This window comes from Leptidea sinapis, chromosome 14 (genome assembly GCF_905404315.1).
Source record: "Leptidea sinapis chromosome 14, ilLepSina1.1, whole genome shotgun sequence".
NCBI classification, from domain to species: domain Eukaryota; kingdom Metazoa; phylum Arthropoda; class Insecta; order Lepidoptera; family Pieridae; genus Leptidea; species Leptidea sinapis.
Window position 1 is genome coordinate 6,070,064 of NC_066278.1, and position 287,445 is coordinate 6,357,508.

Below are 287,445 nucleotides of genomic sequence, written 5' to 3' on the forward strand. Positions count from 1 at the left end.
AGTCATCACTGGAAACACACACTGGTTGAAAACCTTTGTCTTCAGACTCTGTGGTATTTGGACGAGAAGATTTTACGGAGCTTCCCGAATGCTGCCCATCCGAGTTAGATTCGACGAGTGACCTCTTTCGCGAAATTGGACCTGCCTAACTGGGTTGTTATCCGAGGTAGACGTGCTCGTCGACAATTTCAAGAGTTTTCCCAAATGATCTTCTTCTTGTCCGTGTTCATTTTGAGACCTACTAATTGGGAGGCTGTATTGAGGTCATCGATCATATGGAAGACTGTCTTTGTCTATGTTTTATCTTTTTTATATGAGAAGGGGCAAACGGGCAAAAGGCTCACGTGATGAAATATGGTGGGGGAACCGCCCATGGACATACGCAACACCAGGGGTCAAGAGATACGCTGCCAGCCCTTAAATTGGGAACATGCTCAAGGTTTGAAGGTCCCCAAGGTTCTAGAATGTCAGACAGACATGACATGGGTGGAATTTCGCATTTTAACATTATGTCCGGTGGAAGAATTCGACTGCTGGTACCAACCCGAACAACCCTTCTTAGCTTTTCCCGTGACAAATGTAGGAGAGAGAGAGACCCACATCTCTACACAACGACAAACATTTTCTGGGATCATGTTGTAATAATTTAAATAAATTTATGTCTGTTGCTGGTGTTAACATTATGATAATGACAATTTATGGCAATTTAGCTACAGTGCAAATGAACATACATAAATTATCAAGAATATGAATTAATTATTCTTAAGGACCTATATTATGAATAGCACAAGTCAATATTTTAGTACAGGTAGAATATGCAGCGTTTGTATAGGGCAATACTCCCAAAAAAATCTTTGACTTAATTCTTATGTAGTACCATCGTTCAGTGACAAATTCTGGAGGCGTAGCAGGAGCAGGAGAGGTAGCACTGTGCATTAACCAACAATTCGCCTGTGTAACGTACCATTTATGCTAATCGATTTTGCTATGCCAAAGGTTTGGGTGCCTCGGTTGGCAAAGTAAAAGATATTTTAACGTACATGAAGAAATACTGGCTCAAACATGAAAGTTTTATTGCAGGCACACTCACTAAACAATATAATTAACAAAAATTGTGTGATAGTTAATAAACTATTAACTGTCTTAAAAGAGGACGGGAACATTGACATTGAAAAAAACCCAAGGAAATAGAGAAAATTTGAAAGATAAATTGATTATTAATACGCAAACGCATCTTATTAATAATTATATATCTTTAGGCCATTTTACGGAAATACTACTGTAATTAAGGTGCAGTAAAACCCGTGGTGTGAAGACGAGGAAAAAAACATTTTCCATCCATAGTCATTCGTTATCTAAACTATAGAGAATGTCGAGATCATGAGAATAGAAACTGGCACATCACTTATAATATCAATTACCAACAGGGTGTAGTAAAACCCTTGGTGTGACGACGAGGAAAAAAATATTACTCGTAGTCACACCGGTGTGACCACGAGTCGGGAATGAAACGTTATCGTGAGATCTTCGTTATTGTTTTAAATGTTTATTCATCTGTAAAAATTTAATGGGCGACACAACAACCCCTTTTGGAATCTGGGAAATAGAGTTATCAACCCCGTCGTTGCGTTTATGGAATCCCTTCCAGTGTTCGAAACTACAGGACTTTTGAAATGTGGGAGCCTTTGACGGATTGAATGCGCAATATCATGGGAACTATAGACAGGGAATCATGTAATCCATCAGGATTACATGATTCCCTGTCTATAGTTTTGTAATGCGGGAGGCCTTATTAACACATTACTAGATAAAAATTACCAACTTATCTACTTTAATTCTATGTTTACAAAATAAATCAGTTTAATTATGCAACTTATTTGTACTATTCATATTTTGTTTATTATTAAAATTCGGGCGTATTAAATTGTTTATTTAAATAGAATTAAAGTGACCGATAGATTTAAATTCGTGGTTATTTTATAACAACCCTATATCCTCAAATATTTAAGGTTAGCGTAAATAAGGCCATCTTTGACACATGTTATTATATCGTATAATATCATTATATGTTACTAAAATTAGCCACTTTCCCGTACAAGAAATTTTCTCTTAATTTTCACGGAATCTAGTGCTTTTATACCCTCTAGGGATCTGAATAGATGAAGCCTTTTAATTATGAAGTCTTGAATACTACACTGGAAATAGTACCAAATAACTCACAACACTGAATAGCGAAATGGCACAAAGAAACGTTTTGTGAATTAACACTAGTAAGAACTCCCAAAGTTCTGAAGAACTAGGCGATCTAAATATTGAAAGGGTTTCAAAGTCAAAGTCAAATAAACTTTATTCAATTAGGCTTTTGAATCGTCACTACAAATATTTCTTTTAAATTACTGAATTTCCCATATGTTCGTAAAAAGTTCAATTTTATTTTATTTCTTGTGTTGATGGTATGTATATCTATATTTTGAATGTATTAATTATTTCTGTAATAAACTATTCATATATTATTAAAAATTAATTGAGAAGCCTTTAATTTAAAGTGATGAGGGATTCTCTAGAATTTAGATTATAAATGGCCCTAATCGCCCTTTCTTCAAAACAAATATTATTTCGATATCATCGGTCATTCGTTACATCGGTATTAAAAGCCACCCAGCTTTTTATTTTAAACAAGCTTAATCTCACTTCCATTTGTATCATAAAAAAATATAAATTTCACCGTGTGATTTGATGTAAAATGTTGTGTTCTAATATCTGCAGCCCCAAACAGCAGTTTTGCTGAGGTATATATCGTGTATAAATATTAGATCTATACAAAAGGAAATACTAGAATAATGAATATTTTAATTTTTCATACAAAATTAAATACATGCAAACGTGATAATACGAACATATTATAACTGAAAAAGAAATAAAATAATAGATAAAATAAAATAAAAAAACTAAGAATGTAAGGAATCCTGATTATATTGCAACAAGACTATTAAACAAGTGGCAACTATTCTTATCAACTACCTGAGACAATTGTTTCATTAAGTCAAACATTATAATGTTATTATTACTTTACAAAAACTGGAATAAACTTATAGAACAATAATTGTAATTGAAAACGTGTTATTATATAAACTCTTTGCATCTATTCGTTAAATATTACCAAATGAAGTTGAGGATTCCTTGGCCTTGAGTGGCGAGTTTTTAATCAACCTATAATACAAAATATTATACTAACGCACTGGAACAGATATGAAAAAACCTGAGGACAATCAAATGCACATATATATGTAGCATATAAAGATCGGTATGTGATAATAATAATAAAAGTAATCACATACACACATTCCACAATAACGAGGATCCAAAATCAAAGTCAAATAATCTTTTGAAGAAAGTGTGTGCCTCACAGCAATTTCAATAGGTCCTTACTCCGCTCGTATATATGCATGTTTTTAAGAAGTTTCGATGCCTACTGTAGGGCCACATCATCAGATCAGATCAAGACAGGACGAGGGTAACCATGCATTCTTTAACTGTGAACGCCCATGTCATCAACGTACCACGGAGACCGATCTTGTGACAGATATACCTCATATGTTGTATATATATTTATTATTATAATATATATTGCTTAAGTCAAGTTCAAGGTTGTTTTTTTGTTTGTAAACACGGTTGAAAATGTGAGACATATAGACTCTAATAATTTCAACAAAATATTCAATAAGAAATACAAAGCAGATCCGCTTCAAGTTCGCAGAAATGATATAATCGCATTGTATTTATTAGAACGGAAAATCACTTGATAAGGAAAATGTTATGGGCGAATTTAACAAATATATACACTTGTATTTATAGCAAGATGATTATAAATAAAGTCTATTATTAAGGTTTGAAAGAAAAGGTAAGGCACGGTAACGCAAATAAAAATTTATGAAAAGAACAATCACAGAATCCTTTGCTAAGTTTAACACTTAAAAATAAATATTTCCTTGTGCAATTTAATTTGATATTAATCGAAGGAGTTTCGAGTTTGTGGATCGTTGAATAACAGTAATTTGTACGTATATTTTATGTGTAATTGAAAAATTTACTAAAATGTACTACTTACAATTTCCAAGAAAAGTCTTTTCGATAAGGTTAGTTTTCATTAGTTCGGTGGCAAGTCGGCAACGTGTATACCTACGTCCTTCACAGCACATACAAATTAACACAATAACAGTACAAAGTCTAATCAAGTCTGCGCTTGTCTTCATCGCAGTACTCACTAATATAATGGCGTAGACACACACTGTTATATAAGTCGAAACAAAATAATAGATAACCCTACATTAATGGGTTTACTACTTTGATAAGTACTTAATTAATTATTATAATTATTGTATGGAGAAATTGATTGATAATAATATTAAAGTATATGATTTTGATTAATTAGAAGTACACCATTTAAGGAAGAAATGAGGTTGAGTTCCAGATTTTTACAACCAAGTCCTAGTTTACGTTACGCTAACGATTAAAAAAATCAGCATGAACCTGTGTCTTTATTGAAGTAGGCGTTATTTTGTGGAAATCCATAATCCATCGCCAAACTGCCAGAGTTTGGCGAGTCAACATCTCCTGAGGATAGGCGAAACACGTGTCGAATAGTTTTAAGACTCAATGATTATCGTGAATATGTCTGCAATGTTGTCATTGAGAATATTAATTAACTTTTCAGCCACTGCCTTGCGTGGAATACTAATTCTTAGTCATGAAAAGTGTTTTCCTTTGACATCTTCAAAGAAAGCTGAAACAAAACAACTCATCCAGCCGCTGTCATTCAGGCACTCTGATAGCTCAATTCTCTTACGTTCCCCGCACTACTTCACTCTATAATATGGTATTTTATGGGTACCACTGAACTGTCTTTAAGCATCTCATTCTTTTAGTATACAATATCTTTATTTTGATTTGGTTATTTGGTGAACATAATATGGTGTTGTTTTTTTTTTTCAATAAGTATGACACTAATAGTTAGCTACAATACAAAATTGTTCTGATTTTTTATGCGGGAGCAAATTGTCCAAATTGGCAAGAGGATCGCGCTTTCCGTGGGAGCACTCTTGCCACTGAGCCAACAGTTCAAGAGACGTATCGTTGATACATCTTGTATGTCTTGTTCAAATCTCAAGTCGTGGCTTCATCTACAGGATCTACTTTACATTTTTGATAACCTGCTCAATCCCAATATTTGCATATTAGAAAATTGACCTAAGATGTCGCTCTTACAAATCTAAGCAATTCGTTATTTTTTAAAGTGATAACACTCACTTCTTCTTGGATTATTACACAAATTAAATTTGAAAACAAAATTTATGAACGATGCGGAATTAATCCCAAAAGTGATAACCCTACTTAAAAATTAAAAAAAAAAATAAGGGTGAACAACCCTTATTACTTAGGGGTATTAAAAATAGATGTTGGCTGATTCTCAGACCTACTCAATATGCTCACAAAATTTCATGAGAATCGGTCAAGCCGTTTCGGAGGAGTACGGGAACGAACATACTGTACATATGTTACTTCTTGATTTTTAGCTTTCTAAGGGTGAAATAATTTACAAACAAACATACAAAAAATAAAACATTTTCTCTTACAGCTTACTACTTGTAAATAAAATAGCTTTCGAATTAGATTCCGGTTTCTTGAATTTCTTGCCTCAAAGATCTATCCCTTTCTTTCCTTATCCAAGTGTAGCAATACACTGCATACCAGCATTTTTCTCAGTCAGTGGAAGTAGGTACCTCATACCCCTGTACCTCATATCATTTGATTAGATTTTCACAAATTCAAAACACACTAACATTTAGGTCCCTCAACAAAAAGATCATAATGGCTATAGATTATTAGAAATAACTATTTTTAATTAAATTTTCAAAATTAAACATATATTATATATTTATGGTTTCATAGGAGGGTTCTACGGCAAAGCGGGGCCCAAACTAGGTCATACCTGTAAAGTAGGACTCATGGTATCCCCTTCTCGGATCGCATAAGTTGTTTCGTCCTATACAAATATTTTAACTAATTGGGGGCTGTTTATGTTTGCGTATATCAATGAAAATGTAATATATACGGGTCAGCTTCATAATGAAATCACACCTTCAAATTAGTTCGAAACATTTGACGATCGCAGGACATTGCCACAAACTTAAATGTTAAACTCAAAATGTATGCCGTTCGTACAACCAAACTGATTAATGAGTTTATTAGCGGCGTCTCCAGGACGATACCACATAATTTAAAAAGCGAGTTTACAGCTGTCTAAAATTCTGGTGTGATTCCTTTTGTGTTGCAAGAAAGTATTGGTTGTCTTTATCACTTACTACTATACTTAGTCTTTCCATAAATACTGTTACAATTAAAAATAAACAAAATATTACATTTGAATTTGGAATCTGTTATTTTTATATGATTGTTCATTGAGTTTTCTCATTTTGGCGCCAATACATTGTACAATATTTTGCGATATTAAAATATAGTAGGGTGATAAAGAGTACCGAATTGCTGTGATTGCATTACACAAAGCAGGTATGGAGCCAAATGCAATTTTTAAAACTCGCCATACGCTTGGTAACTTACATTAATGCGCGTGGGTTAATTGAGATGACTAAGTATCCGTACTGAACATTAAAAAAATTTATTATTTGCTCACACACTAATTGATTTATTTAAGTAATAACCTCTGTTTCATATTTATATTACTTTCAGAACTGTAAAACTTGAGAAATGTATGTACACAAGAATAAATAAATACTGGTCCATGAATAATGTAATTAAAAATGATCAAAACGGATTTCAGAAAAATAAATCCACGACATTGGCTGGATTTAATCTAATTGACGAAATTATAACAAATATTGAATTTAATAATGACGTAATTGTACTATTTTTTGATATGTCAAAAGCCTTTGACTTTGTTTCTCATAATATTTTATTAGACAAACTTGAGAAATCTGGAATAAGAGGACTAGCACTACAATGGATGTCGTCCTATCTTAGAAATCGATTGCAGTGTGTTGAAATTACTAAAGTAAATAAGAAAAATGAAAATGTTAAATATAGATCACCCTACGAGAATACAAATAGTGGCGTACCACAAGGAAGTGTGCTTCGACCTTTGCTATTTCTCTTATATATTAATGACCTCCCAAATGTGACATTACATCATTGCATAATGTTTGCTGATGACATTTCTATTATTGTTAATTCTAAAAATAGTTCTGACATTGTTAATTTTGAATATGACGTAAATAAAACAATTGATTTAGTAATAAATTGGATGACATGTAACAACCTAAATTTGAATTTAGCAAAAACTAACTTTATTAGATTTAAAACAAAAAACAAATCTGATGTAGATTTAGGAATTAATTTCAGAGGACAATCAATTAAAGAAGTACAAAGCAGCACATTCTTAGGTATAACCATTATACTTAACTTGGACTCACCATATAGACAAGATTTGCAATAAACTCATAAAATTCCGTTACGTTCTTTCAAGATTACACCAAACTGCATCTGTGAAGGTAGCTCTTTTAGCATTTCATGGTTACGTAGCCTCGAATCTTAAATATGTTTAATTATTATGGGGCTCATCAACTCATTTTCAAAGAGCTTTCGTAGCACAAAAACAATGTGTTCGGGCTATATTAGGTATCCCCCCGTACGAATCTTGTAGGCCACTATTTCGTAAGCTGAATATATTAACACTTATTGACATGTATATATTGGAAGCATGCATGTTCGTTAAAAAACATAAAAATTTGTTTAAAACTGTTAGACAGGTTCATACACGCTGCACCAGAAATGGTCATACACTGGTTTTGGATAGACCACAACGTACTTCATTGCTTCAACGTAACGCATACAGAATGTGTGTTAAATTATTTAATGAAATACCCGAATGTGTACAAAATTTACCCGAATATAAATTTAGATTAACTCTTAAAAATTTTCTATTGACATCAGTATATTATAATGTAAGTGAATTCTTGAATTGTCACATGGATATTTAAATTTCTTATTTATATAAATAATTGTAAACCACTGACATTTGAATGCTTTGTATAGAGCTGAATAGCAAACTGTAAACATTTGTACTATACCATCTTGTAATGAAACCTATTCAGTGCAAATAAAGTTTATCTTATCTTAAAAGCTGGAAAATTTACAAAACCTACACTTACATCACTTTCGATAAAAATCATCGTAAAATTATTAGGATCAGGTTCGATAATTTTTGGAACCAAAATATAATATTAGTAGGATGGAACCCATTGGAAATGGTAGAAAATATTACAAAAATGAAAGGAAAAATAAATTACGGGCGATTTGAGGTCAGGAAGTGGAAAAGGGAGGGTGTTTAAGGGTAAAAAACGGATTATCTCGATTTCCAGCGAAACTACAAGACCTATGGAAAATAGATAAATAGCAAACTTGTATGTAATAAAAAGATCTACAACTTTTGTTTTCACACTTTTTCACATAACTTCAAAATTCATGTTAAAAATTCAAATAATAATCATAATGCCACTTTTTATGATTTTCAAAGACTTCAGCACTGTTGTAAAAGTATTGAATTGATTTTATTTTCAACATTGATACTATTCTATCACTTTATGATTTTATATTTATAAATGTATTTTAGATTTTGTAAAATAATTCAACATTCATTTGTAATAATTAATTAATGTGTAATCCTTCACACAAGTGTAGATGTAGAAGTATTACAAAATACTTCAGTGGGATATAAAGTTTTTTATTTATATTGGAAATGAAATGTTTTAATTTATTAAGGTACAATTTGGACACTTTTGAAAGTCAATTTTGATAGTTCGTTCATGGTCATTGGTTCAAGAGACTTCCAGGAGGCGTCGTTCAGAAAAGAAGGGGCAAGGAACTCTGCAAGTTTTTTCTGCATATTTTATTTGCAAAATATTTGGGGTATTGTCTGAATTTGTGAAAAAAAAAAATATATATTCTTTAAAATTTTCGTGTCGTACACAATATTCCGGGTGATTGATCGACCTTAGGCCTTAGTTTTCTATATTTTTCACGAGCGGCGATGCGGTTACGCACGCGGCCATTAAGAGAGTTTTTTGTCAGACAGATCGCCATATGGCACACATCACGGATTTGCGTAAGGAGGAGGGAGAGTTTGAAAAGGAATGTTTATGGTTTTCAGGACTAGTATGTGGGATTGTTATGAAGTGGCAACACAAATTTTGCACACTGAGTGCAGTTCGATCCAATGAATGAATTGAGATTGGATAGATAGATTTGTTTACGCCGCAATTGTCTATTCTCTCTGTCGTTTTTTTTTGTTATGGCAAACTATAGCGCAGATAGTTCCTCTAGAAAAAGAGAGATACCTATAGACGATAGACGCATTGGTATCTGATTGGCTGATCTAATACCTATTGAATCTCGCGCCGGATAATAAATCATTCATCAGTAGGCACCGGTATATTCGCAGCGCATCAGAGTTGAGTTGAGCGTTTAACGCTCTACTCTAGCACCTACGCCAGGGAGTTCCCAGACGAGTAGAAACCATGTCTCTTCGGAACCTCAGGTATTTATTAGGTCTATTGTTTCGTCATAATTAATCTTCATTTTTAATATTATATGTTTACCGAGGCGAGCGCACGCGCTTTTAAAAGATTTATTTCGATTCGTGACACCTAATATTTTCAAATTTCAAATTTTATTTCTGTAGGAATAATCATATAAGAAAAAATGTTGACGCGTTTCAAGTCTCCTAAAACAACGAAAGTAAAAACTCCTAAAATCCTTATATTAATTTGTAACACGTCTTTTAATCATCGTCCCTTATTTTCATATAAAAAGTCAATAACATAACTAATACTTAAAGCATGAACAATAATAATGATAGCAAAAGTGTCGTGTAGAAGCTTTCATGTTCGCCAATTAATAAGCACTCTCGCTGCCAGTGGTTATTTCATTATTTCGTCATAATATGTTACTTAATCTCCTTTCAAGAAAGGGGAAGTACAAGTACTATTACGTTCAAAGGAGATTGACCTAAGTATAGTGGTCTAGCTATGTTTCGGTTTAAAGATATTTTCATAAGATTTAACATTAAAAAATCTTACATGAGAATTTTACATAATAATACAATAAAACTAGCTGACCCAGCAAACATCGTATTGCCATATAACATATTAAAAAAAATCAATTATTAAAATTTTGATGCAACCGATTCTCAGACCAAACAAATATATCTTACTACAATTATTATATTCGATTGCCATCTTGCAACCCTATATCGGTTTGGTGGATGGAACAGAATAATATAAAAATCGTGATACAAAAATAGTTGTAGATCGTAGAAGGGCGAAAATTTAAATTTGTATCTATTTTTTAATGCTGAATCATAATAAAATAAAAAATAAAAATTTGATAAAAAAAATTGGGGTGGACTACCCATTAACATTTAGGGGGATGAAAAATAGATAGTAGCCGATTCTCAGACCTACTGAATATGCATATAAAATTTGGTAAAAATCAGTAAAGCCTTTTCGGAGGAGTAAGGTAACTAACATTGTGACACGAGAATTTTAAATATGAGATAATAACTTAGGTTTTTGTGACTAAGCATGCAAAACAAATAAAGCGAACAATTACAACAAATGAAGGCACATTTAGCTTAGCTTAACAACATCAATATATTATTATAATAAAAAAAATTAAATAAAACTGATTTTTTTTTAAATTTTCTCACTTTGCGTATTTTATTTTTGTATCCGAAATAACGTTAAAAATAGAAATATACAACTGGAATGCATTATTATTTCGAATAACCTAGCAGCTTTCGAGCAAAACAATTTTATAGATTTTTTATTGTTGGCCTATGACAATTTTTTTTAAATAGAATTTTAGATATAAGTTCTGTCAATCCAAAAAAGTATTTACTTCAGACGCTGTAGAACCGGGTTCAATACACCTACCAGTGTATGGATTTTTTGGGTTTTGTAAAGTTAATGGGAATTTCTAGTACAATTTAAATTTAAAGAATTGGAAGAGAATTATTATTGTTTGAAAATAGAACAGATCCTGGGGTATATAAAACGTACAAAGCGGCTACTACGGCAGTTCTAGTTCTGACTCGAAAGTGTAAAGGAAAAGAAGAAGTCCTTGTGGTGTTTCCGGGACGATACGACATGGGTACCTTCAGAAAAGCACGTACACCTTCCTTAAAGGCCGGCAACGCTCTTGTGATTCCTTTTGTGGTGCAAGAGAATGTGGGCGGCGGTGATCACTTAACACTAGGTGACCCGTACGCTCGTTTGACCTCCAATTCCATAAAAAAAAAGTAGTATTATGTGGAAAGTGATCCAGAAGAAGAAGAGAACATAGAAGAGAACTAGTGTTCGATGTGGTGTAATTTGTTGAAGGTACCGCCGCCTATATGAGGAACAACGGCAGACCGGCAAAGTGCATGTTCTAAAAAGTGAAGGTGAAAAATATATAGACTCGTTCCTATAAGCAGAGTATTCTATTCTATTCTATTCTTTATATTGTGGCTTTTGTGGAAAGGTCACCACGACTGAGACAATGTCAGGTCGAGGTAGGCTGCCTAGTAATGAGTAAAGGTACGGTGTTGAAGAGCATTCCAGTTTTAACGGTAATGATCGGTGTTTATATACAACAGTTTTATTATTTTATGTTAAATCTGAAACAAATACATAAGCAGAGTATTTATTTCCAATACCTGACACACTCGTGTCAATACGTATATTGCATGATGTGCATCTAATCAAAAAAATGGTGATAGTGTGTTAATAAAGCAATTAGCTAAACGACGAAAACAAGTATTAGAGCGCAGGAAGAAACGTCAACTTACGCTTGTCTCGTGAACTTCGTATGAGCTTAGTTGAAATAGCAAATAGCAAAATAGCCAGAATATTTGGTAATGCTATTCAAAATACAGATGAAATGGAAGCCAACAAAGAAAATCAATATAATTTAAGCATTTTGTCCCTTCAAGCTAAATAAAAAAGCTATGGCTGTGTACAGTGTGCTAAATAAAACTTTGTTGTTGGATTTCTTTTATATTTTATGAAATACCCACGGACGAGTAAAAAAATAAGGACTCCGCGCCGTGATATTAGCAAGTGAAGCACCGTTATGCTAGTGTGTGTGCAGTTACGGGGGATACTAGTTACACAATTTTTTCTCCCATAAATAATTATATATGGCCACAAATACTTATATAGTATCGTTTTTACACTTTGTCACAACGCACGACGGCATTTTTAAAATATTTTATTGAGACGCAAACTGATCTGTCACAGACGATGACAATTCTCTTAATGGCCGCCTATCGGCCTGTAGTAGTGTGAGTGTGTGCGTGGAACTATGTATTTACACGTTAATCGGCTTGTTTTGGTACTACACTGTTATGTAAGGTGACACGGAGTCCTTATTTTTTTACTAGTCCGTGGAAATACCACACAGTTTTTATTTCTTTTTCAATAAATATAACATTCAACATTAAGAATAAATATTTTACGTGTCCTACGAATTAATATTATTATTTTTATTAATTGCAGTGTTAGTTTTAATTAAACACGGGAGGCAAATATCAAATTTCATGTAATTTCAAATTTTAATAATTTTGATTAAAATAATCATCTTAGTTTGATTTTAAGACCCTTAAGTTAATATAAAAACTTAAAACGGATGTACGTACATGATACATATTTTCTATTCAATTTAGTGCGTGATAAGCTACGTCTTACACTCGATTTTTATGACACTGTGTGAATTATTATTGGATGTCATCGCAAACGATTGTCTATATCAAAATATAGACAATAATCACGACAACACCTCTTTAACAAATCTTAAATAGTAATATGATTAAAGATACAATTATAAATTTGCCCTCTGCTCCGGCATCATCAATAATAATCTTTGAGCAAGTTTATTTTAAATCGAGAGATTGCAAAACCGAGAACACATGGATTCACGGATTTTAAATAAGTAATCGTCAGTTTGCAGTTACTCTAACGAAACTGCTAGTGTTAAATTCCAATATTCATTTAAATTCGGCTACAAAAAGCATTCTGTGAATGGAAACACCGTGTCATTATGATTGAGTAAAAATTAATTGAGGAAAATCATGTCAATTTGCATAAACGTGAGATCGTGTTTTTCCTGCATTGTTTATTATATTATAATATTGTATAATGGTTGATACTTACGTGTTTTTTAAATGGAATCTATGAGATATACTTAATATTCACTCTATTATCATCGTCAGTCGGAAGACGTTCACTGCTGGACACAGGCCTTCCCCAAAGATCATATTTTTTATGAAAATAAGAAACGAGATGTGCAGCACGTTCAGCTAATGGTAATTGGTACGCCGTGCTCATTACAATGCGGTGCCGCTCAGGATTCTTGAAAAACCCTAAAAATTCTCAGCGGGACTATAACTGCGCTCGTCACCTTGAGACATAAGATGTTAAGTCTCATTTGCTCAGTAATTTTACAAGCTAATGCGTCCTTCTGACCGAAACAAAAATGCTTACACATTACTGCTTCTATGCAGAAATAGGTGCCGTTGTGGTACCCATAACCTAGCCGGAATCCTGTGCAAAGGAGCCTCCCACTCGTGACGATCAGTCCTGCATTGCCCTCATCCAACCTACTCCGGCGATCTTGACTAGAACATCGGTCTATCTTACGGGGGAGGAGTTGTATCGATGATGTAAAATTATAGGCATCTATTATGTTCAGTATATCTGTGCAATTAGATTATGAAAAGAACCTACACTCTCTATAATATAATAATTCATCCCATGAATATTAACAATCTTACATATAAACTACTTCATATTTGATTATAGTGACCAGTCAAGTATACCTGTGATATATTATGCGCAATTAAGTTATTCATAACTGGCGCACAACTATTCCAACAAACTACCTAACTTTATTATACGGGAAGTGGTTTCAACAATGTAGTTCAAATACAATTTCTAGACTTGCAGATGATAAACAAATTTCCTAAACTACTCTAGACGCTTGCGTTACGATAAAGGCTATTAACGATTCAGACAATATGCACACATATTACAATATGATATTCTACGCTTAATAAATTTAAGTTGCTTCAGATTAATATCTAATCACGTTTATCATATAGTTAAATATTTTGAGCATGATATAACCACGCAATTTTACTCATGTATAGACAACATTTTGTTTTTGATAACTCTATGGTTTATTGTGTTGTATTTGATACTGTTACGTGTCAGAACTACGGGTTTTTTTTTTTGGAAAAGGAGGACAAACGAGCGTACGGGTCACCTGGTGTTAAGTTAACACCGCTGCTCATATTCTCTTGCAACACTAGAGGAATCACAGGAAAAGTGTACGCGCTTTTTTCGAAGGTACCCATGTCGGAAACACAGCCCAAGCAAGCTCATTTCACAGCTTTGTAGTACGTGGAAGAAAGCTCCTTGAAAACCGTACTGTGGAGGACCGCCACACATCCAGATGGTTCGGAAAACATCAGTTTGATATCGAAGAATTTTTTTCATGTCGCAGAAGTCAGTATCAAACACACTGATTTCTAACGGCCGTTCCTAATATTCATTCTATCTCTTACTTGAGATAAAAATCGTAACTATCGTTGACTTTTCTGTCCCAATAATCTTATCGACGGTAAATAACCTTATCCGTACACGCTGTCTGTCAATGGGACGACGTATAGTTTACCAGCGATAGAAGTTTGTATGGAAATTTCAATTCACGCGTCCCAATATAAGGCGATAAGAATGACTTATCGGGTATATTGGGATAGCTTCAGATTATTGACAGCTAATTACTGACAGTAGAAGGTAGTAATTTATCTCTATTTGTAGATAGTATATTGGGAACGGCCGTAATAGAGCACCATTATCGCTTGTATTATAAGTATCACCTAGACTATTTACTTGATCGCTCAATTACTGAATGAAAGTACTTATAATGTCTAATGGCCCTTTACCGTTAAGGATATTCTAGATTGTGATAAAAAACATGTTTTGTAAAAAACTCCGAGGTATCCGAGAAAAATTCGTATAAAAAGTATTTTTCGTACAGCTAACGGCCGTTTTCAATAACGTATCTCTAGTCACGGATACATTGCTGTCAACGTTTAATGACAAGATCTTATCTATCCATAGTTATGTCCAATATAGTTATAGTCCCATGCTTTATGTCGATAAGTTATTGAAATGTAAGTTAGCGTAAAATGATAGATTTGTCTTGACATAACTATGGATAGATAAGATCTTGTCACTAAACGGTAACAGCATTGTATCCGTAACTAGAGATACGTTATTGAAAACGGCCGTAACTCGACTTAACCGAGTATTTGGCATAACATGTCCTTCATACTCAACTCATCTTATATATCTAAATTCAACCGTAGTCTACCAATTAAATTTTTCTTCAAGGCAATCTAGAGATACTCAATTATATACTTCAAAGTCAATTAAATTAATACTTTTCCAGTGAAAAACTCTACGACAAAGACGATTCAATTAACTTTTATAAAGTTTTGTAAGTCTTATTGCGTCTGTCCTTCACGATTTTCTTCCACGATTGTCACCATTGTTAGGGGTGAAAAAATGACTAGAAGGCTTATCTCGTTCCTTGTGGATAGCTTCATTAGCACCATCTCAAGCTGACATTGATTGATTGAACGAAACTCGTTGCAATGAGTAATAACCTCTTCACTGCTTATTATTTGTTATATTTCGGAAAACAGCATAATTTGTAATAGCCTCATTTTTCGATTTTGTTTCTAAAAGTAAAAAGAAATCTTTATATGATAATTTCCTTGTCCATCTTGTCTCCTTTTCTCATCACTCTTATGAAAGTCATTCTCATTTAAGCTTAGAATAATTAGAATTAACATGAATTACGCATTCTTTGATATTGTAATAATTTTAAATCTATATCGACTGATTTCATATATGACTCCATTGATTGAATGAATGATTACTGAATTAAAAGTTACAGCTATTAAAGACTTATATTTTTATATTTCGCAGGTAAATCTACAAGCACTAACATAAAGGGTAGATTATGATTGTGTCTCACTAGTTGTAAACTGTAAATCTTCATGAATTATCACTTCGGATGTCATGATTATAATTTTTAAATATTATGAAGAAGTCTTTAGTGTTCATTTTGCTATGTTTTATTGGTATGCATAGAGACTCCACGGTGAGCCCACAGCACAACCTAGAGTTTGGGGTTAACCGCGTGTTCCATGGAAAAATCGGCTCCCGGTGTACTCTCGGTTGAACGACCAGACTAGTTGGTAATATAAAACCCTGTCATTATAATAAAACCCTCATCATTCATCATCATTTCCGCCAGAAGACGTCCACTGCTCCAAAGGCGTCCCCCAAAGATCGCCATGACGATGGGTCCTGCGCTACCCTCATTCAACCAATTCCGGCGATCTTAATCAGATCGTCGGTCCATCTTGTAGGGAGCCTACCAACACTACGCCTTCCAGTCTGTGGTCGCCATTCGAGGACCTTACTGCCCCAACGGCCATCTGTCCGTCGAGCTATGTGCCCTGCCCGCTGCCACTTCAGTTTCGCAATCATTTGGGGTATGTCAGTGACTTTGGTTCTCCTACGGATCTCCTCATTTCTGTTTCGATCTCGTAGGGAAACTCCGAACATAGCCCTCTCCATTGTCCACTGAGCAAGAATGAGCTGATGAAACCCTGCTGAAACCAATTCGACATGTGTTTCGAGGCACGAAATCATCAGGAGTTGCGGTCTCGCCGAACCTTGGAGCGAGAGTAAATTAAATAATTAAGGATCAAAATAACGCCTAATTTATTTAAATTTCACCGACAACCCTCAAAGCTTCGTAGTACACACAATGTTATGAGAACTGTTGTGGTATTAAGCTTTCGGAGATTTCAATATTGACAGTTACTAAATGGAAAGACGCGGGAACGGGAACAGATGAGCCTTCAGAAGCTCGGCACTATTGAGAAGATTGTAGCAACAATACTTGCCTACATAAACGACAGCGTTTTAAATTTCCTTTTCAAAAGTTTCCATGTATTTAAGTTACATATAAGATTCGATACTTAAAAGTGTATTGGCAAAGCAGCTAATATAATACATATAAGAGAGGCGTTTCAAAAATTATTATAATAAACTGCAAACTCTTAGGAACCAAATAAAATACTGACTGATAAAGCTGGAGGCTTAATAATGGCTTAATAAAAAAGGAGGTAATCTCAAATAAGATAATAACATTACAATCTTGATTTTCTTCTGAAGATAGACTCTCTCTAGTAATTTCGTATTATCTCCAAAATCTTGCCAAATCATAGACATCAACATTCTCGTAAAATTATTAATTTATTCGAAGAAAATAAATGCAATTTATTGTCAGTCAAAAATAGGCAACTAAACCTCGAAAAAATAGGCGAAATAAAAATAACATTTTATGAATATTTTCATAGTTATATTTATACATATTTTCTTAGTTAATAGCCTAATCACATGGTAGGATTTGGTACGACCGGACCAAGGGACTTTTGTGGGCCTAGCACCAAGTGTCGGGACGGCGTTGTACTCGGCACGGGCCGGACGGTAATAATAATAATTTTGTTCGATGGACAATGCGACATAGCATAACACATGGTCCAGTGGTACCAGGCTCTAAGGATGGTACACATACTAAGAAATATTGAGCTTTATAAAAATTATGGGCATCTTATAAGTATTTAACTTTTTTATTTGAAACATTTATTAAAACCATTTATACCAGAGGGAGGCTCCTTTGCACTGGTTGCCGGATAGATTATGGGTACCACAACGGCGCCTATTTCTTCCGTGAAGCAGTAATGTGTAAGCATTACTGTGTTTCGGTCTGAAGTGCGCCGTAGCTAGGGAAATAACTGGGCAAATGAGACTAAACATCTTATGTGTCAAGGTGACGAGCGCAGTTGTAGTGCCATTCAGAATTTTTGGAATTTTTTAAGAATCCTGAGCGGCACTGCGTTGTAATTGGCAGGGCGTATCAATTACTATCAACTGAAAGCAGTGCATGAAAGAACCTCCTTGCTGTAATACTTAGCAAATACATTCAATTCAGAATTTCAGTATTCTATAATTTAATCGTAATATAAAAGTAATAAAAAGCCACTAAAGCAACAACTAATTTCTAGAAAAATCGACTTGACTCGAACACCGCAAGATAATCAAATAAACGGGTAGACGTCTAACCGACGTCGTCAGGGACGCAATTTCCTTAAATTGGAACACAGCGACCTATCAAAGGAACTTGCTTCTAACGTACAAAGAATCTCATATAATTAAATTGCTTTGTTCTTTACTCAGCAGAAACCTGCAGTTTGTGATGTAGTGCACTCGAAAACACCGAATATATTCCGATATTAAAACGTTCATCAAATTATATTTTTGCAATAGATTTTCACTATCGTTGATGTTGGCAGGACTGCGGTGGAAGGGAGAAATTCGAAAAGATTTCAATTATTGTATAAATACGTTTGTTCGGTTTGGCGCCGGTACTCTTCCTGGGTCATGAATAACAAGTTTTATTGCCGATTTTTTATCTGTTTTTGTACTTATTTGTTAAAAAATTTAAAGTAATTCTTGATCTCTATCACTTTTCTCTCTATTATTTGTATCAAGATTTTTGCCCACTAAAAATTGAAATTAGAAAACACTAAAACATATCAACAATCGCACGACAATACGTACTTATGCTGCAATGTAAGTGATGGTATTGGTTGATAACAAAACAGATTAGTGGGCGTTATCTCATACTTTTCAATAAATAATATTTACTACATCTTTTGTGTACTAGTCCAGTAGTAAACGCATGAGAACTGACGTCAACTCAGGTGCACACGCTCAAGTTCTTAAGATCCAAGTAACACAGAACTCCCCTTCCGGTTCTTCGGTTGTTCTTCTTAATGGTCAGAGGGGTCTTTTCTTTGTTGTTAAAAGTCAAGTTTGAGGTTGTAAAGGGGATATCCAGTAGATTGGCCTACTCCTCTATCGTGTGGGCATAAGTGTCATTGTGAAAATTCTAAAATACTTGGAACTGGTGTCTGCCGGATAAGAGGCAGCCACACTAGCCTTTTTCCCTTAAACAGGACTACGTAATAATAATAATAATAAAAGCCTTTAATTATAATCCTTAATTATGTTCAATGATTCCTTATCTAACTAATCTAATCTAACCTATATCTAAATTCTAATAACTTTTTTTTTTCATTTGTAGGTAATTATATTTACACCGGTAATTATTGGATGTCTTGCCTTTTGGCATAGGCTTCCCCCAAAACTTTTCCATAGTGAGCGGTCTCTCAATTTTCTCGATCAGATCGCACCTGCTACTTTTTTATGTCATCTTCCCATCTAAGACCTTGTCTGCCTTTTTTCCTTTTATGTTGACTAAGATACCATTGTCTAATGTTTTTTTTATTATAAATATATACACTATGTAATACAATGCTATAAATAGGCTGTATTTACAAAGTTTATATATTTTGTTCTTCAACCATCATTAACGTCACCACTGTCTACCCTCTGGCAAATACCTCCTCTTATGTTTGCCATAACTTTCTATTTCTGGTGTTTTACGGTTTTACTTTTAGGGTTGTTCTGTTTGACTGCGACTTATATCTTCCTTTTTCTGCCACAAATGTAAAATATAACAAAAAATTCATTTATTTACATTTATAAATAATTTTATGTTGTGAGGAATATTGTTTTATCAATATGCTGATTAGTTCTTAAAATGCAATGGTAATTTTTTCTGGTCCTACTAATATTGACGGTTACTGTGTTTCAGCAAGCAATACTTCTTATGAATACCACATCGAAAATAATACGTAAGCATAATATTAAATCATGTTTACAGAAAAAAACACTTGTTATCAATAAAAATACTGACTTCATACATGTCATTAAAAATTTCATGATGATCGGTTAAGTAGCTAAAGTGTACAAGAATAACTAACAAACTTACATTCACATTAACAACTAAAATGCTATAAGTTAGGTTTAAATATTTACGCTATGCTACGCTAAATATCATTGGTTGATTTTTTTAAAAACTGTACATGTTAGTTTTAGTACGGAATCACTAGTACGTGACAACAATTCACACTTGACCAGTTTTAACCCTTACATTTGCAATATAAATAATAATTTCAGGATCAGTCAATGATATCAATACATGAAATTGGACTGGGATGTTTCTCTGTATACGTTTTCAACATGTCTATAGGGTAACCACATTTCTTCTAATCATTTTACTGAGTAAATGTCCTATTAAATGTGACTTTTATTCTAGGACTATTATAGTTGCAATACAAGAAAATACTTACTACTATATTCCAATATCAGCTTGAACTAATTAAGGTCACCATATCAAATCAATTTAATTGCAATTTACTTGCTGAAATTTCAAAACGAGGTTATTAGAAATTTTGTTTCTTAGTTACATTGCTTCAAAATACCTCGATATTTGAAGTGGGTATTTTTGTATATTTTATAGAAATAGCTACGATATATATTTGGCTTTCGTTCAAATTAATTATTATAAAGATTATTACATATATGATTTGCTGTTTCTTTTATTTAAAAAAAATAAACGAATCATATTCTGTTTAAAATAATATAACTTTCATGCTCTATATTTCTTTTAATTATTTAAAAAATTATAGTCAAAAATCTAAATTGATGGTTAACATAGCTACGTTATACCCAATTTTGTTTGATTAGCTGGTGCTGATTCCGAAGAGTGTTGGCCAATACTTACTAATTTCATGAGAAGTAATCTTATATTTTATATTTATCTTCTATTAATTGCTAATGGAAGCGTTGATTTAAAACAAATATTTTTAAAACGATCAGAATGAGAGTGTTATTATGAAATAATATTTATTCTTTTATTTGATGAATTTTAAGATTATAATTATTTATCTCGTTGTTTCATCGACTGAGGTTGATTTGCTAAACTACCGTTTAACAAATATGGCAATTTTTTCTTGACTCCTTACGAAAATCTTTAAAAAAAATTAACTGCACGTTGAGGTACTTTGGACCATTCGACTATTCATCGGAAGTATCTGCCATAAATAAAACAGATTAATTCGAAATCAGTTTGGCTTAATTGTGAATGTATGGATTTAAGCATTTTTTATGAGTAAATGTTAACCACTGCTCTCTGTGAGACTTATTTTATTTCTTCTAGTTGAGAAAGGGTTCAGATTTGTGGTAGATTAACGCCAGTCTACAAGCTCGGAATGATGGCTTCAAACTAGATTTCAGAGCCTTGTCACCAGCTACTTAGTTTTATAATCAAAGACTGCTGCTTGATAAGTACACTTTAGCTTAAGTTTTCACTTCTTTTCACAAAAACGATTTGTGATTCCTTTTTGTCACATCATATCATCAAATAAATTTTTTGTAACATTTAAATGATTTTATTCTGAATTTTGACTTTTGCTCCTTTTTCACACTGACTTTTCATCACAAAATATACATAATATATAAAAATTTGTACCCATCGCAAATAACTGAGGAACTCGATGGTATGCGAAGTTCCCTCCCCACCGTCGTTCGTTGCAACTCGTCACTCGCTCATCGCTTCGCACAGTTGTCAACGCTCTCGTTATTTGAAGTTATTGAAGATGTTAAAGTTTTCACAAATTTAATTTAAAAACAAAATTTATGAACGATGCGGGACTCGAACCTACGATCTTTATTTTTCCGTAAGATTTTATGGCGATACGTCAATCGAACGGTTAGCTCAGTTGGAAGAGCACTCGTACGGAACGCGAGAGATCGTGGGTTCGAGTCCCACCTCGTTCATAAAATTATGCTATCATTAATTAATTATTTTAAATATGCACTATTGAGATTATTCTTGGAATCAAATCTCACTTAGGCTAAAGAGAGTTTGTTCATATAATAGCAGTGGAGATTGAATCTGTGATTCAAATCAGGGTAGGTACATTATCTTAGAAAACCAGCTTAATGTTGATACAAATTTGAAATAATTTAAATTCTCAGAAACCCAACGTTGCTAAGCAATTATAGTAATAACATGAAAATTGCTGCTGTAAGCTAAGAAATTAATTTAAGAGACCCTTTAACTTGTGACTTCATTAAAGAATTTTAAATAATTTAGTGTGGCTTTGCAATGTCGTAATATAATTTGAGAAGGACAATTTTGAAATGAACATTTTCACTTCACTGCAAGATTATTATTTTGGTAACATTAAAATGTTTATTGAAAAAAGAATAAACTAGTATTTTAAGCGAATGGGAATAGTAACGTATACATAAGAGAAAAGTTACTATTCTATTTATGAATAGGAAAAAAATTTTGATTGTCTGGCCCACGGCTGTTCAAAATGCAAACCAGTCGTTCGAGCTACGCATTGATCGTAAATCTCAGTATGTGTTGTTCAACTCACCACACTTTTTGATCACCATCTGATCGCATACCACAAAATCAACATGTTAACAATATTTAACTTAACCAGTGGTAGGCTTCTGAGCACAAGATGAAAGCCTTTTTTGTCGCCAGTAGTGTGAAAGCAGTATGTTTGTTTCGGTTTGAAGGCCGTCGTAACTTGGTTACGGAGTTTAGCATCGTGTCTCAAGTTACGTTTCGGTACAAAAAAAACATGGTACATAAGAAATTAAAATTAATCAGTTATTTCTTTAATAAACAATAATAGTAATTTTACTGTAGGTACACTTACAAACTGAGCAAAATATCATGTTCCGCTTATAAAAGTAAGACGTGAAATCACAGCAAAAGAAAAAAACATACAAAATTTATAACTCCATTTATACAAATGATTTTTTTGCACATTCATCGTTTAAACGATGATAACGACAAGCCTAGCCGAAATTAAAAAACAGTTAGCTGAGCTCGTTAATTTTGCGAATCAAGAAATACATTCAACATCATACTCTATTATTTGAACAATCACACGTTCTTAATACACACATTTTTCATCATGATATTATGTTGAACCGATGTAGAATTACATAAAAAAGGACAGAGCGCCACAGGAAACAACCGAATTGGACATGGCAATTGTAATAGGCGGTAATAGTATCCAACGACGCGAACTGCTGCGAAACATCGGCTTAGCATCCCTAACGCTTAGCCGTTGCGTTTTGTTAGATCTGTGGGCTATCCATAAGATCCCCTGAGACAATTGACAAAACCTGTTTAAATTAGATGATCTCATGAAACGATGAGGGGCTCAAATCATTGACGATCAAGTCATCTCGGAACTTGTCAGCTTGATTCAAACTCACAGTCAAAGTCAAATAAACTTTATTCAATTACGTTTAAATGAAGTGCTTTTGAATTGTCACTCGAAACAATATTTCTGTGAAATTACTGACTGAATCTTCCATATGTTCGTAAAAAGTAGCCCGTGAGAAGCACATATAAGAAACTCAACGGCCACCTCTTTTAAATCATATAAAGTATTTTACAATGGCTGTGATACACAAAACAAATTAGTTTGTAAGGTGCTGCATTCAATATATGAATCGTATTAGTTAAAAGCATTTCAAATATCAAATATTTCAATAGATGTAATAAAGAATAAACTCTACACATATAAATTATCCTATATATTATGATGCATCAATCTTTAGAGCTTGAATTCGTAGTTTGTATAAGAATGCTTCGCTATTTTTTTGGCGTTGTGTGAGTGGCGAGTGTTTAAAGAAACATTTCTGTTCTCAGTTCAACCACATCATGTTGATGTCTGACATAGCACAGCCACATGTTTCGCGAAAAACTTCTTACCTCAAACAGCCACTTTTCTAAATCAACAACCGGCTGCAGAACCTTACCCCATATGTATATAGATTAGTGAAGCTAACACCAAAATAGTTTCATATTATTTATTATTCAATAAGTTTGTTTTAAGTACTTCAGATGATCAGTTATAATATTTAAACTATTTCATTCAAGAGTTTAGGAGTAAAGCTTATAGTTTTAATACCTGCGCCATATTAGCTGATGTTAAAAGCATATTTTCTTCGACATCTCTGTCAAACTAGAGTAGTTTCGATTATACGACGCCTTACAAAGAAACAATTCACGGCCTTGATCTAAAAAAGAAGGAAAATAAGTTTTTAGCGACTTCAGTTTGGCACGGTTTTGTTACTGTTTCAATCTATTTTCGTAGTTTTAATGTATTTTTAAATTTCTATGTAAAGTGAGAAGAATACAAACTTTGAATCACATAGATCTGATTTAGGACATCGCGTGACTGTCAATGATGTTAGCAGTTTATACAGTACTTAGTTTACTTTAAGTTAAAATGTCACGTTAAGTGAATGGAAGTAATTATTATATTAGAGAATATACATAATATAGTAACATGTAGAACATCTAAGATCACCAAGAAACTATACAATTTGCTAAAATAGCCAATTAAAAGACTTTGATTGAAGAGTGTATATGCGTGTGATTTAGAGAGAAAAGAAAACTTTTTTTTGGAAAAGAATATTAATAACGTAGGCATACTATTTTTTTTTATGGGCAAGGAGGACAAACGAGTGTGGGGTTCACCTGGTGTAAAGTGATCACCGCCGCCCACATTCTCTTGCAACACCAGAGGAATCACAGGAGAGGTTCCTGCCTTTAAGGAAGGTGGGTGGGAGGTTTTCACAGTGGGAGGCGCCTTTGCACAGGATGCCGGCTAGATTATGGGTACCACAACGGCGCCTATTTCTTCCGTAAAGCAGTGTGTAAGCATTACTGTGTTTCGGTCTGAAGGGCGCCGTAGCTAGTGAAATTACTGGGCAAATGAGACTTAACATCTTATGTCTGAAGTAGACGAGCGCATTTGTAGTGCCGCTCACAATTTATGGGTTTTTCAAGAATTCTGAGTGGTACTGCATTGTAATGGGCAGGGCGCATCAATTACCATCAGCTGAAAGTCCTGCTCGTTTCGTCCCTTATTTTCATAAAATAAAAATAAATAAAAATAATAAGTAGGTGCGCACGCTATTTTTGAAGATAACCATGTCGTATCGTCCCGGAAACACCGTACAAGGAAGTTCATACAGCTTTGTAGTACGTGGGTGAAAGCTCCTTGAAAACCGCACTGTGGAGGACCGCCACACATCCAGATGGTGAAAGTTTTAAATGGTGAAAGTTAAAGTGTAGTATAAGTTTTCAACATAATATAGCAACAATTCATTGATGACCAAGAAACTATTTAATATGCTAAAAGAGCCAATTGAAAGACTTTGCTTAAAGAGTTTGTATGTACGTGTGATTTAGTAAGAATCCTTCAAACTATTTTTGGAAAGAAATATCAATAACGTAGTTTTTTTATGGAAAAGGAGAACAAACGAGCGTCCGGGTCAGCTGGTGTTAAGTGATCACCGCCGCCCACATTCTCTTGCAACACCAGAGGAATCACGGGAGCGTTGCCGGCATTTAGGGTAGGTTTGCGCGCTTTTTTTGAAGGTACCCATGTCGTATCGTTCCGGAAACACCGCACAAGGAAGTTCATTCCACAGCTGTTTGATTCCTTTCAGTATGTTTATAAGTTTTTCCAAATAATAAAAAAATAATTTTTTGTCTTTGTATTATAAAAATAATTAGATGAAATTGACTGCGTCGAAAACAGTAAATAAATTTTTAATGTAAATATAACACTGATGGAATACGTACAAATAAAACAAATGACATCAAATAATTTTGATGTTATTTTAGACAATGAGTTGAGATTTTAAAAAATATATATTACTATTAATATATATACGTATTATTAACAAAATAACTCGCTAATTAATAAATGCTTGAAATAGTTTTACGTAACACTATATAATATGTCGTTGGTATATTAGACAATGCCGTGATATTACAATTATATCACGGCATTGATATTACTAGTGATATTATAATAAAATGGTAGATTTTTTTAATGAAAATAAAGGACGAGACGAGCAGTACGTTTAGCTGATGGTAATTGATACGCCCTGCCCATTACAATGTAGTGCCGCTCGGGATTGTTAAAAACCCAAAAATTCTAAGCGGCACTACGACTGCGCTAGTAACCTTGAGACATAAGATGTTAAGTCTCATTTGCCCAGTAGTTTCACTAGCTAAAGCGCCCTTTAGACTGAAACACAATAATGCTTACACATTTTTTTATCCATAATCTAGCCGGCATCCGGTGCAAAGGAGTCTCCCACTGGCTGTCAATAGTCTTTATTTCTTACAATTTAACAGTCTGGTTTTAATGATATTGTAATGTCACGGGTGTACTATAAGTATAATGATATTATATTAAATCTAGGTATTTATATAACGTATATGACGAGACCAACAAGACGTAAGTAATACGCCCTGTCTATTGTAATACAATACCGCTTCGGATTCTCGAAATAATCTGCGCAGCACCGCGTTTGGGCTCACTGTATGAAAATATTATACTATGAATGTTTCAGTAGCCTATTAATTTCACTAACTACGACGCCTATCAAACCAACACACAATTAGCTCTCACACATTATTAATTAACGGCCGATAAGTACGCCCCTATGATTGGCTTCCATCTAACGCGTCTAACCTTAAGATGCTTCCCACCTGTAATCGCAATTTAAACAATACTAATTTTAAATATTTTATACTAGTTGACGTTGTCGTTGTTCTGTCATAAAAAACTCGTGCGGGGAAAAATTGTAAAATCCGTTCATAGCTGACCTCTACTCGGTGAAAGGAATATTCCTAACAAATTTGTAGTCTCTACACCTTATGGTTCCAGAGATATCGTGATAAGTCAATTCATATGTTGAAACCTCTTATATTTTTATGAAAATAAGGGAAGAGACGAGCAGGACGTTCGGCTGACAATGCAGTGCCATTCAGGATTATTGAAAAACCCAAAAGTTCTGAGCGGCACTACAATTGCGCTCGTCAGCTTGAGACATAAGATGTTAAGTCTCATTTGCCCAGTAATTTCACTAGCTACGGCGCCTTTCTGACCGAAACACAGTAATGTTTAGACATTACAGCTTCACGGCAGAAAGAGGCTTCGTTGTGGTACCCATAATCTAGCCGGCATCCGGTGCGAAGGACCCTCCCACTGGTAAAAAACATAAAATGATAACAAATAAATATCACAATATAAATACCAAAATTGTAACCAAATTACTGTAAAGTATAAAGCTCAAATAAATATATAGTAATCCTAAATTGAAAACTTAGTTAAAACCTCCAACAATGCCGATAACAATGCAAGAGGAAAACATTTCCGATTTCAAGTCGAGTGTCATATCAAAGCTTTCAGCGGCAGTCGGATAGAAAGCTTCAATGTGGGCACTCGTCCCGTCGCGTCGCACCGTCGACTGTGTTGTACGTGAATTTGCATAGAAATTGGTTTTTGAATTAATTGTAATTATTGCTGTGGCTGTTAAATAGTTTTGTGAGTTGTGTTGTGGTTTGTTTAGAAGGTAAGTTGAATATATATTTTAATACCAGTTAGATATTAATTGTTAATTGTACTTTTATATTATATTTGTTTATTAAGAGATTTGAATTGAGTGACTCTATATAATTACATGCTATTATTGGTTGATAATAACAGTGACCTTTGAATATTGGAGTGATGAGAAAATATTAAAAAAAAAAAGTGACAGCATTCGGAAATAAAAGTCCACTTTATTGACATAATGTATCTATTACTACCTTTAGTTATAATGGTAATATTATGCATACATATTATGCATACATATATAATTATGATTAATATTTTGTTAACATTGATATTAGATACAATATATTTTTCTTTAATTATGTCATGCTATTGTATGTTCAATAATAAATTATGTATTAAACTTAAAACTAAGCCATATTACTTCGATGTTATTTAATATTTTGATAATCTTTTAGTGCAGTAAAGTTATTAGGGTATTTTTTTCTCTCATCTTAGAAGTGAGGATGGCTGTTCGATGAACTAACAAAAAAATAATAATTGATATATTGTGAAATTATTACAATACAACATGTATTTTAACAACTCTTTTGCTATAATTAAACCACGAAAGTGTACTAACACAAACCATTGGTTTCTGTCGGAGGTCATTAGGTAACTATTGTAAACCATTTAAGTATCGATCAATAGACGATAAATCAAAAGACAATTTTTATAAAGTCCTTAAATTTTTTCAGATTTATAAGTGTTACTAACATTTTTAAGTAAAACACATACTATTTAGCAAAATCATGGATTTTTTTAATAAGAAGGGAAAAAAAGTCTTAATTCCAAAATATTTACAGATTTAAATATTATTATTATTGATTTTATTTTATACTTTTGTATATTTTGTTTACATTGCCATTTTTGGTATGTGTTGGTATACCATAGGGGCCTCAACCGATTGAGCTGAAATTAAAAGCCTTATTCAAGAACGCGTCTTAACGCATAATCCAAAATCTTCTCGACTGAAGCCTCGTTATACCGTTAGAAGCGCGGAACATTATTTCAACCCTAAAAGCGTGGATGAGTAAATTTTAATTTTAGACTACATCTTAGGAGTAATATCACATATATGTATAAAGTGCATAATTACAATAATTTGTCTTATTAAAGATTATTGACAGATATTTTGGTTTACCATTTAAGCAATTGGAAGAAGTAAGAAATTTAAATTACTGACTCTACCATGACATGTTCTGAAAGAGTAGAGCACGTGAGAAGAACATACAAGAAACTCATCAGCCTCTCCTCTCTCTTTTAATATTATACATACATATCTTACTTAAGGTATATGAATCATATTCAAAATAAAAAACGTATTATTTATAAAATTTTTAGAATATATACAATTCATTGTCTGTGTAAGGATACTTCATGAATATGGTTGTACTGATTACAGTCATCATTATTAATCGCATAAAACAAATACAATGATTTATTAACTATAACAGATCGACAAGGCACCACAAGCAGCGCTCGTTCACGAGTTGATGCTCAGACTTAATTTGACTGAAATTCAAAGTCATATTGAAACATTTTTATTACACTTTTGTACAGTAAATTTGTTTGCACTACCACTGAATTTTAAAGTTGCTTTTCTTCAGAATCATTGACAAAAACTCAATAATTGCTCTGTTACCATCATTAAATGTATAAAGAAGTACTATTCTAAGTATATACTTCCAACCAGTCTCTCCATAATCCGGATCAGTTGAAGACCATGTATGTTCCTAAAACAATTTAGAAAATACACTACTATAGCACACATCTTGTCTTCCAAATTAATATATTTTAAGTCAAAATAGAATGTGATATCTTATATTGAATGTAAAAAACTATTACCCATTCCAAAAAGTATGCCTTAGACTTGAGGACAATGTGCGCAACAAACTGAGCGGGATTCATTTGTTTCCTAAAAAAAAAGGTGAAAAAGTAATATTGTACAATTAAACTTATTATTTTAATAGCCTGTGAGCGGTCACTTTCACATTTTCACTCTGTAATATCATTAAGAAAGTCATTTATGTTATAGTAACCACACAAAGGTTTTTTAAAAATTCTTTTGAATTTTGTAGCACATTCATTTCAAAATTTTCATTCCCGTTTATTATAATCACATTTTAATCTTAAATAAATAAATTCAATCTAATAGGAAGACAGTTAGATCAGAACTGAATGTCCATGACTGGCTCAACATTGACTATGATTGATTTTAATTTAAAGTATAGATATTGTAATTTCGTCTCTCTTTATCATTAAAAGTCCAAAAACGTAAGGAAGACCCATAGACAAGACAAAGAGCAGAAAAAACATTGAAATTGTTTAAATTTGGGACTGCCACGATTATACCAAACACAGAAGAGACATTTGGAAGAAATATGGGTTTAATTGATAATTAGTTTTTCATGGCAAACAATGGTAAGTCAAGTTCCAAAAGATAAAGTAAAAACTTCATTTAAGGTTACCCATCTAGGAATAGAGCTGCGGTTAATTTAAATCACATTGCAATTATTTGAAACTAGTTTCTGCCCGAGGTTGCTTCCGCGTGGAATTTGATTATATCGATCTTATTCAAATTTTGGGGTAAAATTTAGCCTTAATACTTCAATATACCACTTACAACACTTTTGTGTAGTTTCATGATAATCGGTACAACATATAAGGCTTGAAAAAGTAACAGACATACAAACATACTCTTTCTCAGGATTGACAGTCGTATGTGGTGAACCCAAGGGATAAAAAAAACAAGAAATCCGTAGGTTTTGGTTCATTTAGTAACATTATTTCTATGTTTTGATGTGTGGTGCTATCATGGTGGGCTATCAATTACATATCTTGTAATTTCTTAACTGATAATTAAAAAAAAATAGGGTGGTAAAATTGAAACAACTACTGAAGCGTACATACATTTCCCGCCCATTTAAGAGGCAACTCGAACTTGTGGTATTTATTTGTTTATTAATCACCACAAACAATTGCAAACCACGCCACTCATGTTTTTTGACTCTCATCATACAACAGTTGCATAAAATACTATTATGTATAATCATAAGTATAGGTCACATAAGATTGAGGCAGGAATTCTTTTCTTTTTAATATTTTATTAAATTACTTCATACTATTCTTAGTTTAGTTCCGTTAGTTATTATTTTTTGCTTTACAATTATAACTTAGTGACAATCTTTTATTTGAGATCCTTGAGTAAATGCATCAAGAATAATTGAATGAAGTATGTAGATGTCTTCCTTATTTATAATAAAATTAACGATATAATTTACATTGCCACCCAAGTTCCTAAATGCTTACATTAATAAATATGTACATTCACTTCAAAAAAGTTTAATCCTTCCAAAAGTGGAGCTCTACGGTAAATGATTTTAAACACGCTAAAAATTATTAAGTTCTACAATAAATTTTGTCTCGGACAGTAAAAGAGCATGGTATGGGTTGGTACAATTTATTTGACCGTTAAAAGTTACCCGCCTAATTAATTTCTATTCCTACCCACAATAATGTTTATTTTATGCACGTCTAACCAACAAGTGCCGTTGTATATGTATACATCTATGTAGATGATATATTTGATTGCAATAAATAATATATAACACTATGTATTTTATGTTTTTTTATTTACATAATATCTATTTTCGAATTCGCCAGCTTTATTTTAATATGTTCTTATAGCATCAATAATTATATGCTCTGTGAAAATTAGAATTTTATTAAATATTATTGAAAAAAAAATTGAATTTAAACCTTCATTTATTCACCCTGACTTCAAATCAATATCGAAGAATATGTACATAAAAAGACATCTTATTAGATGTCTTCCTATTTCAAAATCGGAGGCGAAATAAAGAAATATCTTTGAACTCAAAGTAACTTTGGACTAAAAACATCTCGAGGAGTAACAAAGAAATCCTTTACCTCAGAGGTGCTTAAATGAGGTCCTATATTTATTACTCACCCTCCGAAGAGGCGTTATACAAGGAACTCTTTGTTACGAAAAGAAAAGAAAGGAAATACGCATGGTCGCTCTTCTGATGTATGTTATATCTTTTTAAATTTATCACTGTGTTAAAATAAATTGTATAAGTACTTACTTTGATATAAACAAGAGATTTTTAAAGAGGAAATAGTGGATTTTATAGAAAAATATAGATTTATATATAAAGGCATTTATTTTTAAATTAAACACTTTTAAAGTATTAAAATGCGTGTAATTGTAACTGTTTTTACATACAAAGGTCTTGAAACGTCGTGTTAATTAAATAAAAATGTAACTTTTACGCAAAAATCTAATGTAAAAACAGTTATAATAACACGCGTTTTAATCCTTAACAAGTGTTTTATTTAAATTTGTAACACTCGCGTTAATCAAAGAAAATACTAAGGCATTTATATTCTTAAAATTTATTCCTTTACAATTTTGTTTATGTCACTTGGAACACTACCACCGATTCGGAAACAAATGGCGCAAGAGAGAAGAAATGGCGCAATAACTCTCCCAGCATTCTTTTTTGCGCACTTTTTAATAAAATATGCAATATTGTACTGTCGTTGTTATTGCTATAAAATAATAATAATCTAGTCCCAGGCTGTTCGATCACTTTGATGTGGAGTAGTAGGATTTATAACAGAGCCATTAATTAAACTTTAATAACTATTTAAATAAATTAACATTAATAAAAAGTTTAAATTTATTTATATATAGTGCCTGGGACTTTATTATAAAAGTATATATAGTAACAAATGGCGCAAGAGAGAAGAAATGGCGCAATAACTCTCCCAGCATTCTTTTTTGCGCACTTTTTAATAAAATATGCAATATTGTACTGTCGTTGTTATTGCTATAAAAAAAATAATAATAATCTAGTCCCAGGCTGTTCGATCACTTTGATGTGGAGTAGTAGGATTTATAACAGAGCCATTAATTAAACTTTAATAACTATTTAAATAAATTAACTTTAATAAAAAGTTTAAATTTATTTATATATAGTGCCTGGGACTTTATTATAAAAGTATATATTTAGTACCTTTAAAGCTAATTATGTATCTTATCAAGCCTACTAGAATTAGTCACAAGCAATCCCTTATTGTAGTGATAATAATAAAAATGAAAATCACTACTTAGAGCAAAAAGTTTACGACTTTTGTGAACCGTATACGTTCACATGTATGTTCTGTGTTCTGTATTGTATGTTCATATGTTAATAAATTACTGACAATGAACAGTCATAAATTTTTATTTCCTTAATCTTTCAAATTAATCCCTCCATACGCCGTTTTATTAAAAAATAGTGATTTCCTTGGTCGAGTATTTCAATATAAATAATGTCAATACGCGTAGTGCTTTTCAAGACGTATAAAAGCATTTCCTTGTATCAATACTGTAAACCACCATTGAAGTAAGATTTCTTTCCTTCAAAGTAATATGCAAGCGACTTGCATCTGCTTGAAAATTTATTAGTTCATTGAGTTGCAATAAAACTTACTTGCAAACTATTTTTCCCTTGTGACTAAGTTTCAGTTATCGGAGATAGCTTAAAGGAAATTCTGTGGTTTGCTGACTTTGGTCTAATTATATTTAAAAGAATGAAGCGAGATTAAATAAGTTATAATAAAACTTTGTAATGAAATGGCTGCTTTTAAAGACTCTTCATACTCCAGTGAAATACTTACAATAATATTGAAATCTGTATTTTTCACAAACAAATTCAAACAATTTATTATAATATTATCTGAAAGGATTAACATACCATACGAAATTATACTGGGGGTGGTTTTATTCGTGTGAATCGAGTTTATGTTTTCATTTTTCTGTTCTGAAAATACATAATAATTTTTTATGAAAAAATCAATTATAAACTATTAAAACATATTGCTTTACACATTATATTTTATATAATATGTTAATCATTCATAAAACATAAAAATATAATGTATATGAATTATTTACTTATGCCATAAAAGGCATTAATTTTCTCAAAATTGATTCCTTTATGATGTCATTTCTAACACTACCACCGCCTCGGTGCTCTGAGAGAGAAGCGGCGCAAGAAACTCTCCAAGCATGCTTTTTTGCGCTGTTTTTAAAAAGATATACGATATTGTATTGTGCTATAAAATAATAATCTAGTCCTTGGCTGCCCGATCACTTACTATAGCTGTGAAGTAATAGGATTTACGACAGAGCCATTTTTTAGTAAGACATTTAAATTTATGTATAGATAATCCCTGAACAGAGTCTGAGATTTTATTATAAAAGTGTATATACATTTACCCTTAAAGCTATTATATATTTTATGTAAATGAGAAGTACCTTGTAGGTTTTAATTTGTAAAATACTAGGCTTAGTTGGTTACTAGTCTTGGGCAAGTATTTGTTAGTGCCTACGGTAGCCTCAACGAGATATTATATTTATTACTGGTTGTTTCGAAATTATATTATTGAAAATTGATTTATTAAGGTAAACGATGAACTTTTATATTTTAATAATTTATTATGATTATGGTTAAGTAACTCTATCTATTCGTTCATATAAAAGCACCATAATTATAGCTCCATGCTTTATATTTTTTAACAGTTTATTGTTTTTATTTTATAAAAATAAGGGACGACGATGGTAATTTATACGCCCTGCCCATTACAATGCAGTGCCGCTCAGGATTCATGAAAAACCTTAAAACCCATGAGCGGCACTACAACTGCGCTCCTTACCTAGAGACATAAGATGTTAAGTCTCATTTGCCAGAAATTTCACTAGCTACGGTGCCCTTCAGACTGAAACTCAATAATACTTACACGTTACTGCTTCACGGCAGAAATAGGCACCGTTGTGGTACCCATAATCTAGCCGGCATCCTGTGCAAAGGAGTCTCACACTGGTAAATTGTATATTTAGCCTGAGCCTCCACTGTATATTTTTAAAAATAATTACAATCTTTATACAAGAAACAGTTATTTGCCATTTTACAAAAAGCACTCATAAACAGGACCCCACATAAAACCGCTTGTTAAGGAAATAATATGCAGAGCTTTTTCGTCAAAGGATACCAAATTTTTCCAGTGCCACATAAATTTTTTATATCCAATAAAATTTTACTCTAGTGCCTATTTTGCTGACCTTTTTAAATCTGTACGGTCCTGATACAAAACACACGTAAGGGACCAACAAAGGGCTGGCAAAAGTTTCAGAAACAACTTCTTTGAGAAAGCTTTTTAGCCCCGTTTCTCAAGATATATGTAACATTTTTAGTTTTCTCGTAAATTATCTATCTCTTAGTGTATTTTGTAAGCTTCTCGAAAAAAATATGTTATTGCAGCATTCAGATGAGATATATTCCACAACATGATATGCATTTTGTTATGTTTGAAGCTTGTGTTAAATAAGCACATTAATAATGTTCAAGTTAAATTATGTTTAAAATTTACGATTTCAAAACTGATATACTATACTACTCGGGTATATTGAAGTATTCGGGGTATTTCTGAACAATGTACTATCTATTTAACACTTCGTGCTTAGCAATGTTTAATTAAGTCACTTAGTTTTTGCTTTCAAAACTCCGTGATAAAAAAACTGTGGAGATTCCCTAGATATTGAAACGATTTGAGTTTGGAACGACGAACTCTACACTTTTAACTGATTTAACATTTATCAACTCTATTCTAGTTGGTTATTATATGTTATTTCTATTGTTTCAACTATAATCAGCTGCAAAATAAATTTACTTTATTTTTTCCCTTTCTTTTTTTTTAGATGTTTATACCTTCTTGGTGACTGTATTGAAAACTACAAAAACATCGGGGCTCTTTTGTTTTTAATTTCTTTGGCAATGTAAAGAACATTGCTTAAATTTCTTAATAGTGATTTTCATTATTATAACACTAGAAATAATGGATTGCCTGTAACTAATTCTAGTAGGCTTCATAAGATACATAATAGCTACATAGGTAAATGTATACACTTTTATAATAAAATCTCAGCCACTGTTCAGGCACTATCAATAAATAAATTTAAAGGTTTTATTAAAAAATGTCTTTCGTAAATCCTACTACTCCACAGCTGAATATCTAAGTGATTGGACAGCCTGGGACAAGATTATGTTTGTTTTATAGCGATAGAAATGACTGTACAATATTGTATATTTTTATTGAGAAGAGCGCAAAAAAAAGAATGCTGGGAGAGTTTCATGCGCCGCTTCTTCTCTCTCAGAGCGCCATTTGTTTCCTTTCCCAGAAATGACATCAAAAAGATTTCTAAAAAATAATTTTGAAAAAAGGCCAGTTAATGTCTAAAATGAATAGGGAATGAAGCTTATATACAATATTATATTTTGTTTAAAGTATAAAACGATCTTCACCTCAAAGCCATTTTTTTATTCTGTTTTTAAACTTAAAATAGAAAATTATTCAATGAAGTTCTCGTTGTTTCATTTTATGTAATCCTTTTTTCTTCATTATTTGTCTTACGTAGACCTTATTGTATTAAAAGCAGAAAGAAATATTTCTTCGTGAAAGGTGGTAAACGAACTGTGAACTGTGTTTGCTCCCCATTCTGCAGGTTCACAAATACGAAGACGTGTGAACACAGCCTAAATCTAATATAGGAAGCGGTGAGAAATTTTATTTGTTGTTTTTCCTTATCCATTCACTTCGTTTGAGTTACTTGTATACTAAGCTGGATTTAATGGACCACTCATTCATAGTAACGAGCCACTCCTTTTTCATTTTCCTATAGTTTTGTTTTCAAAGTATGTGGACGTCTTTAATATTTTTTTCATGAGATGTCCAAATATTGTAGTCTTAGCTAATTCATATGTCTAGAATGACTATGAGAGCTGTAAAAAGATATTGAGTTTAGAGTTAACCTCTCTTAGCAATGCACGCACACTTAAACAAAGTGTTATACAAATCGCGAGTGTAAGACGTATCTTGTCAAGCACACTAAAGTATTAAACCTGGCCTGTTTTTATCATTTGTCTAACAGTTAATGACTCTATCTAGATGACAGGTATAAATTATCAGGTATAAATTATTGTAGTCAGTTCCAAATCATTTCTATTAATTTAATATAAGCAAGTGTTACAAAGTCGAGGGTGACTGCTCAGTTTTATTGAATATACACAAAACAGTGCTCAGTGAACGTAACATTTAATTGAAAAAATACACACAACTTAAATATAACCTCTAGATAAAACTCATTTTTTCTCAATTAAGTATTTCGCCTGAATAACTTATCAATCATTATTCTGAATCATATTGTCAGTTTCATCTGTCAAAAGTAAATTATAAATGTATGTAATTTAAAGAGGTTTAACCATAGCAAATACGAATTCAAAACTAATGTGTTATAAAAACATGTGAATTATTTATATTTTCAAATTTAAATTAACTGTTTTATTATCTGTATGTCACGTGACCGAAAACGCCGACCAACATTTGTGACGTCACTATTGCAGGAACAATTTGTTTTTTAGCAACACATCAACGATACGGACTATGAAATGTCTTTTTTATTTTTAAGGATAGCACTGCACATTTGACGTTTCTTTGTTTATCTTATTATGACGTCATGCTCAAGGCGGCTCCATTTTTGGCGCGACTATTTATCGTTTAGCTTTAAAAGATTTTTTCTTAGCGAAAAATGGAATTATTTTACGGAAATAAAAATACCACTTTTTATTTTTAGTGGAAATATAAGTAACACAAATTCTGTTCTTCCATAACCAATCAAGTTTCCACTACTTACTAAAACATATAGCTTAATCGAAAAATGAGAACTGATAACAATATGAGAACAAAATTTAGCATATAGTTATATTGTATACATTAATCAGTCGGAATTATTATTCTGAGAGCACCAAAATTAATATGAAAAATGTCCGTATCACCATAGTTACTGTTGAAGTTATAACACACACGAGGTGACTACCGAATCATTACGAACAGTTTGGAATATATTGAAAAAAATCGAACAATATCCTATTCTGTATTGTATTCGTTATTGATGCATATTCGATCACTTTCCAAGAACATATTATTAATTCCTCATATTAATACTGCTGGTATGTAGGCTTAGTACGCCTGTTGTTCCAACCTAACAATGGATTTATGTTCGAGTGTTGATTAGTGTTTCATACGAGCATCACAGTTCAATTGTTTTCTATCAACGTCGTATTGCGAAATTTAATATTCAAGAGGATCACTCTTTGTTGATTCCGTTTATTAATAAACTTTACGACAAAATTAAATAGTGCTGAATACTTGGTATAAATGTTATATGATATTAATTTTACCTCATTAAATTAATTTTGTGTTAAATGAATGCTGCGTTGAAAATTCTTTTAAAAGTCGCAATTTGCTTATTTTTTATTTGCTTAAAATTTTATTATAATCCTTTATTATGTGTAGTTAAAAAAGTACGTTTGAAAACCGAATTCTAAACTAAAGGTTTATTTTATATATTTACATATAGCCTGACTGACTTCAAACCTATCAATAGGTGGCACAAACAAATAATAGTATTACAAAATAATACCTAGAGGAAGCGAGAAATGAAATGCGTTACGCAACGTTATATTTTTTTTTATAATGTGTTCGTTGGTATGTTTGTGCGCGCGTTACGTCGAAGAATCTGGTGAAGGTTGTATGACGTTGGCACAGTTACGTTCGTAGCACAGTGGACAAACTCACGGGAACAGCTCATTATATATGGCTGCATGATATATACGTATATATTTATAATAAGACTTAGTTCAAACATTTGACTTGCCTGGCTTTTTTTATTATTGCATCCGCGTAGCAGATCGAAATTCCTAATTTATATTATACTTAAACCATTATACTTTAACAATATCAGCGTGAGTAATTTTTCAATATATTTATTTCTGTATTTCTATTCAGGAAAGGTAATAATACTGTAAACCAACTAATTTTAATTAAACTCCTTTATGAACGACCGCTTCTAATTATTAGGATCAGTTTTATTTAAAAAAAAAGAATTAATAGGTATTTAATTCAAAGTAAAATTTAACCTGGCGCTAAAGTATACTTTAAATGTATTTGTTGAAATGAAAATATTATTTCCGTTTTTAAAGTTAGGGTAAGTTCCTTATTGTTGGTGTAACCAAAATATTTACAATCGTAATGGTGTCTAGTATGGAGTGTGGGCAGTAGCTGTTACTTATTATATGGAGAAGGAGGACAAACGAGCGTACGGGTCACCTGGTGTTAAGTGATCACCGCCGCCCACATTATCTTGCAACACCGGAGGAATCACAGGAGCGTTGTCGGCCTTTAAGAAAGGTGCGCGCTTTTTTTGAAGGTACCCATGTCGTATCGTCCCGGAAATACCGCACAAGGAAGTTCATTCCACAGTTTTGTAGTACGTGGAAGAAAGCTCCTTTCAAACCGCACTGTGGAGGACCGCCACACATCCAGAAGGTGGGGATGATATCCTAACTTGTAACGTGACGTGCGTAGGTGGAATTGCGCGGCAGGAATCAGGTAAAACAGCTCTTCGGAACACTCCCCATGATAAATGAGGTGGAGTACACACAATGAAGCGATGTCTCTACGCAACGTCAAGTGATCCAGCCGACAATTCAAGCTGCTCTGCGTTGCACACGGTCAAACGGATCGAGCTGATACTGGAGTGTGCCAGATCAGAGATGACAGCAATACTGTACGATGTGGCCGGACCTGCGCTTTGTACAGCGATAGAATGTGGTGGTAGCTGTTACTTATAAAAAGTTTTGTAGAAAAAACATGAGTATCTAAAAAAGGTATTATTTTTGAATTAACTATTGTTGAAGTTTTTATTTTAACACTAACAGGAACATTAATTTGATTTGAAACAGGTATTAAATATATTTTAAAGATGTGTCAAGGAAAAATATGATTTAAGATAAGCAATGTTACATTAGAAGGAAAACTTAAAACCAGACCAGCGTAGAGCGATATAAAACTGCAATTCTTTGTGAATCTTCACACTTGAAATCACAGAAATGGACAGACATTTTAGTATTAGAAATACGTGACCAAAATATTGGCATTATTGCAAAAGCTTAACGGTTCGTACACACCAGAACGAACGTATACAAAGGCCTTGATAATGTACATATTTTAAGATTCAAATTTCCGTGATATAAAATTTTTATAATATTAATTTTATTGCGTGATATAAAATTTTCCCTTAATGTGTGCATGTTAAAATTTATTAAGAAACACTTTTTTATTCGGATTTTAAAAATCATAAGAGGTATTTATTTTTTCAAAATTGATGTTACTCCTAACACTACCACAGCTTTGGAAGCAAATTGTGAAAAAGCGGCGCACTCTCCTAGCATACTTATTTGCAATTTTTTTCAAGACATCAGTCGGAAGACGTCCACTGCTGGACAAAGGCCTCCCCCGAAGATGACGATCAGTCCTGTGCTGCCATCATCCGACCTAAATATGAGGGAAGATACAATGTTGATATTTGATCTATATTATATATTATTTAGATATGATTATGGACAAATTTAAAGAAAAAAAATATTATTTTTAGAATGATATGTTTTCTAAAGGTATAAAATTACAGCTCCGTAGTTATGTATTTATTTTTACTCGATACGATATAGATGAAACGACTAAATATGATGTAGTGATCATAAAAGACCACTCACTATACCTTATGGTGAAGTATTTGTAAAAACTTTGCCAATAGTTTACTTAATACAGAATGATCCAAAAAATCTTCATAAGTGCTTAAACTATTGAATATAACTTCTTTAACTTCTTAAAATGAGCTTAAGCTAGAAACTTTTAGCGTTTAAGAAGTCTTACCAATACCAGAGTATTCCTTAGACAAGCGAACTCAAACAATATTTTCAGTTAGCTTTATAATTCAAATTGGCATAAAAAATACAGTCCTGATAATGTTAACTAAGACCAAAGGGTCTTTAATTTATAGTTATTACACGCTGTCTATTATAATCTTCGCTTAAATGTATCTATCTATGTATACAAAGGGATCATTGAAAGTAGTGCTTACCAATACAAGACAAAATATTTATAATTACTAGCTGACCCAGCAAACGTTGTATTGCCGATATTAAAATCGCGATACAAAAGTAACTGTTGATCGTAGATGGGTGAAAATTTGAAGTTGTATGTATTTTTTAATGTTGGCTCATAATCAAACAAATTTAAAAAAAAATGTCAAAGAAATTAAAAAAAAAAAAATCGTGTGGACCACCCTTAACATTTAGGGGGATGAAAAATAGATGTTGGCCGATTCTCAGACCTACTCAATATGCTCACAAAATTTCATGAGAATCGGTCGAGCCGTTTCGGAGAACGAACATTGTGACACGAGAATTTTATATATAAGATTATAGCTACACTTATTAAATTTTAAAACAAAATTTATGAACGAAAACCTCTCGCATTCCGTGTGAGCGCTCTTCCACTGAGTCAACCGTTCGAGTGAGGAAAGGTTTATTAATTTTGATATGTCTTGTTAAACTAAGGTTGTCAACTGTAAAATAGATTCTGTAGATGAAGCCTTAATTTAATTTGTGTAATTAATCCCAGAAGTGAGAGTTATCAATTTAAAAAAATAACAAATTATTTAGATTGATTATTATAGCTAGCTATTTTAACCAGGACCATTGCTATAATAAATAATAATGTATGTTATGGAATCCTTTCTAGCTACAAATTGGACAGGATAGATATAATCTAATGAGCCTATAGAATAGTAAAAAGTTACCAACTAACAAAAACTAAATTAATAATAATAATAAAACTTATAAAATAAACAAAAATATTACTTACATTTGTATTTAAACTAATTGAACAACATCAAAACTACAGGAAACAAAAGGCTTATATTTTTATTTATTTACGCAAACGTGATTTGAACAAAGTTTCAACGGCTGATGACAAGGCAATCACCAGCCTAGGCACAAATGGACGTAGTTAAGCAGAAAGGACTCAAACCACGTAAAGGCACTTTTGAGTTCTAGGCATTTGAAGTTTCAGCTCTAAAATATAATCCTCCATATAAATACAATACAAAAAACAGTTTCCGTGTACATTTTAAAAATAGGGTTTTCACTACATGACCGATTTGACCTTCAAGAGTACGATGACTTAACTTTATTTTGAGCTGTGTGGTTTGAGTCCTTTCTGCTTAACTACGTCCAAATATAACACATGCTATTTAATTGCAGAAATAAAGCCTTTTATACTATAGTAACAGTAAACTTCTTAAACTTCTCTATAAACGAATCCTTTAATAATTTACTTGTATAAATTCTGTGGTTGTAATGTCAATGTATCGGAATTAACTAACTGTATAATCAAACCTTTGTTTACAAATGGAAAAGCCTCGAGTGGACTTCAATTTCCGTTTGTGTTCCCAAATGTGCGAGTGTCCTTCAAACATTGCAACATGTATCTCTGTTGAGGTTATTTTATATTCGTTTGCTTCGCTTGTTAGGTATTTGCAATTCAATGCTTTGGTATCATTTCATATTAAAAAAATCATAAAAAACTAATATGGTGCATTCCTAATTCAGAGAATTAATTTATTGTGACAGCGCCCTCTCCTATTTCTTTTACGAAAGTATTTAAAAGTATATAGTGTCATATTATAATTGTTCGATAGTATACTAGTAGAAGCAAGTTCACTCGCCTTTCCAAAAGGGTTTTTTCTTGAAGATACATTGGAGGAATGTTATTCATTTAGCATTAGTAAGACTATGTTTAATTTACAAATTATAACGATAACGTCCACAAGCTGTATGATCGTAAAGGGTTTTATGCTTACTTTGTAAACCTTCCCATTGCACGTAATTGATACACCCTGCCCATTACAATGCAATGCTGCTCAGGATTCTTGAAAGACCCAAAAACTTTTAGTTGCATTACAATTGCGCTCGTCACCCTGAGACCTAAGATGTTAAGTCTCTTTTGCCTATTTCACTAGCTACGGCACTAACTACTAGCAACCTTCATGACCGAAACAGAGTAATGCTTACGTTTTACTGCTTCACGGCAGATCTGAAATAGGCGCCGTAGTGGTACCCATAATCTAGCCGGCATCCTGTACAAAGGAGACTCACTGGTAATAAGTGCCTTCTGTATTGACAACTAACAGAAGTTTTAGTATCAAGAAACTATGCAGAGATAGAATTAAAAAAATATGATTAATTAAGTTTTAATTAGAAATTAGGTTTGGTAACAATCTCCTCAAAGCTTCCATACTTCGATACTTTTAGTGCAGACTATGTATTGGAATAACAAAACAGCCAGTATGACCCCAAATCGTATCAATGATAGATTGGTTCATAGGTTCATTGGTAATACATTGTTTATATTAACTACTCGATTAAGTCCAGTTAGTAAGTGGCTTGTTGGGCGATAATTATCTTACAATAGGATCCCAGAAAATGTATCTACAGAATGTTACGAAATTCAAAAGATTTAAAAAAAAATTGTTTTATTTTAATACTTTGGTTGTTTGAATCTAATTTAAGCGATAGAATTTAATGTATTATAAATTAAAATTTATGTTTTCTTCTTTAAAATAAGATATTAAAATTACTCATTGCATGTCAAACTATACCACCCTTTTGAAAAGGTGAGAACAACGGGAGCAAGAAACTCAGACGGCCTTTTTTTAATATTATCATAACAATATTTATTAATTAAAGAGCCTGAGGGTGGTGAATCCATTCTCAAGGTATGATATCATTCAAAATTATGTTATCGAACAGAATAGTGTTTAAGTATTGTATAAACACTATACATAATACTAAATAGTTCTTTAGAATTTCGTAACACATTTTTTTTGTTTATTTTATAGGATCATCCTGTATCATATAGTTCATAGGCTTGTTCAGTTATCAGATTTTCTGCCAACTTGACCAGCCAGCTAAACGTTTCAAATTAGCCAGCTAAAAAACCGCTGATTGGTTAAATCGGCTAAATGATATAATTATTAACTGTACGAAACTTAAGGATAGGGTTATAATGATACAAACGTACATGTTTCTTAATAAAAATTAACTATATATTGTCCCAATAAAGCGAATGGACTCATGATCAAGGACGTGAATGCTTTGCTGTGGCTCCGCTTAAAATGGCGTATGAAAAAAATGGCTCCTGAATTGCTTGGTATTGGAGCAGATCGGACTAGTGCGTAAGCAATATCCGAATTCAGTCCGAGAATTCTATATCTGTATTTTCACACGCACAGATCGGACTCAGATCGGAAGTAGTGCGAAGGCGCTCTAAGGGTAATTTATACTCAAGTATTATTATGTACCTATCTTCTGTACGTGTGTTGACAGTGAACTCCTCCTAAACGGCTGGACCGATTTGAATGATTTTTTTTATGTGTGTTCAAGTGAATTCGAGGATGGTTTAGATTCACAATTGAACTCCCTCCTAAACAGCTGGACCGATTTTGATGATTTTTTTTTGTGTGAATATTCTTGAGTGAAATTGAGAATGGCTTAGATTCTCAATTCAGTCCATATATATCCTCCTGCCCATGTTAGTGAACTCCTCCTAACAGCTGGACTGATTTTTCAAACTTAAAACGTGTTTACAGGACAACGTCTGTCGGTTCGCTAGTTCTAGCTCTAGCTCTCCGTTTTTACTCTTGATTGTATATCTTTCAATTAAATAGTTGTTATCGCAAAAGTCATTAATTCCGTATTTTTGCAGGCGCCTCAATATACAATCCGTGTGTGAGATAGTGACAAAATACACTTAATTGTTAACTACGTATTGAGCCATCTTCTGAAATACGGATCGTAATGACTTAAGTTGGTTTATATTCTTTCGTTCAGTCTGTACACAGCTCAATAAATTTAAAACCGAAGCTCTCAAAGAATATGAAATGGTATTCTAAAGTGCATCCTTATATTTCTAAACTACTTTTAATGCTCTCTTTTGAACAATAAAATCGAAAGAGATTTATGAACAGCTTATTGGCAGTTTTTATAATGGTAACAAGTAGTATAAAGAAGATCTCAAATAAGATACTTTTTTCTTTTATTTCGTGCCAAGCACCTTAGGGGCTTACACATATGTTACGAACATGTAAATCCAATATATCAGAACTTTGAAATATGTATAATATGAATTAAAGGAGCTATTTTTAGTATGATATTGACAAAAAGTGGATAATAATTGTGGTAATTTTAAATGAAATAGCTATATTAATTACAATAATTTTGAAGGGCATTGGATTCGAAGCAACGTCGTTAGTTAGACATAATGCTTTTAATCCAACTAAGTAAACCATCCGACGATACATCTTCTATAAATCATGATTTCCTTGTTTATCAACAATAACATCAACAGTAACCTGCTCAACTCCAGTATTTGCATATTAGGAAATTGACTTGAGATGTCGCTCTTGCAAATCTAAACAATTTGTTATGTTTTTTAAAGTGATAACGCTCACTTATAGGATTAATGCATAGGTTATCAACTGTAAAGTAGATCCTGTAGTTGAAGCCACAACCTGAATGTTGAACAAAGCATATAAGATTTTATGACGATACGTCACTCCTAACGGTAAGCTCAGTTGGAAGAGCACTCGCACGGAACGCGAGAGATCGTGGGTTCGAGTCCCGCATCGTACATAAAATTTTGTTTTCAAATTTTATTTGTGTATTAATCCTAGAAGTGAGGGTTATTAATTTAAAAAATATAACAAACCACTATGTAGCGTTTTCTCATGAAATCGGTGCTATAGAAGTATGTCATGGGCTGGTTCATATTGGCTCCACATTAGAACTCATAACTTTTTACGAGTCTCGGTGGCTTGGCAGTTTAAAGAGGGTTGACAGTTTTACATATAATGCTTAAATGGTATTATTATCTTTACGTCCCAACCCACACCGTATTACGAGATATATTTAATGACTTTTTTTTAAATCTATTTAAAACTTCACCATTGAAATTTCGTTTATCATTTACCAGCGGGAGGCTCCTTTGCACAGGGTGCCGGCTAGAGTATGGGTGCCACAACGGTGCCTATTTCTGCCGTGGAGCAGTAATGTGTAAACATTACTGTATTTCGGTCCGAAGGGCGCCCTAGCTAGTGGAATTACTGGGCAAATGAGACTTAACATCTTATGTATCTAGATGACGATCGCAATTGTAGTGCCGCTGACAGTTTTTCAAGAATCCTGAGCGGCATTTCATTCTAATGTGTAGGGCGTATCAATAACCATCAGCCGAAAGGCCTGCCTCGTCTCATCCCTTATTAAAAAAACTTCATCATTGAAGTTTTGTTCATCACCGAGAGTATAAATTAAACAAAATGAGTTTTAAAATGATTTAACCCTGTTCAAAAGTGTTTCAGTACTTTTGTTTATTTATTTATATTTTTATTTATTGTATTGCAAGTATTGTACTATTAAGTACTGAATCTCGATGTTATAAAACTTGTTTGCGTTAATACTCTCGGTTCCCATATCGCATAATTATACCTCCAGCAAATAAATGCCTTACATATTACACTGTTATTTCAGGAGTTAAAATGTTTTATATTTGTAATAAGCTGAATAAGCTCAAAGCAAAAAAAAAACTATTTATTGCATTCATAAAAAAATTTTACAATTTTGTATTAAGTTAATTAATTATTAAAGTTAATGTTTCATTATATCACAAGCTTTCTTTGATTGTCAAAAAGTAAGTGACGGTATATTTAATGAAACATTAACATTAAGTATGCTTTAACGAACCAAAATACAAATTATTTTTAATTTTAAAAAGTACCAAAACATTTTGTACGCAAAATGATATAGCCAATAAAAGCACCGTAAACCAATTAATACACACCCAAAATCTCGGGCAAATAACCCACTATTACAAACAGCAATTGAGCCACCAAACTAATTAAAATATCCCTCTAAATAAACACATTAACAATAGTTTAAATGTAGCTTTTAAGAACGGTTGAATTTATCACAATCCAAGCCAAGAGTATGGGCGCTTGACAAGTTGCAAATTACATGAGATTAGGACGATTCAGGCGGATTTAAACATAATGTAGTCTTTGTAATTAAACGGTGTTATAACTTCTGTGTTTATGGGGCTTTAGCTTTGTTAATTGTTTTTGGTAATGTTTTTTAAAAGGATTGTTACGCTACATTTCTAATTTAGTATTAATAATATTATGTTTATTTCTTTTATCTCAAGTTATCCTGTCTTGTCCGCACCTAAAGGAACGACGCTGTCTTTATTTTGCGAAGTAAATTCTTTTTTGGGCGTACTGTATTTTGTAGTACTGAATAAGAGTGAGTCGTCACGCTCGGACTTATCAGGTTTGTTCAGGTGAAGTTTTTTTTATGAAAATGAGGGATGAGACGAGCAGGATGTTCAGCTGATGGTAATTTATACGCACTGCCCATTACAATTCTGTGCCGCTCAGGATTCTTGAATAACCCAAAAATTCTGAGCGGCACTACAATTGTGCTCGTCACTTTGAGACATAAGATGTTAAGTCTCATTTGCCCAGTAATTTCACTAACTACCGCGCCCTACAGACCAAAACACAGTATTGCTTACACATTACTGCTTCACGGCAGAAATAGGCGCCGTCGTGGTATAATCTAGCAGGCATCCTGTATAAAGGAGCCTCCCACTGGTTGAATAGAGTCGATTTGAATATTTTGAATGATCAAAATGAAAGCATAACAAAATATGAAACAAGAAAAAACGGAACATTCTACCCGTGGCCGTTTGTTGGAACTTATTTTTCTACCCTTAGAGCGCTTCTGCACTACGTCCGATCCGACTCCGATTCATATCCGTGAAAACACGGTCCAAGGTAATCGTAGAACTATTTCTATGGCAGTTTACGCACTAGATGCGGCTTCCGTCATTCGATTTATGTACATCAACCGTTAAAAATAGTTCTACGACTACACCGGGCCGTTTTTGATGGATACGGATCGGATTCGGATCAGACGTAGGTGCAAAAGCGCTCTTACATTACACATAACAAACTTAGATGTAATCCACACCATCTAGATGTGTGGCATACCTCCACAATTCGGTTTTTAGTAATTTGCTGCCATAACCATGCTGTAGAATGAAATAACATTCGTAGGTGTTTACAGGATGATTCGACTTGGGTACCCTAAAAAAAGTGGGGACACCTTGATATCGTTGCAATAAATTGTAGGCGGCGGTGATTACTTAACATCAGATGAACAGTATTGTTGTCCTCCTGTAACATAAAATTATCAGCAAAATATTATTAAAAATATAGCAATTTTTCTCACTCAAAATGGTACGATTGTATTTATTTTATGAGTGGCCTATTTACCATGATTCAAGGATTTTTAAGTTGATATCTCGATATTTCAATGTTGTTTTAATTTATATGACCACGGAGTGATTGAAGTAATCTAGAGTAGTTGTTAGTTGTTGGCAAATATAGCGAACAAGACCACAGCTCCAATACAGCTTAATACATTTATTTGTAATATAATATTCTTCACAATAACTTCTTTGTTCTAGAAATCATGCAGAGATTTTCCCTTTTGATGATTCTCTAGAACACACATAAACTTGTTATGCCTACTACTCGGCTAAGTCGAGTTAGTAAGTCTTTTGTGGGGCGATGTATATGCTTTTAAAAGAAGATCCCAAAAAATTTTCAATACAAAAGTATTACGATATTCAAAAGAATCATTACAAAACGTTTGTGTGGTAAACGTTACCATAACATACTTACTTAATGGTCCCACAGATTGGGAATGGAGCAACCGCCCTCAGACTATTAAATAATAAGTTTAATTGTACAATATTACTTTGTAAACATATTTTTTGATGAAAACAAAAAGCCCGCTAAGTTCTTGCGCCCATTCTTATCACGTCTGAGGCATTATTTTTGGAATGGGAATGAATTTGACTTTCAATAAGTAAGTGATGTCACAACCTATTGTGAATAAAAATATTTGATTTTGAATTTGATGAATGACCGTCATTGCAGTTTTCACGATGGTTTGTCAGGTGGAATGTTCTCATCTACGGGCGGCGCTAAATAATAGCATGGGAAAAAACATTGGTACTAAGCCTGGATATGACAAAAAGGTGTAACCTCTCTCGGGGACTTGCGGGATACATTTTTGATGCAGCACCCACGGGAGCTGATTTAAAAATGGTAAGCGAAATTCAACCCCCAAATTTGGAGGATTAGAATTGAAGAGATTTAGAAGGTGAAGGCAAATTGGCTTCGATTAAACTCAGGTCATGAATAAGTGTAAAGTGGGCCGACAATGTTAAACTCTGTTACTGCTTTTCTATGCATCTCATAGCACCGCATCGTTTTCAAGTTTTCATCTAGCATCAACGTGGACAATTTTTTCGGAAAATCCGCCAACCTTGCGGGCACTCAGCACCAAGATTCAGATGTTTTTAGGTGTTAGTTTATGTGAATTTAATGAACTTTGTATATGCATCCTTTGACTCGGTATGCGATTTGATTATGCTGTGAGCATACCGAGGACATTATTATTAAATCAATGCTCTCATCTCTGGTATGGCATATCTTAGTAGGCATCAGCTCGAACCTTTTGACCACGTGCAATGCACCGCTGCTCAAATTTAAGGGGAGAACGTGACTAAGGCGACATTTTTACTGGAAGATTGGGCATTACTTAGCCAACTCTTATTTCAGATAACGAATCAACAAAAAAAAAATACTGTACAAATTCTGATTCAAATAATAGATTGCGTGTAAATAAAAAATTATATTTCAAAAGGTTTTTACGAGAAAAATATTGAATTTAATTGAGCAAGAAGTTCCCCTGATAGTATGTTATGCACCCTTTCCAATAACAATGAACCATTACTTCATCTTGTTCAAAGAATCTTTCGCTGCGCTTTGAGAGAGAAGAAGCGTAGCAAGAAACTCTCCCAGCATTCTTTTTTTGCGCTCTTTTTAATAAACTATACAATATTGTACTGTCATTGATATTCCTATAAAATAATCACAATCTAGTCCCAGGCTGTCCAATCACTTAGATTTTCAGCTGTGGAGTAGTAGGTTTTACGACAGACCCATTTTCTAACAACTATTAAATTTATTTATACAATAATTACAATAGTTACAAGCAATTCTTTATTTCTAGTGTTATAATAATGAAAATCACAATTTAAAAAGTTGACGATTTTTGTGAACGTATATTAAATACTAATATTTTATAATGACAATGTAAAACTGCAATACACAGACGTATATAAATATCCATCTTTTGAGCAGAGCTCACAAGAAACTCTTTCATAAACATAAAAATACGTGGAAATATTATATACGTGTAAATATGCGAAGTTTCTCCAATTTTAAGTAAACATTCTACGTAAATTAGGAACATCTCCCGTGACGAGCTAAGCTTACATATTGAACTAATCAGGTTTCTAAACTTAAATATAACTAAATAACTTGCAAACTTAAAGTTACTGTAATTACCTTGGGCGTACAAGTCAACAGATATTGTACAAACAAGAAGGTAAATCCATAATGTTATAAAATTATTAATTAGTAAACTTTCATCATTTTCAGTTCATTTAACATAGTGCTTGACTGTGTAAGTACTTACTTATAATATTTTAGTCTTATACTTTTAAATCTTATATTTATATTATAACCCACCTCCCCCCCCAATTTTCTATGAGGACGGAACCTTTTCTTATTAAAGTCTGTATGACGTCAGCTCCCGGTGTGTGTTTATATTATGTTTCGATGTTTGCGTGTGTTTATGTGTTTGTTCGTTTTATATATTTTATTTTATATTTTTTTTTATATTCGTATTATATTTATTTTTATTTTTTATATTTTATATTATTTTATATTTTTTATATTTTATATTATATTTTATTTTATTTTATATATATTTCTTCAGTAACAGTTTTCGTATCTACAGTAAATATATGTGTTAAATTTAGGTTTTTAAGCTATTGCATAGCTTCTATCGCGGGCCTTGAGCGTGGAGACCGAATCCAGAAATTCCGTAACGAAAATAACCTAACACTTACTTACTAGATGTATATAGATATTTCGGCACGGTCATTTGGTTGCCGTGGAACAGCGGTTAACACGTATGCTTTTTGTTCAGAAGGTTCAAGCCTGGGGTACATCTTGATTTTTTTTAATTTATTGTTTTTTTTATCACGTTTTTTTAATTTTTATTATTATGACAAGCATTTTTATTTAGTTTCACCTGTCCCGTTATCAGTCTGTAATCAAATCTTGCAAGTCAAATTTTATTCACTTCCCGTTTGCTTTTTTATAAATTAATTATAACAAAAAAAATATACTGCTTAAATAAATAATTATAATTGAATAACTTGATAAAAAATGCTATGCAATAGCTTTACCGCGGCAGTCCCCGAATCTCACACGTCTTTTTTTTATAAGTATGAACTTCTTAAGCCCCCTTCTCATTTGTAACTCGGTAATGTTACGCTCATTTGGATAAAGTGTGCTTGAGTTGACTACTGGGGCTTGATTATCGACCTCAAATCCATCTGTCTGTCAATATCAGAAGTCTATTTCCTAAGATACAACTGAAGAGTTAAAAAACAACAACAAACCTTCCAAGATATTTCGATCATGTAAGTATCGGACGGTTGGAACAAACATTTTTCCACATGCACTCAAATATTTTTTCATAAATTTCTTCACGCGGTTTTTACATATCGATGCCACAAACATAAAAAAGTGTGCATGTACTTATGTATGCATGCAAGAAGTTGTACTTCTTTGGCCTAACAAAGCAAAGATTATTTATTGCTCGTGCTATTCTACGTTTGTCGAAAGAACAATATTGTAAAAGTCTTGCAACGATGGCTTCCTCCTAACCCTTTGCCTATCCTAAAAATGGATGAATAAAACCAAAAAAAAAAAATAACGAATGTCGCAAACGTCAGAAAATTTTAGAAACCAACTTCACCCTGTTACTTTTGTGTTACAGCGATGCGCGTGCATCTTAAAATTTCACTCTTCAATCTCTTCAATCATTTTAGAAAATTAATTAAAGTAGGCGTTACTTTGCGGAAATCCATAATTATACAAATCATTTGAGTTTTCTGTAGTGTTAATTCCGCCTATATTTGTCTTTTAACAATTCGACACGTGTTTCGCCTCTACACAAGGCATCCTCAGAACGTGTTGTCTCGCCAAAATCTGGCACGAGACTGCAAGTCGTGTAGAGGCGAAACACGTGTCGAAATGTTAAAAGACAAATATAGGCGGAATTAACACTAAAGAAAACTCAAATCATTTATATCTTATCACTTTTTCATAACGAGTCTAAACAAGTATAACTTCAATAAAAAAAAAAACTTAGAAAAATATCGCATTATGTTACAACATTCTTTATTTTTTATTATAAGTTTGATTATCCATCAAAATACAAGTTTATGGTTTTCTTAATTATGATTTGATATAAATTGAGCCAATTCTTCAATCAATCACACAAAATCAAGGAATTTAAATTGATATAAATTCTGCAAGACTCGAGAGTTTAAATTGTCAAGTTGACAAATTGTTTTAGTTATTATAAATTTAAAGGAAAATATTTCGACGGTCTAAATTAATAATAAATTATGTATTTAAATGTTAATCATTTTAATACAAATAAATTAGCCGTTGAAGCAATTTTACCTCGTACTAGGTTCAAACAAAACAAAACCTCATAAAAATTCTACGAAAGCGTATTAAAACGCGCCCTATCGGATGTTGCCATCTAAAAAATCCTGTTTAAATATAATAGGAGTGGATTTATGGCAATTATCTGTAATGAGATTTGTGGTTGGAGGAGCACGTATCAAATTTAAATATTTATGCTCTTAAATTATGTTGTCAGAGGATTTAGAATTTATACTTTTTCAAGCAAACTCTCTCGAACCAGTAAACTTTCTTCAAGCTTTTTCAACTTCACCTTTCAGTGCAGGCTTTTCAAACATTACAAGCCAAGTTGAATTATAATTTGCTTGCATTTGCTTTAACTGAAATTTCAAATATTTTCTTATATATTTATGCCATCATGTAAACTATATTACTGCCTACTGGTCATATTTGTTAACAATGATGAAATTTATTTTGTTTAAAAATGCTAATGACAAACCATACGTGGGTGATTAAAATTTCATACTAAAACGAGAATTGCTAGTATGAATTGAGGGTCTTTTATTAAATATGAATAAAGACAAAATTTAAGGTGATTCCTCTATCAGGATGAGATAGGTATACAAAGGCAGCAGGAATAAATATTGTGAAGCCTGCCGCTTTTAGAGCAGTCCTGACCTACTTAATCTTGTTAAAAAATTTATAAGGTGGTGTTATTTGCAGATTACACAATTATATTCGAAGTGGAAAGGAACAAAGCAGCGTGACGTAATAAACAATGCTCTATCTGACATCGGGTACTGGTTAAGCGCCAAAAATATATAATTGTCAAATAGCAAGAACTATAATATTATATTTACGGCGCCAATTAGGGGATCTGAATTAAAAATAACAACCTATTTAGGTATGTCTAACAAAATTTTGATTATTGTGTTAAGTAAAGTTACCTTTTCGGCTTATAAAAATCTTGATAAGGATATCGTTTACAATTATTATATTGTTTTGAAATATAGGAGAACGGTTGACCCTGAATGCAATCCATGTAACTTTTCACTAATTCCATACCTAAACGCTTCAAATTATACATATAATGTTTTTGAGCTCAAAGAGTTAGCTGTTCTATGTTTTTGTCTGTACAAGTAATACTGAGTCTGGTAAGAGTTAAATAAAACATTATATTTTGAATTTTAAACGGCAATAACTTATTTTGAATGAATGAACCGATTTTCATTTATTTTTTTTTGCCTCATAAAGAATCTTTCCGTATTTCCGAAAAATCACTTTTTTCGGTTTTCTTTCGTCAACGATAACTCACGAACGAATCAACCGATTTTGACCGGCTTGGTGGCGATCGACGTGGTTTTTTAATTTTAAGAAAAACGAAACACGGGGTAAAACCAATAACTTTCCGAATTTTCGAAAACTTACAATTTTCTTAGCGGTAAGTAAAAAAAATACCTACAATCCTTATAAAATATATTTTACCTTAAATGTACGTCAAATAAATCTAACCAGATTTAACGAATAAAATCGCTGACCCAAAAATTAATTAAGTCCTCAATTACAAATGGCATCAAAATAAACTGCACGTATCTCGGGAGAAGGAATTCTTTTTAACGATTCGGCACGGGCTGTATTTACATATTAATGAGCTCTTCTACACTACGACAGCTATCCTAATTACATTGCTATAGAAATATTGTATCTGACTTTAACCCTGTTTTTTGATGTTCATTTCCAAGATCCGGTATGATCGTACTCTGAGTATAATATATAATTTACATAAATAAAATTTAAAAACAAAATTTTATGATCGATGCGGGACTCGAAACCACGACCTCTGGCATTCCGTGCCAGTGCTTTAACCAACTGAGCTAACCGTTCAAGTGACGTATCGTCATAATATCTTGTATGCTTTGTTCAACTCTCAGGTTGTGGCTTCATCTACAGGATCTACTTTATAGTTGATAACTTGCTCAACCCCAATATTTTCTTATTAGGAAATTAACTTGAGATGTCGCTCTTGTAAATCTAAACAATCTGTTTAACGCCAGAGGTCGTGGGTTCGAGTCACGCATCGTTCATAAAATTTTGTTTTCAAATTTTATCTGTATTTTAATCGCTGACCACTTCTAGAAGTGAGGGTTATATAACCCTATATATATAATATATTTTTTTTGTTATTAATATCTATTTTATTACTTTAAAAAACTACTTTCTTATTTTCTCAAAGTCTAAGATCAGATAAGGATACCCCACACGTTAGGATAAAATCTTGTGTTGCATTCCGCTTAGTGTGCTCAATAATATTTCAAATAACATCTGGTAGACTATCGGGCCTTGGCATTACTTTCCAGCATAAAAAAGCCATCAGGATTTTACTGTGAATTTTCTACAACTAGAGACTAAGATATTGAACATAGAGACAATCATATACAACTAGGTAAATTTAAAATGTTCTATTAAAAATTGCTCGGTCCATCAGGTCAAATTTAAAATACAGAGATGTTTACACACAATCACTTATGCAGACATGGAAGCTATTCTTAAAGTGATAGTTTAGCATTCATATAATGTCAATACTTTGTAACATGATTAATCAGATACTCACACTCACTCACACACACACACACCCAGAGACACACATGCATACAGAGTGCACTTTTGACCTTTCGGTTCGTATTGTTAACCATAGAATGTAAATCGGTTGCCTACAGGACAAGCTACGCCTTGTGTAGGGACCAAATATGATGTGATAAAGTGTCTGTATATAATAAATAAAATAAAAACATACTGATAGATCATGCGTCATTCGGTCGGTTTGCTAGTGGTTAGAGAGCTAGAGGCTAGAAGCGCGGGTTCGAGTTCTGCATTTTTTTTATGAAAGTAAAGGACGAGCCTAGCAGGACGTTCAGCAGATGGTTATTGATACACCCTGCCCATTACAATGCAGTGCTGCTCAGGATTGTTGAAAAACCCAAAAATTCTGAGCGGCACTACAACTGTGCTCGTCACCCTGAAACATAAGATATCTCAAGTCTCTTTGCCCAGTAATTTCACTAGCTTCGGAGTCCTTCAGACCGAAACACAGTAACGCTTACACAATACTACTTCACGACAGAAATAGGTGCTGTTGTGGTACCCATAATCTAGCCGGCATCCTGTGCAAAGCAGCCTCCCATATGATGATCGTGATAACTGTCTATGATTTTTCCCATGTGTAAATCCAATTTTCTGACGACAACATCTTCAAATTGGCTTCAAAAGTGGGGGACAATCCAATAAAGTGATTTCAAAATCGGGAGCTACAGTGTGGTCTTGTAACTACACGATTATCATCCACAAATGTTCAAAGGAGCCTCCCACTAGTAAGGGGAGGCTCCCCCTCCCAAAGGAGTTCCGCATCGGTGATAAATTGGTAAATTTATAAATAATAATTAGAAGTAAGTATTATTATAATTATTAAAAGTATTCATCTGGATTAATATCACAAAATGTACAATATTACATAGTGATCAAGTCACAAGAGCCTAGCTGTAGAACACCCGTATCCCTGGAACATATGTGTGATCAAATAACGAGGTCAACAGACCTTTGTTGTATCAATCTCTGTTACGAGCAGTCGCTTGTCAGAAGCTTGTATGTATTCATAGAATAAAATACAAACATGAACATATTCATGTTTCAATAACATTTTTATTATGAAACGAATGAGCCAACTACCTTGATGAATCGAACCAAGCTAGGTTTCCTCTCCCGTACAAGTTCGCCATTTTTTTAATTAGAATTAGAAGCATATTTAATTTATTACAGACACAATACAATTTTCTTCACAAAAATAACAAAACTATGTCAGGTTAAATAGTTAAGTTAAGTAAGCAGTTAATAATTTTTCGTTCAATTTTTATTTAGATTGAATTATTATCATGGCTCCAACTGTAAAAGTTAATGTCTATTAAAGATATAAATGTAAGAAAATAATGAATTTACTTTTCATATTCTGTAGATATAATAAAATTATTTTTTGTAAAGATATAATCTTTATATAAACCGTCAAGTAATGGTTTCAACTATGCGCTATTTTGGCGTTTTCTTGGGATAGCAGCCTTAAGATATCTTCTCAAATATACATTGATGATAATACTGAAAAAAATTAAATAAAATAATGTTTATATGAACAATATGTTATGTTTTTAAAGTGATGACCCTCACTTCTAGGATTAATACAAAATTATATTTGAAAAAAAAAAATTTATGAACTCAACCCACGACCTCCGGCGTTCCGTGCCGGTGCTCTGCCCAACTGAACCAACCATTCGAGTAACGTATCGCTATACAATCTTGTTTGCTTTGTTCAACTCTCAGGTTGTGTCTTCATCTACAGGATCTACTTTACAGTTGGTTACCTGCTCAACCCCAATATTTGCATATTAGGGAATTGACTTGAGATGTCGCTCTTGTAAATCTAAACAATATGTTATGTTTTTAAAGTGATAACCCTCACTTCTAGGATTAATACAATGTTTGTTTGAATAAGGTTTAATACTAATAAAGAGTACAAATACCGTCGCAAGTTTGATAAATTTTTTGTATAAATAAATGGTTACCGTCTGTCAACGTGGAATTTTCCTGAGTGTTCTGGACGGAAGGCAATTCTTCAATACACCTTTTTTATGTTCTTCAGGGTTGAACTACTTAAGCTGTGTTAATTGTTTTTTTCTTAAATAAGAATCTAAGTAGGTTTAATTATATAAACCTAAATTAAATTATCGAACTCATGATATAGTTCACTTTATCGAATTTCATTTTGCAACTTAGGAGATTCTAACGGATATACAAACAGACCGACTTTGCCTTATACTATGTAAGGATGCCAGGTTGTATTTATTTAAACTAAATTTAATTATATTCATTCATTAATGTTTTGCAAGAACACACATATGAATACTGAATTTAAGCAGTATTTTTACCCAATTTTCACAATATAAATTGAGGTGGCTTCATTTAAAAAAATAACAGCGTTAATTTTAAGGCATGCTTGCGAATATTTTTTGTTTGTCTATCCAAATTCTAATTTAAAATAGGATTAAAATCACTTACTAAACGTAAAAATCTACTCCATTCAAAATAGTATGCCTCAGGGCTGAGAAGAACTGCAAAAAACTCAGCGGGCTTTTTTTTCTTTACAATATATTATGTAATATCGTACAATAAAATTTATAATTTAATAGCCTGAGTGTGTTCGCTCCATTCTCTCTGTTTGTCATTTTAATCTTCAATACGGCTAAACTGATTCAAATGAAACTTTCACTAGTAAATAAGTCATGCTAAAAAGAGGAACTAGGTACTAAGTGTAGTTGGATTTTTATAAAAGCCTTTCAAGTTTCACCTTAAAATATTACTTTTTTATTGATATTAATTTATTTAATGTATGTTTTCAATATTTTTTATCATTTCCTTTTACACCTATCGATGATCTATTACAATATTATGTCTGAGCCGCGATAAACCACAAAATCCGTGAAAATAATTCGGTATGTTATTTATTGAACAATATTAACGACAAAGTGCTTACATAATGCGATTCAAGGAAAGGTTCACCCACTTGCGATGCGAACTGAACATCTGGATATGAGATATTACCTTTTTAAATGAGATTTGTCGGATTTGTTGCGGATTTCAGTTCTTTTGTTATCTTACGTTACACGATTATCACAGTAGTAGGTATTCTTATTTGTATATTAAAATGTTCAGATTTTACAGCAATCAAGTCAGAAATAGAATGCATTAATAATATGTGTAGCTGTAACTTTATTTAAGTTATATGTTTAAAAGAATAAAGTTTTCTTTCATTCACTCTTTTACCAGTAGGAGGCTCCTTTGCACATTAAGCCGGCTTGATTATGGATACTTATTTCTGCCGTGTAACAGTAATGTGTTTCAGTCTGAAGGGCGCCGTAGCTAGTCAAATTACTGCGCAAATGAGAATTAACATCTTATGTCTCAAGGTGACAAGCGCAGTTATTGTAGTGCCGCTCTGAATTTTGGGTTTTTCAAGAATCCTGAGCAGCACTCCATTGTAATGGGTAGGGCGTATCAATTACCATCAGCTGAACGTCCTGCTCATCTCGTCCCTTATTTTCATAAAAAAAACTCAATTTGTTCATTAATTCATTGTTTGAAATATCTGTATTTTTGGTTGCTTCGGAGATGGTTTCTTGTTGAAATAAATATTATGAGTAAGGACCATATTTTCTTTAGTTGATTTCTTGTATGTAAGTAATGTACTTGTAGCCGATTGTGACTCTCTATAGATATTAGTAATAGTTTGTAAGTATAGAATTTAATGTTAAGTTTATATTATATTTATTTTGTACATTTTGTAACATAAGGTACCATGCCCTGTACTTTCCCAGGGGCGTAAAAAGAATAGGGGAGTCCCAGGCCCATGGGTGTCGTAAGAGGCGACTAAGGGCTTTTTAGAAGTGGGAGAGTCACGCTGCCGTCTTATGACGTCAGCATAATTGGGCCAGACTTGTCCGGGTTAATTACCACACTCACACAGAATACCAGCGTGAAGTAGCGGCCTAGTGCCGCTATGTTTCGCATAGGTTAGTGTCGAGGACCGGAGGCCATCCCTTCCCCCACCCCCAAACAAAATATGAGAGCGGTCTTGAAAAAGAAATTAATAGGCTGCCCTTCTTATTTTGGGGAGGGCACAGAACCGCGCATGACCGAGGACAAACGAGGCAGTAACACCACGGCACCCCGCTCCACGCCCAACGTGGACTTCTGCAATATCAGGGGAATTCACACAAATTTAAACGCCGTCCACCACTACCTTGAGATGGCGCAGCCGGCCTTGTGTTTCCTTACGGAGACGCAGATATCTCGTCCTAGCAATACGTCATATTTAACGTACCCCGGGTACAAAATTGAGCACAACTTTTTGTGTACGTTAGGGAGGATATCTGCTGTCGCCGTCTCGGCAATTTTGATGGTAGGGACCTGTCTACTCTCTGGCTCCACGTAGATTTAGAGGGCCACGTCCGCATGTATGCGTGTGTCTACAGATCCCATAGTGGTAACGCAGAAACCGATCAACTCATGGGCTGCGTTCAAGCGGCAATTGACGACGTGCTTGCACAGATTTTCTCCGCTGAAGTCGTAGTCTTGAGTGATTTCAACGGGCACAATGCCGAATGGCTTGGATCACGCACCACAGACTACGCAGGGTGATCTGTGCGTAATTTTGCATTGGCGTATGGTCTGTCCCAATTGGTTGAGTCGCCAACGCGGCTCCCGGATGTGGATATCCACATGCCGTCCTTATTAGATCTTCTGCTGACTACACATCCCGATGGTAATCAGGTCTTTGTCGACATCCCTCTCGGAACGTCCGACCATTACCTGGTCAGGAGTGTAGTGCCTATCCGACGCCAACGTCGCAGACCACCAGCGACGCGCCGCGTTTGGCACTACAAGTCAGCAGATTGGGATAGGATGCGTTCTTTTTTTGCATCCTACCCTTGGGGCAAGGTTTGTTTCCCTTCTGACGATCCTATTGCCGGCACCGTTGCAGTAGCCGATGTGATACAACAGGGCATGGATATTTTTATACCAAGCTCTGTAGTACCGACCGGTGGCAGATCACAGCCCTGGTTCGATGCGTCAGTTTAAGCAGCATCTGACTGTAAAAAACAGGCGTATCGAACTTGGGTTGCGGCGCTGGGCACAAAGGATCGGAACTGCAAAGTTCTTAAGACGAAATATAACCGTGCCTCCAGATTTTTTAAGCGGCAAATCGCCCGTGCGAAATCGAAGCACGTCGTCAAAATCGGCGAGCAGCTTTCCAGTTACCCGACCGGAACACGCAAGTTCTGGTCGTTGTCGAAAGCTGCTCTTCATAACTTCAACCAGCCGTCCCTGCCGCCGTTGCACATGAGAAATGACACCCTGGCCCATACGGCAAAAGAGAAAGCTGATCTCCTTTGTGCTCTTTTTGCCTCCAACTCGACGATTGACGACAACGGAGAAACACCGCCGACCATCCCGCGGTGTCAGAGCTCTATACCTGAAGTACAGTTCAGACAGAAAACTGTTAGGCGAGCTCTGTTTTCGTTGGACGTCAGGAAGTCGAGCGGGCCGGATGGCATTTCTCCAATCGTGCTTAGAACGTGTGCCCCTGAGTTGACGCCGGTGCTAACGCGTTTATTCCGGCACTCTTATTCCAAAGGCGTAGTCCCTGACTCATGGAAGTCAGCCCTTGTCCATCCGATCCAAAAAAAAGAGACAGTTCGGATCCGGCAAACTACAGGCCTATTGCTCTCCAAAATCATGAATGCTGGAGTGCCCCAAGGCTGGAGCTCAATGATATGTTGGACACCTCCACACATACATTGCTATGCAGATGACAGCACTGGTGATGCCGTATACACGTGCCATGCAGGTCTCTCTCGGGAAATTGTCGACCAGTGCCGGGAGAAACTTGTGTCTTCTATCGGGTCCTCTCTCGAGAAGGTCGCGGAATGGGGTAAATTGAACCTTGTCCAATTTAACCCCCAGAAGACTCAAGTTTGCGCGTTTACCACTAAAAAAACCCCATTTGTCGTATCACCGCTCTTCGACAACACTTCCCTTAAAGCCTCGCCTAGTATCGGAATACTGGGTCTCGAAATCTCGAGCGATTGCCAATTTCGTGGCCATCTGGAGGGCAAAGCCAAATTGGCTTTGAAATAGCTGGGCGTGATCAATAGAGCACGGCAATACTTCAAGCCGACCCACATTCTAGCGCTCTACAAGGCGCAGGTCCGGCCACACATGGAGTATTGCTGTCATCTCTTGTCTGGCTCACCCCTGTATCAGCTCGATCCATTTGACCACGTGCAACGCAGAGCAGCTCGAATTGTCGGGGATCCAGTGCTCTGCGAATGGCTGGATCACTTGGCGTTGCGTAGAGACGTCGCTTCATTGTGTGTTTTCTACCGCATTTGTCACGGTGAGTGTTCCGAAGAGCTGTTTAACCTGATTCCTGCCGCCGAATTCCACCTTCGCACGACTCGCCACAAGTTAAGATATCATCCCCACCATCTGGATGTGTGGCGGTCCTCCACAGTGCGGTTTTCAAGGAGCTTTCTTCCGCGTACTACAACGCTGTGGAATGAGCTTCCTTGTGCGGTGTGTCCGGGACGATACGACATGTGTACCTTCAAAAAAAGCGCGTACACTTTCCTTAAAGGACGGCAACGCTCTTGTGATTCCTCTGGTGTTGCAAGAGAATGTGGGCGGCGGTGATCACTTAACACCAGGTGACCCGTACGCTCGTTTGTCCTCCTGTTCGATAAAAAAAAAGGCGTAGACTAAGATAATGGATTGAAGTTAAACCTCTGTGGTTTTAAAATGTATATTATTTGTTCATATTTTGTAAATTATTATATAAATAAAACAAAATTTATTGACGTTGCTATGCAATCTTATCTACAAGACAAATTGTTATAACACAAAATAATATTAACCCACTTTTTTTTAAAGCCATACCAAAACCTTTTAAATACGTCATTTACACAGAACGGTGCTCGGTCGTTCCAGTTTTCATTTAATCGCATTAAAAAGACAGAAAATTAAGTGGCAACGCTGAGACAATATGAAACCATGCCATATTTTATATTGAGACTAGAATAATATCAAAAATGTGTAACATTGGAACAAATCCAAGCTACAGTTTCGCTCGTTCATCGTTGTAAAATAAAAAGCTTAACTGTTATCTCACTGGATGTCATTCCGGAGCATATTAGTTTGCCGCCGCTCCAAAAGCATAATGTGGAACTTAGATTCCAGATAACGATGGAGACTTTTATTTCTGGTTTGTGTTACGGGTACAATTTTTTTCTCCGAAACAAATTTCATTTTAACTGCGTTTAAGGCTGGGGAACGAGCCAACGGCCTTGAATAAAACCGTACAAAATCGCCATAGTCTTAATTCGGAATTAGAAGCACTTTTAATTAATTACAAACATTATACATCTTTCTATACAAAACAAACAAAATTCAGTCACCGTATATTTAAGGTGGCCTTTAATTGCAAAAAAAAATTGGAAGGTTTGAAATATGGTATGAAAAATTCTATAAAAGTTCGTCTTTATTGAAGATGAAACGATAAAATTTTGTATTTAGGAACTTGATAAGAAGTAAATAAATATTTATTGTAGCATTTTCAAAGTTCGACAATTTATATGGATGTCCAAACAACGTCACGCTTTCACACCTACCTCCAAATTTGATTTTACTTATATTATTTAGTACTTACAAAAAAAGCTACCAATTTTTCTAAAAAAAGTTCATGAATGGGTTGAAATAAGGGATGAAAGTCTGCATGGGATCCTTCATTTTCAGATATAAAACCATGAAACTATATTAAGGCACTCGTTAAGAAGTAATTTATATACATTTGTTCGATTTTGTGTGTGTGTGGGCAAGTCGGTCGCGGAAGACCTCGTAGAACATTCGTCGACAAAATTGGTGATGTTTTGAGAAAAGGGAAGGTCCGAAGCACCCGCAACCGGCGAGCATCTATGAAAAGAGTAATGAATGTAGAGGAAGCGTGAGGTTTGTAAGGATAGAAGCAAGTGGCATTCGATTGTCTCTGCCTACCACGACAGGAACAAGGCGTGAGTGTGTGTTTTTCGATTTTCGATATGTGTATTATTGGAAAATTTTCATAAAAAAATTGAAAAATGCTGCCCAATGTACTCATGTATGTATAAGTACTCCACGCGGACGAAGTCGCGGGTAAAAAATTGTTACATAATACATAAAAAAGAAAAACACAAAACAGGTTTCATGTAATTCACTTCGACAATAACTTACTCAATACGACCAATGAATACATTGTATTGTACCGGATTTACGATGCATGCCGATATAGAAAACATGTGAATAGAAATTATATCATAAGAATGAAAAGCTCATTTTTATGTTTGTGGTATTAATAAGAATATTTTATGAGACCATGTCGGCTTTTGCGGGAAAAACAGTTAATAATGACTCATGTTGTCAATAAAATCTATACATATAAATAAAATTGGAGTGTCTGTTTGTAATATTGAAATAACCGTTTCTTACTACATGTATATGAATAAATATACGGTTCATACACCAAAATAACATTTTTTACAATTTTTGCCTGCCTGTCTGTCTGTTTGTTCAGGCTTATCTCTGATATGGCTGGACCTATTTTGACGGGACTTTTATTGGCAGGTAGCTGATGTCATAAGGAGGTACTTGTCCTACGTTTATTTTAGAAAAAAATATTTTATTTTAGAAAAATAAAGTAATTTTGCAATGTCCAAGTAAAACGTTCTAACTCTAAAAATAATTTAAATGGCAAAACAACGCTTGCTGGATCAGCTAGTATAAAATATTTATAATGATAAATAATTTTCAGTAAATTAACAAGGTTTCTAATTATCAATGGATTAAAGCCTCTCTTTTTAAATCTAACGTAACTAAAATTCTAACTAATTTTGGATGGTTAAAAAACGTTTAAGTTGAAATACATAGCAGTAGATTATTACATATCTATTAGCAGTAGATCTAATTGTAAACTTGTTATGCCTACTACTAAGTCCAGTAAATAAGACTTTTATTGGGCGATGTATATGCTTCTACAATATGATCCCAGAAAATGTACAAAACAAATGTGTTGCGAAATTTAAAAGAATTGCTAAAAACGTTTGTGTGGGAAAGGTTACTGTAGCATAAGTGATTTTCTTAATGATAGCACAGACTGGGAATGAAGCGAACACCCTCAGGCTCTTTAATTAATCAAAAAAAAATCCCGCTCAGTTCCATGCGCCCGTTCTTCTCAGGTCTGAGGCAGTCTCTTTTGAATGGGTAGTTTTTGACGTTGAATAAGTGATTTCGAATAAAAATATTTGGATTTGAATTGTAATTGTATTTGCTCAACATGTTCATGTCATAAATTTTCAAATTAAATTGTTATATTTTTGTTCAATGTTGAATTTTTATCCTTTTTTGTCTACCAGTCTACTCGGAAAAGATTTGCCTGATGCCTTAAAATAATAATGGACGCAATTAGCTCAGTATAAAGAGACGTTCACAATTACTTATACCTTAAGTTTTTGGGTTGATACCCTTATGGTAACCAGCGGAAACTCTATTGCGAAGCCTTTATTCCACATAAGTTTTTGTCAGTGGGCTGTATCTCGTAAACGTTAAATATTGAAATAGTTGAAATTTTAAAAAAGTGTCTATTAGTGTTAAGCGTTGTGACAAAAAAAATGGGTTGCACTCCGGGAGTGCCGGCAGAAGTGAAAACTTGAATAAACGTTGTGCATTTTTAATATTTTGGAATGGTTACGGAATAATTACGCACCAATTGCTGTATTTATCAGTTTTGAAGGTACTAGCATTTATGTGGTTAAAAACAATATTCATTTAATGCGCTATCGTAAACAAAAATGTCTATTTATAATACATAAAAATTTAACGCTTCAGAACTATTACAATTATTTTACGTTAAAAAGTTTATAACTCAGAAAAATCAAATTTTATCATAATTTCAACGACTGCTTTACGAATTTTCGATCAGGTCACGTGTCCTGACGCAAGTTCATAAATTTTATACCCATCCCAAGAAAGTCCTCAAGGCCGCTAAAGCAGTTTTTACTTCAAATATCTATAATAACTTCCCGACGTCTCTTAGCTCTTTGAGAAACGTAATTAGGTGTCGATATTTCACCATCATCCCATACAGTATTGATCGTAGATTGTGAGCTAGATTTATTTATCGACGAAGTCATAACTCTTATTTACAATAATACAACAGACAACGAGAACAAAGAAATAGTTTTCAAGCGCTTTTTGTGTTTATATTTGAAGAGTGCTGTGGCTAGTAAAATTACGAAGCTGATGAGATATATTGAATGTCAAGGTGACAAGCTAAATTGCGTTGCCTCTCAGAATATTGGGTTTCTCAATAATTCTGTGCGGTCTTGCTTTGTAACGAATAGGGCGTATCACTTACAAGGAAGGGTACCAAGTGCGTTTCGTTACAATTTCTCTTTAAAAATCCGTTAGTTGTCATTATTTTTATTATAAATTAACTCTGTTTTACGTTATGTTTATGAAGTTTTATAATCGACATTGATCAAAAAGTAACAAAAAACAATAAAAAGCTTATATAAAGCGTAAATGTCTAACCGTCACTTTATTTTTGTTGTTTTTTTATCACTTATTATCTAGTCTGTATTTAAGAGAGTTTAAGTAATTTTAAATATATAACATACATTGAAGTCATCCGCAGGGCATTTGCCGCTCCTAATATACCAGCTGTTTTAGAGCCAAATGGTATTACCCGCCGCGATGGCAAGTCCTGATGGAATGACGTTGGTGGCTTGGCACGGGGAAGGGCACTGGTGCGGGACGTGACGTCGATACTCTGGCTTCTTCTCATGTCCAGTTGGTGCTGGGGCTGCTGCTTCGACTGCAGGAGACAGCAAGCGTTGCAAATATGTGGGTTTCAGTGAGTCACACATCTTTGTGCTGTTTGGTGTCGAGACACTTGGCCCATGGGGCCCAGAGGCGCGGAGTATGTACAAAGTACTATCTTCGCGCATCAATAAGGCAACTGGAAACCCAAGCGCTGGCAGCAAATTCGGTCATCGGATCAGCCTAGCTATCCATCGCGGAAATGATGCCAGTATTCTTGGTACGCTTCCGCGTAGTGATAGTTTTAATTTTATGTAGTATTTGTTTTGTTTGAATAAATTCTATAAGTATATACTAAAAATTTACATAAGTACATGTATTATTTGTGTTTAGGTTACGCGTTGTACAACAATTTAATACTGTATAAGTACCATAATTTTTAGCTAGGGACTAATATCGATGCATTTGGTGTTTACCTATAATTAGTAATACAATTAGTAATAGTTATGTACACTTTTGTTATATTTTTTATAAATGTAATAGCTGCTGGTAGACCTAATTCCAAATAAATAAAATATAAGTTAATGTAAATGATTCAGTTTCACAAAAATAAAAAATTTTCGTAAATAATTCATATAAACGTATACAAATTTATTTTATCGTGTATAAACAAACAGTGGATAAAATCTCGTTCCAATAAAGTTAGTTAGGTTATTATTGATTCAATTTCTCATTATGAGTCGAGAATCCTCTTGAGAAATACAATTTTATTGGTACACGAAAGAAGGTGGATTATTAGTGCTATATAATATCGTTCTATATTCTATCATTGATTATTTAATGCATTATATAGGATATGTTGATTTTATGTATTAAAGCCTTGAAATATTTTTTTTGCGAACAGAGTACGCATGATAGTTAGTTTTAAAAATGTACTGAATAATATACACAAATTAAATTTGAAAACAAAATTTATGAATGATATGAATTATACGTGCGAGCGCTCTTTCCACTGAGCCAACCGTTCGAGGGACGCATCGTTAATAAAACTTGTATGTCTTCTTCAACTCTCAGGCTGTTGCTTCATCTCATCTGTTTTACAGTTGATAACCTGCTCAACCCCAATATTTGCATATTATTTCAAATCTAAACAATTCATAAATTGTCTCCTCAAATATAATTTATGTAATTAATCTCATAAGTGAGGATTATCACTTTGAAAAAAAAACTAATTGTACTGAATAATATGTTTCAATAATAGCAACGAAAGAAATTTTACTGGTATGGGCATATACGATACTATACATATTTTAAATTAATCTATATCCAGTACTTCATCTAAATCTGCTTACCTATTTGTCGTCATTATGTTAAAAGCACAATCACTCGCAGTATTTGCATTAAAGGTGACACATGAAAATTGTGCGACTTATATCGAACACTTATCTAATCATTTATGGGTGAAGAAATTTTGTCATCTTAGAAGAACACTAGCAAAAATTATTTGAAATACCATCTTGTACCAATTTTAAATGGAAAGAATTCATTTTTGACATTTTGAAATGGGACTTTATCAAAATAGGAGTACCAAAATAACTTAACCTTATAATAAAATTTATTGAATTAGGCGTTACTTTGCGGAAATCCATAATTATACAAATGATTTAAGTTTTCTTTAGTGTTAATTCCACCAATATTTGTTTTTAAAACGATTCGACACGTGTTTCGCCTCTACTGTAGGAAGTATCGATGAAATTAAATATAAAAATAAAATTATAAATAATCCAACTCAGATTGCTACTATTTTTAATAATTATTTTATAAATACAGTCACACAAAGTCAAAGTCAAAATGTAAAAAATAAAAAACCTACATATAAATTAAAACATAACAATTCAAATATTTTCTTAATGCCAACTGATGAAATGGAGATAATAACCGTTATTAAGTCACTTAATAATTCAAATTCCACGGGCTGCGATGAAATAGCAACAAAAGTAATAAAGGAATGTGCAAAGGAACTAGCTCTAGTCCTAGCCTACTTAATAAATCTATCTTTTGAAGAAGGTACTTTCCCATCAAATTTAAAAAAGGCAAAAGTAAATCTATCTTTTGAAGAAGGTACTTTCCATCAAATTTAAAAAAGGCAAAAGTAACACCTTTACTCAAAGCGGGTGATAAAAAGGATATTAACAACTATCGACCAATCACACTCATTCCTGTTATCTCAAAAATTTTTGAAGAGATACTGCGATTAACATCTTTTTTAACTAAACATAATATCATTTTGGAGGAACAAAATGGTTTCCAAAAAGGAAAATCAACAACTTTAGCGTGTTTTTCGCTAATAAAAGAAATATCGGAATGCATGGACACAAAAATTCCAGAAACATCAGTATTTTTTGATATGAGCAAAGCTTTTGACAATGTTTGTCATGAAAAACTATTAGATAAATGCGCTCAATATGGTATTCGAGGTCTAGCAAATGACTGGCTCAAAAGTTATCTTTCAAACCGTACTCACTACGTTGAAATTGCTAAATTAAATAATAAACAAGAAGTAATACCTTATCGATCAGAACTTAGACTTAAAACAAAAGGTGTACCACAAGGAAGTATATTGGGTCCACTTCTATTCATAATCTACATAAACGACTTACCTAGCATTACTACTAATAACTGTACTCTTTTTGCTGATGACATCTCTATTGTAATTAAATGTAACAATGAATTGACATATAATATAGAAATTAATAAAACAATAAAGGACACAATTGAATGGCTTACTGAAAATAACCTGACTGTGAATATAAAAAAAACAATGTATATGCAGTATTATAATAAGAATGGGAAAGGAAAAGATATTAATGTTAATTATCATAATGAGAATATTAAAGAAGCACAACTTGTCAATTTTCTTGGTATTTCTTTAGACAGCAACTTGTCCTTCAAGTCACATGTTGACAAAATTAGCAAAAAAATTAACCAACATGTATTTGTCCTCAAACGCGTATCAAAAACAATAGGTGAAAAAACAGCGCTAATGGCATATCATGCTCATATGGGGCAACTCGGTGTGCATAGGGCATTTATTTATTGGACAGAAGAAGTGTATCAGGGCGGTTTGTGGAGCCGGCCCCCTAGATTCTTGTCGACCACTATTTAAAAAATTGAAAATTCTATCACTGCCATGCCTATACATTTATGAAATAAGCCTATTTGTTCAAAAACATATGTGTGATTTCTATACAAAAAAAAGCCAGAAGGTTTTAAACACAAGGTATCCAAATAAACTCATAATGCCCTTCTGTAGAACTGCATCTTTTAGTAGAAATTGTTTCAGCCTGTCTGTGAAAATATATAATAAATTGCCCAATGAATTGAAAGATTTACCGTTCAAAGTTTTTAAAAGAAGACTGCATCAGTGGTTAACAAATAAGTGCTTCTATAGCTTAAATGAATTTTTCAATACAAAATGAATTAGTCTATTTGATAATAATATATGTAAATTAATATACTTTTATGCCATTGAATTTGTTAATATTATACATAGGTACTAAATGAATTATTAAGTTATTTACGTCTCATATTATAATATCTTAAAATTTCATTTTATAAATATTTTTGATATCATTGTGAAATCCGACATGTTTCATGTACGATTAGTGTTTAGACAATTTTGTAACATATTTTGCATGTCAATTGACGAAACATATTGGATTATCCATTATATTCTTAACACCTTAAGTACAATGTTTCCTGCAAATAAAATTTCATTTCATTTCATTTCATTTCTACACGAGGAATCCTCAGGACGTGTTGTCTCGCCAAAATCTGGCACGAGACTGAATCAAATGAGCCGGAAGCCGCTCTTTTATACCCTCGTCCCATGAAATGACGCACTGTGATTGGTCGGCTGTTGTGACGTATTACCCCCGCATGAGACACGTAACAAAGGTGATGGGACTAAATTTGTTTGTTCATTCAACAATGTAAACATGTTATTTTTGTGTTTTATTATTTCTTATTGCTCTAACACATTTAAGCGAAATCCTTTTTCACATGTATGTAAAATATTAAAATTATTATTGTTTCCGAGTGAGGGACCTGTATCAATTAAATGTTTCGCGAAGTGTGATTTTTCGCGATGATTATTCCTAAGTGCGGCAATATGTTCCTTCAATCTAATTTCGAAATTTCGACCTGTTTGACCTATATATACCCCGTTACAAGAGTCACAACTTAGTTTATAAACGCCGGATTTTTCGGAATTATTAAATCGATCTTTGCCATTACATATTCGACTGACATTGTGACTCGTTCGGAAGGACACATTAATATTATTTTTCCTAAATATTTTAGCTATTCTATCTGATATTGGACCAATATATGACAAACTACCCACATATTTGGTATTTGATTATGGTGGGACGGGATAAAGTTCTGAATTAATTAAATGTTTTTGTTTATTTTTAATTAACTGTTTTGTATAGCCGTTGGAAACCGCGATTTGGTATATTGTATTAAGTTCTTATAACAAATATGTAATATATAATATATAACAAATATGTCTTGTAACAAATATTGGCGGAATTAATACTAAAGAATACTTAAATCATTTGTATTAACCTTATAATATTAAAATGTGTCCATTTTTCCACTTCAATTTCCAGTAAAGATAATTTTAGCTCACTACATAATTTAAGCTAGCCGAATTCCAAATTTGCATTTATTACCCCTGTCCATACAAGAGTTTTTTAAAGCAAAACCTAATGGAAGTGAAGAAATAAACCACGCGATGCATAAAAAGGTCCAGTCACAATCAGGGAAAAGTCAATTAACAGAGTTGGAACATAAAAAACAACATTGCAATCTAAATTCCCACCTGGGTAGCCGACTCCTCATTACTACAAAACCCAGTCTGCCTCACAAAGCAAACTTCATTAGCTTTGTTGAAAAAATAGGTCAAAACGCTAAAGCTACTTAAACAGAAACTCTAACGATGTAGAAGTTATATGATCATTCGTACTCACAATTGTTTCAAAAGTTTGATCAATGTTTTTCTCTTCTAAATTAATACATATTTCTTCAAGTGATAAACGCTTACAATGATCAAAGTCAAATAAACTTCAATCAAATAGGTTTATACCAAGCGCTTCTGAATTGTCACTATTAATATTTCGTTTAAATTACAGAATTTACCATATTATGTTCGTAAAAATTTGAGCTCGTGAGAAGAACATATAAGACTCTCAACGGCGACTCTTTTCAATCAAATAGAGTAATTTACAATGGCTGTAATATACATAATAAATTAGTTTGTAAGGTGCTGCATCCAATATATAAGTCGTGCTTAAATAATAGAAATTATTTCACAAAGAATATTAAAGAATTAAATATATAAATTATCGAATGCATCAACCTTTACAGCTTGAACTCATTGTTTGTGTGAGGATGCTTCGTGAAAATGATGGTCGCATTACTGTCGCAATTATTAGTAATTAAATAACAGGTCGACCTGGCACCACAAGCAGCAACCTATCAGCCATTGTTCCTTTCGCACATATTTGAGGAAAGGGATCTTAGTTGAGCTTATAACTATTACATCATCCAAACAAGTGTTGTAATGATGTCGTTTGGATGATGTTATGGTTATTAGGACATTGGGTGTTTTAATGTTGGCAAATAAGCTGTTTCAGGATATTATATAAAGAATGGGTGTAGATAAGAATATTACAGAGGAATATGAAGTCGTATATGTTATTTAAAAAAAAAACAGCAGATTAGTAATAAAAGACTTACCAATGAAGTATATTAATTTGATTTATGTAGTTGCAAACTACAGGAGAGTTTCCACAGTTAGATATACTGAAATACACCATATTTCTGCGTTATTTATTATTTAACGTCCACCCTTCCGATTAAAACTGAATTACAAATTACTATCTGATTTATAAGTCACCTGTAAGCCGACTGTTTAACGTTTTAACGCAACGCAGCTTTCTTTTTATTAAGATTTCTATCATCATCAGCCGGAGGAAGTCCACTGCTGGACAAAGGACTCCCCCAAAGATTACCACGACGATCGGTCCTGCGCTGCCCTTATCCAAAGTATTCCGGCGATCTTGACTTGATTGTCGGTCCATCTTGTGGGGAGCCTACCAACACTGCGTCTTTGAGATTTCTATACTCATATATACTCGTAGTTGTTATTATTATATATCTCATACATGTACACACTTAAAACAAAAAATATATTATATGAAACAGCTTAAAGCTGATCAACTAAATATTAATATTATGATTTAATAAATTTTGGCATATTGTAGATAAAAAATATAAACTGAGTTATACACTTTTAAATAGGTGTATGAAAAGAAATTCCCCAGGGAATATAAAACAAAGCTGTTCATAAGAATATGTTCCTCGAAGATTCCTCACAGTTTTTATCTAGCCGTGAATTTGCTTTCAAAGAAAGCATCCCACACAAATTGAAGCCCTGGGTTTTCATTAAAAGCCGCATTTGATATTCAAGAACGTTTTTCAAGGTATTCCATACGGTTGAAGTACTCTACTTATTCTTTGATAAGGCTTATTTATAACTTTAGTAGTCAGTTACGGGATATTGGTGCGATCTTGATATTTTGGCCCTGGTGCAAGTGGCGTAAGTGATTAGAAATTAAACGCAAAAATAACTTTTCGATGTTACATTATCGCTTATCTCATAATACCGCTTAATCCCATTTGAACGTGGTCCTGTGTAATTTGTATACCAATACAAATGCAAGTTGTATGCAGTCTTAATCTTATACCGTGGTACGGAAATACATTACAGATTTACGATGTCACAGAAAAACTTTATATCTACTTCGAAACATTTTTAATTTAACATGTTTATATATTTATTGTTACAATAACAGATTAAAATACCTAACATTTTAATACTTAAACATATAAAAGCGAATGCTACTGCGAAAGATATTGGTCTCAAATATTTATTACCAATTTATTTGTAATTTTGTATAAAATAATTATTGAGAAACTGAAGTAGCAGTGGGCAGAGTACATAGCTCGAAATACAGATACCCATTGGGGCAGTAAAGTCAACGGCAACCACGTAATGGAAGACGCAGTGTTGATAGACCCATCACAAGATGGACCGATGATCTGGGTAAGATCGCTGGAATACGTTGGATCAAGGCGGCGCAGGACCGATCATCGTAGAGATCTTTGGACAAAAGCCTCCCCAGTCCAGTAGTGAACGTTTTTCGGTTGAAGTGACGATAATAATTATTGTATAAATGCAATTAAATTTTGGAATTTTGTTCGAGCTAGTACAAAAGTTATAACCAAAGACAATTTTGATTTAAGTCTCAAAGCCTTTGACTCTTATCAGAATCCATAAAATAGGCAATAAATGTCTTTAAACGCCATCGTATGGTATCATTTAACTGTAACTATACTTACCTAAGTATGTAAAATTAGAAAATAGTATATATCGGCCAATTACTATAACACACCTATTATAAAAACGAGAATAATTCAGTTTAACAATTTTAGTTAAAATTAGTTCATAAATTGTATTACGTATTGTGAAATTATTGATTAAAAACATTAATCTAAAAACATTCACGTGCGCCGAGCCCTAAAAATATGGCCACACTGTGGACAATATAGGTACTCGTACTCGAGCTGTCGTACGATACGGACCTCTGTGGTATTACGCCGCTCGTGGAATACACGAAGCTGATCAAAAGTATACATGTTGTATTTTTTTTCGATGATCCAATTATGAGTGATCACCAGCAAGCCAACAGTAGTGACGTCACACCAATAAAAAACAATACAGAGGTTCTTTTTGCGCCATATATAATTGAAAGTAAGTAACCATAACATGAAACTTTAAAACTCAGTAGTCGTAGCATAGAGCGCTAGTGTTTCCCAGTGCTGCAATTACAACGACAGACCACAAATTCTAACTGCAACTTTGAAATTCTATATCAAAGTTTGTAAGCGAGTGAAATCAATACAATACCTTTGTAAATACAAACCATAATATATATTTACGATGATGATTTGTTTGTTTCCAACAAGCTTTTATAGAAAAATTCTTTATTTTTTTTATATAAGAGGTGGCTAACGGGAAAAAGTCTCACATAATGGAGAGTGGTGAGACAACCGTCCATGGACATCCGCAAAACCAAGTGTCAAGAGATGCGTTGCCGGCCTTTAAGTAGGGTTTTTTTTTTATGGCAGTAAGAGACGAGACGAGCAGGACCTTCAGCTGATGACAGTTGACACGGTCTGCCAATTACAATCCAATGCCACTCAGGATTCTTGAAAAACCCAAAAATTCTGAGCGGCACTACACTACTACTAAAAGCAATCTCTAACAGTAACAATACTACGAATTAATACGAAACTACCAACTTCATAAATAATGTGACATCACTAAAATTTTGCATGTGATTATATAAAATACTAAATTACTAAAAATATACTAAATAAAATAACTTAAACAATATAATATTAACAGGTTACAAAATATTCTATTAATATTATTATAACTGAATGTTGGTACTAATTAGAATGTCAAATAACCATAACACAATAATTTTTTTATTATTTAGTTATGAAACTCCTTAAATTTGGTCAGTCAATTAACAGATGGTATTTATATGTGCTAAGATATAATTCAAGCTCAAAGGAATGTGGACCTAATATAAAAATAATATAAAGTGTTATTTAGCTAACCATCTTCTTTGACAGGCAAAAAAGACAGATGCCCAAGTTAATAGACATTACCGCAACAGCTTACTCATAGACACAACACAAGCGAAATACTCGTAATTAGATTTTTTCACAGCCAACTAGCATAGATAGCCGTTCGGTTAATAGCCTAGCCTTTTAATTAAACGGCTCATTTAACCGCCGTTTGGCTATTTGATTAAATTTGTCGATTACCAATTAATAGCCTGCCCTTTAATGAAATGCGTGCATTAAGTTAATGTTCTATGTTCCATGGTGTTAAATAATTTAATCAACATCTGTTAACATAACCCAAACCAGACATTACTTAACATCTAAATTCACTTAAACGAAATGGCTAAACAGGACTTAAACGTCTAGTTAATTAAATGCCCGAATTTATCAAACAGACATGTTATCCGATCGATTGACTTTAATTGATTTAACCAGATGGCTATGACACGGCTAGTCGTTCATTAATTGAATGGCTAATTTAATTCGACGGCTGAAACAATTATTTGGTATATAACAACAACTTTAATTAAGTAACCTTAATAGTCATTCATCATATCTCCGCTATTGTATTCCATGGTAACAAAAAGATTAAGAATTGAGATTGTCACAATGTTTTTGTATAAGTTGCCGCAATATGAATATGAAACAGGAATCCAAACAAATCACTATTAATGCAATAACTCAGTATATACAATTGACGAGTTAATTTAATTTATGTTGAATTAATTGGCAACAGGCACTGTAGTTGTTGAATAATAAAATATAAATTGATCTAGCTTTGACGATTATTCAAATAACAATAAAGTGATTTACATTTTAGTTGAAAATCTACAAAAAAATAACCCTTTGGCGATATTAATATTTATAAGTTTCGACGGATACAAGAGCGCTTAGTTTACAAATAAATAAAGGCAATGTTATATTAGAAGAATTTAACTTTACTAATCTATATTATGACTAGTGGACCCAACAGACGTTGTCCTGTACACATGTTTTAAATTTGAAAAATCGGTCCAGCCGTTAGGAGCAGTTCACTAACATACACATGAGCAGGAGAATTATATTATATGGGCGGAATTGAGAATCTAAACCAATCTCAAATTCACTGAAACAAACAAAAAAGTCATCAAAATCAGTCCAGCCGTTTAGGAGGTAGTTCACTTGTGAATCTAAACCATTTTCGAATCCACCCAAAGACACACACCAATCTCAAATTCACTGATACACACAAAAATATCATCAAAATCGGTCCAGCCGTTTAGGAGGTAGTTCAATTGTAAATCTAAAGCATTCTCAAATCCACCTGAATACACACAGAAAGTTTCATTAGAATCGGTCCAGCCGTCTAGGAGGAGTTCAGTGACATACACACGCACACAAGAATTATATATATAAAGATGTATCTTATAAGTATACATGGTTCATTCATATCAGTTTTGTTCAGGTCACGCGTGAATTTAATAACCTCCAACTTTTTACAGACCTATTACCTACCCGTTAATAAAATGTGTGAACTTTTCTCAATTTTTTGCATATACGATAATCAAACATATCTCCTCATTTCTGTAACTCCTACTGTATCTTCCACCATAAATTAATACTAGTTATTAAATAAAATAAAACACTCTCCACAATTTAACTAACAGTTGAAACAAATAAATAAACAATTAATTTTAGAAAGCGTTTTTTTATTCCTGTAAGGCTACTAGGGCACTGTGGGTACTCTGGTCTTGCACAACATATTAACATGAGGTAAAGCGAGTAAAGTATAATTCAACAGCACCCTAACCTTATAGCTAATTACGTTCTTTATCGCCTTTTTCGCAGCTGTTCAATTAAATTAGACGATTACCAATTGATAGCCTGCCCCTTAAAGACAAATAAATGTATATTGCATAAAAATTTTATGTTTTATATTTTATTTTATTGGCATAATCAAAAATGTGTTAATAACATTCGTTTCAGTTCTCGTGAAGTTGAAATTTGATATGAAAATCTATACTGCTGCTAACCAATTCGAGCTGTTCGCTGAAACTTTTTCAATATATCAAACCATTCAATTAACGATTTTTGTTTCGATAACGAGTTATTGTTGAACATTTCGTTGCCTAATTTGAGGCTTATATCCACAGCACAGCTGCGTCCGATTTATAGCCTAACCTTTCCTTTGAGATAGAATTGAAGACAATAAATTATCCGTGAAACCCAAATAAGGTCGGTAAGTTACGACCCAAGGAAATACCCATCTAATGGGCGATCGTGTGAGATAGATTAGATGACCTATCTGAAATAACAGTCCTACTTACAGTCAACAACACCTGTTCGTTCACTTTGTCTTGAAAATGATTCTATACACAGAAAGTAATGTGTTCCACTCTTTTATTTCATTATCTAGAAGGATATATATACGGCTATCACAAGTCCATTATGTTGGATCTTAATACCATGCTGCTCTATCTTATAAGATGATATATTATTTAAATCAGAAATTTATATTTATGACTGAGATATAACAGTCTGTAATTGATAACTAGATTGATATTTGCCTATGTCACTGTATTATAAGTCTTATTATATTTGTATTATAAAATTTATCTAGTGATCGTATTGCATACTAGTCAAGGGCATGCATTTCATATAGGCAGTGCCTACGTCGTTATGAACCTAAATGAGTTTAATTTGGTTCCAATATTTTTTTACCAAACTTGAACACCCATTAATAAATTTTGTCTTGACCATGATACTCAATACCTACGGTAAGCAATATTTGCTTATTCCAAAACTCTACTACGACTAGTTAGATCCAGTGTGGGCAAAGGAATTGAACAAACGCGTTGGCGCAGTACTTGGCCCATTGTAAAAAGTGTGAGTTTTTCGTTTGATGTTTAAAAAAATTTGTTACCTCAGTCACTTGTAAACTGAGCTGATTATCTTATTTACAAAGCGTTATATTTTAAGAAATAGTTAAATTATGAGATTTCTATTTTTAATGTCGCACAAAAAAGCAATCTTAAATTGGTGGTAAAAGTAATCTAAATGAGCCCAGAAGTTTCAGAGTGTATTTTCCTCACCTCTCAATTTCTATATATCACAAGGTAGTACAAAATAATGTTGGAAATAAAACCAAAATTTTTCACGAAGCACCCAAGATAATAATAATATAATTATATTGACACACTTTAACACAAATTATTTTGCCCCAAACTAGGCATAGCCTGTACTATGGGAACAAGAAAACGATATATATAATACGATAGGTATACTTACTTAAGCATACATATTTATGTATGTTTAAGTAAGTATGTATTTACATATAAACATCCATGACTCGGAAACAGACATCCATATTCATCATATTATAAATGATTGCACCTACCGTGATTCAAACCCGGGACCTCTAGCTTAGTCAGGGTCACTAATCATTTTTTTTTTATGGAATAGGAGGACAAACGAGCGTACGTGTCACCTGCTGTTAAGTGATCACCGCCGCCCACAATCTCTTGCAACACCAGAGGAATCACAGGAGCGTTGCCGGCCTTTAAGGAAGGTGTACGCGCCGCACAAGGAAGCTCATTCCACAGCTTTGTAGTACGTGGAAGAAAGCTCCTTGAAAACCGCACTGCGGAGGACCGCTACACATCCAGATGGTGGGGATGATATCCTAACGTGTGGCTATATGGGTCGTCGTCCGTCGTCATATCCAAAATAACAAAAAAAAATAACAAAGAGAAAAAACAAATATCTGTAACTCGTAAATAATTATGTATGCCACACTTGAGCGACTCCTTTCATTCGTTTGTAATTTAATTATGTTACTTCAAAGACAAACAGATTATTACAATCCTGTTAGCGAAACCTCAATACAATAAGGATGCATTTCTCCGTAAAACGAGAATTGTGATTCGTATAAGAATTAAGACAATATTTGTTAGAATCTGGTTTCATTTTAGATATTATAAATTAATGAATTAATTACTTTTTATTATATTATTAATTAAACTAAATTATGATTAAGAAATTTATTTTATTTATCAGAAAGTGAGGAAGTGGGTACGTTTTTACAGAAATGGGAAATATGAAGTAATTTTTTTAACGAGACTGGAGGGTGATTGAGTGTACACGTAGCGCGTATGGTTAGTCTTTTTTTATTATGAAAATAAGGGACAGGATACTCAGCTGACGGTAATTGATACGCCTTACCCATCACAATGCAGCGCCGCTCAGAATTCTTGATAAACCCAAAAATTCTGAGCGGCACTACAGTTGCGCTCATCAACTTGAGACATAAGATCTTAAGTCTCATTTGGCCTGTAATTTCACTAGCTACGGCGTCGTTCATACCGAAACACAGTAATGTTTACACATTACTGCTTAGCGGCAGAAATAGGCACCGTTGTGGTACCCATCATCTAGTCGGCATCCTGTGCAAAGGAGCCTCCCACTGGTAAAATTAATAAAATAATATCTGGTCGCCTGCGTCGCTCTTTTGCAAAACCTCAGGAATCAAAGGAGCTTTGCTCAACTTTTCATGCTTAGCTGTGACAAATTTATACAATCATAAGTCAAATCAAATCAAAATGACTTTATTAGTGTAGGTCACGGGAATGACACTTATGAATATCAAACTTTACATTTCTTGTTAAATTTATCGCCACTTGGTAAAGGATTGAGCTAATGGGAAGAAGTGGCAAGAAACTCATTGCCACTCTTTTAAATCAACATTTACAAGTTCATCGTTTTACAAATCATTTTAACAACAATATACGCAAGGTGAATATTTTTATCTGAATAGGACAACGTCTGTTGCACGCTCTGTTTTGTCAGTAGACGAGATCAAAAGATCATGAAATGCAGAGTTACTAAGAAGTCCGCCCCACGCTTTTAACACTTTCGGGAAACTTTTGATTACATTCTCAATTTAGTCAAGCATTCATAGCTTCATTCAAATTCGCAATCGCTGAATTACCTACTACATAAATACAATACTTGAAAGCAGAGGTTCGTATTAAGTAATTGCATAACAATAAGTGCCCAAACCAACAAACCTTATCGGTAAAGAACTCTATTCAAAGTGGCAAGTGGTTGACAATATTTAAAATATTTGTTATAAAGTATTTTCTATGGTTAACGCGAGTGTTACCCATTTAAATGAAACACTTTTACAGGATTAACACACGTATAATTGTAACTGATTTTACATTAGATTTTTGCGTAAAAGTTACATTTTTATTCTAGTTTACCCGACGTTGCAAGACCTTTCCAGATCTCGTTTTCAGGGGGACTGTAGATGAAATGAGTCATAGATAGTATTTGTCATAGTTGTCATTATGAAGTTTAGCGCCATTTATTTCCTCGGAGGTGGTATTTGCTGTAGACAGATGTTTTTTGGCAAAATTTACTTACAGTGTCCTCTTCTTTTTTGGTATGTGTAGTGTTGTGTTTTAATTAAGAGATTATTGGATCCCAGGTGTTAGATAATTTTAGACCATTTTCTCTATTGAAATTTGGGTGTTTCTTTTTATCTAATGTAAAAACAGTTACAATTAGGTACACACGTTTTAATCCTTTAAAAGTGTTTTATTGAAATATTTGTAATAAATTAACAAATTACCAGCAGAAAGGTTTCTTTGCACAGAATACGAGCTTGGAGCAGCGGCCACATTTTCTGTCATGAAGCAGTAATGGGCAAAAATTATTTTGTTTCGGTCTGAAGGGCGTCATAGGTATTGGAAATTACTGGGTTATGAGATTTAACATCTTATATATTAATGTGACGAGTGCAACTGCCACGTTTTCAGAATTTTGAGTTCAGTCAAAAATCAATCAAAAAGCATTGTAACGATCAGATGTACTTCATGCTCGTTTTGTCATTTTTACTCAAAAAATATAAACTTCTTCTCGATCACATCAAGTTCATTTGTATTTTTAACCGATTTCATAAAGGAAGTTCTAAATTCGATTGCTATTTTTTAAATATGGAGACCGATTATGCTAACCTTTAAGATCCGATTTAATTCTTCTTTAGTTTAATGTGGATATTTGGCATTTGGTCTCATAAAAATTAGACATAGTTTGTCCCAGTAGATTTCATTTTATGAGTACTTTTTATGAATATGTATGTTTACTTGGACGTTTTAATTATACATTGTGTACGGCTTTTTTAGGAGTTTTCATTTAGATTGATTATATATTATAATTAACCCGTTCATAGCTAACAAACGTTCTTTACAATATTTCAGTGTGAAATAGAGTATCGAGCAGAATTTTTCGGAGTCGATTCCTTTTTTCCGTTTTCGTTTGTTGGGGACCTGTTGAGTAATGATGCTGCTTGGATATGTTTCTTTTCTAAAATTTAGAACTTATTAGTAACTTATTAAAAACATAATATTAGATAATTTGTGTGAAAGTGTGTCAATATTGTTATTATTATTATTATACTTTTGAAATGATCACAAATTTAATGCTTTATAAGCTAAAAATGTAATGTCTATCATGGTTAGTTCCTTAAGTGTTCTTTACAATTATTATTAACAACTAGCTAACCCAGCAAATGTTGTATTGCCATCATAGTTAACAACTGTAGTTAATCTTCCAAGTATAGGTAGCTAATATTTAGTTTGTTTTTTACCTCCTGAGAAAGTTAGAAAGATACAAAGATTCTAATTAGTTATTCATTCTAAACAATTCTTTCAAATTGGTTTTGGTTACGGGGGACACATGAAAGGAAAAACAAAATTGTTATTTTTATTTAAATCCGAAAATTTTGATATTTATTCACCTTTTAAACCTTATCTGGACTTTCACAAATAATTCAAGGACAAATCAGTCCAGCCGTTCTGGAGTTTTAGCGAGACTAACGAACAGCAGTTCGTTTTTATATATATATAGATTATTGAAAATACAAAGTATTAACCTTTAATGTCAGACTACTTAAGATATAATTTTCTAATATAAAACTCTCAAACGGAATTTGTAAGTTACAAAGTGAGGCCACGAAATTCGTCTCGTCAAAAAGTTCCACTTTGGGTGCACGTGATATGAATGTACTTAACAACATCCCAAGACAGCGGCCTCCATTTTTAATAACCTTTCGGCCTAAACCTTTCTTTGATATTAACTTGGTGTTGTATATTTCGGTCGAAGAAAATTACATTAGAAATTCAGAAATTTTGCATAAAATAACTCATCTTAATTGATTTTCTATAGCCTGGCGCAGAGTAGCGTCTTTGTAGAAATAATAATAATATTATGTGACAATGTTAAGATATTCACTCTTTTATATTTTAACACCAGCTGTCCTGCATATAAGCTATGGGGCTGACACATGGACACTTAACCCTTAACTGGTATCGTAAAGTTGACTTACGTAACTGGTATCGTGGGGGCCGTGCGGCTCCCATTATATATTTGCTTATAGCAAGTAAGATTTAACTATGTACTCGAATAAATGGTAAGAAAAAATTTATAATAGGTTTATTTTATGTAATAAAATAGTTTTTATTAATATAAATCTTCTGACTAAAATCCTAGAAGAGGTCACAAAATAGTATCAACATTTTGGTAATATTTCTTTCTACGTTACAAATATCAATGAAAATGATAGTTTAACGTTTATAAGCTCTTATCAAAACTGCCTCCGTAATACCAGTTAAGGGCTAAGAAGGCCGGCAGAGATCGGATTGATGCCTATGAGATGTGGTGCTGGAGGAAGATGCTTCAAACCCCTTGGACAGTATTCCGCACCAACCAATCCATCTTTCACGCTCTAGGTGTAAAATCCAGACTCTCGTCCATCTGCCTTCGTAGAATCTTAGAGTTCTTTGGACAAATCGCACGAAAAGTTGGCCACAACCTCGAACAACTCGATGACGCCCCAGAGATGGTCTAATTAAATCCGCAAATCTCTTGATACCGGACTTCATGACGCACTGCACATATCACTACCCTCAGCAATGAGGAATACAACGGGAAGAGGAGGAGGTCCTGAATATATCTGTATGTATACTGACGTCTACAATTCCAACGTATAAGTTGCTGTCGTCAACAATCAAATTTTGCGCTGAAAACAGTTGTGACTGTATTTTGATCGAATCCCAGTAAATTATTTTTTAATACTACTTAATAAATTTATTTGAAACTCTTGTGTTATGTTGTGGTAGTCATTGCATCATTGACCGGTACGTAACAGTCGCATAATTACGTTTTTTTATGGAAAAGGAGGACATACGAGCGTACGGGTCACCTGGTGTTAAGTGATCTCCGCTGCCCACATTCTCTTGCAACACCAGAGAAATCACAGGAGCGTTGCCGGCCCTTAAGGAAGGTGTACTCGGGAGTTTTGAAGTACCCATGTTGCATCGTCCCTGAAACACCGCACAAGGAAGCTCATTCTACAGCTTTGTAGTAAGTGGAAGAAAGCTCCGCACTTTGGAGGGCCGTCACACATCCAGATGGTGGGGATGATATCCTAATTTGCCGCGTGTCGTGCGAAGATAAAATTCACCGGCAGGAATCAGGTTAATCGGAAACTGGCTTGATTTTTGCTCCCAAGAGAAAGTAATTTGGCATTCAATTATATTAAATCGTGTATACAGCATGATCTTATAACGTCGGGGAAATTTTTCAAAAAGCAATAAAATACAACAAATACTTATTCAAATTAGTTAACAAATATTATGAATTTGAGTTTACGTTTAATAGTACATAAACGGAAGTATCAGTAAATTCGGAGGTCTAAATGAAGTCACTACCCTATTGTAACTGTACGGCTCGCACTATGCACCAGTCAGTACTAAGCTACTTTGTCCACTACTGCTACATTTTGTGTGCCAGTAAAATGAGGTATTTTATGGATATTTTGGGATATTCGACCGATTCCAATTGGTCAACCAACCAAATATAACGCACGAGTTGAATGAATGCAGATTTCAGGAATGTGATAGTGCTGTGACCTAATTATAGATCGTGTCGATAAATTTAAACAATACTGTTTACTATTTTACCGGTTGAAATGATGAAAAAATTATTTCATAAATTTTTTCATCATTTTAACCTAATAATTGTATCTCAAATTTTTTTCGGCCTTTGTTCAACACACATCTCTTTAACATTTATCGCCATTACTCGTGCTTGTCTATGAATAAAAACTGGTTTCTTTTGTAACGGAACCTGACGGACTCGGTACAGTCATCATTGAAATTTAAAAAAATACACGGGATCGCAACTTCAACATTAACGCGATAGCACGGTGATTGTACGATAAATTACATAGACGGCCCAACACTACACTGCAGGCGCGCAAGGCGAGTCGTGCGGACAGCGGGGGGAGATGCTACCGCTCTTTACCTCCCCACCAACTTTATATTCGGCGTTTATTCATAATTTCCGAAATTGGGATGCTCCTTTAACTACGTTCGCATAGATTGTTTGAATATTGAGTAAATTAAAATGATTAAATAATAATGTATAAAAAATAAAAAATAAATATTAATCTATAAATATAATAATATATTGTGCGAATGTATAGATTTTCAGTATAACAATTCTAGATATTTTAAGCATTCATCACTTCTGACCCAAGACTTGACCTTAACACGACTTTACCTAAGAATTTTCTAAATAATCCCCAAGTAGTTTATGTATATCTTAACTTAAGCAAGCCTTATTTTGAGCTATTAAAATACACCATTTAAAACTATAGATATAATTTATACGAAAATTCATAAGACAAGTTGAAGTCATGGATGAAAGTTGATTTTGCTGAGAGATAAACTTTTTAATCTAAAATAATTGTAATTGTTCTGAAGTGTTAAATTTTTTATGTAAGTACCTAGTTTCTATTAAGAAATCGGCAGTTTTGTGCACGATAGCGATTGTATACGATAAAATATGAATATTGTATTTAACCGCATAAATGCTAGTACTTTTGTACGAATAAATAATGCAATTCGTGTGAAATTATTCTCTAACCATTCCAAAATATTTAAAAATGCACAACGTTAATGTTCAAGTCACTTCTGCCGGTACTCCCGTAGTGCAACCTGTTATTTTTATTTTTGAAGAGCTGTTGAATCATTGTCGGAGGTATATTAATTTAGAAAACATGATGGAATATGCTGATATTATGATTATAGTGTGTAATAGCATATACAATAACATTTACCCTGTTACTGAAAATGTTATTTTATGTTAACTGCACAAGGTACTTAACGGGTATTATTTCTGATAACATCTTCTGAGGGTAACATTATCCAAACTTATTTGTTTAACGTTTATGCTGAACTAGCCAAGCTTGGATCGTTTATGTAATAGTCGGGGCGTCTAAGTTCTAGTTGTAACTGTTTAGGGGTAGTGAGTAGCGTAAGACTTAATTTTAACATTTAGAATTATTGTTTTTATTAATATAACAGTGATAATATTTTTATAAGCCACTTCTTATAATTTATATGATGTTTATAAATACAAAATTCCCTAAAATATGGCCGACTAGCTCACCCGGCAAACGTATGTACCTATATGTCATATAAATTATTTTTTGTGTTCTCAGTGACACTAATCGTATTATTTTTGACAATTATTCTCACTATATATTAATAAATAATTGCCTTACATCCATACATTCTTACAAACTTTCGCTTTTATAATATTAGTAGGAAGTAGGATAGAGATGATGCCTGATCCATGCATAATACTAATGAATGGATTTATCGTGGTAAGTTTAGGATTATATATTATATTATAATATTTATTTATGATTTACTCGTGTATGCCATAACGTTAGAGTATTTTTGTTACTTAACATTATTTTGTTACAACATTTATATTGTTATCAAAATGTTTTGTAAAACGATGAAGATGCCAATTTGGATTTAAAAAGAACAGCTATGTTTTTCTTGCTACTTTTCAATAAAAGCTGTTCTATTTCCGTAGTGATTGTAATTGGTAAATGTATAACCACAGAGTAGGGACGGATATTTACGTATTAAGATAACTTTTGGAATTTATAAGTGTCATTTTTTAGACCTTGATTAATAAAGATGATGATTTTATTTTGTATTGATGTATAGTAAAATGTCCAAGGGTTGGGAAACAAACGTTGGGTCTTTTCCTATGAAATTGCCGTTTTGTATGAACAAATTTAAACGAGTTTTCTTCATGTATATTTTATTTGTATTAATCGAAGTAATCACACATGCAATCAATGCATCTTTGCCAACACAGTGGCAGTTTATTGATGCCCTTCTTAAAGAAATCAGCTGGACGAGAGGCAACAAATTCTTCAAAATTTTGTACTGCCTCTCGGGTATTGAATTTTTTTCCAACAAAGTATCCAAATTCTGGAAAAAGTAGTAGTCTGTAGGCGCATGGTCTGGTGAGTAGGGCGGATGACAGAGAGCTTCCAACCCCAGTTCTTGCATCTTGGAGACCGTCTGCTGTGCAGAATGAGGTCGCGCTTTGTCGTGCAGGAGCAGCGGAAACGAGCGATTGACCAATGCTGGTTGGAGATGTGCCAGCTTCTCCATCATTGTTTTCAGTTCTTCACAGTACACATCTGCAGTAAAGCTCACCCCGTTTGGTAAGAAGCTGCGATGAATCACACCGGCGCTAGACCACCAAACAGTGACCATCACTTTTCTAGGGGTAAGTTTTCGTTAAGGGCATTGTTTAGGTGCTGATCCAGGATCCAACCAACTTGATGAGCGCTTGCGGTTATCAAACAGAATCCTTTTTTCATCGCAGGTAACAATGCGGTTAAATTATTCCTTCAATTGTGTGTCTGTTGAGCAGTGCAAGGCACGTCTCGACGCATACGTCGCGCTGGCGATCATTGAGTTCGTGGGGCACCCATTTTTCAAGCTTTTTTACGTTGCCAATTTGACGCAAATAGACCAATATTATTTTTACTCTAACGCCACAAGTTTCTGCTAATTCATCCGTAGATTGTGTATCATCAGCTTCCACAATCGCCTTTAATTCGTTATTGTCGACCAAAGTCTTCGGACGACGCGAGGTTCATTTTTCAAGTCGAAATTTCCAGAACAGAATCGAGCAAACCTGTAACAGATGGTGCGGTGGTTTGTAGTGTTAGCTCCATAAACGTTGTTGGTGTTGCTTGCCGCGTTGCTACCACGATGGTACTCATATTCCATAATTACTCGAATTTTTAACGTATCCATGATGACGAAAAAGATTGAAATGCGATGAAAATGTAACACTAATCAATAAACAAATGATTACTTTTGGAAAAAAATCCATGTTTTTAAAATAAAATTTATTTGAAATTAGAATTCTTAGTCTAACAAAAATTATTTTGATTTGAAATGGCCAGTACTGCAGAACGGCATTTCATAGGTACAGACCTATTATTATACACTTTTTCATAAGTAATTTAATGGACTCTAAAGAGTGCGCTCATACTCAAACAAACTAAATAAAACAACAAAAAATTTGTTATTTTCGTGACAGATTGGAAGACAGTACCCTGGAAAGTTTCAATGTCTTGCATTTTACGTGTTTCCATAATAACATGACGATCAATTGAAAACAACATCACTGAAATTTTTAGCGATATTTTAATATTGAATTATTCATGAGCGATAGATAGATAGTTCTTAGGCTATCAATGGATAATGATAATCACAATCCGATATAGTATAAACAACAAATGAAATGAATTAATCATGAAATTATTTAGGTACTTTATATTTATTTAAAATATATTATTAAACAGATAGAAATCCAAATACTGAATGTCTCGTGCCAGACGAGTCAACATCTCCTTTCTATAGCAAAAAATATTTTAAATGATACCACTCCTTGGGAATGGGGGAAATAGCACACGTTATTAAAAAAATTTATTGTATCGAAAATTCTAAGAGCAATGTTTTGTAATTTATAAGTGTTATAGTTGCGTAGTGTATAAGTTAGGGTGTTGCGAATGCGCACCTAAATGTTTGTATGTGTGCGCGGGCTGTGTCCCGCGCGTTCCCTCCCCTATTAATTATTAGGCTATTACTCAAAGAGTATAATAATATATAGGGAAAGAGAGCCCTCTCTACGCATTATGAGCTGTCTATTTGAAAACTAGCGCCATCTGGAGATTGGCCCCGAAAATAACTATATATAAGCTCGAAGTTATAAAATTCATTTTTAATCTTGTAACGCAATTAAATAACTAACTCTACTTTTTAATGTAGGTATTGCAATTTTTATTATAATAAATGTTTAAATTGCGCGTAGAGTTAGTTATTTAATTTTGTCACAACATAGAACATAAAGGATAGATTTAGTAGTGTAAATATGCAAAATGGAACACGAGAGCTATATACATGCGCAAACGCTAGAAGTAGCCGCCATTTTATGACCAGTGGGCAGTGACATAAATAGCCGAAGAAAAGATGAAAGGTTTCAAAGCGAGTGACAGCTGACAAAGCTTTCATTTTCGGGCCAACTAACAGATGGCACTACAGTCTTCTGAAAACGTCACTTAAAGGCGTCTGTCCCCCTCCCCCCTGCTATTACAAATAAATCAGTGTGCAACCGACTAGCGAGTTTGATTGACATGCGTCCTTACAATAACTACTGCGCAAATACTTAACAATAAGTTATTGGTTATAAATTATACTACTTATAAATATTTGCCTAATAAAGTATTGCAAACATTTCCCATTAAATAAACATCGAGTTACTATTTCTATAGTGGATAGACATTATTTTCTCGTTATAAAGTTATTTCGTCTGATGACAGATACAAGCATTTTATTAAAAGTTTCATTTCGAAGAGCTTTCAAAAGTTGAACTTAACCTACCGAGATTTTAAAAGTTGTTTTAAAGGTAATGCCAGTTTTGATAGCTTGCTAAGTGTTTATGAAAGTAGTAGATAGTGTGTTTTTTTATGGAAGAGTAAGACAAACAAGATCACTCATGGTATTTTGCGCTATTGTTTGAAAAATAACTCCCATGAACTTCCACAACCCCAAATGTCAGAACATGTGAATAGGCCTTTAAGGTGGGGGTATAAGTCTATTCTTGAGGGTTCCTTTATCGTATCGGTTCGGGAACACTGCAGTCGCTAGTTGATTGCACAATTTTTTTATAAATATTGAATTTATTAATCTATTTTTGAAGTTATAGGTTTATACATTCTTTAGGCGCATTATGAAAAATGATTAGAGTGAAATTATAAGATGCGCGCGCATCACTGTAACACAAAACTAACAAGTTGGTTCCTAAAATTTTCTGACGTTTGCGTCATTCGTTATTTTTTTTTTTTGGTTTCTGCGTCCATTATTAGGACAGGCAAAGGGTTCAAGCCCATTATTTAATAATTATTTGTCAAAGCCATCTTTGCAAAATTTTTACAAAATCGTTCTTTCTAAAAACGTAGAATACCATGAGGAACAAATCATTTTAATGATTTTGCTTCGTTAGGCCAAAGAAGTATAACATCTTGCGTGCATACATGAACACACACACACTTTTTGTCAATAGCGGCAAACTTAAGAAGTGTAATGTTTGATTCATTAAACTTAATCAATAAATATGGATGTTTTGCCGTTCCGATAAAAATTTCGACATTTTGTTCTTGGTTATCATGGTCAGAATATTAAGTAATGAAAATTTATTTCGTTGGTCCTTAAAACATACGTTCAGGTTAATCTGATGCGTTGAAGGTGATTTATTATTAAAATATTATTTAAATTTCCATTACATAAATAAATATTGATTTCAATTCTTAGAGATATCTTTATGTAGACACCAGGAACAAAGATAAACTTACTAACCGTTACTTCAAGCTAGTAAGTCTTTTCTTGGGATATGTATTTTCTTCTACAATATGATCCCAGAGAATGTAAAAAAGAAAATGTTTAAAGAATTTCAAAGAATTGATATCGTGTGGAAGTTAATAACTTTCAATAAGTTATTTAAAATATGATTTTGAACCAAATAATATTTAAATTTGAAACTCATTGTTTATTTCTACGTTAGCTTAATTGATTTAATTACATTTGCAATTTAGAATTATTCTACGCATTGCGCAATTTAATTAAACACGAGGACATACAACCCTATCTCTAAGCTCAGGATTCTCATATCTCTCAGTTGCAAGGCTCGTGCCAGCATGAATATACATGGCGAGAAATATCACACATTATTCTTAAAAATCACAAATATATAAACTTCTAGCTGACCCAGCAAACGTTGTATTGCCATATAAAGTAATTAAAAAAAAAAAACAATTATTAAAAAAAAATATTAAAAAATAGATGCAAGCGATTACGTTATTCAAAAGAATTGTTAGAAAACGTTTGTGTGGTAAAGGTTACTATAACATAAATGACTTTCTTAATGATACCACAAATTGGGAATGGAGCGACCGCCCTCAGGCTATTAAATAATAAGTTTAATTGTACAATGCTACTTTGTAAATGTTACTTTAATTGTAAAACATATTTTTGATATAAAAAAAAGCCCGCTGAGTTTGTTGCGCCCATTCTTCTCAGGCCTGAGGCATTCATTTTGGAATGGGTGGTAGTTTTTTTGTCTTTCAATAAGTGATTTCACATCCTATTTTGAATAAATATATTTGAATTTGAATCTCAGACTACCAAATATATCGTACTATAATTATTGTATTCGATTGCCATCTTGCAACCCCTATAGCGGATTTGTGGATAGAACAGAATAATATAAAATTCGCGGTAAAAAAATAGTTGTAGATCGAAGAAGGGCGAAAATTTGAAGTTGCATGTATTTTTCAATGCTGAATCATAATAAAAAAATAAGAGGAATGAAAAATAGATGTTGGCCGATTCTCAGAACTACCTGCATACCGATGCATACAAAATTTCATACAAATCGGTTCAGCCGTTTCGTAGGAGTTTGGTAACTAGTAGAAGATAGTCAAAAACCTACAAAAATACGATTTAACAGCAAGACGAACTGAAAAGTACAAATTAATTTTTAAATATGCAGAGTTGTGCAATTTTTTTTGACAAACGAGCGTACGGGTCACCTGTTGTTAAGTGATCACCGCCGCCCACAATCTCTTGCAACACCAGAGGAATCACAGGAGCGTTGCCGGCCTTTAAGGAAGGTGTACGCGCTTTTTTTGAAGGTACCCATGTCTTATCGTTCCGGAAACACCGCACAAGGAAGCTCATTCCACAGCTTTGTAGTGCGTGGAATAAAGCTCCTTGAAAACCGCACAGTGGAGGACCGCCACACATCCAGATGGTGTGGCGGTCCTAACTTGTGGCGTGTCGTGCGAAGGTGGAATTCGGCGGCAGGAATCAGGTTAAACAGCTCTTCGGAACACTCCCCGAGATAAATGCGGTAGAAGACACACAATGAAGCGACGTCTCTACGCAACGCCAAATGATCCAGCCGTTCACAGAGCACTGGGTCCACGACAATTCGAGCTGCTCTGCGTTGCATGCGGTCAAATGGATTGAGCTGATAATGGGGTGTGCCAGACCAGAGATGACAGCAATACTCCATGTGTGGCCGGACCTGCGCTTTGTACAGCGCTAGAATGTGGGCCGGCTTTAAGTATTGCCGTGCTCTATTAATGACGCCCAGTGGTGCAGTTATATAAAATCCACTCGGAATCATATTTTCAAAATATTATTCCTTTTTATTTTCAAACATATTATTAAAAAACTGCATTTCTTTTTATATCGTATGAGTGTTGATTTTTTTATATAGTCAAACTTTGTATTGTTAACTGTCCTTTAGGAGTTTGTGAAATTGCGAAAAAAAAGATATTCTTTTACAGGGATATGTTACTTCAAGCAAGTATATTTCTACGAGAACGGTTTGTACTTTAAACCATATTATGACAGAAGTAAAAACTTCTTCAAAGCTAAGTTAATAATAAGAAAATATACAATTTTTTCTCTGTAATCATAAAGTTATAACATCTACAGTCTTAGATTAATTTTAAGATGCCATTCAGTGTCAAGATGCCACGCACACAAGCATCTAATAGTTGCCGTCATAAAAAACCTATTGTTAAAAGGCAGTGCGGTATCTAGTTTGGAGCTCAGCGGAGACCAATCCTTAATTTAAGTTTTGCAGTATTGAATTATTAATTTGTGTATTATATAATAGCCAAGAATTCCACTAACCTGAACGGTTGTAGCATAGCAAACTGTGATGCCCCAGTCTTATTTAAGACCCACAAAATATAATAATACTTTTCACTTTAAAAAACTGTGGGACCCAATAATGCATGGAGAGTAGGTAATATATAAGTGCGGAAAGTATGTTATTTCTTCACGAGTTTTGGTTTGTTGCAAAGTCAAAGTCAAATTCAATGTTCTTTATTGCTAGAGACATTTACAGCTAAATTTGTTATAAATTTAAGAGTAGGCACTTATTTCGTCTTGCAAATATTCCAGTGGTTTCGTTTTATTATTAGTCTTGACAGACAGGCAATTGATATTCCAGTGGTTTAGTTTTATAATTATTATGATAAACTAAAAGTAATCAATAATTACTGGTAAATTCAAGTCTGGCCAACGAAAAGCCATACCTAAAAGACTCTCCAATCACAATAATTAATAAAATGTTTAAAGATAATGTAGTAAGTAAAATCACAATAAATTATAATATTAAGAATAAGATTGGTGCTATTAATACTTCGTTTGTTAATATTCGTGTATTGTGGAAAAAATTTTTTTTTTTTAATATCGTTAATAATTTAAATACCATTAATTACCACAGGGAAGAGTGCAATAACAGTAATTTATCTAAATTAAATTTATAATTTTCTTTCTTAGACTTATTTTGCCTACTAAATAGCATGTTACAAGAAAAAATCTCATAATTGATTAATATCAGCATAAATTAAAAAAAAAAAGATTATGTGGCGCTGACGGACATTTTTTCTTGACGAGTATACGCACTTGCTATTTTTTGTTACATAATATTTGGCTATTGTACCTTCTTGTGTCCGCTTGTAGAGCTTCAATCTATCTTGAATAGGCATAACTGCCTTTCAAGTTGTTCCAAATTGTTTTCAAATTAGACGCAATTTTGAAATTAATTAAAAGCGGCGAAATCAAAACGGAAGCATAAGACTCAACGATTCCAATTTCACCGTGCAAACAGTTTTACGAGGCTTGAATAACGAATATCGAATGATAATGGTACGGATGACTGAATGAGTGAATTGGTGCTAATGTTCTGTAGCAAATTGAACGGGAACTACTGATGAACGAATCAAACGCTGCGATTGTTTGCAAAACGGGATTGCCTTTGGATGCTGTTAAATAGAAACATTTTTCTGACGGCGCTGATTAAACTCAATCCTTGCTTCATTTTCTCACTCGTTGCATATTGCAAATGTTCCGTCTTCCTTTGGTCTTTGTTGATAAGGAAATATTTTTTTTCCATTTTATTTCTAACCAACAGCCATTTATCTAAAGTATACTACAAACTTAGAAAACAAAAAGCCATTTACAGAATCTCGCTTGTTTGAAACAAAGTATAAGTTTGCAATAAGCAATAAAGAAAGATCATTGTTTTATAACCTTATATTCAAGCCCTATTTTGTGTAGTATTCATTGTTTACGTTTCGCAATGCACAACCTATAATGAACTGTTTTTGATACAAAGAATATTGCAATTTTTTCAGCTGTGCCTAATATTTGATATTAAAATATTAAATCCATGTTGCTTTACTAATAATATATCCTCTAGTAGTTTTCTTCTCTTGAAGTAATTTCTATAAATTGGTTCTGGAGTTTTGAGTTTATTCGCTACCCAAAGTGTTATTTTTCTCTCAATAATATACACTTTCTGAAAAAATAAACAACACTTAAAAAGATGTTGTGTTTTGGACATTTCCTCATCCAATTTTGGTGATAACAGAAATTACCAAAAAGCACAGTAAATGTACACATAGAAAGAATAAAAACTAGTAGGGAAGATGTTCTACTTACTCGCAGTCGCGCGCTAATCCTGAATGATACAACGCTAGTAAGGAATATGTTCTTACTAGCGATGCCATGAGCTTCATGCTACACTCGCCCTTTCTCACACTCTCTCTCTCATCTCAATCGGTCTCAATCTCCCTCTCCCTCTTCTTGGATAAAAACGTCCCACATTTTCGTGACACTATTGCGATTCATCCGTAAAAAGATAACCTTCATGCGCGCAAAGAAGTCACTGCAACAATTAGAGGTACATTTAGCGTTTAAGTTATGATAATAATTATTCTGTACGATTATTATGTGTAAGAGTAGTTTTAGTTTTTTTATTTTAAACTCATAAACTACTTGACTAGTTTTAAAAGTCCTATAACTAATAGAATGGAATATTATCACTGAGGCGTTAATTTACTTAGGCTTTTTTGGAATTTGTCTTCTTTTACAAAGAGCAAATAAAATGTTATGAAAAACTACACAAACCACGAAGTGGGAGAGGTTCTCTATACATATGGTGTGTGGGTTAGTAATGCACTGGATGGCCTTAGAAATAATCTTGGTATAAAGTTATAACTGATGATAAACAAAGAAAATGCAAAATGTTTACAATATCGTTGACAACACTGACACTGTCAATATGTTAATTCTGAAGTTTTCCTAATGACAAGCTGCCTTGCAAATAAACGCGGGAAACGTTATACGTCCGAACAAACCATTCGTAAGCAAAATATCTATTTATAAACATTTTACATATTCTTCATTTATGCTTAGTTATAGCTTTATGGCAATTTCATTTGTAAGGCCCAAAGAGTTAAAATATATCATATTCAATGTAATAACGTAACGTTATGATACCTAATATGATTTCGACCGTATCAGTAAAGAGTAGTGGCATTAGGACGTGGACAAGAGAGGAAAAAAGCACATTAGAAATAAAAAAAGAAACCCGTGTTTCTCTTGAAGTCAAAGTTTTAGTATGAGGGACTAACGAGAGTTACGGGTTACCTAATAATAATTAGTGACTCCTACAACACTAGACGAATCACAGAAACGTTGCTGGCCTTTTTAAAATATGTATGCGCCTTAAAATGCGTATTGTCCGGGAAACTTACGCGGTGTAAGGAGTTTGTTGCCATCGTTTGATTGTAGGTATGAAACAGAAAATAACAAATTGTTTAGATACGAAAGAGCGACATCTCAAGTCAATTTCCTAATATGCAATTATTGGGGTTGAGAAAGTTATCAAGTGTAAAGTAGAACCTGTAGATGGAGCCACAAACTGAGAGTTGAACGAGACATATCTGGATTTACGAAAGATATGACACTCGAACTGTTGGCTCACTGGAAGAGCGCTCGGACGGAACCCAAGAGGTCGCGGGTTTGAGTCCCGCATCGTTCATAAATTTTGTTTACATATTTAATTTAATAAGTCCCAGAAGTGAGGGATTAGACTTTAAAAAATAACAAATAATTTAGATTTCAATCATTTTATATTTCGTGAACGCTTATGTCAAAACATTAAAAAATATAATTCAAAATATCCTCGAAATAATATTCTGAAGTGTGAAATGCCAATGGAGTGCTACGTGTCTGCACGTAATAAATATTTAAATCTTCGGTATGCATCACGTATTGAAGTATATTGCTAAAACCTTTTCTTAAAATTTGTTGGAATATAACATTTCTCACAGCAGCTTTTATTGATGAGTGATATAAAGTTTTTAATGCTGAACTAAAAAAGAAATACTTCCTTGCACATTTGCAACACCAGGTGTCTTAGAGATGTAGGTATTGCTGAAATTCGAATGGGAGAGTGCTCTTTGCTTGAAAGTTTCTAAATTTAAATTAAAAAACTACAAAACATTCGAAAATTTATGTTTTTCTGAAAAGAAGGGGCATAAGACCCATAACGGGCTTCTTTTTTTAGTAAAATTTCGTCAAAAAAGATTCATAAATTTAATTGCCTGAAGACGAACGCTCTATTCCTAATCTATGGTATCATTAAGAAAGCCACTTAATATGGTATAAAACATTTTACAACACAAAAGTCTATTTCCAACTTTTTGAATTTCATAACACCTTAATTTTGTTTATTTTCTGGGATCATGTATAAGCATAAACATCGCCCAACAAAAAATATTACTAACTCGACTTAACGGAGTAGTAGCTGTAACAGGTCTACGTTTGTTTCTGGTGTTAACATTATCATTATCACAGTTCTAGAAAATTCGCTAATGTACCCATAGTATATATAACATTACATTATCAAGAATATTTTGAGAGGCAACAGTTAAAATGTTTATTTTTGTATTAAAATTTTGCTCTCAATCTAAAAAAATGAGGACCTGGGTTATAAATAGCTCAAATAACCCTCTTCTGCAGGAAACAATGATGGTATTAATATCAGCTGCATTACCACAACTATATACTAAAAGATAGGTATATAGATAATAATATAGAATATACTAAAGTAAAAAGTAAAGTCATGTATTTTAAGTATCAAAATTAGGTTAAAGATTTTATCTAAGTAGCGTCTGAATTTCTTTGTCCACGTCACATTGAAACATGTATTGCATATCTTCAGTAATGAACATTTTCTTTCCTTCTATTGTACACTGTGATTGTGTGGATGCTTACAATACAGACATATACATAGACAAGTACAGTATAGAAATAAGTGACGTTTTTATTATACAAAAACATGGTTTAGTTAAAAAATACAAAAAAAAAATAAACCGCTAGTTACAGGTAGTTTTATACGCGATGATACGCTGTTCGTTGCCCCTTTTCTTTGTTGCTTACCGCTTTCAGTACAAGTATCAAGTATTGGGGCGCGTCTTTGTGTACTATATATTATATAATATACATCCGTAGCATTTGCAGAGCTTCCGCTCGCGAAGGACACATAGAAATGGATTTTAGGAAATCATGAGATAACGTGACAAAAAATTACTCAATACTTTGTTTATTGAAAGAGGACAATTAACGAGAATACACGCGGGTCACCTGATGGTATGTGATCAACACGGCCCATATCTCTTGGAACACCAGAGGAATAAATAGCGTCATCGACCTCATAAAGGCATATATAAACGTACATATGAACCGAAATCACTTTGGTACGTGGTGATCTATCCTTGACGTGTTCTATTTTGGTGTATGTATGTGTAGTATGTGGACCGATGATCGCTTACCATCAGTTCACATATACTCCAGTTTGTCATTCTCTTTAAAACAAATCCTGATAAAATTTGCCTGGCTGTTACTATGATAACCTGGAACGAACAGCAAGACATTTTAAAGTTGGTATTCCAGAATTACATAAGTTTTTTTTTTATATAACCAGTTGACACTCGAATTTTACTTATCTGTGTACATTTTCAAAACTTAGCTGCTGCAGATTAAACGACAAGCTATCTCTACTGAAACACTAGATCAAAACTAAGCTTATCAACGTTATCCAGATTTTGGAGAGACTCCAAAACATCGGCCTGCTTACTTATCGCGGATGGCATTCAAATTATTTTATACGCTTCCCATTTTAAACGACATCTTGTGTATTCAGGCTGATTTTGCAATCGGATTTTACCAATTTTCGTAATTCGCTTGTGGGATTCGAATTCGAGTATTGAATGGCTGTTACCAAGCATTAAAACTGTGTCATGTATTTGAAAAGCGGGATATTTAACTTATACTTCGTTTTTAATTGAATTAATTGTTATTATTTAATTGTTTCGCTTCGTGACATGGTAAAAAATAAACCCTTGTAAGATCACTTAAAGTGATAACAATGGGTTACGGCCTCTAGAAAACTTCTGCATAAGTTCGCAGCAGCAGAATATTATGTCTATCTATTAGAAACATCAAGTAACAACTTATATGGCGGAGATTTTTTTCACATTGATTATTTAATTATTACAATCTCTAAAACGATTTTAATATGTAAGATCCCTTAATCTTTCGGATATGAATTTTCTAGTAACCCCAAATCTTTTAGATTATGCGAAATTATTAGAAAAATGTAAGGTAATGATAAAAAATACACAAACACTACTGTGTCATGACAAAGCTTTGAATCTTATGGCACTATACTTAGAAAGTAGAAGACCATCAGTCAATGTTAACGGAGTGACAACCACTGGAGCTGCAAAGCGAATGGGTTACCTGGGGTACCACAGGGTTAATTTTCGGTCCTGTTCATGTAAAAAATAGTTTTGTTTCTGATAACACTTCATTAATTTTTTTCATTAAGTTTCAGTTCTAAGCATGGGGAACCACTTAAATTTATTGATGTTTATCTTTTTTGAATAAAAATCCTAATGCGGTTTACAGAATACATCTACTTACCAAATTTCAACAGTATAGTTTTTATAGTTTCGGAAAAAAGTGGCTGTTACAAACGGACAGACAGACATGACGAATCCATAAGGGTACCGTTTTTTGTCATTTGGCTACGGAACCCTAAAAAAAGCTATTCGCAATGAAATCAAGTGAGTGAAACAACCGAAGTGAGCGGGCGCGAGATACTGAGTGCTCATTGGTCAGGTAACGATTACAACAAATCGTAATTGGTCATTGTCACAACATGTATATTTTGAGAAAATAAATGCCTTTTTATGCCTTTATATCAGATATAATGTCTAATGGCTACAGTGGATTTACAACGTTCGTCCTATATAAGGCTTTAAGGTATTAATTAGGTTGATGATTTTACTCTACTATAAATCCGTGGAACTTGTTATAATTATGATGAATATTTCCACGCAAATTGTTGTCCCCAATGTTTGTTTTGGTACTTAAATGTAAATAATTGCCAGTAATTATTAGCGCTAACCGCATGCATTATTGTAACCAGATGATTTGATTGCGAGCAATTCATCAACAATGCATTTGAATATATATTAGCATAGTATTAACATGAATTGTGGAGTTAAGTGATTATAAGCCTTTGTCGGCTTACATTTTTTTATTTTTTTTTATGAAAATAAGGGACGAGACGAGCTGGACGTTCAGCTGATGGTTCAATTGATACGCCCTGCCCATTACAATGCAGTGCCGCACAGGATTCTTGGAAAACCCCAAAACTTCTGAGCTGCATTACAACTGCGCTCGTCATCTTGAGATGTTAAGTCTCATTTGCCCAGTAAATTCACTAGCTACGGCGCCCTTTAGACCGAATCACAGTAATGCTTACACATTACTGCTTCACGGCAGAAATAGGAGCCATTGTGGTACCCATAATCTAGCCGGTATCCTGTGCAAAGCCTCCCACTGGTAAAACATACAGAATTATAGAATTCAAAGTGCCTCAAATATAAAATAAGGTATTTCACATTAAAACTGGTTTTGCTTCAGATAAAAATTCACCTTAAATTTTTCTCCCTTTTTACATAAAATTAAGCTTTGGACCGAAGTTTGTTTCTAAAAAGAAAATTATTTTATTTATTTTTCGTATTCTACTCAGAAAACCCTTTCATTTCTCCTCTGGGAACTGCGTGTATGCCTTTAGAAAGCAATGCTATACGAAGCATTCAATAAATAGTGAAAATGAGGTGCAAACTCTTTGGAACCAAAAAGAGAAGTGGATAAAATTTTATTACGTGGGTTTATAAGTATTTATGCTTGAATAAATTTACTATGGCACAAATTAATCAAGATTTACAGGATAATTAAGGTGCAAATTCTCCACCGTAATTTACAGTTGCACGTTAGTGCACCTATTTTAAATTTGGAAGGTCAACTTCCAAAGATGACCCTTACCCGGGTTGCCCAATAATGGTAATGACCGAACATTACTGGTTATAAAAGTTGTGTTAATTTTTTTTCATCGTGTCACATTTATAATTGAAGAAACAAAGATTTTTGCTGATAGTACGCATCGTATTTTATCCGAACGCAAAGGTAATGAATACTCTGCGCACTGAGTTACCATATTGCTTACCGTTGCCCAAAAAACAAATGAGACTAAGCATTCCTCGAAAGAGTTACAGCACGATCCTAAATTTTTATAAGCTGGATGTACAAAAATAGATTCAAATTCATATTCAAAAAAGTCGTTTGGTCGGAAAGATCATGATGAGATGGGCTCTCTTTTAAGCAATTGTAAAACGGTAGTCATGGTTGAATAACCTGACCATGAATCTGCTATTACTGGCTCTTTATTTACAGAAGAATACAAACTGCGTTCAGAACAAATAAAACTAGGCCAACTAGGAGAAATTGTTTTGTTTCATCAAGATAATGCCATCGCTCACAGATCCGCTTTTGTTATAGCTGCTATTGGGGATGCTGGCATCGAAATGATGATACTTAAGTATCATCGAAAAATATAATATAATCGAAATACTCGGCATATTCGATTCGATATCTGAGCTAGTGCCCAGTGATCTTTTTCCAAACTTGAACGATTATTTGAAAGGACAGATATTGAAAGACAAGATGATGAAGTCCTAGACGCAGTAGGACAGTGTCTTTCAAGGGTGGAAGATGAAGGGATTTTAAAGAAAGGAATTTTAAGTTTGAGAAAATATATTCAAAGTGCAGTAGTCTAAAAGGTGACTATGTCGAACAATAAAATTATATTTACTAAAAAATTACCGGCAAACTCTCAACAGCCTCACTTTATGTTAATCAGACTACATACACTCAAGGCAAATCGCGAATGTCCTGCATCTTAAAATAAAAATATACTCACTCACTCAGAGTGGAAACGAATTTAATCCAAATATGCCGCCCCACCAATGTGAAAGAGTATAATGGGCTATTTTGTCTCCAATCTGAACCTAAAAGTTTTCTGAATAAAATACTGGCTTTGTTATTAACTTAAAATATAGCTATACTTTATTTATACTTAGAGGACTTTTAATTTATATTGGTTAAATAGTTTTTTAGCTTATCCATTACAGGAAAACATTGTATCAAATCTTTCTGTATAATATTAGTTTAGATATTACCAGCAATTTCGAACAGCTAGACGTACAACGATTAACAATTATCAAGTTTGATTGCAATATTTTCTCCGCGTACTTAATGTTCTATTTCTTCTTTCAGGTACATTATGACGAAACTGAAGAAACTTATACAATGAAGATTAGTGACTAAACTAATTGTATTAATGTTGAAAGATATGTAGATTGTGTAGGTTGTGCTAGAAAATAAAATGTGATCATAAACAGTTGTAATTTATCAATCAAAATGAGGGTGCTGGAAAACGTCGTGTTGATAGTCCTGATTTGTATGGCGCTGTTATTAGTTGGTAAGTGATTTATAATAATGATTTCATTTATTTTTTGATTTACAGTAAATTTAATTTAAAAAGACGAGCTTTATGCTTACGAATTCACAACGGAAGTGAAATATTTAACGGTGAGGTTAAGGTAATAACATTTCCAAATGCATAAAATTTATAATGATGTATAAACTAGTGGCCACAACTTCGTTCATTTGTAAGAATGATTATTTTTAATGTAAAACGTGCAATAAAAAATTATTTGCACCTATTTTGTTCAGCATTAAATAATGAGCTAGGCAACGCTGAATGTCTTCGTGAATATTTTGGAAAGCCGGTCCAGTAGTTCCAAAGATTGGCATGTACAAAAAACTGACACAGTCAGACGGACATTTAAAATAATTGTGTTCGCTACACTACCTTTGTCACCTACAACCGGTTTTTAGGAAAAATATCCGAAATGCAAATACGTTGACTTTGCAGTAATTGTATTTTAGTAATCTATTTCAGCCGGAAGTTGTCCATAGCTGACAAAGGCCTCCCCCAAAGATCGCCATGATAATAGGTCCTGCGCTGCCCTCATCCAACCAATTCCACCGGTCTTGACCAGATTGTGGGTCCATCTTGTGAAGCGCGTACCAACACTACATCTTCCGGTACGTGATGGCCATGTGCCCTGCCAACTGCCACTTCAGTTTCGCATCCATTTGGGGTATGTCGGTGACTTTGCTTCTCCTATGGATCTCCTCATTTCAGATTCCCCTCGCAGGAAAACTCCGAGCATAGCCGTCTTTATTGCCCTCTGTACAACAATGAGCTTCCTCATAAGGCCCATAGTTAACAATCACGTCTGCGTTCCGTATGTCATCTCTCGCTCAACCGGTTAAAAGTAGTAGTAATAATAATAGATTACTATAATATACCTAAGTGTGATAGCTCAGTGTCATTCAACAACATATAAAGTGGTCAACGCGCCTTAAGAAGTTTTTAAAAATTATGTTCCTTATTTTTTATAATATTATGGTTCAATTAACACTATTTTATTCTGTCTGTTTCATTAATTGTCAGTTATATTTTGACAAAACTGCAACTGGTAATTATTGATTCCACAGTGGCTGTGTGAGGCAAGTATATGCTTGCAAATCGCTAGGTTGTAGAATGCCAGACGTCAACATGATGCGGAAGAAATTTCGCATTTTGACGTAATAATGTTCGGAGAAGTAAATCGGCTGCAAATATATTATATATATTCTCATATACTTCATTGCAATATATTTTATTGATTTGCAAACTTCACTGTCTTCGTGCTAGTACCATACTAATGTTTAAACCATAGATTAATGATTGGTTTATATATCACCACTAAAAGATTTAGGCATTTAAGAATTCATACTCATAAAGTATTGAAATCTCTTTCAAAAAATATATTTTGTCAATTTAGTCAAATTGACGCATATAAAAAACTCCAATTCGCCATATTTGTTAATTGGACAAAGCTGTCATACCAAGATACTGTCGCTGCGCTCCAACTGGAAATACTACGCCCGTAGGCGTACTCGAGTCAGTCTCTTGTGGTCTCGTGGCGACAATGTCTGACGTTGACGTGTCAAAATGTCATGTTCTGTCAAACTTTTAATTAATTTCAATGTAACATGAACCGTATGTTATAAAATTTTAAAGACGCCAATGAGTGTTAAGATGCTATTCACACATGCATCTATTGTTCTTTGGTAGTGCAGTATCTAGGTGTAGCGCAGCGAAGACTAATCCATGATCTAAGTATTAAACTGAATAATTCTCAAAATTGTTTTATTTTTTATGAAAATATGCGATGAAAAAAATAAAAAACAAAACATTAAAAAAACGGCAGGCTAAAGTGGAACTGTGCTGGGATTCACGCATATGGTGCCTTAGGACGGGTAAAGACGTTGAGGCAGATCCCGAAAACGATTGCGTGACGATCTTGTTTTTGTACAATAATACCTGATTGAAACTGTCAGATGACCGCGATAAATGGAGTAAAGCAAGGCCCAACATTGGGATCCGATAAGCTAATAAAAAAAACCTTATGAAAGTGGAACATACTGGTAATGAATGCAAAAAATTTAAATAAATTCCGTAAACTTAAATAAGTTTCTACCAAATAATTGGTAATTATTTCAGCAACAAAAAAATTTAAGGTTCCTGTACAAGAATAGAAAATTTTACACAATGAAGCGCCCACGATAAGCATAGCTAAAATTCTTTTCGCCTTTGCGAACCCGGAATTCTTTATAAATTCCAGAGATATTCAAGCCATCGCGGCAAGCAAACCGAAAATGTGTTTTCATTAAGGCTGACAAAACTTTTAAATGATCAGGAGATTCGACAAAATTCAAAAGTTTTTGTGTACAAATTATGAAAAAGATCCACTTTGTTAAATTAATATAGAGAGTAAGAACTTATTTTTAGGCCCGTAACTTCTTCTCGCTTTAAGTTTAATTTGAAACAGCTTTGCTTTGCATAGCAATTATTATTTTGTTAATTAATAACTTAATCAATAATTTCTTGCTATACATAAGGAAATAATCATCTTACTAATACTCTATACATAAAGCGTGTGTAATGTAAGCGAGATAAATAATGGCACAAGAAACGGAGATTTCAATTAAAGAAATAGTGTGACCTAAACGTCACAAAATTATTTCGTAAAATAAGCTCCCCCTGTTATTATAATGAAATTATTTCATAGTAGAACTGCCAAACCTGTGCGTCAGTAAATTCTATCATAGTCCATTCAAAACAAATATTGGATGTAAAAATAATAATGGGTCCCAAATCGAAATAAAAACTATCCTATTTCTCTAGTTGGACTAAGTCGCACTCCATGAAGTTATCGCTTTTACAATCGGTTCATTAGCATAGAAGTTTATTGGAAACAAACATCAGAACACTGTATATACTTATATTATTAAGCTGACACGGCAAACGTTGTTTTGCCATATAAATTATTTTTAGAGTTAGACCGTTTCTTGGACATTGCAACAATACTTTATTTTTCTATTAAATTTTTTTCTAAAATAAACGTAGCCTAAGTTACTCCTTATCACAACAGCTACCTGCCACTAAAAGTCCCGTCAAAATCGGTCCAGCCATTTCAGAGATTAGCCGGAACAAACAGACAGACCAAAATTGTAAAACATGTTATTTTATATTTTAAGAAGAAACGGTTATTTCAATATAACAAACAGACAGTCCTATTGTATCTATATGTATAGAATATATAGAATATATCTTCTTAAGATAAGATAATAATCTACTTGAACAAAGTCACAGAAAACAATTGTTGAGTGTTAAATAAAATTGTAAGCACGAATATTCATGTTTACATGTAGCATGACGTAGGTTCATACGAAATTCCTTCGTCAGTCTTATTAAGTAGAAAGCTTAGAGATATGAATATTAGGGAAATATTTTCGTGATCGTAAAATTTGGGTGACGCTTGTGTTTTCCGCATAACATTACTTGATTTTCCTTTATGGAATTATCTGGTTGCTTCTGCATTATTCATGTGCTTGATATATTGAAATTGATAAAAACGTTGTATAATAGAACATTTCTATATGAAATTGAGATTGACTTCTACGATGTTCGTAGAATTGTGTGACGATCTTTGTCGAGATATTATTTCTCTCGTTTGATTTGGTAGTTCTGATGAATAATAATAATAACAGCAACCTGAGACGTTTCATCCCAGGGTGAATAACGGTGTAGACCGCTATGGCTTCTGATGTTTTGTGGTGTACTATGACTCATATAATATTCCAACTCAAGTATTTAAAAATAGGATTTAAAATCAATTGATAAACATCAATAACTACGATCCATTCAAAAATGTGTGCCTCAGTTCTGAGAATAACGGTCGCAAGATCGGTCGCAAGGTCGCAACTCAGTGGGCTTTTTTACACGATTTTTATTAACTTCACTTGCACTTGTTTGTTTGTTTGTAACCTACTCATTTGGGTGCGATTATGACCCACTTTAAACGGCCAGATTTCGTTCAAACTTCGTTGATTTATCGAGGACCGATGAAAATACATTAATTTGATAAAATTATTCCATTAGCTTTTCAACCAAAGCGTGTTTTTTAGTTTTTTTAAACTACTTTTATTATTGTGATAAGATTTGGTCATAATATAACAGGGTCATAGTATATCATAAGCTGGGAAGTAACAATATAACCATACTAAGGTTTTTTTATTCATTAAAAAATAAAATAGTTTAAATTTTTATTATTTCTTTAAATTTTTCTCTGAATGATTCCTTAGGATTTAGGTTGTAAATTGCGCAAAAATCTATTGCAGCACAAAAAGATGCTATTACATAGGCTGCACTAAAAGTATCGGGAATGGAATATTTCCACTGTTCCTGTCATATTAAAAAATTTTAATTGAAAACTCCTTTGATTTAAAAATCGAATACCATTTATTTATTTAAAAAAAGATTCTCGGTCTTGTCAAACTTGTTTAGTCGGTGAGAAAATGGAATTGACTCGAGAAAATTCTCGAGCGATGATTTATTATGACTTTCGAAGTGGTTTAACACAAAAACAGTGTGTTGACCCAAAACAAAAAGCAATTAATACATTTTTAAATAGTAATGTTGTGTCACTTCCTTGATTCCCGAAATTTTCAGTACCGCCCTCGGCTGCACTGCCCCATAATAATATACCATAAGACATACTACAACACTAACTGAAGTGACCTAGTCGCGGCGTATCTATATACTATTTAAGTTTACTTCGTCTTAAACAACTTGGATTCTATTCACTATGAATATGAGTGAAGTATTATCATATTACGGCACAAATATATAAGGTATCAAAATCAATTGTATGTCTCCAACATTCATTGCTATGCAAATGACAGCAGCGGAGACGTATACAATACAGGACTCTCTAGGAAAATATCCAATATTGCCATGAGAATTTTCTATTAAATCATCTCTTTAAAAGATAACGGAATGGAGTAAAATGAATCTTGTTCATTATAAACCTTGTCAATTATTATGACGACTATATGAGTCGTGCCCGTCGAGCCCATCATTAGATATTAAAAGCTTATTCGAAGTGGTGTCCATTGGCTGCAGTGCAGTCCTTTAAACGTTGAGGGCAGTTATCAATAGAAGCACGCACTCTTTCCGTGGGAAAATTCTTGAAGTTGGGATTGGGTTTCGTGGACTTCTTTAGGGACCCAAATTATCGTGGCGTTTAGAGCAAGCCGTACTCTCTAAAACTGACCATAAATCATAATCCAGCGGATTAAGATCGGGCCTAAACGACGGCTAGTCTTCAGGTCTGATTCACATCGGCAATAGTTTTTTTTTATTATAAACAGAACAAAGTCTGTCGGGTCAGCAAGTAGTTATATATTATTTTTCCAGATATCAATCACTTTCTGGATTGTAGATTGAATTATTTTATTATATTTTGAAACAATTTGACCCAGAAATCACCATTTCTTTTTCAGGTTTCGAAATGTCAAATATAGCATTTTATTACTACCTTATCCCAGAATAAACAAGTTTATAAATGACCTGATAGTCCGATAATGCCTGAACAATTTTTGATTTATCAATATGTGCGTTAGCTTACTTCATATTCAAAATACGAAGGAGCTTAGATCAAGCACAGCTGACTGTTTACGACTTGTCAATCAAAATTGGTAACAGCAATAATAGATCCGCTTTCCTTTTCTGTCTTGCTGTATCTTAGTTAAAGATCTTCTCCCCCGCAGTCTTTGTTTCTCTATACACAGTATATTGAAAGTTTATCATTAAAACGTTTAATCTTCGTCTATTGCTAGATTGGCCGGTAAGTGAAGTGGCCTTGTCTTTATTTTAAAATGAATATTATGTTTTGGTTAGGCTTTCAAAATTTGTAAGGAATCCGGAAAGTTAATAGGCAATTAGTTACAAGGCGCTAAATCCAATTTACCATTTAAAGATCGCCCTTTACAGTTAAAGAAATAATCTCAAAACTTGCCAGGCATATTAAATAACCTTCCCAAGTTCTTTCTTCTCAACAAAGAAGTTCATAACTCAGTTTTATTATCGAAATTGGCTATCATTTATTCACAACACAGTGTTGCTATTTTCCTATTGATAAAATTATTATTCAATAAGGAAACTTCCATTCTTTGCAGCATTTCCAGGTCGATTCAATACGACATCATTGTGAAAAACATTTTATCGCAGTTGTAACTTAAAGTTAAGGATAATTATACTGCTGTAAAGGGAAAAGCCGTGAACTTGCAAATGTTAATGTGAAACGATAGTGAAGTTTTGTTGATGTCAGTTATAGCACTAACGCTATTTTCAAAACGAAATTCAAAAGTGTTTTCATAATCAACTTGAATACAAACACGTGAATTTTGAAAAGTTTTGACCATTCTCAATAGGCTAATGATTTTTACCAGAAGGCTTCTTTACTGCGCGTATTATCTAGCTCCTTGTTGACAGATATTGCTTGAACCCAAAGCCCTTGAACGCTGGAGTTCCCTAAACCTGATTACTATATCCTACACTTTTTCTTCTGCATTTCAATGATGTGTTCCTTTTTCATGATTTCTTCATTCCATGGAAATGACAAGTTAAATAAAAGACTAGAGTAACTTTGTTCTTGGGGCAACCAAACATTTACTTTTTAATAAATCTATTGAGATATGGTGATTTTTGGCATAGACGAGGCTTAAAATTTATAGAGGTCGAGCATAAAGTATAATGCCTAGCTGTTCTCAAAAAAGCGAATTCATTTCAAGTAAAGTATTTGTCCTTTATCCCTTTAATCCCTCCATCGTAGATGACATACAATTAATAATAATCTACTTGGAAAAAGTCATAGAAAACTATTGTTCAGTGTCTAATAAAAAGTTTGCACATATTATTTTAATACTCAGTATCGTTTCTTGCATTCCATTAAAAATACATTTTATGCAATATATTTACTATGCCGTAAATAAACAAAACCTAGTCCCAAGTTGTATAGATTTTCTATTGTTTTTGACATTATAAATTCAAGATATATGATTGCTTTCTAACTGACTTCAAAAAGGAGGAGGTTATCAATTCGATCGGTATTTTTCTTTATGTGCGTACACCCCGATTACTCTGAGATTTATGATCCGATTTACGTAATTTTTGAGTTCGATGCAGAATAGATGTCATTTGGTCCCATAAAAATTTTCCATACTTTGGCCCAGTAGTTTCCATTTTATGAACATTATATATGAAAATTTTTGGTAACCTCGATGATATAATTGTTTTTTGTGTACGGCTTCTTTAGGAGTTTTCATTCAGGTTGATTATATATTATAATTATTAACTGACACTAAATAGTTAAAAAAAAACTACTTTAAAAAAAACCGACTCTCAAACTGAAATCTGTCAAATAACTAAAAATTTCATACAATTATTAATTGAATGCTATACATATTGATAGCATTGAATTCGGTGCCAAGCCAAATGTAATAGTAAGTACCTACACTCGCCACGCGTGACTTTGGGCGGGATAGCTTCGTCGAGAACAAAACAACCCAAGCGGATAGACACGCGTGGCCAGACATCCTTAATAATTACAGTAAGCTGTTTATAATATTAAGTTTTATTTTGTTTAGGGCTTGGCACCGACTTAAAACTTATCAATAGTTAGCACATATAAATAATAGAATTTTATTAACATTAAAGGTAAGGGGGGTGTATTAAATTAAATTTTTAGATATTTCATAGTTTTTAATTTTTGAAGTCAGTTTTATTAAACGTTATCTTTTTTTGCTTAATTGCTTCAAATATATCTGTTGAGTAGGTAGTTTTGATTAATAACACTGCGATATTTTTATTACTAAAAAAGGCTCTTTGCCCTCTTGAATTAAGTTTAAATTTATCTATAAATAACAACCGCAACCGAACAGCGGATGAGGCATTATTATAAAAATGTAAATTAATTTACCCTTAAAGTAATTTTGTAATTTATTAAGCCTAGTAGAATTTGTAATAAGCAATTCCTTATTTCAAAGCTAACGAAACCTGATACATAATTTTTCATAGAAGTGAAATTTTATCAAGGTTGTAACGCATCACAAAATATTCTAGGGTGCAACATCATGCTATACGACTTCGACCACAGTATGCATTATCCTTCGTGTTCATCTCTTCTCATATCTAGAAAACACTGCACCTGAAAACAAGAAACCACCTATACATACTTGGAATATCTTCATCTGCAATCTTCAGAACAATAAGAAAAAGTAAATATAGTCGTCTTTGTACGCGACTTTTGATGAATTTAAATTTGCTCAAAGGTCAACTTATAAAGTAGAAATTTCTATGTGTGCTTAGCGTGCGGAATATTATTATTATGACTCCTGAAGAAATGAAATACGCACTTGTATTGAAATGTGCTATTATCGTATCTACCTGAAATTACTTTTGTAAAGTATTTCTTTCAATTTGATCGTATGTGCTATAGTGTAATAAAATCTAGTCAATAGGGAAACTATTCTAAAATTATGGCTTTCACAACACTATACAGCAGTTTTTTTATATTTATTTAAAGATTTTGTCATTTTCACACAGTACTGCGTTGTATGTCAGTACAGATAGCATAAGGGTGTGAGAGAATGAAAAGTGATACAGTTTTAGATTATTTTCTCAGTTGGCTAGGATTATAATAGTAATATTAATGTACGCACACAATTTGGTGGTAAGAATGGTTTATAGTTTGTTGTATTATTCAAATCTGAAAGTAACATTTAAAAGAAATACAAAATAATATTCACATCGATTGTGATTCTGGTATAGTTTTTCTGTAATCCTCGAAGCAAGGCCGCGTCGACTGACGTCACGTAAGTAGGTTCTTGGCAAGCGAACGATACATGTACAAAGCGATAATAGTATAATTTATTACTATAACATCTAATACCATTAGAGGAAGACAAATGACCGGATTATCGGGTGAGATAGATTGAGATATGGAACGCTAGTGTGAATTGGCAGGTGATTTGATCAGATAACACATAATCAATAAACTGCCTGGGCTTTACTTATACCGACTTGGTGATTAGAAATAGATTTGCCAAACGCTTTGGGATGACCTAACACAGTTTTTATATTTATCTTGCGCTCAGTATTACAAATGAAACTGTTGTTATTTCTAATGAATTATTTGAAATTACCTGTTAAAGAGGCAGTAGAAATATTGGATGATAAAATTTTAAAAATATATAAGCTGGGAAGAAAGGAGCTTTCTTTCACGTGCTAGAAAGCTGTGGAATTAAGTTCCTTGTGCGGTGTTTACGGCGGTACCTTCAAAAAAAGCGCGTACATCTTCCTCAAAGGCCCGCAACGCTCCTGTGATTTCTTGCTGTTGTAAGAGAATGTGGGTGGTGGTGATCGCTTAACACCAGGTGAGCCGTACGCTCGTTTGTCCTCCTTTTCCATAAAAAAAAACACGTTTCTGATAGGAACAATTCACTGTTCGTCTGTTCGTCTGTTAGTCCTCTCTCAAAAATAAGAGCTCTATCCGTGTATTCATTAATTGCCATTGAAGGTAGTATACACTGGTCGTATACCTACATAGAATACAACAGTTTCATCCGCGGATAGGTAATTAGTCTTTATCATAAATCTACAATATTCGGATTAAGAGGCATATTAAAGTAACCTGCACTTTTTTAAATGTAGTAACAGAGAACAGTTTTGAAGAAATATCTCCGTAATACATGCGGTTTAGCGGGAGCGCTATTCCTAACTATATTTTTTATAAGCTGAAAGAAAGCCTGATCCATCGGTAGCACAATAGGAAGAACTGTTGACTCTCACCACGGTGTCTGAAGTTCGATCGTGAGCGATCAACTTAACAATGTATTTTTGGTATACAATTTCATATATACGTTAATTCGACGCAAAAGTCGGCAATGCTATTGTGATTGCATTGTGTCTTAGATCAGGATTTACCAGTGGGAGGCTCCTTTGCACAGGATGCCGGCTAGATTATGGGTACCACAACGGCGCTTTTTTCTCCCGTGAAGCACTAATGTGTAAGCATTATTGTGTTTCGGTCTGAAGGGCGCCGTATTTAGTGAAATTACTGGGCAAATGAGACTTAGCATATTACGTCTCAAGATGACGAGCGCAATTGTAGTGCCGCTCAGAATATTTGGGTTTTTTTTTAGAATCCTTCCACATACCATCGGGTGACTCTTGTCCTCATCTTCCATAAAATAATGCTTAAGTTAAGACAAATAAAAGTTTCAGCTTGGATGACATAATCGGACTTAAAATTCGTAAATATTCTTCCAAAATTTTGTTATAATTGACTTTATGGTGAGTCTAAAATCGTTCGTAACAACACAACTTCTTTCATGATAACCGCAACACCCTCTTGAAGGTCGATGGGATAATAAATTTGATGCTGACAAGCGTAAATTATGACTTATCAACATAGCTAGGCGCGAAGTCTTTACTCCATCAATCATTCCTTTTTCGATAGAAAATACAATGGAAAATGTTCAACAATATAATTAGAGAAAAGTAATTTAAATTTTCACGCATTTTGATTCATAATTAACAGGAGTTTGTCGTTGTTTTCCCGTAAATAGTGATGTAACCTTGTTATTGTGTTTGAAAATTGATTAGATAAAAAAAAATGAGGTGATGAGGACCAGTAATGAGAACATTACACCACCTTTGCATGACACGCCACAAGTAAGGATATCATCTCCATCATCTGGATGTGTGGCGGTCCTCCACAGTGCGGTTTTCAAGGGGCTTTCTTCCACGTACTAAAGCTGCGGCATGAACTTCCTTGTGCGGTGGGTAGCTTCAAAAAAAGCGCGTACACTTTCCTTAAAGACTGGGAACGCTCCTGTGATTCCTCTGGTGTTGCAAAAGAATGTGGGCAGTGGTGATCACTTAACATCAGGTAACCCGTACGCTCGTTTGTTCTCCTTTTTCATAAATAAAAAACATGAGGTCAGTCAGACCCGTGCCTTTAAGAGTGCTAGAATCTGCGCTAGATTGAAGAAGCATCTAGCTCTATTGAAAATACCCAGTTTCTTCGAAGCCGTTTAAAGTTTGCCTTTCAGGTAACCGATTAATTGGCAATCCCTAATTATGATATATAGTATAGATATATATATATATATATATATATAGATATATAGATATATAGATATATAGATATATAGATATATATATATATATATATTGATATATATATAGATATATAGTAGACCGGGCCGAACAAATTGTAACCAACGTACACTATATAGCTAACTGTGAAGTGGTACAGAACTATATTTACCTTGGTTCTACAATGTCATGTACTGGAGGATATGACGACGAGATCAGACGGCGGTGCACCATCACTAGATCTGCAGTGGAACGACTGGGAAAGATTTGGAGGGACAGGAGGATTACCAAGAAGACTAAAGTCAGATTGATGATGCCTTGTGTTTCCAATCTTTCTCTATGGAGCCGAAACTTGCTCTCTGAGACTGCAGGATGGCCGTTAAATCGATGCATTAGAGGTGTGGTGCTAGAGACGCCTCCTAATGATCACGTGGACGGCATTTCACACCAATGTATCCTTAGGCAAGATATTAAGGAAGTGTATATTTTTTGAGAAAACATACATTGAAATCTTCTATTTATGTCTAAGGGACATGAAATGGTTTCAATAAATACTTTCCTCATTCTCATTTGTCAATCACTATTTACTGCTAAAAGCTTTTGTGGATGTATAAACACTATATTCCGTATGATTGATTGTTGCTTTATCACGAAAAATTGTAAATGGAGATTTATTGGATGACATTACATAAAACTATACGTATATAGTACGCAAACTATATTTGTTTTGATAACCATTAAACCAAAAACTATGATTTACGAAATTTTTTTTTTGTGAGATATCATTTGTTTTTGTTAAATCCAATTTGAAGGCTTTGATATGTGTGATATGGGTATGTGTACCAACTTAAATGTTTATTTTAATGGCTTGATCATCTCCTTTTTGAAGTCAATTACCTTGGGTATAATCTGAAATATGATGTATTTAGTTCATACGGTAAGATTTTTAATTCTCATTACTAATGCCATGCATTAAATTTATCTTATATTTTCATCGGTCAGTTTTAATCAGTTATCCAGCAACAGCAATCGTTGGGTGACCTTCACGAAAGTAATCACAGAGATTATCACATCCGTGATTGTATTCATTAAAGCAGGAATACACAGAATTAGGTTTATCATCAAATACCAATTTAAGTGTCTGAAAATATTCTTGTCGAACTTAGCCACAGCGAAAATCATAAAAATTATCTCTAGTTGAATCCATTGCACTGTAAAACAATACAAACTAAAACATTAACTTCCTTTAGAGGGTACCATTTTCAAATACGTTCCTGTTTTTTTTGTTATAATTTTATTTTTACAAATGGCCAAATATTTTCAATACAGCCTACTTCTTTACATAATATTTGTAAGTTTGTAAAAATCATTTTTATTATTATAGTTATTCAGAAAAATGTTGTATTAAATATTACCTTAAATAATTGTTTTTAAGGCAAACACAGAACTGTAAATTTATGTTACGAGTAGGTACTCGGTAAACACAATACATATTCAATGGGATAATTCTACGTAAGGGAAACCTTGTTTGTTTTGAAATTTGAATTTGTTTATTATGAGGGTATGCAAACAGTTGCCGTTTTGGTTATATTAGAAAACATCTCGATATCGTGAAACGTTATAATATATAGTGCCACCCACAAAGTTCCTTTCTCCCTTCTTGTACTACGAGTGTGCAACCCTTTTGATAGTGTTTTTGTATTTTAAACCTACTTCAAAAAGGACCTCCTCCTTTCTTCTTTCTCAATTCGATTAGTATTTTTTAATGTTTGTACACCCATTACGCTTAAATTTATGATTCAATTTTCGTGATTCTTCTTTAGTTTGATGGGGAATGTTTGTCATTTGGTCCCATAAAAATTGACATAGTTAAGCCCAGTGGTTTCCATTTTATGATAATTTTTTTAAGAATATTTTTGTTTATATGGATGATGTTATTATAGATAGCTTACTGCTTTCTAAGGAGTTTTCATTTATATTAATTATATATTATTAATATTAACCCGCCTACCGATAAATGGGTGAGACCAATGGGCTATCTGTCATTCATAGCTATCAAACGTTATTCATTTATTTCAGTGTCTCACAAGAATTTGAAGTAGCGGATCTTTATTGTTTATGGCACCCGGAAGCTTTTTAAGGCCTACCCATAGCTACTTAAAAAAATTCTGCTTAATATATGACAATAAAAAGCAACGAAATCTTAAAATTTACCTTATTTATGACACCAAAAAGAAAATAATAAAAAATACTTCGTTTAATGCTTTTCTATTTTTGAAGTGGGTTTTATAATCGAATTTTTAAAATATACTTAAAGGCCTTTACTTAAGGGAAAGAGGGGACAAACAGGCAAGATACTCACGTAACGGAAAGTGGCTTAAGTTGGGAGTTTGCTCTAAGCTGGAGGACTTATATATATATTTACGAAACTTAAACCGGTATTAGTGTCTAAAACCAAGATCAATGCATTAAAACTGAGAAAGGGGGTAGATCGATATATGCGCCGCCCTGTGACAAATTATATTTCAAATAATTGCAATATTAGTAAACACGTAAGGGATTATATAGATGATACTACCGCCGCGCGTCATTATGTTCGTACGGGGTTTAGCTGATTGGTACATTGCTGGCGGCAATGTGAGTTTTTCACAGACGTAAATAAATCAAATAAGTCTTAACGCACATGATTATTCGATAAAGGCCTACCTAAGGCCTACAATAGACTGAAGCCACCATTGAAACAAATACAACGGTGCGACAGCGGCGCGGTGGTCTAGTGACGACGAGTTGGCAATATCGCGTGTACACAATATTGCAGCTAAATATTGGTGTGAGGGCATTGCTGCTAACTCACACTAATTTCTAATTGACGATTGACAGAAAAAAAAATCAATTCTAATCTCTAATCTAACGCAACTATTAACCTCATAGCGTTGGCTCAAGGCTATAGGCTATGTTTTTTTTTTCAAAATTAGGGATCCGTAATAAAAATGCTATTTTGTAACACAAGGTGTAAAATCGAAAACCTATTTTTGCGTGCGCTGCAAAAACTATTGACAATAGAACAAAATGATGTACAGGCTATAATATAGGCAATATTTTATTACTTATAAAACTATCGCGTGAATTATACTTTATATGGCAAAATAACGTTTGCCGGGTCAGCTAGTATTATATAATAATATAAATGTGTTTGTTAGTTGAGTAAAGGCAAAAATATTAATTACTTACTATTTTTTGTAATTAATATTATAGAGTTCTATTTTAATATTATCTAATTCTAGGCTCAGATTTCGCGTATGAATAATAATATTATGTACCCAGATATAAGCACTTTTAAAAAGATCTGTTATAAATAGTTTTTGTGCCAGAGTGGATAAGATCAGCGCCTGTGTTTCAACAGTTTTTGATAATAGAATGACTGAAAGAAATACTGATAATAGAACTCAAGACTTAAGCGTTAAGCCTAGCAACTCACCATCAAATGTTTTAAATCAAATGAAACGACTTTACCGATAACATGGATTCGAAAATGCAATTTAATAATTACATAACAATGGAGGGGGTAGGAGACTCAGAGCACAAATTCTGTAGCTTAAGATTTTTAATTGAATTTTTGCTATACTATTTTAATTATATTTACTACATAATTGGAGAAAGAAACGTATTTAGAATTTGTATGTATGTATACTTGATAAACTCTGAATGAACCGCCGCCCAGTATCGATGTTTAAAAGCCGGCAACACTCATGTGATTCCGCTGGTGTTGCAAGAGAATGTGGGCGGCGGTGATCACTTAGGTTTAAATAACTTTATTCTCATTAAGACCTTTCGTCACTTACATGAGAAATTAATATTTTAACAATTAAAGTAGGTACTTACAACCAATGATTTTGGTAGGTACAGAATGCCATACAACGTTAGGCAAATATGTAAGACATAAAACATCCTACATATGTTATTGAAACGTTTCATAATTATTGAGTATGTGCCTTTGAAGGCTCGCTTTAAAAGAAGTGAATGTTTTGGCATTTCTTATTTCTGAGGGCAGGTTGTTATATATCTGAACTCCATACTTACTTCTCACCATTGGCAGCTCAATATGTGTAGCTCTTCGTGTAACAATTCATATTCATGGGCGATTGCCTCACTACTGTTCATCACGTGAGTCCTTTGCCCGTATGCCTCCTTATAATATAAAAAATATTTTTTTTATAAAATTGTATAAGTTAAATAGCACCCTATGTATATTAGCTTAAGCTGTATTTATCTCACGGATTCTTTAAACGAAATTTTCACTTTATCACTGTTTTTTTATTTTTTAATTGCGAGTCTATAAAGACGTATATAAAGTAATTAATTTAGCGCCAGTGGGAGGCTCCTTTGCACAGGATGCCGACTAGATTATGGGTACCACTACGGCTATTTCTGCCGTGAAGTGTAAACATCCGGTGTTCCGGTCTAGTGAAATTAATGGGCAAATGAGACTTAACATCTTTCGTCTCAAGGTGACGAGTGCAATATTTGAAGGGCCTCTCAATTACCATCATCTAAACGTCCTGCTCGTCTCGTCCCTTATTTTCATTAAAAAAAAAAGAAAAAAAAGCTTTTCAAGGCATCCCAAACTAAAAACTAGAAAATGATATTATAAATTTATACAGTTTGTTCAATAGTAATACAAAGTCACTCTTACAATAGTCATTACTGATTTTTATGTCTACGTAAATACAATTTTCAGGACACAAATTGAGCAATAAAAATGTCTGAAAAAACCCGTCGGCATATTTCATTTGCGACGTAAATCTCAGTTGTGCGAGATTAGCAGGTTACATTTGCGGGCCCATTATTCTTTCGAGCTGGACCTACGATAAATAATACAATTTTATGGGCCCTTTTTATTATTATTAGATTGTTTTGAGTGGAGTTGTTGGTAATGTCTGCTTGAATTAATGTCAATTGGTTGGTTAGCTTGACAATATAATGGATTATAGAACTGGAACGTGTGATGGACGCAATAACAGACCTTCGAATCGCATTTATATCAAGTATAAATTTAATTTTTTGATAGTGTTTTTTTATTAATGTTGCCTAGTTATAAATGAATTATCAAAGGGATTATAAGTGTCCAAGAAAATTCACATGTTTAACTGTACTGCTGAGGACTTAATAATAATTTAATGGGCAAATGAGACTTAACATTTTATGTATCAAGGTTACGACCGCAATTCTATTGCCTCTCAGAATAATTGGGTTTTACAAGGATCCTGAGTGACACTGCATTATAATGAGCAGGGCGTATCAATTACCATCGGCTGAACATCCTACTGGTGAGTCCTTTAATGTCATATAAAAAAGAATATTCGTTCCATTTTGGTTTTTCTATATAAAAATTCTTCAAGGCCGCAATTTCTTACGAAGAACCTAGAGTTTATTACAAAAAATCATAGATCTGGTACTGATATAGTTATAGAATAAGTCTCACCATCTAAATATGTAACGTTTGCAGAAAAAAATATATACATGTAAACTAAATGTAAGGATATCTTTTAAAACTTCAAGTATTATGTATGCTAAGAGCCCAAGATCATGACGCCGAATAAATTTCGTTCTCCGAGAAAGTAACGGAAAATCTCTAATGCTATGTAAAATTGAAAATTATTTACAAGAGAAACTTAATTCTTTGAGTCACCAAGTACGATAGCGATAAAATTGATGGAAATCTTGTTCCCGAAAGATGGTTTCATGCCCTCAAAATGACCTTCAATGGAATTGGAAGCTTAGTTAAATATCCTCATTAATTCCGTGTCACGGTCTCGTGAACATTATTCTTTTCAGTAAGATGGTTAAATTTCAATAAAATGTATAATTTTGTTCTAGCAAGGATTCCAATCTTGTTTTTTCTCAATCTTAAGGCTTGGGTTTAATTTAATATGCTTTATATTAGCTTCATATCTCCGTATCTAAGCATCTATATAACGGAACTATAACGGAACATTCAATCTTCAACGTGCAATTAATAAATACTTCATTAAGTGTTTCAGTTAAGTTTTAAACGTGGTTTTAGTGTTGTGGATTTAAGTGTTATGATAAACTATATACTAAGTTTTGACAACCAGATACCATATAATATACCATATAATAAATAAATAAATCCTTTATTTTGCTAGAAAACATGTAACAATAGGTGTAAATAGTTTTAATGCATCAATTTTATCGGCCATTTTGGCATGCAAAATTATTATTAACTATTAATTCGTTTACAAAATTCTAGTTATTATAATTGATTTAACATTAATAAACTCTAGGTCTCTTTCTCTCTCTCACACTCTCTCTTCACTTAGGTCAATTTAAATTATAATTATTATTTTTAAAGGTCATTATTTATAGACTAGAATTAATATATATTTTAAAGTCAATTTAATTTAATCTAATGTGTCAACATTTCATTTATGGAATAAAAACATTTATCTATAAGCCATGTAAAAAGATCCTTTTTAAATCGTTGGACGGGTAATACGCGTAATCTTGGAGGGAGTTTATTAAATATTTTTATACACATGCTACATTTTCCGTAGGATGCGTTATGAAATTTGTATGCAATCATCAGTCTGTCACCGTTTCTTGTATTTCTCGGATAAATATCTCTTTCTTTTGTAAATAAATGGTCATGTTGTTTGACAAAGATACATATTACACATCATTGATACAATCATGTTACTAGAAGTGACACTTCCAGTATACAGTAATTGGTTGATAATTGATTACACTTCTATGGAGAATTTGACAGAAACTTCAACACTTACTCAGTTAACTTCGCGTGTATTTGACCAGTAACAATACAAATATTATGTTTGACTTTAACCTTATCTCCTTTATGAGTTTTCTAAGATAATAAATATTATTATGATTGACACATTCGATAAAAGAAAAATTTTGTATTTAGTCATAAGAACATTAGATGTTTTTATTACTCAAAAGATGAAAATAAATTATATTGACTAGGTTAATAAAAATTGACGGCATGGATTTAAGAAGAGAAAAATAAGTTTTAAATTAAGAATTCTTTCTATGTCAGTCCGCTCGTTCAAAATCTTAATAAAAAAATTCACATTAAAAGTTTCTTAAACTATTACCTCGTTACTGTGTTCAGTAATAATAATAAAAAATATTTTTTTTTTTTTGTTAATTTTAAAATGTCTATGACTCCAGCTACTATATATTATGTTAATGTACATCAATAATAGCGTGTAAGGTATTGTCTAGGCCAAATTTCATAACTAGTACTAATAAGGACTTGCCTCAGAGATATTTAACGTTTTTTTAAAACAAACAATTAGTCCTGCTAAACTCAAGTTCATAAATCACATAACATTATTAATTTAGGTCCATATTAAATAAAGAAGCATTTCAAAAAACTTGAAATTGTTCTATTTTTCATTCTGTTATGATAAGTTAAACAATGAAGAGCGCTTGATTGAAATTCCTGCTTTGTTAAAAACATCTGGGAAACATGCGATATCCGGCGTTCAAAGAATATTAAAATTTATAAAGGCTATCGGTCCATTTTATTAGATATTCGACAATAACTGCAGCGAGAGCCAATAAAGATTTATAAGCGGCCATATTGGTAACTTCTCTTTTATGATAATGGAAGTATATAATATTTATGACGCATTATACTAATTAATATTATATTTTACATATTACTTTGTCGAGCAGTGGACGTCTTCCGGCTGATGATGACGATACTAATTATGGAGTAGGTCTCAGTCTCAAAATGAACATGGACAAGATGAAGATGTCATTTCGCGAAAGAGGTCACTTATCCAATCCAACTCGGATAGGCAGCGTTCAGGAAGCTCCGTTAAAGATTCTCGTCCCAAATACCACAGTGTCTGAAGATGAAGGTTTTCAACCTTTGTTTGTTGCCAGTGATGACTTACGGTACGCAGACGAAGTCTAACTACTAACCTTAGCATGGGCCTGATGAGAAAGCTCATGGTCGCTCAGAGGGTAATGGAGAGGGCTATGCTCGGAGTTTCCCTGCAGAATCAGAAATGAGAAGATCCGTAGAACCAAAGTCACCGACATAACCCAAATGATTGCGAAATAGAAATGGCTGTGGGCAGGGCACATAGTTCGACGGACATATGGCCGGTGGAGCAGTAAGTCCTCCAAAGGCAACCACGTACCGGAAGACGCACTGTCGGTAGACACTAGAAGGACCCGCACAAGTTGGACCGACGATCTGGTCAAGATCGCCGGAATACGTTGGATGAGGACAGCGCAGGACAGATTGTCATGGAAATCTTTGGAGGAGGCCTTTGTCCAGCAGTGGACGTCTTCCGGCTGACGATGATGATACCACTTATGATATTCTACTTACCAACTCACTAGTCTCACAATTATTAAAAAGCACTGAGTCGTAGAATATTTAAGATTAAAAAAATGTCTGTTGTGCGGAGATTTATTTACAGGCAAATAAAACATTCCATTTTTTCCATTTACAAGTCACAAGACGACATGCACAAAGGGATTATGTTGTCACTGTTACGGACAGAGACTTGACTTTACCCTGCACTATTAAGCGTTCTATGGAGTCGCTTCCACCTCGCGATACATGCCCGAAGAAAGTGAGATTTATTTTATTATTATTTATTTTATTATCTGCTACAATTGTAGAGGAAGTTAAACTAAAATAGTTCCTTCAAAATGGAAAATTTCTTACAAATTATTTTCAGATTGTGAGAAAATACACACCAAGGACTTAAATTTGAGGTACCCTGGTCACTTGAAAGGCTTTGAAGGTTTATAAGAGCACTTCAAACAATGGAGCTTGCAAATACGGCGTTTAGGAATAATGAGGCACAAACCGTACTTGAGAGCTACCGGTACAATGCGATTGTGTATAAATTGTTCACAAATAAATCAGATGTGGAAAACATTTCAAATTTAATAAAGTTAAATAATCAGAATATATAAAGATGAATCTGTATATTTGACGAGTCGAGCAGGATGTTCAGCTGATGGTAATTGATACGCCCCGCCCATAATAATGCAGTGTCGCTCAGGATTCTTGAAAAGCCCAAAATTCTGAGCGGTACTACAATTGCGCTGGTCACCTTGAGACATAAGATGTTAAGTCTCATTTGCCCAGTAATTTCACTAGCTACAGCGCCCTTCAGACCGAAACACAGTAATGTTTACTGCTTCACGGCAGAAATTAGCTAATTAGTTAATCATCAGCCGGAAGACGTCTTCTGCTGTACAAAGCCCCCGCCCCAATAAGATTTCCACGACGATCGATCATGAGCTGCCCTCATAAAACATATTCCGGCAATCTTGACCAGATCGTGGGTGCATCTTGTGGGTTTCATCATTCTGTTTTAAACAAAGTATTTAGAAATTGATGTTACTTCATAATATTATGCTTTTTTTCAAGCTATATTACTAAGTATCTTTGTCAGTATTTTAAATGGCACTAAACCTAAAACATAATATTATGTTTGGTGATCAATACGTCTTATTATTTTAAAATTCAAAATTCTTGTTGATATTGTTTTCAAGAATTCGCTTAAAATATAAAAATATCCATCTTTATTTTGTTTTAAGATCAACATACGTAATTGGCTTTTATCAGGTCCAAAAATTGTGTATTCAGCAGTCTTTCTTGGGGTTCAATTCTGAGACCTATAATAAAATACAGCTCGGTTAAAATAAATCGATATTAATATTTGAACAACCAATATATAATATAAAGAATCTATCATATTATTACTACAATAACGTTTCTACAAATACATTACTTTGTCGAATAATAATAATATGATAATTAATTGTGTGCTGAAACAATCACTGCTAACTTTTCAATCATCCGACATCAATGAATAGTTTGATATAAATTTGTATTAATAATTTGTATTTCCAAAGTGCTTGTACAATTGAATTATTAATATGATTATTAGATTATAACTAATGATTTATTGAAATAGTCATGTTATGCTATTATTTTAGTATGCCTGTCGAAGAAGATATAAGGGATTGTAACACTAGAAATAAGGAATTACTTATAATTAATTCTTGTAGGCTTCATAGGATACATAATAGCTTTAAGGGTAAATGTATACACTTTTATAATAAATATCCAGTCACTGTTCAGGCATTATCTATAACTAAATTTAAATGTTTTATTGAAAAATGGCTCAGTCGTAAATCCTACTCCACAGCTGAATATCTAAGTGATCGGACAGCCTGGGACTAGATTATGATTATTTTATAGCAACAACAATGCCAGTATATTGTATATTTTATTAAAAAGAGCGCAAAAACGAATGCTGCTAGAGTTATTTGAACCGCTTCTTCTGGTGTTGACGAAGAAGTGATATTAAAGAGAATTCTAAAGGAGTCAATTTTGAGAAAATAAATGCCTTTTATGCCCTATAACACTGTTAATTATCTGTATGTTGAAAATTGTTAGTAAATATTTTTTTACGATTGGAAATAACGTGCTTTCAATTACCTTTTAGGGAAAGGTAGGTACGGAAGAAAGGAAGAATCTTCAAGTTACAGAATGCGTATTTTAAATGATGTAAAGGGGGTTCATCCCTCAACTTCAAGTGCTAGGACTCGAGGCTAGTCATCCAGTCAAATTACAATTACAGTTGAGTTTGTTGCGCCCATTCTTCTCAGGCCTGAGGCATTCATTTTGGAATGGGTGGTAGTTTTTTGACTTTCAATAAGTGATGTCACATCCTATTTTGAATAAAAATATTTGAATTTGAATTTGAAAAAAAATTATGACCTTAATTTCTTTCTCTACAAGTAACTTTAAACTGAAATTCAAAATATATTTTTATTCTAAATATGTAAATAAACATCACTTATTTCAAACTAGAAGAAGAAACTAAATAGATTTTCATCTGATATTGTACTATAATTTGTGCTAGAATTGCCAATAACTTCGCAACACGTCATGTCTTTTATACATTTTCATTAAGTAACTCAACTTAGCCGACTAGTGGGAATATCATGTCTATATTACATACATCAGGGGTGTGGAATGAGCTTCCTTATGCTGTATTTCTTTTATGACGAAACGACATGGGAAAAAAGCGCGTACACTTTGTTTTAAAACGCTGGCAATTCTCATTTTATTTCTCCGGTTTTGCAATAGAATGTGGGCGACGGTTATCACTTAATATCAGATGACCCGAACCCTCGCTTGTCCTCCTTTTCTATAATAAAATTTACAAGAAAAATGTAAAAATATATCATACATAGGCAACAATGCTTTAATGTTTTTCCTAAGCTATTCTCACGGACTTTAGTTAAGCCTCTAAGAGTCTAAAGCGTGTATAGTGCTCTTCTGATACACTAAAATCGTATTGTAAGTGTCCCACAGTTACATTCTATACAGCATATAACTCTCAGAGTAATAATCAATTGAGAGAGCCGTAACTATGTCAGTTAATCAAAATATGGGATCGTGAACCTGTAAATGTATGTTAATAGCATAACATAAATACTCGTTGATATTGGATTTTATTCGCTGTGTGCCTCTTGTATTAGTCTTGTATGTATCTATTAAAACAACGAAAGCGTGATTGTAAAAAAAAACAAAATCACTTTATTTAAAAAGTTATAATTTAATATTTACCACCAATTCAGACAATGTATATAGATCTAATTAGAAGAAACTCACTTTCTTTTGCACAGGATGCCGGCTAGATTATGGGTCTTATACAACAACGGCGCCAAATTCTGCCGTAAAGCAGTAATGTGTAAGCATTACTGTGTTTCGGTCTGAAGGGCGCCGTAGCTAGTGAAATTACTGGGCAAATGAGACTTAACATCTTATGTCTCAAGGTGACGAGCGCAGTTGTAGTGCCGCTCAGAATTTTTGGGGTTTTCCTGCGCGGTACTGCATTGTAATAAACAATTCTATAATTCAATCTCAGTAGGAAGTTGCTTCTGGTTTTGAGATTTTTTTTCTGACATTCCAGTTTCTATCACAAGCACTCTTGTCTCCTCCACCAGTGTTGCTGAGTCACTTCTTCTGGAAAATGTTAGAGAATGCCAACAAACTTTCAATTTTAGTTTTTTTAAGCCCTGGGGAAATAATTAAAACCTTTAGGTCTCTCGACATGAAAAAAGCTGCTGACATATGGGGCATTTCTGTTAAAATAATAAGTCCAATAATTGAAGTCATAGCACCAACATAGTAAAATTACACCAATATTTAAGTCGGGATGCTCTCCTGACCCGAATAACTATCGTCCTGTGTCGGTTTTGCCGACCCTTAGTAAAATTTAGAAAAAATAATTTTAAGCCAAATGCTTACTTACTTTAACTCTCATAAGTTACTTCATTTGAAACAATTTGGGTTTACTAGGGGACGTTCAACAACGGATGCAGGTGTTGATGCCTGGGAGGAATTGCAGAATGCACTTGGCATCTTCTGTGATTTATCTAAGGCTTTTGATTGTGTTCAACATTCAACGCTGGTCAGGAAGCTATACCACTATGGCATAGAAGGAACTGCGCTCGATCTTCTGACTTCATATCTAAACAATAGAATTTAGAGGGTCTATTCTTGGACCGTTCCTCTTCCTTATCTATAGATATATATAAATGATCTTGCTAATCTTATAGAGAAAAAAACATAAGGTAGTATTGTTTGCGGACGATACTTCACCGATTTTCAAAGTGAAAAGAAACCAAGGAATGTATGACGAAGTGAACGATATGCTATCTAACATATACATATGACAGTGATAGAACCGGTGGAATTTGCTATATTTCTTGGCATAACTCTAGATTCCAAATTACAATGGGGCCCCCATATTGAAGGATTGGCGAACAGACTTAGTTCTGCAGGATACGCGGTTAAAAAGATTAGACAATTAACTGACATAGATACGGCGCGACTAGTATACTTTAGTTATCTCCATAGTATTATGTCCTATGGTATGTTGCTATGGGGCAACGCTGCCGATATTGATACAATATTTGTGTTGCAGAAGAGGGCTTTTCGCGCTATTTATAACCTAGGACCTAAAGAATCATTAAGAGCAAAATTCAAAGAAATTAACATCTTGACTTGCTTCTCAATATTTTCTTGATAATGTAATGTATTTTCATAGGCACATAAGCGAATTTGCCAGAAACTGTCATAACCATAATGTTAACACCAGGAACAGACATAACTTATGATGCCTACTACTCGGCTAAGTCTAGTTAGTAAGTCTTTTGTGGGGCGATAGGTATATGCTTTTACAACAAAATCCCAGAAAATGTTCAAAACAAAAGTATTACGTTATTCAAACGAATTGTTAAAAAACGTTTGTGTGGTGAAGGTTACTATAATATAAATGACTTTCTTAATGATACCACAGATTGCGAATGGAGTGACCTTCATCAGGCTATATTATTTCGAAATTTCATATTTTGTTAGCTTGTTGCGCCCATTCTTCTCAGGTCTGAGGCATTCATTTTGGAATGGGTGGTAGTTTTTGACTTTCAATAAGTGATGTCACATCCTATTTTGAAAAAAATATTTGAATTTGAATTTGAATGGGCAGGGCATCAGTTACCATCAGCTGAACGTCCTGCCCGTCTCATCCTTTATTTTCATTAAAAATATATATATATATATATCAACCTTTAGTTCAAGATATAATTTTAATTGCAATTTATCTAAAGTGTTGCCCAAAAAGTACTCAAACGACCAAACTCAATGCCCGTACATTAATTATAATTTAATTAATTATGAATTCAATTAATTAAAAAAATAAATGTAAGTTTTTAGCCATTTGTACCATATGATGTAAATATGTGTTAGTAGTTAAGTTATATTTTGTTAATGTGGTGTCAAAAAAGTGTAATAAATAAATTTATAAATGCGCAAGTTTGTTGAGTAAAATAGATGCATCAGTTCTCACACACTGTTAATTTATAAAGATAGCCGAGCTTTATGTTTACAAATATTATAATATATAATTTATAATATTGACACACTTTTTACACAAATTATCTTGCCCCAAATTAAGCATATATAGCCTATGTTATGGGTTGCAAGACAACGATATATTTAATACAATAAACTTAATTAAACATACATAAATACATTAAAACATCAATGACTCAGAAACAAATATCCATTTCATCATATAAATGATTGCACTTACCGGGATTCGAACCCGGGTCCTCTAGCTTAGTAGGTAGGATCGCTAACCGCTCCGCTATACAGGTCGTCAATTATATAGATGTAATAGTGATAAGTATAAAAGGTTTAAGCTTATGGTATTAGCACAATCAGTTTATGATCATACATACACGCATCGCATTTTATACGTTTTACTTTTGTGAATGACAGTTCATTCCATAAGCTAAGATTTAAATTGAACCCCTGAAATAAATATAAAATTAAAGTAGCATAAACTAAGTTCAATACTTAGACATCCCAAACGATAGATATACGGTGCAAATTGAAATATTTTTTCTCTATTTAATAATCTTTTACCTGTAAATATAGACGACATAAACAAAGTTCTTTCTTTTCTAAGCTTCACTAATGTATTTAACTTACTGGCAATTCCATTAGTGTCATTCATTCTGCAAGGTTTTTTCCTAGTCGGAATCCATTACTGTAATATCTTCATTTGAAAGGGTTTCACTTTATTGGTAGCAAGCAAATGAAATGCACTTTTGCGGTTCGACTTTGCCATAATCGAGATGAGGCTTACAGGATTTACTGCGAGCGTGGGATTTTGCCTTTCAATGTTTTCAAAAGGAAAACTGTTCTTTTTTCATTACAAATTAACTAATAGAGTTGTTAAAATGCGTCGGTAAGTGATGAGTAACAATATATTTATATTTAAAAGGTTTTAGTATCGCCTTTTTATAAGGTATGTTACGAAGAGCTGATATATGTTTTTAACCGACTTCAAAAAAGGAGGAGGTTCTCAATTCATCGGTATGTTCTTTTTTTTATATGTTTGTTACCTCAAAACTTTAGGCTGAGTTAACCGATTTTTATAATTTTTTTTTATTTGAAAGCTGGTGATGTCCCCATGTCCCGTGTGGTCCCATTGTAATTTGGTGGAGAAAACCATAAAAGTCTTAAATTTGCTAAACAAAAATTAATAAATTATTAATAAAATTATTAATAGCTAATAATTACAAAGTTGACTGTAATTACATACAATCAATAATCATCCAAATACCCACAGAACGCTTTACGCTTTCACGCCTAAACAACTGAGCCGATTTTGATAAAATTTATTACGGAGATACACAAGAACTTGGGAAGTACAAAGACATATCTTTTATCGCGAATAAAAGTCTTGGCAATGTTGAAATTGGGGGCGGAATTTTGTGTGAAAGTTCGTCATTATCGAAGATAATACCATGAAAGTTTGTATTTAGACAATTGATAAGAAATAAATAAATATTAATTCTTCTTGCATTTTTAAATTAAAATTTAGACCTAAATGTGGTGAAAATGAAGATGAAAGTTTTATAGTTGGTAGCTTATAAAAATATATTAACCACAGCAGTATGTAGTGTATTATTTGCAAAGCAAGTGTATTAAAATATAAAAATGCTGGCCAACGTAACTATTGCACGCACACAAATCGTGGGTATAAGCTAGTAAACATATATAATAATATGACTTTCTGATATCATACATTGGAAATGGAGCGACCTATGTAATATTAATTGATATTTTAGAAAATAATATTATGATAAGATTTTATTATAAAAAGAAGTCCGCTGAGTTTCGAAAGTTTGAGGCATACATTTTCGAAAGAGTGGTGGTGGAGAGTTTTTGACGTTCAACGTGTGATTTTAAATGCTATTTTGAATAAAAAATATTTGAATTTGATATTTTTCAAATACCCAAATTCAACATAATACGCCACAGCCCTAATTATTGTAGATTATTAAATAATTTGAGATAATGTACTCTTAGAAATATTCTTCGCTACTGAGGTAGACCTCAAACTAATAATGTGAAAATAAATTCTGTTAGATGCATTCGTAGGGTACTAGCCGTAACATGTTTACCAACGGTATATACACTATGCAAAACCAAATTTAAATTCAGCAATGAAAGTCTTTTATAGCCCACATAAATACTTTTCAACAAGCAGTAAACTTGCTTTATTGAAATTACGATTTGGCTATAAACTTACTCGGAGTTAACTGACCTGCCCTATTTACTATTTTTTGACAAATACATAACAAAAGCATAATATTCATCAGTGGCTCCTTTGCACAGGATTTCGGATAGATTATGGGTACCATAACGGCGCCCATTTCTGCCGTGAAACAGTAAAGTGAAAGCATTACTGTGTTTCGGTATGAACGACGCCGTAGCTTGTGAAATTACGGGGCAAATGAGACTTAACAGCCTATGTCTCAAGGTGACGAGCGCAATTGTTTTTTCAAGAATCCTGAGCAGCAATTTAACAGAAATTACAATGCAATGGGCAGGGCGTATCAATAACCATCAGTTGAACGTCCTGCATACGAGCAGGACGTTCAACGTCCCTAATTTTCATAAAAAAAATATTAATGAACAGAAAATGACTGAGGAGTTTTAAATAATTATTTTTATACTTTTAAGTGCACATTATATATAGTCTTTTGGAAATGTTTTTGAAGGCGGTTGATTTTTTGTTAATTTTTTTTATTTTATGATTTTTTGTGAATTTGAAGTACAAACTAACAATTTATCTAAATATGTGTAAATATACTAAATTTTTCAATGCAGCAATGAACGTAAGTAATTCGCAATTTGATAACAGACAGTGTTCCGTTACTTTGTTATGGATTCCGTAATCATAACCTAACCAAACTCTCATCAAACTATCTTTGAAATATATGCTTTCCAATAAAAACAAAATCATCGAAATCGGTTGGCCTGCATACTGCTTTACACATTACTATGTGTAAACATTACTGTGTTTCGGGCTGAAGGGCGCCGTAGCTAGTGAAATTACTGGGCAAATGAGACTTAATATTGAGATCTAAATAACCGCCAACGTTTGAATTTGCAATAGCTCCATTGAAACGTGATATTTGTAAGCTCTACGTGGCTCTGGGCCAATATTTTGATCATATTCGATACAACCTTATGATACGGAGACCGAATATTTGTCGTGTCTGCCATCTTCGGCAGCTAATGCCGCAATACCAGCACCAACTGAAATAGCATGAGCGTGAGAAGTAATTATATTATTGACGTATTCACGAGAACCACGTTAACACTTGATCGTGCTTGCTTCAAAGTAGTTGTTTCTGGCAGTATCGTAGGACAGGCCGTTCCCTTCCCTGAAATATGGTCGAGAATGGCGATAGATGGTCTTTGCGTCGTGCTCGTGCACGTGTGCTACTTATGATGGCTGGTTGATCCTGCTATCCGAAACTCTGCTTCATGTTTTTAAAATTAAAGTAACTGAATATATTTAAAGTTATATATATAATACCTTTATTCGTTTACAGTGTATATGTAATAATGCATTTACTGTTGTCACTAACTCTTGTGTTTCTTTTTTATTTATTAACATTTATTTTTTTAATTTAACTCATGTAGGGCGTTGAAAAAAAAAAGTTTTTCTATTTTATTAACCTTCAAAAAAGGAGGAGGTTCTCAATACGTCGGTATTTTTTTTCATGTTTGTTACCTCAAAACTTTCGACTGGGTGTACCATTATTGATTTTGATAATTCTTTTTTTATTTGAAAGCTGGTGAATGAGTGGTCCCATTCTAATTTGGTCGAGATCTGACATTTAGTAGCCTATTTCACCGTTCACCGAAATAGGCACCGTTGTGGTACCCATAATCTAGCCGGCATGCTGTGCAATGGAGCCTCCCACTGGTGACCAAATTTTTGTAACTATCCATATCTTCTCGTCCTGGGAACACCGCGCACTATGGACCACATAATATCCAGTTGGTGGTCGTAATATTCTGCATTGAGTATTTAATATATCGTAACAAAAATTGTATTGGTGTTAAAAAATATTCATGTTATAATTATACATATATATAATATTTGTAAATGTGTTTGATAACCTTTGACAAAACTACAAATCGGCGAAGAACCTGGCTCCTATTACGTTATAAAAATGAGTAGTAAGTTAATACTTGACTAATAATAATTAGCACTTCAAAACTAAGAAATTTGTAAAATTTTACATTTTTTGTATGTTTGATGTAGATTTATTTGATGTTAATAAAGTGTATGAAGATAATCCATTCTAAACTACTGCTTTGATTGAAAATTGATTAAATATTGCAAAAAGTGCAAATACTTAGTTTTAATTAATTATAGTTTAATTCATCCAATTGAAGTTAAATATAATATCTGAATGAAAACATCCACTGAGACTGTATCTTAATTTTATATTTCAGACAATACTGCGAAAACTATTGACTATACATAGTAGGCAATATTTCGAATAGAGTGGTCGTATTTTAAAAGTATTTTATGCAACTGTTGTGTAGTAAGGGCTATTAAAACATGAATGTGAGTTTTAATGTTGGATGATAATAGTATCACTATTTTAATACCTAATTATCAACAGGTGCATACAATATTTTATCTACACCAATAATATGAATCCTCTATAAAAGATTCTGAAACAGTTAGCTTACTGCTTACATTAAAAAAAGCCAGATCTAGTAACCATAATATCATCCAAAGGAGTGTTATTATGAAAACGGATGATATAATGTTGTACTGAATTTCATTACAACACTCGTTTGGATGTTGTAATGGTTATTAGGACATTGGGTGTTTTAATGTTGGCAGTAAACTAACTGTTTTAGAATCTGATTATTTAATGCATGGGGGAAGATATAGTTATTTATGCAACTGTTGTGTAATAAGGGGTATTAAAACACGAATGTGGGTTTATAAGACGAGGCGAAGCCGAGTATGATAATAGTATCACATGAGTGTTTTAATAACTAATTATCAACAGTTGCATACAAGACTTTATCTTCCCACAAGCACACAGCTGGTCTGAGGTTCGAGTCTCCTTAGGAGACGCCCCGCGCCTGTTGTTGCGTTGTCTTTGCGGCCTCCACGGCCCACGTCCTACTTCGCTGTGATAGCCAGGGCTGCTAACAGCACAGAGGAGGTTTTAGTCGGTATGGGGCGTCCGCTTACGCGGACACTCGAGTCCGACATATTACGCCCCGTTCCGGGGAGTAACATTTTGTATCGTGCACTAATTTTAATTCACTTGAATATTATGTTCTTTTGCAGTGTTTAAATTGAATCGCTCACTTTTTGTAAAAAAAACAATAAAAATATCAACGAAAAATGGCAGGCATTCGAATAACCTATTTCTTTTTACGGCGCGCGACGTTCTGGTAGTGTGGAACACGCGTAAATGAAAATGTTCTTTTTTTGAAATTCATACAGATACCACGATTCGAGCAATAAGAATGTGCCTGTCTGTTAAAACTCTTTGAGCATGAAGGGATTGAAAAAAAATAGGAGTGTTGTTATGAAATTCAGTACAACATTACAACACTCGTTTGGATGATGTAATGGTTATTAGAACATTGGGTGTTTTAATGTTGGCAGTAAGCTAACTGTTTCAGAATCTTTAATAGAGGATTTAAAGCATGGATGTAGATAAAATGATTAAAAGCACCATAATTTATATTACACGGTACAACAAACTAAACGTAAAATAAATCAAAAATATAAAAGAAAATAGCGTTTAATTATTATTGCATAATGCAGTGTTCGGCTTGAGTTTCGACACTACGTGTAAAGAAAAATATGATCTTATAGACTGGTATTATCACTTACGAAACGATAAGCCAACATAATTAATGACGTGACTTACAACTAAAATAAATCCCCTGAATTATATAGAGGCCAAGGAAATAAGGTTTATGTTAGCAGTTCAGTTGGCGAAGTTCGGGTTCATTTGGATTATCTAAATACTCGCGGTCTAATCTTGTTAATTTGCGAGTAAACCAGTATGATAAATTGTCTTTGTAAATACTCGAAGCTAACAGATATATTATAGGGGTTCTACGGTGTAGTATTAAAAGCTTATTTCCTGAGTAGATAACTACATAACCCACTTGCAAAGATTTATCATACTGGTGTTTGAAAGTTGAGGTGATCTAATTGTAGCTAGTTCAGTTATTTATCTTTGGTATCAGGACGATGGGTATGAGATGTTATTGGGGTCTTATCTCACTACAACAGGTTGTTTCTTCATTGGAAGATTACAAAAGAGAATGCATACGGGTCACAGTGGTATATAATTTACTACTCACTGTAGCCCATCCTCTCTTCTCTCACCAGAGGAATTACAAGAGCATTGCCGACCTTTGAGTATTTCTTTAGCACATTGTTATGTGTTGGGCGTGTATGGAAACGGGGCACTGTAGTAGAAGTGAATTATTTTACCAATATGATGTGTGACAATTATCAAAAAAAGGAACCAGAGTAGTAGAGCAAAAATCACAAAATTCCACACCTGCTAGCTACTGTGAATTTATTTGTGGGTCTATGTTCGTAATATATCTCAAATCATTTACCCTTTTACTTACCTAAACCACCAAACTATTAGTAATAATAAATTGAAGTAAATAAATTGAAAGTTTCTATAGAAATATTAACTTCTTCTTCAACTTTTCAATGATATTAAGATGTGTTTTAAGCTTTACTAAGAGCCCATGCTCGATGCCCGATTTTATGAGCCTAGCTCCTGGCAAAGAGATCTTTCGTACGGCCAATTTCATCAATGCGCTGGAAGCGAGGGAAAGTATGGCCATGGTCCTGGCGGATCTTTCGAACGCCTTTGCGTTACTAAACCACTAAGGTCTAATGAAGAATCAAACTAATAAAGAGTGAGTGGTTGCAAATATACCAATGTTTCAAAACCACCAACGTTGAAAAAAAAACAGTGCCCCACGGGGCCCCCCAGGGCGCTATTCTGGTTCCGCTTTTTTTCCGCCTGTACGTACGCAACGGATATCAGAGTAGTCTTATACACCAATAACTTGTGCATCCCTAACAGGTATCCTGACTCAAATTTCCTAACACATCACGCTGGCTAGGCTGCCGACACTGTCATGAGCAAACAGATGGATTATATCATGTAGAAAGCGTGACGAGTACGCGGCACGCTAGCCACTATCATAGACTGGCCCTCCAAGGCAGATATGACTGTGAAACTATCGTTCACGCCTGTACAGTTCCTATTTTTGATTATGCTGTGCTACAACTGCTCTCACGTTATGTTACTGAAAATGTCATAATATTAGGTAAATGGCATATGGCAAAATTCAGTTTTATGCATTTAAAGCAATTTTTTTCTCTGTTTTTAACGAAAGAAAACCTGTGTCTAAAATTATTTAGAAAAAAATCCATCCAGTGATCTATCAAAAACCCAAACAACTCAAACAAGCCTTGAAACTTACACTAGTTACCTAACAAACTTCGTATATTAGTCTAGATTTCACAGTGGCACTTGAGTAATTTCAAGGGTACGTCCAAACTTAATTGGACCAAAAAACTTTACACCCACTTGAAACAGCGCCAAGTCTCTCGGACGCTAACTAACAACCAGATATTTCGAATGGGGCCATAAAAAGGCTTATCAAGATGTTTGACCAACAGTAAAACTATTTTCTGTTTGTTTTATAGTTTGTGTAAGGCCAATTCATATAAACTTATTATAACAAAGGTTATATATATTTTTTTCTATCTTATGTTAAATAAGGGTAAGATATTTCTTATGAGAAATAGTGGTGAGAGAGAGAGAGTTCACCTGGTGCTTAGTACGCCCTATTCATTACAATTTATTTCCACTCAGGACTCTAGAATGAACCCAAAATTCCGATACTATGTGAGGTTTTAAGAAGAGGGTTTTTGAAGCCAAATACGCGACATGCTCAAGAGTAGACTCCATAGTTTCTTCCAGCTCTGATCAACATTTTTTTGAAAGAAACATCACCAGTACAGCTGTCATCTGTATAGCAATATGTGTTTGAGAAGTCCAACATATAAATGTGCAGAAGAAACAGGGTAGGAGATAGAATACAGGCTTGGGGAACTCTAGCGAACACGATGCACTTTCAGGAGAGCATTTATCAAAAAACTATCATGACACAATTAAATTTAATACCGACGTAATATTGACAGTCAAGCGTTACTTACGCTTGTATATAATTGTAAAATGTTTTGTTAACTTCAAATCAATAAAACAATAATTTACGATTCGTTAATAGCATTTCTGTACGTTTCATTTCAAATGTTCATGGCACCACTGCTACCCGACACTTTGCAATTCTGTTATTAGCTTTGTGACATTTCAAATCGCATGACCTGCACTTTTTAACCGTTTCAATCGTGAACAGCTGGTGGCTACGGGTTTTAAAAGCTACGCTGTCATTTATGCCAAAATGGAATAATACGTAAAGACGTAAGACCTACTTTTCAATAAACTTTTTCAATAAATAGACACGAAGGCCGAATGGGATGACACGCGTTTTTATATTATTATATAAAGTATTCAAAACCTTTACGCCTAAATTCAACTAAAAGAACAAAGAGCTTTTGCTCACTAAGAAAACAATTTCGTAATATGTACAAAGGACTTTACACTTAAAATATATATTTTAAATTTGAGCAAAGTAATATTGTAAAGCTACCCTCAATTTTGTTGGATTTTCAGTAGTTGGTTTACTTAGGATTATAAGGGTCAAAGTCACTAACTTTAGTAAGCCACCTTTTTAAGAATAATCAATGTTTATACAGGATTGGAATAAGTTTAGTTTTATACCCAAATGGATTAAACTATCTTATATTTTACTTATACAGTTGTGTAGCATGACTGGTGAGGCCCTAATTAATATACTCGAGGGAAAGATTTTTGTGATCATAAACTAAGAAAAAACAATATTAAAATGAACTCTACTTAGTAAAATTAACCGAAAGTTAGGGAAAGGAAAGGCGGAAACACGGATCTGTTGGTGCTTGCGCTTAAATAATAAAATATAAGTACCTACCTATCTTTATAACGTACTTACAACGAGAATCGAGTACCAAAGACTTTCCTTAAATATCATTAGTGTCTCACTAGTCACACAGTATTTGGTCCGCGTTGCCATAAATTATCGATGCCCTAGGATCCAACAAATGGTATTATTAGTAATATTTTGTTATACCGTTGTTCGATGTGTGAATAATTAAAACGCCGAATAAATTTATGTCACGTCTTCAAAAATAAAACGGTGTGCGCTTACAATCACACGACATATTATATATTTATAATAAAATAGAACTATACTCATGGAGCGAGTCTTATTTTAATGAATTATACCAGATTGTAACGGGCGCGAGGTGGCACGGGGCGTGCTTTCAAAACTTCAGAAGAATTATGATACTCTTCAGTCTTGCATCGTTGTCGTCTCAGACGTACCAATCGTCAACCGCCCCGTGCCCTTTTCGACACGTCGCAATGTTCGTGAAGTTTTGAAACCGTGCCTCGCACGAGACTCGACTCGCACCCTGCTACGACCTATCATAATTCATTCCTTAGTCGACTATTGCCGACCTTACCCGAATGTTACAAAGGTGAGCTTACCGAATGTGTACCACTCTCGTTCATATCTTATATCTTAAAACGACCAATTCTTGTATAATATATATATAATCTGAATCTCGGAAACGGCTAGGTTTAAATTTTAAAAAATGTAGATTTATCCGTGTTTTAATGAGAAACAGCTACAATAACATTAGAATACAAAAGTAAATTTCGCCACTATAATACAAGACTATAAATAGCTCAGATGGGACATTGGGTGATCCGGAAAGCAGAAGACCCCGGTTCGAATCCAGATGTCCTATTTGTTGTTTTTGTTCAGTTTTGTACATTTTTTCAAACAAATACGAGCAAGGCTCGTTCGTCCGGACATTATACATAACATAAGGTTCTTAGCACGCCTGAAGACGTTTTCACATCAAAAGATTCAAGTGAACTTAATATATTAGTATATCCAAACAATTTTATCAAAAGATAAACGTCCCAGATTCATTAAATCGTAGCAGAAATAAACAACAATTTGGCAGACGATGCCAAATTAAATATGAGCGAAGTTCTACGCTTGTGGCAAGTCGAATTGGCACTTAGCGCAACTCTGCTAATTTGCTTACTAACTCATGGTCGCATGTGTGTTTTGGGAATTATGGCTACGGCCATCATTGGATATTCAAAATTTACATGAAATATATTATTAGAATTTATCTCTGCGTTGATCTATTTTTGCAGTTATTTCTTTAGGTGCACTGATCACATGATTTCTTGGGTAATATTAAGTGGACATGCTCAGCTCTGGAACACTCGTTTTGGTAAAATTAACACGAATCGAAAAAGGGGCCTCCCACTGGGTGGCAAGCATGGTCTTATTTCGTATTATGAACTCCTTATGAATGCCTTGATCTCATTTCCACTTCTGTCATGATATCTTAAAACGCACTGTTTTTTGTATGGTATAACAGAACAACGGTTGTCAGTCAGGATGATTGTTGAATCGATTGAATTGACTTGAATTTGATCTTTGTATCAGGTCCTTAACCTAATTGGAGGTGCCACATAAAAATAGATCGTAAGGCTCAACATACAAGTTAAATAAAGAAACATTTTTTTGGAGGTATTAAATGATTTATTATTATTATTTATTTAATACTGAGAGTGTTTAAAGGAATTTTGAGAAATTAATGAGTTCTAATCTTTCAAATGCGCACATTTTTTCAATTACAGTTTGCTATATTATGGCTATAAATATAAGGCTAGTTTAGCTCATCCCGATATTTCGATCCACATTTTCTTTGTGAATTTGTTTAGAGAGAGACCTCTCTGTATATATTTCGTCTAAGTATTTTGTAATTTAATTACTAATAACAATTTCGATAAAATTATGATATTTGATCGAGTAAATCTTGAATTTTTATTTCAGTTAATAGTATACTACATATTTGCGGAAACTAAAACAATTAAACAAAATAAGCTTTATGAAAAACCAAATTTGCATAATTTCGCTCGAGTCGATGTTCCCAAAGGTAAAAGAAGATAAAGCGTACCGCTGCTAGTGGGAATTCCGGTGTAAACTATATTTAATGTTTACTGACTAAGTTTCCTATTAGTTTGGGTAGCTTTATTATGCTAACGTTGTATTGATTAAGTAGAAGTTTGTACTTGTATTTTAGTAATATCTCATATGTCTTGTAATAGTTGTACGCAGACGTGATCGCTAAATATGGGCGTTATGAGAAAGCTCATGGTCACTCAGAGTGCAATGGAGAGGGCTATGCTCGAAGTTTCCCTGCGAGATCGAATCAGAAATGAGGAGATCCGTAGGAGAATCAAAATTACCCCAGTAGCCCAAATAATTGCGAAACTGAAGTGGCAGTGGGCAGGGCACATTGTTCAACGGACAGATGGCCGTTGGGGCAGTAAAGTCCTCGAATGACGACCACGTACCGGAAGACGCAGTGTTGGTTGGCCCCTCACGTCAAGATGGTCCGATGATCTGGTAAAGATCTCCGGAATACTTTGGATGAGAGCAGTGCAGGACCGATCGTCGATTGCAAAAAATAGGAAAACAGAAACATCAAAAAGCCACAATGACCAGGCTCTGATGTGAACGCTATTCTTTCTTGTATTGTAAAAGGCTACCGAAACATAGACATTGCGAAAGGTTGAAAAGAAGAAGATAGACGTCCTGGAAATGGAGCACAAGAGAAGAATGCTTCGTGAGGAACTTGATTTCAAATAGTGATTATCTGCTATAATGTAGTCCCGCTATATTTGGACATGTATTAGCCAGTAGACTGTTATCGATAAAACGCCTTCTCGTCCTGGGTAAGGTGAAAGGCATAAGCCCGCAGGGAGGGTCACCTATGCGGCGGACTGTCACAAATCAAATCTGCTATGGTTGGTCCTGAACTTGTGAAAATGACTTAATTTTATGCACAGCTCACGCTTGATAAAAAAACTATAATATCAAAATTAATTTAACAAAAAAATTGCCATTGGTTCCGACGGCAGTTTTTCTGTATATCTTCTCAATTTAAACTTACCATTACTGTCCCACTTTTTAAAAAATCACACTGTGTATTATATTATATAAGTTTTAATGAGAAAAATGAAGAGAAGAGACGTTAATTTATAATTACGATGTCAATAGGTTTCTACGAGTATGTAACGTACTGGAAGAAAGTTCTTTCAAAATTGCACTTTGGATGATTGCCACATCCAGATGTCATATAATATGTTATTTTGTACTATCTACGAAATAATGGAGCATTAATAAAGTTAAATAGTATTTTGAAGCCATTGAAACTTTGACTTTTAATTAATCTTTTTGAATTTCAACAAACAGCAAAAAATAGAAATAAAACAGGTTTTAATACAAAAAATGTACAAACAAAGATTTCTTTCCGACGCCAGAGCTTAGCATGTTTTATAGCAACCTGTAATCCAGGATAAGGATTCGTAATACCCATTTCGCACTTCGCTCGTTTCAAAAACTGTTTACTGTGAACGGAAAATATATTAACGCTCCAATGAATTCGAGACAACAGTCTCTTTTTGTTGACTGTACCGAATAATGGGTGTCTGTACTTCATTTAAAAAAATAGTGAAATAAAAAAAATACTAGACGAGTCTTCTAAGCTGTGTCTTCTCTCTCAGAGAAGATTTAAATCAATTTGTAGAAAGACTACAATTTTTTTTAAAGTCCGAATTTCATGTCTTCTCCCTCAAATTTTTTATGTTATACTTCTTTAGGAGCGTTATGAAAATGTGGTAAGAGTGAAATTTTAAGATGCGAGCACATCACTGTAACACAAAAGTAACATGGTGAAATTGGTTCTTAAAATTTTCTGACGTTAGCGACATTCGTTATTTTTTTTATTTCTTCGTCCATTATTAGGCAAAGGGTTCAAGCCCGTACATCCGTATTCGTTATTTAATAATTAACTGTCAAACCCATCGATTCAAGATTTTTACAATATAGTTATATCCACAAACGTGAAGAGAAAAAGAGTAGCAAGATGAATAAATAATTTTAAGGATTTTTCCATTGTTAGGCCAAAGAAGTATAACTTCTTACTTTTTTTAGGACACACACACTTTTTTTTTGTCATGTCCACCAGTTTCTTGTTTTGTAAATTTTTACTGTAAATTCTAAACGAAATATTGCCTAAAAGGCCAAAATGTCGAAAAACTAAATGTTTCGTATACTTCAGAACGAATCACAGGTTTATGTAAGTTCCCCAAGAGAACCGCTGCGAGTGATAGCATCTATTTTGTAAAGAGCCGAGACTTGTGTTAAAGCATTTGTTGGCTCTCCCCGAGAATGCGCGAATTTGTCATGGGGTAGTTTGGCGCAAAATATAAGCTGAACTTTCTGTTAGGCATTTCATATGTACAACTTTGTAACCCTTTCTTAGAGAAATTCTATTATAATATGCATGGACCATTTTCTTATAAAAAAATTGTTAGACTCTGGAGGCTTAGTAATTTTATAATTTTAATATGGTTCCTATTCCTATTAACCTTTCAGATAAACTTTAAATACCATAGGACCGGACCAGCCATTGAAAGTAAAACGAACATGTCAGCTAGCTAAGGGATTACTAGACGGTTAAGCTGTGCTGATTTAATCCAATTAGAATTACAAGCGTTTTCGATTCTATTGCCATTTGCTAGCTTGATAAATACGCTATTATCACTGACCTGTATTTACCAGTAGACTGGCGGATGTCAATGTGCTTTTGAGCCTGTTTGATGTTAACCATTTTGGTGCTGTTGGCCATGGTAGCGAGAGTCTGCGGTACTAAAACTAGTGATGACATCCTCAGCTAAGCAAACATCGGTAGGGAAACTATTGCCAAAAATATTGTGTACCTTATTACGTTCATTCAGTGCTCTGTGAACGGCTGGATCACTTGGCGTTGCGTAGAGACGTCGCTTCATTGTGTGTCTTCTACCGCATTTATCACGGAGAGTGTTCCGAAGAGCTATTTAACCTTATTCCTGCCGCCGAATTCCACCTTCGCACGACACGCCACAAGTTAGGATATCATCCTCAACATCTGGATGTGTGGCGGACCTCCACAGTGCGGCTTACAAGGAGCTTTCTTCCACGTACTACAAAGCTGTGGAATGAACTTCCTTGTGCGGTGTTTCCGGGACGATACGACATGGGACCCTTAAAAAAAAGCGCGTACACCTTCCTTAAAGGACAGCAACGCTCCTGTGATTACTCTGGTGTTGCAAGAGATTGTGGGCGGCGGTAATCACTTAACAACAGGTGACCCATACGGTCGTTTGTCCTCCTATTCCATAAAAAAAAAGCAAAAATAACACGGAAAACGACCGCAATTAATTCAAATGCAAAATATTTCATTGTACGCTTCACTCGCAGCCTTTTGTATTATTTGTCAAAATAAGTTTAATGGACGCTCGCAAGTGGCGCTTCGAATTGGCACAAAAATTTGCTGTCAAACATATGGACAGCCTGTCTTGTGGTATTTACGAGTATATAGGTCAGCTATTTTTTATATCAAAGACTAAGTCTTAGTCTATACTAGTGTATAGATGATCTGACAGCCTGATAATACATGATCAATTTTGATTTGTCAATGAGTGCGGTAGCTAATTTAATATTCAAAATATTTAAGGGGCTAATACCATGCGTGGCTGACTGTTTACGACTTGTCAATCAAAATCGGTTACAGTAACAACAGATTCGCTATCTTTTCCTGTATCTCCTTTGCTTGGTGTATTTCCTTTAGAGACGTTCTTCTCTTTATTGTTGTTCTCTATATTGTAACTCTATGGATTATACATTATTTTGATATTGAAGTAACAATCTATTTCTGATCTATGGTCAAGAAATAATCTATGGTCATTATTATTCATTCATTCAAATCCTATTCTATAGAAAATTTAACACGTAACTAGTAAATATTTAATGTGCCTTACATTCATAGTGTTTCTAATAACATCGCATGCAATTACAGAGGAATTATGAAAATTGTCGCCATTGTGAACACTTCATTACAACGGTTTCAGCGTCAACGCTACAGGCTTTCATCGAAAGTGGGTTAAAAGCAAGCATTATTGTCACAGCGATACTCACATAGCGTTATAGAAACATAAGATTAAAATACTTTTAAATATCAACGCGGTTTGTAGCGATTCTTGAATTACTTATTAACTGATTCCGTTTTGCAAACCAGAGTAATGTAATGCAAATAACGGCCGTTCCCAATATACTATCTACAGATAGACATAATTACTACCTTCTAGTGTCAGTAATTAGTTGTCAATAATCTGAAGCTGTCCCAATATACCCGATACGTCATTCTTAACGCCTTATATTGGGACGAGTGAATTGCAATTTCCATACAAACTTCTATCGCTGGTAAGCTATACGTCGTCCCAATGACAGACAGCGTGTACGGATAAGGTTACCGTCGATAAGATTATTGGGACAGAAAAGTCAACGATAGTTACGATTTTTATCTCAAGTAAGAGATATACTGAATATTAGGAACGGCCGTAAGTGTACATTAAATATTTGTTCCTTTGTAGTACTAGAGAGTTACTAATATCGATAAATTAACATCCTGTTCAGTGTTTTCATTTTTCATATCTTTCACTTACAGATACTTATGGTCTTACAAATAAACTTCATTTAAAGTAATGCCTGAGTACAAGCCAAGAATATGTAAAATGTTTACAAATAAACATTTTTCTTGAGATTCGCTTATTCGGACGTATAAAGTTTCCCGCCTTTATTTACAAGGACATTGAGAAAACTTCAGAATTATCATTGCATTGACAGTGTTGTCAGCGATATAGTCAACAATTTGCATATTCTTGGTTTATTCTCAGGTATAACTTTATACCAAGTTTATTCGTAAGGCCGTTAATAGCCACCGTGCCAAGCATACCGCGCGTATGCCAGCAATATTATTCTCAAAAGAAATCACCACATGTTATAATATAAAATGAATTAAAAATTTTGCAATCTATACTATAATTAATATTATAAAGCTCCAGTGTTTGTTTGTTTGTTTGAACGCGCTAATCTCTGGTACTACTGGTCCGATTTGAATGATTCTTTCAGTGTTGGGTAGTCCATTTATCGAGGAAGGCTATAGGCTATGTTTTTTTTTTTCAAAATTAGGGATCCGTAATAAAATTGCTATTTTGTAACACAAGGTGTAAAATCGAAAACCTATTTTTGCGTGCGCTACAAAAACTATTGACAATAGAACAAAATGATGTACAGGCTATAATATAGGCAATATTTTATCTCAATATTTCCACGGAAACGAGAAAAACGCGGGTGAAACCGCGGGGCACAGCTAGTCTTTAATATAAAGAAAAATTAGTCTACTCGAAAAACTTTCGCGAAAATAACGAAGCTTTTTCAATGTGATGACTTAAATAAAAGAACTGACAGTGAACCATTACAGGACTTATCAGTACAGGACCCGAATAGGAAAATATCTTCACCCATCCGTTTATAAGATGAACAGTATTATATATCATATTTTATATAATTAAAACTTCAAAAGTGTTTTCTATTTGTTCTTTGCACTCATTCTTTTACGAAACAAATTACATACCGATCGAAAGAATCAAGCCTATAATAGCTCCATATTTACCCTCCATATACCACACATAGAGCTCAACGGTTAGTGACCCTGATTACTGCGCTAGAGGTCCCGGGTTTGAATTCTGCGTGAGTACTAAAATTTTTATGATAAAAAAATTCTATAATTTATTCAAACCAAACAAATCTTATAATTATGTTTACAAAACTACGATTACATTAAATTAAAACAATCGTTATGTGGAAGTGTACCAATAATACTGGCAGCATTTCCGCGTTGGATAGCTAGGTTGATCCGTTGACCGAAATAACTACCAGCGCTTGGGTTTCCAATAGCCCTGTTGTATGATGAAAATGGATGATTATTTCTGAGTCATGGATGTTTATATTATGTATGTTTATCGTATTACATATATCGTTTCGTAAAGAGAAATAAACAATAAAACAGTGTCACATCTGCGAAAATTTTTGTCTTAAATTAAATTCACTTTCAATAGATTGTAGACTTCAGACAACTCACTGACTAAGCATATTAAATTTGATATAAAACAAGCAGCCTGGTGAGGGTTTCTTCCAATTCGTATCTTAAACTATATTGATTACGAAGTGGGCAGCAAAATTATGTCTAGCAATGCACTTAAACTTCACGACTAACCTAGCATTTAATCTATGTCAGACCCACCGCTAGTTGCAGAAAGCATCCTTAAAGTTTGACTGCCAAAATAAATAAGAAGGTGACGGTATTTAATAATCATAATTTATTAGACTATGCTGATACAAAGTAACGTGCAGCAGGTGCAGCTCCTTCTGGGTTGCTGGCTCCAGAGATCATGACAAATATTAATATTGGCACAATGTTTACCAGCATCCGGTGCAAAGGAGCCTCTCCTTTGCACCGGATGCCGGCTAGATTATGGGTACCATAATGGCGCCTATTTCTATCGTGAAGCCATTATGTGTATGTATTACTGTGTTTCGGTCTGTAGGGCTCCGTAGCTAGTGAAATTACTGGGCAAATGACACTTGGCATCTTATGTCTCAAGGTGACAAGCGCAGTTGTAGTGCCACTCAGAATTTTTAGGTTTTTCAATAATCCTAAGCGGCACTGCATTGCTATGGGCAGGGCGTATCAATTAACAACAGCAGAACGTCCTGCTCGTCTCTACCCTTATTTGCATTTAAAAAAAACAATGTACATCCAATATTTTGCTAACAATAATCTATTGTCTTTTAGTTCACACTTTTCTCTAGCATCTAACTTTTGTATATAAGAAGCTGTATCTGGTACAGGTGCCTGTCCCACATATATATATTTAATGAAGCAGTAACCTTAAAGATGCTTTCTGCAACTAACGGTTTGACATTTCAATTTGAACTATACGACTTCAAAAAAACATTCACGTAATTTAAGTTCTAGTTGTTCAACTCATCACCGTCCACTGGCACTCAAATCGACTATAAACTCCATTTTACATTCAAATGTACAGTCGCAATGAACGTTGTTACATCGCGGGCACAGTTAACGCTACGCATCACAAGGTTACTTTGCATATTCATTCAACTGTTCAGTTCAACGGGTAAAGCCTAAATTCGCTTATGTCGACAATTGTACTCAGTGTTACGGCTTTTCAGAATTTGTGGCCGTTGGAATTCAATTTCGTAAAGTGTTTTATTCCAAAAAATGTGTAGGACTGAAATAATATCGGGTTCGTTACTAAATTTGATAATGTCGGTTTGTTTATTAGAAATAGGTTAATTTTTTAGTGTAAATGATTTGTCTTGTTCTTAAAATTTGGCAAGATCAACTAACTAACTATATTGCATCAAAATTTGGCATTGTATAGAATTTTTGTAAAAACAAATGAAATCAAAAGAAAAATTTCAGCTGATGCAACACCTTCTCAGAAGCTTTGGTTAGTGTAAGTACGATAAGTGTGATTTGATAACTGGGCAGAAATTGTATAATTTATTACATTCAAGAATTTGAGTGGGAAAATCGTATGAATGTATGTTACCACTGAGTAGGGATGGAAACTTACGTATATATTACTTACAAGTGAGCTACTGAACTAATATGATCTTAAGTTTGTTGTCTTGCACCACATAGTACAGGGTAGAGGGCTGCCTAGTTTGGGGCATTTGTGTGAGAAGGATATCTATATCTCAATATAATAAAAAAAATATATACTTGCTAACAGTTTCTCGTCGTAGGCAGGAAGTACACAGCAATATGTACCATTACTTGAACCCAGTCCCGTAGAAGAGAACTATTTTATATAAGAATAAACTATATTAGTTTCACATGATAATTTATAGACACAAAAAAAATACTGAAATATAAGAATACTAATCTAAATAGTTTGTTATGTTTTTAAAGTGATAGCTCTCACTTCTGGGATTACTTACACAAATTCAATTTAAAAACAAAATTTATGAACAATGCGGGACTCAATTCCGAGAACTCTCACGTTCCGTGCGAGCGCACTTTCCACTGAGCCAACCGTTCGAGTGACGTATTGTTGATTTCATCTATAGGATCTACTTTACAGTTGATAACCTGCTCAATCCCAATATTTGCATATTAGGAAATTGACTTAAGATGTCGCCCTTTCAAATCAATTTGTCACTGGTTCGAGTGCCGCATTGTTCGTAAATTTTGTTTTCAAATATAATTTGTGTAAGAATATTAATCTTTGACTGTATCATAATATATTATATACTGTATCATATTGTAAAATAAGTAGTTGTAAAGTAGTAAATAACCTAATTACATTTTGTGAGTTGAGATATTCCGTAGATTAAAATATAATTAACGCAACAGTGATAATCATTATATTTCCATTATTATTGGAGATTGAAAGCATCTCAATTATCTATATACAGTATACTATAATACCGCCCCATCAAATAACGTTTTGTTTGACGAGAAGCTTCCAGAAGCCACTTGCGGTCGTATGTTTGAATTATTCATACGAGCAATCTATATGGCTTGTCTGAGAGCCAGTGTGCTTATTGTCTTGTAATTATGGACACGTTCAGCAAGATAGCATGTTTTGGGATATATTATCTGGGGAACTAATTTTGAATGTGGTATTGAATCACAATTATAAACTTAACATATATTTAAATAAGAATTATAATGGTATAACGTTATGCAAATAAAAAAGTCCCATTTAATTCTAGACAAAACTATCTATATTCAGATAATTACGTAAATAAAATCTCTGCAAGTAAAGTAACTGATAACTACTTATAAAAATAGCCTCAAATAATCTTATTAAATTCTTTTTTGGTGGAAGGGGTTTTGATATATTGTAATCGCGGCGGCCTTCTTTGTAACACCAGCGTCCCTTATTTTCATAAAAAAAAATCCCTGCGAGATCGAATCAGAAATGAGGAGATCCGTAGGAGATCCAAAGCCACCGACATTGCCTAAATGATTGCGAAACTAAAGCTGCAGTAGCAGTGGCATTACTCGACAGACATATGGCCGTTGGAGCAGTAAAGTCCTCGAATGGCGATCACTTACCGGAAGAAGTAGTGTTGGTAGGCTCCTCTCAAGGTCGACTGACGATCTTTTTAAGATCGCCGGTATAGTTTGGATGACAGCAGCGCAGGATCGATAGTGATGGCGATGTTTGGGGGCCTTTGTCCAGAAGTGAACGTCCTCCTGCTGAAATGATAATGGTGATAACCAGAGTAATTATCGACCATAAAAAGTGTCAAATATATGTACATATGCAATAAGGTAGGTAGGTGCAAGCATTTATAATATGATGAATATTCCAACATATAGTTTCCGAGTCATGGATGTTTATATGTATTTATGTATGTTTAAGTAAGTATTGTATTATATATATCGTTGTCTTGCAAGCGATTGCTTGTGTGATTACACAGGCTTATATATGCCTAATTTGGGGTAAGATAATTTGAGTAAAAGGTATGTAAATATTATTATTATATGAATTTGATCACGAAAACACATTTGTACGAGGTGGGTAAAAATCATACTGCTAACACCGTGGCCAACGGATTTACCTATTGTGTCACTGATGCTTCAAAATAACATATTTGTTAAATTGATAAATTTTTCATGTTTTTTGTGATGACCGTCAAATATTTTACGGTAACTGATAATAGAAAATCCTGTCCCGATGGATCGTTTTATTCAATACGGTCGTAAATCTTTGGTCGTGAAAAACCTGTAAAGGTATTTCAATGGTTCCACTGTGTAAACAGCCTGTACATAGAAACATATTTTCATAGATAAAATCCTCTTTACTACGGACGATACAAGAAAATCTTCGTCGTGTTTTCTAGAAAAATAAATTGATTTCAAAACGAACACGGTTCATTGAGTTACTCAATACCATTACAACTCCTCCGATATGAAATACAGCTAGAGTAAATATACCCAGAGCAAAAAGGCTAAAATTGCATTGAATCCTAACAGGATATTATTGATTCCATTTGCGAAGACAGTGAAGTCTATTTCATTGTATAACACTTGTACTAATGTAATCAACAATTATGAATAACGTGCAAAATCAGAAACAGTTGCGGTATACGCCAAATTTTTTCTGCCCTTTATAAGGAAAAAAAAATATTATGAATGTTTGTTTCCGAGTCGTGGATGTTTTTATGTATATTATTATATTTGATTGTACATGAACAGTAACGGATTAAGCTTGCGCGGGGCCTGGAAATAGTCAGTTACCGAGTGTCTAACCTGGTTCTCTCGGTAGGAAAAGTTGTAACGTTTCACGTTTTTGCCACATGAAGAAATTAAATATCTTAATAAGTTTCTCAAAAATTTATGCTCAGACAGAAATGAGTGGGACAGGCGGGGCCCTCTTTTGCGCGGGGCCCGTTGCAATAGCACACTTGCTATGTGGCTAATCCGGCACTGTACATGAAGATAATTACAAAATTACTTTGTGTAGCTAAATTGCACAGGAAAGAAAAATACTTCATCTTTTTTGGCTCTAAGGTACTCTAAGGTAGCATGTTGTGAAATTACTAGCCAACTGAGTTTTTAAAATGGCTAACTGCGGTTGATATCATGTTTTCAAAAATACTGAGTGTAACTGTACTGTGAAGGGCAGATTATGTCACATAGCATCGCGTAAACATCTTGAACGCCTCATCACTTTGTTTTTAATATATCATAGATTAATAATATGATGCAAACATTCCCGCCTGTCTCCCAGGGAACGTGTTTACGAACCTTATTTGCCTCGATCTTTCCTTACTTTCCTGGTTTATTCTAACTAAAACTAACTAACTAAACTAAGTATTAATGAAACAATTATTTATTTTAGTAGTAATTTACATTTTGTATAGTGCAATAATTAAAATTCACTCGAATATAATGTTCTTTTGCAGCGTTTAAAATGAATCGCTCATTTTTTGTAAGCAAAACAATAAAAATATCGAAGAAAAATGGCGGGGATTCGAATAACCTAGGTACTTTTTTTTTACGGCGCGCGACGTTCTGGTAGTGTGGAGCGCGCGTAAACGAAAATGTTCTTTTTTTGAAATTCATACAGATACCACGCATCGAGCAATAAGAATGTGGCTGTACGTTGAAACTCTTTGCGCATGAAGGGATAAAAAAAACGTGTGTAAAAAAAGTGTTGTTATGAAATTCAGTACAACATTGCAACACTCTTTTGGATGATGTAATGGTTATTAGAACATTGGGTGTTTTAATGTTGGCAATAATCTAACTGTTTCAGAATCTTTAATAGAGGATTTAAAGCATTGGTGTAGATAAAAAATGTAACGATACGCCCAAGAGGTTGACCTGAAGGTGGCAGTGCCACACAGGAATTTGACATAACCTAACATTATGTGCGTGTCACTTTCAAATAAAAAATATTAAGTTTCATTAGCCCAGTAAGCGAGGTAATCAAAATATGTACCGCTATGCCAAACTTTCGCATCACTTTCATCCATTAAAACTTCTTTCCACAAGGTCAACTTCCTTCTATCATTCCGTGCTAGACAGTAATTTTTTATTAGAACCGTTGGCACTCTGTTAACATTTCAACTCACTTTTAGCAACTTTTAAGTTGAATTTATTACGTCCGCTATAAGTCCACAACTTCAAAGTTTGTTAACACTTATCTATCGTTGGGAATCCCTGAGTAAGAAATATACAGAGTAACAGAGGACGGAAATACTTTTTATTTATTAGCAAAATATTTATGTACTGGAAGTCTTACTAATAGAGAAAAATAAATAAAAACACATATGTAGATAACTTGCTTTTTCTGTACTAAGACACTACAGTATGGTCATTGTGTGCGTATAAAGAATTTTGATGGACCCGCATTATATTAATCACATTTATGAAAATTTTCTTTTCATTAAATAAATAGTGTACATAAAGAAACATATCAAAGCTAAGGAAAATTATAGAACCAACAGTTGGATAATTGCTTCGTCTCTTTAACACTTCATTTTCTGTATTTAAATATTTGAAAGGTATAAATATATTTATAACCCAAAAGAATATATTGCATTGTAAGTCCTTTTTGGAAGATACAATTCGGTTTTGGGTGAAAAATATATTATATTACGTTGATTTGCGTTTAAAATTTAGGTATTTCGTAAGAAATTCAATAATAAATAAGTATGCTTCTATTCAATGTTTAAAAAATCAGTAAATAAACTATTTGAGCTTTTAAGTATGAAATAATTTTTTAAAATAGTACAAATATGTTTTGTTGATGACGAAATGACTATCGTTCCAGCTTTTGTCATTGAGTCAACAGCTCCTAATGCCGCGTTTAAAAACGAAAATCCTACAGCATCGCCAGAAATGAAGATTAACTGAAGAAAACTTTTCAGACAAATGAGAAAGAGTAAGCTCATAGAATATAAACATAGCTCGTTCCAAAGAAGTTTCACAAATGTTCGGAAAAGTGCTACGTGGTCACATTCCTGCGTCAATCATGGTTTGGTGTGTGGTTGTGTAAGTCACAAAGCTTAATTTTTGTGAAAAGGACTGAAGACTTCAGCTAAAGTATTTTTTTATCATAATAAAGAACGAGACATTCATTGAAACGCCCTGCCCCTGGGTTTTTCAAGAACCATGAGCGGCACAGCATTCTAATGCGTATCAATTACCATCAGCTGAACGTCCTGCTCGTTTCGTCCCTTATTTTCATGAAAAAATATGTGTAATGGAAAAATTATGTTTTTACTATTTTTCTTCATCTGTTTAAATAAATGCGAAAAAATGAGGCCATGAAAGAAAAGAAACCAAGAATTAATTCTTCGGATGAGCTAAATCAAACTTTCCTAGAAAAGATAATAGAACTAATATTAATTGAAATGGTTCAATCAATTCAGTAACATTCCGTCGAGCTTTCCAATGAAGACGTAATTTAAATTTTGTGGAAAAATTTCGCCGTTTTCAATGGAGGTATTATTTTAGCAAAAAATAGCTATTCATTTAAAAGGAAGATTGAAAATAAAATGGAAATTCTGAATGTTTGAAGTTTGTTTAAGCTGTCCAATAAAGCCGAAAAGGTTTTCGTGTTATAATTGTATTTAAAATGGGTAATGCTTACATTTAGATATGTATTTATAAAATCACTAAGTAAACATTCAAATTTAAAAATATTTTCGTATAAAATTAAAGTGCGTTTTATTTTATGTAATACTAGCCGTTCCCGCCCGCTTCGCTGGACAAATTTTAAAAGGAAGGAACGTTCGAATCCGATAAATAAGTAGCCATAAACCATCTAGGATAAATAATAATAAATAAGTAGTTTCATGTAGATACGATCAGTGGTTTAGCCGTGATTGAGCCTCAAACAAAGACCATTTTCATTATAAATATATTTGTACTTGTCCTTAAAAATTGATGAATACCTCCGTTATTTCGGATAAATAATTATTTTATAACGAACTTTTATAACGACCTAATATTTTATAATAGTTATAAGATGTCTTGTGTCTTCTATCGAGTCCTCTCTTGAGAAGGTCGCGAAATGGGGAAAATTTAACCTTGTCCAATTTAACCCTCAGAAGACTCAAGTTTGCGCGTTTACCACTAAAATAACCCTATTTGTCGTATCACCGCTCTTAGACAACACTTCCCTTAAAGCCTCGCCTAGTATCGGAATACTGGGTCTCAAAATCTCGAGCGATTGCCAATTTCGTGGTCATCTGGAGGGCAAAGCCTAATTGGCTTCAAAGAAACTGGGCGTCATTAATAGAGCACGGCAATACGTCAAGCCGGCCCACATACTAGCGCTCTACACAGCGCAGGTCCGGCCACACATGGAGTATTGCTGTCATCTCTGGTCTGACACACCCCAGTATCAGCTCGATCCATTTGACCGAGTGCAACGCATAGCAGCTCGAATTGTCGGGGACCCAGTGCTGTTAACGGCTGGATCACTTGGCGTTGCGTAGAGACGTCGCTTCATTGTGTGTCTTCTACCGCATTTATCACGGGGAGTGTTCCAAAGAGTTGTTTTTCCTGTTTAACCTGATTCCTGCCGCCGAATTCCACCTTCGCACGATACGCAACAAGTTAGGTTACCATCCTCACCATCTGGATGTGTGGCGGTCCTCCACAGTGCGGTATTCAAGGAGCTTTCTTCCACGTACTACAAAGCTGTGGAATGAGCTTCCTTGTGCGGTGTTTCCGGGACGATACGACATGGGTACCTTCAAGAAAAGCGCGTACACCTTCCTTAAAGGCCGGCAACGCTCCTGTGATTCCTCTGGTGTTGCAAGAGATTGTGGGCGGCGGAGATCACTTTAGAACAGGTGACCCGTACGCTCGTTATATTCCATAAAAAAAAATAAAGAAAGTCTTTAGGTAATGCTTACTTACCTTTTTTAATGTGATGTATATGTGTAATAAGATAGCAACTTGCAAAGTGAGTTTTTTTTTAATTAATCCGAAATCATGGTCAGTGCGTACGGCGTCAGCATTAGTAGGCAACCGCAACAACGCTAGATGTCAGCGGGTTGAGGGTAGCGTGAAACTACCGTGACCCGCTACCCTCTGACATCTTTAGTACCCCGTCCCCGTTACTTCTGTCATCCCGTGGGACGGTCGCGCAAGAAGTTGACGGACTATAAATACAGCAATGATATGTAAAATGACGGCAATTCGAATAAATTAAAAATTTCATAGGTAATAATTATTAACATAATATACTTTATTTGTATAGGCAGTTTAGTTACAAAAAAGACTTACTAATGAAATATAATATTTTGATTGGTGTAGTTTTAGGTTGTGGAAGATTTTCCGTAGTATACTTAAATAAGCCACATTTATGCGTCATTTCACGACCTCCAGTTCCTTATGGGACGACGTGAAGGGGCACCCTAACTGGGAAAAAACAGAACTCTCTTCATGTACGTCGAAGCGTTACTACACGACAATACCTTGCTGATAAATATATAAATAATTGACAAGTAACAATTATTGATATTTGACACATTTCTGACAAAATTACATTGATTGTTTATTTTATTTATTTAGGGCATTGGTAACAAGGCCAAATCAAACAAAATACAATAAAATAATATTAAAATCATATTTAAATAGGTTTACAACTTCAAAATTACATCGACATAAAAGCAATACATAATGACGTTTAGAGTACCTCTTTGATGTTATTGAAGATAAACTTCTTTGACTATCTAAGAAGAAAAGTTTCTGACGTTTGCGACATTAATTTTTTTTTGTTTCTTTGTTCATTATTAGGGTTACAAAGGGTTCAAGCCAATACATTCGTATTCGTTAACATTAAATAATTTATTTCACGATTTTTACAATTATAGTTCTTTCTACAAACGTAGAATAGCACGACGAATAAATAATTTTAAGGATTTGTTTTGTTACGCCAAACAAATATAACTTCTTGCGTGCATACATAAGTATACACACACTTTTTTTAATTTTATACAGTGAAATTCAGTGGAAACTGCCCATTTTTTTAATAATAAAGATAAATTAATATTTTTATAATAAGAAACTTCGTTCCTATCCGGTGTCCAACAGCACCACACGCTTTTATCACCTGTGAGATAACATACTTAACGCTGTTATGTCATTTTAAAGGACTTTACTATTGCGATTTATATGCCGTGAGAAAATAAAGTTCTATATATAGACAAATCACGTCGTATAAAAACAAATCTGTAATATGGAATATGCCACAAATTACACCATAATAAACTTCGACTGCTACATCTATACATTACTGCATTTACTCCAGTTGTTTAAAATATTTTTGGTGAATAAGTAGCCCCCCACAAGATCGTTCTACGATCTGGTCAAGATCGCCGGAGTAGGTTGAATGAGGGCAGCGCAAGACCGATCGTCATGGCAATCTTTGGTGGAGGCCTTTGTCTTGCAGTGGATGTCTTCCGGCTGAAATGAAACAAACTTAAATGTAAAACTTTTATTCAGTTCAGGTTTGATTCGAACAGTGACAGTTGACACACGACTCAAGAGTCTACGAATGATAATATGTCCCTCTATATGCACAGTCTAAATGTGTACAGCGGCATTGCTATAAACAGATGTTTTCAATAAAGTTTAAACAATATATTTTTACTATGAAGCAAAATTACACCAGATGATCCAATTCGGTATTAAAAAGAATGGAGCCGCAGCCATCCATGAAACATTTAACTATTAAACGATTAATTTACGACACTATTATTCTGCTTGTGAACACTCATATATTAATTAAAATAAGCTGACAACATATAAAAGTAATTGCACTCTCAACTACGATTAACTGGAATATTTTCGCAATGAAATCGTAAAATCATTACCGTCGATGCAGTTATCACTTCACTTGAAGCGTGCTCTATGTCAATTATACGCGTATTTCGTTTGAATTGATCTTATATACTAGCGGACTCTTCTGACATTTATTTATTTATTAATTATTTATAAAGGCCAATTACAATACTATAACTTATAAATTTACAATATTTTATATATCATCCCACTGCTGGGCCAAGGCCTCCTTCTTCCATTCGTCCGTACCGCTTGCTGTGCGGGACCATAGCACTCCTTCTTAATTTGCCTCTTCTTCTTTTGACATCTAATGGGTACCAGTTTGTTGCTATACTGCTCCATCTTTCATTACTAGCCCTTAAAATGTGGCCTGCCCAATTCCATTTTGTAGTTTTTGCGATTCATATGTCTTTTACTTTACCTTTTTTCCTGTATTTCATTTTTCGTTATTTTTATCTTTTAGCCTAATACTTAATAAGTTTCTTTCCATATTTCTTTACATTAGCGAGGGAGTGGTACAGCTGTTAAATGTTTTTGATTTCAAGCGTCTTTGTTTTTGAGTATATGTTTCATTGCCCAAATTTTAATGTATCCTAGTCGTATCCTCTTTTCTATCTCTATGTCTTGCCAACCCTGAAATACTACTATTTGACCGAGGTATGCGTACTTATTTAATTCTTCTAGTTTGTAATCATCTATCTTTAAATACATGTGTTCTTCCACGTCTTTCATTACTTTGGTTTTTTCCATGCTCATTATAATATTGTGTCCTACATTCTTGCTTTCTTCTTTTGGATCTTCTAACATTGTCTGTAAGTCTTCAAGTGTTTTTGAGAAAATAACTATGTCATTAGCCAATCTTAGATTGGTAAGGTTTTGTCCGCTTATATTGATTCCTAAGTTTTTGACACCTCTTTGAAATCCTTTAGTTTCCAGCTTAATTAGTATATGTATTTACTTGACACTCCATCCGTCTTCAACGCATGCCATACTGAATTGTGCTCTACAGAGTCAAAGGCCTTATCAAAGACTATGAATGCTATGAAGATAGTTTGTTGGTACTCCTTAGCTTTTTCTATTATTTGTTGGATACATTACAGGTAAACACTTGTCGAGTGTGAGCTTCGGAATCCAGCTTGTTTTGGTGGCTGTTTTATGTCTAGAAAGTTGTTTATTCGTTTTGTTAAAATCTTTGAGACGGTTTTGTATAAGTGGATAATCATACTAATGGGCCTGTAGTTATTGATGTTATTGAAACTACCCTTCTTATGTATAAGTGAGATTCCTGTTGTTTTCGACTGGGTTGGTATCTTCTCTTCTTTTAGAATTTTAATGAAGAGTTCCGTTATGATCTTTGCTCACATTACTCTAATTATCTTTAAAAAAATACCTTAACATAAAAATGATTATCCTTTGCTAACACTATTTATTGATTAAAATATTATAGAACTTATTTTTATCTATATTTATTTATTAAGGCTTACGAATTAGATCCACAATTATAATTTCTACTATTTATATAATTAACTTATGCTTGTGTACAATATAACTAAACAATTAAACAACTCACACACGATTGCAAATAACAATTTAGAAAAATACAAATTAATAACTACTATTTAAATTTTATTGACTATTTAATTTCTAATCTTTTTATTAATATGTACCTACAGCTGATTTTTATTAAAACACAAAGTTTGAAAAGACTATGTAATTTTGACCTTATTTGAAAATTTTATTCAAGATTATGCACATGAATGGTATCAATACTCGTATAATACAATGCAATGCTAATGTTAAACATCGTTTCAAGCAGCAATTAACTTCAAAACGTAGAGAAATTTAATGTTTAACCTTTCAGTTGCTGTTGTATTAAATAAACATATACGCATGTATTTAACCGGTATTTTTTGTAAATATAAAAAAATTACTCTTTTTGTTATTGTTGTTGTTGTCTGTTACATTATATGGCAATTTATTAAGTCCCTTATTTCATCGAAAATCTGTCACTAAATGAAGTAATATAGCTAAAACATTTGATATCACCTGCAATTTACATTTTGCTTGAAAGATACAAACTGAAATTCGTTCTAAAACAAACCCGGAAATTCGGATACTGCTTACTTGCTTTGAGATAAGATATTTGTGTAGTCACGTTCGGAGCAAACGAAGAGTACAGCTATCCATGCCGATATTAAAACCCATCGGAACGAAAGAAATGAAAACAAGATACAAAGGTTGCTATCGCTCTTATCATTCCTCAAAGAGTCACATAACAAAACAAATAATACAGGCGAACAAAACGTACACCTTCCTTAAAGGCCGGCAAACGCTCCTGTGATTCCTCTGGTGTTGCAAGAAATTGTGTGCGGTAGTGATCACTTAACAACAGGTACTGTTACGATCGTTTGTCCTCCTATTCCATAAAAAAAGGCTTAAGTAGGAATATAATAAATATTTGCAGTTATAATTATAGTGTACAATGGCAGTGTTTTAGACACCTGAGTGACCATTACATAGCATAACATATTGCAACAGCACTTACAAAATGTCATGAAGCTACATCAGTTACTATAGGAGCTTTGATATGAGGAGAAGACCTGATAAAAATCACCCAGCCTATCTTTGAGATCATATAACAATTAAACCTACTTAATAATATAATAGAGATGATAGTAGATTGAATGAACAAATGAATAAAGCGTAAGAAACAGTATAAATATGTTTAAAATATCATGACGATTATAATTTTTATGATCAAAGTTCACTATTATGTGTTTGAGCAGATTAGTAACTTTGTCGTTTAAAAGCTTTCTCCCATTCTGTTTGTGAAATATGGCAAAATAAAGCATAATTCACAAATGAAAAGAAAACAAGAAACTGAATTATATAAATTAAGGCGTCTCGCGGTCGAATCGTAAATTTTATAACTTCCATTCGTTTTAGCAAGAAATAAAATTTTCAACTTTACAACATTCATCAAGCCGTCACGGGCAAAGCTTTTGAATAATAAAAATCTTCGCTCTCCGCTAAGAAACTCATGGAGTATGGACCACTTTTATGATTTTTCTTTTCGCTCATAATTTTTTGATATGATATTCATGCGGGTACTTTGAAATTGCGCTTGATGTTTTATTTGCTGTTTTGTGTTCAGTAAATGGAAATACACATTTGAAAAAATTAAAAATTTCTATGCAATGATTGTTTTTTATTATGAGAAGTCCGTCTCTTTCGCACATTTCCAGCAGTGAGCTTCTTATGAGCCTATACTCGTAGCGACTTTGAACATTACTGCCATGAATTAATGTGGTAATTTCAAGTAATGTTTTAATGTTATATTCAGTTCATTTTAAAAGTTAATACGTATATAAAACGCACCTCGGACATTTTTGACGACCTTTTAACAGGCGATTGTGAGTCTTGAGTTGTATATATTAATAGTAATAATAATCTTTTTTCGATAAGAATTTCGATAACAGCCATTATACAGCTTCTTAATCTATACAATTACCTAAACACAATTTAAATAATTATTAACATCTTGACTGTTGCTTCTCAATAATATATAATGTAATGTATATTCATAGGCACGTAAATAAATGTGATAGAAACTGTCATAACCATACTGTTAACACCAGAAACAGACATAAACTTATAATGCCTACTACTCGGCTAAGTCGAGTTAGTAAGTCTTTTGTGGGGCGATGTATATGCTTTTACAACAAGATCCCAGAAAATGTTCAAAGCAAAAGTATTACGTTAATCAAAAGATTTGTTTAAAAACGTTTGTGTGGTAAAGGTTGCTATAACATAAATGACTTTCTAATGATACCACAGATTGGGACTGGAGCGACCGCCCTCAGGTTATTAAATAATAAGTTTAGTTGTACAATATTATTTTGTAAACATATTCTTTGATGAAAAAAAAAAACCCGCCGAGTGTTTTGCGCCCATTCTTCTCAGGTCTGGCATTCGTTTTCGAATGGGTGGTTTTTGACTTTCAATTTGAAAAAAATTATTTGAATTTTTCAAAATTAATTTACACTATTATAGGTAGCTATATGGTAGTCATTAAACCGATTTCCCTATCGTTTCGTATTAGTAAATACTGCATCACGAAAAGATAGTATTCCTCGTCCTCAGATCAGCGATACTTTAGGTGTCTGTACTTAAATTAACAAACTAATATAAATTAAGTACTAGATTGTGTTCAAATTCGATCAAGTGTGCTATATAATATACATACATAGTACATCAATGATGCAAATATTATTTTTTATGCGACAGTACGAGCAGCAAATCAGCTGTCATGATGTTGTCAGTCCTCTCCTTCTCCCAAATATGTGCGTAGGGAACGATGGCAGGTCCATTGGGACTAGTGGGAGGCTCCTTTGCACGCCAGTGGGAGGCTCCTTTGCACCGGATGCCGGCTAAATTATGGGTTACCACAACGGCGGCTATTTCTGCCGTGAAGCAGTAATGTGTAAGCGTTACTGTGTTTCGGTCTGAACAGTGCCGTAGCTAATGAAATTACTGGTCAAATGAGACTTAACATCTTATGTCTCAAGGTGACTAGCGCAGTTGTAGTGCTGCTCTAAGTCTTTGGGTTTTTCAATAATCCTGAGCGGCACTGCATTGTAATAGGCAGGGCGTATCAATTACCATTTTGTGATCGTCATGATCATATCATCCCTCATTGTCATAAAAAAAAAACAATATATCTTAAGACAATTAGTGGCTGAGGCTTCCCAATAATTTGTTATATGACCCTTGTATTGGGAATGTCTCGCAACTTCCCTAACGGAAACTTACTTTAAAAATAAACAAATGAATTACACTATGATGGTATATTAAATGTTTTTAATTTTGAGTGCTATTTATTGTTCTTATTATATTATCTATTATTGTGAGAATAGAAGCCATAAAAATAACATAAAATGACTTGCGTGTTACTCCAGTATTTCCTCAATATATAATATGATGCTAGGGGGACGCCATTGAAAACTTAGGTGATTAACTATTGTTAGATTTGAGGGAGACAGCCTCATAATGTGGAAACTTCTATGGACGGTATTGTGGTTGGTAATATTTCGCGTGTAAGGTTTTTAAAGGAAGTTTCCCTTAAGTTTTATGGAAGAGAATGACAAACGAGCATTCGGGTCATATGATGGTATGTAAATAATTTGTTATTTTTAAACCTTCACTTATGGGATTAATAATATAAAGTTAATTTCTCATCAAAATTTATGAACGATGAGGGACTCTAACCCGCGCTCTTTCGGGCTCCGTCCGAGCGCTCTTTCCAGCTAAGCCAACTGTTCGAATAGACTAAGAATATGGGTCGTAAATTTTGGTATATTTTGTTCAACTCTCAGGTTGTGGCTCCATCTACAGGATCTACTTTACAGTTTATCTCAACTTTTTGCTTCGCTATTGCTAGGTAAATTTAAATGTTTTATAAAAAAATGGCTCTGTCGTAAATCCTATTACTCCACTGCTGAATATCTAAATGATCGGACAGCCTGGGACTAGATTGTGATTATATTATAGCGATAGAAATGAGTGTACAATATTGTATATTTTTATTGAAAAGAGCGCAAAAAAAAGGATGCTGGGAAAGTTTCTTGCGCCGCTTCTTCTCTCTCAGAGTGCCATTTGTTTCCGAAGCAGTAGTAGTATCTAGTAGTATAAGAAATGATATCAACAAGGATTCTAAAGGAATCAATTTTGAGAAAATAAATGCTAAAGGCATAAAAGCCTTTAGGACATTGACTTGTGATGTCGGTCTTTCAAATCGAAATAATTTGTTATTTTTTAAAACTTAATTTGTATATACATTGTGAAGCGAAGCCACCCACACTATATTATAGTCACCATCAGCTGAACGTCCTGCTCGCCTCGTCTCTTATTTTCATAAAAAAAATCATATTTTTTCTATTGCCAGAACAGCGTCGGTCAGCTATCTAGAAAGTATAAATGGTCACGAATCGAAATAAAAACTGTTGAAAATAGTTTACTTTCTTTTACTATTTTCTCTAATCTAATATATAAAATTCTCGTGTCGCGATGTTTGTAGTTTAACTCCTCTGAAACGGCTTGACCGATTCTCATGAAATTTTGTGTGCATGGGTAGGTCTGAGAATCCAACAACATCTATTTTTCATCCCCCTAAATGTTAAGGGTAGTCCAGCCCTAATTTATTTTTAATTATTAGATTTTTTTTTATGATACCACATTAAAAAAAAAACTTACAACCCTAAATTTTCACCCATCTACAATCAACACCCACCTTTGTATCGAGATTTTAATATTATTATATTCCATCCACAGATACGCAATAGAGTTGCTAGATGGCAATTGAATATAATGATTATTGTAGTATGATAAATTTTATGTACGATATATTTCGTTGTTCTGAAAATCGGTCGTCATCTATTTATTATACCCCAAAAACTTTTTTTATTACTTTATATGGCAATACAGCGTTTTCTGGGTCAGCTTGTAATATTATAATTTGAATCAGTCAAGCCTGTTTAGCTAGCATAAACAGATAAATAAACTCGTGTGAAAATACGGCGAACACAAGGATCAATAATAGACGGTCATCTTTCTCTTCTCGAACTTTAATACAATATCCTTCAGAACATCAAAAGGATCAGTATAGACCCGAATATGTAAATCAAATTATTGTATGCTAAAGAACATAATACGTAAAAGTCAATAAGCCGGTGTATTCCATACGACCGGACCCGACTGAATTACGACTGAAGTACAATTACAAGATCAAAGTCCCCTTTGTCTATTATATAGCTACATATTATTATATATTTTGCTTAGCAGTTTTGAAAGTAAATATTTAAAATATGACATTACGAGTCACATCAGGTGGGTAACTATATTTAGTAGATTATAATTTTATCTTTTTTTATGGAAAAGGAGGTCAACGAGCGTACGGGTTACCTACCTGGTGTTAAGTGATCCCTGCCGCCCACAATCTCTTGCCACACCAGAGGAATCACAGGAGCGTTGCTGGCCTTTAAGAAAGGTGTACGTGCTTTTTTTGAAGGAACCTATGTCGTATCGTCCCGGAAATACCGCACAAGGAAGCTCATTCCACAGCTTTGTAGTACGTGGAAGAATCCCTGAAAACCGCACTGTGGAAGACCGCCACACATCCAGATGGTGAGAATGATATCCTTACTTGTGGCGTGTTGTGCGAAGGTGGAATTCGACGGCAGGAACCAGGTGAAACAGCTCTTCGAAACACTGCCCATGACAAATGTGGTAGAAGACAAACAACGAAGCGACGTCTCTACGCAACGCCAAGTGATTCAGCCGTTCACAGAGCACTGAGTCCCCGACAATTCGATGATAAATCAAATCAAAATCACTTTATTACGTAGTTCAAGGAAATGACACATAAGAATGTCAATAGTTTTCTTTTCTATTTATATTTACCACCACTTCGGAAAGGGTTGAGCTTTAGTGGCATTGGCAAGAAACTCTTTGCCACTCTTATATACAACATTTACAGCTTTATCTTTTTACACATTATTTCAGTTACAATATGTGTAAAGTGCAACAAACATACTCAAACTTCATATAGTCAATGCCTTAAAAATTTTGAAAAACAAGCGCCATTGAATACAGTAAATGCATCAATCCACTAATATTTTCAAAGTAGAGCCGTTTTTTTTTCAGACCACAGATGTGAACATGGACTTATTAAAATAACAAGACGTTAATTTGAGTTAAGAAAGTAAGGCAAGTAATAAAAAGCCAGTTTGGTTATTGGAAGCCAACCACTTGACAGTTCGCAATTAGCAAGTCCTGAATCTCAAATAAAGATAAACGTTACACGCTAGAATACTATTCACTAGATAGAGTGATGACAAACACTGCGTGGAAGAGAGAAGAATTGTTACTGTAATCGATCTGAATGACAAACGTAAACAGTCAGTGACGCTTGGTATTTGTTCTAAGTTCTAAGTTCTCCTTACTACTACCTACCTTGTGGTACAGGTAAGGAGAAAAACCTGTGTATATGAAAAACTTTCCATCAAAATGCGTTCAATTTGGGTGGCGCTACATTAGCATTAAGGTAGATCTTAAAAGAAGCGCCAAATATAAAATCACTCTAGTTGCACGTTTCCTTATAATGATTCTTTGAGGTTATATTTCCTACATTATCTTGTACAAAGCAAATTGTTGAAATTTACATTAGTTTTTACTTTAGTTGACAATATTTTTTTTATCTCGGCATTATTATTTGGAGAGGGTGGCCATTTGGCTAGTCCTAATGAGTCCTAGTATCAGCGTGTTCAGAATTCAACTATTGTGTTCACCACTCATACTTATAGCTCGTCGTCAAGCCCTTCCGCGTTTGCGAAGCAGTATCTTCTTGACGCGAGTATTACAAACAGCATCTGGGCAGGGCGTAGTCACCAAGGATGGTGTTAAGCTTATTGGGCCACAATTGCAGAGAAGATGTAGAGGCGTTTCATCAGCCTCAAAGCAAAATTCTGCAAGTTCTTTCCAAGACCACACTGAGATGCTTATTTAGGCGACAGTGCCCAGTTAGCATCCTGGTAAATATGCATAGGGCTTCATTCGCGTTTCTGTTATTAAATGCCTTTCTCAGTAGTTTGGAATGGCTTAAGCCTGTTAAGTTGCCCTAGCGTTTAAGTGCTTCTAGTTAAGATCGGTTGGCGCTCTTAGGCAGTCCAAAAATAAGTTCCGAACCATATTGGACTGCTTTAGCTCCAGCTCTTGCGAGCTGATCGGCCATTTCTTTGCCTATGATTCTGGCATGCCCTGGGATCCATCTGAAGATTACTCAATTTTTAAGCCTATTGTGGTTCGGTAGTCAATACAGTTTTGACTAATTTTGACGCCGTCAAGTCTGCGTCTATAGCCAACAATGCTTCCTGACTGTCAGAGTGAATGTAAATGTTTTGGTTGAAGTAGCCTTTTTGGATATTGGTTTCCACGCATTCTAAAATGGCGTATACCCCTGCTTGGAATACGGAGGCAAATCTCAACACGTTTATGCTGGATTAACTCGGCATACATCAATTCGCTTACAATTGCTAAATTCACCATACCCTGTGCCTACACCAGCGCTATTGTGGCAGCTTTTTGAACTGTTATTGACAGCATATACTGAACACTTTTTCAACTTTCTTCCTATAGGAGATGATTCTCCTTGCATTTACCATCCATAATTTGTTCCTTAGTATTTTCAATATAAAACCTAACGAACACATTAACATATCAAAATTTGTCACGAATCATCGGGCTGTCAGGTTGTCTAAACGCTAGTTATATTCTAAGTCTGTTCATATAACGTTTGACAGACCGATTTGTCAAACAGAACTGAAAATAACGCCCGAATGGGAAATCCTCTACTGAACTACGTATCTCTTGTCAATATTCAGCAATCAATGTCGTATACTGACATGTTGATGTTTGAACGCTGGATGCAGTCTAAAATATAGATGAAAGAACGATAAACAAACATACTGTATGAAGATTAGAAAAAAATATTTCAACACTGAAATATATTTCGTATTTGAAGCAATAACAGGGTTATTGGTAAATACATGTATTTCGTCAGCAGGTGATAGGGGTGAATATTGGCTGTCATATAAACTCTAATAAGCATTAACCCCCATATGCATTATGCAAAGATGAACCATTTTTGGGTTATCTGGTTTTTTAGCTTTTTTAAATGTAAATATTTTGAATAATTAAAAAATAGCAACATAAAAAAATATTATTTAAAAAAATATCAATTTAAATCTCATTTTTTTTTCTGATTTATAAAACAATTAAACCCTGGTTATTTATCAATATTAAACTAACAATTATCATCGGTCCAAATGCGGGACAAAAAACGATTTTTGTTCAATAGGCATTTTATTAGATTTTTTATTAAAATGCCTTAAAAACAAAATAATAACGTTATGAAGCTTGGCTTGTATATTATCTTAAAAACATGATCGTGTTCCTAGCTCTCATAGAATAAGTACATAACAACTACGAACTTATTTCCAAAAACTGAAAAAAAAGTTCACAAAGGAGGCAGTACCAAACATAAGGTCGTAAAAAATTAAATTGTGGCAAAAGTAAAAACTAAAATGTTGCATTCAGTTATGTCTTTTAATAAATACAAAAATTTGCCAGGGGGAGGCTGCTTTGCACAGGATGCCGACTAGATTATGGGAAACACAACGGCGCCTATTTCTGCCGTGAAACAATAATGTGAAAACATTATTGTGTTTCGGTCCGAAGGGCTAGTGAATTTAGTGGGCAATGAGACATCTTACGTCTCAAGGAAACAAGCGCATTTGTGGTGCCGCTCAGTATTTTGGAGGTATTTCAAGAATCCTGAGTGGCACTGCATTGTAATGGGCAGGGCGTATCAATTGCCATCAGCTGAACGTACTGCTCGTCTCGTCTCTATTTTCAGAAAAAAAAAACAAATTCAGTATTATTATAAAAATTTGCATGTCTTTTATATGGATGGAAATAATAATTAATTAAGCCGTTATAGTAAAGAAGAATTCCAATACGATGAAAATAAATAAGTCACTAAGATTATTATAACAGTATTTGTATAAGATATACCAAGAAACAGTGTCAAAGCGTTGCCCAGGGATCGGTAATGTAATTTATGGGTAAGTTATTGAATTTGGTTTGGAATAAAAAGTGATGAGATCATTTAAAATGTTCAGCTAAAAAAAGGCAAATTAAAGGTTATTTTATTATTTTTAATACCGTAACGCTGAGAGCTATCGAAATTAATAATTTCAATGAATTTACTTCTTCAACGATTATTAAAAAAAAGCCTTATCTATTATATTCTAAGTAAATAAAAATAATAAAATTATGATATTTTATTGGCATTTTAAAAACCCTTCAGTCTGCTTAAAGCCATGGCTTCCTCTTGTCACTAGTTTTTATGGCATCATCACATCATATAATTACATATATTGTAATAAAATCATTTTGAACTTAATGTTAAGTTCACAAATCAACTTTATATAATAAGCAAAACAGCTTAGCTCCATAACACAGCAACGTATTAATTTTCCATGTTACTAACGAATTATGTCACAGAAAGCATTTTCTTACATAAAATTACGTATAATAAGGACACAAAAACCGCAGTATGCACTAATAAATTGTATAAAAGCGACACTCGTTTCCGCCAGAGCGTATAATTAACGTTACACATAAAAATATGGTCGCAAACTCCACGAGTGAATAATATACATCCTGTAGAGTTGTTTATACAGCGTGTACGGAAAATAGAACGCGGAGCGAAGAAGGTAATTGAGATTTCTACAAACTTATGTGATTTGTATTGTTTTTGTTTTATGTTTAATTCCTAATTTTCTATATTTTATAAATTATTTTATCCTAAAGAATTAGTTTTTTTTATTATATTAGAGTCCTCTACAGGTGTTGCTGCAGCATACATGTATCTTTATCGGTTAACCAATGCTTATAAAAATTGGGATCCTGCTTTATATGAACACGGAGATTGGATTTATTTTCACAACATAAATCTGAAAACTGGTGCATTGTCATACAGAAATTTTCTAGAGTTCGCGATTGTTTGCGATATTAATTTAGCGTGAATGAAGTCTCAGACACAAGATTGTTTTTATTTATAAAATATTAATGTATCCAAAGGCATTAAAATTTATTCATTTATTTCATCGCTTCGTTTGCTTAGTCGTATCAAACATGATACGAGAGTAGGTAAGGAATTGTAAATAATAACTCCGTTTAAAGGAACGAGTCTTTATTTCCGTTCACTTTTAAGACTCACTTCACCGGTCTGCCGCTGTACGTCTTGTCGATCTAAAGTAATCACTTTTCCCCTTATCTGCGAGTATTGCTGACGGAGCTATTGAAATTATCAATGTCTTGAATTTTGACAACTCTCGTCATGTAAATTGCTCCATGATATGAAGTTTGATAGCTCTCGTCATATACGTCGAAACGTTGCTACGCGACAATATAATTGTTGCATGCAATCTATTACGCTACGTTTTATTTCCGCCTTGCGCCGATAGTCTTGGCCACACTATTAATTATTATACATGTCTCTCGGCGTTTAGATATACCGGAGCGTTAAATATAGACCAACTCGATAAAAATGTAGTATCACAAATTCAAATTTAAATATTTTTATTCAAAATAGGATTTATAATCACTTATTGAACGTCAAAATCTACCACCCATTCAAAAGAGACTGCCTCAGACCTGAGAAGAATGGGCGCAAGAAACTCAGCGGGCTTTTTTTATATAAAATATGGATTACAATGTAATATCTTACAATAAACATTTATAATTAAAGAGCCTGAGGGTGTTCGCTTTAATCCCAGTCCGTGGTGTCATTAAGAAAATCGTTTATGCTATATAACCTAATAACCTTTCCCACACAAACGTTTTTTAACAATTCTTTTAAATTTCGTAACACATTTGTTTTGTACATTTTCTGGGATCATATTGTAGAAGCATATACATCGCCCAACAAAAGACTTACTAACTCGACCCAACCGAGTAGTAGGCATAACAAGTTTATGTTTGTTCCTCGTGTTAACATTATGAATGTCACAGTTTCTGGAAAATTCCTCAATGTGCTTATGAACATACAAAACATTATCAAAAATGTATTGAGAAGCAACAGTCAAAATGTTTATTTCTTTAAATTTTTCTCTTAATGATTCTTTAGGACCTAGGTTATAAATCGCGCGAATAGCCCTCTTCTGCAGCACAAAGATAGTATTAATATCGGCCGCACTGCCCCATAACAATATTTTATTTTTATTTAACATATAGAACTTTAAGAATATATTGAGGAGCAATAGTCAAAATGTTTATTTCTTAAATTTTTTCTCTTAATGATTATTTAGGACCTAGGTTATAAATAGCGCGAATAGCCGTACTGCAGCACAAAGATGATATTAATATCAGCTGCATTGCCCCATAACAATATACCATAGGACATAATAATATTAAAATTACTAAAGTATACTACTAGTCGTGCCGTATCTATGTCAGTTAACTGTCTAATTTAACCGCATATGTAGCAGAACAAAGCCTATTCGCCAATCCATCAATATAGTAATGCGAAGAAATATAGCAGATTCCACTGGTTTTACCACGTTCCCGTTTAATAAAATATTCGAATCTCCATACTCGAATGACTCGAGAGTCGAGACTCTCTGGACTCTGGAGTCATTTGACATTGTCGTTTATCGAAAACTTCTCTCTTCTCTTCTAAGTAAGATAGTTCTTACAAGTTACAACTTACAAGTCTCTCTTTTATGTTTTAATAATTTATTACGATTTACAAGAGAAAGTGGCCCTACATATAATACAAATCAAATAAGTGATATTAACATATCACTATCCAAAAATATTTCTTGGCTTATGACTCCAAATATAGCTCCAATTTAGTTGTACTAAGACAGATTTTTTTTTTGCGCCCAAGCAAGGGAAAGGGCTGCCCTCCGGGATAACGACGGGAGGGAGGTGGTGAATGCTCATGCATACCAACGCAGCCTAAGTCTGCGTTGGTTATGTGGGACTCACGTGAAAACCTAGGTGCCTACCCACTAAACACCACCTGCAGTTGGCTTTGGGCAGGTGCCCTCTAAGCCTACATCGAAGGCGACCTTCTCTTGGGGAGAGAGAGGCGCAAGCGGCACTCCCTATGGAGTTTCCGCTGGGATATTGCACAGAAGGTGCTATCTAATTGGAACTAGTGACATCAGAAGGATGATCACAAACTAGAGGTGAATCTAAATGCGTCTGATTATCCCCGGATGCCAAGAGGCGTCCCAGGTCAGACGAGAGTTTGTTAGGGGGATCGGAGAGAGCGTGTCTGGGCCTCCTGACTTGATAACGTGAAGGAGGGGGGGCGGTATAATCAGCTGCCTCCTTAATCAGGGGATTTGGGTGATTGTCTGAGGACTTAAAGAAAGTTTCAGACAAGCACTTTAGGTGTTGTTGGATGGTGGGGAGCTCTAAGTCCCGGTGAAGGTCTGCGTTTCTAACGCACCAGTGGGCATTGACAGCCTTACGGCAGAAAATGGATTGGACTGTTTGGAGTTTATCTATAATATTGGGTTTCGCATGAGCGAAAACTGGAGCGGCGTAAGTCATAACCGGTCGAATGCAAACCTTGAAGAGTGTTCGCTTGTTCCTAAAAGACATTTTACTGTGCCTACCTAACATACTGTTTAGGCGGTACAGATAGAAGCGGGCGGTTCCAGTCACCTTCTGGACGTGAGGCCTGAAGGTGAGTTGGGAGTCGAGGGTCACACCCAAGTACTTGGCTGTGGACCTGAAGGGGATAGGGGAGCCTAATAGATGAATGAGTCGATCCCGGCAGAAGCGTCTGCGCTTAAAATCAAAACGGACTGCAGAGCTTTTATCCGGGTTGACCTCAATACGCCATTTCCTAAACCAGTCACCTAGCTCATTAACTGAGCGTTGGAGCCTGGAGAGGACTGAAGATATCTGTTGGGACTAAGACAGTTATATAATATATTTCTATTAACATCGTAATAAATATAATCAGGGAGGTGTAAACTATAGCTAGCGCCATCTATATTCCTCGAAACTTTGATTTGAAGATGAACCTCGTGGTCCGAGAGCTGGCACCAATTTTTGGGTAGGTATTTGAGGCAAGCTGAAAACTTGGTCTATACCTCTCCTGATATAACCCAACTCGGAACTGCAGAACTGGCTGGGCTAAATAAGCCCTTAAATTTTTTAAAAAGTTTTTTTTTTGTTTTCATAAAATATATATAAGGCAACATCCAATTTATACATATATGAATGAAAAAGGTGATATGATCTATCATTTCACATTTACATTCACGCCACATATGTATCTCTAACTTACATTGCCAATAGTCAAGGGTGACTGATGCTATAGATATAGATGCTACAATAGAGCGAATAATTCTCGAAGCAGTTGCATTTTAGGGCTATTTATAAGCAGTGGTTTAATTGTTTTTAAACTTTTTTCATGACGTATAATACAAATTGTATAGGAAAAATAAAACTGTTCGGACTACATGTCTTTGTTAATGATCAAAATGGTTATAATAAAGTTTTCTGTATAAACATAGTAGAGAAATATATTTTGAAAATGTAGAGTAAAATTTACTGTTAGTGTTTTAAGACAGATATGTATGGGTTTTATGCAGGTATTTAGTGGCTAGTAGTATTAAAATACGACGATACAGAAAACGTTCTTAAAATTAAAACCTAAGCATCAATTACTAACACTTATTTAATCTTGTGCACAGTTTGACAAAAAAAAAAAAAAAAAACAAAACACACACACACACACTTGTCCACATACACACACGCACACATACACACCCGCATGTGTGTGCGTACACACACATACCTCGTTTTAGTGAGTTTGCTTATTATGTATAATAAATAATGCCTTTCGGAAGGACTTAGCCTCTGCAACTCACTCTGAATTGCGAGAGGCTAGGTCCTTCCTACCGGTATCCTTCCCTCTGGAAGGGCACAAAACATTCTGTACCACATATTATTAGTATTGAATAAATGATTATTATTATTATTTACCAGTGGGAGGCTCCTTCGCAGTGGATGCCGGCTAGATTATGGGTACCACAACGGCGCCTATTTCTGCCATGAACCAGGAATGTGTGAGCATCACTTTGTTTTGGTCTGAAGGGCACCGTATCTGGTGAAATTACTGGGGATATGAGACTTGACATCTTATGTCTCAAGATGACAAGCGCATTTGTAGTGCCGCGCCGCTCAGAATTTTTGGTTTTTTCAATAATCCTGAGCGGCACTGCATTGTAATCGGCAGGGCGTATCAATTACCATCAACTGAACGTCCTGGTCCCTTCATAAAAAAGGTATTTTTGGACGATTTGTTTTGGAATGGTGGTTTACATGATATTATATGCGATATTGTGAAAATCAGTACCTGCAAGACCTCATTTAATTTGTACCTAAAAATAATTTTCTCGTACATGTGTAGTTATGCTCTCTATTTAATTGTCTCTCCAGAAAACACTTTTGTGCAGGATCTGTGTCTGATTTGTGTCTGATCAATGCCCTGGATAAGGAGAGTTTTACACCACTATTGAATATTACATCATTAGCACACACAATGGCAATTGAATTGGTCACACATTATCGGGCTGTCTAGTCATCTATACGCTAGTAACATTACTTAAATTTTTGTTGTTCTATTTCTACAATTAAAATTGTTATAAAACTTGTTTTAAGTTGTGACACGTTCTATGTGTTGAAACGTTTTCGTTAACTAGTTATCATCATGATCATCAGCCGGAAGACGTCCACTGCTGGACAATGGCCTCCCCCAAAGAATTCCACGACTATCGGTCTTACACTCTCGTATTCATCATCTATCGTATTCTGGCGATTTTGGACAGATTGTCGGTTCATCTTGTGGGGGGCCTACCAACACTGCGTCTTCCAGTACGTCGTTGCCATTCGATATACCTTAGTAAAAACTGCTTATATTCATTAGACGAATATTTTCAACTAAAAACTTGACTATATACTATATAATACTGCTACTAATCTTTTGTTAAATTTATATTATTGTAGTTAATGATTTTTTTTATGTATTGAAAGAAATATATTTTAATAAAATTTGATCGTCATAAATGTGGCAAACATGTACTCAATAATACTTATGTAACATTAATCTAACATGTTTATGCAAATAAAAACTTTGACTTTGACTTTGAGGACTTTACTGCCCCAACGGCCAGATGTCCGTCGAACTATGTGTCCTGTCCACTGCCATTTCAGTTTTTCAATCATTTGGACTATGTCCGTAATTTTATATATTTTATATTGTTTTTTTATTTAATTGCACACAAAAAAATATTTTAACACTTATTTCTACTATTATAATATCAATTCCAAACAAAGCCCATTCAGGTTCTGCCGTATACTGCACACGTAGATCGCTATAATTAATTAAGAGTAAATTAGAAATACTACCACATAATATCAATAATGCATAATACTTTACTCTTGTATAATCCCTACCCTATGAATAAGTTAGCGTTAAACCCCTTCGGTTCTAACGGCCAAAATACATGTACGTTGGAACACTTTACGACGTAATTTAAACGAAGCGACATCGCGTCATGAAAAACCTGACCTGCGTCGTAAATATTCACGTCTTCGGGGTTAGAATAATAAAATTGCGTTTGTGTTTTGATATTTCAATTCTTGACATGTTTGGAACTTGATACTACTACTGCCGTGTGTTATATTTGCTGTTGTAGTAAGATTTTGTTGTAGCAGCATTTGAAACATAAATAATATTTAATTCATATTATTTGATATATGCTTTTGATTTTTCATGGATTATTTATTTTTATCACTGAATACAAACCGGAAAACAGAGTCTCAGATTTTTTTTTTAGAGAGGAGGAAATACAGTTTCGGGACGTAATATGTCGGACTCGAGTGTCCGCGTAAGCGGACACCCCATACCGACTAAAACCTCCTCTTTGCTGTTGGCCCTGAAAGCTTTTACAGCGACATAGGACATGTGCCGTGAAGGCCGCAAAGACTACGCAACAACAGTCACGGGGCGTCTCCTAAGGAGACTCGAACCTCGGACCGGCTGTGTGCTTGTGGGAAGGAGAGAGAATGGAAATGAAGATGAAAGATGAAAAGATGAGAAGAACACACTCGCCGGCGAGTGTGGTGATGTTTTGTGTAATGTATGTAAGTGTGTATGTATGTGTTTATGAATGTATGTTTATATGTAGGTATGTAAAGAATCTCAGAGAACAAAAAACATGCAACTACCTGGCCACTTTTTTCAAGAAATAAATATTGTACATTGATAATTTGAATTTAACAGATTACTTTGTAAGGTGTTGCATTCAATATACAATTTAAATGTTTTAAGCATTTTAGATAACAAATAAAAGCGGCAAAGTGCGAGTCGGACTCGTCCATGAAGGCCCTCTTATTTTAGAAGTTACATGGGCCACACATTTTACCACTTTGGAAGTGTCTCTCGCGCAAACTATTTAGTTTAGAAAAAATAATTATTTAAAACCTCAATATCATTTTTTAAGACCTATCCACACGTATGGATTTGATGAAAAAAGATTGAGTTTCAGTTCTAAGTATTGTACCCCTAAATTTATTGTTTTTTTTTCAATTTTTGTGTGATAATGCTAGCTAATTCAACAGTTAGTTTTGGAAAAAAGTTGCTGTGACATACACGGATAGACAGACAGACATAACGAATCTATAAGGGTTCCGTTTTTTGCCATTTGGCTACGGAATCCTAAAAACAACAAAACAATTCTATAAAAGCTTAAACATAGTGCCATATACTTCGTAAACAATACACATTAATTAATGAGGTTAATTGAAAATACAAAATAAACATACTTCAAATTATTGTTGAGCAATTTTTTTTCTTGCTTATTTGACAAAACGTAATGTGTGGTTACAAAAATCTGAATACCAAAAGTTATGGACGATGCCATAGATTTGAATCTGCGCATTTACGCCTCAGCACGCTTAATCACCAAGTCAATCACTTACCAATGACGCGTGATCTGTAAAAATATTGGTATTTATTCAACACTTTAGTTGTGGCGCCATCTACAGGGTCTAATTTATAGTTGAAGTCGTATAAGTTGATAGTCTTGTCAGTAAGAAAGTATTAAATAATCATAGCTTTATAATTGGAGACTTAACTTACAGTTCTTACCGGATGTCGACTAGATTATGGAGATTTTTCGCCTATTTCTGCCATGAAGTAGGATTGTGTAAACATTATTGTGTTTCGATCTGAAGGGCGCCGCAGCTAGTCAAATTAGACTTAACATCTAATGCCTCAAGGTGACGAGCGCAATTAAAGTGCCACTCAGAATTTTTGGGGTTTTTCAAGAATCCTGAGCGGCACTACAAAGTAATGGGCAGGGCAAATCAATTCGCACTCCTGCGAAACGATACTAGATCCAAGCGATTAATTGTCTTCATTTACAATTTTATCAAAGCAAACTGGGAAAACTAGATATCTAATTTTTTGTTCGGTTTACTTAGCAATTTTGTCGAGGGAACTGTGAAATTTTGTAAGCGTCGCATAAAAAGTAAAATAGGAAAGAGCTTAACTCTGTTATCTAGCTAAACCCAGTTTTTCGGACACTTTATCGGCCATGCCTTTAGACTGAACGTCAATATTTTCAGCCAATACCGATTGTAGCGTACAAGCTATAAATAAAACGAAGCTGTGACGTTTTATTGAAAAAATACTTTTCAAATATTTTATCAATAGTCGAGTTGGTTCAAATAAAAATAATACTCACAAATTTGAGGCCAATATGCCTTCATTTCGTATAAAGTTGCTATGGCAACCATCAACGGATGAATTAGGGCTCATTTGATGACGATCAGCACGTTCAGCCGAAGGTAATTGATACGCCCCGCCCGTTATAGTGCCGTACCGCTCAGGATTCTTGAAGAACCCAAAAATTCTGAGCGGCACTACAATTGTGCTCGTAACCTTTAGGCATAAGATATTAAGTCTCATTTGCCCAGTAATTTCACTAGCTACGGCGCCCTTCAGACCGAAACACAGGAGGAAAGTAAAGGAGCCTCCCACTGGTGTAGGTGATATTTAGTAGGTCATTACATTTTTAAGAACTGTCGTCCTCATTCATCACAATCTTACGATGACTCGATACTTTCTCGTCGTGCGATAAGTTCAAACAGATATTTCTTCAGAAGTGTCCCAATTAATGCTCGTTAGCTGAAGCATAACTATATTAGATAGATTTAATCGTTCGATCATGTTATAAAAAATACCGATCTCTTTTGAGTGTCCTAGTTGTTATTGGTCAAAATGTAGTCAAATGTTTCCTTTGACATACACAAATAAACTTAAAAGTTTACTTCGTTATTTTGTACATCAAAGTATTTATTGAAAAATTCACTTAAAAATTATGAATCCAATTAAAAAATATGCGATTTTCGTTTTACATTTTGTTTGATAGTTATTAGAAATTGCATGCATCATCAGCCGGAAGACGTCCACTGCTGGACAAAGGCCTTCCCCAAAGATTTCCCCGACGATCGGGTCTGCGCTACCCTCATCCAACATATTCTGTATTTCATTGCATGCATAATTAATAATTGGGGATCATAATCACACGTAACAGAAACTATCACAGAAACAACTGACAGCTTTATGGGGCAAACTTTGAAATATCTTATACTTTGAAATACCAATATACTAATTTGTTGCTATTAAATATAAATATATGTAAAATGTATTAGTATAACTTAAACATTTAATATCAATTTATTACATGGTTCTTTAGGTCTCTTATGAACAATGCTTACATTAATTTTCACAGGTTTTAACGTAAAAACGCAATTGTCGTAGTACTAATGCATATTATTTTAAAACGATGAAACGATGCAGGCAACGATATATTTTATTGAACCAGTTCATACCAGACCACTTTCAAAGATCAGTTCATTTTAGTAGTATTAGAGACTACTACTACTAGTATTAGAGAAGTGGTAATTCTGTTTGATAAATACATCGTTACAAAATATCCTGTAAAAATATAACTAATTATGAAAGCCAAAAAAATTGTCAATCCTAGTAAGCTATCGTGTCACTTAACCAGATTATTAAACCGAAAGGCCTACGTATCTATTTTAACTGATAATTGTCTACTTTAATAGTTTTTCTATTTTTGAATCATAAATGTTTTCTACTTACTTTTGGGATTACTTTGAGAACCAAAGAAACATGGTGTTTCTGCATGATGGAGCTCCGGCACATTTTGCTCGCAAAGTACGTAATTATTGTAATTTAATAACAATGCATAATGTACTAAGATCGATCTTAATAAATTATTATTATTCTAGAAAAAGAGAAGCGAGACAGACTGGCGCCGTAACGCGTTACAGTACGAAGCGGTTTACCCAACCATAAGAAGTTATTCACTTCAAAAATACAGTCAATATGGTTTTTTTTATGAAAATAAGGAACGAGACGAGCAGGACGTTCAGCTGATGGTAATTGATACGCCCTGCCCATTACAATGCAGTGCCGCTCAGGATTCTTGAAAAACGTAATAATTCTGAGCGGCACTACAGTTGCGCTCGTCACCTTGATAATAATTTCACTAGCTACGGCGCCCTTCAGACCTAAGCACAGTAATTTTTACACATTTCTGCTTCACAGCAGAAATAGGCGCCATTGAGGTACCCATAATCTAGCCGGCATCCTGTGCAAAGGAGCCTAGACAAACATAATTAAATATTTAAAGCTCAACTCCTTTGCACGATGTTTACTAAAGCAAAACATTGACGAAACTTACGACAACCTCGATCGATACAACATGAATGATTAATGTTTAAAGTACTTTGAATTTTTGACAGCACTGACAATATTAAGCTACAACTACTCTTAATCGAGTAACGCAAAACAAAACTCTCCAAATATAACAGCTGATGGTTGAAAACTGAACTGAACTCCAAAGAAGTATCATAAACTGATCCCGCCTTACAAAAGTTGACAGGGATAATCATTAATCATTTAGTAAGCCGCCACAATGACGCAGTCTCTAAAGTAAATTGTTTAGCTGATAATTTAAGGGCTTTCAGGTCTTGCTTTGGTGGTTCAAATGTAGTAATTTTACTCGGATGAGTTGCTTTAATTTTATAGAGCGAAATAATTTTTAAAGCCTATTACAACATTTATGTAAGTATCTATATCTAGTTATGTATTACAAGTGATCTGTCCTCGCTTCTCTTATCAAACTAAATGTAACCTTTATATGTCATCCCTACTACATTCACAGAGTACGTACCCGAACAATTATTAATTATACAGGATGGTTTTTTGAGAAGGGCGGTGATGACCAAGTCGGAAACTACGAGACTTAGAGAAAAGTGATGAAAGGAGTCATGCCCTCGATTTATAAGAAACCAGTAACTGCATATTTAGTTTTTTTTTAAATATCTTGAACTTTTGACGGAAATTGACCCGAATGATTTTTCAAAAAAATTACAACCTGTATTATTTGACCAATGAACGCTGTTCCTGATAAGGATCAATCTTTGCAAAGATATTTATCACAAAAATGAAAGGAAATACCAAATTTTTCTGTTTTATGATTTTTACACGCAAGAAAAATCTCCTTCTTTTAGAGATCTTAATTTTTTGTTGATATTCTATCGAGAATAAATCCTGTAATGGTATCAAATGCAGTGAGTTAGAGAGACGTATAAACTTATGCATTGAATTGTTAAGTAAAGGTAAGATATGAAAAGCAATTTGTAATTTTTTCCTATTTGCTTTTATTTTTAGTAATACATTTCTTTGCAAAGTTTGATCCTTATCAGCAACAGAGTCCATTGGTCCAATAATACAGGATGTAATTTTTTTGGAAAAATCATTCGGGTTGATTTCCGTCAAAATTTTAAGAAATTTGAAAAAACTAAATACTTATGCAGTTACTGGTTTCTTATAATCGAGGGCATGACTCCTTTAATGACTTTCCTCTAAGTGTCGTAGTTTCCGACTTAGCCATCGCCACCGCCCTTCTCAAAAAACCACCTATATACCTAATAATATTACAAATAAAAAAATATAATTTAAGTACTCAAGTAATTGTCTTTCTCATCACATTTTGATTGTTATTTTTCTATCTCTTATAATACTTGTAGTATTTAGGATTCCGTAGCCAATGGCAAAAAAAGGAACTCTTATAGATTCGTCATGTCTGTCTGTCCGTCCGTATGTCACAGCCACTTTTTTCTTGAACCTTTTTTGTTGAAACTTAGTAAGTAGGTGTATTCTGTAAACCACATTAAGATTTTCACACAAAAATTGAAAAAAACAACCGAAAATTTTGGGGGTTCTACTATTTAGAACAATCCAACCTTAATACTTAAATACATTACTATTCAAGTTTCCACCGAAAATTGGTTTGAACGAGATCTAGGAAGTAGTTTTTTTTAATACGTCATAAATCGTTAAAATGAACTACAAGAACTTTTATATTATGTTACTTGTTGCTACGGAACCCTTTATGGACAAGTCTCATTTGTCGAGTCGCACTTGGCCGCTTTTTAGTTGTAATTGTATAACCTTGTAATACAAGTAAGTGCATCGATAAATAAAAAGTACTTTTTAAGCCAGTATTAAAACAAATACAATTACATTGTATTACAAGGTATGGTACCTTGTAATACAAGTAACTGTTATATTTTAAATATTTGTATATTAACTCTTAACTATTGTATATATATTAAGGTACCATACCTTGTAATACAAGTAACTGTAATATTTTAAATATTTGTATATTAACTCTTAACTATTGTATATATATTAAGGTACCATACCTTGTAATACAAGTAACTGTAATATTTTAAATATTTGTATATTAACTCTTAACTATTGTATATATATTAAGGTACCATACCTTGTAATACAAGTAACTGTAATATTTTAAATATTTGTATATTAACTCTTAACTATTGTATATATATTAAGGTACCATACCTTGTAATACAAGTAACTGTAATATTTTAAATATTTGTATATTAACTCTTAACTATTGTATATATATTAAGGTACCATACCTTGTAATACAAGTAACTGTAATATTTTAAATATTTGTATATTAACTCTTAACTATTGTACATATATTAAGGTACCATACCTTGTAATACAAGTAACTGTAATATTTAAAATATTTGTATATTAACTCTTAACTATTGTATATATTAAGGTACCATACCTTGTAATACAAGTAACTGTTATATTTTTAATATTTGTATATTATTTAGTTAGGCAATAAATAAATAAAATTCTGATAATAAGTTGATAATTTAATAATAATAATAATAATAATAATAATAATAATAATAATAATAATAATAATAATAATAATAATAATAATAATAATAATAATAATAATAATAATAATAATAATAATAATAATAATAATAATAATAATAATAATAATAATAATAATAATAATAATAATAATAATAATAATAATAATAATAATAATAATAATAATAATAATAATAATAATAATAATAATAATAATAATAATAATAATAATAATAATAATAATAATAATAATAATAATAATAATAATAATAATAATAATAATAATAATAATAATAATAATAATAATAATAATAATAATAATAATAATAATAATAATAATAATAATAATAATAATAATAATAATAATAATTTTAATAATAATAATAATAATAATAATAATAATAATAATAATAATAATAATAATAATAATAATAATAATAATAATAATAATAATAATAATAATAATAATAATAATAATAATAATAATAATAATAATAATAATAATAATAATAATAATAATAATAATAATAATAATAATAATAATAATAATAATAATAATAATAATAATAATAATAATAATAATAATAATAATAATAATAATAATAATAATAATAATAATAATAATAATAATAATAATAATAATAATAATAATAATAATAATAATAATAAATACTAAAAAATAATAATAATAATACTAAATTAATAGATACTACAGCACAATTTAGCAAAGATATTAATATGGAATTTGGTTTGGATAAATGTAGAACACTTCACATAAAACGAGGCAAGATACGGCCGGGCGATTATGCAGTTAATGATATCGATATAATTAGAGCCATGGAACAAACCGAACTATATAAATACTTAGGATATAAACAACTTAGAGGATTAGATCACACAGAAATCAAAAACACTTTAACAATAGAATTTAAAAAACGAATTAATTCTCTTTGTAAAACTCAATTAACAAGCAAACACCTTATTAAGTCCCTAAATACATATGCTATCCCAATTCTAACATACTCATTTGGTATCATAAAATGGACAAAAACAGACATAGAACAAATAGAGCGGACGATTCGCACCACACTAACTAAGCACAATAATCTACACCCAAAATCTGCAATAGAAAGACTTACTATCAAAAGAGAATATGGAGGAAGGGGCCTCATTGATTTGAATCATCTCTGTCAAAAACAAGTCGGCAATTTAAAAGATTTTTTCCACTTAAAATCACAGACCAGCGAAATTCATAAAGCCATTGTTAAAAATGATATTAACTTTACTCCACTTAATTTACACGAAGACATAAGCTCTCAAAACACTCGAAGAAACGATCCCCAAATACAAAAACTTGACAGCTGGAAGCGAAAAGTGTTACATGGCCGCCATCCTCACGACCTAGAACAATCCCACATAAACACCGCCGCCTCAAACAAATGGCTTAAAATAGGAAACCTATTCCCAGAGACCGAAGGATTTATAATAGCGATACAGGACCAAGTTGTCAACACCAAAAACTACAGAAAATTCATAATCAAAGACCCCTCAATATCAAACGATAAATGCCGCAAATGCCACGTTCAACCAGAAACCATCCAACATATTACCGGAGGATGTACAACACTCACACAAACAGATTACACGCATAGACATAACCAAGTAGTCAATATTATTCACCAAAAGTTAGCACTCAAACACAAACTCATACAAAACACAAACACACCTTATTACAAATATAAACCACAAACAGTTTTAGAAAACGATACATATAAACTTTATTTTGATCGCGCGATACTTACAGACAGAACCATTCACTACAATAGACCAGATATAACGCTCAAAGATAAATTAAATGAAATAACCTACCTGATAGACATTGCTGTTCCAAACACTCATAACTTACAAAAAACAATTTCTGAAAAAATCAACAAATATACTGAACTGAAGGATGAAGTGGCTAGAATCTGGAACCAAAAAAAAGTATACGTAATTCCAATAGTCCTTTCCACCACAGGTGTTATCCCAAACCATCTGTTACATAGTCTTAAACTACTAGAACTAAAGGAAACTCTTTACATAACCTTACAAAAAGTCGCCATCTTAAATACATGCCGAATCGTTAGAAAGTTCTTACAAATTGACGAACACGACATTTCACCCTACACATAAATTTAACACACCACACGCTGCATTTACTTGGTTTCGACCCGTAAATGCAGGCAAACCAGCGAAAGGCTGAGAAATATTATAAAAATAATAATAATAATAATAATAATAATAATAATAATAATAATAATAATAATAATAATAATAATAATAATAATAATAATAATAATAATAATAATAATAATAATAATAATAATAATAATAATAATAATAATAATAATAATAATAATAATAATAATAATAATAATAATAATAATAATAATAATAATAATAATAATAATAATAATAATAATAATAATAATATAATAATAATATAATAATAATATAATAATAATAATAATAATAATATAATCCAAAACTCTTTTTACACAAGCGAATTATTAGTAGTATTAGTACGTAAGATATATTTCTAATAGTTTGGTGTTAGTAAGATTAGTTGCTTATACTTCTATTTATTTGAGTTGTGAATCTCGTTAGAGTAAAGGCCTCCTCCATGTTTTTCCATAGTGTTCGATTTTTGCTTTTATGCATCCAGTCTTTTCCTGTTATCTCTATTAAGTCGTCAGTCCACCGTTTATTTGGTCTGCCAGCTCGTCGTTTGCCTAATGTTGGTCCATTCCATCTTGTGGTTAGGATTGTCCATCGATTATTATCAGTATATCGTGAAATATGCCCTGCCCATTGCCACTTAAGCTTCATGGCTCGTTTCAGTGCATCTGTAACTTTTGTTTTTTGTCGTATGGACTCGTTTTTAATTTTTTGTTTATTTTGAGAATGCTTCTTTCCATTGCTCTCTGCGTAGAAAGTAACCTCTTTTTCACTTTATTTGTGTATGTCCATGTTTGAGGCAGGTATCCATTACAGTTCTCTTTATGTTCATACAAAATTTTCCTTTTAGAATTTCTTTAAATGACCAAAACTTTTTCCATGTAATATTTATTCTTCTTTCTACCTCTTCTTCGTTGTTTGTTTTTAAAAACGATATTTGTTTTCCTAGATAGATATAGTTAGTTACATATTCCATAAAGTTGTTATTTATCTTGATAGGTATTTTGAGGCTGTTAGTCATTATTTTTGTTTTAGTTTTTTTTAGTTTCTCCAATGTAGCACAGTATGTACTCTTGATACTTTTCAATTTTACAGCCCAATCTTTTCACTTCAGATAATCCAAGTACATCGAAATCGATTTCATCTAGAGCATAAGTCAGTTGCAGGTATCACTCAGTTGTTGAAAGAGATCTTACATTAAATGTTCCAATTTTTATAGTAGAATTTTCACATTGTATATTTGTACTTCTTATACGATTATTTTCGTTATTCTTTAATTCTTTTTGTGGAGGGTTGTGGTCTGATTCCCTACCGAGACCTTGGGGAATATTTTGCTATAGTGTTTTAATGTGTGTAAAGGGTTAACAGCACTAGTTTGTAAATGTCAACCCTGGTATGTATTAATAAGAAGTAACACGTAACACTGAGATGGAGTTGGCAGTTAAATTTTTGAGCTGGCGACACTGATAGTACGTTGTTTTGATATTATTGATTAATACGGCATTTAGTCTATGGTCATCAGTACAATGTAATAGGCTGTATAGCTACCGACCTTTGCCTGTCCCGGAAGGAACGAATGGAGTAACAACAACAAAGTCTGTGGTCTGTTGACACTGTTTTTAAATAATATTATAGGTTATAATCTTACTTAATGATCACTTTAATCACGTTAGTTTTTATATTAAATATTAAATTAATAGTTACAAGTAATGTCAAACACTTGTGCTGCATTACAAAAGTTGTTCACTTTTCACTGTTTACTTCACTTCAAAGTTCTGCACAATATAACACACAGAGTTGCACTTCCAATTTTTGTATTGAACCCAGTTATCGTGTTATCAAGAATTTATTGGAAAACAACAAATATTGTTGTAGTGTGGGTTCTGCACCATGGATTTAATAAAGCGGTAACATTCAGCGGTTAGTATTATAATTTAAAAAGAGATATTTTTACGGAGGCTGTTTTATTGACACCGGTCGCCATACGTAATCAATATCAAACTTATAACAATTATAAGCGATTAATATTTGTAATTTTTACAATTCTAAAATTGCTATTATGTTATCCAAATGTTTTGAGTTTTCTTTAGTGCTAATACCGCTAATTTTTGAATTTTAAACAATTCGATCTACACGTGTTTCGCCTCTACTCAAGGCATCCTCAGAACATGTTGACTCGAGGAAATCTGGCACGAGATGGAATTGTTTAAAAGACAAATATTGGCGGAATTAACACAAAAAAAAAACTCAAAACATTTGGATAATTATGGATTTCCACAAAGTAACTACTTAGTACTTCAATATTTGTTTTTTGCTATTATGTTGGTTATATTATAACAATACAATCATTATAGGTTGTGCGCTACGAAAAGTATTTATTTGGATATGAAGGATATCTACTAATATTTATAAAGTGATAACCCTCACTTATGGAATTAATACTCAAATAAAATTTGAAAACAAAATGACCTGAGGCCAACCTGAGAGTTGAACAAAGCATACAAGCTTTTATGACGATACGTCATTGGAACGGTTAGCTCAGTTGGGAGAGCACTCGCACGGAATGCGAGAGGTCGTGGGTAAGACTCCCGCATTGCTCATAAAATTTTGTTTTCAAATTTTAGTTTTGTATTAATCCCATAAGTGAAGGTTATCACTTTAAAAAAAATAACAAATTGTTTAGATTAGCAAGTGCGACATCACAAGTCCATTTCCTAATATTTGCATATTGGGAAAAGGAGCCACAACCTGAGAGTTGAACAAAGCATACAAGATTTTATAAGGATACGTCACTCGAACGGTTAGCTCAGTTAGGAGAGCACTTGCACAGAACGCGGAAGGTCGTGGGTTCGACCCCCAATCGTTTATATTTACAAAATGTACATGTACGTAATTATTTCGATCTGAAAAAGTATATAAAATTACACGATATGAAAACTTAGAAGAGCTGTTACACCTGATTCCTGATTACCGCCGAATTCCACCTTTTCACGACACGCCACAAGATATCATCCCCACCATCGGAATGTTTGGCGGTCCTCCACAGTGCGCTTTTCAAGGAGCTTTCTTCCACGTACTACAAAGCTATGGAATGAGCTTATTTGTGCGGTGTTTCTAGGACCATAGGACGTACACCTTCCTTAAAGGCCGGCAACGCTCCTGTGATTCCTCTGGTATTGCAAGAGAATGTGGGAGGCGGTGATCACTTAACACCAGCTAACCCATACGCTCGTTTGTCCTTCTTTTTCCAAAAAAAGAAAAAAAAATCTATTTTTAACTAATTTTAGTACCTAAAGTAATTTTTTATTTTGCATAAAGTCGCTTACCTAAACTATCCACACAATTTTAATTTTTTAATGAGGTAATCCTCACTTCTGGGTTTACAAATGTTGGGGTTGAGCAGGTCACCAAGTGAACAGTAGATCCTGTTGACAAAGCCACATCCTGAGAGTTGAACAAAGCATACAAGTTGGAAAAGCGCAAGCACGGAACGCGAGAGGTCGCGAGTTCGAGACCCACATCGATCATATTTTTTTGTATTTAAATTTAATTTGTGTAAACTATCCAATTTTCAGCGATAGTTATTACAAAGAAATGTTGTCTTATAAGCAAAAATAAACAAATGTGTTACTCATGAATAAAATTAATCACGTTTTAACGAGCACTAGAAAATGCCCTCCAATTCTACAAGTATCAACGAGCCATCTCGATACAATTGACAACGGTACATTTCAATTGACTATCCATATAGCGGAATAAAAGTCATAAGTGGAAAAGCAATCAAACCGACGCAAAATCTAGTTCCATTCAATAAAACTAACAACTTTTAATACTACCAATGAATTTCGTTGATATATTTCTGTATCAGATATGCCATGTTTCAATCTAAAAACCATTAAATAATATTGTTCCTTATGTTTATTGTTTAGTGGTAGGATTCGTGGGTATTTGAGTGATTGAAAAGCCATTTAAGATAATGATTAGAAAATCTTATGCAATACTTAAAATTGTGTTTTTTCCACGCGAACGGACGGAAACTTTGCATGTATATACTTAGCAGATAAATGCGTGATGTCAGGAAGCAATCCTGTAGACAGCATCTAAAATTTAATTTATTTTAAATTATTTAATAGGTGTCTATTTTATAGTATAAGCTTCAACTTAATACATTTTAAGTTCTTTGTATATAATTTATATGGACTTATGATAGCTAAGTATCATAAAAAATCTATTATGGTATGGTATGGTATAGGGGCTCCTGTTTCCGCAATTAAACCACTAGCATGGGTCCATTTTGCGTGCAGTAATGGCCAGTTACTCCAACCAGCCCAGCTCCTTCCAGAAGTTCAGAACAGTCCTGGGGTGTTCACATACTTCTTGGAGCGACCTCGTATTGGTTAAGGTTTTTGCCCGTTGGTTGGCCACCCCCGCACATTCCAGGATTACGTGAGCGACCGTTTCGTCTTCGGTCAGACAACCTCTGCACTTAGGACTGTCCGTTACGCCGATTGTGAAAAGGTGTTTGTTTAGTGATGTGTGACCCACCATTATACGGATGTCATGTCTGTTGAGGCTGATAAGTCTACGTTCTTCGTTCTCAGTTTGGGCGATAGTGCAGGTATCGCCACCTTCGACTGTCTACAGCTTGAGACATTCATCCATCGGGTGTTGTGTAGGTCGTTGGTGAGGGAGCGTATCCATGAGCACATTTGGCTGAAGGGCAGTGGCAGAAGTGGCAAAGGACCAGTCACTATATTTGCTGATGCCCGCCTTGCATCCGCTGCATCATTACCCAACGAACCACTATGTCCCTTGATCCATTGCAGAGTTACCTGGTTACAAGAGGCAACTTGCTCCAGGGTTTGGTGACATTGGTGTATTAGTGCTGAGTTGTGTGTGGTACCCTTCAGCGCTGTTAGTACCGCCATACTATCAGAAAGAAATCTGGTGCTGTCGCCATGTACCTTTCTTCTTAATATAGCGCTGGCGGCTTCCTTGATGGCTACGCGCTCACATTGGAAGATGGAGCTGTGTGTGCCCAAGGGTATGGAAATGTGTATGTTTAGTACCTGTGAGAATATGCCGCCACCAGTTCCAGTAGCCATTTTCGAGCCGTCTGTGTAAATTCTTAATTCGTTTACACCTGACTGGTCAGCATCTTTCTCATATAGCTGTATGTGATAGTTTTTATGGAAGGTATGTGTTTTAGGTATCTTATCACACCATGTGAGGCACCACACAGAGTGGATAATCCTTTGTTACCCTATTCCAGAGCTTATCTGTTAGGCCGTCTTCATTCTTCCATACACCCAACAGCTTTAGACGTAGAGTCGCCATTGTCGCTTCTTGTTGAAAGTGTATGTCGAACGGTGTTAGCCCTAGAATAGTTTCAAGGGCCGAAGTAGGCGTGGTGCGCATACATCCTGTTATGGCTGTGCAGGCCAGCCGCTGGAAACGCTGCAGCTTGGTTTGTACTGTCACAAGCTCTGTCCTGGGCCACCACGCTATTACTCCGTAGGAGATAATTGGTCTGATGACTGCTGTATAGAGCCATCTGCTTATCTTTGGAGCAAGACCCCAGGTTCTGCCTATGAGTCTTCTGCACTGCCAAAAGATGATGCATGCTTTTTCCAGCTTGTGTTCAAGGTGTTTGTTCCAAAGCAACTTACTATCCAGTATAACCCCCAGGTATTTAACTTCTTTAGTAAGGCTTAGTTCGGTGTTGAACAGCTTTGGTAATGTTAGATTACCAAGGCTGCGTTTGTTAGTGAATAGTATTAGTTCCGTCTTTGACGGATTAGCTGTAAGTTTGTGTTGCGCGCACCATTCTTCCAAAATCTTAAAAGCAGATCTCATGAGGCTACATAAGACGCTCTTGACTGGTCCTATTATAAGAATGGCGAAGTCGTCAGCATAGCCCACCGTGTACAGTTTCTTTTTGCTTAGCCTTGTGATGAGCTCATCTACCACAAGGTTCCAGAGCAGCGGCGAGAGTACCTCCTTGTGGGCAGCCCGTTGCCACCACACATCTAGTACTGGTGTTCACAGTGAATCGTATCGCCCTATGCCTCAACATGCTGTCTATCCAGCCGGCAATTGTAGGATCTACATCATGAGCGGCTAGCGCTCGGCCTATGCTAGTGAAAGAGGTTTTGTTTTTTTTTTTTTATTTTTTTTTTTTTTTTTTTTTTTTTTGTTTTTTTTTTGTTTACGTGATAATCCTTTCATTGCGAGAGATGTTACGCAATAGAGTGCGGATTCGGTTGATCTGCTCTGAGTATAGGCGTGTTGGTTGTCATGTAGCGTCCCTATCCCAGAGTCTCTCTAGAGTCTTCAACAAAAATAATGTGAGACTGATTGGCCTGTACGATTTGGGATTTGTGTAATCACTTTTGCCGGGCTTAGGGATAAATACCACTTTTACCTCCCTCCACGGGAGCGGTATGTATTTGTAGGCCAGGCATGCCCTACAGATAGCACTTAAATGCGCTGCTAGCGGCCCAATACCGCTCCATTGTAGCAGTCCTGGGAAAATCCCGTCCAGGCCTCCTGATTTAAATGGAAGAAAGCTGTTAATTGCCCACATTACCTTGTTTTTCTTTGTTTACCACCATGTGAGCTGTGGTCCAATCCGTTTAATCCGGTGTGTTGCTCTGCGACGCCACATCCTCCCACGTCTGGTTGTTGGTGATGCGGCATCCAGGGAAGTGAGTTTGCAGGAGTAGTTCGCAGGTCTCGGGGCCGGATTTGGTGTATGTGCCGTCAGAATTTTTCAAGCAACCTAGATTACGCTCTGGGTCACGTGAAAGGATGTTTTTTACTTTAGCTGCTTGGTTTGTGGATTCAATGTTAGTACAGAAGCGTCTCCAGCTTTCTCTCTTCCTTTCGCGAATGCGCCTCTTGAAACGATATTGGGCCTGTTTGTATGCATCCCAGTCGTCTGGTGCCCGGGTATTTTTGGCTCTGTTGAACAGCTTCCTTACTTTGCAGCGCAGCCTATCTAACTGTGGACCCCACCACACACTTTTGTCATTTGAGTTGGGCTTTGTCGAAGTAAGACGACACGTCTGTTCATAGCTGTTGATAAGTGTTTGAGTTATGTTAGTTACATGAGTTTCTATACCTGCGGTACCGTTATAATTGTCTGGTAGGGAAATGGCCATAAGCTCATTTCTCACTAATCTGTCGTATTTGGTGCGGTCCGTTTTACGCGGGTTCCGCCTTGGCAGGGCAGGTTTGATGTTTAAGTGGAGGTTGAACCTAATCCATCTGTGATCCGAGCATGAAGGTTCATCTGACACGTGCCAGTCATTGACGAGAGAAGAGACATGGTCGGTTGCCAGTGTTAGGTCGATTATAGTTTGGGCTCGCGCCGTAACATAGGTAGGCTCGGAGCCCCTGTTAAGTATATTAAGGTTAGTTGAGAAAAGGTATGTAAGTAACTCCTCACCTCTTTTATTGGTATTTTGGCTGCCCCAGATGGTGTGATGTGCGTTGGAGTCAGCGGAGATGATGAGTTCCAGCCTCTCTGTCTCACAGTAGCTGACTAGCGCGGTGAGCTCCGGTGTTCGTCTCGTTCGGTCTCTTCCCCCGGCAAATAGACCGACGCTATGACCACGTCTGATAGGCCTAGGCGGTCATCTGCCTGGAGCTTCACAGCGGATAGATCTCTGGACCATAGCTCATTTATAATGGTGGTAGTTACATGTCGTGGAGTATAAATACATGAACGTGGTTTACCTTCGGTAGCAGTTAGAAGTTTGCCTCCGATGTTGTTGAGACCACATATATTACCTTTCCTAATCCACGGCTCCTGGATTAGGGCTATGGTGTCGGTGTTTCCCTCCAGCAAACGTCGCAGGTTAGCCGTCGCGGTGTAGCTGTGCTGGAGGTTGATTTGTATGAGTTTAAGGAGTGGAGGTGGATCGGTCTGGGCTGTCTATCTATCATTCTATTCTATTCATTCAATCTATTATTCTTAAAACTGACGTTTACATGTTTAATTTTAACATTTTTAAGCACGGTTATTGAATCATTTAATTCATATTTATACGAAAAAAAAAAACAATACTTGTAAACGAAACAAGCTAACAAAATAAACAGGAATAAATACATGATTAAAATAACGAAAAATGTCCGAAAACACAATGTGATACGCATTTTAAATTCATATTAACTTTTGCAAACAGTACTAATTTTTTGAAGTCCAGACGTTACTCAGTTAAATTCAAATTCAAATATTTTTATTCAAAATAGGATGTCACATCACTTATTGAAAAGTCAAAAAAACTACCACCCATTCCAAAATCAATACCTGAGGCCTGAGAAGAATGGGTGCAACAAACTCAGCGGCCTTTATTTTAATCAAAATTATGTTAACATAGTAATATTGTACAATTAAACTTATTATTTACTAGACTGAGGGCAGGCACTCCATTGCCAATCTGTTGTATCATTAAGAAACTCATTTAGGTTCTTTTCTATAACAATTCTTTTGAATAACGTAATACTTTTGTTTTGAACATTTTCTGGGATCTTGTTGTAAAAGCGTACATCGCCCCACAAAAGACTTACTAAATCGACTTAGCCGAGTAGTAGACTTTATTAGCTTATGTCAGTTCCTGGTGTTAACATTATGCTTATGACAGTTTCTAGTAAATTCACTTATGTGCCTATAAACATACATAACATTATCAATAATATATTGAGAAGCAACAGTCAAGATGTTAATTTCTTTGAATTTTGCTCTCAATGATTCTTTAGTTAGAGTAGGTATCTATCTATAATATTTTCCTGAAAACTAGCAAGTATTATATTCCGAAATTGAAAGTCTCGTTGATTTGTAAAATCTAATTCTATCATGTCATTTATAATAACCATTTTCATAGTTTTTTTTAAATCTATCTTAAGAATGTTCTCCAACAATCTAGTTTTATGAACCTGATCATATTATTGAGAAAACATGCTAAATGTAATTGAAATTCATAATTTTACTTGAGAATTCTAAGCTACCATGCCTAAAGTTTTGAGTTCATTCCAAATTTACCAGGGTATTCATAATCTTTATAATAACATTGTATATTGTACCTAAATATTGGTACTATTCATACAAAACAATAGTAAACTTATTTTTTTTTTTTCATATTATACACTAGTATACTTGTCAAACCAATACATTGATAGAACTTTGCTTAAGCTCTCGTGTTATTCATAGAAAAACGATAAATCACTAAAATATTAAGATAATCTTGAACCATAAACAAAAGTAAAGGCTATTATTTTTTAATAACATCTCCTATTATCGTTGAGATAAGTTTTACGATACAGAGTTGCAATTGAAAGCGAGAAACTATACATGTCCCATTCAATGTAAGGGAAATTGTTAATTTATGTTAATTTATATTAAGATTGTATTCGAAGATAATATAAAATATTATAGTTCTTATTTTATTTTGTGGCTTAATTTAATTGAATAGCATGTAATTTTCGCCTATAATTGAGGCATCACTTACCATAATATGAATGTTATTGTTTTTGTATTATACTGTGTTTATATTAGTGTATACCTTGTTGACGGAATTCAATAAATAAATAAATCATTTGGAATATTAAACTCTAAACTTCTAATTAATTTTAAAATATGCACGTTTACTTCATCACAAACTTTATTCACGTATTTTAAGCGTGGTTCTTTATAAAACAAACATTCAGATAAAAGCATTTTAAATCCCTACATTTATGGTTTGTTTGTCTGAGTTTTAGTGCATTCTGGGACAGATATTGCATGAATTTGTTCTTCAGAGTTTTGATTGTTCGATTATACAGTTTATGATGAAGGATGATATTCAAGGATTCAGGTGCCATTGTAATTTTAGGCAAAGCGATGAGTTCCATCTTTCAGTCTTAAGAAAACGTAATTATTTTATATGGTTCTTAACTCTAACTAACCAGTAGGGGAGAGGGGGGCATAATGGGGACGTTAAGAAAAATACAAATTAAAATAATTAACGCAATGTATTTATAAATTAAAACTAATCACAACACTTTGGTTACTACTTAAACTATCATTTGGCATAGAATTTGGTGATGTAAGTAATCATATGACGTTATAATTTTAATTATTTGAAACTATAATGAAAACCCCATCGTGCCCCCGGGTAGGGGCAGTATGGGGTACGTATTTATTTTGCGTCACAGTACAAGCAGATGTGGATTTCTTCTGCATTGTCGTCGTCTACACCAGCACAAGCTGTATGAGCCCATCGTCCACATAGTTGGCAAGCCACCCAACCTTCCGAAGACTTTAAATAAGTGTGGTTCACGTCAAGGCAGTACAGGCACATGGTATCCTCGTCGGTATTCTTTACACCAGAGGCAGCTTTTTGGGTCTTCTGTTTCTTAGAGTTCTTCTTTAACTTGGGGTCATTTGGATTAGAACACTTATTCGTTCTCTTAAGTTGTTCTCGTTCTTCTAACTCAATTTTGTAGGGGGTTGAAGTGAGAACCACAGTTTTCCCTCGGCGATAGTTTTTTCTCGTTTGGTTTCTTTGTTCGACTATCGGGATCGCGAGAATTTCTCGAGGCGAAGCATTTGCAAACGAAGTTGTCAAACCACGACATACTTTTCGAATCGGAGATTGGATTAAGCTATGTTGCTTCAAGAGGATATTCTTCAAGAATAGGTGGCGGTGGTTGTTGCTGGATTCCGATATTTAAAGGACCTGTTTCAGACTCATTGTTTGCTAGGGGTACGTCTGTGGTTGATGCTGCTAAAAAATCTGAATCTGTAAAGTTATTCTGATTGAAAGGCCATATGCCACATTTTTGGAAGGCTTTGATTGCTGTAGACATTGTTGCAGCTTGAATGTATGCATTTGCAAATATTTCGCTTATTTGAAATGTTGATATTATTCGCCCCGGGTGTGACCTTAACCAATCAGAGCAGGCATGGTCATAGTATACACTCAAAGGTTTCATAAAGCCAACATCTAAGGGTTGAAGCCTATGGGTGCAATGCGGGGGAAAGCAAAGCATTACAACGCCATTTTTGCGTGCATATTCAATAACTGATATGTTTTGCGTATGTGTTACATGACCATCTAAAAGAAGCAAGACCGGGTTAGTTATTGACGCACCAGAAAAATTGACAAACCGTTGGAACCAGCTCATAAATATTTCACTTGTCATCCATCCTTTAGCATTGCATTCTGCTGTCGTCCCTGGAGGAGCTCGATCCAGCAACTCTTGCTTCATTCTCTGTGGAGGAAATATTAGCGTAGGAGGCATGTAAGTTCCTGCTGCATTAAAACATACCTCAACCGTAACCGTTTGCCCTCGTTCTGCTGAAGAAAGCGATCCTACCTGTTTTCTACCCTTTTCTGCAATAATTTTGCTCTTCGTTTTTGAGACGCATGATGTACCAGTCTCATCGCAATTAAAAATTCTGTCTGGGGTCAAATTATATTTGCCATATACTTCCCCGAGCAGAGAATAAAATTTACTCACAGCCACTTTATTAAAGCCCATTGCTCGAGCTGCCGATGTAGCTTCCGGTTTTCGGATAGATAGATCTGGGTGGCGCTTCAAAAATCCCTTTAACCAATCTACGCCAGCTATCTTTTTATCACGATTAAAATTGTTAGCTTTGCCATTTTTTTCCGCTAGCTGATAAGCTAGCTTCCGTAGGACGATAGTGGTTAAACCAAACAAACGTTTCTCCATTTCTATAATGTACCTAACCAGCTCCTCTTCTTCTTGTTTGGAAAACACGGGCCTGAAGTTACCTGGAGTAGAGTCAAGAGGCAGCTCGCCTTTCCTTATTTTAGCAACGTGACGCTCTAATGTGGTCTGGGGTACGCTATACAGGTGAGCCGCTTTTCTATAGCCAGCAGTTTTGCTGAAGACTGCATCAATTGCCTGTTTCATGTTTACAATGGACCAACTAAGTATCGAACTTTTCTTCTTATACGTCCGTACCATTTTTATGCCTAAAATAAAATATTTTCTATTATAAAATGAACAAGAACGATTCTTCAGTTAATTTACAAAACAGGGGCATAATGGGGACAACGGTTGCGGGCATAACGGGGTACCCCATCGTACCCCGTAGCCATGTCCCCGTTATGCCCCAATTTTCACATTATTTAAAATAACAAACCAAATAAAATGAGTGACAGGTTTTACATTACCTTTATTGTGGTATATCGTGTAGCTTGTCTTACTCTGTGTATACTTAACGAAAAAAATATCTGCTACCGTTGAGTGGCAAGCAGAGATATTATGTATATATATATATATATATATATATATATGCTTGCCACTCAATGATTGTTTTTATTCCAGACATATATGTCTGCTTGGTACCTCAGGCACCTTGCCTGTGTGTAACAATAATGTGTAAGTGCATATGGCTGTTTTTTTGCGATATCGTTAAACAGACAGTTTATCTTTTAATAATTCTTTTGAATTTCATAATTTTTTTTTATTGTATGGCTATATTACATGCGTGACTCAAACTCGCACCTCTCGGGTGCGTGCGTGCTTACCAATTGAGCCAATCGTCCGAATGATGCAACGATCGTAAGTCTTGGCATGCCTTTTTCAACTCTCAGGTTGTGGCTTCATCTACAGGATTTACTTTACAGTTGATATCCTAGTCAATCCAAATAATTGCATATTAAGAAATTTACTCGAGATGTCGCTCTTTCAAATTTAATACATTTTGTTATTTTTTAGTGATATCCCTCATTTCTGGGATTAAATACCCAAATTTAATTTGTACCAAAATTTATGAACGATTTGGGATTCGAACCCGCTCCTCTCGTGTACAGTTCGAGCGCTCTTACCAACTGAGTCAATCGTCCGAATGATGTAACGATCGTAAATCTTAGTATGTCTTGTTTAACTCTCAGGGTAAGGCTCCAGCATCACTCATAAATTTTGGTACAAATTAAAGTATATTTAACCCAGAAGTGAGGAATATCACTTAAAGATTACAAATTATGTTAGTTATTTTAGATGCCAATTGGACGTAGTTCCTGAAAAACGTTTCAAGCCTCAAACATCACATTTTAAGGAATTCATGTTTAAAGTTTAATAAATATTAGTGTATTCCATACATATTGAACTCATGATATAATTTAAAGAGTGACAGTAGGGCCAATATTTTGTCTGTCCGTTAATATGAGGCACGTGACCAGTTTTATATTCTTAACCAAATTTCGACATGATTATGGTTTGAATCGTTTGGAATGGTAAGTCTTTTTGCATCCTTCACTATAAAAAATATCAACATAAATATATTGTATAAAACACAAGTATTATATAATAATCTTCATTCCTTTCATTATCAACGTCAAGTGTAAGTAGTTCCGTAGCGAACCGTCAGTTTGTGTTTCTTGAAAGCTATCAACTTCCGAATCAATGAACACAAGTGAAGTCCGCTTCGATTTATTAGTCCAACTCGTATAACAGAAATGCTTTCAGATTAAAACTCTGTTATATTATTTTTGTCCGTAATTTATCTCTACATATTTTCAACTGTATTTTTAACGCTTCAAATTGCACTTATGAAGATTTTGAGATCTTTAGAATTTAGATTTTCGAATAAGCGGGATGTTGCAGGGATGGCCTTTAGCGTCAACCCTTTTCCTAATTTTTTTTTGTCGGAAGCCTTAATTTCCATAATTCGTCATTAAATGTAATGATTAAGGCTGGGGACCGAGCTTGCTTGAGGAATCAAGTGGAGCTAGGTTACCTCTCTCGCACAAGATCGCTATAGTTTTAATTCAGAATTAGAAGCATTTTTAATTTATAACGAACATAATACAATTTTCTCTACAACACTATGTAATGTTAAATAGTATTGGTGTACAATTAATAAATTTTCGTACAATTTTTATCTAGATTAAATGATTTGCCCTATGCTTTTCCCGGGGCGTAAAAAGAATAGGGGAGTCCCAGGCCCATGGGTGTCGTAAGAGGCGACTAAGGGCTTTTTAGAAGTGGGAGAGTCACGCGCCCGTCTTTTAACGTCAGCACAATCGGGCCAGACTCGTCCGGGCTAATTACCACACTCGCACAGAATACCGGAGTGAAGTAGCGGCCTAGCGCCGCTATGTTTCGCATAGGTTAGTGTCGAGGACCGGTGGCCATTCCCCCCCCCCCCTCCACCCGAATATGAGAGCGGAACTAAAAAAGATTTTACCCCAGGAGGGTACCGGCTCTGGGGAGGGCACGGAACCGCGCATGACCAAGGACAAACGAGGCAGTATCACCACGGCACCCCGCTCCACACTCAACGTGGACTTTTGCAATATCAGGGGAATTCACTCCAATTTAAACGCCGTCCACCACCACCTTGAGACGGCGCAGCCGGCCTTGTGTTTCCTTACTGAGACGCAGATATCTCGACCTAGCGATACGTCATATTTAACGTACCCCGGGTACAAAATTGAGCACAATTTTTTGCCTCATGCCGGGGTATGTGTGTACGTTAGGGAGGATATCTGCTGTCGCCGTCTCGGCAATTTTGAGGGTAGGGACCTGTCCAGTCGCGTAGATTTAGAGGACCGCATCCGCATCTATGCATGTGTCTACAGGTCCCATAGTGGTAACGCAGAAACCGATCATCTCATGGGCTGCGTTCAAGCGGCAATTGACGACGTACTTTCACAGATCCCCTCCGCTGAAATCGTAGTCTTGGGTGATTTCAACGGGCACAATGCCGAATGGCTTGGATCACGTACCACAGACTACGCAGGGCGATCTGTGCATAATTTTGAATTGGCGTATGGTCTGTCCCAATTGGTTGAGTCGCCAACGCGGCTCCCGGATGTGGATAGCCACATGCCGTCCTTATTGGATCTTCTGCTAACTACACATCCCGATGGTTACCAGGTCTTTGTCGACGCCCCTCTCGGAACGTCCGACCATTGCCTGGTCGGGAGTGTAGTGCCTATCCGACGCCCACGTCGCAGACCACCAGCGACCCGCCACGTTTGGCACTACAAGTCAGCAAATTGGGATAGGATGCGTTCCTTTTTTGCTTCCTAACCTTAGGGCAGGGTTTGTTTCCCTTCGGATGATCCTAGTGTCTGCGCCGTTGCAGTAGCCGATGTGATAATACGCGGCATGGATATTTTTATACCAAGCTCTGTAGTACCGATTGGTGGCAGATCACAGCCCTGGTTCGATGCGTCAGTTAAAGCAGCATCTGACTGCAAAAAAACAGTCGTATCGAACTTGGGTTGCGGCGCTGGGCACAAAGGATCCGAACTGCACAGTTCTTAAGAGGAAATACAACCGTGCCTCTAGATTTTTTAAGCGGCAAATCGCCCGTGCAAAGTCAGAACACATCGTCAAAATCGGCGAGCAGCTTTCCAGTTACCCGACCGGAACACGCAAGTTCTGGTCGTTGTCGAAAGCTGCTCTTGGTAACTTCAGCCAGCCGTCCATGCCGCCGTTGCACATGAGGAATGACACCCTGGCCCATACGGCAAAAGAGAAAGCCGATCTCTTGTGCACTCTTTTCGCCTCCAACTCGACTCTTGACGACAACGGAAAAACACCGCCGACCATCCCGCGGTGTCAGAGCTCTATGCCTGAAGTACAGTTCAGACAGATAACTGCTAGGCGAGCTCTGTTTTCGTTGGACGTCAGGAAGTCGAGCGGGTCGGATGGCATTTCTCCAATCGTGCTTATAACGTGTGCCCCTGAGTTGACGCCGGTGCTAACGCGTTTATTCCGGCACTCTTATTCTAAAGGCGTAGTCCCTGACTCATAGAAGTCTGCCCTTGTCCATCCGATCCAAAAAAAAGGAGACAGTTCGGATCCGGCAAACTACAGACCTATTGCTCTGCTCGCCAAAATCATGGAGAGCATAATTAGCCTTCAGCTTATGTTATACCTAGAGGGTCACCAGTTGATCAACGACAAACAATACGGGTTTCGCCATGGTCGGTCGGTAGGTGATCTTCTGGTATACCTGTCACATAGATGGGCTGCGGCTATTGAAAGCAAGGGGGAAGGCCTGGCAGTTAGCCTAGATATAGCGAAGGCCTTTGATCGTGTATGGCACAAGGCGCTCCTGTCCAAACTTCCATCATTTGGGCTTCCCGAGAGCTTGTGCAAGTGGACCTCCAGCTTCCTCACTGGGCGTAGCATACAGGTCGTTGTCGACGGATATTGCTCGTACCCGAAGCCCGTGAATTCTGGAGTGCCCCAAGGCTGTGTGCTGTCTCCCACGCTGTTTCTTCTGCATATCAATGATATGTTGGGCACCTCCATCATTCATTGCTATGCAGACGACAGCACTGGTGATGCCATATACACGGTCCATGCAGGTCTCTCTCGGGAAATCGTCGACCAGTGCCGGGAGAAACTTGTGTCTTCTATCGAGTCCTCTCTTGAGAAGGTCGCGGAATGGGGAAAATTGAACCTTGTCCAATTTGACCCCCAGAAGACTCAAGTTTGCGCGTTTACCACTAAAAAAACCCCATTTGTCGTATCACCGCTCTTCGACAACACTTCCCTGAAAGCCTCGCCTAGTATCGGAATACTGGGTCTCGAAATCTCGAGCGATTGCCAATTTCGTGGTCATCTGGAAGGCAAAGCCAAATTGGCTTCAAAGAAACTGGGTGTCATTAATAGAGCACGGCAATGCTTCAAGCCGGCCCACATCCTAGCGCTTTACAAAGCGCAGGTCCGGCCACACATGGAGTATTGCTGTCATCTCTGGTCTGACGCACCCCAGTATCAGCCCGATCCATTTGACGGCGTGCAACGCAGAGCAGCTCGAATTGTCGGGGATCAAGTGCTCTGTGAACGGCGGGATCACTTGGCGCTGCGTAGAGACGTCGCTTCATTGTGTGTCTTCTACCGCATTTATAACGGGGAGTGTTCCGAAGAGCTGTTTAACCTGATTCCTGCCGCCGAATTCCACCTTCGCACGACACGCCACAAGTTAGGATATCATCCTCACCATCTGGATGTGTTGCGGTTCTCCACAGTGCAGTTTTCAAGGAGCTTTCTTCCACGTACTACAAAGCTGTGGAATGAGCTTCCTTGTGCAGTGTTTCAGGGACGATACGACATGGGTGCCTTTAAAAAAAAGCGCGTACACCTTCTTTAAAGGCCGGCAACGCTCCTGTGATTCCTCTGGTGTTGCAAGAGAAGCTGGGCGGCGGTGATCACTTAACAACAGGTGACCCGTACGCTCGTTTGTCCTCCTATTCCATAAAAGATTAGCATGGCTCCAACTGTAAAAGTTAAGGGTATTTGGTGTTTTTTATTCGCAGTGTCTATAAAAAATGGAAATATAAATAAAATATTAATTTTCACTTCTCATGCTCTGAAATTGCATATTTGTGCACGATATAGGCTGCACAAAATCGATTTTTGTGCACAAGTGCATAAACGTATCTACTCATAAATGTATCTATATTAAGGCAAAGATAATGAGCCATACAGCCAAACACAATAAAAAGTTGAGACATTACTATCACTATTTCTTCTCATACTTTATAGGTATACAATTATTTCTTGTAAAAAATAAAAGCATTATATAAACCGTCAAGAAATGGTTTCAATTATTCGCTACTTTGGCGATTTCTTGTGATACCGGCCTTAAAACACTGTTCTTATATTTATTTATTTATTGTTTGAAGGTATATTTATAGTACGTCACTATTAGCGGCGCAGGTCTGGGGTACCTATAGACTGCTCGAGATTATATTATTAAATAATAAATAAAATAATAATACTTTTATAAGTCGCCGGAATACTATAATAATCCTAATGAGGGCAGCGAAGGTGGACCGATCATCGTGGACATTTGGAGGATGCCATTTGTCCAGCAGTGGATGTCTTCCGGCTGATAATGATGTTGACGATGTTGATGATTTTATTTGATATAACATTAATTATTATATTATTCTTAATTAAAATTGAACGTTTCTTCCTATTTTTGCCACTCGGAAATATTAACTGCACGTTTTGTAGAAGTTTTGCAATAATATTTCATAAACACTCCTGTAATTTAAAGAGATATTTCTTTGCAGCATTTATTCTCCATTTTTCCTTATCTTTGATACAAAATAATAGAACAGATAAGATATGATTCAAAAAGTAGAAATAAGTTTTTAATAATTTTTCGGTCCATCTTAATATATATAAAAACAGTGTTCTGATGTTTGTATCCAGTGAACTCCTAAGCATTACTTCATGGAGTGCAGTTTAGTTCAACTTGAGAGAGTTTTTATTTCGATTTGGGACCCATAACTATTTTTATTCCCAATTTTTATTTTGTATTTACATTTTTTCGGTTTGACAGTTCTGCTGGAAAACAATTACATTCAAAACAACAGGGAGCATATTTTACGAAATAACTCTTGAAATATTATAAACAAATTCATAACAAACAGTATTTTATTTGCTGTGTTCAGAAGAACGTCTGTCGAGTCAGCTAGTAACTATACATATATGGACGTAGTTCCTGAAAAACGTTCCAAACCACAAACGTCACATTTTAAGGAATTTGTGATTAAAGTTTAATAAATATTAGTGTATGCCATACTTGTGGGTTGGGCTACTTAGTCATGATGTCATTTAAAGTGTGCCAGTAGGGCTGCCATTTTTTGTCAGTCCGATAATAGGAATCACGTGACCAGTTTTGTGTTCTTAACCCAATATCGACATGATTATGGTTTTTAACGTTTTTCTGGAATAACGTCCCATATATGACTTAATGATATTTGAAATTAACAATAAATTACATTCAAATAAAAATCGGATTTCTCTAAATTGGTTATCGTAACGCTCATTATTCATGATCTACATAAATGGTTATAACTGGCAATGCTATCCATACTAATATTATAAAGAGTTAAAGCTTGTAATGGTAATCTCTGGATCTACTGATCAGATTATAAAAATTCTGTTAGCAATAGACAGCCATATTATTTTTGAGTGTCAGAGTGTCAAATTTTTTTCGTGATAGTCAGATTTACAAAGTCGGACAAAAATACTGTCTTAACGTTGTGAGATAAGTTATGATTGTTTTGTAAAAAGGCATAAAAGGCATTTATTTTCTCTATACCATCTCATCTCATTTCTAATATACCAGATACTACTACCGCTTCGGAAACAAATGGCGCTCTGAGAGAGCAGAAGGGACACAAGATACTCTCCCAGTTTCTTTTATTGTGCTCTTTTTAATAAAATATACAAGTATGTATATAAGCAAGTGGCAGCATTATAGCACCAAGTAATTTATTTACACTGGTAAATGCAGACGAAGTCGCGGGTAAAATCTAGTATCCAATAAACATCTAATGGAGCAATCTACCATTACGGTTACTAAACTATTTGCTCTCAGCAAATGTTTGTCAGTATTCCTGAAGTTAGCTTTAAGGTTTCATATCAGTTTCAGTCAAACTTTAGCTTGTTTAAAACTTTCTGGATACGTAAGCGAAAATGCGGCATTAGAGGATTATTATTAAATGTATCGGGTGTTATTTTTTTTGCTACTCTCATTTTCATTTTGTTATTATTTTAATCAGAAATCTGTTACAAATTTACTCTATTTATATATCTTGAAGACTGGCAACGACGTAATAATTAAGTCACTCTAACCGGGCATTGGTCTTTTGCGTAAGAATGTTCCCCGCCCCCCTCTCCTAGAACTTTTTAACTTTTTCTTTCTTTTTCTTTTTCTTTTTCTTTTTCTTTTTCTTTTTCTTTTTCTTTTTCTTTTTCTTTTTCTTTTTCTTTTTCTTTTTCTTTTTCTTTTTCTTTTTCTTTTTCTTTTTCTTTTTCTTTTTCTTTTTCTTTTTCTTTTTCTTTTTCTTTTTCTTTTTCTTTCTTTTTTTTACGCACAAATATACGCATATATCTCCCCTGTTGATTTGGTATTGAATCGTAATAATTAATTGGCGATTAGATATTGTGATTTAAATCATTCTCTGCTTTTAGTATTTAAATAATCAATGTACATTAACTTCTTTTAGCTGATAGAATTTATGTCGAATAGGTATTTTTCGCTTGTTATTTGTACGAAAGTGACAGATAAATGTTTTCTATTCAATTTCAAAAGTCCTTAAATAAAATAAAATAAAATAGCCTTTATTATTACTAGTGACTTAATTTTTTTTTTCTTATAAATAAAACTTAAATTATCTTAACTAGTAATTTGTCTCTCGACAAAGGCCTCCTCTAAAGACTTCCACCTTATTCGGTCTCTGGCTACTCTCATCCAGTCCGGTCCTGCTATTCTTTTAAAATCGTCCTCCCACCTTCTAATCTGTCTACCTTTCCTTCGTTTCCCGTCTCTTGGATACCATTCTGTAACGGTTTTTGTCCATTTCTCTTTCTCTTCCCTCAGAATGTGTCCAGTCCATTTCCACTTTTGCTTTTGACAGAGCTTGTGTGCGTTTTTGAATTTTGTCTGACTCTTTATGTTTTCTAACGTAACTTTGTCTCGTCTCCGAACTCCAATTACGCTTCTTTCTATGGAGTTTTGGCACACTTTTACTTTTTCCGAGAGATGGTCTGTTAGAGCCCAAGTTTGACATCCATATGTTAGACATGGGAGTATACACGTGTTATAGACTTTTCTTTTTATTCCTATAGGTATCTCGGGGTTTTTCATGATTTCACTCAAAGACCAGTATCTTTTCCATGTATTACAAATGCGTCTGTCTATTTCTTGCTTCATGTTATTTCTAGGGGTTATTAACTGTCCTAAATAGATATATTCTGTGACATATTCTACTGTTTCATTGTAAACTACTATCGAACCAGTTGGGCCGGATGAGTTGGTCAAGATTTTCGTTTTGGACGCATTTATTTGCAAGCCGGCTTTAGCACTTTCGTTTGCAAGTTGTTGCAACATTTGCTCTAGGTAGTTTTCACTCTCCGAAAATAGAATGATGTCATCTGCGAATCGTAAATGGTTCAATTTTTCGCCGTTTATATTTAGGCCAAAACATTCCCACTCTAGGTTCCTGAAAATCATCTCTAGGACTGCTGTGAAGAGCTTAGGAGAAATAGGATCGCCTTGACGGACACCCCTCTCGATGCGGAACTCTTCTCCGGCTGTCTCCAGTTTGACCTGTGCAGTACTGTTCAGGTATACATTTTGGAGAAGACGAATGTACTTGTTGTTTACTCCTTGTTTTCGCAGTGCATCCCAAATGTAATCATGTTCCAGAGAATCAAATGCTTTATTTAAGTCGATAAATCCTATGAAATATATTTTGTTGTACTCATTATATTTTTGTAAGACCTGTCTTAATACGTGTATATGATCTGCAGTTGAAAAATTACTCCGGAAGCCTGCTTGTTCTTTTGGTTGATTTTCTTCTAAAATGGGTGAGATACGATTTAATAATAGTTTCGAGAAAATTTTGTAAATATTGGACATAAGGCTTATAGGACGGTAGTTCCCAATATCTTCTTTGTCTCCTTTTTTGTGCAACAAAATTATTGTAGATTTCGTCCAATCGGCAGGTATCATTTCAGTTTCCATTATATTGTTAAAAATATCTGTCAGGTGTGGTGTAATAACTGGTGATATGGTTTTAAGGAGCTCATTAGTTATTTGATCTGGACCTGGAGCTTTTTCTAATTTCTGGCTTTTAATAGCATTTATTACTTCTTTCTGAAGAATGCTAGGCACTGGTTCTGTGATTGTAAAGTCTTCGAAGCAACGATCACGTTTTACATTTTGGTTGCTGCTATAAAGTTTCCGGTAGTAATCCGTAGCGATTCTCAGGATATCTGGTCTCTTGCTAGTAAGATTTCCGTTCATTTTTTTTAAACTTGACATCCAATCCTTTTTATTGTTCAGTTCTTTGAAAGCCTTCTTTACTCCACCATTCTTTTCAATATATTTTGTTAAGGTTGTTTCTCTTCTCACCTTTCTATCTTTTCGTATCCTCTCATTAATCTTTTTGCTCAACTCAGTTATTTTTTTCTTATTGTCTTTCTTGTTTACTAATAAGGTTTTCCTTTCATCCAACAATTCTTTTGTTTTATCCGAAATTACTGTCTTCTTGTCTTTATTTGTTTTAAAAGTTTCAGTTTTAATTAATTTTACCAAATGATCATATTTATCTTCTGTATTAATGCCTTGAGCTAATAGATTATTTAAATTTTTAAGAAGGTTATTGGCGTTACCCGTGCAATTTAAGCTTGTTGCTTCTTTCTGGTGTTTTCTTTTCTTTCTTATATATGTGCAAGATATAGCACCTCTAACCATTCTGTGGTCTGTATTAAAGTTTAATTTATTAATAACTGAGATATTTTTAAAAACTTTGACGTTATTTGTAATTATAAAATCAATCTCATTTCTGTAGCTTCCATCAGGAGAATGCCATGTCCACTTTTTATTCTCCTTCTTTTTATAAAAACTATTTAAGATGCTTAATTTGTTTTGCATGCAGAATGTAACGAGTCTTTCTCCATTTTTAGAGCGTTTACCCATCCCGTGTTCTCCTACTGTATATTGCTCTCCTAAATGTCTCTGTCCAATTTGTCCATTAAAGTCTCCCATTAAAACAATATTCTTATGTGAAGTTTCTAAGACATCTTGTAAATCTTTATAAAATATATCTATCTTTGCGCCATCATCTTTTCTGCATGACTCGGTTGGTGAATAGGCCTGTATTATGGACCACATGCTATATTTCTCATTTTGCAGTGGTAATTTTATATTTAAGATAGCAATTCGCTCCGTAACACCTTTTATTTCTTCTATGCCTCTTGCAAGTTTCTTTTTAACTAAGAATCCTACTCCATACATTCCTGCAGTTTCTCCTTTATGATGTAGAATATAGTCACCATAATCTTGTATACTTTCACCAAATCTTCTAACTTCGCTTAAACCTATGATGTCCCATTTTAAATATTTTGTTGCTTCTTCTAATTCTATAAGTTTTTCTGGCGTTCTTAGGGATCTTACATTTAATGTTGCAATAAACAGGTTGTTTCTTGTTTTATTTTTTGTCTCTGTGAACTTATTTGTCTTTAGAGGGTCTTGGTCTTTTTCCCCCACGAGGACCAGTCGGCTTGGGGGAGGATTTTGTTTTTTTATTGTGCTTTCTGTTTGTGTGTCTATTTTTATTTTCCGATTTCCGGTAGTTAGTTGCTATTGGTTATTTGATGATATGATCTTCGGAAGAGAGTTAGATCTACCCTTCATCATGCTATCTAGGACATTCGACCTTTTTGTTGAAACGGATTGTTGTTTTCTAGGCTCAGTCTTTGGCGAAGTAGTTGCTTCCCGTTTTCTTTTATCCCTACTGGAAATATTTTCTTTGACAATAAGTTTATCGTACTTTAAATATGCTATGTTTCCTTTGTCCCTTTCTTGTTGTAGTCTTGGCTGTAGTTCTTTTCTCTTTTGTAACACTTCTTTTGAATAGTCCTCCACAATATATATTTCCTTCAACTTCTTCTTGTTTTTCATTATTTCGATTTTCTTCCATTCACTTACTAATGACAGAAGCGTTGGCCTTGGTTTGCCGTTTTTAGTATTTTTTCCAATGCGGTAGGCATTATTTATGTCGCTGTCTAATAAAGAAATACTTAAATCCCTGTGAAAGGTCGACTTCAATTTTTTGATGAGCTCATAGGTGGAATTTTCTTCTTCTTTTAGGCCAAATACCACTACATTTTTCTTTTTGTATCCTAATTTCAAATGCTCAATCTCGCCCTCTAATTTTTCTATTTTTGTTTTCATATATTTATTTTCTTCTAATAGTGGCTTTAATTTTTCGTCTAAGGTAGACATTATTTTTTTCGTTATACTGTCGGTTACCTCCGTGGATTGAATTTTCATTTCATTTTTTAATTTATCAAAAAGTTGTTGAAATTGTTCGTCCATATTCAGCGACGTTAATAATTCAAACGCTTTTTTTTTTTTTTTTTTATACTTAGCGTAGACTGAGTACTCCCTCTACGATCGTTAGGTGTTATTTGTAGTGGGAACACAATGACAGCTAATGTCGTCTATGTATACAAGTTTATCTGTGGCTTGAGCTTGTCATTGCTAACATTGACAATTTAATAATGACAATCAATATTCTGAAGCCTACTAAAATCAATTTGTGTTTACTAAAATCACTAACCTCCAAATGTTGTTGTTACAAATCTTCTTTTATTTCGGTATTTTCGGGGAAATATGTGAAACTAATTTAGTAGATCTCTTCGCTGCACTAATGTACACTTTGTGAAACATGTGATATTATCACACGCAATCGTTATTTATTTTAAATTTGATATACTTTACGGAGTGACAAGAATTCGATGTTTACTGTTGTAATACCGGAACCGGTAAAGTCCTTATTAACCATTAAATTATTTAACCATAAATATTATATATTCATTATAATGATAATATGTATGTTCATAGGCACTATGCTAATCATAATGTAGACGCCATGAACAGACACAACCATGTTACGCTTACTACTTAGTTAAATCGAGTTAGTTAATCTTTTTTCAGGCGATGTGTATACATTATCAACTTGATCCCATCAAAAGTACAAAACGGATACAAAATTCAAAAATATAACAAAATTGTTAATGTGGTAAACGTTACTATAATATAACGATATGATATCTTAGCGATACCACAGACAGGGAATGGAACGGACACCCTCAGGATCTTTAACTATGAACGTTTATCGTACATAGTTGTATTGTATTTTTTATAAGAAAAAGGGACGCTGAGTTTCTTGCGTTTGACATTCAATAAGTGATGTTGAATAATTTTTAGAATAAATATATTATATCATCACCATTTATTTTGACATTATGCTTGGATGAATACGCAATTAACTTTTTCCATTGCTTAACAAATGTTTTTTTTTTATAAATATATATGACATTTATTCGACGAGCGAAAACCAATTTTGTTTCACGACACGTCTTGTCAATGAATAAAGAATGCTATTTCTGTTTTAAATAAGCATTCAATATCCGTCTGTTGTAACGAATTAGATTCTATTGTATGCCGACAAATGTTATTTCATTTATTTTAATACAAGCGGCGGCTAGAGACTACGATTGAGAATAATTCATTTTTTTTTCAAAATTTCATGAGTTTTTAATAGTAAATTGATAATTATGCTAGTCATTATATTTTGAGCTATAATATACGAATGAATCTTGGTGACATAGGTAATAATGTTTAAAAATTTAGATTCTATAAATATATTTATTGTTGATAGTTGACTCTATAAGTACACCGTAACACGTTTTCGTTTCATTAAACCCGATTCACATTCACAACAGTCCCAAAAAAAGAATCACATTATAAAATATTATTGGGCTTTGTAAATACTTTAATTAAAAAATGTTTGCCTTGATATTTCTTATATATTATACAAAAATATATAAAACATTCACTAGTTTGTGAAGTTAAGATGTTTTTATTTTTATATGGTTTTTACTTCATATTATCCAAATTGCTCCGAAAATTCAGTTGAGTTTCTTGCGCCGCTTCTTCTCTCTCAGAGCGCCATTTGTTTCCGAAGCGGTATTAGTATCTAGTATATTAGAAATGACATCAAAAGAATTCTAAAGGAAACAATTTTGAATAAATGTCTTTAATGGATCATGTGAAGGAATGTAAGTAATTCAGGATATATAACATTTTATATGAGTACTGAAGGGTTCTGGTTTTTACAACTTCTTCTCGCCAAACGTGAGATATTTGTCGCTGAAAATTTCCGGGGACATTTTGGTATGTGTATATATGTACAGAAAGTGTTATTTCGTGAAGCGGAACAGACGAAGAATATGAAAAATGAACACTGCGTTTTTATAATTAAATAGCTTAGTAACCATATAACTAATCAAATTAACACAAATAAAATTTGAAAACAAAATTTTATGAACGATGTGGGACTCGAACCCACGACCTCTGGCGTTCCGTGCCGGTGCTCTGCCTACTGAGCTAACCATTCGAGTAACGTATCGTCATAACATCTTGTATGCTTTGTTCAACTCTCAGGTTGTGGCTTCATCTACTGGGTCTACTTATACCAATATTTGCATATTAAGATATTGACTTGAGATGTCGCTCTTGTACGAGTAAGTCTTAACAATTTGATATGTTTTTAAAGTGATAACCCTCACTTCTAGGATAAATACACAAATAAAATTTGAAAACAAATTTTATGAACGATGCGGGACTCGAAACCACAACCTTTGGCGTTTCGTGCCAGTGCACTGGCAATAAAAACACATCAATTTAACCAAATTTAAACAGAATGAAAATAGTACCACTGAACTGATTTGGTGATTAAGACGAAAGGTTGTGGCGAGAAAATGATAGCCGAGCTATATTTTGGCTTATTAGTATTATCATGAGACGTATTCTTTTAATACATAAACTCCCTTTATTAAAATTGTATTTATTGGTTAAGTACCGCGTTGCATTTACTACTCGTTTACACACATAATTGAAGTACATAATATGAAATTGACTTAATTATCCTTAAACAATCTCTGTATTAGGTAATTGAAAAGTGTTAAATCATAATAAACCAAAAAAACTATGGGCTTCATATGGGTTTCTTAAGACACTGTACTGAGACTTGACCCGTGGAGCCCAGAGATACAAAAAATGTACAAAGTATTATAAAAAGCGCCTATATACTGGAAACCCAAGTGCTGGCAGCAATGTCGACCTAGCTATCCAACGCAGAAATATTGCCAGTAACCTTCGAACACTTCATGCTATCATATTATATGCTTTTAAAAATATACAAATTAAATTTAAAATCATTTGGGGTGCGGGACTCGAACCCGCGACCGAGAGGTAATAAATGCGAGTGTAATTTATCGCAAAAGTGAGAGTTATCACTTTAAAAAATAACAAATTGTTTAGATTTCAAATATATTTAATTTAAAGTTAATCATAAGTTATATTGTGATCAAATAAATAGTATTATTATCGTATATAAATTACTCTTGTAAATTTTGATCTCACTGATCGCGCTCCGTTATTTTAGTGTGAAAGCTAAGCATCATTCAGAACCCTCAAAAGTGCTCAACTCACATAGAAAAGTTTTCATTTCCATAATTGAAATTATAAATGCAACCGTCCAACATAACAATCATGAACCTCTAGTTAAAAAATGTTTATTCATTTATAACTTTTCCACCCAAAAATATTTTCACGTGCCTCGCTAAGTACCAGGCAATCATAACTCGCAAAAGTATTAAGAGCAGAGATTTCAGCGAAAACCTACGATAATAACCCGACTGTCGTTCACCGTTATGACCAAACTTTCAACGAGAGCCATAAACTCGCTATTTACTTTACCTTCGGAGTGCTCAGAAATAATAAAATGTAACAGCATGTTTTCGAATTGTTCCATTTTTCTTTTCATGTTGTTCTTGTTTGTTTTCATAAATTTCTAACGGATTTTGGCTTAGAACTTTGAATAGTTCTTTCACTTTTCTAAGTTTAATCTTTCAATTATCTAGCTTTGTATAATTCCTTAACGTTAGATACATTTTTGTATTTGTTTTGTTATAAATAATAATGATTCTTTGGTTCCACTTCATTTTATAATAATAAAATTCAAATATTCATCATATTAACATGTACACAAAATATACAATAGGTAGTCAAAGTTGAAAACAAGATTATAAAAAAATAATCACAAATTTAAAAAGTTAGATACAGCACCAAAAATGTAACTTAATTAGTTATTCCATTCATATTCTTATGTTTTAAAAGGACCGATATTCAACATTTTTTATAGCATCGGGAAGTAATCTGCAAAACTTTTCATACAAATAAAATAACAATAGGTTTGAATAAATAATAGGAATATAGGAATAAATAAGTCATAACTTGACCTTTAAAACAAAATAAAATATATTCTTATGACATCAAAAAATCAACTATAAAACCAAATAACAAGAAATCCCGTAAGTGCGTATTATTCATCAACTTATAGATATTTAAAGTAGGTAAATGAAATCTATATAAAAGAGATGATAAAGATACTAAACTGTTTATCTGAACTTCTAGTATATATTTAGTACTTAGATAATGTACAACATTATTTCTTACAAATGAACAAGACAAATGTTACATACCTGATGTTTTACGAGTATTTATCATAAATGATAAAAGTATGCTGTCATTGTGAATGATACTTGATTAGTTTTTACATTTTGAACAGCTAAAAGCTGCATACATTTAATCAAATATTGGACCAGCGTCTATAAAGCCGTTCAACCTCGTATTTAATGTATTTCTCGTTACAGGTACGGCGAATACGCTGAAATCCCTACAAATTCACGTTCCGAAAGCTGTCCTCAACGGGCACAGTGCGGAACTAATGTGCTCTTACGAATTGGAAGGAGCTCAACTCTATTCGATTAGATGGTATAGAAATATGATAGAATTCTACCGCTATGTGCCGAAGGAATCGCCTGCTACAAAAGTGTTTCCCGTGGCTGAGATCAAAGTTGACGTAAGTAATTTGTGTCTTAATTATTTTATATCTTTAAACGAGCGATTCTTGTATATGTATATACAATCTGAATCTCGGAAACGTCTCTAACGATTTTAATGAAATTTAGTATACAGGTAGTATCGGGGGCGAGAAATCGATCTAGCTAGGTTTCAATTTTAAAAAATGTAGTTTTATCCGTGTTTTAATGAGAAACAGCTAAATTAGAATACTAAGGTAAATTTTGCCATTATATACAAAACTATTGATATTGTATATAATGGCAAACGATCTATACGACGGTTCGAATCCAGATGTACCTATTGGTTTTTTTTTGTTCAAGTTTTGGACATTCTCAAAAATCCGAGCAAGGCTCTGTCATCCGGATATTTATTATTAAATTTTTAGATTAAGAGTTCTCAACAAATCTTATGATTATTGAGTAACCGTTTTGAAAGCTTGTTAATAAGTACTGTGGTATTAGGTTATTGAGTATGTTTATTAGACTTTGTTGTTTATTTTTAATTACTAATTCGTATAACATTTTTTATACATTTTATCCATACCATGGACTCATACAATAAATAAATATACGCTAGAATAGATGACCTGACAGCCCGAAAATACTTGAAGAATTTTTATTTGTCAATGTGATTGGCTTTTCTTTTCTATCTTGCTGTGTCTGCATTAGGGATCTACTTCTCTCTTGTATGTTTTGATTGTATATGCACTAGTATATTGTAAGTCTATCCTTGCTATGATGATGCTGTATCCATACAGAATAGTATGATGATATAGTATCCATATTTATATAATTAACAATGAAAGGTTTCAACTAGGTAACAATTTTTTATTTTCCCAGGTCGCAAGATCGGATCAGAATCGAGTGGTACTTACAGAAGTGGACCGGACTTTGACCGGGGAGTACCAGTGTGAAGTATCAGCTGACGCCCCCCTTTTTCACACGGATATTAAGGCGGCCGAAATGGTGGTAGTAGGTTAGCTGGTTTTTATTTATTTCCTACTAGGATTATTTTCCTCTATCCTTTTTCTACTCTAGTACTACTAGATTCAAGTAAACGTATTTAATATATTTTTTTTTTCAAAAAGGAGACTTATTTTCACTGGCCATTTGGTAATTGCATTTTATTTGCAAAAATTTGAAAGAACATGGCCAATAAATATACTTTCTATATACTCATACATAGAAAAAAGCATTCTTTTAAAAAAAATATAAATAAATGTAATGATAAATAATCAATTTATGCCATAATGCACTATGGAAGAAGGTTAAACTGGACCTCATCACTCATCAGTCATACCGTTCGCTATTTGAAAGAGTCTGTAGATTTTTAGCGCAATCATACTCGTAAACGCTAAATTTATTATATAATAATATATAATTTTTAATATTTAAATATTCGAAAAATTTAGTATAAAATTTTTATCAATAATTTACATTCGTATGATTTAAAATAAAATATATAATAATTTATAAAATATACTATCACAATTTTAGAAACACATGATCAAATACAACTTCAAATATTTTTATTAAAAAATAGGATCTCTTGTTGAGCACATATTGATGTGAATATTACTAGAGTGATATTAAGATTTCAGCAATGCTCAAAGTTATTTATATAAATAAACTCATTTCCAAGGATATCACTGATAGTCGTCTTTATTCGGTGAGGACATTCATCACTTATTCGTAAAATAAAAATTAAACGATTTTTTAGTCTTGTCTATGAAACTGATTGACATACCTTCAATAAGTTGGAGTAATAAAGAATTTTTTATCTAAGACGAGGAAAAACTACCCTACGGGTCACCCGATGCTAAGTGGTCACTGATACCCACATCCAGCCCAGAGTTACCACAGGAACATTGGCAGCCTTTTAAAAAAATTTCCTCCTGGAAACACGGCGCAAGTTAATAGCAATATTTTTAACAATTATAGCAAATTAATTATTATAGTGTGTAGAGAAAAGCGGGGGTGATACTATCCTAATTTGTAGCGTGTCATGCGAAGGTGTGATTTCGCCGTAGGAATTAGGTCAAACAGATCTCGCCGTTCACAGAGCACTGAAGATCGAGAAAAGAGATCATTAAAAATAAGAGTTAAAATAAGTTACTCGAACGGTTGGCTCAGTTGGTTAGAGCACCGGCATGGAACGGTTCGAATCCCACATCCTTCATAAAATTTTGTTTTTAAAATTTTGTGTAAATATAAGTTTTTAAATGACATAGATTGAAAAAAAAAATATATTTCTTCGCCTTATAAATGAAAACTCAAAATATTTCCTAAGTTATTTTACAGTATATATTATTTGACATTATGTTTGATGATCTTTTGACTATCATCCCGTTGCTGTATAAATTTTGGGACTTATCACAAAAACACGATATAAGAAGTTTTGGTAGTCCTTTTTTTATTATTACCTGATACTACCTAAAGAATTCTGAACAGACCAGAACAGGAAAAAACTCTGAATGTGCAAGGACAGTAGTAGATTGTGAATGTATTACCACCCATCCAGACTCTCTTAATTTTTGCTAAGTAAGCTAAAAATGTGTGGTGGTTTTCACGATAACGCTAGAGCGAAAAAAGACGACCACTCCTATTATTAGTAACAGTGACTCTCTCTCAGTATCTTGCTTTGATCTCATCAGTTGTTGGCACTAGAGATCCGAATCATTGGTGCTGTCCAGCGGTAAAACTCATAATGAGTAATGCCCTTCCAATCTCACCATATACACAGCATCATCGTATTGCGAGTTTTACCGGGCTTGGCCACAGTGTGAGCGATTGACAGACTTTGGACCACGGCCTTTTTCAGACTATCTTGTCGTACGTGATTTATCTTTTCACTTATCATCATGTGTTATCTAATTATTCAATACCGGTTGGGTTTCATTATGTCTAAATGAAGAATCGCAAATAGATTCACGGTTCATTAAGTCGCTTTCAGTGGGCTCGAGCTTATTTCAAACAGGTGAAAACTAGTCTTCAGTCTCATGCCAGAATTTGGCGAGTCTATATCTCCTGAGGATGCCTCGTGCAGATGCGATACACGTGTCGAATTAAAGACGAATTTTAGCGGAATTTACACTCAAGAAGGCTCACAACATTTGAATAATTATGGTTACCAAATTCAAAATTCCAATTTCTTAAGTTATGTACTAACTACCTAAAATGCCGATCTTGATCCACTTTCTTCTAAAATTGCGTCCATTTTATCCGCAATAGGCAGACAAGAGTACATAGGTACATCAATATCCCGGATTGAAAACGCTGTAACAAACTTTGTGCTACTCTCACTGACACAGCACGAAAAAAAATTGTGTTACGTTACCATTCATGTGATCATTAAATAAATTCATTTCGACAAAAAATATCCTAAATTTGTTTATTTTTTTAAACATTTTATAGTAACATTTTTAATGTTCTTAAAACCAGTAAGACACAAACAGTACAGCCAAAGATATTTAATTACAAGTTTACATACATACATACATAAAATCACGCCTCTTTCCCGTAGGGGTAGGCAGAGACCACTTCTTTCCACTTGCTACGATCCTTACATACTTCTTTCGCTTCGTCCACTTTCATTATTCCTTTCATACATGCTCTCCGGTTTAGGGTACTCTTGACCTGGCCTTTTTTCAAGACGTCCCTGATTTGATCTTGAAACGTCCGCCTAGGTCTACCCCTTCCAACACTTTCATTCACACTGGCCTTATACACTTTCTTCGTCAATCGTTCTTCATTCATTCTCTCGACATGTCCAAACCATCTCAGCATACCTTTCACAATTTTTGTCACAACATCTTCTTTCAGACCACAACGTTTCCTTATCTCACTATTTCTTATCCTGTCACTCAGTTTAATAATTCCTATCATACTTCTCAACGCTCTCATCTCAACTGCATTTATTCTGCTTTCATGTTTCTTCTGCCATACCCAACTTTCACTTCCGTACATGAGTGTTGGAACCAACACCCCCTCATGCACAGCCAAACGAGCCTTATTAGACACCTTCTGACTGTTCATAAAGGAGTGCAAAGCTCCATTCACTATGTTTCCTGCATTCACTCTTCTTTCAATATCACTCTCATACTTTCCATCTCTTGTAAATTTAGAACCCAGATACACAAACTCATTCACCTGTTCAATTTGTTCATCTTCAATCACGATATTGCAGTCTGTCACTACCTTATCTCTTTCAAGCACCATCACTTTCGTCTTCTTTACATTCATCTTCATTCCCTTTCTACCAAAAGCTCCATTCATAGCAGTTACCATCTCTTGCAACTCCTCGGCTGAAGATGCAAGTAATACTTGGTCATCAGCATAGAGAAAACATTTGACGAGTAACTCATTCATTCTCAACCCACTGTCATTCTCTTTTAAACCTGTCAAGCAATTGTTCATGAACAGATTAAACAGCCACGGTGACGCTACACATCCCTGTCTAACACCTTTTTCGATATTAAACCATTCAGTGTATGCCCCGTTTATCCTTACACAAGCACTAAAATCTCTATAAAGAGATTGCAATTCTCGTATGAGGACACTGCTCACACCGCTCGCGGACAATGCTGACCACAATTCATTCCTCACCACTCTATCATAGGCCTTTTCTAGATCCACGAACGCGCAATAGACCTTTTTGTTTTTAGCCAAAAACTTTTCGGCTATGCACCGCAAGGAAAAGACCTGATCCGTACATCCCATTCCCTTTCTAAATCCCGCTTGTACATCCCATACTTTTTCGTCTGTTTCATTCACAACTCTTTCAATCAACACTTATGCATACAATTTACCGACGACGCTGAGAAGGCTTATACCGCGGTAATTTCTGCAGTCTTGTCGTGACTCATTTCCTTTATACAATGGCACGATTACAGCTTTGCACCAGTATCCTGGTACTTGCCCATTTCGCCAGCACAAATTGAAGAGGCGGAACAGCTGGCTAGCCACTATGCCCTGACCAGCCCTCAGCATCTCGACGGTAATCCTGTCATACCCTGCAGCTTTACCTAATCTCATACTTTTCAATGCTTTCATTATTTCATCCATGCTTATCTCACTTTCAACAACATTTATATTAGTTGCAATAGAAGCTGCCGGATGTTGTTCATGCACTTCCTCTCTTTCAAACAAACTTTCAAAATACTCTTTCGATCTCTTTAGCACACATTCTTCTCCTCTTATAATGTTCCCAATTACAAGTTTATACAAACAAAATGCGTAAAGCGAAGTGGAAAAGCCTCTTTACCCTATTATGCCATTTAAAAGCGACTCAATTCATTCAACTATCAAATTCAAATAGATTAATTGAGCTGTATTTCATTTTCATAATTTACGAATCACACTCACACCTAAAATAAAACTTACATTGCTTTATTCATCTGCAGACGCGTCTTCTCAAATGTACTTTTAATCTATTTCCCGAATGGAAAATATAAGAAAAACAACAGTGTTTACATGAATAATTACTTGCCTTGGAGAACGTTGAAAATGACTTGTGCATACTGAATCTGATTTAATCGCGCTCGAAAATTTATTAATTTATTTCCGTTTCTCGCTTCTATATTTTCTTGAATTATACTCTCAGATTAATAATGTATTTTCCAACAGTTAATAAAGGTAATGAAGTGGATTCATATACAATTAATTATATAAGTGTATTTTCACTTACAAACAGTACGCCGGATGAAAGGTAACCTGATATTGATATTTACGACTCTTTCTATGGCTTTTTAATGATTCCGCACCCTTTAAAAAAACCTCTCTAAAGATCACTTCGCTATTCGTCTGCTCGTCAAGTTTTCTGTCTTTTTCATACAAGATAGACAGAATACACATTGTAATATTTAAGATCCAGACATACCCTATTCCAAAGAAAAAGAAATAATTTCATTTCGTTTCATTTCATTTTGTAAGACCCATTTTCCCGAATTTAAATTGTAACCAAATACTTACGCTACTTCTGTCTTTTAAAGCTGTAATTAAATTGTAAAAAAAATATTGAAATAAAAAATAAATTATTTTATACTAAACATTTTTGTAGGGTTCCGTAGCCAAATGGCAAAAACGGAACCCTTATGGATTCGTTATGTCTGTCTGTCCGCCCATACGTCACATCCACTTTTTCTGAAACTATAAGAACTATGCTATTGAAACTTGGTAAGTAGTTGTATTATGTGAACCGCATTAAGATTTTATACAAAGTAGATAAAAAAAAATTAAAGGTCCTAATACTTAGAACTGAAACCCAAAAATGTTTTTTCATCCCCATTTATCATCACCCATCTATAGATAAGTCAAAAATGATATTCAGGTTTCTCATATCTTTTTTTTTCTAAGCTGGATAGTTTGCACGAGAGACACTTCCAAATGGTAAAATGTGTCCCCCCCCCCATAGTTACTTCTAAAGTAAGAGAATGATAAAACTGAAAAAAATATATTATGTACATTACCATGCAAACTTCTACCGAAAATTGGTTTGAACGAGATCTAGTAAGTAGATTTTTAATACATCGTAATTCGTAAACTGCAATTTTGCTGCTAAGGGCATGGGCTAGTTCGACTCGCACTTGGCCGCTTTTTTTTATGACAACAATTAGTGACGAAACGAGCACTAGACATTCACCTGATAGTAAAAGAACTATACAATGCAAAGCCGTTCAGGATTCTTGAAACATCTCAAATTCAGAGCGACATCGCGAGAGCGCTTTTAGGTTTGAAAAATAAAATTCAATAGTCCAGTAATTTCATAAGCTACGGTGCCGTTCGAATACAATATTAATTTACGCTGATTACTACTTCACACTAGAAAAAAGGTGTCGTTATGGTACACAGCTAGTCCATATCTTGTGCAAAGAAGCAGCTAGTTGAGGAAAAGAATACAGATACTTCAAGTCATCTTTGCGCACTGCGCTATGTGTGCTTGTAAATATGTAGCTTTGATCAAGTCGTGGAGCGTGTCGATAACTTGGAGTATCTGTAGTCTGTACCTCTTTCCTCTACTATCTGCTCTTTGATAGAGAAGGTTATTAGTGTCAATATTCTAACCTACAAAATTCGTAAGGTCTTTTAACAGTGGGAGGCTCCTTTGCACAGGATGCCGGCTAGTTTATGGGTATCACAACGGCGCCTATTTCTACCGTGAAGCAGTATTGTGTAAGCATTACTGTATATTGGTCTGAAGGGCCCCGTAGCTAGTGAATTAACTGGGCAAATAAGACTTAACATCTTATGTCTCAAGGTGACGAGCGCAATGTAGTGCCGCTCAGAATTTTTGGGATTTCCAGAATCCTGAGTGGCAATGCATTGTAATGAGGAAGGCCTTATCCATTAATTCCATAAAAAAATCATTATACAGACGTATGACATTAATGTAAACTTCTATGAAGTGTCGTCACTTCTAATCGTAAATAAAAATGAAGAAAATGTCTTTTATTTATCTTTATATATATATTTCTTGTGTGCGTGTGTATGTCACTGAACTCCTCCTAGACGGCTGGACAGATTTTGATGAAATTTTTTGTGTGAGTTCAAGGGGAATCGAGGATGGTTTAGATCCACAATTGAACTACCTCCTAAACGGCTGGACCGATTTTGATGATATTTTTGTGTGTTCCAGTGAATTTGAGATTGGTGTGTGTCTTCAGGTGGATTCGAAAATGGTTTAGATTCACAATTAAACTACCTCCTAAACGGCTGGACCGATTTTGATGATTTTTTTCATTGTTTCAGTGAATTTGAGATTGGTTTAGATTCTCAATTCCGCCCATATAATATAATTCTCCTGCTCATGTGTATGTTAGTGAACTGCTCCTAACGGCTGGACCGATTTTTCAAATTTAAGACATGTGTACAGGACAACGTCTGTTGGGTCCACTAGTACTATATAATATTGTACAAAAAGCAATAATACTAATTGTGGTGTTAAAGAGCTAAGTGCTCACTCTTCTTCTTTAACTTTTGGCAAAGTACTTGCAGAGCGTGGTCTCAAGTAAGTAGATGGTCTTCCCTACTAGCGTTGTTTTACACAAGCTTAGCGGGAGACGTGTGTAGGGATGTTGCTATCGCATCTACGAACAACCTTTCCATTGAAATCTTTAAAGCACATGAAAATTTCTGTGATTTTTAATACCTTTTTAACTGACGTTAAAAAAAGGAGGTTCTCAATTCGTGTTTTTTTTTATGTTTGTCACCTCGGAACTTTGGTCTGAGTGAAACCGATTTTGATAATTCTTTTTTTATTTGAAAGCTGGTGCGTCCCGTGTGGTCTAGATCTGTCAATGGCATCCATCAAAAAACCATAAAAGTCATAAATTTGCTATATGTATGTGCGTGACAAATTTACGAAATAAAAAAACGCAATTATTCTTATACTTTTTAGTGCATATTATATTTATTGTTTTGGAATAGTGTTTTTGAAGTCGGTTGTTTTTTTGTTAAGATTAATAAGAAACTATTCTGATGTTATAATGAACATCTACGTAGGTAGGTGCACTTACATAGTAATCGCCAGCAAACGTCAGCTGCGCCTGCCGCACCAACTATGTCGTCTTATTTCTGTATTTATCGCCAAGATAGGTATGACGTGACGTAAATGAAAAATATAGGTTATTTATTATTTTCCTGGAAACTGTTAGGTTTATTTCTCTTACGGCGATAATGTTGCGAGCATCTGTCCTATTCAATTTGGTGCTTTTTAAAAAGGCTACTTCATGTTATTTTCCTAAAACTACATTCATTGGCCTCAGATAAAGTCTATAACAATATGTTTACGTGTTCTTACAAATTGAGTAAAAGGTCCGTTCGTATTCAATTCTGCTCCTTTACGCCTGAATAAAGATTCACCCTTAAATGGAGATCGTTCGCTTGTCATGTTGAGAAAATGCTTAGGGAAACTTTATTTCGTTTCTTTCGAAGCGTTCAGGGATCTCAAGCGGTTTATTTTTTCCTTTTTGCGTTGCGGCTAATATGCCTTTTATTTATTTCTAATGTATGTTTAGGCGTAAACCGAAACGGGGTCAGTTTGGTTTTAATATCGCAAGTCAAGCAAAGCCACGAAGGATTTTTTTGCAAGATGCATGCAATATTGTATTTAAGTTTGAAGGGCGCAGCAGCTAGTGAACCTTACTGAGATAGTGAGACTTGACTCAAAATGACTTTAGCGAGCAGCCGGTTAGAATTTTGAGTTTTTCAAGAATCCTTAACGATAGAGTATTATAACGAACAGGGTGCAAATCACTTGCTGTCAGGTGATCCGTACGCTCGTTTGTCCTCCTATTCCATAAAAATAAAAACAGAAATACAATCGCAATAAAGCTGTGAATTCTGGTTTGCTATGAAGGAGAAACGTTGTGTTTAAAACATATGATATTAAAATGAAAATAAGTTATAGCGAAACAATAGACAGACATACCTGAGATTCCAAGGAAGAGACTGGCTGAGCTGGGGGCCCCTGCTAATCCTTTAGGAACTCCCGGTGCTAAAGTTTGATTTGTTACTGTGAATACTTGAAGCGATGCCCATAGGCCGTTGACCACTGATGAATGAATATGCATGCGAACTGTGCCAGTATCCGGTGACAATTGATTATTAACCGGCGCGAGAGTCAATAGGCATTAGATAAGCCAATCAGATACAAATGCGTCCGTTGTCTTTAGGTATCTCTCTATTACTACAGGAACTATATGCACTATAGTTCGCCATAGCAAAAAAAGAGAATAGATGATTGCGGCGCAACCACTTTGAACATTGTATAGTTGTAGAGAACTTGTACGAGTATTCATATGAAATATTTTGTCCTCACGTGTTATCATAACGATAATTATTGTGAAATGTCACACTTCCACGATATACTGGTACGGGGATGGCGTCAAAAAAAGAGAGAGGATATACGTAAGGGTTAAGTGATGGCGTGACATTAAAATAAGTAAAACATCGTGATCAATAAATATGTACACAAAATATTCAATGTGAAAATTCAGTTTTGTCGGTGGCGCAGTAGGTAGAACCGTTGACTCTCACCACGATGCCCTCCGTTCGAATTTCACCCGCCACGTATCAATGTCTATTCGGTTTTGGAATTCACAAATCTAGGTTTATTCAATGCATTGGCAGCTCAGCACTTACACTCCTTCAATTTCTCTGGTGTTATATGAGAGCATGGGTCGCGGTAACTATACTTAATTCAAATTTAAATATTTTTATTCAACATAGGATGTGACATCACTTATTCGAAGTTAAAAACTACTACCCAATCCAAAACGAAAGACTGTGTTCATTAAGAAAGTCATTTATGTTATAGTAAACTATACCACACAAACGTTTTTTAACAATTATTTTGAATAACGTAATGCTTTAGCTTTGAACATTTTCTGGGATCTGTTCTAAAAGCATAATATATATTATATCGCCCCACATAAGACATACTAACTCAACTTAGCCGATTAGTAGGCATTATAAGTTTATGTCTGTTCCTGGTGTTAACATTATGGTTATGACAGTTTCTAGCAAATTCACTTATGTGCCTATTAACATATATTACATTATCAAGAATATATTGAGAAGCAACAGTCAAGATGTTAATTTCTTTTATTTTCGCCCTCAATGATTCTTTAGGACCTAGGTTATAAATAGCGCGAATAGCATACCACCAGGTGACCCAAAGTCAAATTAAAAAAAAACTTTATTCACTGTAAAACTTTATAAGTTATTTAGTGCAAGTCAGGATGAAGTACAAAAGTAACAATAGCATTCAGTATAACAATATTCATTAACAAAACATAGAAACATTAATTCCAACTATCTTTATCATTCAAATAATCTTTCACATTATATTAGATGTTAATTTATTTTTAACGATACCTTAAAATTTTTTAATAGGTAATATTTTAATATCATTTGGGAGTTTATTAAAACATATAACACAATCCACTTTAAAAGATTTAGCAATTTTACGGAGCTTAGTAGATGGAATTGCGAGTTTATGCCCTTATGGATACTCGTTTGTCCTCCCCTTCTATAGAGAAATCAGTAATTATAGCATAAAACGCTTCTCAATCATTTAAGAGGTATTCTATCAGAATAAGTAGAAAGTGAAATCACTTCAAAATGGAAGTTTAATTTGTACAGCAAACCTTAGTATTTTGAGCTATCAAAGGGTTCAAAGCAGCTTTGATTTATCACAAAATGCTTAAAACAATACCATTATTACGCTAAATCTACGGATTAAGCGGGCACTGAAATAAAAGTTGGATACAAACGTGCCCGAGTTGGATAAGCGATTCGTGAGGATTAGTTCGTTTACATTGAACAGTTTTCCGATGTTTCTAAAGCGAATATGTGAACAGAATTCGCTATTTGTAGCCGTAATCAAAATGTTAAAGCAAGATTAGGTTGTCTTTCTAGACTTCTAATGTTTTTACTTTGGCTTAAAAAATTACGCCTATTTTCTAAGATCATTTATAAGTCTAGATAGAGTACGAACTTATATTTCTGGCAGCTGTTTTTAACAGTTGTGTAACAGTAAGAGACTCTTTTTAGACGTATACATTATCTAAGCCTATTTTATATGACACCTATTGTTTACAGAGTACGCGCCCGATAATGAATTATATAGTCAAATTTCCCTTGGATTCATTATACAGTTTTCGTAGGAATCCCTTAATAAAGGAAAAGCTTAAATTTCTCTCTTCTAAATATAGCTTCGTATTAAATATATCGTTCGTTATATATTTTTGAGTCAATCCATCACAATTATGTTTATTTGTGATGAATTAACTCAAAAACTCTAGCAACTGTAGGTGAATTCCTCAATTATGTTTTTAATCCATTGACGTACAAAAAAAAACTAGTCTCACAATCACGCTCAAATTTGTCTGAAGTTAAACTCTGCCTATACGTCTATTAGGTTTTCATTCAGTTGTGTTTCTACCGAGCTTTGAATACAACTCCCCGCAATGAGAAAGTGCTCAGTGAAAAATATCCATATAAAACCATATTCAAACTTTAAAAGCACGGAGTGTTGTATTTCAGGTAAGTGCCCCTTTAAATTTACAAAATTGTGTAACAAACTTGACGTTTTTTATCATTTTGCTAAATAGTTCAATTCAATTTCTAAAACAAAATGTTTTAGCCTCATGATCACGTTCGTCTTGCACATGACCTAGTGTTACTACTTCTAATGATAATATTACAATAAACTTTAATCATTACTGCCACGAAAAAAACTGTAAATTTTAATGTTATTTGTATACATTTTATTTATTTATTATTATTTCATTATACATCTATGACGACCTTTTAATAGGCGATTGGGATTGTCTAGCTGTTTATTGTACGTCAATGTTTTAATAAAGTCAAACATTAGTGTTCAGAATATAATATTGGTGAAGTGGAACCTATGAAGCACACTAGGTACAAATGACCAGCGGAATATTTTAATTAAATATCCCTAGAATGTAGTACGTTAAAGATGGCAACAATATAGTAAGGCAACTATAACTAGCCGAGTTTAAATAAAATTTGTACCATTGAACTGATCTGGTGATGGACCCGGAGGTTGAGATCGGAACTATATGAGACGTGTTAACTAGTCGTGTTTGGACTTTTTTGAATTGTTCGTTATCTTTATATTTGAGTCTTTTTAATTCCGTTTCCTTATTTTTCTGCGTACTGTTACCTACCGTTTTTGCAACACTGCATTATATTTTTGAAGTGAAAACTTCTTTAGTGGCGTTGAGCACTTTTCTTGACTCGCGTCATGACACGTGCTCTGATCGAAAATTCGTAAGACAATTTTATACAGTGTTTTGGTACCAGACAATCATAGCTGAAGAAGAGATTGTCTCATGTATGACGCGACTATACCATTATACACACATCAAAAAGGTCTTAACAATATGCATGATATTACTAATTTACCATTTATATTAATTAATTTCTAAGTCTTTATTCACTCAAAGTGCATATGTATGAAAACTTTTTTTGTTATTGAGGACATACTGGCTGGTTGTAAAAAAATCGATTATGTTTTGTTTTTTTCAAAAAATTAAATTAAAGGGAATTTGTTTGTATTTAAGTGCGTTTTTATTGCTACATTTAGTCTTAATTTTATCAAAAGTGTCATTTGTCGTCTTTGGCAGCGCTACAATAATACAAGGGAACAGCATTCAGGCCGTAAAAGGAGTACAACCACTCGGCAAGACCGGTACATACAACTGACTGCAAGAGGCTACAAAATTCAAGTGGTGTGGATGTAAGTCCTCAAACTGTGCGAAATCGACTGCATGAGTAGTCCTACGAGCTCGGCGCCCAATTAGGTGCCCACGTCTCGGGAATCGCGCTCGTCGAAATGAATGTTGTAGAGAATACAGAACATGGACCCAGGAACAATGGGATAAAATTATGTTTTCCGATGAGTCGCGATTCGGGGTCCAAGAAGGATGCGAGTGTACCGTCGGCCCGGAAATACTGAAAGGCTTAGGTGCATTCAGGTTCAGGATGTTCATCCATACAGCGGCTCAACAGTTATGGTATGGGCGGGTATTATGACGAACAAGCGAACTGAACTAGTTTTTGTATATGAAAACATGAACGCTGAAAATTACGTTGAGGATATTCTCAGACCTTATGGCCATCCTTTTGCACAAACCTTTGGCTCGGATTTTACGTTAATGAATTACAATGCGCGTTCACATACAACTAGTCATTACTTGGCAACGGAGAACGTCCGGGTATTGCCCTGGCCTGTACAATCTCCAGACCTCAACCCCATTTTGTTAAAAAAATGTTTAGTTGCTAATGTTCTGCAGTATATTCTAATATTGTTAATTTCTGTTATTAAAAGAACTTATAAAGATAACAGCTGTTATTTTTACATCATAGGACCCTAAAATATTTTTATAAAAACAAAATACAACGTTATAATATGAAAAACCATCCTAAAATTTAAATTAATACATGTTGCTTAGACTTTTTTGATGTGTGTATATTCTGACGTCATTCGCACGATGTAATTACTGCAAAGATACCAGGAGAATATAAATTAATAATTAATAATAATTTGTTTCTCTTAAAACATTGTTTACAGCAGCTAGTGGCTGGAGTCACCTTTTAGGCAAATAATGCCTGTACCAGGTGTCTCCGCTCTTCCATTTCAGCAATGTGTTATTTTTAACAAAAGTTTTATTGATATGGTGGTGAAATAATAATAAAGTTATGAAATGAATATAATAAGGTTATGAAATGCATATAATAAGGTTATGAAATGAATATAAATGTACAATTTAAGTATTTGGAAAGTTATTTTTGAACACCTTAACAAATACAGATACATAGATTTACAATTACAATTTTTAATTCTTAAAGAACATGTAAGTCATTTTTTATTATTATAAACATAAATGATAAATGTGTGTGTGTGCGTGCGATACTGTGTGTTTTTGTGAGTGCTGTGTGCATGTGTGTATATGTTAAGTGCGTGTGGAATATCTTCTGTCTGATCTATGTAAATATTAGATAAATTATAATATTCTGTACATTATCTAAGTTGTTTGAGTAAAATCTCCGCTGCCTCAGAGTCGAGAGACTTTAACCACTTCTCTACGATTTTTTTACAGTTGTTATATTGTTTTGAGTGGATATGTAGCTTCTTATTCATTTTATTGTAAATTTGAGCTAAAAGACTATTGTATTGTGCGCTAGCAAACCTAGTTATGGTTCGAGGCACTATAGTTACGTTGGGTTGCCTCCTACTTTGTTTTTATTGATGAGATATGGTACGTCTTTATGTTTTTTGAGTTAAACATATTTCAGAAACAGTTTCATCACAGAGATTAAACCGCACTCAAGGTAAAGTTGTTCTGTAGAATATCTGTAACGTTTGAAATACATGGCCTAAATCAATGTTCGTTGCGAGCGCTCAACGTCTAAAAACTTTGTTTTTGCAGCACCTCCCCATACTGGAATGCAGTAGGTTAGGATGGATTCAACTAGTGCAGAATATATCCTCTTTAGCAGAGTGTTAGAGGAATCACTATCATTCTCAGATTTGTCATTATTTGGGACCACGTACCTCAGTGAGCGAAAAACCCACATTAATTTTCTGACTCTTTCAGCCAGTTGCTCAAGGTGAGGGTACCAGGACAGCCTCTGATCCAGTATGACTCCTAGATATTTGAAATTGTCTACTTTATTGATTTGGGGACAGTTACAGTTATTATGTTTGCTAAGTTTACAGTCATGAACTTTCAGAGTAAAGTTGCCATCGGGCTGATTGTTATTATAAATACTGAAGCATATATAATTTGTTTTAGAAGTATTTCATGAGAGTAAATTATACTTCAGCCAAGCAGATATTTGAGCCATTCCCTTTTCAGCGCTATTTTTTACATCTGCCCAGGTACTTCCAGAAAAGACAACGGCTGTATCATCAGCGTACGAGAAAATTTTAGCATCATCGATTTTAAGATTGCACAGTTCGTTCCTAATATGCTACCCTGAGGTACACCATATGTTACCTTTGTAGCTTCGCTTAGTACTGTTCTAATTTGACTTTTTGTTTTCTTTGAGAAAGATAATCTTTAAAAAGAGTTAATGGCATACCTCTGATTCCAATATTTTCCAGCTTGTTCACAAGAATAGGGACAGAAACCGTGTCAAAGGCTTTTTTTAAGTCTAGAAATATAGTTATACATTTTGAATTTTGAACAAGATGTTCGGTTACTAATGAAGATAGCGCAGTTACAGCATCTTCTGTGGATATACCTTTTCTGAATCCAAATTGCGAAGGAGATATTATATTAAATCTGTTTAGAAAGTTAAGAAGGCGAGAAATTATTAGCTTTTCTAAAATTTTAGAAATGCAAGGTAAGATAGATGTAGGTCTGTAATTATTAACGTCATTTCTGTCCCCATTCTTGTATACTGGGGTAATAATTGACTGTTTTAATGAGGCAGGGAAGAAGAAGAAATTTGCTGATTCATAAGGTGAAGATTTGGTGTTTAGTAACTCTGTGTTCTTAGATTTAGTTTGTCTTGAGTATGTGATGTTTTTTATATTTCTCCAGAGTAATTTATTGTTAGCGACAGATTTTGCGATGAGATCTCTTTCGTATTGCCTTTTTAGTTTTTTTATTAAGTTATTTACATAGTTTCTGTATCTACTATATGTTATTTATAAAATTTCGTTATGAGGATCATGTTTTGACTGCATTTGTAATTTATTTCTGTTATTTATACATCTTAGAATACCGGGAGTAATCCACGGCTTAATAAAACGTTTGCTCTTTGGCATTTTTACTGTTACAATATTATTTTTTATAGAATCTGATAATTTTTGCAATAGCTACTCACTCAACACATTCGGATCAGTGCAGTTAAATAATTCAAGTAATCCTAGGTCTTGTAAATAACTCCAAGCCTTTTCATAGTCTATTGTAGTTTTTATCTTATTGGCTCTCACAAAATGTTACGTTTTCTCTGAATATGGTAGCGGTGATAGTAATGTACGTAAGTATCCATCCCTACTCTATTGCTTATGTCTTACATAGCGGTTGAAATAATGTGTCGTCCTAGCAACATATACCAGGACTTTAAATGCAGTTTTTGTTCTGAAATTATGGATGAAAGTTGATTTTTCGGAGAGATAAACTTTTTAGTTTAAAATAATTCTAATAGTTCTGAATTGTGTAATATATATTCTCATTTTTTGTGTACGTTAGCGCAATAAATGAATATTGTTTCTAACCACATAAATGCTAGTATTTTTATTCAGATAAATAAATAAATTTGTGCGAAATTATTTCCTAACCATTCCAAAATATTCAAAATTGTACGACGTTTATGTTCAAGTTTTCACTTCTTCCGGAACTCCCGGAGTGCAATCCGTATTTTGTTATAAGAGTAAGTGACGTAACGGAAAAATTGTTCACCTAATAGAAAATGTGACGCTTTTCCCATAACAATGTTGTGCCGTTCAGGATTCTTAAGAAACTCAAAATGGATCAGTCAGCGACATTACGCTCGTCAGTTTGTGATAGAAGACGTTAAGTCTAATTAGCCCATTAATTTCATTAGCTGCAGCGCCCTTCAAATAGTTCCTCAGACTACTGCTTGCAAAAGGCACCGCTGTCATACCCTATCTAGCCGGCATTCTGTGGGAGTGGGAGTGGGAGGCACCTTTGCACAGGATGCCGGCTAGATTATGGTTACCACAACGGCCCCTATTTCTACCGTGAAGCAGTAATGTGTACGCATTACTGTGTTTCGGTCTGAAGGGCGTCGTAGCTAGTGAAATTACTGGGCAAATGAGACTTAACATCTTATGTCTCAAGGTGACAAGCGCATTTGTAGTACCGCTTTGAATTTTTGGGGTTTTTCAAGATTCCTCAGCGGCATTGTATTGTAATGGGCAGGGCGTATCAATTACCATCAGCTGGACGTCCTGTTCGTCTCGTCCCTTATTTTCATAAAAAAAAATTTTTTTTTTCAACACTTAAAAGCAAACTGTATGCATAGATTTAAATGAAGTCGACAACTTCATTATCCTAAATTAATTGTAGAGAGTAGAAACGGTGCATGAAACAAAACTAGCTGTAGCCACTACATAAACAGCGTGGACTTAGATCCATTTTATCCTGTTATTATGAAACGCAGCTTGGCTTTGTTCTTTGTTGGCATTGTGTAACAATGTATTCAATTGTTTTGATATTTGTTAATTGGGAACTCTATAAAATTGATTCGATAATCATCAGTCTAACTGAAGAGGAAACTGATGATCATAATATTATATCTCTCTCATCTAGATCAAAGCCTCTCTGTATACCATAATGGAAGTGAAAATTTCTAGGTATGGGAGGATACAAAATTATTTAGGTTACCTACTAATAGGAATACGTGCAATGTATAGTGCACGACAAATATCTCACACTCAAATCTACGTCTTCGTGAAAACAGTTACACCTTAACCTTAACAACTCATTAGATGTACGTTTTGACCAACTTTGTATCTCTTCTATAATCTTCTGATCCAACATGATATTTCAAAACGTTGAGGATTAATAGTTGTTTCAATTCATAATTAGTCTCGCATTACACTTCTTTGATTTTTGAATCGAATTTGAAATTCTGAGAAATATTATAATTATTAATTATAATTCCTGCTAATGTGACGTGTAACCTACGAGCTATATTCTATAATATAAATATAAAATAATTTTACTGTTATAATTATTAAAACGACTGTACTTGATGTTATTTGTGTATAAATGATTGTAGATGTAATATTCTAGACAATGTTTCCTATCATTAATTATTTTGAATTTTCTAATTGATAAATCTTGAAAATTACTAATACTTAATTCCTTTTTTTAATATTATTTTTCGAAATATCCATCATAATCTATCCCAGTCTACTCAAATCTAGTCAGGTACTACTATTTGAAATGGTTCTCTCACCTTCTTTATTGTCTTTCTTTTCTTCGGTTCCCATATCCTTCTTTCTTTTTTCTTTCTTTTCTTGCTGTCCATTATCACTTCTTGTTACGTCCGTTTCTTAATCTTCCGCTTTTACTATATTGTAATATAATGAATAATTATTTGTTTATCTTTTAGAACCACCTCTGATTGGTCCGAATATTACGTCAGACAGGATGACGTATGTCGGTGGTGACCATATTCATGCAAACTGTTCGTCACCACCATCACTACCAGCTGCAAACATCACGTGGTACGTGAATGAACAGATGGTGAGTAATTTAATGCAATATTTCATTAATTTCGAGGAATATGCGGTGAAAAATTAAACTGTATAAAATTATAGTTGCCATTCCCTGCGAATAATAAATTGAAGTCATAAAATACTTTTTTTTTTTTTTTTTTTTTTTTTTTTTTTTTTGCGCCCAAGCAAGGGAATGGGCTACCCTCCGGGATAACGACGGGAGGGAGGTGGTGAATGCTCATGCATACCAACGCAGCCTAAGTCTGCGTTGGTTATGTGGGACTCACGAGAAACCTAGGTGCCTACCCACTAAACACCACCTGCAGTTGGCTTTGGGCAGGTGCCCTCTAAGCCTTCATCGAAGGCGACCTTCTCATGGGGAGAGAGAGGCGCAAGCGGCACTCCCTATGGAGTTTCCGCTGGGATAATAAAATACCTATCGTGGCTTATTTATATGAAATAAGTATATATCCACGTTTTTTTAAATACTACTTTATTATTTACTATTACAATCTATCTGTTGTACATAAATTGTGTATTTATAAGTTAATATTAATTGTAGACGATAATAGTATTTTTCTTACATTCCGGACGAACCTCAGTGGTTTCTGGCCTGTTATATATCAATAAATTCTTATTCTATTTTTCATAACAATTAAAAAAAACACTCAAATAAGAATTTATTCACTTAGTTCAAATAATGACAGTCACGATACGTATTTTATATTTACAATGTATTCAAATTGATGCCAAAAATACTCAAACGTTTCGACTGTCCTGTGAAACGTAAAAAAAAAAGATAAGTAATTTAATAAGAAAACATCAAAAAAATTCAGAGTTAACATAACCGTTTTCAATAACGTATCTATTTTACGTTTAATGACAAGATCATATCTATCCATAGTTATGTCCAATACAGTTATAGCCCAATGCTTGATGTTGATAGGTTATTGAAATGTAAGTAAGCGTAAAAGGATAGATTTGTCTTACCACTAGTAAGTTATACTAAGGCTAGATAGGTTATTGAAAACGGCAGTAAGAGCGCTTTCCCACTATCCGATCCGTATCCGTGAAAACATGGTCCGTAGTAGTCGTAGAACTTCCGTCATCCGATTTCTTTCCGTCAACCGTTAGAAATAGTTCTTGACTACACCGGACCGTATTTTCACGGGAGCGGATCGGATTCGGATCGGACGTAGTGCCAAAGCGCTTTAACTTTCAATCGTAATAGTGCTATCTGTATGACGTATTCTAAGTATTGCTTATATTTTATAAGCGCTATTGTGAAAAGCAAACGGTATTCGTATTTGCAGTTTCTGTTTTTATTTATTGACTATTTGCTTCATAGCACTGTATTCAGTTCAAGCGAGGATACCCTGAGGGAACGCAACATACAAACACATTCTTGGTGGAAATCTGTTATATTCATATATCCCTTACTTTTTCACTTTTGCGAATAATAATCTAAGTGAGGCGTACCTAATGTACCTTGTTTTGGAAGAGAAAATAAATAGACAAAAGTATTCAAATTCATATATTTTTATTCAAAATAGGATTCAAAATCACTTATTCAACGTCAAAAACTACCACCCATTCAAAAGAGTCTGCTCCAGAGGAGAACGGGCGCAAGAAACTCAGCGGTTTTTTAAAGATATGGATTAAAATGTAATATCGTAGAATAAACATGTTTAATTAAAGAGCCTGAGGGTGTTCGCTTCATTCCCAGTCTGTAGCATCATTAACAAAATCGTTTATGCTATAATAACCTTTCCCACACAAACGCTTCGTCATTACCATGAAATATAATTAAGATACTTGTTATAATTAAGTTATATAGTCTTGATATAATATAATTGAGTCATCGACATAGCCCAAATGATTGCGGAACTTAAGTGGCAATGGGCACATAGTTCGACGGACAGTTGGGCGGTAGGGTAGTAAAGTCAAATTGCAACCATGTCTCGGAAGACGCAGTGTTGGTCTTCCGAGGCCCCCCCCCACAAGATCGACCGACGATCTGGTCTGATGAGGGTAGTGCAGGACCAATGTCCTGTGGTATATTGTTGTGGGGCAGTGCGGCTGATATTAATACCATCTTTGTGCTGAAGAAAAGGGCTATTCGCGCTATTTATAAAGGTGCTAAAGAATCATTATGAGAAAAATTAAAAAAAAAAATATTTTGATTGTTGCTTCTCAATATGTTCATAATGTTTTATATGTTAATAAGCAATAAATATTAATAATATGAACATGAGGAATAAACATAAACTTGTTATGCCTACTACTCGGTTAAGTTAGTAAGTCTTTTATTGGGCGATGTATATGCTTCTACAATATGATCCCAGAAAATGTACAAAACAAATGTGTTACGAAATTTAAAATACTTGTTAAAAAACGTTTGTGTGGGAAAAGTTTCTATGGCATAAACGCATTTCTTAATGATAACACAGACTGGGAATGAAGTGAACCCTCCCGGGCTCTTTAATTATAAAAATGTTTATTATACGATATTACAGTGTAATCCATATTATTATAATAAAAAAAACCGCTAAGTTTCTTGTGCCCGTTCTTCTCAGTGAATAAGTGATTTTGAATCCTATTTTGAATAAAAATATTTTAATTTGAATTTGATCGTCGTAGAGATCTTTAGAAAAGGCCTTTGTCCAGCAGTGGTCGTCTTCCGGCTGATGATGGTGATGGTGCTAGACTGAAGAAAGTGACTTAATGAATATTACCGTCTACAGGTACCTAGCTTCACAGCAAACCATGTGACAAATTTTAGCAATGGTTACGCTTCAAGTCTTTCAAGTTTGGAGTTGGAAACAGCTGTGCTATCGCCATTACCAACGCTTGTTCTACGGTAATATATTATAATTCTACTCCGTAAGAATGTATGACAAACTTTCTATGCAAATTAAATTTGAAACATAAAACAAAATTTTATGAACGATGCGGGACTCGAACAGACGACCTCCGGCGTTCCGTGCCGGTGCTCTGAGCTAACCGTTTGAGTGTCGTATTGCTATAAAATCTTGTATGCCTTGTTCAACTCTCAGGTTGTGGCTTCATCTACAGGATCTAGAGTCCCGCATCGTTCATAAAAATTTTTTGGTTTTCAAATATTATTTGTGTATTAATCCTAGAAGTGAGGGTTATCACTTTAAAAACATAACAAATTGTTTAAACTTTCTATGCATATATTATTAAAATTCCTATGCTAAGACACAACCAATATTTATACTGATTTGTACTTATTTAGTTCATTTATTGAAGTAGGCGTTACTTTGCGGAAATCCATATTTATCCAAATGATTTAAGTTTTCTTTAGTGTCAACACGTCCTCAGGATGCCTTGTGTAGAGGCGAAACAAGTGTCGAATTATTTAAGGACAAATATTGGCGGAATCAACACTGAAGAAAATTCAAATCATTTGGAGACTCATTTAGTTCGTTCGAACTAAGGATTCATTCTTCTTTGAACCCAAAAATTCTGAGCGGCGGCGGAAATATACTCAGTAATTTGTATATAAGTTTTTAATGACTCGCTTTATTAGATTAACTTATCATCTTAAATACTTATAGATAAAACTAGATTACAACTCAAGAAATTATATATCTACCAGTTCGAGGCCTCTTTGCACAGAATGCCGTCCAGAATGCTTTTATAATATTTCAGAGATAATCTTATCTTAAATTAAGGACAACCTAACGCTTAAGGATATTTTAATGTAATTGGTTTTGGACTTTTATTATGTTCACATTTTAATCATAACTTTTATATAATATATAGGATAAAGTTTATGTATAACTTAACGTTTTAATCCTATATTGTTTCTTTCCCCTTATTTAATTAAATTTTATGTAATATTCAAACACCAGTTACAAAAGTTAGTAAAATGTATAAGGCTCATCAGAAATTATTTTCGACCTATTGCACCTGCATTTTGTTGAGTAAGTAAATAAATCATTCATTCATTCATAGATTATGGGTACCACAACGGCGCCTGATTCTGCCGTGAAGCAGTAATGTGTAAGCATTATTTTGTTTCGGTCTGAAGGGCGCCGTAGCTTTTGAAATTACTGTGCAAATGAATCTTAATATCTTATGTCTCAAGGTGACAAGCGCAATTGTAGTGCCGCTTAGTATTTTTGGGGTTTTTCAAGAATCCTGAGCGACACTACATTGTAGTGGGCAGAGCGTATTCATTACTATCAGCTTAACGTCCTGCTCGTTTCGTCCTTTATTGTCATTAAAAACATGCAAAAGTGTGTTAAATTTAAATCTACTCCAACTTGCAGCCCTAAATTTATAAAATTATGTTTTCCGTGATATTTGAGGTAAAACTGAATATTGAAAAAGACTAGGTATTGAAATGAGTTTTATGAAATTTTGCAGGTGTGAAGCTTCGATATTTGACGTATGGCAGTCGATGAGCCATACACTTGTCCTTCGGGAGAGAAATGCTAACCCTGTGTCAGCATTAGGAAGAAGTTTGACTGGTAAAACATTTTTTTTAAATATCTTCTTTAAGTGTAAAAAAAAAGTATTAAGGGGTTAAACAATTTTAGATAAATTTGCTAATATACAACGTGGGAAATTTTTAATGGTATAATGTGAAATTGACTACAGTTATATTAAAATGAAAATAAAATGCTTGGTTTTTCACAAAAAGTTAGATTCAAAATGTAAAATATGTTGAAAAAATTATATTTACCACAAACATTAGAAGTGTTGAAAGATTTAGGAACATTTCGCTCATGTATAGGCAGTTGTTTTGCAAGCAACACTTCAAACTATGATAATTTTAGCACAAATTTACGTCAAATGGGAAGGTGATCACTTGATTAAAAATAACTTAAAATATAACTTTGGTTTATGAAAAACTGTTATTTACTGGAAAAATCAAAAATATTGACTGATCGTTCTTCCCGCCTACAGCTTTAACAAGACGCGAAATATTTTCAATGAACGCACGTACAATTTACTATAATATTCTTTAAAAAGCTCGAAGCGTTAAGTCAACATTAAACACCGTTACTACTATGGTTCTATATATTTACCAACATGCAGTCGATTCCGTGATAAAACCAAAGAATTTTTGTTACAGGTGGTGCTACCAAGGTCTGCATACCCACGATTCTTGTTCTTATATTACAAGTAATTTTACAATTAACATTAGAAAACTGCACGGAGACTGCAATCAGATAGCTGAATAACTTGTTTGCCTAGAATTGTTATTTTGAATTTAAGCTTAGAGAATTCCAGGGTCGTTGTAAAAATTATACTTGAAATCATTGCCATGCCTTGCATCTATGATTTGTTACTGTAGTAATTTTGGTTCATTTTAGTCTCACGTACGCTCACTAATATTGATATATGACTTATTTACAACCTACTTATCGTATGCTTGATAAGTAGTTAACAATCAGTTTTGTATTAAAAGTATTTGAAGTGAAAACTTCCTTAATTGCGCTGAGCACATTATTTTGTGGGTATTAAATGAGACTGAGGCATTAAGCTCGGCTAATAAAAACTCAGTGAAAATAGTTATATTTAGAATTATGTATTGCATTAAAATAAAATACTTTTTAAAGTACAGTTAGTCCCCCCGAAAACGTCATATGTAAATATCAGGAAACATTGATATAAATGAAATAATAATGTAAATGTAACTTTTACACACGAACCTAATGTATATAGTTACAATTACACCCGTTTAAATACTTTAAAAAGTATTTTATTTAAATGTGTAGCACTCGCGTTAATCACAGAAAATACTATTTGTATTGAACGTCGTTTACTATTATTCAGTATTGTATTATTTACTTCGGTTTGATAAAGTTTTCACTTCTGTTTATGTAGAAATGTAAAGTAACTTACGAAGGCCACGCAATAAGTTCTCACTTTTTAGTAAGTTTTGTACGCTTTGTATAGTACACAAAAAAAACCTTTAAACGAAATTTTTTGAACGATGCGGGACTCGAACCGGCGACCTCTCGCGTTCCGTGCGAGCGCTCTTTCTAACTGAGCCAACCGTTCGAATGACGTATTGTTGATAAAATCTTTGGGTGAGCAGGTTATCAACTGTAAAGTTTATCCTGTAGACGCCTGAGACCTGAGAGTTGAACAAAGCATACAAGATTTTAGCAACGATACGTCAATCGAATGGTTGGCTTAGTTGGAAAGAGCGCTCGTACGGAACGCGAGAGTTCGCGGGTTCGAGTACCGCATCGTTTATAAAATTTTGTTTTCAGTTTTATTTGTGTAATTAATCCCAGAAGTGAGAGTATCACTTTAAAACCATAACAAATTACTTTGTATACTTAAAATACCCATAGTTACATTGTACATAATAAATATGATTTGGTTGTTAAAAATCTTAAGCTAGAATCATGGTTTGTTAGATATTATTTGAATAAAATGAAAATAAAGCTGTGCTATTTTGAAATTATGAATTCTGTTGGTTGTTGTCTGAAATTTTTTTTTTTGTTATAAGGCCTTGTTATGTACCTTGAAATATACGAAAGCCTATTTCGGGTTATTATGAATTTCGTCTGGTAACGAGACTTGTTTACAAATTTCACATTTGGAGTGCAAATCAGACGGTTTAGTCTCACTTTGTAAATTTACATGCTTGAAGTTAATAAGTGATACGCGTCAATAATGTACTCAGTGGAGGTGATAATCTACAGTCAGTGAGCCGTTGTCTGCAATGTGAAATGCCCGCTTAATAACCATTTAAATGTTACCAATTATTCTTGTTCCTTTTAGGTACACTAAGGCTACGATTTCCAAAAAAAGCACTAGTTATAAATTTGTTATAATGTTTAAATAATGGCTGTGTTCTGTATTATAATATTGTATGTATGAATATGACAACAGTATATTAATATTAAAATTATGACTGGTTTTTCGAATATACTTATAAGAAGAAAATAGTAACATAGTTTCCCATTAAAAACTAAACAAAATTATATTTGAATGGAGAATAATATGTTCAAGTTTTTTAAAGATTTGTCCATTAATTATAACTACAGAAGAATTCAGTACAGTAGGGTATATGGATTAGGAGAGAAATCAGGATTAATTAACAATAATCAGTTATTAAAACTGAAATTAATAAGAGTTTCTCGTGTTGTGCATCATTTATTATCCACAATATTCTTCATTCTTCTAGAAATCTATATGTAGTAAATATAACTGTGGGACAGAAAAGTCCGCGAATGGCTACCACGTACCGGAAGACGTGTTGGTAAATGGTTATGTTGGTAAGCCCCCCACAAGATGGACCGATGATCTGTTCAAGTTCGCCGGAATACGTTGGATGTGGGCAGCACAGGACCGATCATCGAGGAGATCTTTGGGGGTCGGCCAGCAGTGGACGTCTTCCGGCTGATGATGATGTTGATATTTAACTTAATAGAAATATACTTAAATGAATAACAATTAAATTGAATGTTGAATATTCTATTGTATATTATAATTATAGTTTTAGAACCTTAAAAACAATTCTGTTTATCTTATTTTTCTTATTTAGTAATCGCTAACAGGTCTTTCTTTTACCGTATCATTGCCTGTAATTCAAAATATTATAAAATATGAAATACTATTGAAATAAATCTCGATAGAAAAAACAACACCAAGACATACCGTTCCATGAGGTTTAACTAGTCATAAATTAATTTAATTGAAATTTAATATTGTTTACAAATTTACCCTTGTTTCACACGTCTCATAGACGGTGCCAAACTTAAAATTTGCTTCTACTGGATCGTTTGACTGTTACGTCACGATGAGTGCATTTGACTCACAGTTACACACTCACAAGCTATAGACCCTTGATCGTCTGAGAGACGAATGTTTATGAATGATTTTCCTCTTAGATATTATGACTAGGAATCTTGAATTAATCTTTATAACAAAATATTTCCTTATGTGAAAGGAGTTAATGGCCACACGGTCAAGCCACATCTACACCAATTTATTTTTTATTATATGACCTTATTTCGTTTAGTAGAATTTAAATGATATTTCTTAGTGAAGAGAAAGTTGATTTCACAATGAAATATGGCGTAGCTATCATTGCATCTGAGGTACCCAAAATGTAACTTGAAAACTTTCGAGTAATCAGTCATATGTTGTAACTTGTAGATATAAAATTATACTACAAGTGAATTGTAAAATAGAGATAAGTTGCGATATTAACAATAATTAAATTTTTAATTTGTAACAAATTTCTGATTGTAATATAAATTTAAATTGAATCGTAATTTGTAAAGAACGTTATGGTGCATTATTTTAATAGATGTAATAATTAAATATTTAAGATTTAGATATTTAAGTATCTGTTTAAAAATAAAAATTAAATATTAATTTTTTGTTACTCATTTATCCAATTCCGTATCAAAATTACATTTTGCTTTAACTAATTTACTTTACTTACTTTCTTACTTAATTTTTTATAAACAAATATCCAAGACCATGGGGATATCAACCTCACCGGGATCACCATCGGAATGTGTTCCTCCTACAACCAAGCTGGGGAATAAACTTCCTTGTACGGTGTTTCCAGGAGGATAGGGCATGGGTAACTTCAAAAAATCGCGTACACTTTTCTAGAAGGCTGGCAACTCTCCTCTGATTCCTCTGGTATTGCAAAAGAATGTGGGCAGCGGTAATCACTTAACATATAGTGTACTTAACATATACCCGTACACTCGTTTCCCCTTCTCTTCCATAAATAAAAAGATCTAGTGATTAGATTAGCGATGGCCGTATGAGAATATTATCCATCATCACATTATTTGTGGCAACTCTTGAGGCGTTAAACAATAATATTCTGATTTTTTTTCTTTTTTTTTATGAAAATAAGGGACGACACGAGCAGGACGCTCAGCTGCTGATACGCCCCACCCAGTACACTATAGTGATGCTCAGGATTCTTGAAAAACCCAAAAATTCTGAGCGGCACTACGTTTGCGCTCGTCACCTTGAGACAAAAGATGTTAAGTCTCATTTGCCCAGTAATTTCACTAGCTACGGCGCCCTTCCGACCGAAACACAGTAATGCTTAAACATTACGAGACTTCACGACAGAAATAGAAGCCGTTGACCACAACGGACCATGGGAACCATCCTATAATCTAGCCGGCTTCCTGTGCAACGGAGGCTCCTACTGGTAGTAGCTGATTTACAAGTACGTTGTTTTGGCGAGACAACAGGTCCTGAGGATGCCTCGTGTAGAGGCGAAAAACGTGTTGTTGAATTGTTTAAAAACAAATATTGGCGGAATTAACACTAAATAAAACATAAATCTTTTGTATAAGTACGTTGTTTTTTTTTGTTAACAAAAAGACATTATTACAAGCAAATATTAGGAAAGAATTCACCTGATTAAAAAATCATAAGAATACTTTTGATACACTTATTTTAATTGAAATTCATAAACGAATTACTTCAATATAGAGATAAAGTAGTAGTAGGTATTAAATGAAATTTATCATAAAATTTAAGTTGTCACTATTTACACATAGTATTTGTGAACCGGTACGGCTTTCACAGACAATATCATTTAAATCACTGCAAATTTATCGAAAACACATGCTAGTATACAATATTATTCCAAACTGCTTCTCAGAATTTTACATTTCATTCTCAATAATAAATGAACAGGAATTTATTGCACTGGCTTTCATGAACGGAATTTCTGCATCAATTTTATTATTATCGATGTCAGGAATTTTCTCGTTTATTCTTTATAGTTAGTTCAATGTGGAGATTGTTAAGATATTTTATAATTTGATTTTCAGAAAGTAATATTTTTCAAATTCAAATTTAAATTTACAATCAAAATTTTTAATTCCAACTAGGATATGAAACCACTTATTGAAAGTCAAAAACTACCACTCCATTCCAAAAGGTATGCCTCAGACCTGAGAAGAACGGGCGCAACAAACTCAGTTGTATTATTTTTTTTTATATAAAAATGTGGTAACAATGTAAAATCGTACAATAAAATTTATTATTTAATAGCCTGTAGGCGGTCGCTCAATTCACAATCAGTGGTATCATTAAGAAAGTCATTTATGTTATAATATTAACCTTTACCACACAAACGTTTTTTAACAATTCTTTCAATATCGTAAAACATTTGTTTGGAACATTATCGGTGATCTTGTTGTAAAATCATATACCATACCCCACAAAAGACTTACTAAATCGACTTAGCCGAGCAGTATAGGCATTATAAAAGTTTATGTTTGTTCCTTGTGTTAACATAATGGTTATGACAGTTTCTAGCAATTTCAGTTATCCACCTTTGTACATTATCAAGAATATATTGATATCTCTAAATATAATTAGTGTTACGTGTGACCCCTTCCTTCACATTGGATAGTTGCACAATATAACATCAGATTTCTTCGTTATTTATATTATATTAATTCATATAATACATTTTATTGTTTAATATTAAATATTAGGCCGAAGGCTGACCGTATCGACTTCACTTACTAACATTTCGTATATCAACCAACGGTTTAAATTATAAATTAATTGAATATATTATCTCTATGTATTATGACATAATCTTTGTGAATTTACAATTAATACTGCGCATTAAAGATAGGTAAACAATTATCTTTCAGCAACGTTTAAACAATTGTTCTAAAATTAAACAGATTGCTAACGAGACATATCGTTAGCAATTCATTTAATTTTAGACCACACAACTTTGGTTATGTTAACAGCACACCAATAGCTCTCTTATTCCAAACATATTTTTAATATGCAATTAAATCGAAATAATACGAACATATTCCCAAATATATTATTCTTAGACCGCGTCATTAGCGAAGCCGTCCTTTAATAAAAAATAATTACTCAGAGATGTTAATTAACTGATTGTTTTATTTGTAGTATTTCTATTGTCATTATAATCAGATCATACACATATAACACTTTAAATTTAAATAATATTATGTATCTCAATGATCTTTTGTAAACGGTAAAACTCGAATGAGTTTATGTATGTACAATAAATATATAAAAAATAAAATAAATACTCACGTTAATTAACATAAATATAAAATAATAGTTATTATCAAACTATGTCAAGTTTAATGGGAACAAATGGCAAACACTCAGTGTAATCGGTGTACATACATAACAAAAATACCAATCGAATTGAGATCCTCTTCCTTTTCTTTCTTTGAAGTCGGTTGAAAATAAAAGTAAATAATTTGAATTGAGTGAGTTATGAAAGACAGGAATGATTTGATATGCGGTAATTTGCGGCCATATTCATTTAAGAGTCGACATTAGGTACGGAGCTGCGGTTTTTAGGGAGATCTAATTGAGCGCTCGAACTGAAAGATATTCCTAAAGATACAATTAGTGTATATAGCGACTTCCCTTTTTTTCTTTATGACAATAAATTGTTTTGTTTATATTTTTAAGTATATTAAATGCAGTTTTTCTGGAAGTGTGTTATCATCTGACACAATAAAATAAAACACGTTTAAACCATTTTATTGTGGTTGGTCGCGATGGGTAATCTAAAAGATTATTTTGAGTTGACTGTATGGAAAAAAAGGTCGCGGGGTTCGTCCCCTTGTAATACCAAGTAGCCCAATGCAGTAAAATTCCAGATTATCTATTATCACTAACCTTGATATCTTCTGCAGGCCCCACCAGGACTTCCTTCACTTTATTACACCACAGACACAGCTTCTTTTCAAATTAATATAAATCGCGCGCGCATCTAACGCACGGATTGTTATGCGGGGGTCGACGTACACTCTTCACGGTCGCTTCGCGAATGACTTCGCGATCCAAGTTAGCCCTTTCATTCTACGCAATGAAGTTATTTGGCGCAACCACTCCCCCAGCCTTAGGGTATACCCTAAAGGAAAGGATGTAAAAGAAATGTGAAATGCGAAAAAGGAAAAAAACAATTAACGATACAAAAAATTAACAAAAAAAAATAAAAAGATGCATCACGCGCGCTTATAGTGAAATAAAGAATAAAATTAAAAATAAACCAAGATATAACTTAACCTACAATGCGGATTTGTCCAAGAGACGAATGTAAAAATAACAGTAAGTTTATTGAGTGGGCAAAGGACAAACCTTTGCCACTGGTCTTAGGTAAGAACCATTTTTTGTACGCACACTCGCAACTCTAACGACTCCATCCGAACCAGGGTGGACGTCTTCAACGATGGCGAGCAGCCAAATAAGTAGTGAACAATTAAACACTTTAACTACAACAATTCTACCCTTATCTACCGGGTTCGTAACAGTGTTCCATTTTGATTGCATTTGTAACTCATGGAGATACTCATTCCGCCACCGATTCCAATAACTTCCGGTTCAGCGGGATCGAAACTTAAAACAGTAAGAGAACGCGAATTAAGCACGCACTCGATTTGCGTGAGTAAAGTATACATTTCTTCATAGGTAAGTAAAGTTTCACCTATGACGCGTTTAACGTGGAGTTTGATACTACGTACGTGTGTTTCCCAGATGCCACCGAAGTGTGCGCAGCTGGGTGGGTTCATTTTCCAATTAATGCCTCGGTTTACAACTTCATCGTTAAAGGATGCACAAAATGACTTCGACTTTAAGATTTATTGGGATGTATGATATGTTCGCGTCACACGAGGTCAGCCGTTAAGGTTCAAGAACACACAGAAGTACAGATGTGTTTCAGATAAAGGGTAGCGGCGAACCTTTTACGAGTGGGAGGCTCCTTTGCACAGGTTGCCGGCTAGATTATCGGTACCACAACGATGCCTATTTCTGCCGTGAAGCAGTAATGTGTAAGCATTACTGTGTTTCGGTCTGACGGGCGCCGTAGCTAGTGTGATTACTGGGCAAATGAGACTTAACATCTTATGTCTCAAGGTGACGAGCTTGTAGTGCCGCTCAGAATTTTTGGGGTTTTTCAAGAATCTTGACCGTCACTGCATTGTAATGGGGAGGGCGTATCAATTACCATCAGCTGAACGTCCTGAACGACTCGTCTCTTATTTTCATAGAAAAACAACTAATTGTCAAGGAAGGAAATGGCATATATGTTATGTACAATGCATTGACAGCCTAATAAACGAATTAGAGAATCGCCACTCTCTCTTCGTGCGGTTAGCCTTTGATTGGAGCGAATTTAAAACGATACTCAACATGTGTCTTTAAGTTGTCTTGAATGAGAAATAAATAATATCTTCAAACCTAACCATAATACATAATATTATATTCCAATGATAAAGATATTATAAGCTAAGTAGCCGTTGTTGTAGCTCAATCCGTTACTTATACGAAACATCAAATAGGGGCCTTTACTGTGCCTTAAGTGCCATAAATTAAACCACCTCATTTACTCGAGTCAAACTCCAAAACCAGGACAGGCAAAGTCACATTAAGTATGATTCATGCACGAATTCTTAATATCAGGTGAATTTCGTCTGAATGGGTGCCTGCCGCCGAACGATAATATTTCATCAATTGTTTACTAGTGGGGACAAATGAATATTTTTTGTTCATCAAACCCTTTCATCGTTATAGTTTATTGCAATACAATGCTGAGTTTTGAGGGAATAGAAAACAATACGTTCATTGTCTAATAAAAATCATTGCCATCCTCAAGGCTTTTCGATAAAAATTCTCTAGTAAAGTAAACATTGATTTTAAACTTATAAAAGCATTGATATATAGCAGAAAACAAGTTAAGTGCAATTGAGTGGTCACCAAAAACATCAAATATTTACAAGCTTAACAAAATTGTAAGAACCTTAAATTATATATGGGCCTTTTAAATTTTAACATCAAGACATTTCCAAATAATGTAATCAATACATATAAAATAATATTATGAATCGAACAATACAAATCTTATAAATATATTTACAGTATTATGATTACATTAAAATTAGAACTATTATTACTAGGAAGCGTACCAAGAATACTGGAAGCATTTTCGCGTTGGATAGCTAGGCTGATCCGTTGACCGAAATAGGTCTATTGAGGCGCCTACTCATACTACATTCTCCGCGCCTCTGAGCCCCGTGGGCCTAGTATTTTGACACCAAACGGCACAAAGATGTAAGACTGGGACCGACATTTATAGCAACGCTTGCTGTCTTTAGCAGTCGAAGCAGCAGCCCCAGCACCAACTGACGTAGATTGCACATGAGAAGGAGCCAGAGTGTCGACGCAAGTCGTGTCCCACACTAGCGTCCTTACCGTGAATACCCAAATCACCAGGGTCATTCCATTAGGACGCTTACCATCGCGGTGGATAATATCATTTGTCTCTAACGGCCGTTCCCAATACTATCTACAGATAGAGATAAATTACTACCTTCTACTGTCAGTCATTAGCTTTCAATAATCTGAAGCTGTCCCAATATACCCGATAAGTCACTCTTATCGCCTTATATTGGGACGCGTGAATTGCAATTTCCATACAAACTTCTATCGCTGGTAAGCTATACGCCGTCCCATCGAGAATAAGGTGAGTTACCGTCGATAAGTTTATTGGGACAGAAAAGTCAACGATAGTTACGATTTTTACCTCAAGTAAGCGATAGACTGAATATTGAGAACAATTAAATATAATAAAACAGTTGGTATATTAAGTCTGTATATAATATCAAAATACTTATTTTATACTACATTCATATTATGAATGTTTCCAATATACGACTACCCTCGAAAAGAAAGAAAATATTTTTTTGGTCTTTCATCCTTACCTATCTCCTTAAGGGCTAAACCGTTATTGATGGGACTTCCACTTGCAACATAAGCAACAAAAATAGGAATAATTCGTGAATAAGATTTAAATAAATAGTCTGATTATAATGTACCTACGTACCTAAACGTACGCGTATAGTAGGTACAATACAATATGAATTGCTTATTAATGATAAATTTGTTCATTAATATTCAACCCTTGTGTGTACAAGAACATGCAAGATGTGTAACAATACATTGTAGATCATAGATACGCAACAATGATACAAGGCATTCTAGACCTTTCTACTGCAAGTGCTCCGTCACCGAGATAGAACATCCGACATTCGAAATTTATAGTTTGTTTGTGCAGCATTGTATGTCAACTTGCGACCATTTAACAATTTTGATCTACGATAAGCTAACAATACTCACTTGCGTGCTGAAGTTTACTGTTTACGACTAGTTTTGATCTATAACTTCGTCTACATACATTATCAATTTTAGGATGTGGAACCCAAAACAGATTATTTTAGCGAAAATAATAATCACTTCACCGCGTCTGTCTGTCTGTCAGCAGACAGGCCCAGTTAGACCGATGGATAGCGTGGTTACGTGGTGATACGAGCATATTATGTTAACGAAATTTGTTGGAGGTGGCTTTCAAGGAAAACGCTGTCTAAGCCCTTTGAGATATAACAAAACAATGTATGGTGGAATTGTGTATCATAAATAGGTCTACAGAAAAATGAGATATGTCTATCTAATAATACTAAATCCATTTAATTATTTTAAAAAATTGGCAGTTCAAAAGCGGTTTACACAAATACGATATTAAATCTTATCATTTTTTACTTCATAATATTACAAAATCATTCAGAAATACGTTTTGTTTCATTTTTAAGTCATTGACTTTGATTACACATTTCGGATTGCTTTAGACAATATTATTCCGGAATATTTACATATTTTTTTTTAAATTAACATAACAGTCTGTCGTATACCGATGTATTGAAATAATAACAATGCATTGAATAGTATTGCATATAGATAGATAATTATAACGTATTTTAAAGACGGAGCTTCTACCTTTGACTGAGGCAACTGAACATATCTGAAAAAGTACAGTTTGATACATGACATAATTCTCCAACAACAGATCTGCCCTCCATTCAAAAAAAAACTATTTTGCCTCCTCGTATAAAGCGTTAACGTGTACGGCCAGTTATCCAATTATCTTCAGCGTTCTAAGTTGATGGAGACCACTGCAGAGCGGTGCATCTGTGACTCTTAAATAAAAAGAAGTTATAGTAAAAGAAGTATAAGTCTATAAAATAGTAATTTATACTTATATTTCAATATAAGTAGATAAGTATATAACTAAATAGAAACTAGTAACTACAGCAGTAAGAACTAATGATAATAAGATAAAAACCTTGATACTGCGGGTGCATGTTTTCTAAAAAACAATTTATTTTATGCATTCTCGCCATAATCAATAAAATATCGTAGTTTATAATTATAACAGTTATAAAAAGTAATTTTCCATGCAAGCTGGGTTTTGCTTTTTTTTGCGTTACCACATATGGCCAGTGACCAGATTGCGATTGGCTTGATTTGGTGTGAGAAACAACAATAATTAGTTTCAAAATGATTTAAAATGAAGAATTTCCTAAATTATAAAAATACATTTGAGAGAATGTTTCAATAAATTAAGAACTATTAAATGATCGGGAATAATAATAATCTAAAACATAACATTCCTCTTTCGATATTCGCCACTTACCAAAATCAGACCAAAACACAAAAACTCTTAGGCTGGGTTGTATAATATTAGCTGTTATAGTTAAGGCTTAAATCAAATTTAACATTAACAGTAACACTGACTTTAACATAAACTGCGGAATGTGTTGCACTGTCGTATTCCTTGGCACAGTTAAAGTTAAAAAATGAAATATCAAGTCCATAACGGCCGTTTTCAATAACCTATCTATCCTCAGTTTAACTTACTAGAGGTTGGCAAATCTATCCTTTTACGCTTGTTATTACTTTATTTTTGTAAAATAAAATTTTCTAAAATAAACGTAACCTAAGTTACTCCTCATTACATCAGCTACCTATCAATCAGAGTGCCGTCAAAATCGGTCCAGCCATTTCGGAGATTAGCCGGAACAAACAGACAGACAGACAAAAATAAAAAAAAAATAAAAAAATGTTCATTTGGTGTATTTACCGTATTTATAATTCATATACCTACATGTAGTAGAAAATGGTTCTTTCTATATTACAAACAGACACTCCAGTTTTATTTATATGTATACTAGCTGACCTGACAGACGTTGTTCTGTAGATAATAAAGAAAATACTGTTTTATAGGAATTTGCTAAAAATTTTTCAAAACATCAAGAATTATTTTGTAAAAAATGCTCCCCGTTGTTATAATGAAATTGTTTCACAGCGGAACTGTCAAACCGTGCCTCACTGAATTCTCTCATAGAAAATATGTCCATACAATACAAATATTGAAAATAAAAATAATTATGGGTCCCAAATCGAAATAAGAACTATCCTATCTCTCAAGTTGGACTAAACTGCACTCCATGAAGTAATCCCCATTAAAATCCGTTCATTAGTTTAGGAGACAAACAACGTGTCACGTAATTTATATATATTAAGATGTATAGAAAGATGTATAGATTGCACATTATTAATAAGCAGTAGAACTAAGTTACGAGAACAGATAACAGATCGCCGATCTCCAAATTATAACAATAACTTGTATCAGTTAACAAAGTACATTTGGAACACTCCATTATGTCAGTTGTGTTTCAAAATAACAGGCAATTGAATACGTTGTAAGATTTTATCGCGAAATCAAAGCAGGGGGCGCGTTTGACAACATTTAAATTTCTATTAGGGTGACGCTCAGATTTGTGAACTATAGACAGAGCAGGGCACACGTGGTGTCGCAACAACAGCTAGCTGGCTTGTACACACAGTAATATATTCTTGGACAAATATTCATAATAATATACTTAATACTGTCTTCAAAAAGTCTAACCAAATAATACTACCAATACTGGAAATTTAATTAAAAAGTTTACACAATACAACTAATGCTCGTGTGGTTGAAATCTAAAATCGATTGATAAATGGCGTAAAAGTATTTAAAAGAATTGCTTGCTTACGGTGCCAACAGATGATAAATATGTTATGACGTATAATATAAAAGGGTATATTTATTTATAAAGAAATGCAATACAAGATATTAAGTATATACATTGTTTTATCTACAATATATAAAATATACTAACGAACTTATATGTGTTATTATGGAATGTATAAGAACTAAGTTATCTGCCATAACTATGATTTCAACTTTAAACAGCTTCTAGAAATAGGCCAGAAAACACAAACCGATAATGAATACTTATAGAATTACATAATTTCATTTTAGATATTATGTGGTTACATGCATAGATATCAAGACATCTGTCTATAAAATTTTGAGGCCTATGTACAACAAAAACTTTAAAGTAGAGAGATTGCACAATGCATTTGAAAAACGTTTCACAAATAGGCTTGTTAGTTGCGAAATATGAGACGCAAGCCCAGTAGTCCGCGCACCAGATAGATATCTAAAACATATTATTTTTCACTCAAGTAAGCACGGCCATACGATAACAATCTAGTCGGTCGCTGTGACAATATGTCCAGTAGTAACTATTATAACAGCTAACACTATCTAGGAAATATTCAGTTATATTACAAGTATTTCTAATGACCAAAACATTTGACAGTCGAACACAATTTCATTTGTGTCGTGTAGATAAGTAGACTAATGGCCGGCTTAGGTGATCTTTTATTTCAGTCCGTCTGTGATATGACGTATTAGTATTTTTAGATTGTTCAAGAACAATCAATACCATCAAATCAACATAACTTGTAACAAAAAACAAGTCTCTAAACTCATTTCTTTTACCGTAAAAAGTTGTTATTCTGTTTTATGTTATAACGTAATTAACTCACCTAAGAACATCTTATAGTGACCATATTAATATTGAAAATATTATAAAATTTTATGTTATAATTTTTACACTACTGGTCCAAATTGAATGAAATTTTAAATATATCGTATTATATCTATACAATGCATGCTTGGTTACTGAATTCAGGCTTCTAGTTTTATCCACAACGAAGTTGTAGGGAGTTGAAAATGGCCTGAATTGCTTCTAGAAAAGAAAAAAATGGTACGGCCGTGCCCCTTTGTTTTTGCTGGAAATGGTGGGGGCCCACTGCCGTGCCTCCAGATGAATACCTATACGTTGCAAAGAACGCCTTTAAACTATTTTGACAATTGCCCGCGAGTATATACACTATTTATGCTACAATTTTTATGTTATTTTATATTTAAATTGTTATATATAAATATTTATTATCCAACGTCAATTTCATAAACATTGATTCGAACATTCATAATTTATATATACATATTTTACAACATGTAAGTTCACATTACACACACATAACATATTTACATGCTAAATAACCAAAGATCATAATACAAAGATCATAATTAGCTTAATTGCATTCCAATCTAACCTTATAATAAAATATACTCACAATGAAAATCCCACAACCAGAAGAGATTACTATTCGACTAAAGCAAAAAGCCCAACCGGACATAACCACAAGAGTTTCAAAGCATATTGTCATATCCAGTAGAATAGGATTATCCCATATTTGGCTATTATTTGGTCACCCCAGTAGATACAATCTCAGTAGAAATATGATCGCTTTATTATAACGATATTTGCTACTTAGGGCTTTGTTGGTGCTGATACTTGGCTGATAACAGCTCATTGTGCTGACTGAGACAGATTGGGTTACTGTTTCGAGGCGGTTTGTTTTCGATCGGGAGATATCATTCAAGTTTGATGCGATTACGTATATTTTATTGAAATAACGTACATTTCACAATGGAGTTCCTGTTTGTGTGTTCCTGTTTTAATACAACATATAGTGTTTCATTAGGACACGCTGTTCTATTTAATTCAGGAACACGGATGCCCAGGAATAAATATGTATTCAGTTTTGATAGAGGGGTTGATGCAGGCTTAATGAAAATAAGGGACGAGACGAGCAGGACGTTCAGCTGATGGTAATTGATACGCCTTGCCCATTACAATGCAGTGCCGCTCAGTATTCTAGAAAAACCCAAAAATTCTGAGCACCACTACAGTTGCGCTCGTCACCTTGAGACATATGATGTCAAGTCTCATTTGCCCAGTAATTTCACTAGCTACGGCATCCTTCAGACCGAAACACAGTATTTTTTACACATTACTGCTTCACGGCAGAAATAGGCGCCGTTGTGGTACCCATAATTTAGCCGCCATCCTGTGCAAAGGAGCCTCCTGGTGTTTGATCATCAGCAACCAGAAGTAATAATGATTAGATCACAGCCAAATGGTGCTCCAGAATTACCTACTAGTTAATATCTGTCACTGATTTATAACCCAGAGTGACTAACCTACCCAAGCATAGCTGATCACAGACTTTAAATCGCTTTGAGTTTCCGAAACGATGAAAGTATTTTTTTTAACTAATAGCACAAAGGTAAGATATAAGAAATATTGACTTCGAGCCGCTGAAGGGAAATACACTTAGGTTAATTGATAGTTTTCCACTGCAATATAATAAAATCGTTACTCATAGTTCTACTTCAAAATCTCCATTGCATGTCTCTAAATATTAAAACAATGGAAAATCGTTATCGTAAATGTAAGTAAGAAAGACCAGTAGAAATACATTCCAACAATCACAAGCCGAGCGAGCAATAATTGAACGTGTAGCAATCACAAAAGACCGTTAGAAGCAAACAAAAGAGCGCTATCATCAAATCAAAAATAATTTAGTTGATTATAAAAATGAGCGCGTAATGGATAGCGGTTGGTCGATGTTATGCAAATATAATGCCGTGTTAACAATAGTATTTAGTTTATATTCCTTTGTGCCACCGGCCACCGCCAGTCTACCTTCCATCGTCCACCGGCTAGCGGCCACCGACTCACGCAATTATCTTAATTGTATTTGCTGGAGGCCGCGCCGCCACTGTTACATAGTTTTATGAAAGCATAGACAGACCGTTTGATGTTCTTTAAGCTAAACAATTTATTATGTTTTAAGTCATAACCCTCACTTCTAGGATACGTCACTCTTAGCTCAGTTGGCAGAGCATTCGCACGGAACGCGAGAGGTCGTGGCGTATGTATAGTCCCGCAACGTTCATATAATTTTGTTTTCAAATTTTATTTGTGTTCTGTAAGCTGTTCCTATACGCGGGTCCGCATATAATGAACGACGGTGAAAGAAATATATGAAACGAAAGTGAAAGAGTAATTCTCTGTATACGGATAAGGCCTTTAACAAGCGATAAAAGAAAGAGTGTGTGTGGTAAGGGGAGTAAAAAGGATGGGAGACTTTTTCTGGTTCTCGATGGCCATACGTCGGCGTTTGTTGAAAAGTCATAGTACCTTATCCATATTTGGAGTTAACGCAAAATTTATTGTATTTGTATTTATATACGAGCTTAGTTATCGAGTTTACTTAAATAAAAATTTTGGTACCTACTTGGTTGGCTTAATTTATCTTCATCCAATAAGAGCGTGGGCTCGAACCCCACACCTGACCGGAAGGTTTTTATTAAATAATATAGATTGTAATTCAAATTATTTGTAAAACGATGAAGCTGTAAATTTTAATTTCAAAGAGTGGCAATGAGTTTGTTCGAGCCAATTAATATTCATTAACCGTATTCATTTTCCCTCACTTCGTAAGCACACTATTATATATATATCGACTTAACTCGTGCTCGACGGAAGATGGCGTGACAAATTACTAAACCAGTCACCTTTCAGTCGCCACTGCATACTACAGGTACATTCGCATAGCACGGCAAAGGCGTGGGTCTCCGACGATAGCCTCACAGCATCATCGCATTTACTAGTGATAGTATAAGATAAAAGAAGTAGTGATTCGATTAATACATAGGTACCTATAGTGTATTGTGAAGGAAACCTCCAGTTCCCGGTAAAGAGATGATTAAGGCTTCATCTGTGCACGAGCATAAAAGGCATTTATTTTCTCAAAATTGAAAGAATTCTTTTTGATGTCATTTCTAATAAATTAGTCACTTTTTTTATGGAATAGCAAACGAGCGTACGGGTCACCTGGTGTTAAGTGATCACCGCCGCCCAAAATCTCTTGCAACACCAGAGGAATCACAGGAGCGTTGCCGGCCTTTACGGAAGGAGTATGCGCTTTTTTTGAAGGTACCCATGTCGTATCGTCCCGGAAACACCGCATAAAGAAGCTCATTCCACAGAGCTGGCGGTCACTGGGTTGCGCCAGACCAGAGATGACAGCAATACTCCATGTGTGGCCGGACCTGCGCTTTGTACAGCGCTAGAATGTGGGCCGGCTTGAAGTATTGCCGTGCTCTATTGATGACGCCCAGCTTCTTCGAAGCCAATTTGGCTCTGCACTCCAGATGGCCACGGAATTGGCAATCGCTCGAGATTTCGAGACCCAGTATTCCGATACTAGGCGAGGCTTTAAGGGAAGTGTTTTCGAAGAGCGGTGGCAAATGGGGTTTTTGTAGTGGTTAACGCGCAAACTTGAGTCTTCTGGGGGTTAAATTGGACAAGGTTCAATTTACCCCATTCCGCGACCTTCTCAAGCGAGGACTCGATAGAAGACACAAGTTTCTCCCGGCACTTGTCAACGATTTCCCGAGAGAGACCTGCATGGCCCGTGTATACGTCATCACTAGTGCTGTCGTCTGCATAGCAATGAATGTTGTTGGTGTCCAACATATCATTGATATGCAGAAGAAACAGCGCACTGGGGCACTCCAGCGTTCACGGGCTTCGGGTTCGAGCGATATCCGTCGACAACGACCTGTGTCACACTCCACAAATCATTGAACCAGATCAACCTCCAGAGTTTCAGCCAGTACATCTCATCAGAGCTCAACCTTTTCCGAATGTTAGTAAATGGTGACAAGTATAACTTATAACATTCATAAGTAGCTTAATATGTTAAGCTCTGTCTACCCTATTCGTGTACTTTAGACTTATTTTTGATATGATTTCTAATATACTAACTACTACCGCTTCAAAAACAAATGGCGCTTTGAGAGAGAAGAAACGGCGTGAAGAATCTCTCTCATTAGGAGTGGAGCGACCGCCCTCAGGCTTTTTAATAATAAATTTTTACTATATGACATTACATTTTAAATAAGGGAGCACGCTGAGTTTCTTGCGCCCGTTCTTCTCAGGTTTGAGATGATAATGCATACACATCACATCGCACGACATACCATAAATTAGGATACAATCTGAATGTGTGTCTCTTCCATAAAAAATACAGTTTTACTGCGAGAAAGGTGCCGCGGTGGTATCCACTTTTCCGATATTGTGCCAAGAAGCAACTGGTAAATTAGGTAAGTAAAAGTCGCTTTACTATTTTACCACCGATGAAATACTTATTATTGAAAAGGTCGGATCTATCTGTGGCCTTACTCATTAGATCCACTTTACACAATTATATGCAAATGAAAAAAAAACTTAAATTTTAAAAAAGATTTAGTTCACTAATTCCTCATTAATTAGGATCTGATTTTTTTTTAAATGATACCTTGTTATTGTCAATAGATTGTGATGTTAATAATTGAATTCAACCAGTCGGAGGCTCCTTTGCACAGGATGCCGGCTAGATAATGGGTACTACAACGGCGCCTATTTCTGCCGTGAAGCAGTAATGTATAAGCATTACTGTATTTCGGTCTGAAAGGCGCCGTAGCTAGTGAAATTACTAGTTTATCAATTACCATCAGTTGAACGTCCTGCTCGTTTCGCCCCTTAATGGATAAAATAAAACTTTTTTTTTGGAAAATTATATTTTTTTTAGTCTATTTTTCGTCCGTAGCGGCAAATAGTAGCTTTAAGACATTGTTTTAATAATTAAATTCGATGAAAAAGAAACAATATATAGGTATATATTTCCTTTTGACTTTTTGATACGGATTCTTGAAAATGTAATCCGTTCCTTACACAGCACACACGTCTAATTTTACCATGATTTATATGATGCCAAGAAGTCTGATCATGATGTAAATGTGTAAGTAATTAGGCGAATAATTTATGCGATAGCCATGTGATTAATGGCCTAAACCTTTGTTGCCGTAAAGAATTTGGCGAAGAAAATATTTATAAATAAATCTTTTAGATAACACAGTTTGTAAGTCACAATATTACGTGAATCTATGATAAAGTACATTTATTTTTTGTTGGAAAGTGTGTCCGTATTTATAATAATATAACAAATTGCCTGCAAGAATTTCCCGTTAATAAATTTAAATCGGTAGTCAAGAATAAATTAAATAAATCAAATCTCTTGCAACACCAGAGGAATTACAGGAGCGTTGCCGGCCTTTACGGAAGGAGTATGCGCTTTTTTTGAAGGTACCCATGTCGTATCGTCCCGGAAACACCGCATAAAGAAGCTCATTCCACAGAGCTGGCGGTCACTGGGTTGCGCCAGACCAGAGATGACAGCAATACTCCATGTGTGGCCGGACCTGCGCTTTGTACAGCGCTAGAATGTGGGCCGGCTTGAAGTATTGCCGTGCTCTATTGATGACGCCCAGCTTCTTCGAAGCCAATTTGGCTCTGCACTCCAGATGGCCACGGAATTGGCAATCGCTCGAGATTTCGAGACCCAGTATTCCGATACTAGGCGAGGCTTTAAGGGAAGTGTTTTCGAAGAGCGGTGGCAAATGGGGTTTTTGTAGTGGTTAACGCGCAAACTTGAGTCTTCTGGGGGTTAAATTGGACAAGGTTCAATTTACCCCATTCCGCGACCTTCTCAAGCGAGGACTCGATAGAAGACACAAGTTTCTCCCGGCATTGGTCAACGATTTCCCGAGAGAGACCTGCATGGCCCGTGTATACGTCATCACTAGTGCTGTCGTCTGCATAGCAATGAATGTTGTTGGTGTCCAACATATCATTGATATGCAGAAGAAACAGCGCACTGGGGCACTCCAGCGTTCACGGGCTTCGGGTTCGAGCGATATCCGTCGACAACGACCTGTGTCACACTCCACAAATCATTGAACCAGATCAACCTCCAGAGTTTCAGCCAGTACATCTCATCAGAGCTCAACCTTTTCCGAATGTTAGTAAATGGTGACAAGTATAACTTATAACATTCATAAGTAGCTTAATATGTTAAGCTCTGTCTACCCTATTCGTGTACTTTAGACTTATTTTTGATATGATTTCTAATATACTAACTACTACCGCTTCAAAAACAAATGGCGCTTTGAGAGAGAAGAAACGGCGTGAAGAATCTCTCTCATTAGGAGTGGAGCGACCGCCCTCAGGCTTTTTAATAATAAATTTTTACTATATGACATTACATTTTAAATAAGGGAGCACGCTGAGTTTCTTGCGCCCGTTCTTCTCAGGTTTGAGATGATAATGCATACACATCACATCGCACGACATACCATAAATTAGGATACAATCTGAATGTGTGTCTCTTCCATAAAAAATACAGTTTTACTGCGAGAAAGGTGCCGCGGTGGTATCCACTTTTCCGATATTGTGCCAAGAAGCAACTGGTAAATTAGGTAAGTAAAAGTCGCTTTACTATTTTACCACCGATGAAATACTTATTATTGAAAAGGTCGGATCTATCTGTGGCCTTACTCATTAGATCCACTTTACACAATTATATGCAAATGAAAAAAAAACTTAAATTTTAAAAAAGATTTAGTTCACTAATTCCTCATTAATTAGGATCTGATTTTTTTTAAATGATACCTTGTTATTGTCAATAGATTGTGATGTTAATAATTGAATTCAACCAGTCGGAGGCTCCTTTGCACAGGATGCCGGCTAGATAATGGGTACTACAACGGCGCCTATTTCTGCCGTGAAGCAGTAATGTATAAGCATTACTGTATTTCGGTCTGAAAGGCGCCGTAGCTAGTGAAATTACTAGTTTATCAATTACCATCAGTTGAACGTCCTGCTCGTTTCGCCCCTTAATGGATAAAATAAAACTTTTTTTTTGGAAAATTATATTTTTTTTAGTCTATTTTTCGTCCGTAGCGGCAAATAGTAGCTTTAAGACATTGTTTTAATAATTAAATTCGATGAAAAAGAAACAATATATAGGTATATATTTCCTTTTGACTTTTTGATACGGATTCTTGAAAATGTAATCCGTTCCTTACACAGCACACACGTCTAATTTTACCATGATTTATATGATGCCAAGAAGTCTGATCATGATGTAAATGTGTAAGTAATTAGGCGAATAATTTATGCGATAGCCATGTGATTAATGGCCTAAACCTTTGTTGCCGTAAAGAATTTGGCGAAGAAAATATTTATAAATAAATCTTTTAGATAACACAGTTTGTAAGTCACAATATTACGTGAATCTATGATAAAGTACATTTATTTTTTGTTGGAAAGTGTGTCCGTATTTATAATAATATAACAAATTGCCTGCAAGAATTTCCCGTTAATAAATTTAAATCGGTAGTCAAGAATGTCTTAGTTAAAGAGGCTTATTACACTGTAAATGATTACCTAAATAACAAAAGTGCGTGCTTGCTTATCGAAACAAAGAGAAATACATACCGTTATACTACAACAGAATAAGTAATTTAATTTAGATTAAAATTTGTTAACAATTTTTGACTCGTACAAGTGTACGTCAGTATAGCCAAGTGCTGAATAAATATTATTGTGTCATTGTTCAATTGTTTCAATAAGTATTTTCTATTATAGAATAGGAAAGACTTTCTTCAACCAACGTCGACGATGTGACGATTCTTTGCGTGGTTTTACCATTTCAATACGAAATAGGTACGTTCAAAAAGATGCCACCTGAAAGGATGAATCATCTCTTACCTCCTGGTGTGGGTGGTTGGCTCATTCCCATCACGTGATCCTCTTGCCCGTTTGCCCCCTCTTATATAAAAATAATCAATTTATCAATTTGCCTGCAATAATTGCCCGTTAATAGAAACTAATCGGTAGCCAAGAACGTTTTAAGAGCCTTATTACACTGTAAATGATTACCTAAGTGACAAAAGTGCGTGGTTGCTTAGCGAAACAGAAAGAGAAATATATACCGTCACAACAACAGAATACGTAATTTAATTTGGATTAAAATTTGTTTTCAATATTTAACAAGTACAAGTGTATGTTAATACCCAAGTGAAGTGAAAGTGACTGAATAAATATAATTGCGTCATTGTTCCATGGTTTCAATAAGTATGTTCTTTTATAGAACAGTAAAGAATTTCTTCAACCAAACTGTGTGATTCTTAGCGTATTGTTACCAATTTAATACCAAATGACTACCTTCAAAAAGCATGTCTCCCACCTTAAAGGCTGAATCATCTCTTAACCACTGGTGTTGAGGATGTCCATGATGGGCCTAACCACTTGGCCATTACCTCACCACTTTACATCACGTGAGATTCTTGCCCGTTTGCCCCATCTTATATAAAAATAGTGACTGTCCTGGGAGTCAAATAATTGTTATTTATCGCCTGATTGCTTTTTTTATGGAATAGGAGGACAAACGAGTGTACGGGTCACCTGGTGTTAAGTGATCACCGCCGCCCTTATTCTCTTGCAACACCAGAGGAATCACAAGAGCGTTGCCGGCCTTTAAGGAAGGTGTACGCGCTTTTTTTGAAGGTACCCATGTCGTATCGTCCCGGAAACACCGCACAAGGAAACTCATTCCACAGCTTTGTAGTACGAGGGAGAAAGCTCCTTGAAAACCGCACTGTGGAGGACCGCCACACATCCAAATGGTGGGGATGATATCCTAACTTGTGGCGTGTCGTGCGAAGGTGGAATTCGGCGGCAGGAACCAGGTTAAACAGCACTTCGGAACACTCCCCATGATAAATGCGGTAGAAGACACAGAATGAAGCGACGTCTCTACGCAGCGCTAAGTGATCCAGCCGTTCACAGAGCACGGCGTCCCCCACAATTCGAGCTGCTCTACGTTGCACGCAGTCAAATGGATCGAGCTGATACTGGGGTGCGCCAGACCAGAGATGACAGCAATACTCCATGTGTGGCCGGACCTGCGCTTTGTAGAGCGCTAGAATGTGGGCCGGCTTGAAGTATTGCCGTGCTCTATTGATGACGCCTAGCTTCTTCGAAGCCAATTTGGCTTTGCCCTCCAGATTTGGCCACGGAATTGGCAATCGCTCGAGATTTCGAGACCCAGTATTCCGATACTAGGCGCGGCTTTAAGAGAAGTGTTCTCGAAGAGCGGTGATACCACAAATGGGGTTTTTTTAGTGGTAAATGCGCAAACTTGAGTCTTCTGGGGGTTAAATTGGACAAGGTTCAATTTACCCCATTCCGCGACCTTCTCGAGAGAGGACTCAATAGAAGACACAAGTTCCTTCCGGCACTGGTCGACGATTTCCCGAGAGAGACCTGCATGGCCCGTGTATACGGCATCACCAGTGCTGTCGTCTGCATAGCAATGTATGTTGGAGGTGTCCAACATATCATTGATATGCAGAAGAAACAGCGTAGGAGATAGGACACAGCCTTGGGGCACTCCAGCATTCATGGGCTTCGGGTTCGCAATATCCGTCGACAACGACCTGTATACTACGCCCAGTGAGAAAGCTGGAAGTCCACTTGCACAAGCTCTCGGGAAGCCCAAATGATGGAAGTTTTGAGAGGAGCGCCTTGTGCCATACACGATCAAAGGCCTTCGTTATATCCAGGCTAACTGCCAGGCCTTCCCCCTTGCTTTCAATAGCCGTCGCCCATCTATGTGTTATGTATACCAGAAGATCACCTGCCGACCGTCCATGGCTTTCGCCACCGTACTGTCGGTCGACCGGCAGTACTGTCGGTCGTTGATCAACTTTTTGATAAATTAGTAACGAATAATTTAATTTTACTATAGTATTCCATTCCTTTTTTTTGTCAATTTAAAATGCTTAGATAATTCATACGTCTAGATGGAGCTACTAGGCAACGCAAGACAATAGGTCAGATTTATTACTTTAGTGTGTTACTGTCATCACATATATATGTCACTTTGTTAATTCGTGCGTTTGCTGATTATAGAGATTAACAGTGTGACGCTATATTTTAGTTATATATATATATACAGGGTTACCTCGTAAGTCAACCTCTATCCTTTATGAGGCTATAGTTTAGATCATTTCTGACTGATTTGTCTATGAAAACCCTATCCTAAATCCAATGGTTTTCAAGATAATCTAATTTTAAGTATTTTTCATAAAAAGTCCGTATTTTGCCTTTTGGTGTAACTATTTTTTGTAATCTGAGCCTCTGGTATATTTGTTTATACGTTTTATTTTAGAAGATGAATTGCTCTATCCATTTCATTGAAAAAAAAAAAAAAATAACAGTTGCAGAATATAGTGAGTCGTGAAAGATGGAGAATAGTGAAAAATCAAACAAAATAAAAACCTAAGATGTGTTTTTCTTTAAGGGATACTCAAAAAAAATCTATAGAAGTCTATTTGCAAATGAGTGTAAAAACATCTCCATTTTGTCAGTTATCCAAAAAGGCATAACATTATTGGTAACATCAAAACCTCACAAAAAAAAACCCCCAGGTAAAAGGCTCCCAGGTAGCAAAAATCTGGTCTTTTGTTAAGTGTCCCTGTTTGAAATGGTATAGGTGCGAGCAAGATGTCATACGTTTTGTGTATACAAGAAAACAGATAGTTTGAGTTACTTTGGATGCCCAAACAAAAGATTTTAAATGCTTTAAATTTGCTTAGTCTGCTCATGCGATTTGTTGTAGATGCGATTCTTGCTCTGTGCACTCTCTGTTTTTTTCGACTCGGCTTGTATTTCTGGACTGATCCTGTTTCTTCTTCGTGACTACCTGTGCTTGCTTTGTGGACTTGGTTTTGTGCTTCTGATTTGGAACTGTTGAAAATGGCGACCTACTATACGATTGGGGAAGATGCTGACATGTGCTACGGATATTGCGATGGTGTATCATCAAGAGCTCATCCCATCCCAATCCCAACCTCAAGACGGTATCCCAACCGGCGCGCCCCAGATATCAGTGTGTTTGATGGAGCTTACTAATGCGAGCTTCAACTAATATTACGACTACTGGCGTATGAGCAAAGTAAAAATAATTCCTATTGTATGTTCTGTTTATTCCATTATAAACGCCAGTCTAGCAGAACATCAGAATATTTTATCTCTTTTTATGTCAGTTATATTCAAATTTCATAGTTTGTTATAACTTATAATATGAACTCAATGTATTCTTAAAAAAAATCCTAGAATGAAATGGAGACAGTGCCATTGCATTTTTTTTTGTAAATAAAATACGAAATAATAAAATATTTTACAAACCTATACATATAAGACAATATGAAATATAAAATTTTGCATTCGAATTATAAGCAAATAAATCCAGAACTTTCACATTCAAAACGGGTTTGTGTAAAATATTAATGCGTTATTCGGTTGATATATTCACATTTATCTTTTCGAGTTCATAGCCACACTTCACTACACCAAAAATGGCGTTTTAACGTTCATAAAAGAATTTAGAAATGACTCGCAAAGAGAGTGAATAAAATAAATTATATTATTTAGATTTAGCTGAAGATGAGAGGAAATACTATTTGGACTTTTCCCCTTTGTCGTTTGAATATGGACTAAGACCAGAAGACCTTAGAATAAGAAGAGCTAAGGTTTTTAATAGTTTTTAAATTATTTAAAAAAAAGGAAAGAAGTTATAAGAAATAGATAGAGCCGTGTAAAAAAAATTAAAAACCCTTCGCATTCTCATCGGAAACGAAATAAATGTGAATTATTTACTTTCATTATCAGCCTTCTCTGCAAAGTGAAAGTCAAATAAACTTTATTCAAATAGGCTTAAGCTAAACATCAATTGACTGTAGTTTAACTTAACTTTAGAATTTTGAAATTATAAATATTTAATTTTAATTACTGAATCTACAATATGTTTGGAAAAAATAGCTCGTGAGAAGACAATACAAGAAACTCAACGGCCACTCTTTTAAATCAATAAGTATTTTACAATAGTTATAATATACTTATATAACAAATTGTTAGTTGATGTATTCAATATAAGTCTCAAGTTAAAAGTTATAAATAGCATAATAAATTTCAGTAAATAGCGAAACCAGAAAATGTATAATATATTTAAATATAAAACGAAAAGGCAATAGAGACAATGAACTAAAGGACATCAATGGAAACGATATTAATACCTGCTTAGACTTAAAAACTAGAAAATAAATGGTAGGACATTAAATAAACATGACACCAGCGCTATCGAGACGAATCTAATGAAGTATAATTTATCAAATTCAATTTGAAAAGTCGCAAGGGTCTTTGGTTTAACTCTCCATGGCGAGCCAAATCTAGACGAGACGAGACAAGAATTGGAATCTTATGGACTTATTTGACTACGTATAATATTGTCATCTAACTTTACAGTTATTTTAATAAAAAAAAGTTTTATCTGATTTCAATTTTTTATTTATGCTTATTATGGATTTTCAGGGCATATGTGATCACATTTTAATTAGATAACGGAAATAAATATAATAATTTAAGTTATTGTAATTGATGAGAAAACATGCCGATAATTAGGTGAATCTATTCATGTTACATAATTAGAATTAATTAATAATAATTAATAATTAATATAATTAATAATAAATAACTTAGGTAATTATTATTATTTATGTCATTTACTCGTATAGTCAAAATATCATTGCCTTACAATATTGTGCACCCATGGCATAACAATTTCACTAATACCAGGCCGTTAAATTTGTCTACCTAAACGTTTTTTATACGTTATTGGAAATTAAGATTCAGATATTCAAACTTAGAATCAGTATCAATTGAAGGTTAAAACAAAATCTGGATTATAGATTATCTTAAACTAGGGTACGGATTGGAATCGGCTGTTAGATGAATTGCCGAAAATTCTACATTTGGAAGTAATAAAATAATACGCAAACAATATTTTAAATGTGATTTAAGATCTAGTTTAAGATACGATATACAAGAAGATACAAAGATTTTATTACGAAGTATATAAGAAGTAGAGATGAGCAACAAATAGAAGAACAAATGTTGTTTTCCATTAGCAACAATTCTAGACGCCATTCAAGCGTGGCGTAATACTCGTAGATCATTAGACACACGGACATCGCGTTTATCAAATAAAACATAAAGAAAAAAAACACAAAGTCACTAAAATCAGGTTAGGTTTATCCAAGCCGATTTCTATATTCCAGATTATTGTATTAATTGAATCGATGTATGGTATTGAATGTACGTATTGCTGTTTCTAGCTTAGTATTTGCTTGAATGTGACGGATTAGCGTTTCCTATACAACATTTACCAGTGGGAAGATCTTTGGCACAGGATGCCGGCTGGCGGGAACCAGTAATGTGTAAGCATTACTGCTTCCCGGGCGCCGTAGCTAGTGAAATTACTAGACAAATGAGACTAAACATCTTATGTCTCGAGGTGACGGGCACAATTGTAGTGCCGCTCAGAATTATTGAGTTTTTTTCAAGAATCTCGAGTGGCACAGCATTTTAATGGGGAGGGCATATCAATAACCATCAGTATTACGTCCTGCTCCTCTCGTCCCTTACTGTCATAAAAAACTGTTTAAGTTAATAATACAACTTAAACAGTTCAATATTTATTCATCATCTTATAACTACCCATTCGCAATAGTATGCCACAGACTTGACAAGAACGGGCGCAAGAATCTCAGCGGGTTTTTTTTAAATGTCGTTACAATATAATATGTAATATTGTACAATAAAATTTATTATAAAATGGGTGTTCGCTCCATTCCGCGGTATCATTACATGGTAACTTAGTGGGAGGCTCCTTTGCTCAGGAAGCCGGCTAGATTATCGGTACCACAACGGCACCTATTTTTCCGTGAAGCAGTTATGTGTAAACATTACTGTGTTTCGGTCTGAAGGGTGCCGTAGCTAGTGAAATTACTGGGCAAATGAGTGTCTGATGTATGTCTCAAGGTGACGAGCGCAATTGTAGTGCCACTCAGAATTTTTGAGTTTTTCAAGAATCATGAGTGGCACTGCATTGTAATGGGTAGGGCGCATCAGTTACCATCAGCTGGACGTCCTGTTCTCCTCCCTTATTTTCATAAAGAAAGACGTACTTGAATGTATTGTTTTATGGAATAGGAGGACAAACGAGCGTATGGGTCAGCTGATGTTAAGTGATAACCACCACCTAAATTCTCTTGCAACACCAGACGAGTCACAGGAGCGTTGCCGGTATCATCCACAACGCACACGGCAGTTCAATCCACAGCTTGGTTGTAAATGGAAGAAAGCTCCTTGAAAACCACACTGTGGACTCTCATTAAGATTAAATAATGTTCACTTATCTCCAGGGCAGTGTGTCACCACATCACATTTACCAGTTGAGCGCTTGCAGCTGCATCTTAAGGGTTATTTCTCAAAAGCGTCGCAAGCCAGCCCTGCTGCACTAGTCATTAATAACTCTAATTAAAGCTGTTTTGTATAATTTTTATTATTAAATACTGGAGACATATTCAGACGTGGGCGAAACTGAAAGTTTCTGGACTGCAGGTCATTACTACATAATTTGAATTCGATAATCGAAAAAATATTAGTACCTGACGGGCGACGATCTAAGCGGGTGATGTCCGTCAGAAAGAGGGACCAGATTTACCAGTAGTAGCCTCCTTTGCACAGGATGAATGTTGCTAGAATATGGGCCCCACAATGGCGCCTATTTTTGCCGTGAAGCAGTAATGTGTAAGTATCACCGTGTTTCGCTCTGAAGGGCGCCGTGGCTAATGAAATTACTGGGCAGATTAGACTTAACATCGTATGTCTCAAGGTGACGAGCGCAATTGTAGTGCCGCTAAGAATTTTTGGGAATCTCAAGAAACCTGAGTGGTACTGCCTTGTAATGGGCAGGGCGTATCAATTACAATCAACTGAACATCCTGATCGTCTAGTCTGTTAATGTTATAAAAAAAGACTGGAAATAACTGCTTTATGCGATGGTGGTTAAGTTGGCTATAAAAATCTTAATTCTTTCGATTTTATTCGTAAATTCAAAACTTGAACGCATCTTTGTTGTGTTGTATATTATCAATCATGCATCCTAGAAGCTCCACACCTGCGATACAACATCCATAACTGCGAAACAATAAGCTAAAGTGCATTTAAAATTTAATGATACATTATAATTAATCCCTTATAATAATCCTCTTCTTGCACGAAGCTGTGTGAATGGGATTACCTAGTTTTAAGGTAGTTAACAAATTTATACGATATTCGGTTACTGAATACATAATAATTTGAAACCTGCAAAGATCACATGCTAATGGAATAAAAATTTTGTTCTTGCAAAGTTTGGTATAATTTTATATCTGTTTCTGTTTATATAAATAAATTACGATCAATCATATAAAATTCGGTTCGATGGAATCAGTCAAGTCCGTATAAAAATTAAACGAAAATTTAAATCACAGATGTCATCCGTACACTAGTTAGTAAGCAGTTGAAGTTATTACCAGATAATATTACAAAACGATAAACACAACACATTTTTACTGTAAAAAAATATAAATGATTACAAAAATACGTAATTAAAGATAATTTTACAACTTCCTACCCTAGTGAAAGCTAATAGTTTTTATTTATTAATTAATATACACGGTGGCAACTATACGAGACAATTGTAGCACTAAAAAACTATATTATTTAACTATGTCTTTTATAACTGTTGCCTATATTAACCAATTAGAGAGACAACTCTATCAAAATCTATATACAGGTATTTTTAGTGATAGTTTGAGTCTTATGTTATCCATATCAGTTCATAAAATTAGTAGGCTACTAACTTAACAATACAGGCGACTTGTTCTCCTACTTATGTAAAGTCTTATAAAAGTAATAGCTAATAGTTTTTATTTATTAATTAATATACACGGTGGCAACTATACGAGACAATTGTACTAGAAAAATATTATATTATATCAGTCTCAGTTCCGTCGTGACCACGATTCATGCAATTGGATCGAAATATCGGCATCAGATCAATAAAATGTATATCGTGAGTACCCGTCATAATAATTATTACAATGTTAAAGTTCCGCGATGATAAAAGTTTAAAAACATATACTATATTATTTAACTACTTCTTATATAACTGTTTCCTATATTCAACAATTATAACGACAACTCTTTCAAAATCTAAATATATGTTTGATCCGTTCAGTGTTGAGATACTAAACTCTGGAGGCAGAATGCAAAAACTCGTTAATCCTATCAGCAGTACAAAGTACTGACCTAGTAAAATTCCTATCGTATGATTCCCTTATCCGATGCTTTATGAAATATTAGATATTATTTAAACACGATTCATATTGAATGCAGCGCCTTACAAACTGATTTGTTATGTATATTACAGACGTTGCAAAATACTCTATTTGATTGAAAAATGTGGACGTTGAGTTTCTTGTGTGTTATTCTCACGACCTATACTTTTTCCGAACATATGGCAGTTTCAGTTATTTAATAGAAATATTAATAGTGACGATTCAAAAGTGCTTAGCTTAAGCCACCGTAATAAAGCATATTTAACTTTGTCTTAGACTGTTGGGTCAAGGTGACACTGACCACAAGGGTTCCATGAGATTTACACTTTCTTCCATGCTTGTGGCGGGGTCGTCGTTTGATTCCCCTTAAATATGGCGAGGGAAATTTTCCTGCGTCACTATAGAAATAGGCGCTATTTCAAGTGGTGATCTATGCTTTTTGTTGCTAAGTTTATAATTGTAAATTTCTTTAAAATTTTGTTGCACTGTGCGCAGATTGATACATCTTCTTTAGTCTTTTGAGATTTTTAAAAAAATATTTCCATTATTGACTTTTTTGACTCGAGTTTTACGAAATTTTCGACTAATTTTGCGTTTTTATTTAATTTTGTTTATTCGTGTAGTGCTCTTTATTGTAAAGTTCATGCCTCTAAGTAAGTTTAAAAGTGTAACAGCTAAAAAAATTAAAATAAAGTCGAAATATATGATGAAAACGGTCATATTAGTGAGCGTTATGCATTTCACACGTTCTTGAAAACTTTTACATTAAGTATAATTCCTTACACTGCGGCAAATGACAAACGATTTGCAAAACTTTGACAGACGAATAATATATTTTATACGTGATTTTGTTTTGGCAAAAATATCATGTTTGGAGAGACGGAAGTCACGTTCCAGGCTATGACTGAGTTTAAAGCTTTCAATTTATTGCGAGCGCGATATGTAGTAAACAACTTTTGAATTTTATGTGTAATGTAGCTTTCGTATCTCTGAAAATTATTAGTGTTCTTACTCTTGAACTTTTCAAAATCGAGTGGAGCGCGAATGATATATCCTTGTAATGACCTTCGCACGACACGCCACAAGTTAGGATATCATCCACATCATCTGGATATGTGGCAGTCCTCCACAGTGCGGTTTTCAAGGAGCTTTCAAGTACTATGAAGCTGTGGAATGAACTTCCTTGTGCGGTGTTTTCGGGACGATATGACATGGGTAGCTTCAAAAAAACGCGTACACCTTCCTTAAAGCCCGGCAACGCTCCTGTGATTCCTCTGGTCTTGCAAGAGAATGTGGGTGGCGGTGATCACTTAACACCAGGTGAGACGTACGCTCGTTTGTCCTCCTTTTCCATAAAAAAAACACAGATAGATCATTACTTCAAGCAAATACCAGATGATTTTTGTCCGGTATCTTTGAACATATGTGTATCTACCTTGAAGCTAAAATAAAATTACTTAGCAGGGTATAATAACTATTAACTGATCTGAAAATTGGGCAGTCAGTGATTATTAAAAGTAAATATATAGTTGACATTAGATGGCTTATCTTTTTAAACTTATTATAGTATCAAACTAAAATTTAATTATTTTATAAAATTTAAGTTTCCTCTTGTTTTGATAATTTGGTTCCTGCAGTATGATGATTTTGCTCGTAGGTTATTCATTCGGATTAACACTTATCGGGTTAACATCAATGCAGTACCGCTCAGGATTCTTGAAAAACCCAATAATTCTGAGAGGTACTACAATTGTACTATTGTACTCGTCACCTTGAGACATAAGATGTTAAGTCTCATTTGCTCAGTAATTTCACTAGCTACGGCGCCCTTCAGATCGAAACACAATAGTCAGAAAAGAGTAGCAATGAGTTTCTTGCTACTTCTTCTCATTAGCTCAACCCTTTACGAAGTAGCGGTAGATTCAATAAGAAAAAATATTTTTTTTGACATTCAAAAGTGTCATATCCGTGATCTACACGAATAAAGTGATTTTCATTTGATATGATTTGATTTGATAATCCTTACAAATTACTGCATCACGGTAGAAAAAGGTCAATATTATGTGTTATTATTATGTGCTATTGCCAATCTCTTAATGTACTAGAAATAATTGGCATATTGCAATTACTAGCTATGGAATCCATCATGAGATCTCTTTGAATGGAATCATCATCTCATCTTCAATTTTACAATATCCCAAGTGTAAGATGAAGAGACAAAACTTTCTTAATCATGTTATCGATTGTTTAAAATTCAAAACAGGATGTGACGTAGTGTTATACGTAATGTATTGTTATCTACAATTATCGTTACTATTACATAGACACGTATTCATTAATCGTTTGGTGTAAGTGATAGGAATTAGCATAAAAATATTCAGTATTTACTGTGTAAGAGCGGCTACTTACGACTTCAGTCGTATAAGCTGTATTGTTGTGTTTTAAAGTAACAATGGCTTTCTGATATATTTAATAGAATATAAATCAAATCAAAAATCACTTTATTCAAGTAGGTCAAGGAAATTACACTTATGAATGCCAAGTTTTCTTTTTTTACATAGACACGTATTCATTAATCATTTGGTGTAAGTGTTAGGAGTTAGCATTAAAATATTTAGTATTTACTATACAAGATGAAACTAAATGGGTATACTATGCTTTGAACCAGACATTCCTCAGGTCATATCTAATGACTATGTGAAGTCAGAAATGAATTAGGATTATAATTTAATACAATGTTTAAAATGCTAAGTTTTCGCAAAAACTATGATTCCCTCAACCCTAATCAGCTGTTTTTTTTGAACTCTCTTTGACCTTAAACGAACCTACGATTCACTGCAGCTGTGAAGCAATTTGTGTTCTCATTTTGCCATGAAGACAAAGTTATTTTGTATGTGCATTTGCTTTAGCTGACATTGAAAATACTTCTAAATTTGTATTTACTGTAGTTATGAATTACCATACTATTGCATATGACCCAAATAACGTACCATTGAAGGGTTGTTTTAAGATGTTATACCCTTTCTGGTTCACGTTGTATAAGGGCACCTACTCACGACTTCAATCGTATAAACTGTATTGTGATATTTTAAACGACCGATGCCTTCCTTTTTTTATGAAAATAATAGACGAGACGAGTAGGTCGTTCAGCTGATGGTAATTATAACGCCCTGCTCATTATAATGCAGGGTCGCTCAGGATTCTTGAAAAACTCAAAATTTCTGAGTGGCACTACAATTGCGTTCGTCACCTTGAGACATAAGATGTTAAGTCTCATTTGCCCAGTAATTTCACTAGTTACGGCGCCCTTCAGACCGAACCACAGTAATGTTTACATATTACTGCTTCACGGCAGAAATAGGCGCCGTTGTGGTCATCATAATCTAGCCGGCATCTTGTGCAAAGGAGCCTCCCACTGGTAAAATATATTCAATACAATATACATACATACAATACATAATATAAAGTTCGTCTGCAGCTACGAGTATTAGAAGTTCGATGGCTCGATACAAAGCTTACGGCCGTTCCCAATATTCAGTATATTCTCTTACTTGAGATAAAATTGGTAACTATCGTTGAGTTTTCTGTCCCAATAAAAATTAATAATATCATTATATTATTAATTATTAAGTAGTGAACGATAAGTCTAGTATATTTGTATTAATTCCATTTGTGTTATATATAATAACACGTCTAATTTAATTAAAACTTTGTGATTTGGACTGTATTAATGTTTCCTAAAGGGTCGCTGGTTATTGTCTCGTTTAAGGAATGAATTTATGTAAGGACTTGCAATCAAACAAGAATCACGAGGAAAGAAGTAAAATGCACTCCATTATTATCTTTGAACACATCCGAGTCACTCAGGTGGCGGCGGTGCAGCAGCTCCAACGGTCCTGACTCTGGTATTCCAAGATGAGCGCCACACTGGCGATCGCAAGCTTACAAAGTTTGGACTCGTATGAATGATAACGTAGACACTAAAATTGAACGTCAACACGAAGCTTGTGGTAGACTTGATGACCACAGGATATATCTCGGGGTAAACACGCTTTTCAGCTGTAGTGCGAGCGACCACACCCTAGCAAATCTCAAAAGCCTCTGACCGCAACCTCGTACCGTACACTTAATAGTTGCTTTTTAAAGAGATACGTCAATTGAACCTTGTGTTATAGGTAGTATGAAAAATGCGTTAATAGTTATTCATATAATAATAATTACTACATAATATTATGTTTTGAAGTGACGAGCGCAATTGAGGTACAGCTTGGATTTTGAAGGTTAAATGAAGTATCAGGGGAGACACTGAGTATAAAAGATTCACAGGTACGTAATGCAAGTGTAACTTTTTACCATTATTTTTATACTGTTTGATATTTTATTTACACCCATTCTTTAAATCCTGTATTAAAGATTCTAAAACAGCTACCATATTGCCGACATTAAGACACCCAATGTCCTAATAACGATTTTATCATCCAAACGGGTGTTGTAATGAAATTCAGTACAACATTATATCATCCGTTTTCATAATAACACTCCTTAGGATGATATTATTCTTACTAGGACTGGCTTTTTTAATGTTAGCAGTAAGCTAACTGAATCTTTCATAGAGGATTCATATTATGGGTGCAGTTGCATGCAAGACTAAGATAAGTCTTGTATGCAACTGTTGATGATTAGGTATTAAAACACTCATGTGATACTTCTACTAAACGCACATTCGCGTTTTAGTACCCCTTATTATATAAGAGTTGCATAATTTACTAAAAGTGAATAGTGTATGATATAATCTATTCGCCTATGACTTAGCACAAACACTAAACGTTGTATACAATTAAATTGTTCGCAAGATAGTCCTTTAATTTCCCAACGTGACGGTAATACAAATTAATACGCTTTGTTCCCAACGCTTACTGTTATTACATTATTATTATATCAGGTGATTGAACAAAGCCGTGACTAGATGGGGATGTCATATACTTCACTATACACCTTAATATTGGTGTGACGACAAAAATTATGGAAGAATGGTGTTCCAATTGAAATTCAAACACTTTATATTAAAGAAGGAAACAGCATTACTCATTGAACATCAGAATGTTCCATCCATTCGAAGAACTGCCCTAGAAATGAAGAAAACAGACACAAGAAACTCAGTGGGCCTATTTTTGAAATGAAAACTTTTTTTGGGAAGCCGAGCGCTTAATTTGTGCATACTGAATAAGACTCGGCCACAGTAGACAATATGTCTACTGTGACTCGGATATTTAACGCTAGATTGGGTAATTTCAGTTTGAGTCGACTGAGTCACATCAGTGAGAATCAAATCTGCTTCGACTGCCGAATCTGGCAAACGTCGCAAATATGTCGGTCTCAATGAGTCTTACATCTTTGTGCCGTTGGGTTTCGAGACACTTAGTCCGCGGGCCCAGAGGCACGGAGAATGTACAATGTATTAGGTAATACATTGTACATTCTCCGTGCCCGTCTAGATAGACGCCACGATACGGCTACTGGCAGCTATTTCGGTCAAAGGCCTACCTATCCAACAACAAAATAAAGATCAACTGTACCGGGATTATCATTATGCGATGATGAACAGAATTTGTAATGTTAGCATTTCACGACTGTATGCAAGACATATTTAAGCTACTATCCAATCAAATTCAAAGAGAATGAAAATAGTAATGGTATTAAACCTCGTAACAATTACAATAGTTTTAATTTTAATTACTTATAAATGCAAAACAATATTATTTTTAAAATTTTAATTTTTGTAACAATAATATTTATAAAATTACTTCAAAACGTCTATCTAGGCTTAGAACAGGTAGCTATAGTTATATCTGATGACCTCCTCTGTTTACGCCATTTCGTTAATCTACTCCTTACGAGATATCCTACAAAATACATCCTTCGTACCTACTTCAACACAATTGGTTTAAATGCACATTTTCTAACATGGTTCAAAAAACCCGTTACATTTTCAGGAAGTGAGAAATCACAGACAGCGTGAAAAATTTCGAATCATTCCACACACATTGTAAGGCACAATAGATACTAACGAGGTTACTACTATTTGTTCTTGATTTGAACTCGCTTTAAAATGTTGATTAAATATTCTTGTTTACTTAAAGCTTACTTTTAAAAGAAAGAGAAATCTAAATTAGTATGTATTTTTACACGACTACCCCAAAAATAAAGTTTTGCGTTTTCAATACTCATGTATAGGTAGGGTATAGCTTTTATTCTTGTATCATCCCAATCACCTAAGTGAGAGTTCGTCTTCCATTTGAAATAGAAAAAAAAAATATATTTTTATTTGTTATCACAATATGGGTCTGAAGTAGAACGCAGTTCTTGGAAAATGAATGATTAATTCATACCGTTTCTTAATACATATTCAATTGAATTGCAATGATTTTAAGCTACGCTCATAAATAAACATGCTTAGTACTTATAGCAAATGAATTGGCTAAATAAAAATGCGTAAGATGCCAGTGTGATGTGAATTGAACAATTCTTCTTATTAACATAAAAAAAATACTTACTAATTGTATTTTAACTTCCAATTATTGAAAAATTATCCAAAACTTTTTTACACTCTTTCCTTGTTTTCAAGAAATATCGAGTTTAAATAGTAACGAATTTAGCAAGACTGAGTGAGTGTTGGAATTATTTTGATAAAGCAATCATTTTAACTAGTGGACATTTCAATGTTTTTGTTTATCAGTCTATGTCAAATAAATTCTTCCAATACATTGATAAAATATTTAGTTCCTTTTGTTCCGTTATTTTGATGATTTTTTTTATAGAATAGACTGACAACCAACCATGTGGGTCAACTTATGCTAAGTGATTACTGCCATCAACATTATTTCAACTCCGACGGACCATTAACAAGTGTACGCGCTTTTTAAACCCATCTCATATTGTCTTCTAAACACCGCACAAGAAGCTCATTCCAAAGTTTGGATGTACGTCGTGCGAATGTGGATTTTAGCGGTAGGAATCAGGTCAAACAGCCCTTCCAAAAACTCCCCTTTAGAATTTTAATGATGAGCGTTGATCTGAAAGGTATAGATATATTAAGAACAAAGAATCATTAGTTAACGGGAACAATACTTAAAGCTGGTCCACATGCACGGTAGTGTAAGCTCGTACAGTTTGATTACTTGAAACGCGAAGCTATTTTAATTCTTGTATACCCAGTACTTTGTGAACGGCTAGATCACTTGGCGGGCGAGCTGGTCGACCTGGTTTCTGCCGCTGAAATCCTTCATATTACGATTTTCAAACCAGGATTGTGTGGTTTTATGAAACCATGGTAAAAGTGAAACTAACTAGGTAAACACTATTCTTTGCTTTTTACTCGTTGATCAGTTTTTTGGACTCACTAGCTGTGTGGTTGTTTACCAAAAGCAAATAAAAGTTTCACTTTAATAAATAACAACATTTACATTAAACACTGACAAAAACAAACAAAATAGCGTGGAGCACTGGCACAATTGAGTAATAGTACACTACACGGTCAGCTGCTGCGAACTATAGGCGCTGCCCGAACGTCACGCGACATGCAACACAGACGAAAAAGTTTGATACGATGTTATAAAAGTTTCACTTTAAAACACAACTGCGTTCATAGATTTTTAAATAATTGCCTAATGGAACCGGGAATCGAATCCGCTACACGAGCAAAAAATATCCTGTAGCTTTATCTAACCGATCGAAAGGCTTCTCATAACGCTTACTTCTTTATACATAACTGGCATCAGAAATAAAACAAAGACCATGAATTTTAACATTAGATGGAATTTTTTTCTAAAAATGAAAAGCTGACTTTGTCTTAAAGACGTACTTGTGACATTATTATGTTCATTTCTCGATCTAACCAGGCAATTGCTTAAAACTCTATGAATGCAGTTAATCTATTTTTAATTAAAATCAAGATTTCTTTCAGTAAAATGTTACATCTACAATATTTAAGGTACTTTTCCTGCATGTGGCGTGTTGCACATTTTATTGAATATTCAAGAAAGTATGTATAAATTGTACTTCATGCCGTTGTTCATGTTTGATACAAGATAACCAAGTCAGAGAGACACTCATGTATTACTAAGTATGTGATACCATTTTACCATAGACTTAAATATAGAATACAATATGTAGTAAGTCAATAGTAAAATGGTATTTATGGTCAGCGTTTAGACTAAAAAATCGTTCATGAGAGAAGAATATCTCTTACGGAGATACAGCGAGACAGGAAAGGAAAGCGAATCTATTATTACTGTTACCAATTTTGAATGAAAAGTCGTAAGCAATTGGCAATTATTTATTTTATTTATTTATTTAATTCAGAGAGATCTCCATATATATTTCAATTAGTCAATCTACCTCTATGGCTCTGAAGCGTGGAAGATCCGAGCGGCAGACAGGAAAAAGATTGACGTGTTTGAGATGTGGTGTTGGAGAAATGTCTGTCATGGTTAACTGTTTAGTCCTCGTATACATTGTGGCCTCTATAAACATTTTCAACTAACAAAAATATATTACACCTGCAAATTATCACCGCAATGTTCCATTCGACATAAACCTAGAACAAACTGTGTATAAAAATTCAATTTTGCTTTCCCTTGCGTTGTGAATTGAACTAAACACATATATATTGTATCTACTCGTATACAAGGATTTAAATGTTAAGCTTTCATGTTAGAGCCATTAAATATGTTTTAGCTCTCGATGTTTCAAACTTGATATGCACTTCAGATGGTAAAAACAATTAAAAAAGTGTGTGTGCACACATTAATGATGTACGCACTTACGAAACTAAAAATTTTTTTTTGCGTAACAAAATAACAATCCTCAAAAATATTTTTCGTGCTATTTTATGTTTGTAAAAAGAACAATATTATTATAAATGTCTTATTAGATACAACCAATGAAATATATTTAGATAAATTACTAATTTTTAATTAATATTTTATACATAATGGAATTTATCTAATTCTCATCTATTGGTTGTGGTTCAGTAGATATATTGTGAGTTACAATAGGCTTATGGTATTTGAAGTACGTCCCATACGTACGTACGTATGTCTCTACGCAGTCCCAAGTACTATTACATTAATTCACAGAGAATACTGACTAATCGAGGATCGTTGCGTTCCGCACGATGAAATGGTTCCAGCTGTCATTGAAGTGCATCCGAGAAGATTATGAGAACAATATTCCTTAGAATGTGGGCTGATTTGAAGTTATGTCTCCTGCGTGTGTTTAACAAGTTTCACATTAATATGAACCCCAGTTACTTCAGCTTAAATTTAGCTTTGCCTTCCAGGTGACCACAGAAGTGGCCATCGCTCATAATCTCGAAACGTACCAGTGGGAGGCTTCTATGCGCTGGATGCCGGCTTGATTTCTACCGTGAAGCAGTAATGTATAAACATTACTGTGTTTCGGTCTGAAGGGCGCCGTAGCTAGAGAAATTACTGGGCATATAAGACTTGACAACTTATGTCTCAAGGTGACGAGCGCAGTTGTAGTGCCGCTTAGAAATTTTGGGTTTTTCAATAATCCTGAGCGGCACTGAATTGTAATGGGCAGGGCGTATCAATTACCTATTCCGATTCTTTAAACTAGGTTATCGATGAGCGGTGATATGATGACTACAAATGGGATTTTAGTATTAGTAGTGTTTTATTTTTATTTAAGTAAATTACATAATTATAAATTGATTCACTTGTTACGAAGATCCTTTTCCTACATAATATTAAAACTTCCATTAAGCGTGGAGCGGGGTGCCGTGGTGTTGCTGCCCTGTTTGTCCTGTGACATACGCGGTACTGTGCCCTCCCCAGAATACGAGGGGCAGCCCGAGCGCGAATGCTCGGGGAGGGATTCTCCGACTCTACAAGAGCCGGTACCCTCCTGGGGTAATTTCTCTTTAAAAACCGCTCTCATATTTTGTTGGGGGGGGGGGGGGGGACGGGGGGGAATGGCCTCCGGTCTTCGACACTAACCTATGCGAAACATTTCATTTCACGCCGGTATTCTGTGCGAGTGTGGTAAGTAACCCGGACGAGTCTGGCCCGATTGTGCTGACGTCATAAGACAGCAGCGTGACCCTCCCGCTTTCAAAAAGCCCGTAGTCGCCTCTTACGACACCCTTGGACCTGGGGCTACCCTATTATTTTTACGCCCCGGGGCAGCACAGGGCGTCTGATGAAATACCAGAGTCTCCTACTTTTACAGATATCCAGAACAGCTAAATTTGTCATAATATATCAAACAGCATAAACATTCCAAACAAAAATGTTAGATTTGATTTCATGACAATTAATTTTAAATAGTTACTACTAATATTAGTATATATTATCAGTAAATAGTTTAGATAAACAACAAGTTTTATTTGCCTGATATTTGAAATGAAAAGTAGAGTGTTTAATTCGAGTAAAAGAATCAATTCCTATTCGGACTATAGTCTAAATACCTCGGGAATTGATTCGTTCGACCCTCAGTTAACAATCTATTATTTCCGTTGTCATGTAAGAGTTTCACAAAAAAAAAACTGATAGACAAATATTTCTTTCATTATATTATTACAATATACTATTATTAAGTATTATTAGACCGCAACAGACGAAAAACAGTTTCTATTTATATTTATATACTAAAAATTTATCGAAAATACTAACTTCAGTACGCGTTCATGCAAAATATTGAAGCAAACTATCTATCATTTATGCTACACTGGTACACCGCAATACTCACTAAATGTAGTTTTAGCGTTCACAAATCTATTTTAAAATGCCTGGTTCTCAAATGGAGAGAAATGGTTTCGCTTGCTGTTGAATAGTTGGCTTGTGTTTTCATATTATGCGAATATACGGTTTTAATATTATGTAGGAAAAGGATCTTCGTAACAAGTGAATCAATTTATAATTATGTAATTTACTTAAATAAAAATAAAACACTACTAATACTAAAATCCCATTTGTAGTCATCATATCACCGCTCATCGATAACCTAGTTTAAAGAATCGGAATAGGTAATTGATACGCCCTGCCCATTACAATTCAGTGCCGCTCAGGATTATTGAAAAACCCAAAATTTCTAAGCGGCACTACAACTGCGCTCGTCACCTTGAGACATAAGTTGTCAAGTCTTATATGCCCAGTAATTTCTCTAGCTACGGCGCCCTTCAGACCGAAACACAGTAATGTTTATACATTACTGCTTCACGGTAGAAATCAAGCCGGCATCCAGCGCATAGAAGCCTCCCACTGGTACGTTTCGAGATTATGAGCGATGGCCACTTCTGTGGTCACCTGGAAGGCAAAGCTAAATTTAAGCTGAAGTAACTGGGGTTCATATTAATGTGAAACTTGTTAAACACACGCAGGAGACATAACTTCAAATCAGCCCACATTCTAAGGAATATTGTTCTCATAATCTTCTCGGATGCACTTCAATGACAGCTGGAACCATTTCATCGTGCGGAACGCAACGATCCTCGATTAGTCAGTATTCTCTGTGAATTAATGTAATAGTACTTGGGACTGCGTAGAGACATACGTACGTACGTATGGGACGTACTTCAAATACCATAAGCCTATTGTAACTCACAATATATCTACTGAACCACAACCAATAGATGAGAATTAGATAAATTCCATTATGTATAAAATATTAATTAAAAATTAGTAATTTATCTAAATATATTTCATTGGTTGTATCTAATAAGACATTTATAATAATATTGTTCTTTTTACAAACATAAAATAGCACGAAAAATATTTTTGAGGATTGTTATTTTGTTACGCAAAAAAAAATTTTTAGTTTCGTAAGTGCGTACATCATTAATGTGTGCACACACACTTTTTTAATTGTTTTTACCATCTGAAGTGCATATCAAGTTTGAAACATCGAGAGCTAAAACATATTTAATGGCTCTAACATGAAAGCTTAACATTTAAATCCTTGTATACGAGTAGATACAATATATATGTGTTTAGTTCAATTCACAACGCAAGGGAAAGCAAAATTGAATTTTTATACACAGTTTGTTCTAGGTTTATGTCGAATGGAACATTGCGGTGATAATTTGCAGGTGTAATATATTTTTGTTAGTTGAAAATGTTTATAGAGGCCACAATGTATACGAGGACTAAACAGTTAACCATGACAGACATTTCTCCAACACCACATCTCAAACACGTCAATCTTTTTCCTGTCTGCCGCTCGGATCTTCCACGCTTCAGAGCCATAGAGGTAGATTGACTAATTGAAATATATATGGAGATCTCTCTGAATTAAATAAATAAATAAAATAAATAATTGCCAATTGCTTACGACTTTTCATTCAAAATTGGTAACAGTAATAATAGATTCGCTTTCCTTTCCTGTCTCGCTGTATCTCCGTAAGAGATATTCTTCTCTCATGAACGATTTTTTAGTCTAAACGCTGACCATAAATACCATTTTACTATTGACTTACTACATATTGTATTCTATATTTAAGTCTATGGTAAAATGGTATCACATACTTACCTTTAATGTTAACATGAGTATAGCGTTCGACTCAGTTTGGCAACTTTCTCATGCGAGGTATATCAAATGACAAATCGATCAAACTTGGCAAAACTAGAGTACAGATTTACATTCAATAAATTTTTCAGTTAAATAAATACAACCATAATTTTTATCTAGAATGCTTCGTACGAGTACATCAATATTGTAACTAATTGTGCGTATAATTTATGCGGGAGCCTCTTTGATTAATGGACTGGCTATCTGTTAAATACTTGGCAAACTATTAATCAGCCAAGTAAAATAATTCCTAATAGTTTTCTTCGTTGATCGTGTTTCTGTCTGTCTTTCTATCAAATTCATAGAATCGAGATCTCCTTGATCTACCGATGATAGAAGAAATCGCAATACTTGAGTAAAAATTAAAACTCACAGTGCCTAATAATTATGAGGGTCATATCGAACCCAATACGCACCGGAAAGCGTATTGCAACGCGAGCGGGCTAAAATCACAAGTTAATTTAGTCAAGGTGTTTTTTATCGTTTGTTGGTGTTTACCAAATAGACCTGTTCTCCTATCAATCCTTCGGACCTCACCAACATCGAGGTCAACGCCTGCCGAGTTGGTATGGTGAATTACCAGGCGATCACTGTGTTTTCAGCCTACCTATTTACGAAGAAACAACTTCTACGACAGGCAAAGTCGCAGTGCTGAACCACAGGCCAGCTGTCATTGTATGTGTAGGCTCAATGCCAAGCATCCCAGTTGCAACAGCAGATGGTCAACCCTAACGGTGAAGCCTACGACTTTTATTGAAAGTGCATCAGACTAAACGAGTGGTGATTCAACACGGGAATTGTTGGTTACGTGAATTAAAAAGGGGAAATATAATAATAAGTAATAATTATTATTTCGGGCCAGATCCATACCTCTGTTAGTAATGGTTTCTTAAAAACTAATGTTAGTAGGTTAATGGGAGTAACTGTATATTGTTGTGTAGCCACATCCATCTTTGTACAAGATTGCTGGTGCTGCCGCGGACACGAGCGAGTAGAGTTTTATATCTTTTTCTTATAATAAGAATAATAAGTAAATAAGTAATTCCAATTTTAGGCATCCCACTGACTCGCGATAAGAGCATTGCAAGTGATAACCCCTGCAGATAACGATAAGATAGATTTATAAACTGAGGTCGATGCCCCATTAAAACCTCAAGGCGTAGAGAAATATATTGTTATTATTGAGCGGAGCGCCTTCGCCCAAAAACAAATTATAGAATTACTAGCAGTTGCCCGCGACGTCGTCCGCGCATAATTTCTGATTTCCTATGAGATTATTTTCCTGCTGGAAGGGCAATCAAACTTATCGACAAAAGCAAAAATAAATAGCTGACAGTTCTATTATTTCCAAATTTCCCCATAACTAAACTCAACTGGTGTAAGACTAAACTCAAAATGCGTAGTCCCTGATTCATGGAAGTCAGCCCTTGTCCATCCGATCCCAAAAAAAGGAGACAGTTCGGATCCGGCAAACTACAGGCCTATTGCTATTACCTCCCTACTCTCCAAAATCATGGAGAGCATAATTAACCGCCAGCTCTTGGTATACCTTGAGGGCAACGACCGGCAGTACGGCTTTCGCCATGGTCGGTCGACTGGCGATCTTCTGGTATACCTAACACATAGATGGGCGGCGGCTATTGAAAGCAAGGGGGAAGGCCTGGCAGTTGGTCTGGATATAGCGAAGGCCTTTGATCGTGTATGGCGCAAGGCGCTCCTCGCAAAACTTCCATCATTTGGGCTTCCCGAGAGCTTATGCAAGTGGACCTCCAGCTTCCTCACTGGGTGCAGCATACAGGTCATTATCGACGGTTATTGCTCGAATCCCAAGCCCGTGAACGTTTCTTCTGCATATCAATTATATGTTGGACACCGCCAACATGCATTGCTATGGAGACGACAGCACTGGTGATGCCGTATACACGGGCCATGCAGGTCTCTCTCGGTAAAACGTCGACCAGTGCCGGGAGAAACTTGTGTCTTCTATCGAGTCCTCTCTCGAGAAGGTCGCGGAATGGGGTAAGTTGAACCTTGTCCAATTCAACCCCCAGAAGACTCAAGTTTGCGCGTTTACCACTAAAAAAACCCCATTTGCCGTATCACCGCTCTTCGAGAACACTTCCCTTAAAGCCTCGCCTAGTATCGGAATACCGGGTCTCGAAATCTCGAGCAATTGCCAATTCCGTGGCCATCTGGAGGGCAAAGCCAAACTGGCTTCAAAGAAACTGGGCGTCATAAATAGAGAACGGCAATACTTCAAGCCGGCCCACATTCTAGCGTTCTACAAAGCGCAGGTCCGGCCTCACATGGAGTATTGCTGTCATCTCTGGTCTGGCGCACCCCAGTATCAGCTCGATCCATTTGACCGCGTGCAACGCATAGCAGCTCGAATTGTCGGGGACCCAGTACTCTGTGAACGGCTGGATCACTTGTCATTGCGTAGAGACGTCGTTTCATTGTGTGTCTTCTACCGCATTTATCACGGGGAGTGTTCCGAAGAGCTGTTCAACCTGATTCCTGCCGCCGAATTTCACCTTCGCACGACACGCCACAAGTTACGATATCATCCCCACCATCTGGATGTGTGGCGGTCCTCCACAGTGCGGTTTTTAAGGAGCTTTCTTCCTCGTACCACGAAGCTGTGGAATGAGCTTCCTTGTGCGGTGTTTCCGAGACGATACGACATGGGTACCTTCAAGAAAAGCGCGTACACCTTTCTTAAAGGCCGGCAACGCTCTTGTGATTCCTCTGGTGTTGCAGGAGAGTGTGGGCGGCGGTGATCACTTAACACCAGGTGACCCGTACGCTCGTTTGTCCTCCTATTCCATAAAAAAAAAAGACGATTCGAGACGAAACGAAAAAGTTCACTGCTTCTGCAAGCGCCGTTTATACCGAGTATCAATACCACCTGTGAATGTGTAATTTTTTTAGTATTGGTGTAAAAAATACGTTCATTTTTAGAATAAATCTATAAGTACTTAGGTAAACTTACCGTCACTGCCAAATATGAGAGGCGAAGACCTTAGATTTTCTACTCTTGAACCCCTGAGACTGTCAAATGTTAAATTATGGAATTTTTTCAAATTTACATTTTGTTTTACACTAAGTGTACTCTTGAGCATTGAATATCTGCTCCATAACGCTAAGGTTTGCTACACAGTCCATTAAAATATGTAAGAAATACACTTTCGGAAAACGTTTTTATATTCTTCTCTGCTCGCGACTTCATAAAATCATTTTATGTGTTGAAATATCTTTCTCTTGAGATTTCTGGCAAAAGATTTTCAATAACACAATTTGTCTCGTCTTTAATTGAATCTGGTGTGAACATTTCAGAATCACTTGAACACATTTTTAATATTCAAATCTTTTCATAAAACATTATTACGTATTCTTTTAAATTCCGTCACAGATATACATAACAGATAAGTATCTCGCCAATTTAAGTCGACTTTTTAAATTTTAAATATGGAACTCACTGCGTACCCAGGTAACACAGAAAATGTTTAGAAAATGAAAAACGGCTTAATGTAGAAAGTTGCCAATACTTTTATTGTTTTTCTAAGTAATCTCCGTTCCTCTCTACACATCGATGCATTCGGTGGAACCACTGAGAAAAGCAGTGGGCCCATTCTTCCTCAGGGATCTCTTCTATGGCATTTTCGCACGCTTTCACCGCATCTTCAGGGCTCGTAAAGCGAATACCTCGAATTTTATCTTTAGTTCTTTGGAATAAATAAAAGCCGCAGGGCGATAGGGCAGGACTGTATGGCGGATGACTCATTATCTCGACACCTGCCATAGTCAAATATTCAACAGTCCGTTTTGCGGAGTGCGCTGAAGCATTGTAGTGGTGAAGGATGATCCTGCTTCGAGGGCGCTGCTGTCGGGTTCGTAGCAATAGCTAGCTAGCTAGCTAATAGTAGCTCTGGCCAGTTCTAAACAGCTTTCAACACTGTGACGATGTCAAATACAGCATTTGAGTCACCGCCTTTGAAATTATCTAACATTTGGCGACACCATGAGAAGGTGTTTCTGGTCGTCGGTTAAAGTATGGGGAATCCATCTGGTACAAAGCTACCTGACGCCTTAATGTTTGTGTAACATTTTTTGAACTTGACTCATACCAATGCCTAGGCTTGCCCGTATCTGCTGATAGGTCACTCTCTTATCTTCCTCTATCATGCATCGCATGCACTGATGTTATCTTCAGTAGTCGCTGTTAAAGGACATCCCTCACGCGGATAATCATTGAGATTGCTACTTCCACGCTGAAACTCGTTAAACGAATTGTAAATAGTGGCACGAGATGAGGCTCCATTATGAAATGCTAATCGCAGTATGTCATAGCTTTGTTGTTGAGTAAGCCCACAACGAATGTCATAATAAACCATTGACCGAAATTTTTCTCGCGTTAGGTTCATTTTCTCGTGTAACAAGAGTTTAAGATTTACCGCCAATTCACAAAAACAAATGACACTTCACAGCTGACAGCAGTTCTATTTTAAAAGTTCATTGCGGCCCTTTGGTGTAAAGTAATTTCTATGAGTATTCTCTATGGAGGGATTTTCCACCCAATAATCAGATCAAAACAACATTAATTTCCGAGTATGAGAAATGAAAAATAATTGTCGATGTTATGATTGAGCGACTATCATAGTCATAAGTATAGATTAAATTAACATATGAGAGGGACAATTGGTCAAAAAGCTTCTATTATGGAAAGTGAAAATTCAACGGAACATGACCACCTACAACACGAGGTCAAGGCGTTTGCAGTCATTAGGGTAGGTGGCGTATGTTTTAAGTTTGGAGATCACAAAGTTGTAGTTCTTTTCTTTTTCCAAATTAATACAAAATTCATGGAAACTTTAACTATTACCTACAAATACTAAAACAATGCAGCAGTCAATCAAGTTACATAAGTAGGTGGTCTGCAAAGAATCACAAATTAATACCGACCATTTAGTATATAATTTTGTTTCTTTACTTAATCAGGGTTCAGTTTAAATTTTATATTCACGCCTGTCTATCCGAGGGGTAGGCAGAGACTACAGACTTGCATTTGCCACGATCCTCACATACTTGCCTGGAGTCTTCTAGAAGCTTCTGAAGGTATATAATTACTAATAGATAAATGCTTTGTAAAACACTAACTGTGATGAATATTAAACTGACTTCCAAAAGGAGGAGGTTCTCAATTCGTCGGTATTTTTTTTATGTTTGTTACCTCAAAACTTTCGTCTTGGTGAACTGATTTTGATATTTCTTTTTTTATTTTGAAAGCTGGTGCTTAATTTGGTCCAGATCTGACAACGCCATCAATGAGAAAACCATAAAAGTCTAAAATTTGCTATACGTATGTAGATGATAAATTTACATTTCGTTTTAGATTTTTCATTGCTGCATTAAAAAAATTAATATAACCACACATATTTAGACAAATTGTTGGTTAACGTACTTCAAATTCACTAAAAATAAAAAATAAATAAATTTAACAAAAAATACAACCGACTTCAAGAACACTTTTCCAAAACAATAAATATAATGCACTAAAAAGTATAACAATAATTGCGTATTTTTATATAATCTAAATAATTAGTCTAATTCTAGTTACGGTTATTGTAATTTTTGGAGTCGATGTCATCTAAGATAGGTTTCTATCTACATACATAGTTATAGGCGTGATGTGCTTGAGCCGTGAGGAGGCGAGAGGCGAGAGCGTGTCGCAGCAGAAGGACACCGATTCCAAAAAAAACAATAATCGTAACTAGAATTAGATTAATTTATTCGATTGAATAAAAATACGCAATTATTTTTCAACTTTTTAGTGCATATTATATAATCTATTGTTTTGGAAATGTGATTTTGAAGTCGGTTATTTATTTTGCTAATATTTTTTTAATTTAAGTAACTCCTTCATTCGAATTCAAAATATAACTGCTTTCGAGGCAAAGCAGAGACAAGCTACTTTGGATAACGCCATTCTGAATACGTCCACCTCGGTCACAGTTACGTTTTTATAAGTATTAAAGTATAAATATTATGTTGCAACAAAAGATATGTTGCTTTAACACCAAACTCTATCGCCAGATTTTACAATTTTTATTTTTATTGCCTCCTACTATCTTAACATATTTCGCGACGATATTCAGGTCAAAATGAGTTTCTTCCCTCTTCTCTTCTCCAAGGCAATCGATCTTATTATTGTATAGCGTATCGGGTAGACACATTAAACAAAGTATAAAAATCTTTAGGGAGCACTCGGAAATCAACCTATCGTAGTGTGAAGCGATTCAAAATGTTTATAGACAATAAAGTTTATATCAGTCCAGTAGGGCGCAGTACATAACCCTTGATGAACTACATTTTATGAGATATCGCTTTGAAACGAATTAAATCAAAACAGGTTTATGACTGGCCAATGAAACACAGATATTGCAAATGACGAACAATAGAACAATATTGTCTATTGCTTAGCATCCACGCATCAATGTATTATAATAATCAGATTATAACAAATCAAAATCACTTTATTCATTTGATGTTTGTTTTACAATACATAAATCTCTAAATATAACACACAGTGACCAAACGATTAAAGAAACAAACACAATAGAATTTTTAGGCCTTATATTAGATTGCAATTGTAACTGGAAAGCTCAATGTGATACAGTGGCAGGCAAAATAAATAAGTTCGTTTTCGCTTTAAGAAGGCTCAGACAAACTGTATCCTTTAATGCTGCACTTACTGCATACCACGGTTATATTGCGTCAGTTTTACGGTACGGGTTAAGACTATGGGGAAACTCCACTAATATTTCAAATGTTTTTCTGGCACAAAAAATGTATAAGAGCTTTGTGCAATGTCAGTCCTCTAGAATCGTGTAGACCATTATTCAAAAAGCACCATCTGTTAACGCTTACTGGTCCATATATATTAGAAATTTGTATGTTCATTAAAAAACATTGTGAACTTTTTAAACCAGCAAAGGACTATTCCATATAAGGATTAAGAGATCCAACTCGCCTTCTGATGCCATACTGTAGAACAGCGCTTCATCAAAATAACGCAAATGTTATGTGTATTAGGGTATTTAACCACCTTCCAAAGAATATTAGAGAGATGCCTAAAACATTCATGCATAAAAAACTAAAATTATGGTTAATAGATAAATGCTTTTATAGTTTAAAATAATTCTTTAGCCAAAAATAATAGTATTCAAATGTAATTTTTTGAGAGGTAATAAGAGGTAAAGAGGCAAACTAATGTTTATTTTATATTATATTATTGAATTAAAGCTATGTAATGTGTATTAATGACGTTTAAATATAAAAATTCCAATATTGACAATCAAATATTTGTATGCCGATATATTGGCGAATTGTGCTGTACACCAATTAATTGTTAACAACTATGTTACCACGATTCATACAAATAAATCATTTCATTTCATTTCATTTAATTTCATTTGACGTTTTACATTACACAACTGGGAGGAGACTGGCCCCCATGTCACGGGTGTCCTAGTTTGGGGATTGAGGGTAATTATATGCTAAATTGTATTTTCTTACAAATACAGATTTATTAAAGTGAAACTTCTTTAGAATAGTTGTGATTTGAAACTCGATGAAACGAAAAAGCGAGACAATAGCGACAGAAATGTAAATTTATCTATATGACACAAAAAAAATCTTAAAAATTCTATTGATATCCCGTTTGTTAATCAGATTCAGTCATGTGATCAAAGAGAATATAATTATTACCTTTTGCTACGTTAAAATTAAGGTTAAAATGAAGAGGATTTCACTTGGCAAATGATATTTCTTAATAAAGAAAGAAATATTTTGATGGGAGATCTTTATTCAGAAGAATTATCCTTATTGGTACAGTGGTTGGGAACTTATGTGCTTAAGAATATTTCAGAGCTTTATGTTTTTTTTTAGATAGACAATAATTAATGTACATATTAAATTATTAAGAGTTTAGTGAGATTATAATTAACTTAATTAATTTAAATCGGCTTTACTCAGGATTCATCTGGCTAGTCCGTACCATTAGGTAGCCTTGTTGTTATCGTGCGCGTCCTCCCTGTGAAGCAACGCCCTGCGAGCGTAAATCTGTAGTGTGAGACGGGACATGAGCGCGACCTCACTACCTACACTCTGAAACTAGTCCGAACAACACCGATAAATTGTGTTAATTTTCGTTTGTAAATGTTCGTTAATTTGATTCAAATAAATAAAAAATTAGTAAATATTATACCAGAGTGCCTAATCACCTACCTATGAGTGAACCTAATCTGGGATAGACGTTATAAAAGTTTGAAATAGATGTTTGAATTCTATTAAAATAATATTCTTGAAATTTTATTTTATTATTTTTGTGTACCAAATTATAGCATGAAAGTATTGATTGTAATATACTTTGATTTATGAAAATATTATGATGGCTAGGCATACTTAATGGCCTTGTGTATCAAGTATAATTCTTTAATGTCCATCCTTTATGGCGATCGTTTGATATTACACATAAGAATATAATATGGAGAGGAATTAGTTTTGCGTAATTTAGCATCTAAATTATAAGCCTCCCTACACAAGACATTATTGAATTCATGAGCTAAACATAAAATGATAGAGCTTGATGGGCTACATAAGAAAATATTTGTCGATTTTTCGAGAACATAGCTTCGTAATGGCCTTAATAGCAGCTCTTAATAAGGATCGTTTTAGGTGACTTTGATTTTAATTTTCTGTATTGTACTATATGAATTATTTTCAATTTAATTTCAAGATATACTCCACTACTTAATGTTTAGATAGATTTGCATTTCATTTAAATTACATTCTCACATGACACGACCTACAGTCCGTGCTAGGGCGGTCAGTCGTTTTAAATAATTTGATTTAGATCTGCTATTGTACGCGCATCCCTGGTAAACGTTTAATTAACATTTTTTATTTTAATTTTTATTAACTATGTCCTTATATTGTATTTGTTGGATGCAATTACTAATTGTGACTGTAATCACGACCATCATGTTCACGAAGCATCCTTACACAAACAATGAATTCAAGCTCTAAAGATTGATGCATCCAATATACGATAATTTATATTTATACAGTTTATTCTTTAATAATTTTAACGAAATAATTTATATTTTATAAACACGGTTCATATATTTAATGCAGAACCTTACTATTTAACAAACTGTTCGAATATCTTCATTTAATATTAAGATATTAATGTTATACTTCTTTTGGCGTGTAAGGAAAAAATAATGAGAGTGAATTTTAGCGATTGGCGCCAAATAGCCATGACGTTAGTTGGTGTACTAGTCCATTTGTATCGTACTTCAGACTAGTTTGTATCGATCTTTATTACAATTTTGTTCTTTCTACTTGTTGTGTGCGTACATTGATATTTTTAGAATCATATTATATGCAACATGCGTTCAGCAATATTGGGACAAAATCGCGAAACAAGAAACCAAAGAAAGAAACGATGTAATTTTATCGTAATTCTGATTTGCTGATATCTTTGACTTATAATTTAAACAACGAATTATGTAACGTTTATCTTTACAAAATTAATCTGATCGTTCGTTTGTTCAAAATATCCTAAAGTTCCTTGCTTGTTAGATGTAGGTACTTATTCATATATTATTATCTAATAATAAATAATAAAAACACATACGTATCAAAATTCATTGATTGGCTAATAAGGAGCAAACGAAAAAACAGGCAAATGCATACTAATATCTGTCCGCGTTTTCATTACCTGAGATTTATAACAATTAAGTCCTACCACGCTGCTGTCGCCGAATAGCTTTTAATTTGACTGCTTTATTACACAGGAATAATTTTATATTATATTTTAAATAATTTTAAGGATTTTGCTCTTGTTGGGCCAAAGAAGTATAACTACTTGCATGCATACATAAGTACACATACACACTTTTTTAAGATAACGTTTGTCTTGAAGTCTGCCTAAGAAGTTGTAAAAATGTAACTAAACTAAAGACAGAAGATCCTTTCTTACTGAAGGTGGTTAATAAAGTTACACTTGCAGTGAGACTCCGACTTGTCAATCTTCCATGAAAACGGGAGACCTCACATGGCTCAAGAAACCGTTCGATCTCTACAGCCTACATTTAATAACACTCCAACACATTTAAATTATTTTTTTTTATTAAAAATAGGATATGATATCATGTACAATTTTTTTTTTAACTAAATTCACCTATGTGCCTATAAACATACGTAACATTATCAAGAATATAGTGAGAAGCAACAGTTAAGATGTTTATTTGTTTAAATTCCATCCATAAAATCCTCCAAAATCGTAAGACCTGGCCCCAACCGACTAACATATTATTTCCTCAATTTTTCTTCTCAAGAAGCAATACAAGTTGAGTATGGAGTCCAGCTAACCAGAATTCTACCGCAAAGATAGAAATGAGACCGTCACATGAGATACCAGAAATGTATAGAAATTGAGAGTAAATTCTTCGATTTAATAAAATAATCTTCGATTTACTTAAATTAAATATTCAGTTTAAAACAGCAATTTGACACTAATATGTTCCGACCCATCGTACTCTTCATATATGCATATACCCATATACCCAATGTAATGTGTGGAGAGTACACATTTAAACTAAAACGGTTTAATTCAATTTAAGAATTACTATTATAAAAATTACTTTTACCTATTCTCGCCACCGGAATACCAGAAGGTATAGTTGTGTCTGTTACACTATATTGCGGCGTTTAAGACAAACTTTTCCAAAAAATTTAAATACATCAATTTATACATTGCATATGACACGCCCTCGCTAATAAAATGAAACATAGTTTGTATATACATTTTATATGAAAATGACCGCTGAGTTTCTTGCGCTCCTTCTTCTCAGGATCTGAGGTATACTTTATCGGATGAGTGGTAGTTTTTGACGTCCAATTCAAATTCAAATTCAAATTCAAATATTTTTATTCAAAATAGGATTTAAAATCACTTATTGAACGTCAAAAACTACCACCCATTCAAAAGAGACTGCCTCAGACCTGAGAAGAATGGGCGCAAGAAACTCAGCGGGCTTTTTTTTTATATAAAATTTGGATTACAATGTAATATCGTACAATAAACATTTATAATTACAGAGCCTGAGGGTGTTCGCTTTATTCCCAGTCCGTGGTGTCACTAAGAAAATCGTTTATACTATAATAACCTTTCCCACACAAACGTTTTTTAACAATTCTATTAAATTTCGTAACTCATTTGTTTTGTACATTTTCTGGGATCATATTGTAGAAGCATATACATCGCCGAACAAAAGACTTACTAACTCGACCCAACCGAGTAGTAGGCATGACAAGTTTATGTTTGTTCCTCGTGTTAATATTATGAATGTCACAGTTTCTAGAAAATTCCTCAATGTGCTTATGAACCTACAGACCATTATCAAAAATGTATTGAGAAGCAACAGTCAAAATGTTTATTTCTTTAAATTTTTCTCTTAATGATTCTTTAGGCCCTAGGTTATAAATCGCGTGAATAGCCCTCTTCTGCAGCCCAAAGATAGTATTAATATCGGCCGCACTGCCCCATAATAATATACCATAGGACATAATACTATGAAAATAACTAAAGTATAATAATCTCGCCGTATGTATGTCAGTTGACAGTCTAATTTTCTTAACCGCATATGCTGCAGAACTAAGCCTATTCGCCAATCCTTCAATATGGGGGCCCCACTCCAATTTGGAATCAAGAGTAATGCCAAGAAATACAGCAGATTCCACTGGTTTTACCATCTCTCCATTTAATAAAATATTCGCATCTACATTTTTGACATTTGGCGCGGTGAATTTAATATATTTGGTATTATGACTATTTAACAATAAGTTATTGGCGCTAAACCAGTACACGATGTCAGATAGAGCATTGTTTACTTCGTCACATAAAACTTGGCTTCGTTTCACTTTGAATATAAGTGAAGTGTCATCCCCAAACAATACCACCTTGCGTTTTTTTTCGACAAGGTTAGGTAGATCATTTATATAAATTAGGAAGAGGAAGGGTCCAAGACCCTAGACCCTTGTGGTACCCCCATACCGAGAGGAGTCCCAGGAGATCCCAATAAGTAATTTTTAATCCTAATTTGAATAAAAATTATTATGTAAATTTGATTTTAATGTCATCGAAACATTGTATATGACATACACATAGGAAAGCTAAAGAGATTATATTACAAGATTTTGTTTTTTTTAATGGAAGATAGGGCAAACGTACGTACGAAACACCCGATGTTAAGTGATTACCGCCGCCCACATTCTCTTGCAACACCGGCTCTTCAGACAAGTGTACGCGCTTTTTTTGAAGGTATCAATATATCGTATCACAGCGCCCCAGGAATCGTAATACCGCACAAGGAAGCTCATAATATATTATTTTACATTATACATACTACATGCGAAAATACTTCTACCTATTGGTTGCCAGTTGATAGCAGTGAACAATGTTACGCAGGATGTTACGTTATCTGTCTTCCATCCTGTGCAAATATATAAAATAAAGCAATCATTGATTACAATTTAATGATTTACCTGAAAAAACTCATTGTTTAAATAATTTTCTATTATTTCCTTTGTTTAACCCAAGTACATGTTATAATACATTTAAAGGATTATTGCTCATTCGGTTATAATGTTTTGTAGTTTAATTATATTCAAGCAACATTCTTATTAATATTGGATTTGAAATACTGTAGAGTTGAGGTTTCTTAGCTTTTTCATTATCATGGATAAGTATCAATGTGAGCCATTATGACGGACCCCATATAAATTGAACAGTCGGTAAAGTGCTAGTAGGTACAGGGTCGTGCATTGGCTTTGCATAGCAAGTTAGGTACTGTAGATCTAACTAGTCGTAGTTGATCTTT

At 34.3% G+C, this 287,445-nt stretch overlaps 1 protein-coding gene across 1 annotated transcript; it reads left to right on the plus strand.

The window, feature by feature from the left end:
- Positions 1-27,431: 27,431 nt before the first annotated feature.
- On the plus strand, positions 27,432-234,967 carry LOC126967867 (uncharacterized). Its single transcript, XM_050812556.1, has 8 exons — positions 27,432-27,581; positions 100,460-100,664; positions 207,726-207,934; positions 208,776-208,911; positions 226,560-226,693; positions 229,410-229,525; positions 231,061-231,164; positions 231,773-234,967. The coding sequence occupies exons 2-8, from the start codon at positions 100,604-100,606 to the stop codon at positions 231,871-231,873; spliced, it is 861 nt and encodes a 286-aa protein (XP_050668513.1). The 5' UTR covers positions 27,432-27,581; positions 100,460-100,603; the 3' UTR covers positions 231,874-234,967.
- Positions 234,968-287,445: the final 52,478 nt, after the last annotated feature.

Excerpts from the sequence above, each read along its gene's own strand:
- LOC126967867 (XM_050812556.1), top strand. The coding sequence starts at position 100,604 with ATGAGGGTGCTGGAAAACGTCGTGTTGATAGTCCTGATTTGTATGGCG. Across the intron at positions 100,665-207,725 it reads TATGGCGCTGTTATTAGTTG|GTACGGCGAATACGCTGAAA; the intron begins GTAAGTGATTTA and ends TTCTCGTTACAG. Across the intron at positions 231,165-231,772 it reads ATTAGGAAGAAGTTTGACTG|GTGGTGCTACCAAGGTCTGC; the intron begins GTAAAACATTTT and ends TTTTTGTTACAG.